Source organism: Nipponia nippon, unplaced genomic scaffold (genome assembly GCF_047370975.1).
Source record: "Nipponia nippon isolate SJK-2023a ecotype South Korea unplaced genomic scaffold, ASM4737097v1 scaffold_10, whole genome shotgun sequence".
NCBI classification, from domain to species: Eukaryota; Metazoa; Chordata; class Aves; order Pelecaniformes; family Threskiornithidae; genus Nipponia; species Nipponia nippon.
In genome coordinates, this window is record NW_028262291.1 from 18325839 (window position 1) to 18605583 (window position 279745).

Consider the following 279745-nt stretch of genomic DNA (forward strand, 5'->3'; position numbering starts at 1 on the left):
CAGGCAGTCCCCTGACAAAATTACACTTGGAGAAAATCCACTTATTTCCACATGATCCAAACCATGACCCAAGAGGAGAGTTAGTACTGCTTGTTCCAAACATGCAATGATGTGTGATGACAGCCCATCATAAAAAACCGGAGAGACATCAGTAGATGTAAGAAGAGCTTACAAGTGTTAGACTGGTGCCGACAGCCTCCTTGCAAGAGACCAGTGCTAATCACTCACTAGCTGAGACCTCAACTTCATTTCTCATGAGGGATGGAAGGGGCAGAGAGGCTTGCTGTGGAGTTGGTGGACCGAAGTGCTATCAAAAGCAACCAAGCAGTGCTATCAAAGCAACCATGCAGACCCATGCACAGAAACCGTCCATTTTACTTTTGGACTCTCCAAATCTCTCAGCAGCATGACAGTTACAGCAACAGGGAGGACCAAGCAGCACATTGCTAAAGTGACAATGGTGCTCAAATACTTGAGAAAGGGACTAAACAAGGAGTGATGGATCTCTGAGTGAGGTTAAAAAACGAGGCAACAGGCAATATCTCGAGAGCAACAAGCATGAGGCAGCAAGCATCTGCAATTAGTACTGGCATATTATTAGTAACTGAACAACCAAAATCAAGGCCAGTTTTTGAGGCCTGCCTTCCTCAAAAGTTTTGCAGTCTGCAAAGACAAAGGTAGATGGAGAAGCAGAGAGAGGACGTAATCATACTGCAGGTGGGTCCTAACGCCAAGAACCCAGGCTGCACTCTGTCACCCTAGAGAGGCAGCGTACCCAAGGGGCTAACCGCACGAGTTTAGGAGAGCATTCGAGCAATAAGTGTGAGCCTCAAGACCTGGCCTGACAAACCTTTGGAAATTACTGCTTCAGGATTTTGGCTGAGTCAATATAGCATAAAATGAGTCCAAAAGGATTAGTAGTCCAGATTAATAGGAGCACAAGGAGAGATACGTGAAGCCCAGCCACCACCTGTGATAACTGCAGGGAGGTCAGTGTGCAACTAGACTGAGAAGTGCATATGCTTATGTAAGACTGAGCAGGGTGTATCAGTTGCATTAGACTGCAGAGCACTTTGACTGCCAGCTGAAGCTAAAGAGGGATCTTCCTTTCTAATACCGTATAAGTGACCAGTGAACTGGGCATCCCCTTCCTCGAGAGCAACACTACTCTTCACAGAAGAGGGACACCACAGACCTGTCCTGCCACAAAAACTTCCACATTCCTGAGCAGATGGGCAGAGGGGACACAGACACATAACAACCCAGAAATCCCGAAGCAGATGTTCTCTTTCCCCACCTCCTGATGGCAGCCCCTGTAGAAAAGACTCATCTTGCTACCATGCTCATCTCAAATAAGAGCTCAGAATGGTCACAGGGACCTTCTCTACAAAGGATAAGATTTTTCCCACCTTGTCTGAAATTCAGTATCAGCCAAACACTGACAAACATCTCCACTGTCATGCTAGCAGCAGCCAGTCTGTGGGATAAATACTGGCTATCTGCAGGGATGAACATCTTCCTTCCAGCTCCTACCATCCCCCACACCAGAACCCCCTAGCACATCCACAGAGTAACACTGCCCTGTGGTGACTGAATGCAGCTCCAGCCAGCTGAACCCCCACACCATAAAGTCACCTGTACCCCTGAAAAGGTAAAAACCAATGCCAAAGAGCTAGAACCAACTCACAGCCATTGCCAGCACTGTTCTTGCTACCAGCAAACACCACAAAAACCACTAGCAATCAAGACCAGTCAAAGCAAAACAAGCTTATTTCCTCTGCTCAGAATACATGACAACTCAACAGCTCCATCCACCTTATTCCATCAGGTCTATCCATGAGCCCAAGCTGCTGCTTCTTCGCTTCCTTGCTTCTCACTGTGCCTTCTCTAGGCCCCTGCTGTGTCATTGCTCACGCCTGACTAGTTCCGGATCTCCAAATACTGGCTCTGAGCATGGATAACTGTCTTAGGAAACCTCAATCTTTAAAGAAGCAAAAGCAGATCTCCAAAAGAGGCAACAGTGTACAGCTGACAGCTGGGCTATTTGCTAGTACAAGAGTAATCTCTGAGGCTTGCTCAACTGAGCAAGCAATGCATGCTCAGGATGGATAGAGCAGAAGCTGGACTCTCACCTTTTGATGACATCCATGCTGCTCAGAAAGATATGCTACCACAGAGCACAGAGTTTGGCTTTCACCCACCTCACACCTCCCCTCCACCCTGCAGCCTCCCAAACAGCATGGCCCTACCCACACAAGGAGTCCACGTGCACACGCTGGGGAAAACCACAGCTGGGCAGGGGCTGCCCCTACCAGCCAGCCGAGGGGCCCACATGGGCTATGTTTTGTCACTGCAAACAGAGGGGACCAGGGAGAGCAGCAGTGATTTTATTTACTGGAGATCTGGCCCCATTATGTACTACTTTGTGTATATTTAAGGGATGCTATGAAGCTGCCAACATGGCCCAGGGCTGGGCAGAATATGAGTAACCCTGGTTTAGAGGAAGAGGCAACAAAAGAACCTAAGAGAGGTCTGAAACCAGGAAAACAGGCTTGTTTATGAAGCCAAAAAGAGAGTGCAGCATATTCCAATGCCAAGGGAATTTTTCTCGCAACGTTGCTTTGCCTTGGCTACCTGGCCACTCTCATATAAACAATGGAGACACACCAAGAAAGCAAGGAGACTTCACAGAGGTTATAAAAATATCACTTGTGCAATTAGACTGAATCAAAACTCATGACTTTCTGATTGGAAGGAATGCTTGTGTTTCCCCTCTCATTTCTTTCTCTCCTCTAACTTTTTTTATTTCTCCTCGTAAAAATCTAGATAAACAAAAGCCCTAGGATATTGGATGGTTCCTTGCATATTGTTTTAAAAGCAGAAACAACAACAACAGCAACCACTGTGGTGAGGAGGAGTGTCTGCGATTGGCACTGCGTAGCCGCTGTTTTTCTCCGTTTGCAGGAGCTGTTCTCGCCCTTGCTCGGCCCTGCGCAACGTTCATCCACACGTCCTGTCCCAGGACATGACGAGGCACCATCATCTTGTTAAGTGCATTCCCGCTTCTTCCACAACCACGGCACTGCTTTGTCGGTGGGTCACATAAATAACTGTGGCAAATTGGATTTACATTCCTACCTCTCCCCTCAGCTTCAGGGGCGATTCGCTTATTGCCTCCTTACGGACAGATAACTGAAAACAGGAGAGGGGAAAACAGTGCTTTAGATGCCTTTGCCTACCATGACTAGTTCATGAACTCTGGAAGGCAGGGACTGCATGCCGCCGTGCACAAGGAGTCCACAGGTCTGCGAGACGCTCCTTGCAATATCACCCCCACACACCCACATTCACGATAGCCACTAACATTCACACACTTTGTAAAATCCTTTGGATAAAAAGCATGAGTGTTGCCAGCTTTCAAAAATGTTGTGTGTGGCCCTAGAACAGAATGATATAGGCTTCAAAATAATAAGACTTAACCACCCCAAAAGTATTTGGACTATTTTTCTCATTTGGCCCCTCGAGGCTTCATATTTTGAAGAGAAGTTGTTTTCTTCCAGGATCAAGAGAGCTAGAAATGCTCGTTTAAAAAAATAAAAATAAATAGAAAGCTGAGAATCTCATTCAGCCTCTTGATTCCAGGAGCTCAAATAAAGGCCACAAGTCTCAAATAAAATCCACAAACATCACAAGCTTCACGATGATATTCAACAAGAGATGGCAACGTTCAGAAGCATGAAATGATAATTCCCACCTTGCTGGATCTGGTTTTATTTTCTTTTTCTCACCTCAGCTCCTGTGGCTATTTTTCTCTTCCTATACGGACTCAATTTCTAGGCAAACGAAACAATTTCTTACCACACAGCAGAGGGTGTAATCCTATCTATCTGTCAATTGCTTTTAAAATTTTTTTACTCCTGGAAGTTTCATGAAAACCAGTGGTTCAACAGAGGAAAAAACCCCAAGTAATGGCCTTAATGAAAAAAGCTGCATCAAGAGTCCTACAACAGTCCTTCTGTCAGTTTACTGCTGCTCAGTCAGCTCTTGTGTGCCCCTAGGTTGCTCTCTCCTAAGCCAGCAGATGACAGATATAGGGACAGGGGACTGGAGGGCAGACTCCTAGGAAATGAAGAGACCCTGAGAGGGAGGAACCACAGGCTCAGTACCATCTTTGGGGGCTGAAAACAAGACAGTGGATTTAGCAGGAAGTGTCAGGGATCTCAACCCTGCACAGGAGATCTTTTCACTTTTTGCTTTTTTTTTTTTTATGCCAGACCATCATAGATAAGGAGAAAGAAAAATCAAAACAACCCACATTTAGAACAAAGACCTTCCTTTGTTTCTGTCACCAGAGCAGCAACAGTTCTTCTCTCTTAGAAAAGGACTTAGAAAAATGGTGATGCCTACCTCCCTTATATATTTGCCCTAAACACACTCTGAGATCATGCTGTGTTACTTCAGGGCACATTTGGCAGTATACAGAGGCTCACAGGTAAAGGACCCCCACTGAGAGGGACATAGAGATGCACATTTCAGTTAGGTGACTGTATATAGACATATCATCGCTGCCTTCTAGAGGTGAAACCAAGAAAAGATAGCAGGGTGACACACTGTCTCCAACTATTCAAATACAAGCAGCTTTAACTGCTCTCAAAAGTTGTTGATCCAACAAAAACATGAAATAGAAGTCAATGGATCTGAGTGGAAAATATTATAGCGGTCAAATAGGCTGCTCCAATAACACTACCTCTACCCACAGGTATGTTTGAAGGGGATGGGGAGAGAAGGGAAAAAGAGAGAAGGTTCTGTGCTGAATATCTGAGAAGTTCGGGCTTGTTTGGGGATGAAGGTTTTTTCTGCAGAAATCCCACCCACTACTAGGGAACTGTGCAAGTCCCAGAATGCCAGATACTGATGGGTGATGGAAATATCCATCATGAACTGCTACAAACAGCCACAAGGCCTTCCTATAAATCACTGCAAACTCAAACTAGGGTCATTAACATATAATAAGGTCGTGGCCCAACCATTTCTGAATGACGATGGCAGAGCTGTGATGAGTAAAGTCATGCAGCACCACATCTCACTGCAGGTAAGCTATGCCCTCCAGCCTCCTGCCAAGGGGCAACAGTCTGGGTAAAACAGTCTTGTGCAAAAACTTGTGTTGTTCCACAAGGAAATCAGAATGAGTTTTAGGCATAAAAACTTGGTTTACAGGCTCTCTCACTCCAAGGAGCAAGAAAATCGGTTTTACAACATGTAGAAGTCCCCCTCTTTCTAATACCCTCGTACACACACTTGCACAGAGTCATCGACATCAAGCTAGGTGACCCCCAGCATACACCACGTGTTTGCATGAAGATGGCCAAAGCACAGCCCTACAACAACCTCCTGGATCCATTGGCCAGCAGAGATGGCTAAGAAACACTTCACAAAAAGAGAAGCTCTGCTTGTGCAGCAAGAAAGCCCAGCTGCTGTGGCAATGGCATTTTAGCAGATCAGATCCAAGTCTGAAAAACAACGCTTCATCTTGTCTTGACCCATCCTTGCCTGGAGGGTTAGCAGTTCACGAGAGACCTCGTAGTACGAGGCTGCAATAGTTGTGCAGCACATCTGCTCTGTTATCTCAACACATGGACAGCTCCCGCTAGTACGATCCATCCCTTATTTTTACATGCACCAAAATACACCGAATTCCTTCCTTCCCCCTTAGAAATCCAGGGCTGGCCTAGCTCGCCGCCTCCCTGTTGGACAGCTCAGTCACACCAAGTTCATCCTGCCAATGCTGGTGAGAGGAGAAACCAGATCCTGGGGCTCCACGGCCGAAAGCTGGTCCCCCTCCAGGTCCCTGAGAAATCCTTTGCGGTCACAGAGACGTCACCACTGAGGTGGGCTCTACCTCAGACTTAGGAGGGCTGCCTCTGGTTGTTATTAGCCGTACTGAGGATCTGAAGGACAAGGAGGCATCAAGCCAGTGTCTACTCCAAAATGCAGTGATCCTACATTTGCAGAACATGCATCTGGCCTTCATTAATTCTTAAATGCTCCAACGTGGGTAGAGGAATTGGAGGCGAGGGGGAAGGGAGCTAACGCGCTGCGCAATGAACAGGGCAGTCACAGGGGACGTTCACGCAATGGGCTGTTTTGTTTTGAAGATGTTTCTGATCAGGGAGCATCTTATCCAACATGGGTACATCATAGCATCAGTGGGACCATGCGTGGGCCTAGGCGTGTGTGTGGGACAGACAGCCTCCAGCAAGGGCTTGGGCTCGAAATTTCTCATGGTGGTCATCACAAACATTAGGATGATAGCCTGGGGGGCAGGTCAAGGAAGGACACTGGGAATTCAAGCCATGAAATGACAACGAGATGGTCTTTCACCCCACCAAAAGGAGGCAGCTGAGTTAAGCATGCTGGCACCCTTCAAGGGCAGATCTCAGAGCACAGGTAGGCTGGAAAAATGAGGTGTCAGCATTCACCCCTTCTCTCCACCTGGCTGGAGGCATCACCATCTTTTCCCCAAGGCCCTGAGAGTAAATGGGTGGTTGAGCAAACACACTACAAAAGTATATATTTCCTCCAGGAGGCAAGAGTATCCCCTGTCTTGAGGACACAGAGGTGGCAGATTGAAAGAGAACTTCAGTCTGGCTGGCGCGGATCAGAGTTCGTCTGTGAGCATGGCTATGAGTGTGCATCGAACGGTGATTCAGTGTGTATGAATATCTAGATAGGTGGGTCGCTGAGCATGCAGCTGAGTGTGCGTGTGTGGGCAGCGAAGCACATGGCAGAACAACAGGGTGAAGGGAGCCTGTGGATAAACAAGTGTGTCAGAAGTGAAAGGACACGGCAAGGCAGGGGACTTGTTCAAAGGGACAAGTTAAGAGCTGTGCCAACTTCTGTCTTCCATTAAACCTGGGACATCCCATCGCTTTGCTGTGGCATGATAGCGTACAGCTAATGGAGGGGGAAGCGGCCAATAGCCCGCATCTCCTGGGTGGCATCGGATGGAGACACTTGCACTGATTTGGTGCTCAGAAATGGGGTAGACCTTGGGTTGACCTGACCTCTAAATGAGCAGAATGGGAGCTGCAGGAAATGACACTGTAAACAGGAAGGCATGAGATAAATAAGAGATGGGGAGGAAAGAGATCTATTTAAAGTGGCAGTTGCTTTTCAGCTCCATTTCCCCTCTTCTGCTCAGCTAGAAATGAAGGCCCCCACCCTTTTCTGCTCGCCTGCCAAGACAGCATACACTTACTACTTACAACTCTCTCCTAGCCGATGCAAAGCTTGCTGCGCACTCCTGTTAACAACACTGCTAAGGCTGTCCAGAAAACTGGGGAGAACATGCCTACATGCTCCAACAACCTGAAGGAGAAGACTGGGTGTGAGGTTTCCAGCTAGCTCCTGTCTTAGGTGAGCGAAAGCTGTTACATGCAACATGACAATGCCTAGTGATCTCCCCTCCACCTCCTCAAGTGGAGGTTAGACTAGATGCTGCACAATCATACAATGTAAGATGGTGCTGCCTCCTAAGCATTAGCAACGAAGCACATCAGGGAGAAGTGACCAATTGCAAGTGATGCAGTGCAGTGGAACAGAGGAAACAAGAGGGAGCAAGTCCTCTCCTAGCTCCATCCAGGGCTCGGTGTGTCTAGGAACTGAACCTTGCTCAGCATCAGTCCAACCTCAACTTCTGCAAACTCCGATCTGTGCCCTTTAGGGGCATTACTCTGCCCCAGTGGTCTCAGAACAGAGATCAGCCTTTAGCTTCTGCAGTTTAAGGCAGCTCTAATTTTAAGCCATTTTAAACAAAGCAAATCAACATTTAGATATTTGACATCCGCAGTTCTGTGCTCCCACTCCCAGGTCACAAGCACACGCTTCTCCTGTTCTGATGCACTAACAATAAGTAAAAAAAGGAGGGGGGGAAATCTTTTGGTCAGGATAAGCGTTCTTATTGCATTCTCAGAACTGGATGTTCCCTGCCTAGAATGAGATTTTAGCCCTGCAATTTCTGATCGCTCCTGTTGGCAACTGCCTTTCCCTTTACTCAGCTCTCCCCGATCTCTTCCATTAGGGAAGTGACAGAAGGCTGTGCCCTGCATTTCCAGGGCAAAACACAGAACTGTCCCAGGACAGTTCCTGTGTAGAAGGAATTGGCCCCATTTATCTGAAGGAAAAAAAAAAAATAAAAGAAGAAAAGGAAAAAACCACCAATCAACCCAGTCCTGTTACAGAAACCCAGTTAAGTAGACAAGCTAAACAAAATACAATTAGGTTTCCTATGGCCAGCCTGGAACATATGGTATTCGTCAGCCAGTCGTGTTCCTCTCTCGATTCTGGCAGGAGATAGGTAACTTGTTCCAAGCACTAAGAAAGCTCCTGGAAAGTCAGCATGCTGAGCAAACTTTTGGAGGGGGGCTAGCTGGGGATATAATAGCTCACACAGACACAGATTTGACAGCATTTCTTCCACATTGTTCAGCGCAGCTCTAGGTTACAATGCCTCTGGCTTTAGTACATTCCTGGTTCACATTGTTCCCTGTGGTATTGCATCTGTAAGTCCTCATTTGCTAAGCACACACACAAAGTTCTGGGGTTGAGGGCTCTTACCAAGTAGGCAGACAAAGGTGTGGAAGGAAGAGAGGTTCCTGCGGATTTGGGCTCATAAAGAAATCCTAAAAAGGCAAATTGTATCACTGAGCAGCGCAGCAAGCCCTTTATTATGGTACCTTTCTGAAGCAGGCTGAAAATGTCTGCTGCCATCCCAGAGTGGACCGGCGAGCACTTCCCCAGCAAGAAAATGACAATAAGTACCGCAGTGTCATAGAGATCAGTTGCTGCAGAAAGGAATAGCCTCTGAATTTGGTCATCAACCAGAAAACTGTGTGAGGAGTCTGGCTCTATGCTAGGAATATTCTGCTCTGTTGCAGTTTGCAAAGAAGTTAGCAAAGAGCTGATTCACAGAGAAATGAGCCTGTGTTTTAATAGAGGGAACTGGAAACCATGCTGCGGTAGAGTAATATCTACCAACGAACTGCCCCAGCAAAATCAGTTATGTCTATGGGAAAAGGAAGCTGATAAAGGACTATTGTTTTATTTCAGTAACAACAGAGGCTTCAGATTGGAAGTGAGCAGAGTGCTTCCCACTGCACACTCTAGGCCTGCATAAGAGTTTCAGCTGCTTTTTGAGTCCACATAGTTCAGCCTTATCATTGCCAGGGCTGGTTTGACATCTCTTGCATAGGTTTGCTTGGTCTGCTATAGGCCTTTTTTCAGCAAGGAAGCCAATTTATTCCCTCCAGTGCAGTTACAAGCCAGCACTGCCTCCAAGTTTCTGCACTCCCTTTTAGCTTCCCATATACAGTTGGCCTTATTGTATATCTGTTCCTCCCCTATCCCTGTTGATGGACAGCCTGGCTGGCTCAGGCCACTGCAGCCTCAGCCTAGTTTTCCTTGGGCAGTGAAAAAGTGGGAAATGTGATTGTAAAGAAGAGCAAGAGGATTTCTTCTGACCGTTCCTGTGCTCTTTGGTCCACCTGCTTGCTGCCAGAGCCAGGTTTCCTCCCTCTTTTACCTGCTAGCCACAGTCACTCTTGTTCATTCATTGCAGAAGACCAGGGTATTTCAACCTCTGTAATACATGGCTCTTCAGTGACATTCTTGCCACATCAGTAACACTTCAGAATACTTTGAACTTTTTTATCCCCTCCTTGTAATCCTATACCCTTTGTAGCAGGAGGTATTCCCTCATTTTCCAGCTTTTTGGCATCCAAGACCTGGCTCAGGCAATAGGCTTCTGTATGTCCTCACTGCATCCACCATAGACCTGCTTGTCAGGTTTACCAGCATTAAGTGCATTGGGAAAGCATTTCCCGCTCTTCTGGGTTGCTATTATGAATCAGCAAAACTTGCCATGATCACCAGCAATGTGCTGGAGCACATCAAGGACCGAAGTGCTTACAAAAAACCTTTGCATCTGTTTCTATTCCTGGACTGCTTAGCCGCATCACATTCAAAACCTCAGCTGCAACACACAGCTTCGATATGGCATTTCTTTGGGGTTACATGTATGCACTCGGTCAGCTCATCTCTTCCACACACTGGCCTATCAGATGTACTACTCCTGTGCTACCTTAAGATTAATGGGAGCAATTCTCCGTCGAGGCTAATGGGCGTAGCACACTGCTTGCAATCATTTTTGGCATGAGCTGCACTGATGAAGCCAGACAAGCCGCCTGTCCTTCGCAGGGAGGGACCAGCTGAGTTTTGCTTTCAGGAACTGAAGAATCAACTGCGGCTTTGTCCTTCGAGAACACCATCCGTCACCCACCCAGGAGCTCTGTGGAGTGAGGCAACAGCACGTCATCATCCCCTCCCTGCAACGTGGAGCCAAGTGTGGCTCACTTTTGTTCTTACCCACATCACACAGACTTCAGCAGAGCCTGGTCACCGAGGGCCATTCATCTCTTTTGCTCTCAGGTCCTGCTCAGCAGTACCCTACTGGGCTTTCCTCATCCATCATTACTGGCAATTTAATCTCTGTCTCTTGCTGGGCACTTCCTCCCTGTGCCTTTGAATTGGAGGGGGGTTTTTCCTCCCTCAAAGGAGTTTATAACATTTACTGCATGGTATTGGAATCTCTGGACTGAACTGAGTCATAGTTCAGCAAAATTAGACCGGTTTCATCTTCCTCACAGTAGGAAATTGGACATACTGCAGCTGTCTTTCTGCTTTCCTGTTCAAACCGTCCCATCTTCCTGTGACTCTGTCCTCAGCGGCAGAGCAGCTCAGGCATATGGCTTCCAAAACAGGAGATAAAATGGCTGTTGCCAAAGGTTGTTTGCAAAGCCGTTCTAAGGAAGAGGGGACTTCACAAAGTTTCCAATCATTAAGCAGAGTTACAGCATTTGGCTCCTTTCTGCAGTCTCCCAGTATCTCTCATTAACACTGGTTTACTACTGCTCTTCTGGGAATGAAGAGTGAAATTTCCACTGACTTCCAGGATGGAGGATGAAGCTTTCTAATGCAAACCCTGTGCAATGTCCCTGCATGCCCTATTCTGGGCTACGTGACTTCACCAGAGACCACGGCAGACGACAGCACCCCCTCGATGTGCTGCTTTTAGCACCGTAGGACTCCATGCATTATTTAGATTATTTCACATGTTGGAAAGTATCATGCAATATTTCAAAGGTCTTGAAAACCGTGCATCAGATAAACAATGAAACCACACATACGCGGAGATCTCAAAGGGCACCGTTATGTTGCCTAAGCCTGTGCCAACAGTTTTCAACCTGCCGTGCATCCAGGATTCCTCCCCTTCCCTGTTAGTTCATTGAAGCCACACAATTTTACACGCAAGAGCGTAGCGCCAAATATTCAGGGCTGCCCAGCACGGGTTGCCCGTTGGCACAATCCAGAAGGGCAAGCTATACAAGCTGCTCTTTCATGCAGGGATCCACATTTCTCTGCAGCAAGTGAGGTTAGCTTTCAAAGATGGGCATGTGCAAACATATGCCACATTTGTTTGTTTTCTTGTACCAGCATTACTCAGTAGTATGTGCTACGAGAAAAGCACTTATATTCTGTGAAAACACCTAAGCACAAACATCACATTTATGTACATGAACAGAATTTGAGAGCCTGTGTTAGCCACTTGTAAATGACTGTGCCCACCTCGCTTTAAAAACTGGTGCAGCATGCGAGTAAATGTAAGCATAATAAAAAATAATAGGAAACAGACAGGCAATAGAATTAAGAGCAGCAGCCAGCTGGGATCTTCTAACCAGTGACATCAAGGGATTGCTGAGGTAATACACTGATGGGTTTTAAATTAACTGTAACCACTCAGGAAAAAGATCTAGGCGTCACTGTGGACAGCTCAATGAAAACATCTGCTCCATGCACAGAGTCCATCAAAAAAAAAAAAAAAAAGAACCAAAAAACGTTAGGTTGAATAGGATAAAGAACAATACCAAAAATGTTATAAATGCCACCACATAAATCAATGACACATTCACACTTTGAGAAGTGAGCTGAAGTCTGCTTGCCTTGTTTCAGAGAGGGAACAGCAGGAACAGAGGCCAGAGAATGATGCCAAAAAATCGTTAGAGGCACAGAAAGGTTTCCAAGGTCGTCAGGAGGAGAGATTAAGGTCCAAATGTTTCAAAATAGCTTGCGCTAGAAGTGTATAAAATGATGAGTGAGAGAGTGAAGGCTTTCCAGTTTGCCCTTTCTTATGCTAAAGAAATAGTGGCCACCTAAACCACTCCAAAAATATTATTACAACAGGAAAAAGAAAGCTCACCAATGTTTTGCAGATTGCCCAGTTAACACGTGGAACTTGCTGCCGCAAGGTGCCAGGCTGAGGGTTAAGCCAGTATCCAGAGAGGGATCTGCCATCTCTCACCACACTGCCATCACACAAGAATGAATGAAATGTATAGGATACATACATGCCTGCTGGCTCAAGTGCCTGGGCAGGCACTGAACTCCTGGGGCTAGGAAGAGACAGAGTAACCAAAGGCAATGAAGAAAGAGAGGGAGGAACCCGACTCCAGAGAGAGGTTGAAGGAGAAAAAGGTGTCTGGAAGAGGTAAATAGGAACTAAAATACTTGTAACAATCTGGAAAAAGGTAAGGGAGGTGTTTTGTGGGGTTTACTCCTTCACTCTCCACATGAGAAAGGGGAAATTAAGATTCTGCTAGGCTGCGTCAGGACATGTACCCTAGTCCTCTGCATAAAAGGAGAGACAGCAAATGCTGCCCACAGGTGGATGTTTACCACCGCAGCCGGCTGGCCTGCGGACAGACCAGCCAAACCATGACAGAGCTGCCCCATTCAACACTGTCGTGCCATGCTCCAAACATCAGCATCCCAGTCCATCCCCTGGCACCGCATCCCCTTCACATCCCAGTTCATCCTTCAAACCTCCAAAATAAACAGGCAACATTTGAACATGCTGCAGATGGGGAAATTTCAGGTGGCGTTGCGTATTTTCAGCCTATGGTGTGATTTAGCCTGACATAGAGAGACCAGCTTCAGTACTTGGCCAGCAAGAAGGACTAGCCAGCAGCAGCAGTATGCATTTTGAGTAGCACGTGGGAGAAACCATTTTTTCTAGGTTACCCACAGAGCCTCCAGATCCACCATCCAAGAGCCTCACAGTCTTTGAGTGCATCTGATTAGTACAGAGCAGGGTTTCCCTCCACCACACACAGACCCATGACAGCACAGAGCAGCAGCAGGTGCCTGCAACTCAGCAGATACCTCTATTAGGGCAACGCTTGCACATCACTGTGCGCAATCCTAGCAGTTACCTAACTACAGAGGCCAACGAACCTGTTCAGAGGCTCTGTGTTTGCTCTAAGCGTCAGCCCGAGCTGCACATGGCTCTGACCCCTTTTTCGAGAACGAGTGTATGGGCAAGGATGGCAGAAACACCCTTATAGACACTGAAATAGAGCAATTTTTGCTTCGTGTTCAGGGATTTCCCCCAAGTTCTCCCCAGCTGCAGTAACAAGAGCGGTCAGGGTGATACTGTGAACACATGGGAAGCATTAAAGCATGACACTATGCAGCACTTAGCCCCAACCACATGTATTATGGAGCACAAGGCTGTCTGCTCCTCTGTCTGTCAATGTGCCTGTGGGATGTCTATGGCAGGGCTTTCCTCCACTTACGCAGGCCTGGGAGCAGGCTTTTTCGCTCCACTGTGCATGCCTAGTGGTGTGAATGCCCACCCAAGAACACCACCACAGGCCTGAACAGGAAACATGTCACCAGGCAAGCCATCATACAGATGTATGGCAGTGGATTTACAAGCACATGCACATCAAGCAGCACTCTTGGTCCTTGAATGAGACCGTCCACCCCCAAAGGGGTGGTTCTTGTCAATCTTTCTGCTTGGGAACAGCAGACGGGTAAGAACTTGCACTATGGTCCTGGGACAGTGGGACCTTCTTTCCTTCTTCCCCTCCCATGTGTTCACCTCCACCTACCCTTCTCCCAAGAAGGGCAGAGCATCATAACCAGAAGAAAAAACAGCAACAACGATGCAAAACCCCCAAACAACCCCACAGCTACTCGCACAACCTTTGGCATCAAGCTGCCCACTCCTGGCTTCCCCTCCCAGCCTGGGAAGCAGGAGCCCCAGCGCAATGACCCACAGCACGTATCGCCCATTGCCCAAGCCGCTCTTCTCCACACCTCCTACTCCTCATCCCACCTGCCCTTCTTCCCCACCACGGGTCTGCCAGTGGGGAACCCCACCACCAACACACTGTGCGCACAACATAATAAAGCAACAGAGACCAGTGTTAAGCAAGACTTTTATGCGCAGCCAGCATTTCAAAAGGCACAGTACACGCTGTATGCTCGGTGCCGTCAGACTCCAAGGCTGAATTCTCTAGTGTTTTAGGAAAAAGGTAGGGCGGGAGGAGAGCGTGAGAGGGGGGAACAGACCAAGCTTTGTGGAATTCTTTTTAAGAGTGTATGCATGACTGTATAAAAGGACTTTTTTTTTTCCTGACCTCAAAAAGACAATATTATTTCACACAGACCTATTTCCAAGAGTGGCCAAGCTATTTCTACATGAACCAGTGCCTGGTTGAGGCAGAGGCTGTGAAGGGGAAACCCTCTCTCCAAGTACGACATGGAAATTCCTTGACCTCAGCTGCAAAGCCGATCAACACGCGTGCAATGGGCCAATGGAAAAGAAATTAAAATACCAGAGTGGCCAACGCAGATGAGGGCAGGTGTGTAAGGGAGAAGGCACAGCCTGCTTTTTCCAGGCAAAGGGCCTGACAAAAAAAAGGAGACGTGCCGGGCAGGGAAGAGGAGGAAAGCAGGGCAAAAGCAAAGGTATTGAGACATTGGTCAGAAAAGCAAAGACTTAAAATGCCAAGCAAACAGGTTCTGATTCATACCCTACGGCCTGAAGGTAGAAAGGCAGGGTGAACAGGCATGGAAGGCAGAAATAAATGTTTTAGGCCACGCTATCATTTGGTTTGCTTCACGGAAAAGGTTGGGTGTTCACTATGAGCCCAGACAGAGGCAAATAGGTTCATCATCAGTCTAGACCTGGTAACACTGAGTAGTGACTACACCACAGACCCATACCCTACTCTAAAGCTGTGTTTGCTTCCTCAGGAGGCCACCAGAGAAAACGGCTCCACAGTGAAACTACTTTTGCTGACCGGTATTGAGGACACGCCAACCTACTGTCTCCAGCAAGAGTCCCACAAACAAGCCACCACTGGATAAAAAGCTGCACAGCAACAATGGACCGGTGTTACTTTTCCAGGTCAAAGGAGACAGAGCCCTTCAGTTTCCTTCTTGGAGGACTAGATATCTAGAATTAATGCATCTGAGCCCTAAAAACCACTTGTGATCAGGGCTGAATGCTTTGGGTTAGGTGAAGCATATAATTTCTCCCCATGGCAGAAAACTGGCATGTACCACAGCCCCTCCATGGCTCTGTAATGGGACTGAATATCATACGCAGTCAGGTCACTTGGTGCATACGTGAACTCATGACACTTCTGTAACTCACCAGATGCGTAGTCTGCTATTTCCCTGGGGTAGATGTCAGTCAGGAAGGATCTCCTACTGCCAGAATCATTTGTCTTTTTCATGGCCCACTCCCAAGTTAACAGCTGGAAAGAGGACTGCAAGGTCTGGGCCACAGACCTTCCCAAACTCCAAGCAACCTGCACGAAGCAGAACAGCAAATGCAAGAAGCTCTAGTGGCATCCATAGGTCAGTTTAGGTACACACACAGGGACAGGGATGCCAAGCTTTGTCAGGGACATGAGCCTCTTCTAAGATCAGCCATGGCTGCAAGCCACAGCTACAAGCCTTATTACAACTCTGCCCATATTTAAGAGGAGAAGTAACAGCAGTCCATATACTTCCATCCTTTTCAGAGTCCCAAGAAACTCCACTTAACAAAAACCATTCAGTCGTTACAGGAAGAGTGACATGCACTGCAGGCAACATGTTGCTGGTGTTTAGATACTCTGCATTAAGAATAAAAGCAACCAGGTCCAATGCAAACTATACCTGTGCTCTGAAACCTAAAATTGGGTCAAAACCCAGGCTATTTTCAATGAGTTCTCAGAAACCCCACCAGACTGCTCTGCTGCTCATTAGCTGTAGTTTCAGTACCTCCTGGGTTTCTCTAGTGAAAGACAAGCCCTTGAAAAACAAGAGTGGCATCCAAAGAACTTGGTTCTTACTGAATCTCCAACCTGGGCTTCTTCAAATGCAACACCTGTTTGGGATTTATGGCCTTTCCTATTAGCCATCTAGATGCATCACGGATACTGATCCAGTCTCTCCTTTTCTCCCCTGATCACCTGCCCCTCTTCTGCTAACGTCAAACTTTCCAAGGTCCCCCAGTGCTCCTAGTCTAGGACAGAAATGTATTTATTAAGGCAAAATGAACAGAGTGTGTATGAATTAGAAAATGAGTCCAGTCTGTTCAACTAGGGTTGGGCAAGCTTGTTTTGCCTAATTTAGAGGCCATTCAAACATTGTGGGTTTGAACATTACTGCATTAGTGTTTCACTTAGGAAAAACTGTGAGAAAAAAAAAAAAAAGAAGTGAAGAGAAGGGGAAAAAAATCCAATGGAAACATAAATAACGTATAACGTATATGGGGCACCCACTTGTGCCAGCACAGACCTTCTAAGCCCTAACACATTGCACAGACTTCCCTTCAGCTAGAAGTTCCCTTTAAAATACTTTAAAAAAAAAAAATCCTGAATCACCATACAGAGGTGGAACAGGTCAAAAGAGATGAATGCACATGCCAAGGACAGCTGGTCCTAAACCCTGACCTGTCTCATTTACACTTTGAAATCAAGGTCGTGTAGATAAAGAATAGAGAGTTAATTTGCAAAGCTCCAAGCCCCTCAGTCTGCCTTGGGTGAATCGCAGCAGCCCTCTGTGTCAACAGGACGTGCTGCAAACTCTCCATGGATCCTGCAGTTGGTTCATTAGCTTTATCCATACCTCAGCGGCACTTGGCTGTGTGTAGGACTCCCAACAGCCCAGCTTGCTGGAGATAATTAGCATTGCTCATTTCACATCCCTCATTTTCTTCTGTTATGTCTTGGTTGCAATAATTTGTGTTTGGGTGACAACTAACAAATTGGGGGCCCCTTACTCAGACAGGGTAAATAATTCATTTTGGTAATATCATATCAGTGCCCACCAGCTAAAGAACAAGGCCTTCAGGTTCAAAAGCCAACTCTATCTGAGGGGACAGACGGTCTCTTCCCAAACTGCATCTCAAAAGCAGCAGCAGGGAAAGAGATGATACATCTTTAAGGCAAGGTGTAAAAACAAAGGACACATGGTGAAAGACAGAAGAGTGGGCACCAGGGAAGAAACTTAAGGCACTGCAGGAATAAGGCTCTCCTCACCAATCTGATCACGTAAAACCACCTCCTCTGTCACACGTCTCCATTTCAAAAGCCAAGAAAGCCACAAGAAACCAGGTTGAAGCCCAACTGAGAATAGCCTACCTCCAGAGGCATTTTCTTTCTCCTCATCCTAAAGGTTGCTTTAGGTAAAAACAGAGACAAGAAACAAAGAGGTGGAGGGGCTGGCAATAGATGCTGCTTACATGCCTGTGAGCAAGATCGAAGGGCAGAGAGCATGGCCTTACCGAGCAACTCTCCCACCACTAGCAACCTGCAGCCTTCACCATGAGATCTGGCAGCCAAGGAGAGACCTCACTTAGGGGAATTAACTCCACCTAAACCACCACTCCTCCTGCTTCTCCCCCAAGCCCTGTAAAGCCCCACCACATGGGTGGGTTTATCCCCTGCTCCCATTTACACCTGGGCTACACCCCTCCTCACCAGCAGGTCCCATAAGCTACACCACTTGGAAGACATGGGTTGTGCTTTCATCAAGAAACTGCAGATAAGATAGAACCACCGTGTTACACCATCCTTTCACCCTGGCTTCAGGCCCTTCATGCCCAGGGGATGCCTTCAAGGCTGAAGCACAGTCACACAGATGTCAATGGCGCTGCCCCAGCCCTGCCCTCGTCTGCAGTGCAGAGGAATGTGCTGCGAGCCCTGTATGGCAATGACCCCACACAAGAGGAATCCCTTTTCTTCTCCATACCATCTCTGACTTCCCCCCACCTAATCTATATTTTTTTTCCGGCCTCGTGTATATTTTCCAGCTTGTTTCCTCTTGCGGTTCTCATTTCCCGCTCCTAGGAGGTGAGCTCATGCGTTTCTCAATTACCAGCCAAAGAAAGGGAGAGGGAGAAAGCAATCTTATGGAAACAGATGAAGTCATGCCTCTATAATGCCATATTACGGCTTGTGCTCACAGAGCCCTGATGCAGACATCGCTGCCCCCCAACCCTGGCAGGGCAGCGCAGCTTCCCGGTCCCCAGCTCAAATTGTTCTCCTTGCACCAAGGGAAGATGCTCTGCTGACATGCAGGGAGTGCGGTGTGCGTTTGTCTCGCTAGCTTTTCCCTCTTGTCCCCCCTCCACCCCTGCTTTCGATCCTCCCGCCCTTTTGTCCACCCCCAGCAATCCCCACGGATCTTTGACTCATTCACAGCACGCCACTGAGTCAATAGCGAGCCCACAGACCATGTGCAAGGCTCCCAGCACTGCGCGCTCTGCCTACGGCTATGCGGACGCCGGAGAAGTTACACAAGGGAAATCTAAAGGCAATTAAAAGCATAATACAAGTGGTTGTTTAGAAAAGGTGGTGGGGAGGAGAGAATAAAATTAAAATAAATAAAGGAATGTTTTAACGAGTGCAGCAGTGAAAGTGGGATTAGAGGTGCCTGAATGGCATCTCTATATTTCCCGTATGGAAGGGAGGGCTGCCCGGCACAACCAGAGCTGACAAAAAAAATTAGCTGGGCCTCAGGCTCAGAGAAACATTTGGCTAGAAAGGAAAGAAGGTAATTGCTGCAAATGGAGACTAATTCAGGAAGCAGCCAGCCCTACACGGGGCCGGTTCTTGTGCTGTTAGAGAGCTACGGATGCTTCACGAACGCTGGGTTGAGGGGTGGGAAAAAGCACAGGGAAATCTTAGGATAAAAACAAAGCAAGACAGAAAGACAACGAATCTCTCCTTCCTGTGGTTCACACGTGCTTAGCGTTTCTCTTCTCTCATTCCTCGCTCCCCAAGGACACTTAGGACCTGCTGGGGGTCCTACTCAGCTTTGCCTTCATCAGTCTATCCGATGGCCATGGTGGGAGCGAACTTAGAGGCTCCCAAAGCACAGACCATACCCCTCCCTTACCCCTGCCCCAGGAGAGAAGCGGGGTGGAAGGTGAGGCACAGGGCACGGAGGATGTGTTTACTCTCATAACACTCCTGTGAGGTGGGGAAGTCATAGCCTCATCTGACAGATGAGGAACAGAGGCAAAGTGAGATTAAAGGATTAGGCCAAGGTCACACAGGAAAAGTTTGCAGCAGAAGTGGAAATTAAGCCCAGGTCTCTCGGTCCAAAATCAGTGCCTTAAGAACAAGACCAGACTTTCCTAGAGTTGGTCAACCTTTTATACTTGATAGTTTGTTTTATTTTCAAACAGAAAAACAGTTTATTTTCTAAACACACATTTTCATAGAAAAGGGAGATGGAGGAGCTCATTTCCTGGAGGGAGGAGCTGCCTAAGATCTTATTTATTTCTTTTTAACTTAATTTCTTCTAGGTTTTAGCATTTCTGATGGGGAAAAAAATGCTGCAGAAATTTCAAAGCACAGGAACACATTTCTTTTCATTCATAATTCATCATGGGAAATACTTTCCACTTTCCAACCGGTTCTGCCCTGCCCCTCTTTGCCTTGCCAGTTTTTTAATACCTTTTCATTATTATTTTTTCATAGCCTCTACTAGCTTAGAAAGCCCGCATCTTCTAAACAGAGACCTTTGTTGGACAACGCTACCGTCACTAAAACCCCATTGATCGGAACGGTACTTTACAGATGAATACAGGCAACAGGTCCATTCCTTGATATATGCAAGCTGCAGGGCCAAATCTGAGTTAGACCTCAGCTGCTGCTGACTCTGCTCATCCAGTCCCTGCCCGGACCATGCCTCCCTCTGCCGCTGGCTCTGAAGCTCCTTATTTTCCTCCCTTTATTGTGCCACCAAGCCCAGTCCTTCCCAAAACACATCTCCCCCTTGGCTCTGAAAGCCCCTTGGTAAAGGAAGGCAGTCCCACTCCCCTTCACACATGGGCCAGCCGAGGTCCATGAAGGAGCAGCTACTTGTCCACAATCAACCAGGAGACCCACAGCAGAGCCAGGGAAAGAAGATGGGTTTCATTAGTACAGAGCCTCTCTCCATTTAGACATGTGAAATTCAGCCCTCACAGAGGCCCCTAGGAATTTACCATCACTATCCAAAATAGGAAGTTTTTTACCCCGAGACACTAAGCAGCAAGAAAGCCATATGAAGCAAATGTGATCTGAGGCTAGCATATTTAAAGGTGACTTAAGGATCCAGACGCTCAATTCCCATGAAAACAAATGGGAATCAGTAGGCAGAAAAGGACTGGCTTATATTCATGCCAACCAAATGGTTAAAATTAGCTACGATCAGTAAAGCATTTTGAAGAAAATGTGGAACACTTATATAAAAGCTGAGTGTTGCTCAGAAACAAAGATCTCTTTTCCTGTAATTGTGTTTAATGATCTTTGAAGAACAAGAGGACAATCCACAAGGATGACTACCACCATCACACATGTTCCTGTGACAATGAGGGAATTAGGCTGAAACAAAGGCTAATATGCTATCCTTACAAGGCAGTTTTCACTCCCAGTTTGCTCCCCCCTTTACTTAAAGACTTATTTGCACGAGCCAGCAAATTTCACGTATTAATGAAGTATTTCACCAGCAGAAAAGAAAGCATGTTATAAACTTATGACTGGTATCAGTCCAGCTTATTCCACGTCCTGGAGATATCTAAACACCCACCTTCCACACACAAAAGGGTTTCAGTCCCCTCCTGGCTCCCAGCACAGCTGGGCCGTGTCTGGCCCACAGTACATACCCATCACTCTCCTCTGGGCTGGGCAAGGCTAACCTAAGGGCAGAGCTTTGGCAGCATTGCAAGGGCAGGTCTCAGATCTCCTAACTGACCTTCACGAACTGAAGACTGCGCTATGAGCTCCAACAAAAAACCCTTTTTTGACTCAGTCCCAAGGGAGGGCAGTTTGTCCCCTCTGGGACAAGCTCCTTGAGGTTGGCTGACTTCTGTAACAGCACAGAGCACCCTGCACTGCCAAGTGAAGAGGTCACTTACAAATTTTAACTCACCTGAGCCTGTGCAGCTTAATTAACAGCAGGTGAGAAACTAAATTTACCAGAAGCCCACGCGCTCATGTGCAAGTGGCATAAAGGCAGGGTCCTTCCTCAGCTCAGTTGATTTGTTGTGTCTGTCCCTCCATGGTCAATGTTTGCTTCCTGAGGATATGGCCACGGGGAAAAGGTGCAGAGAGAATTAAACGTATTTGCAGGGCTGCTTGGGAGAGGTTTGGGAGTAGTTGGTCCAGTGAGACAGATGGGTGCTATTCTGCAGGTCAGGTCTGGATCTAGGACAGAAATACCTGGAGGAAAACTTCGCAATCCTGGAGCTACCGCTATAAAGGCTGAATGTGGTTTTCACTTCTTTGTCCCAAGTTCTGGGTAAGATGAAGCAAATTCCTGGAAACTGAAGGGTTTGGACACTAGAGTTGTAGACTTGGAAAAATACTACTTCTGGCTACAATGATTTATTTATAGTTGCAATTAAGGACAAAAAGGCTCTTCAGAGAGGGAGGATGAAGTGGAAACAAGGCCAGGCCTAGAAACCTAAGACTGTGGGGATTCCCAGAGCAAAATTAATCAGGGGACTGAGTTGTTTTCTATTTATTTTTTTCCTAAATGGTTATCTCTTTGTTTGGCTTATCTGGCCTAGAGCTTTGCAACAACTGCATTTCTGGCCCCTCCCCATGGGCTTTGGAGCCAGGCCAAAAACTGGAATTGAGATTGGGGATGGATCTCAAACTCACAAGAGGGGCCAGAAAGGCCACTCTACGCCTTACCACTGGAGCCATTTTCTGCTTGGCCACAGCACAGGTAGTGATGGCTTTGGGATGTGGCAGTGGAGGGAAAGAGCAGAGCCAGAAATCACCAACTCTACAGAAGAGTAAGGAAGTGCAAGAAGGAAGCCAAAAGTCCTTGCATCTACAAAAAGAAACAGGCAGCAAACGGTAGGATTCTCTCTGTGCAGGACTTTGATTTACAGCCTGCCAGGGTATCTATTATTTCAGCTCCTAAAAGAGTGGGTGTGGTGCAATGTAGGCAACCTTTTGAGCTGGAGCTCTGTAGATGTCTCTTCGTCTCTTTTAGATCCAGTTTTTGACCCTGCAAATATCCCCTGTTGAACAAAAGATCTGGCTCCATCTATCAAGACCCGGACAACAAAGGAGGTGGGGAACCGCAGACCAATTCAGACAGCAAGACAAGTCAAAGGAGGTGCTCTTTGCTGCCCCAGTGGTTAACAACCCCTTCTGTCCAAGGGGTCCGATCAAGACCTCCAGGCTGGATAGGACTGCCGATCACAGCAGCAATGAGAAAAGTGCCCAAGCAGACCAAAACTAGGGACAATCTTTCCCCTGGGGCAAGTTTCAGAAAAGCCAGGACAGCTTTACTTCAATAGACACAGAGGTCACCTCTGTTTGTCCATCCCCCAGTCTGGACTCTCAGGCCTCAACTTCCCTCTCTGGACTGGAATAAGAGCCCTAGACATCCTCCTGGGTCACTACCATGTGTAAGTGCCTTCAGCTAAAAGGCTGCTACAGGTTCTCCCTTCAACCTGCATTTCCCTTGTTTACTTACTGCATTCCAGCCTGGAAGAAGAGGCTGCTACTCGTTGTTTACGTACACTTTCCTCCCAGAGAGGTTTGTGAGTCTGCTACTGTCGCCTGACTTCCACACTGTGACAAGGAGCTGCACTGTACCACCTCTATGCTACTTTTCATGCCACTTTCTCCCCATACTGCATCCATGAGATGCTGAAACACGCGTGGATCTGTTTAGCAGTTAATGCTAAACAGATACAAGAAGCACAGCTAAAACCAACAGCAGAGGTGTAGTACCTCAACCTCAAATGGGGAAGGAGCAGGACCTGATGAACTTTAACTCACAGGATTTAGAGAACTGGCTGAAACAATCAGCAATTACCAATGCCTCTCTTGTCGAGCATGGCTGAGGTGCACAATAGAGAGAACAAAGCAAACTTAATGCCCTAAATTAAGTAAGCTTGTGGATTGCAGAAGGAGGAAAAGTCACATTAGCTATAATTCCCAGAAAAAAGTCTGAAACATAAATAAATAATGAATAAATACCACAAACTATTCGTAAGCACAGAAGATAACAAAGTCTTAGGCTAATATGGATTTAATCAGAAACAAATTGCATCCAACCAAGCTAATTTTCCTCTGTGACAGGCCGCGTGGATAGCAGAGAGGCCGCTGACGTTACATGCCTTGACTTGTAAAGCTTCAGATGCATAACATCCTCATAAGACATCAAATAAATGGGTTCAAAATTTCACGTAGCAGATGCAAAACTGACTGGAAATATGATACTTGGACGCAAACTATCAATGGGTCACTGTCAAAACAGAGGGATTGACCCAGCAGAGTTGTACTGTGTTTGTTGTGAGTCCAGCTTTCTTCAAAGTTTTCTCCAAGAACCTGGGCCACGAGATGGATCGCACGCTTGTAAAATACGCAGCTGCTGTGTAGCTGGGAAGGACTGCCTGAAGACAGGTTTGAATTCTGATCTTGGCAAAGTGGGGAAAACATCTGAAAAAAAATTGGATCCCGTTCAGTAGAGATAAGGATGGGGAAAAACTGCCCACAATTCCTCAGAAAATTATGGAGGGAGTTGAGGTGGACTGCAAGCTGAACATGAGTCATCTACGTCTCACTGCTACAAAGGACAAACGTTGTCCTGGGTTGTACAAACATGAGTCCAGCCTGTAAACCTGTGGAGTAACCCTTCTGCTCTGGTCAGCATGGCAAGGCCTTAGCCAGAGCGTCCCATCTAGTCTTGGGACAGTGAACTTCAGAAAAGATGTGCACCAACTGGAAACAGTCTGGAGGAAAACAACAGCAGCAATCAAAGGTTTAAGAAAACCTTACCTGCAAGGAGAGCTTTGAACAAACTGGGGTTGTCCATCATAAAAGAGAAACTCATCAGGAGACAGGACACAACGAGAGCCTTCAGAATCATGAAAGTCTCCCCTGCCTTTCTAAGCCCAGGCACCGGACAACCTCCCCCTCAGAAACAGGCAGCAGGTAATCAATATGCGCTCTAGGAAAGTATACTGTGTGATTGAGCGTGGTCCAGTGGAGACCATGGTGTAAGCAGGAACTTTTGGCCACTGCTTGCAAAAAGCAGAAGCTACCGATACCCTTTGCCTCCAACAGCCCACCCAAAATACGTTGCAATGGAAGGCAGTTTCTGCATCCTGCGAGAGCAGCCGGGCCGGAGTGCGTGTGAGACCTTGATTGGAAACAGGCTGCTCTTCACATTTCAGCTCTGCTTCTGGCTATGTGTGAGAACTTCCTCATTCCTAGATGGTCTCCTCATCCCAGATGAGGGAACTGGTGTCTGGGGAAGACCTTTAGTATTCATTACAAAAATGTTTCCACCCCCTCATTGGTCTCTCCTCACTTCACCAAAGCGTGTGGACAATCTTATTTTTCAGAAGCACCCACCAGCTATCCCTTGACTGGCTCTGGCACTGCTACTCGAATGCCTGACTCAAATCCTATCGCTGTCAAAAGGCTTCCATTGATGGAAAGCACTCCACTGGTTTCAGTGGGACCTGAAGAGGACCCCAAACAAAGTGACAATAGCAAAATGTGATGAACCCACGTCTTCCACAAGTGACTCATCGGATTTGGGAGTAGGGGGAAAATCCTGAAATACAAGTGGAAGAGCGTTACACTGGACTGGAATCACGCAGAAGGCACAGCAAGACCAAGCTGCATTGCTCTGTGGGTTTGGGAGTGATCTCCCCTCCCCAGACACCCCAAAGAACAGAGGCAATGTGGCTGCTCTCCTGGGGAAAGGATGAAATGCTGGTCCCCGGCGGAGCTGCGGGTTCCCATCCCCAGTCGCAGCAGATGGAGCATGCCACGCTCCCAGCTGGAGGGAGAGAAGTGTCTCCAAACACGGAGGGAGGGGCGTCTCCAGTGCTTACAAAGCCTAGAGGAAGGTCCAGACAATGAGAACAACAAACTGCAACCAAAACCCCGTGGAATATGAAAGGGAGGAATAAGCAAAAGCAGATGGAGTTGTGCCACAGAGGGCTCTTCCCTCGCATTCCCAGCATACCAAGAACGGTCACCTCCGCTGCCCAGATCGTCTCTGTCCTCACTGAACTGGGTAACTCTGCTCTCAGCTCCGTCTGGCAGCCCTCATCCACAGGGAACGCTAAACCTCACAGCCCCAACACACACATTGCAGACAAACTTTTAACCACCTCCCTTGCTCCAAAGCAAAGCCAACTGCACTGGAGTCCTGGCACAATGAAAACACAACACAGGTACAAAACTGAATGGATCAAAAACCTTTGAAATTTCACATAGTACTTTGTTATCTTCCTTGTTTTTCCAGGCAGGTTCAAACCTGGTCACACATATTCTGGTCTAGCCATCAATTTAAATATCACTTAATGCAGAATTTTACCTTGATTCAGTTACATCAGGGCAAAGACCTATCTGAACAGGGTCAGTTTGGCCTGCGCCGCTTCCTGATTCACCTGCAGAGTACTACACAGGGATATAACCGAGTTCTTTAACAATAACTTCCATTTAACAAATGCAAGTTTGTGTATAGGTCAATCCTAACCAGTGCTTGGTCTGGACTGGAAAGATCTCTGTATGGTGCATACCCTGGTGTAGATGTGTTTCTAGTATAAAGATGGCCTCGTGAGCATGCACAGACCATGTCCATACTCTCAGTGAGATACAAGTGTTGCTTCATCATGATGAGAAATCATACTCATTTAAAAGCAGCAGCCCAAATAGAGTGGTATAACTTTTTTTGCACAAACCCTCAGACCTTTCCCTGAAAGCAGGGGCCAGCAGTTACTTCTGAACCAAGACAACCATGCAATGGTGGCACTGGATGATTTAATTTGTTTTCTGGAAAATGCTGCATTGAAGCCAGGCTGATAAAAGTGATCCAGTACCCAAGGCATTTTTGCAATTTGTTAAAAATGCCAAATTGTCTTTCCAGTTAATTTACTAGCATAAAATCTGGTACATTTTAATTGCTGACTAATTAGCAGAGATCTTACTAGGCCTGTGCCTTAGGCCTGCTCTGAAGCAGGAAACTATCAGAAGTGTCTGGGAAAGACAAACGAGGGCTTTGCAGGTTCAGAGCTGCAGCCATCAAGGAAAGACCTCACCAGCATGAGAAGCTTGGCTGTATCTCGCTGGCAGGCTATGGGAGTCGATGAAGAAGCAAGTGCACTCATAAATGTAACTCCACGCAAGCCCTTGGTTAGCGGAAGGTGAGGAAGCTCTGCTGTATACTGCACAGCCAAGGATCTACTTCAAAGAGATCATTCCCCGGTTGAGCAGTTTATATGCATACACAGTGTTTGCAAAGTCCCACTGTTACGATTTGGTACCAGTAAAAAGAATGGCTTCTGAGGAATAAAGACGCAGGCTCAACACAAAACACTAAACACTCCTGCGTGCCTGTTAATCATCTTGCATGGGTATCATGGAAATAGAGGCAAGATCATTTTTAGGAGATTTTAGGTGACAGTAGCTATGCTTCTTCCGATCACAACTTAACACGTGCATTTTACCAAATGCCTGGCAAGGACTAATTGGTGTTGTTCCACCATCTTTGGTGCTGACCTCCACTAATCATCAACACAAGCCAATGTTTTTGTGTAGCTGTCTGTATCCTATGCAAGTAGCTGCCCTAGATTTGACCAAAGCTTTCAAAGTAGGCATATAGAAAAATTTCAGGTATGCTTTATGGTTATCATGAGGGTAAAGGGAATTGACACTCCCTTCTGACGTCGCTCTCTGCTATGCAGATGTGGCGAAGATGAGCCCAGGGGCATAAAGCCTAGCACATACATGTGTCTGGAAGACTGAGCCAAGAAACGGACAGCCCAGGAGAATCACCTACCGTCTTCTGGCCACCAGGGATTCACATGCTCAACTCACAGGAGCACCAATTCCTCACAGAGATTCCCCAAGCTGACTCCAAACAAGTTGGAACATCCAGCCAGCGTGATGGAGGCCTGTACAGAGAGACTAGATTATTCTGAAGAGCAGGAGAACCACATCAGCACGGCCTGTGGCCAAGCCCAGCCAGCCTCCCAAGCTGCTTGGCTCGGCTGCGGTATCACACTGACATGACCACATTCCTCCAAGCGCTGGAGCTACCTTGGGCATCTCCACAGGGCGCTGCATCACGCAGGGTAGAGGCGCTCAGAGGGATCACAGTCTAAACAGACAGAGGACAGGAAAGGGAAGAGAGACATGGAGTCACTTGCCTGAGGTTACACAGCTGGTCAGCCACAGAGCCAGGTATTGCGCCCAACTCGAGCCTGCTGTCCACTTGACCACACTGTCAGTCTGCCAGTAGAGAGTTCAATATACAGTCTAAGCAAGCGGCTTGCACACATATGGTTGCTGGCATGTTGCTCAGGAGGAGGAAGACAATAACAGACCATCTAAGGATAACATAATACTGTACATCAGATAATGCCGAGAGGGGTCCAAGCCAAGTATGCTTTTTTCCCTTCCTTCAGTGGAATTTTCTTGTGTATGCATGCTTTATTCTGAAGAAGACATTTGTTTGCCAGGGAGAGGAGATTATTCTGCAGACTATTTTCTTTAAAAAGAAAAAAAAAAGAGAACCTTCCAGATCACTAGAAAAAATTCCTTTTTTTAAAAAGGAGAGACCAAATGCAAGAAAGGCACACAATGAGAATAAAGTGAAATAACAGAAATAATGGGAAGAAATTCATCCTTAAGGCTTGCAGATTAACCCTGCATTTTCTCAGCCATGTTCAATTCATGTATATTTTAATAACCTGGTTCTTTTCTGCATCCAGGTCCGCTTGGCCCTGCCAGGGAAGTTCCTTTCATCCTTCCCCACTGATAAGGTGAAACCTGAACAGGAACATGGATGAGTCTCACCAATAAGATAAATAATAAGAAACACGGAAGAGCCTCACCTATAAGATAAACAGCCCTGAGCAGTTTTCATGAGTTTTATGTTTCCATCCAAGATCATACCTTCTACACTTTCATCTCCATTGCCTGTTCCTATAGTCAAACCAGAGACTCACCAGGGAGAGATATGTTCATGGAAAAAAAAAGGACCTTCTCTCTTCTGTGTATAAAATAGCCACTCCTCGCATCACTTTACCAGGGACATTTGGGCCACCATGCTCAGCGTTTCCCAGCCTGACAGTCCTACTGTATGTTTCAGCCTTTTTTGAACTGCTAAAGGTTCTTCCAATAGGACACACCTTCTGCACAGTAAATGGAAACCTGCAGACAATACCTTTACTTTTCTTATCAACCTTTCACCCTTAGACTGTAGGTTTTTCAAACATACATCAAAAAACGGTTATCTAGTTCCTCTCCCTCATGTCCTTCCAGCACTCAAGCAATTTAATCCTATTCATCGTGCTTGTCAACTGTCTCTGAACCTTGTATAACTTAGCAATTAACTACCATTTTCAGTCTCATCACATTCTACCCCTGCACCTCAAAAATTGGTACACCTTAGTATCACAGACTATTTCAAGTTGCAGAGGTCCTCTGGAAATCATCTAGTCCACCTCCTGCTCAAAGCAGAGCCAACTCAGAGCAGGTTGCTCTGGACCTTGTCCATTCCAGTTCTGAATATCCCCAAAGATACTGATCCCGCAACACCTGTGGGCCCCTATTCATGTGTTCCACAATCCTCAAAGTGATGGCTGAGGGTTTTTTTTCCTAATATCTAATAGGAATTGCCATTTTTGGAACTTGTGTCCACTGCCAGCCCTATCACTGTCCATCTCTGAATCAAACAGCCTGGTTCTCCAGCCTCCCATTGGGTACTTCTAATGAGTATAACGGCTCACACAGCAATTTCAATCTAAACTGAAGACAAAAGTTGAACTTCATCTAGGAAATGAGAGCAGTTCCTTCCACATCAGTATTTTTCATTACTTTCAGCAAAGGAAAGCCGAATAATAGAAGGACACTGCAAAAGAATTCCTAACCAAAAGTTAGCAAAGTAACTGGGAGTCTTCCCATCATGATCCATAAGCTTTAAATTAAATCCAGGAAGTGGACAGATACCACAGTGAGAGGAGGTTTCGAGATGCATTTTCTTAGTGGCTTAAGGCAAACTGCTTTTAAAATTTGTCCCTGCATGTATGGGTTGTGTAGCAGATCCCTTTTTAATTCCTACTTGGAAAAGCAACAACAACAAAATATCTCTCAGAAATATCATTTGGTATTCAAAGAATTCTTGGCATAAGTTGGGAAGGATATGGTATAATTTTTCACAAGTAATAAATGTTTAAGTCATGCTTGAAGTGCAAAATTCAATTCAACTTCAATTAGAGAGACGTCACTAAAGCTCTTATTATGATTTTATAGGCCACAGAGGAGATCAGATCAAATTCTCAAGTTACACCGAATGGGGCAGAAAAGGCGAAAAACAGATCACATGCAGGACAATTCTGTTGATCAGCACTCTGCTAATTTGTGTGTTACCATCCTAATTTACCTGATTTAGAGTTGACTAGTTTTTAAGGATTCCTAGTACAGGCTGCAATGCTACTGCACAGGAGGGCTTCAAAAGCACTGGTGCCTGGCCTACACTATGCCATGGACTAAATCTCTGGGAGCAGCTGGGGCATGTTGAGCAAACTCTGCTAGGCTATTAAACCAAGCATGATCAGATACCTTTCCAGCTGCAGCAGCATCAGCTTTGTTATAGTGTAAGGCTGTTGGTATATGTGCCTTTTTTTTCTCTCACCAAAACAAAAATGACACACCTGCATTAGCACAAGTACACAAATATGCATACATCATCCTCCATAGGCATCACGACAAGCTGGCTCTCTGTGATAACGCAGCAGATCAACCAGCAGAGCGTAACCAAGTGAGCGTAAAACAATCGAGGTGGTCCTCCAATGCGCAGAGCCAGAACTACGGCAACTGCAGCCCAGGGAAAGATACAGTAATTATACCACAAGGCACTGTCTGGATTGTTTTACTGAGATTAGGAAATAATATCTCTGCCTAAAAATAAAGAGCTGGGACCACAGGGACACAGCCACAGGTATGAGATCACTGGTGACCCCCAGAACACGTGCGTTAGAGGGAGACAAGGTTCCACCATTTTTCATTTCTTCTGCCACTTAAGGCAATAATTCATCTCTTAACTCTGGCTGAAGACACGCGATTTTATGGGAACCACAAATCAAGGCACTGCGTGTTTTAAAGGCTGACAGGATTACTTTTTCTAATAAGATTTCTTCTTTGATTAAATAGTTTTATTTTGCAAAGGCAAGTGAAGAGAACTATTGTGTTTGCAGCAAAATGGATAGGTAGTCACAGCGAGTCCTACAATAATATTTGACAGTTGTGCACTTTTTTGCATGTGTTGCAAGAATAGCTGGAGAATAGGAAAAAAAGAAAAAGAAACCAGAGAAATGTACAGTAAGCCATAGAAAACAGGAGAAAAATGATGTTACAGAAAATACAAGTCAGAGGAAATATTTGGACAGCCAGAGAAATGTCATCACGCAGTAATGGCATCAGTCTACAAGTGTTCGCAGCAGTGTTATACCAGTAGGTGTAACAGTGACCCAGTTAGGCCAGATGACGATAGGAAACCATACCTTGGACAGGCCCCATTAAAAATAGAGAGGTTCACGTTGCATAGGCCTATTCTGGAGTTCTTGAGAAGTCAAGTGGCAAAGTAGGCTCTCCCTGGCTCCTGGGCTCCAAGCGACACTGAACAACATGCAACAGGAGGGGTGAAACAAAACTAAGATATACGGAAGGGAAGACTGGAGCAAATCATTAAAAAAAAAAAAAAAAAAAAAAAGGCTTCTGGAAAAACAGAGGTTTAGACAAGGCTTTCCTGAGGATCTGCCCATTCGTGCAAATAAAGAGGAAGTCAGGGCCTTAAACCACCCAGCTTGCAATAGTGAGGCTTAAGCCTCTGAGAAGGGTCTGGACTGTGACTGGCACCTGGAACAGTCAGAGAAAAGCACCCTGGTAAAGTGGTTAGCAGTCGGCCAGCCCAGCACAAACTTTGTGGCAGATGGACAATGCTCAGTCACTGCTGACATGATAGAAAATCCAAAATATGTCATAGAGAAAGGCACGGAGGCAGAAAGGCACAGGGAACACTAAGCCGGAGGCCACCGAAACAACACCTGGAGCAGGCAGGAGGTGGGAAAGATCAGACATCTGCAGAACAACATGCGGCTTTGAAAAGTGCCTGCATATGTAGAGTTTGGACAAGGAGAACAAGAGGTCCACCGAAAGCTGAGCTGCAGCAGGAGCCAAATGCCTGCCAGCCTGAAACACGAGCCAGGATATCAGCCCCTGTTCTCTGTTGTTGCTGTGCAAAGATACCCAAGCCAAGGTACCAAGAACCATGGTGGTATTCAGACAGAGCAGCCAACAGGCAAAAGGAGGAGATGAAAAGCTCTGATGATGCTCACCAAAGAAAGATATGAACTATATTGGGGAAAGGGCAAGCTTGAGTGGGTTGGAAAGAAGCTCTTTGCTATTACTGCTATTAACACCTCTACATTAAGAGGTGGAATTGTCCACAGGTAAAATCAGGAAATGACAGATAAAAATCCTTCCCTTCATGGCAAGTAAGGGCAGACTCCTGGTGGCAGTAGTAGCACTAGCCTATGGTTATCTGTAACATACAGAGTCTAGACAGAAAGGTGTGGGAGGGGATACAAGTAATTTATTTTGCATATAGGTCAAACCTGCAGAATTATGTCCACTATCTTTACTGTGAAGGAGCCATCTAAAAGGAGAAGACACTGCAGAGTACTACCATAGCAGGAGGGACAAAAGCCATTGGATATTTTGTCATTCCTCCTTTCTCATCACATGCCTTGGCAGTTCGTGTTTGCTCAATGGCAGAATTCCTACCAAGCGCTGGCAGCAATGTAGATTGGGAGGATTATACCCACAAAGATTTACTTTGAAAGAAGCTAGTCCCTATGCTGGAGTTGCCTTGTCCCATTCCACACACAGAAGAAGTTACGCATGTTCGGCACATTTCCTTGGCAAACTAAAGTCTGCAAGTTTTGCCACCAAAACAGGTACTAAGGCACCAGATGCTATCATGTACCAAAGTCAGGAGGAGAACTCCATGCTTTGATCCATCTCACACATCTAGATCCCATTGCAACATACCATGCTTCATGATGCCTTCCTCCCCCACACACACATCCCGTTTTCCTCTTGGTTACACGCTGCGCTCCTACATCCCCTCTCTGTTTGCTTAGATGAGGAACCAATTTGTTAAAGCAATGCACTGAAACAGTTAGGCAACTTGCTCACCTAACCCAAGAGACCTGAGTAGTAAAAGAGAACTAACTGAAAACTTTGCAGACAGACAGACATGTAAGAAAGATCACAGCATTTCTTACCCAACCTCTCTCTTGGGATCAGAGAGTACAGTTGAGAAACATATCAGAATTCTGTTTTCTTCTTTCCTTTCCTAAGTTTGTGTCCGAGGGCTTAATTTTTATTGGGATGGTGTTGCAAACAAGCCAGCCAGGGGCTTCAGGAAATGTCTCTATCCCTGATCCTTCACAAGCGAGTCCAAATATTCTCCAGTTGGTCTTTGGAAATTATCTGAAGCAAAGGGGCTCTAACTCTGATGTGGACATGGTTAAAAGCTGTAAGAAGCTCCCTAGGCTGGAATGGCACCTACAGGCTTAACGTATTTACATTAATCAAGATTTAATCAAAGGCTTATTGGCACTCTCGGTCTGTGTGCCTGCATAGCAATAGCGATTTCTGGGAAGGTTTAGTCAAGGCCTTAGCATAACTTGCAGCTACAATACAAAAATACATAAACCATATAAGGTTACATACTTCATTAAATGTTAGCAATATGCTTAAAACTAAAACTATGGCATGCACTTTATATACAATTTTGATTGTCTATAATCCATGTCAACACAGCTGTGCTACAGACCTCCTAAGTCACTGTTAGCAAGTCCATCTGCTTCACTGAACTGTGTCTAGTTTTCAAATAATGGCAATTTCTTTAACGTTTTATGATTCCTGACTGTGAAAACTGCCTCTTGCGTGAGCCAGTGTCAAAATCTGACTAATGTTGCAAACTGTGTGGTGCAATGTGATTTTGTTGGCAGTTGGAGAAACATAAAAATGTTAAGACACTTCGCAAAAGTTTCAGAAAGGAGTCACTGAATAAATCTTTTAATCTCAAGTAGCACGTACTTCATTACATCAGCATTTTTCAAGGAATGTTCCTATTGTCAATGAAAATTAGCTCCAAGAATTTGAAAGCATGAGGACTTAACAAGGGAACCAAAATCCCAGAATTATGGCTTTTGTGTCAAGCATTCCGTAAAAAAACAGACTTCTGAAAAGCTGGCTCTTCCGCTTTACAAACACAAGCCTTTACTACCCCAATAAGACCAAAGCAGATAATCTTAACAGGAAGATTTTTGATAGCTCTCAGTTACAGAAATGTCATCATGCCCACGTGTTTTGCTCTGTACTATATCCACGGAAACTTCAATGGAAAAGAGAGGACAAAACAACTTCCCATCATCGGTGGTGACAGAACTAGGTTTGGGACCTGAACTCCCAGGCTAGACTCCCTACACGCTCTACAACAATAAGTGTTTAAAATAGTGCTCTTTTTTTTTTTTATTTTCCTCAACAATAGCCGCTATGCAAGTTATTAAGGAGATTTAACTGTACAAAAACTTTGAAGAGCTGGTGATAAGTTGTTTCTGAGCAGAAGGAACACAAATATCAAATTCTTAAGTCAAAATATTTTTTCATAACTTAGTGACTGACAAGCACACTGGCCAAATTTTCCTCCCCTGACTTTATTCAAACATTATCATTTGCTTTCAGAATAGTCTAGCAAGTCTCAAATCAAAACTGGTTTTCCCAAGGATAAAGAAAAGCCGTAACAGAACATTGCATAGAAGCAGGTTGCAACTTGCCTTATAGAAAAGTCAGCATTTCTCCATAACAACAAGAACTTTAAATGACTCAGTCACATAAGACAAGAGGCCATGTAGCTGCCACCTCTTAAAAGTACCCTTTATATTACAAACTAAATAACAAATCTAACCTATTTGCAGACTCAGCAATGGCTGTGGACATTTGTCCTGTCTGATACATTGGCATTGGCCAGTGCTGTAGGTGTGCTCTCAGAGACAGTCTGTTGCACAAGTTACTATATGCTTTTTTGGATTTCACTCTGTTCCTTACAGGAAGCCTAGACATTTATACCTTCAGTAGACATCTCAGTTATTATTTCAAGTAAAATGAATAATATCTGGCCAGCTCAACTGAGAGAACCAAAAAAAGTGATGGGAGTGAGTCAGCAGCTAGGGCTCATAAGTGGATATTAAGTTTACATCTGAGACCAGTGTAACACGTGTGGAGGTCTGTCTTCCTGTGCCATGTGCATAGTGGGATGATCATGACTAAAAAGGCCTTTCTCTTGCCAAGGACTAACCTTCAGGGTAACCTTCACCTCTTGGTGTGAAGGCCAAGACAATGCTACAAGGGCTTCACAGCTTGGGAGGAGGTAGGGATACACAAGGACCATCACCCACAGAGCATCTCTGGGAAGAGGGTGTTTCAGTCACCTCTCTGCTCTCTCCCTATTTCCTTGTCCTAAGGAGAAAGACTCCATTGCTTCATCCTTTCATGCAAAACAACTACCCCCACCATGGCCCTCCACTTTTCTCCTTGGAAAAAGAGGAGGCAGAGCAGCCAGAGCAGAGGCCCTCTTCTCTCCTCCACCCACCTGGCTCACCGCAGGGAGACATCCCGACCTCCAAGCTGTGCTGTGACCACCCTTGTGCTCAGAGCAGGAGAGCAGAGGTAGCTACTCACGCTTGCTTCCTGGCGCAGCTGTCAGGTGTGCCAACACAGCCCTTCACTACATCTGCTTTGCCGCACCCTGATTGCTTCACTGAATGCACACAGAGCCAAGCTAGACCATGAAAAAGGGATAATTCAGGGAAGAAACAATTTAAATGTCCACTTCTCTTCTGCTCTTCTACTTTCTCCACCTCTCCCCTCCCATGGGAATAAATCCATCTATAATTTCCCCCACACTGACACTTTGCATACCCAAGGCAAACATCTGGTCAGCTGGGGAGATCCCTGCATGGCCAGCGCTGTGCGTGGGGAAAACATCAAGCCCCCAAATCCATCGCAAGCCATAAAGCCCCCTCACCAAAAGGCTTTTGCAGTTCTCGAAAAGACGATGTACTTGGAGTAACTGGAAAGACCTTGACCTGGATGCAACGGCCCAGTGGTACTGCTCAGGCTGGGATCAGAGAGAGGCAGAGGCAGCGCTCCAAGAGGGCTGCGCTGCGAGCCAAGATACACACTGAGACTTGGGACCTGTTTTAATCATTGTTTCATTTCTTTCACTGCTCAGGAACATGTAACAAGCTGAAATGTGCGTTGTGCCTGTAAACATTTACTTTCTTTTGGTCTTGTGCAATGCTATGTCTCATTCTCTTGGATGGTGCCTGGAATGCAGGAATAGCCATAACACATCGGCTGAGCGACTGTCGACTCAACCGTCTGTCTCCGCCAGTGACCAGCACAAGCTGCTTTGAAGGAAGTTGCTAGAAACCCCACATTGGGCAACTGTGGATTAGGTTGCCTCTGAGGGAAGTTTCTTCTTTCTGCCATGCAATTCATGTTTGACTCATGCCCTAAAAATCAGGAAGGTTTGCCTGTCCATCCGATAATTATTTTTTTCCCATGCCAATTCACGCGCTCAGGGTGCTTTCCACTTGCGCATTTGCCAGTTCCCTTTGGTTGCACAGGTTAATCGTGCCCTGTATGGAGGACCACGTACCTTGCACAGTCAGAAACGTGGGGCTGTGGTTGCCATAAGCCTGACAGCACACAGACACAGAAATCTGAGTCAGTCTTAGCACACTCTTTGCAGCTCTCTCCAGCCCTTTGTACCCACAGCCTGCGAGCAGAAGGTGTTTGGGGATTCTGCCCTTCTCCCTCGCAAGAAGAGTTGCTTTTGAACGGCGCAGGTGAAGGGGCATGCACGCCATCAACAACTTGTGATCTTCTCCAGGCCTTCAGCAGAGAAATTATCTCGCAATTTGGCAAACCTCACCAGACGCACAAGAGGCCAGCTGGGGCAACAGTGAAGAGTCGGCTAGTCCGGGAGCACGACGGCCTCCCCCACCCCTCCGGCAAGGCCGTCTGCCTCGCGCTGAAAAGGAAGGGAACCTTTGCCCCTTCTTCTCAGTCCGAAGTAGCATCTGCAGGACTGAAACCAATCAAAGCCAGCTGTGAAAAATGAAGGGGGGGGGGGGGGGGAAGGCAGGGAAATGCTGATTATTATGACTAGGAAAAACGCTATTAAAAAAAATAAAGAAAAGGGAAAAACTGATCCCATATGGGAGGCAAATGAAATACAAATGCAAAACAGGCCATTACGCAGTGTCTGTTGTAAGGCTGCCGCATTGGGGGATGTGTTCACGTGTCAAGATGTGGTGCCCCTGGGACCTCTGGAGACGCCCCTCCGCTCTGTGGCCAGGTTAGTGCTACCTTGGAGCATCCTGGGCTGCGACCAGCACTGGGGCCGTTGATTAGACAGCCTCTGCAGACTGACCAAGAAGTTATTCAACTCTCCTGCAGATGCACACAGAGAATAACCTCAGGTCTGCCAGACTTAATCATTCCACCAGCCCTTTTCTGCCTCAGCCACTTATTCCAGGCAATTTCGCAGCTGGCCCCTCACTCCTTTTGAGATAAGTTATTGCCCTCCTCCGCTCCCACAGGGTCACCCACGCGGCTGCCCTTTTATCGTTCCCCTTCTCACTCCACACTTCCCCTTCTTCAGCAGATCATCTCTATCACCCGCTCCATCTGCCTACCCAACATGTGCCCTTCAAGCTGTTCAAGCCAAGCTTCAAGCCAAGCCCCTGCAGCCAGGCTCTCTGGGCCAAAATGTCTTCAGCAACGAGGAGGCTTTCAGGGTGCAAGCAGCGAGCACAGTCCAAGCTCAGTCCTCTTTTACACCCCCAGGAGGGAGGGAAATGCCCACCCTGTACCAGCCATACTGCACGGCTTACTCACGATGTTACTGGACCAATGGGGCTGAAAGCCAGCTCTCATTTCCTTCTCAGCTTTTTTTTCCGCTGCTCTCGAAGCACAAGAAGAGTCAGTACAATGGGGGCTCATTTATTTGGTGGTGGTGATGATCATTCATCCACAGAAGAAAAAACTGGAGGACAAGCAACATGACTTCCCATGTCTGTGGGCTATGCTCCCCAGAGATAAAAGATTCTCCAGATCTCAAGGGACAGATGGTTAAAGGGTGGGTGGCTCAGTCTGCCCTGCTCTTGTGATTCTGTGAAAGAATCACAATATTTGGTACTTACTTTTTTTTTTTTTTTTAAGAGGCCACTGCCCATATGTGAGTCTCAGCGTCTATTTAAAAGACAAAGAAAGTAATTTCTTGCGTGCTATAACAGAGAGAAAACATACAAAAATCTGAACTTCAGAGTTCAAACCACAGAAAGAAAAAAGAATCCCTTTAAGAAAATCCATAGGAAACCCTCCTATAATAAGCCAATCTGACTTTTTTGGGGTCCAACTCAGCTGTAGTAAAATGCAGTCACTCAGGGGCACTGCTCTACAGACATCCCCAAGCCTGGCTTCTTCACCAACCCTGTGCCAGGGCCTGGGCAACTTGGACCTGCTTTTTGAGCACCATCTCTCTGGTGTCTGATTTGGGGAGGGGGAAGCAGGAAGAGAGGGGGCCCTGAAGACACTCCACTTCTCAGTACGAGAGTGTTCCACAACATACCCAGGGCCACAGCCAAATGCATTAGACCACAGCACTCCCAGATCCTACTCGAGAGTCTTCATAATTCCTCTTCTCAAGCCAAGAAAAACAGAGCAAGCAGAAAACAAATAACAGTGGGCAAGCAGGAGTATTTGTCCCTTACTACAATGGCCTTAAGCAATCAGAGAGGTAGGGCTGATGAACCTTTAATTACTTGTGCAATAACGACCTCTGTTTCCAGCATTCCTTGGCAGGCAGGAAGTGGCTGGAGCAGTCCGGGACCTGTTATGCTCTCCTCTCCACAGGCTTGAAATTGATACGAAGGCCCCTCACCCAGCTGGTCACAAGTTTCAAGACACGCTCCACACAGAGGTTGTTTATAGCTATTAAAAGCAGTGAAAAGAAAATACAATAAAAATAAACAGCTCTTTTCCTGAGAAGTTGTTACTGAATGGCATGGCTCTACAGCTAAGATGTTCAAAGCTCCCATACTACTTTTTCCAGATAGTTAAAAGAGTGATTAAAAAAAAGCAAATTATGACACCAGCCTTCAACCTCAGTATATCGATATTTTGTGTAGTGTGTCATACTCAACCACAGATGGAACAGAGGGGCCACTTTTCACTAAGGACCCCTAGATGTTAGCCAGAAAGACAAGTGGGGGCAGAGGAGAGTGATCATCCCTAGATAATTTCTATGACACAAAACAAAGGCAGAAAGAGAGGTTAAGGAATTGACCCAAGCTCAGCTGAATACAGTTTGGAAGTTAAGTTCACTCTCCTGATTCCCAGGTCACAGAAAAGACCTTTCTTTTGGGGGCAGGGGAATCAAGACATTCACAACTGACAGCTGAAGAATGGAGAAGGTGCTCTACCTTCCCACAGGGTCCAACACACATCTAGGTGCACTGTAGCTGAGACAGCTGCCCAGCTTGCCATCTTTCCCAAGCTCCATCTCGGCTGGGATTCTGCAACACAACAGAGGCTGATCCAGAGGTCAGAAAAAGAAGCCCTGCAAGAGACAGCTCGTAGACTATTTCGCTTCCCGAGGAAATAAGCCTCTTCCTATCCCCACCTCCATCTGCTGGAGTCAGTTTGTGCCTTGACGCATGTGGCACTGATGACTTCCCAAAACTCTTGTTCTTTTAATATTACCATTAGCTCTTTGATATCTTGGTTATCCACAGAAACAGCCAGAGTGTGTCTGCATCCAGCAAAATTCTTGGCCCTGATATTTTGTGGCAAAGAATTGCACAACACTAATCTAACCCAATGTCGAGTGAAAATATTTCTGTGTCAGTCTCTATCTTGCCCTCTTTTTTGTTTCACTGACAGTCCCCACTCGCATGTATCGTAAAGGGAGGTACTTCTGGATAGCCCATCTCTAATCATGTTGCCTCTCCCTCCTCTAGAATTAATATTTCCAGGCTTTTCAATCTCTTTTCACAAGAGGTCTTTTTTCGTTTCCTAACTACAATCACAGCTGGGTCCTGAACTCCCCGCTCCTCTTGGAGACAAAGTGGCCGAAACAACATGGTGTGTCCCGCTATTTAAGTGATCCTTTACAACACAGAAAGACATCCCGGGATTGCTGAGCAGCTTTCCTGTTGGTTAAAACAGGAAACATGGAGATAAAAGGAGTGAATTCCCTCTGCCAACTGAAATTTCTCTGTTCTGCTACGCATTATGGCAGTACAGAAGAACTGACTTGGGTTAGAAAATAGCTGCTTTTAACACAAGACTGAGGCTACAGGCAGACCCATCCATTCCTGTCCTCTCTCACAAGTCAAAAAGGAATAGAAAACTCAAAATGGCAGAACACCACACAGCTCCGAAGTCTGCTCCAGCTGAATTACCCATTGCTTTCATCAGCCATTCCCTGGACCTCCCGCACACTGCAGTAAGCTGTCTGCTACATGCCACTGCTCTCACTGCCCAGAACCTAGAATAATGCACATGAAAGAAGTATCCCCAGGGAGGTGCCCATCTGTTAACCTAGACATTCACCTCCCTTGCACAGCACCCTTAGTTTTACCCCCACTGTTGTTTCAGCATCGTAAGACATGAGGAAGATCCAGCTGGACAAAGCTGCCTCATCCACCGAGATGCCAGCAAGCAAAAGTAATGCAGATCTCCACTTCCCCTCCTTCTGCTGGATCTCCAGTCAGATCGCAATCGCTGTTAAGCCCAGCTGGGGAAACCGAAGCATTCAGAAGTTGACTGAGTCACCTAAAGCAACAAAGATCATCAGCAGCAAGCTGCCACACAGTTCTGAAAAAGTCCCCTTTAAAACACTAAATCCCTGGAATGAAGGGCTGCGTTGGCTCATCCATGAGAGTATCTTAAATGGCACAGATGAATTCGTCCTTAACTTCAGGGTCAGTTCATTCAGAAGGGTTAACACGGAGGTGGTGGGAGAGAGCAGCACCACCTCTGGCTTGAAAGCAACCTACCAGGAGAGATCCCACGGGCAGAGTGGGGGCACTGCCATGCCGTTCAACATCAAGCCCTAGGGCTTCTCAGGCCTCCTCACGCTGGCCCTGTAGAGATCCGCCTGATCAGCCCTTAACAGCAGGACCCATCTTTGAAGTCAATGGCCCAGCTATGTCTGCATAAGCAGTAGCAACATCGGGCCCAACATGCATTGGGCAAAGAAGCAAAAAAAACAGCCCACAAACTCTTTCAGCTCTGTTTCAAAAGGCTTGGAAGTTCCTCCCCTTCTCTTCCCCTAGCCCCTTCCATAAAAGCTTTGCATGCAGAGCAGCGTCTCTTGGGTCCCTCATTCTCTTGAGCAAAGTAAACAGACCTCCCGTGCAGCGACAAATGAACAACAAACAGAGGGGGAAGGGGGGGGGTGGGGAATATCGCTGCCAACTTGGGAGATTATTTTTTCGGCGTGTTTAATTTTCAAAAAAATCAAAATGTGCAAGCTATGCCCCAAGGGTGACCCTGCACAAAGCTTTTCTGGCAGCTCCAACGTCCTCCATTCCCCCCTCACATCACCACAGACACACCATCTTTCCCCGTGCTCTTCCCCTGATGCACGCGCGTACATACAGAGCCCTAAGAATCCTGGCACTCAGACGGCTTTTTCTTTTTCAAGCATGCCAAAACAAGCTAAGCTCCTAAATCCCTTTTAGAATCTGGCCTCGTGTGGAAATCTGTTTGCCTCCATCCTATGTTTATTTCCTTTTGTTTTCAGGTTTGTTAGCCCAAGGGCAAATGTTGTTCCTAGGACCAGTTCTGGGGTTGGTTTTTTGGGTTTTTTTTTGGTATTTATCTTTCAATCAAGTGTTCCTCCTTGCAAGGATAAACAGGATGTTTAGAGACTCTGGGTATGACGACCAGTCTTTGACAGCTGTTGTGACACACCGCGCACTCGGTTTGCCACGTGTGCAAGCACTGGCACAGCTCAATCTGCAGCAGGCTCTCTTCATTTGAGGAGATGGACTATATGACCTGAGAGGGCTTCACCAGGTCTATGCTTTCAGCACAGGCTCACGGGAAATCCACCACACGATCCAGAGCAACTCCTTGGCCTCTCCCTCCACTTACGAGAATATCACCTGCCCATCCCACAGCCATTCCCTGTCTAGTCGGCTCTCGGCTTGTTTCACTTGCTTAGCTACACTCAACTATGCTCTGCCTCTGAGAAATTTTTCTTTTCCAGGTACGTACAGACAGACAACAGTCAAAATACTTCTAAACCATGCTGATTCAACAGAGGGAGTTTCCCAAGCCTTTTTTTAGGAAAGGAAGTTTTCCAAGCCTTGAATCACTGACATTGGTCTGACTCCTAAACCAAGAACTTTGGAAAATGAAATGTAGATAGCACTAACTGAGGGCCGGATCCCAAGCAAGACCTACCTACCTAGAATACCATGTGTGGTCTCGAGATGCTTTCTGAAGTCCCAGTCACCATGGGAAAAAAAATGCAGTGCCTAATTCTGCACTGCAGAAATGCTCCAAAATTTTAATCACTTCTCATTTGCAACATTTACTAACAGCTGAAGGCTGGAAACGTTAAGGGACTGATAATTAGTCCTGGTTTGTAATTAAAAACAATTAGTTTTGCACCAGGCCCTAGTTACTGTGTTCTTAGGCCACAGAGTAAGTGACTGGAATATTTCCTGAATTCTGCAAGCTGGGTGTGTCCACAACAGCAGCGCACACTTTGATAAGCCATACTATACACAAAGAGCTAAATTCTGTCTAACAGTCATAAATCACTCTAGAAGAAATGGCTCAGCCAGGATGTCATCTTAGCTAGTCTAAAACCTTTTGCATTTAAAGAAAATAATATTTATAAAAATTACCTCTCTTCTCTACAAACACATGATTCCTAAACAGCAATGCTCGGTTTTCCCCATTACAACGACTTTAAGAAATTCACAGGACAGATGACAACGCGTTGCTGACCTTCACGCTGTTTGGGCCCAGCTTATTCAAGGAAACTTACTTCGTCCTGCAACGCTTGTCAAGTTCAAGCCTTGAAATCCATTCCAGGTAACATTCAACCACAAGCTTCTGGACTACGCACAGAAACTACGGCATGAAATTTTATGGTCTGTGTTATTCAGGAGGTCAAAAGGGATTATCACAACGCTCCTTTTTAGCTGTGGTACCTATGAGCCTTGGCGTGTAAACTGCCCTGGAAAGCCATTCTCAGACAACTGTTTTAAATTGGACTCTGAGCAGTCCTTGAACTCTACTTCAGGAGAAAGCAGCATTGTCAAGATAACGGTTTTACAGCTTTCAGTCCTCCTAGCAAAAATAGTGCTTGCTTTGTGGACCTTGCCCTGTTTCACACACTAGGCAGACATCCTCTATCCAACCCTTACCGGTCTCTGCGAGCTGTTCCACAAACACGGCAGAGCTGAAGAAGCAATAATCTGCCCTATGGATGGGGAACTCCCCAGCCATGAAGACATTTTCCATAGCAAGATGGCCTCGGATAGAGTAAGCAAAATTTTCCTACTGGCTTTCCTTTGCACAGAGCAGGAATATTTGCGAAATGGATCACAATATGCCTTTTCTGGAATCCACCACAAGGTTGTACTTACTTCTTTCCTATCATTTATTTTATTTAGCTTTTTTTCTTCTCTTAACCACCAGTAGACCGACAAACAAAAAATGATGCACAGGACCGTAAAACTGGCCACTGATCTGCAGGCAATACTTAATCTTTCACATAGTGTGGCTTAAACACAGAAGATGAAGCTACTGCAGGTTTGTGTCTAACCACTTACCACCTGAGCTGCACTATATGCCTTCCTACTTCAAGGCAACTGTGAAGACAAACATTTGCACTTTCTGAGGTCACGCAGCAAAGTCCAGGTGACAAGTGGTTACAAGACACAGTAATTTTGTCACCTGCAGACACCCACACATTCTTATGTGATCCACTTCAACCAACAAGGAACCTGTTCTTAGCACTGAACCGAGCAGGACTTACAGCACAAAACTCATTTCAAAGCTGTAATGTTAGGAAAGCCACTGTACATAGTCACTTCACTGCCTCTGCAATTCTATTCTGGCTTGTTTTAAAAAATAATAATACATGAGCAAACAAAAAAGCAACTGTGCATTCCCTCTGAAGTGTACTGGTGTTGCTGGGACAAAGCTCATCATAGCCGGATGCCTTTCTCCACCAGAGCGGCCGACGCAGTCAATTGCGCATCCACTGACTGTTCCAGCACATTACTCTCTTTGGGGGGTTGCACACGTTCAGAGGGGAAAGAAACTGCGTTCAATGTCTCCCTTGCACGTCAGAGAAGACAGCAGCTGCAGAGCTGTGCACGCCAAGTGCGCGACGTGGCTTCTCCTGCACCACAGCGAACATCAGCCTCCTCAACCCGAACATCAGCCTCCTCAACCAAGTCATTACTTTTGTCCTTGGAGAAGTTATTCACACGTATATCCACATCCTTGGCCCACAGGTATGGTTGATGACATAGCCAAGGACAGCTCGACACCTCTGATAGAAGGGTTAGATGTGACCTCATGGAATCTGCCAATCCCTTGCATCACCCAAAGTAAACATCAGGATGTGCTGGAAGGAGCACAGTTTAGTGAGCAAAACTACATAACTTTGAGTCCTTGTCCTAGTTTCACCACTCATTTGCTGTACTTCTTTCTGGTACGTGTTATAATCTCTGCCCTCATATTCAAGCATCATCTCTGTTATCTTCTAGCCTGTACAGTTCAGGGCATGGGATTTGTGAAGCACCAGATCATATTAAGCACCGGCACTTCCTCAGAAACACTGGCCGACAAGGGACTGGGAAAGACTTGACATCTTTTTAATCCCACTTCCATGGCAGTCAGGAGCATTAAACCAAAATAATGGTGGGTCAGGGGCTTTGCATCTTCTTTTTTTAATCTTAATTTCACAGGAATACTATTTTAGGGATAGCTGGTAACGTTGCTCTCTTAAGCAGCCTGAGTATCTGCCAGAATTTGGTTGCAGCAACTTCATATAGATACAGGTATACTCATCTCTCTATTTCTTCCCTTTTGTGCCACTCCAGACAGAAACCTGGCTTGAACGTGAGCTAGAAATAAATGACCCACAGAGAAATCACAGAGTAGCAAAGCATGGTAGACCTACCCAGGGGCTTTTGATACTCACTCAGCCTATAGCATATTTGGGACTGCAAATAAACTCCTCTCAGCTTGGGTCCTCAATGCCAGTACAGAAGCTGGTGACTCCAACCTCTCCTGAGGACCATAACAGGGAAGGCAGAGAGGCTGATGGTTAATATATCTCTTGCTGTTACACCTAACACATGGAATACAGCCTCATTTATCCAGAACTATCACATACCTGACTGTTTGCTTGCTCAAGGCTGACCAACCAGTCAGGAAGATATATGGCAGCACTAGATGAATTCTTTTATCTTCACCATGGTGAAGAAGACGGAGTTACCTATATTGGAGGTGACCACAAAGGAAAGTGAAGAAAAAAAAGCAAACTCCATAACATTATACTGTAGGAACAAAGCCCCAACCCTAATATGGATCAGCTCCACACTGAGCTGGGAGTTTGAGAAACAGCCTCTTTAAAAAAATACATTAAAAAAAGGAGGGGGCGGTGGGGAGGCTGTGTACAGCAGAGGAGAGACCCTTGCATCTAGACAAATTCAGTCGTCCTACTTTAAAACTGCAGGCCAGCTCCTGATTTAACCTGGAGTTTCACATGTCACTACAAAACTCTGGAAGTGTTGGCTTTGCAGATATGCCAAACGTAAGAACTGTTTTCAGTGAACTCAGTATTTTTCCACATCTACTATTGTAACTCTGCTGGCAGGCTGGGAGTAGCAAATCCTCCCTTATCTCCCTCCTCTCTGAGAGCATCTCTCTGTTTAAGCACCAGCTAACTTAGATCACCATGCACAATCCCCCTTGGAAAATGGACAAAGAGGGGGGTGGGAGAGTCACCGGGGTTGTAAGCAACAAACCACAGAAGGAGATGGACTGTCATGCAGAAGGGAAGTAGCAGGGGGAAAGAGGTGACTAATGAACAGAAGGGGGTGCGTAAAATCCTACTTGGATTGCCTCTCTGGGGAACAGCTGTTTCCTTGTAAACATCTTGCTAGCTGTCCAAACAAGAAGTTCAGACACAGAACAATAAAGGAGAGCACCCGGGTAGAAGCGTGCAAGGCATGGGCTCATTCACTACCCTGCCAATTGCTCCAAGTGGCAGAATTCAAAAGCCAGGGAAATGTCAGCCATACGTTTAACCCTGCACATGCTGGTGTTACAGCCAACGGCCTGCAGAAACACATCCTTCTCTGTCTGTGGTGAAGTCCTTCCTGGTCCTCCTTTTCCCCCACTGTCTCTGACACACCAGCAGAGCACATTACTTGACAAAGGAAAAGAGGAAATATCCTCATCAAAGCAAGGAGAAACAGCTGCAGAGCCAAGAAATGAAAAACCTGAACGTGGCAGCCCTGAAGGCCTAGAAAAGTTGTACCACTGCCCTGGCATCAGCAACTTGGAAGTAAAGGGAGTTGCACCAGAAAAAGTAGAAAGAGTCTTTTTATTAGTCCTGAGCGCAAAACAGCCTACACTGGCAGAAGCATTTCTATGCCAGTACAACTGTGTCCACACAGGACTCTTGCCAGCACCGCAAGGTAGCTGCGGACAGGGGAAGGAATACTAGCACAGCCGTGCCAGTCAACATTCCTAGGGCAGGCTGGCCACAGAAGGCAACTACCTGCACTGCACAACAGCAAGCAGAGACTGTGCACCACCTCTGTCCGTTCCTTGACGCTTCTGGGGATCGAACGCACACGTGCCCGGCCATGAGCCTATCCAATAAACCGTGTCTCTAAAATGCCACACAACAGTTAACAAAGGAGTGCAACCAGATTACATGCACATCTCCAGGAAAGGGGGGTCACTTTGCAAGGAAGGCAATTCACAGGATAGTAGGACACCATAACTGACAATAAGGCAACCCTATGTCCTGAGCCTATAGTCTAGTGATCTACACCTTCATGTCTGCCTCTGACTGACCGATCTTGACTTTTACACATTCTATTCAATGCAAACTACACTTATCCTGGGAAATGAAATGCCTCCTGCTTCTACTCAGAACAACCCATAGAAGCAGGAATAAGGTAAGCACAATGACACTTTCATAGTCGGAAACAACAACAAGCAATTCCACATTTTAGAAATAGCCCACAAGTTCACAGGAAAGACCTGATGCAGTCAGATTTATTTTACCTTTTTATTTCTTTAGGGCCATTTTGTTGTAGTCGTGCACAAACAGCCAGGAAAAAAGACACACTAGCAAGAGCTGCTCAAGAATAAACATTCGGTCATTACAAGAAGGGAAGAGTGCAAGTTCTGCTGATCAAAATCCCTCTGAGCCTAAAGAAAGGCAGCTGGCTTGTTGCATCAAAGTCCAAACCAATCGGGGACTCCACCTCGTCTGGGGTCACCTTTCTGCCTCTGCTTCTCTCTTTCCATATATTTATTCTTGAAGTCATCAAAAGAGCGAGTTTCTGAGTCTTGTTCTTTCTCTGGAAATAGGTTGGGAAACTGAAAGGTTTGTCCTTGGCCCTAAAGAGAAAACAAATGGTCAGAGAGACATTCCAGCCTTTCTGCAGTAGCTATGATGCATATACTTACAATGAAAGACCACCCTGAAGTTTCAGCTAGTGCAAAATCCTCCCAAGATCTCTTTCCACCCGTCTCCCCAAGATACACATATATCCCTCCCACCCAAAAAAGCTAACTTTCAGCCTCTCCTCTTTTGTGTGCTAATTAAGACACTGACATCTTTTTTTACAGATGAATGGTCAGGACATGGACACCTCTTCAAAGACTTTGAACCAGCTCAGAGATGTTGTATGAGTCACACAGTAAATGCAAGATGAGCAAAATAAGTGATTTTGTTAAAGTAATGCCATTGGGGAAATACATGGTGGAGCAGGCATTCATTATGTTAACACTCAGGATATGGGTAGCGGTTATAGTTGTTTAGATCTCAGCTAAGGATAAGAAAGAACAGTCCTAGCAGCTGCTACTGTAGGGTATAATGTGGGAATATGGAATAACAGATATCAGAGGTCTCTTATCACCAGGAATAAGGACTATAATGTTAAACAATTACAGTGGGAACAATCTGTCTAATACATCACTGATGAGATTAAAGTGATTACATCTGCATCAGTCATTCTGCCTAACAGGCAAGTCATTTTAGTGAAACATCACCATCAGATCTATGTCTCCCACTTGGAAAATAAATATTTGGTTGGTCTCTGGTTTTTATCTAACAGCAGGAAACCATTATTCTGTGGAAATGTTCTATCCCATTAACATTATCTACTTACTTTTTAGTGGTGTTTGCACTAAGAACAGCTTCATTAAACTCAACAATATCAGCCCTTCCATTCTATATGGGACTTTGCATAATAAAACTCATAACTGATAGCTCATAACTCTAAAATTACTCTCCAAAATACTTACAAACCTTACCATACATTAACTTCTTTGGCAGAATACCGCATACGGAAATCTCAACAATAGCATTTAATTGCTTCAGATGAAAACAAGGATTTTTTCAGATTAGCCATTCTTCACATTTGTGCAATAAATATAATCAAACAAGAGGCACAGTTATGAAATGGTTCCACAAAGGACATGAAAGGAGCCTTCCACAACACAGCTACCTATACTACATTTCTGGGATCAGAAATGTGATATAATTAAATCAAAAAAAAACGTCACCATGCCCCTGACCCAGCTGAATGTGTGCTATGTTTCGTTTAGCCATATACACTCAACCTGGTAATTTACAGGTGTGAAAGAATTTAAACCTCAAGCATACACTTTGGAAAGAAAAAACATGACTTATCCCAGTTGAGCTTATCCAGACTAGAATCTAGGAAATATCAACTCATACCCAGCAATGCTCTGGTTGTTTTTGTAGTGCATACTTCTTGGGGGTTTCCTAAGAGCCTGACCATACTACAAAAACAACAAGGGAGCTGCTGTGTACATTGCTCTGTCCTCGATTCTAGCCTGGATAAGATCAACTGGAACAAATCAAGGTTTTCCTTTCCACGGTGTACACTCTGGGGTTTCAACTCTTTTGTACCTTTAAATTACCAACAGGTATGCTTGTAATAGCTGTCCTATGACAATTAAAGCATAGTCCCATTTCAAGGCACAGGAACTGGCCTTATCAATGTCCTTGAGCAATCTCAAAGCTGTAGCCTACTGAAACTCTTCCTGTAGTACAATCAGCAGCAAGCACCCTTGAGGCCAAGCGCTGCCCAAGATTTTAGCACACTGAAGCATTTGGAAAAGAATTTGTTTATATTACAAAAAATTACTGTGTTTTAACTGCACTGTGGGCGGGTCACTCATCCCTGTGGTACCTATAGAACAGATAGGGACGATTCTAAGGACTCATCTGCCCTGGAGAGGAAGCCATTTTAGTTAAACAAGTAAGAAAACAATTCAGACTAACATGGTAGGCATACCACCTACACTGAAAATTTGAGAACTATTTATATTGGTAACAGTGTAGTAAGGGACTGTTCTTGTTATGCAGCACTTCCATTCTGGTATGCTTCCAGCACCAATGCACTTCCCTTATTGGAGAATGAAGGAAAGCTGTCCCTAAAGCATACTAACAACATCCATGGTAATTCACTAAGCATTGCAAAACAGTTACTATTTTAAAAAGAGGGGAAAAAACCAAAAAAAGATATGCACAGAGGCTGTAGCGAAACCAGACAAACCTTTCAGCTGTTTATCAAAGTGCTCACAGTTCCCATTTCAAGGCTGGTGAAAGTCAAATATTGAGCTGAAAATGTCAATCTGTATCTGGAGTCTTTTAATAAATCAAAATCAGCACAGACAAGTTGGCTCTTTCCAGCTCTTGTTTTGTGAAGAAATTCTGATTTTGGCTGGCAGCCAGACATGATTCGAAACAGCCAAGACATTACACCCTGAGAACTGAAGGTTGATAAATCTTAAGTAACAATACTATGCAGTAACACTGCACTGTAAGACTCTGAAGTGATGAAAGCTGTATGAAAAATAGCTGTTGTGCATGCTCAGTAGCTAGTTTTCAGAAGAAGCCTGTATCTTGGGTATTTCAAAATTTCAAAAATACCAAAAGGCATCAACTTACATAAAGAATTTTAAGTCTGTCCAGGCATATTTACATTCAGTGCATCTTCCATACGATGCCAGAGGCTACTGAGGTTCAAGCTCATATGCCACCTTCTCAAAAAAATGCCTACCAAAGGAATGGAGGGATCGTCATTCCTTTATGCAGTGCTGCTTTTTCTTATGCTTTTTCTTTGTAGAAGTTTTCCCCTCTATACAGCAACCATTTAACAACCATATGATAAATGCACCCTCAGAATTAAATCCTAACTGAAACAAAGCAAACAACTAAATTGCTACCAAGTTCAACAGGGTTTTATCTGGCTTGCAAACTGCTAGAACATGAAAAGCTGGCATACGAAACCAGAAAGCAAAATTTTGGCTTATTCCTAAACCTTGCATTTGTTCACTATTTCACTTTTGCAAGCCATTTAACCAAGGTCATTCTTTTAATTACTGAATTACTGAAATTCACATGAGCTGCAATTGGGCTCTAAAAAGCCTAGGGCTTGGTCCTCCTTTAGAACTTCTGCCAGCATAATTACCTTAGAAGCACAGAGAAAGAGGGAGAAAAGAACACCTTCCTACCTGACCTAGCTGTGCTAAAAGAAAATCCTGTAAAAAAGAAAGACACTGCCAAAAAAAAAAATTTGCTCGGATAATTTGGTCTGTCTTGGAACTGGATGCTGCACTGCCAGCAAAAGAACTTTTGCACCAATGTGAGGTGATACACTGATACTCTGGAGTTTGTCAGGATAAGCTGTACCACCACACACTCTTATAGCTAAGTGAGCTGTTATAATTTTAAAAAAAAAAAAAGAAGAAAAAAACAAATAAACCAAGTTGGAGAGGCGGTATTAAAACACCTAAAAAATAAAGGCAACGTGATGAGTTTATGCATTGCTATTCTCAATTTAGGGTCTTCCCAGAGACCTCCCTTTTTCCTACAAATTCTGAGATTATGTAGAAGTGAGATGTGTGGTCCAGTGTTTAGATTACAGAAATGGGAGCCATTAAACTTCTATTCCTGCACAACTCTAATCCTCACTTCAGCATTACCCAAATGTAAAACTGATTTATATACAAGGTCTTATAAGGATTCGTTAAATGCTAACATCCTTCAAGACAAAAAGTGACCTAAGCATCAAACATGTATTTTCCCCTTAAATTTCAAGCCTTTTTCGTTAGAAAGGCTGAAAACACACCTTGTTCTCTGAGGTTGTAGGAGGAGGTATCACATCGAGCAGTACAAATTGCCTCCATTCATTTTAATGAGAGGTTAAGTGGTCATAATTAGGCCTATGAAGTCAAGTGTTAGCCTTTCCACTGCTGAGCCTCATGTCAGAAAATTGCTGGAAGGATTATCCAGCACAAACTCACTTATACTTCTCTGACCTTTGTGTCCGTTGAAAAGTTTAGGAATGGAAGGTCAGCACAGATATCATTATGTAGGAATGACGCAGCAAACACTGATCATGTAAACAACTGTGAGATCTTCTGATTATTTAGTTAATTGAAGCACTTACTACTGTCCTTCAGAATTAGGAGAAAAGTGATGTTTATAGTATCGTTAACTAAAAAAAATGTTGGACTCCCAACAGCATGGGATTCGGTCCAGCAGTAGCAGCAAATGCAACTAAATTTAATAATCTAGTGCATTTGAACAATTCTCCTACTATTGCAGTGGTAACATCTGATGTTAAAACGTATGACAAAACAGCACGGAAAGCAACTTCAAAAATCCATACAGGAACGACCCAGCGTACAGAGCATTCAAGTTTCCTCTGAATTTGCTACATGTCAAAACAAAACTGCTGTCACATCTGATATGTAAATGGATTAATTACTATGAATGTACCAGACACCCTAAACAGAGTTTGAGGAGAAAGTATTTGCAAAAATGTTCCCACCGGTGCCATCATTCATGCAGCTAAATAGGTGTTAGTCCTAATGTTGACAAGGTCAGACTCCTTTTTACAGCCATCTCCATTAGATTTCTCAAAACAGGTTTAATTAAAAATAGGTCTGGATTCCAGAGGCTTGTCTACAGTTGTGCTCCCACGGGTGCTAACACCTGTTGAGCTAAACCAGTGAGAACACTGAAGGAGGAGGAGGGGATGTTCGTTTTTTTTAATTTCCCTGATGTTGATGCAACTGTAAAGTTTCCCACTGGCTTTCTTGTCTTCTTCTTTTTTGTTTTTTTAATAACATCAGGATAATTATAACTGTATTGGAGTAATGAGAAAGGTTGCTGTATTACATTCATTTTATCTACTCCACAAAGATATATAGCTTTGTTTTTAATTAAAAAAATAAAACAGTGTAAAAAAGTAGCATCTGATACCCAGAGCCATAAGTCTCTAACTTAAACCTTTCTCACCACATTGCAAAAAGGGAAAAAAAGGCAGGCAGGCTCTGGAATGGCAAGATATTGTTGATCCACAGCCTTCTATGATTTGAGGTATTTTTTTAGTGTGAAAATATTATGCTTGGACAGATCATGTATTTGTCCAGTTACAGCCTGAGAATAAAGTAAACAGCTCTGAATCTCCAAGAAATAGTATTTGGAAAAGAAAGGACAACAATTCTTACATGTGGAACAGCTGGGGCACTAATCTGACACCTAAGGGTATGTTGACTATGACTTCATACACCTTCCACCTTTGAGACACTTGCAGTAAGTTAATGGATATGTATGTTGCGCTGGGACACATAAGGTGATGTTTTATGAAGCAGAGAAGCGCAACTGGTCATGAGAATATACTCAATTTCATTCAGGTAAACCACACCACAGCTGCTACCAAGTCATGCTGGAAAGAGCAATACTTCCACCTAGTGGGCAACAGAAAGATCAACCCAAGACCTTCCAAAAACACATGCTTATTTTTCCAGTCATAAGCAGTTTTAACTTGAAACTGGATTAATGAGAGGAAACACAGCTGGTAAAAATGGTGGGAAAGCCCAGCTACTCTGACTCACGGCAGATGCAAACTAATTCTCATGAAAATAAGGATTTTACAGTGGTTACCAAAGACTTTCCTAAATTAGGCAGATATTAACAATGGACTGCATGGGGCCTGTTATAGCCTGAATCACACCATGAATGAGAATGAAGGCAAAACCTTCAGTTTCAGAAATGACACTGGGTTTCTGGCCTCACCCACTGTTTAAAGCTGGTGTGAACATAGAACTGGAAGCTCACTGTCTGAGACACCAGAGCTAGTGATGAAAAGCAAAGAACAAAAGGAAAAAGAGAAAGAAAAAATAAAAAAGGGCAAACCTAAATGTTAAAGGAATTAACAGATGCCAACAACAATAGGAAAAAAAGAGAGCAAAGAGACTAGGAACGAGGTGAGGTGAAAACGCACAGACCAAGCTTCACTCACAAGACTTCAGTAAATGGTCAGGATTCCCTCACTTGGGATGAAGTACAACACCAAAAGCTGGTCCCCTGACCCCGTTCATGGGTAGGATGGAAAACATGGCATTCTTTAAAAACTTATGATACTATAGTATAGGGCAATGCAGTAAGGGACACTTGCTCTCTCATGTACCACGAGCAGTCCTGAGCCGCAGTACCACAGGGCCCTGTGCTGGCTAATTTGCCCAGCAGACAAAATGAGAGGCTGGAGGAACGACCAGAGTTACTGCTGTCCAACTGCCTCCAGTACCAAGTTAATTTGGGTAATTCTCCTCTCCACCACAGAGCTGGCCCTTAAGGTAATGGCAACTATTCTAGGTTCAGAGGTTTGATGTGAAATAAATGCACAAAGGCACTGCCTTAAATTAGTGTCTTGCTCCACACAACAGAAGCATTTTGCTTCCCACTCCTTCCCCCGAGTATCTATGGGTTGCAAACTACCTCCTTCTCAACTCGGCAGACAAAAGAAACAAGACTGCATTAAATACAGTGAAATAAAATTTGAGAACTGACCACAGTTCACTAAAGATCCACGTCTGCCTCAATCTTGGGAAACGAGTCTCTAAAAGCAAAGGAGTCACTAGCAAGAGGCTGTGACAATGGAAAGTCCTTGCAATTACCTACTAAGGGACAACACTCAGAGAAAGCAACTTGTAAGATAAAACATCACTCCTGGCATTCAGTTCTTCAGCTGTGTTCTTAATGAATCGTTCATATCTGATCTCTTGCAGACAAAAACCTAGCACAGACAATCCAGGAGGCAGAACGTGCCCACCAAAGCAGAGACGCTTCCTTGAGAAAGGAATGTGGTTTTTAGCCATCGTAATACAAAATCCTCACGGAGATGAGGTTGCCTTTAACTTCAGCACAGTAAATCAAGATTAGTCCTCATCTAACTACAACTCTGTTACTTTCTATTAACAGTGTACTTTATACTGTTCTTTTAAAGGTAAGGGCTGTCTAGAAAAACACTCTCCTCACTTTTCTTGCCACTCCCCTTCCCAGAAGGGCCTTAAGAGAAAAAACTTCTAAGCACATTTAAACTTTGAAAAATTAAAAAAACCATCAGATTTCCCATTGTCTGTGCCTCTTTAGTTTGACCCCAAGTCAATATGAAGTCTTATGCAGCCTTTAAGATCACACAGTGTTCCCCCCACACTGAATCCTTGTCCCAGGATGGAGTAACACTGAGGTCGTGTTGCCAACAGCAATTTTAAGCTTATGGTTTTACAACCATAAATAGCATTCCTTTAATGTAATTTTGGTATGTGAGGGGTTTTTCTGTCACTGGTTTCATTTCTTTTTTACATAGAGACAGGTAAGCCCAAGAGAAGTCTAAACTATAATATGCTCCTGTTATGAAAGAAATTCATAAGAACATGAAGCTCCTTTTCCACTGGGCAACCAACATACGTTTCAAAACCCGGTTTAGCCACAAAGCACACTTGTTAGACATGACTAAAAGCTCTCCAAGGAATATGCCTTAGTCTTCTCTGAAATCCAAAAAGCTTTAATAAGAAGTTCCCTACCCTTACAATATATTCTTTCACTTACTGGACATTTCAGCAATCAACCACAGAAATCGTGAACCTTCCAGCACACAGAGTACAGGGTCAGCATGAAACTCACTGGCACAGCAGCACCGTATGACATCAGAACATAACTTACATACAGACCTCAAACTAATACAAGACTTGAAAAATAACCATTTGTTTGAATCTGATTTTTAGACTAAGTCATTTAAATCTCTTTATACATTCTGGAACGTATTAAAGAAAATGTCATTATTAGAGGACTGGCAGAAATATTCAGCCAACCGGTCAATTCACTGAACATTACTTCGAGCTTGGCTGGTTAACAGTCCCCTCCTCTTTCCCCACAAGCATCCATGTTAACTCACCAGCTGTACATAGGCAACCTTGTAATCTGGCTTCTTCACTCTCTGATTCTTGTGATTCCTCTTGTTGTTTGCACCTGCAGAAATGAAGAGTCCTGCCTTTTAACTTCCCAGGACTTCCAAGTTCCCCAAAGCAAGGCCACGCTGAAGGGGGGACGTCACTAGTTCCAATTTGTTGTTAAGAGGAACACTCCTTCCTCAGTACCAACACAGTATCACACTTACTAAAATGTATTGAAACTGGGAGACGCTACTCTCCCCATATACAAGTAGGGAACCGAGGCATCACCAGACTCAGGCTGCTGACAGCCGTTCTGCCTTCATGTCACACACAAAGTTTGCAAAGAAGCAAGGAGATACGTCTCCTGAGTAGGGGGCCAGGAGCGATAAACTATCCTCCCAACATGAACAGCTTCAGGAAGACAAGGAGGAAACGACCACTAATAAGCTTCAAACTTGTCAATTTTTACTACCCAGCTAATGAGCTGGATCTACTGTTTATACACCAGAAAATTACAGGCCACATCTAAAAAAAACCAAAGCATCTCAACCTTCTGGAAGTATGCTGATCACAACTGAGTGGGAAGTTAAATTTATTCCTCACACGTTAGGCAGACATTAAAGCTCTCAAATTATTAGACATTCTAACCCCCTTTCCTCTTTTATCCCTGAATATATACATTCTACCATCACTTCCATCAGCAGTGGGGGACAAAATGGTTGTAAGGACAAGCATGAATATTTTTCAGTGCTGTTTGGAATTGCATGTGTTTGGTATGTAAGACTTTATTTAATTCTGTTTTTCACATAAGCATATTACAAGATGATATTTCTGTTTTCTTTTTCTTCTATGTTCTGAGTTTTACAACCTTATTTTGAAGCTTTTTCTTTTATTCTCCATTTTTCACTATTACAGGTCTTTTTTCCTATCCCCTTTTTAAAATCATCCCTACTCTTACCATTATAAACACATCAATCAATTCCTTTGCTAGAGTCACTGCATGAAAAATGAAAAACCCAGCCATCAAAGATGTCCTAACCAACAAGTCACTCTCCATTTGATTAATGCACTGCCTGGTGATCAAAAAGGTAAATAACATGAAAACTATATTCCTCACTTTGCACTACATCCAAACTGCAGTCAGAGAAGCTCTGGGGAAGGAATAATTCATATGTGAACATGATCTTACATAAATTTAGTTTATTTCAGTTAGAGATGGGTCCCTCTGCTCCAAGTCAGAGTTCAGCATAACTTAAACTAGCAACATTTTTTCTTTTTCTCTTGGGTTGGTTTTATGTTGGGTTTTGCTGGGTTTTTTTGTAGGGTTTGGCACAGGGGAGAAACACCATGACTGGAAGAATACAAGTCTGTAGCAGAAATGTGGTAACAACAGATGATGAAAATTTGAAAATTTGTCAAGATGTCTTTCTGACATTATATACTGGTCTAATAGAATATTTTTCTTTGCTCTACAAACTTTTCCTTTTGTTAGACCATAACACCTCCTCTGTGCGCATGCCAGGTAATCTCAACTCACATTTTTTTTTTTAAAAAAGGCCATGGCTGAAATTAAGTTTAATTACTAATTTTATTAAAACACATGAAGCAGTTGCTTCTGAAATGAGACACCCACCGATCTTCAAGGAGAAATGGTACCAATTACAAAAGCACAAAGCACAAGCTAGATAACTGTCAAGATGATAGGGCTTTTTAAATTCCGATTTTTCTTTTTAAAACTAAACATGTCATAATCTAATCAAAGTATTGAAATATGAAGTGGTGCTATTCATTTGAAGGGACAAATAAACAACTAAGCTCATAGACATCATCAGCTAAGCACCTGGAACCAAAGTTTCTGAAATCTAATGGACCTTTTGAGAGGAAAAGTCTATTCTGGCTGCGCAGGGATGCTGTATTCATCCCTCTGGATTACTCAACTGCACTTACCATACTGTATCCTGGTCCTCACAGCAGCCACTGGCACATTGTATATTTTTTCAAGGTAATTCTTGATATCCACTTTTGTCATTCTAGGCAATACAAAAACATTTTGGGGAAAGAAAGAAGGAAAAGTATAAATACGTAAATAAAATAAAACAGAGCCAGAGTATTTCTAGACTGGTTGATACTCTAGAATAAATACGTCTTCTCCTTTTAACCAAGGTAGCTTTACTGCACAAAAGTATAAACTCAACATAGATCACACACTGCTACAGCAATTCATTATCCATAAACTAACAATGACAAATATTTTGTCCTCTGTAGCCTCAATCCCAGATACGTTCTGTATTCAGCAAAAGTGGGTAGGGTTTCTCACTGCCTAAGCTGAGAACCCTTTCTGATCTTCTGAATAGCATTTTCTAACCTTTTCAGGACCTGCCACAGGCTTGTGGGCCTTAGTGTGTACAACCAGATCGGTCAGGATGAAAGACTCCTGACAAACACCTGGACATCACCTCGTTTTCTCTGGATGATTTTCATAAGCGCTTCTTTCTTCCTAAACCTGTCCCTGGGAAGGCTGAGCCTCACTAACACTCAGAAAGAGGAGCCAAGCAAAGCTCGTACTTAAATTAGTGCCCTCGCAGCCCTCTTAAAAGTCTGCCTGATTCAGAAGCCCCTTCCCCCGGCCCAAAGGGCGCTATCTGGCACCTCGGCTTCCCACCCCTCAGCTAACCAGGCAAGCTGCAGCCCAGAAGGAGGCGGCAAGAGGCCGTGTGGCGGGAGGTGCGGCACTGGGGGGGGGTGGTGCTGCAGTCGCGGCGGGGACCCCTCGGCAGCCCCCGGGCGGCGCTGGGCCCTTTCCGCGGCAGGGCAGGCCCAGACCCGCGGCGGCTCCCGCTGCGGGGAGCTACGCCCCGCCGGGCCGCGGGCCCCGCTCCCCCGCCGCCCCCGCACTCACTCCATGGAGACGCGGAACTGGACGGTGTCCTCGGGCTGCGGCACGCCGGGCCGCACTGCCAGCATGAAGAAGTTCGGCCGGAAGATCCGCAGCTGCGGGCCGCCCAGCTGGAACAGCGGGTACCTGCGGGAAGACGACGACGCCGCTGACTGACCGACCGACCGGCACCCCCCCACCGTCGCCCCGACCCGAGCCCCCCCGGCCTAGCCCTCCGCCGCGGCCCGGCCCGCTCACACGGCCTTCCTGGCGCCCGTCGCCATGGCCGAGGCCCGGCCGGGAAGCGGTGCGGCGCAAGAGCGGCTCCCGGCGGGGCGGCGGCGGCAGCTCTCGCCCCCTGCTGGCGCGGAGGAGCGCCGCGGGGCGGGGTGGGCGTGTGAGGGGGCCGCGGGGGAGGCCGGGGGCGCTGAGCCCCTCACCCTGGCGGCCCCGCCTCACGGCTGCCCTCCGCAACCACAGCCCGCCCCGGCGCCCGGCGCCCGGCCGCCCCCTGCGCCCACTCGGGGCGAGGGGCACGCAGCCTTGGGGCAGCGGAGAGTTCCCCAGAGGAGCCGCAAGGCCAAGGGGTGGGGGGGAGAAAGCGCCTGCAAAATGGCGCCTCAGTGGGAATTTGCAGCCGTGGCTGCGTTTCACACCGTATTTTCCTCATGGTTACAGGAGGGAGGTGATTCTCTTCTGCTCCGCTCTGGGGAGACCCCAGCGGGGGTGCTGCATCCAGCTCGGGGGACCCCAGCACAAGACAGACGGGCCTGTTGGAGTGGCTCCAGAGGAGGGGCCACGAAAATGGTGGGAGGGCTGGGACGCCTCCCCTGTGAGGAAGGCGGGGGGAGTTGGGGTTGTTCAGCCTGGAGAAGAGAAGGCTGCGGGGAGACCTTATTGCGACCTTTCAATATATAAGGGGGCTTATAAGAAAGGCAGACAGAGACTTTTTACAAGGCCTGTCATGACAGGACAAGGGCCAACAGCTTTAAACTGAAAGAGGGTAGGTTTAGATTGGACATAAGGAAGAAGCTTTTTATGATGAGGGTGGTGAGATACTGTATCAGGCTGCCCAGAGAAGCTGAGGCTGCCCCATCACACTGGAAGTGTTCAAGGTCTGGTTGGACGGGGCGTTGAGCAACCTGATCTAGCAAAAAGATGTCCCTGCCCACGGCAGGGGGGTTAGACTAGATGATCTTTGAACATCCCTTCCCACTTAAACCACTTTTAAGAGTCTATGACGCCACAGCATGCGCTAACAGCGAGCCAGAGTGTGAATGCAGGCGCTAGGAACAGCCAGAAGTTTGGAAACATGGGGGAGAACCACCATCCCTGGTGGGCTTCCTTTTAACAAGGCATTTCAAGCGCCGGCAAAGACAACAGGCCCTACAGAATAGCTCACACCCCAAATTTAGTAATAGCCATTTGCGTTTTGACATCTACACTGAATTAACCAAGTAATTCACACTTCAGTATTGGGCTTTAATATTATATGTAGGTTAACTGCCTCGATAAACATTTTAATGTAATATTTGAATGAATCATTCTCTATATTGTACTGTGACTTGTCTGCATGTAAGAAATGCTGTGTGCTGAAAACTACCGCTTTGATGGATTTGTTCCTTTATTCATGATTCTTCGATTCCCTTCATCACTCAAACTTTTTAAGTCAATTTCAACTCATTTGGCATCCAGATTATGAGCTCCCCCAGAACAGAGTCGGCTTTTGTTATCTGCCTGTATGCTGGCCTCTAGTCCTGGGTCTTTGTTGATGATACTGAGCCTCATTCCCAGGTGTAGACCTGATTCAAATGATAGTAAATAAGGATTTGGACCAAGTCCCAAATCCTTGCAAAATGGGCTGCCATTAAATAAAGTATGAAACACCATTCCAGAGAGCTGTCATTGGAGTAGGTACTGGTTGCGCTTTATTTACAAAATCCAGAGATTTGTACACGGCCATCTACAGGGCAGCATAGGGCTGGTATCAGGAGGATAAAGGGCATGCTCAGCAGGAATTGAAGATGCCAGCAAGGCGTCATCTCAGTTTCACAGGGAACCTGCTTCCTTTTGACTGAGGAAGCTGCCAGACCCCTCCAAGAAGAAAAAGAAGAAAAGCAGGAGCAATAGCCAACCCAGGCTGATGTTGCAATTTTTGTTATCGTTGAGGCGTGGGAACACAAGTGATCGGTGAAGGAAGAAAGAGGAGACCAGCAGGGTTTCGGCACGCCACTAAGGGCCATCCTGCCTGGTTCTTTACTTCCAGCGCCCGCCAACCTTGCCCTTGGCTCCTGCCTTCTTGCTGCTACAATACAAAAGGGAAGAAAAACATGTCAGCATGACAGAAGAAGTGGGGCTCTGTGACCACTGTGCATTTCTGACTCTTGGATTAGGATCGATCTGCTTTCACTTCTCACATGTTGGGCACACCTGCCATAGAGCGCATCCTGAGAAAAATATTGTCGATATTGTGGAAGGAGATTCCTCAGGCTCTTAGTGAAAGGCCAGGATGTGCATGCCTGAAAGAGGTGGACCCTTCCAGATTCCTGCATTATCACGACAGAAGCCCAGGTGGTCTCAAAACTAAGTTACAGGCTTATCCAGCCACAGACTTGATCTTTCCTGAATTCAAATCTGCTATGATCTGGATTTTAGTATTTAGAGCTGTTTCTGGAGAAAATTTCCTCATTGTCAGGGAGCTCTGGTCAAGTTCCCCAGATGCTCTAGTCATCTAGTAGTGGAGGCAAAAAGCTGAGCAATAATTTAAATACAACTAAGAATTGCTTTGCTCTAGCAAAGGCGGAGTGGCTTCTGCCTTATTTCACGAGAGCAAGAGCCTCCAAAACAGTCCAAACAACTTTTTAGGCCTCCCCTCGTGTCAGTATCCCCATCTTGCTCGTGGTGTGTGTGGGAGCAGTCCAGCTACACCCCCCACGCAAAGCACCTGAGGCAGACTCTCTCCAAAGAGTATTTTCGTGCACACAGAAGGGCAATCCTACATGCAAGCCACTTACCTTTTGACTGAGAAGCAGGCAAGCCTGGAGTCAGAGAGGGACCAGGCGTGAAGTTAGTTGGGTTAGATTTTACACCGGCTCCCGTAGGCAGCACTGTGGCTTTTGGGGCTCGGCACACCACCAAACCTTTCCATCTCACACACACGATGATGAGGCTGCTTCTTGAACCAAAGCACATGCAAACTGGGGGCAGCTCTTTGCCATGGCAGAGCATGGGGTTGGGCGCCAAGCACAAGGTTGTGGGGCCTTGCTGTCAACAGAGAGGCCTTCTTCAGAACCACTGTTTCCTCCAGAGAGCAGAAAAAAATGTGGACGACACATATGGGGAGATTTTTTGTGGTGCTGCCCCATGGATTGGTTCAAGACCACTAGCCACATTTATGGAAGGATGTAGCACAGTGACACAGACGTACACATAGTGGATACTTTACCTTTTGACCAAGTTAGACTTGGCCTATTCGAAAAATTGACCTTTTACATGAGAGACAGCAGAGCGTTTTCTGCTTATCTTAAATTCGTCTCAGTGTCCCTTTTGCCAGCCTTTCCACAGGTTCAAAACCCGGTATAGGAACTGTGCAGCTCCTTGAACGAAGGCAGAGTTCTTTTTATCTCCATAAGCGCCTGTGATGTTTGATGTTATGACTAACCTTTAGAGTGTGCTTAAGGAGACTTTAATAAAGTCTGAAAGGACTAAAAAAAGGATCACTTGATCCGTGTATAACACATTAGCAGACATTGCTTTGGAATGATACAGTCTAGTGTGGATAGAAATTTAAGTACACAGAAATTTCACAATCTGTGGGCTTCTCAGTGCAACCTTTTCAAATGATGTTCTGAGAGAATATCATGTCTTTTGGGGGAACAAGCATGCAGTAGTGGTACTGCCTGTTGTGGGTGGTGTGGTAGTGCCCCTCAGAAGAGCAGCAACACCCAGACAAACCATGGCATCCTTCTGCAGCTGCACATTCTGCTGAGGTCTATCAGCCTACAGCTCTGTACAGAAAATACCATGGGAAGGTCAAGCCTTATGTTTCGCATCTACAGACAACTGCGCCCCCAGTGTTACATTCATCTGATAAGGCAGGGTGGCCTGGGGAAGTGGGAAGGCAGTGTCTGTTCACTGCTGTCATCCAAACACGTCACCAAAGACCTCCACTTCATTCCTGGCATGACTTTGCTAAGCAGATACAGAAGCACAGTAAAGATCACATCCCACCACTGCAGAGCTCTCCTCCCTTGCTTCCCTGCAGTTCCTTCTCTGTGTCTATTAGTTTTCTACATGCCCTAGCCCCCAGGCTTTGTCTAGGCCTGGTCCTCTCATAAGTTCATTGTAAACACCAAGAATAGTTAAAGATATAAGACTCAAACAATCTAATGAAATAGAAATCTTGTGGGGAAGGAAAGTGGGAGAGAGAGATGATGAGTGAAAAGAACTCACAACAGTAGTCCCATGGTGTTAGTCTTGTTACACACCATTCCTTATAACCTTAGCAACCACTTGTTTACCCTTCATAAACAAGGGTTGTATTCCCACAAGTATTCAAAGCACCTCCGTCAGGTGTTTGAAAACCCCGGCAATAAGCAGATGGAAATTTTGCAGGCATGGTGTGAAGAAACATGATTTTTTCATGTTAGTTGTTACGTCCACTTCAGTTTCCCCTTCATTTTCTCAATGTGAGACAGGATGGGAGTTGCCCTTCCATCTCTAGCCTCATTTCATTGCAACAAGAAAATGTCGGTGTTGAGGCTGAAGTGACTACTTTGAACACTGAGAAGATATCCCCAAGCCAGGAGCTAGGAAGTTGGTATAGGTACTTACTGCTTCTGAGCCTGATCGATGCGGTTCCTGAGGGTGACAATCTGCAAACAACATATATGACCAGGGTTTTTAGACATAAAGAAACCTTGTTCCCTCACAGAGAGGGGAGTTTTACCTGCCGAAGTGCTGGAAGCAGGTTCCTATGGTAGGGATTAATACTCCCTTTGAAATAAAAGCTCACCCTTGCTTGAAGGAGAGAAATGTTGCTCCTTGGTAATAAATCTGCAAGCCATTTTCATATGTCAAGGGAAAGAAGAGCTAGAATTTTATAACCTTTATTAGAAGAGTTCCTATGTATACAAATTAACATCCTATGAACTCACATGTCAAACTGCAGGCAAGTGAACCGGAATGAACATCACCCTGGCCATTTGGAAAGCTCTTGCATGGCCCCATCCACCTGTATGTATCAACCTCACCTTCTCACTCTCCCCCTACTCCTACACATTCAGAAGCATATAAGCTCAAAGTGCTTCAATGGACTTTGAATGGGGACCTCAGGAATGGAAGATGGATCACACATTCTGCTGGAGTACCTTTGTTGGTTGGGAGAGCAGGAGGTGAGGAGCATGCAGCAGTCACCACCTTCCCAGCCACTCATCTAATAAGAGAAGACAATTTTTAAAGGGGCTGAAGAAGAAAATATTCAAGGAGAGCTTGAGCAGCCACAGAGGCAAAGGTTGGAGTTGGGGCTCTGAACACCTTCCCAAGCTCTGTTGATGACTGCAAGCCACTAGAGAGTCCAGTCCTACAAGACAGAGCATCTCTTTGTTTAGCCATAGGCAAACTGCTTATTACAACCTGACACATGGGAAAGCAAACACCTACCTTGCACAGGATGAGCACCTTATGGCCTGGCTTAGCACCTCAGTCCTGGGCCATAGCCCTGGACTCGCTACTGAAATCCTGGGACTCTTCCAGCTCAGGTACTGGAAAAGCCCACAGGAACTAGGGTGTGATAGAGAGCCCTCTTTTGTCCCTTCACCTTCTCATCTGTAACATAGTCAAGGTTCTACCTAGTTTTCCTGGGGTGGAAAAATGCACTTGCCAAGAGGTATGCTTTGCTTCTGCTTTTGGTGTAATTCAAAGTTCTCCACTGGCTCTGCAGGTCCAAGAACTGATGACCCAACATTTGAGTATTTAAAGTAGCACTTGACATTCCCCGTGTGTGAAACAAGAAAAAAAAAAAAAGTCCTACATTCAGGTTGGCCCAACAACCGGTATTTCCTGGATCGTGTCTTTCCATGGCAAACAGAAACAAAATAAGAGACTGAAACATTAGCGGGAACAGGACAACACAAGGAAGAAAGATCAGCAGATCAGCTGCTTTTGTACTTACTCATGGAAGTTCTAATACCTGCAGCAGCAGTTTAAATTATTTTTTGCAACCGAGTATTTTTCCAAAGTGTGGAGGAGAACCAGCTGTCTTCAGTTTGACCCAAGGACTTAAGACTTACCTTCACTGATAACCTTGTGATAGTGACTATAACACTCACTCTCCAATGAAGCACCAAAGAGCAACAGACACTAGAGCTAAAGAAAGCTCCACTCCTGTGTGTCCCAGTTCCTTCCTTTGTCTCTCCCTTGCATCCTTGCTTGTGTCTCCTTCATTCCCTTTGCTGTTTTCACTTACCTTTCTCCTCACTTTTTTTTCTGCTATCATCTTCCCTTTTTTCTTCCACTTTTCTGCTCCCATCTCAGCTGTGCATTTTCCTTCTATTTTCCTCATTCTTTATACTTTTTCTCCTTGCTTTTCTTCAGCTGCCACCCATCTCTTTGTTTATGCAGAGGTTTCATTACCATAGCATGTATGTCTCCCCTGGCACTGCCTTAATTCCTGTTGTTCCACACCCAGTTGAGCTGTTATCCTTAAGCTAGCCCTCTCCAATATTTTGGATCTGGATAAGCACGTGGCCACAAGGTGGAGAATCTTTCCAAACCCCATACCATTCTTTTCTGTGAAGTCCAAGCTATTACACATGCATCCCTAAGCTTCTGCAGGTATCCCAGGTGCATCAGGGTGACATGTTCACACATGTAATACCAGAGGTTTGGATAGGGAATTATTTTAGAGACGGTCTGAGTGGGTTGCATGCTCTGTTCCTTAGCCACATCCTTGTTGGACCCCAACTCTTTTCCTAAATTACCGCTTCATCTCTCTTCAAAGAATGGAAGGGGAGAGAAAAAGGAAGTGAAGGGAGAGACACAAGATCCAGTTTTCTCTTTTCTCTCTGCACTTGGAGCCAAGTGCCAGTTTCTGTCTGGCACCTGGCCTCTGACCATGCGGCAGGCTCATGCATTTTGTAGCCTTTGCTGCTGCTGTTACACAGGCAAGTTCATTGTACTTACAACTTGGAAAGCTCCTGCAGCCTGCAACGCAGTGTTAAAATCTAAGAGAGATTGAAATAGTTACATTGGTGTTGCTCATTCCCTGTCAGCATGTGTCTGTGTGATTGGGAATTAAAAGGAAGGCGAGACGGAGAGAGATCCAGTAGGATTTCTCAGCCACTGAAACCTGACGTAGGTGAGTGCAGACCTGTCCTGTGACTGTGAAAGAAACACGTCCATTTTCTGTTACCATATGACACTTCAGTCAGATGCTCCTGTCTGGAGACAGTTTTCAGTGACTCCAGAGAGCTCATTGCACAGGGAATCTGTCTGGGATGGGAATAAAACTTAAAATGTTTAAGTGTGAGATCAAAGATGGGTTTAAAAATATTACTTTGCAATGGAGATGATAGTGAATTGAGTTACTGTTTTTTCAGGCCACAGTTACCTATAGATAAACAAGAATGAACAAGATGTGTTTGGGCAGAGGGTGGAGAGTCTATTTTCTGTTGGGATTGCCTTTCCATGGGGCACTGAAAACCTTGAGAGTAGTCTATTCAATTTCAGCCTAAAATGTGAAATCCAGTCCAAGTATGTATGTTAGGGGAATGCAGTTCCAAGTGTCTTGCTGTTTAAATATTGCAAAAGGGCACTGAAGACCCAAATGATGTCACCACGTGGCTTTTGCCAGAGAAGTCACAGAGATTTTTACAGTTTGGACCCAGTGCCATTAGCAAAATGGCTTCTCAACTCACCTCGTATTTTTTCCTTTTGATCTGCTCTGTAAAGTCATACTTTTCAGTCTCCAGATGGTATAACCAGTCCCACAGTTCCTTAGCCTTGTCCCTGTGTGTTTATGGGGAAAGCAAAATGGGAGAAACACATCACATCATGTATTTTCTACCGTTTTCACATCACTAGTAATGAGGCTTTTTACATTTTATTTAATGCAGTTCACACATCTTTCTGCAAACCCTTTCCATTCTCTGAAAGCTACTCACCATTTTCAAGGTCACATTTTGCTCACCTTCTCACCCAAGAACCTTTTAGACTTGCACTCTTGCATGTGTCACACACTAACGTATTTCCTACAGATTTCATTTTCCCGCTAACTCTTAATGAAAAAAAAGAAACCTGAGGAATCAGATGAGAAGGAAGGAGGACCCTGAAGGCCACCCAGAAGAGCAGAGCAACTGCCATTGTGCAATCTCATCTGTTTCAGGGCTGAGGTGAACCAACCTCATCTTTCAGTCATGTGTAAACTCCAACGTGTGAAGTCCAGACTATCATCTGATGACTGCTCTGCACCAGAGCACTCAGCTCCCAAGCCTCCAGCCTCCGTGGAGACCCGTACTCATACCTTAGCAACTCAACTCACCCTGGGAATGCTACAGATACCAATCTGTGGGTTTGATCAACTAATCTCAGAGCTGCGTTTAAAGTTTGTACCTAGTCCCATAAATGACTAATCCTAATTAGCAGGAGAGGCTAATGGAGCTATGCCAGGAGCATGGCTAGATGTCTACCAAACGATTTCAACGATTCCCCACATCCCCATTTCCCCTCCATTCTCCAGATCAAGGAAGGGCACAACTTAACATTGTCCTGTGATGAATTTCCAGGAAGGCCCTCCCCTCTACCTCATTTTTTTCCCTAGAGAAGACTCCAGGACAGTAAGACCAAATTTCAGTGGATTACATTCAGTAAGTTAGGATAAGCAGGTTACCTCAACTTGTCTTCATTAAGGTGGTCGATGTTCAAGGGCTTGCGCCTCTCTGCCAGGACCTTCTTCTTTGTCTCTCTAGCTGTTTGCTTCTTCCCTCTCTTCTGATCAGCCTGTTTGCAGAACATCAGTTAATGGCAGACTGCAGACATTCAGGCTGAATTTCAGTGACAGAGCATGTAAGACAAGCTGCTAGCGATCCAGAAGAGGGAAAGGCAAGCTATTTTCTCAACTTGTAATAAAGACTGTTCCCAGTTAACCCTGTGGTTTAACGCTTCCGTATTTCTTCCACTGATCCATGCTTTTTACCTTAGCCAGATAGCTGCTGTATGTGGCACCCATGGAGGACAGAGCCTTCTTCTTCTTGAGATCATCCTCAGCTTTTCTCTTGGCATCTTCTTCCTCTCTCCGTGCCTTTTCCTCCTGTGGAGTGTGACACACACAAGCAAGTTACTCTAGGGGAGATTCACAGCTTCCCCAGCAGCCAGTGTCACTGCAGGGAATGTGATCAGATAAGCATGTTGATGAGAATTGGCAACTCCTGTTTCCTGCCATTGCTTTAAGAGGGTGGTCATTTCTTCTCTGGACCGAGACAGGCAGAACTCGTAGCTTTTTTCTGTCTCTAGATATCTCCTCCAATTCGATGCTGAGACAAGGAGCGAGACGCAAAGACACTTACTGCAAGCCTTGCCTGACGCTCCTTCTCCTTCTCAGCCCGGATTCTCTGTTGCTCTGCTCTTTCAGCTCTGCGCTTCTCCTGCAAGAAGCAGTGGCAGAGGCATTGAGTCATCGTTGTGGCTTTATCTACCTCCAGTATTGCAACCCACCACCAAGAGCTCTGGTTTGTAGAGAGTGAGCCACCTACTCCCTTCCCAGAACATGCAGACGGGTCTCGTGCAATTTCCAGATGTAAAACAAGAGGCTGAGAGAGGGGACAGATGTGGGAAGAAGCCATTTGATGGTGACTAAGCAGTCACTTCTGTACATGGCAATACAGCTTTCTGCCAAACTCTGACAGTGGACTAATGGATTCAACTTCTCACCTACAGACGATCTCTCTATCTAGTACAGGGAAATGGCAGTACAAGGACTCACAATCCTCTCCTTGAGGGCAACCAGCTCTTCCTCTTCCTTTCTCCTGGCTTCAAAGTGGCTGTCAATCAAGGCCTGCAGTTCAATCAGGTCTTTGTTCTGCCTTTTCTTTTGGATGTCCTAGAAGAGCAGGAAAATGCATTAAGCCAGCCCATATTGCTCTAGGAACATGCCCTGGACATTCCCAGTACCCTGCTTACATAGAGAAACAAAAGCAAAAAGTGTCTGCAGATATCCGTGGAAATCTATGGGATTAGCTTAAATGGCTGTTGATGCAGATAAGAGACAGTCAGAGGCTCATCTAGGTGACAGTCAGGAGCCCAGAAGGAAACAGAATCCACATCTCCCATTCCCCTACACCATATTTTATCCCTGGCTTTGCTTAGCTGCCTCCTCTCCACTTTGGGATATGAATCTTATCTAGAAGATGTTCCTGCATTTTTGGGCAAAGCACTTATTTCTGTGGAGATTTTCAATACCAGGGTTTCTTCATTTTTCTATCAACTTTCTGGGAAGGTATTTCAATCTATGTTTATTGTTAAAATTATGTTGTCATTTTTGGTAGTGTTTCTCAGCAACAGATGAGCATAGGCCTGCTTTATTTCAATGTGCATCTTTCAAACTGTTTACAACAACAGGATGGGATCTGAGAGCTTCTAAAACACTTACTTTCTCCTTTCTTCATATATTGGCTTCAAATATTTAAGGAGAAAAAAAAGAAATACATGAATTAACATTTTATCTTAGTCACATTAACAGCAAATGTATCCCAAGAGTTTCAGGGAGCAGAGAGTAGCTTTTCACTGAAAAGAGGCAGCAAAGCATCCATACTTTTGTCCTTGACTTTATCCTCAGCAGTATCCAATACAGGAGGAGTTACGTGGGTTTGCACACATATGTATGGCTCAGGTACAGACAGACACAGTCATTCTCAGGAATACTTACATCAAAATCTACTTTCTCACCCTCTGGTATTTTAGGAGCAGTTAGTCTGTGGAGAGTCAAAAAAAAAATTTTTTTTTCACCTTAAAGAGCAGGCAGCTTTTTAAATAGCACGTCCTGGCCTGACCTGCCCTCAGGAATGATGCTGACAAGGACAAATGTTGATGGAGATACAGAGGGGTGAAACAGCAAGTCAATGGAAAACTACTCCAGAATAGCACTAAGGACCATTGTCCTTTGTGGAAGGTCATGCAGGGCAGGGAGTTACCCCTAAAAATCCTTTTCATTCCCAAAGCCTACAGTCATTCCCTACCACACAGAAAGATATTGGCCCATGAGGCTCTCGGCGCAGTGCTGCACGCTGCTTTCTGGGCAGCTGGTGGAGTTGGTAGGGAAGGTTCTGGGGCCCAGAGCTGGAAGGTCTATAGGAAACCTTAGTTAAGCTCAAGTCAGCCCAGCCCAACATTTACCATCCTTCCTACTGTCAGTGATCCTGGATGTATGGGTAGTTTCCCAGCCATGGCCTCTCTCAAAGGATTTAGTGTTGAGCAGCCTATATCTTGGGGTACTGTGAGATGACTGTATCTTGGACAGTTCACAGGTCCTCTGACTCTATCAGAAACTGGTCTTAAGACCCTGGTGAGTAACTACTGCTAAGGCATCTTCTAGCAGAAGCAGAAGTCCTGGAAAGGCATGCAGGAATGGCTGGATGTTGCACAAGGAGGGGCTGGATAAAGGCGTCCAGTGGCCATTTGCCTAATAGACAATCTAAGTGCTTCTACTAGGTCAGAAAAATGATCCCAGGGTTTTGAAACTCCCTGCTCTTCATACTTACTTTATTCTGGGCTTCTCCTCTGTATTTGGAAACATGGAGCAAAACAGGAAAGGAAAAAGAGGGAGAACAGTTAGAACAACGGAGATCATGCCAGCTGCTAAAGTAAAAGGAGGGAAGGGAAATTTAATCTTAGGTGAAACATCTCAGAGAAACTGGTTAAATCTCAAGCACTTACAAAGGAAATACACACACTCACACACCCCTTTTGCTAGTAGTGAGTCTGTTTTTACCCTTGAAACAGAATTTGGCAGAAAAGAATCAAGAGGCTGTATAAAAGTCCCAAATGTAGCATCTGGAAGGCAATGGTTTCATGTAAATACTAGATTATTTTTCTCAAACCATCCTGACCAAAGCTCTAAGAAGTACAGCTGGGCTAGAGGATAGAAGAAAATGTTGCCTTTTTCAATCAGCACTTCTTTTGCTAAAGTTAACCTGAATTCATAGTCATGTCAATGATAACTAGACTTCACCAGTGTTGCTCAAATGCCTCACATGGAGGCCAGGAGGGAAAAAGCTTCATGACACATTTTCTCCAGGTTCATTGACTCCCAAGATAGCTTAAGGCACATGTCCCTGAGATACCTTGGTGCCATGGGGAAGATGCTTATTCTTCTGCACGGTGTGGTGCTCCTCAAATCAAGCTTGGAAAGGCCATCCTCTCTTAGCGAGCATCCTTTCCTGCTGAGGTACATGCAAAATTCCCATGGGTTTTAATGGGAATGATCTTTGCATCTCCAGGAGAGGCATAATGCCCTGACAGGCAGGCTAAACCGTCACCAAGACTGTGAACTTGGGCCTTCTGGCAGTCAGAAGTGTTCCCCTGCAACAAGTGACCTTTCCCTGCCTCTCAGAAATGTGCTGTCTTATGAGTTACTTGCTTAACATTTGTGCTTGTGATCAATTCCCCTCCCTGCTATGCTTTTTAAACTTCAGGTATTAACTCCAGTGTAATGCCAGTAAGTTCAGCACTGTTATTCTCACAAACAGAAATAAATTAAACCTGTGTGTTTTTTTCTGGCCCAGTCTCACAGGGACCCAGGTTGACTTTCATAACCACACGCTGTGTTTCAACTTTCAGGGGTGCTGCTGGATACTGCAGTACAAGACGCTCCCTGTGTTGGTTCAGTGGGAGGAACTGAGGTAAAAAGCTCACAGCCTATTGAATCTGGTAAAAACAACCAGCTTTGTAAAGTGAGAGTAAAAACAGCCTCCCTCAGGAGTGGGTGCATGAGCCCTGCTATCCATATCATGATACAGAAAGCTATTATATTTTTTCAAATGCTTGTTTTGCATGCAGATGTTTTGGGACTGATGGAGGAAATTGGGAATAGCAAACGGAACAGGGTAGGATAAAATAAAATGAAACATTATAAGAGGAAAAAAATAGCAAAAAACTGCTACTGGAAAGTATTTAGTGGAGACATCAGTTGCAAGGATGTTAGATAATAAAAAAATTGAGGAAGTGGCTGGAAATGGGTTATTGAGATAATTAAGAGAAATGACGTGAGAGATCAGAAACCAACCTTTCCTTTCTCTCACACTTTCCCATACCAATTTCAGTAATGAAATTCTGGGGGGTAGACTTTTCTCATTTACTGCAAGAACACTGCCTACCAAAACATATCTCAGTTGAGGCCTTGAGATGCTAGAGCAATGCTAATAAAATAAACAGCATGTAATTAGAAAAGTGGTTTAGAGCACTTGTATAAAAGAAGACACAAATCACTCCTGAAGAAATATACTATTAGCCAACAGTGTACTTCTGTATTTCTCCAATTATTTTTTTAGTTGTTTTGCTTTTCAAATAGCCAGTGAGCTTCTTAACACATTAGTTAAATCATTTTTTTTCATCTGGAGAGAGGAAAAGCAATCACGATTAACCAGTCTGTCAGGGATGTTATTCACACAGGATTCCCTTCCCTCATGACATACCCAGATAATTTTCAGAAACATTCCTGTTTAGCTTAAAGCTGCCAGTTAGTAACATTTCAGAGAGAGGGGGAAAAAAAAGTAGACGGGAAATGACTGGTTTTGTTTGTTGACCTTGGTTGCCAGGATCGACACCTGTGTGTCAATGACTATGTGAATTTGGTTTCAGCTGCCACCAAATCGCACTTTAAACTTAATTAAACCAACAAACAATTGTAAAAATAAAAAGAAAAATTAAGGTTAGTTGTTTTTTAAATAAAAAATTGTAGTTAGAATATTTAAAGGTACCTCCAGAAAACCAGAAAAGGGGATAATAAAGAAATAGGAGCCTTTATTAAAAAACAAACAGTAATAAATCTGTCTTTTGCAGTGCATGACCCAGCATGGTCCATACTGTATGCACCAAAAGCAGCCCAGGGATGTGATTTAGTTTGAAATGCCCCTGCTTTCAAGACACCAAGTCAAGGAACTGGGCCAAAATTTGTTGACAAGGAGGAATTGTCATAGCAAATTCCTGTTCCTGTGGCGGATTTTGACTGACATGCTGATCATTCTGCCCATGAGCCATGGGACTGTGACAAAATCCCCACACACAACCCTGCCAAAAGAAGGCAAGAGCCACTGGAAATCCAAGTTCACTGCCCTAATGATTAGAGAGTCTCTGAGTTTCTGGTTTCCAAAAGGTTTAGCGCAGGGAGAGTACACGCCACCATAAATACAACCTCGCTTTCTCCTGCCCAGTCTATGAGATATTCACACAGCACTCCCCTTTTCTGTGAATCCATCTGAACTGCCTTTACTTCATTCAGAAATCCCTAAACACCCTCCCTTAATCCCACTTCTCAGGAGCAACATCTCTAACTCACAGTGCATCCTTGGGAAAAAAAAAAAAAAATCAATATGCTATAAAAAAATAAAAGGAAAGAGAGAGAAAAAGGAGAGAAACGGGCTCAGAAAGGTCCTCAGGGTATTCTCCTAAATAAGAAAAAAGCCTGAAAAGCGAGCAAGAAAATTAAAACAAACGAACAAAAAAAAAATCTACAAAAACAAAACAAAACAAGGAAACACAGAAAATGCAGGGTTATTTCAAGTGGCACTGGGCTTTGTCTTTGGAAACAGCTGGCCAGGTGTTCTAGGGGTTGAGGCAGTCAGAACGCAACCGAGCTACTTCAAAGGCCTGTAAAAGTCAATGAGAGTCTTTCTATACATTTAAACTGGTTTGAAATTTGGCCCAGGGGCCTTAAGTTATCTTGCCCTCATACAAGAGCAAAACTGGCCCTGCATACATTTAGATTTGGTCCTTTTACATGAGTCTCGTCCCCACCCATGTGCTCAAGTGCCCACTCAACCAAGTATTATGAGCACACTATCTTAAGCCCATGGCCTGCCCCACCAGTATGAATAAATTTATTCACATGCTTGATGTTTAGCACAATTTTAAGTGCATGGCTAGAGCAGAAGTTTAAATGTCTGTAGATTCAGGCCTGGAGACCATGACCTTCTAAAGGTTGGGTGAGGAAGGCACATCTATGCAGGGCTCAGCTCTATTTTCAAGCATGCCACTGGGATTTAAGAGATAACTTTCCTGATTTTTGGGGATAGAGAAGGTTTGCTGATGAAAGGTATGACACAACAGGTTCTAGCTAAAAGACAAGTCCAGAGCAAGCTTCTAGAGCTTGGTTTTCACCATCTGCTATCCTAATGAGGATGTACAAGCTTCTCAATACAACAGTGACCCCCCCCCCCCCCAAGGGTGATTGGATATGCACAGTAAGCAATTCTTTGCGGCAGAGATGTTTTGGCCCAGTTCCTGAGTTTAAAATCAAGTGAGGAACAAAAACAAATAGAGAAAAAAAAGAGTGAGATGTTAGAAAGATGACTTGGTTGTCCTAAGACAACACTGAGCTACCATCATAGTATTCGCCTTCTTCATCAGCTGTAGGTTGAAGGATAAATGCAAAAGAGAAAAAGCACAGTAGTCAATCCACAGCCAGTGCTGTTCTCCTACGAGCAACTGTCCCCACTCTTTCCCTGCTATTCTGGGAACCTAGGGCTCCCTGGATATTGAACAAGAAAAAAACCCCAGCTTTTTGGTGATTTGATTTGGCAAGCATACAGCCCTTTTGTCCATGGTCATCCAAAGCCATCCAGACAGACCATTTCCCTCCCGTGCTCTCTTTGCTCTTGAACAAGGTCAGTGTTTTTAACACTGTTTCCCCAGCACTGAAAAAGAAAAAGGGTGAGAGTCTGTAGGTGCATCACATACCTTCTTCAGGGGCTTCCTCTGCTGGTGGTGTGGTACGAGCGGTGATGGAAAGACAGGAAATAGGAAAAAAAAAAAACAAAAACAGAACAGATATTTAAAGCTCTTGGAAGCCTGAGAAAGAAACCAGGGAATGCATGAAGGGGAGAAAAAAAAAAAAAAAAAAGGAATTAGTGAATTAAGGCAAGGAGAAAAGGTATCTGGAGAGGCTGTCAGGAGTTAAAGATGCTGTAAGGTTAAAGTAGTAGTAAGCATGGAGATTAAAGGAGAAAAGGGCTGCAAGTGATCATTGTGGTTAATATTTGTTTCTCTTGTTTTGTTCTCTTCTACCAACCCAAGACTCCTGTTCTCAGCTCACACACACACACTCACACACACACTCTTGTGTTGCAACTAGGTGGAGTAACTCAGAAGTCATGTCACATACCTGGCTCATGAACTTCAGGTGTGAAGTGTCATGGAACAAGGTGCGATGGAAAATAAGAGAATGAGAACGAGAAACTTGTTATTTCACACACCGAAAGAGCTTTCGAGCCAAAGGGGAGGAGGGACAGAGAGGAAAAGGGGAGAGGGAGACCAAGTCAAGAAGTAAACCTGAGATAAAATAAATTAATTACATTTGAAATAGCATATAAACAGAAGTCACAGGACAGGAAAGGAATTCAGTCAGGTGAAATAGGCAGATTTATTATAATAGTGCAGTGCTTAAAAAAAAAAAACTTATGAGCATTATATGACATAAAGCACAACCTGACAGCACAGTGTACCAAGGTTTACCTTGATTTGAAATATGCACATGAACATAGTCAGCACTCTCAAAGCACTATTACATCCGTCCTTTTCTACAGCAGTATTTCAGACATTTGAAATAAACACAATGTGGTTCAGAAACCTACTGAAATACCTGCTGTAACTTATCATCAACGTGCAGCTAACTTCCAAAGAAGCTCAGTTCTCTTTTCTAGATCTATGGCTTAGGCCATTTTCTTCCTTGAAGACAATTTGGATATCTATATAAGTCTACTGCTGTTCTTCACATCCATTTGCAATGTAGAATTACAAACAGATTACTTCATAGGAAGAAAAGGTTCATTAAAACTCTGTGCAGGTCTACATTTCATTCTTCTGGGGTTTTGCGGCAAAGCAAGAATCGATCAGCAATGCGGATTTGCAGGGCGGATTTTGTTTTTCAGCCATACACGCACTAGTGAATATTTTGCAAAGCAGACATAAAAATAATGCAAAATCTCACAGTATTTATATTCCCTGTGTACAGTCAGTGGGTCAAATTCTGCCCTGAAATTTGAAACAAAGCTTTTGCTATAGGAAGAAACATTCATTCTCCTATCACAGTGCAGAATTTAACCCATTTCACAAGGACACTTTTTGCTGAGCTACTCTTTCACGATAGTGTATGTGTTTCCTTAGTTTTTAGTAAAATTTTCATGCAACAGGTAAGTTTCCTCCTACTTAGTGCTGATTACATTTTACTGAGGAAAAAAAAATTTTAAACTAAAAAGTAACAACAACCCCAAAAGCATGCAAGTTACAAGCTATCATTAACAGAGAGGTTGATATCTCCTGTCACCGTGTATTCGCTTCCCATGCACACTGTCCCGGCAGACAGACACTGGGGAGTTTAGAAGTTAAATCACATACCTGGAGGGGGAGCTTCATTTAGTAGGAAGTGTCAGGGGAAAAACATAGGAAAGGAAGATAAAAGAATTAGAAATAAGTTATTCAGGAGGGGATCACCTCAAACTTTGGTAAGAGTGGGTTGAAGGTGCATCATTTGCAGACTAGGTTATAGAGACAGAGTGTTAATGAGAGTGGAAAAGGAGAGTAATTACAGTGGGGTATGAAGTAGACAGGGAGGGGATGCCATAGAAATGAAAGATAAAAAGAATTTGAATGTTGATGAATTGCAACTATTTAAATCATGCAAATATATAAACAGTGAGCAATTGTAGTAACACTGGTAATCCTTAAATTTGAAAGAAAACATGCCCAAGGAGAGAGTTGTACAAGTGTGCAGTGTAACCTATGTTTCAGCTATGCACATACCCTTTTAGCTGTTGGAACAGGTGTGGGGATACGAGAGTTACCGCAAGGAAGTAAGGCTTTACATGTGTCTCTGCGTTTGCGTCTGAAGCTCCATCATCTAAGAGCCTCCACTGGCAAATGTGAGGCTTAGCTCTGCAGAACTGGAAATACTCAGGTCTACAGAGCGCTTGTCTCTGCTGCACAGGAGTAGAAACCGCTCGAGCCTACGTGCCGGGATCCTGCTACTCATGTTTCTGCAGCTCAGGTACCTGCTCTCTGCCCCAGCTGCGGTATAGTCACAGCCCTAAAAGTTTTCAGGGGCACTAAAATGTTTCTTCTAAGCTTCTTAGAAGGTGACTCTTCAGTTACAAACAATAATTATACTTGTTTCCTATAGGGAAAATAAATTTTAGGGAATTGTAAGAATGGATTGATTCTTCATGACTGTTTTTCTTCAACATCTTCAAATTCCTATGTACAGGAATGCTTCAGATTAATACATAGGAATTTAGATGTCACACCCATGCGCTTGGTGAGGTGGAAAGTATCACCGAAGAAAAATAAAGGAATTAAAGCAAGAATCACACAACAGCAACAACTCTGAATTTGTGCAGGCCAAGGCTGTGACTTAGAAGACGTATTAGACAAAGACAGCATTTATAACAGAGAAACTAAGTAATCATACAGTGATATGAAAAGCTGGGAGAGTCTCCTTCTGACATAAAAGTTTTCTTTTACGCTTGTTTTATTTACATCTTCTTTATAAAATTTCCTTTTTGTAATACTTTATGTTACAGAGGGAAAAGAAAACATGGGGAGACTGTAGATATGGCTTTATTGTTAATCAGATTATGTTAATACCTGGTGTTTTGCACAAATTTCAAGCTCATCTGTATGTCAAAGCTTGAGACCAACACTCAAGTAGTGAGTAGCAATTCAATAAATACTAGGGGAAAGAGGTACAGAGGTAGGCAAAGAAGCTGGGATAGTAGCAATGACCTTTAACTTGTGCAAACCAAGGTCAGAAAACCTTAGAAGCAGATAACAGACAAGAATGAATATCATTAAAAGGAGAAGAGAAGGACATGAAACGAGAAGCAGTGAGAACAGGAGGGAAATGAGAAGCAGCGCACGGATAAATGTTGAAGTGTTAAGTCATGCAAAAATCAATCAGATAGCTTTCACCTCACTTGCTTCAACCCTGGTAAAAGTACTGATCTCGCCTAAACTATGAGGCTGGTCTCCCTCTGTGGACAGCAGAGTGAAATAGCTGGGATGGGCGGCTGCTGAGATGTGACTGCTTTAATAAAACTACTCCAAATGGCTCAGAATAATTTTCACAGACGGTTTAGAGAATGCTGCAAGTTCAGTTTTTGCTTTTCCAGATAATAAACATTATAACATTCCTGTATGCAGTGTGAGGATGGCTCTGGGTCCAGTCAGTGGCTATTATTACAGCTTATACATTGAGATACTTGTTTACAAAAATGTTATTACATTTTTCATGCAACAGTTAGCTCTTAGCTTCATTATTACACATCACAGAGCGGAGGAAATTATTACTGGTGGAAGGTGTAAGGAAGCTGCAAGTTACAGTTTATCATTAATATTTGATTTTTATCTGTTTTCTTCCACCGTCTTTGAATTCCTGAGTATAATATTAGAGTTACTGGTATAATTTTCCAACAGAAACCATAGTTTCAATTAAATTTCAGTATTTCAAAACTCATATAGATTTAGCTAAGATTTTGGTTAAAAAAATAGAAGCAGTTTCACAACCACAAAAGGTTACATAGATATTAACATCTCTAGAACAAAACCTTTTCATTTTTTGCCTTGTGACAATCTCTTATTTCAGATTTGTTCTTGCATTACGCTATGTATACTCCACATTATCCATAAGGTCAATGCTTCAGAAGCATCTAAAAAGAATTTTCATTTCAAAATTTAGAAATCTTCCATAGAGGAAAGAAGAAAAAAAAAAAAATGTTGGGACAAAATGTTTTGTTTCAACTAAATAAAAAAAAAAATTTTCAATAGCTGCCAAACAAGGTGTTCCTCATTTTTGTTGTTGTTGTTTGTTTGAAAAGTTTCCATTTTGTCCCAATTCAGGACACGACCCAAGCACAATTGAATTTCCAGCACACAATAACCCTTCCGATTGATGCAGAGGAATTCAGAAGTCACATACCTGGTTCATGGACTTCTTTAAGAGGGAAGTAGCAGGGAAGGAGATGCAAAGAGAGATAAGAGAATTAGAGCAAGAAACAGAGGATGATTAAAAAAATCTTACACTTTTTTTAGCCAGGGTGGAGGGGTTAAAGGCATAAAAACCATTAATAAGATTAAAAGAGAAATAGAGGGCACATATGGATGTCAATTAGAAAATCATGGAGAGGAAGGACAGGGGCAATTGGGAGGTAAAAGATGCAAATGACTAACATATACATTCATAATGTTATAAATCAAGTGCCATTGGTAGCCTTTGGTTGACAAAAATATTTACTTGTATTTAAATCAAGTCCATTACCCATAGGTTTGAATGTGCAAAAAGGGTATAGACAACCTGTTCTTATTCATGTGCATAGAAATCCCAGCCTCTGAGGAAATCAATGGGCTTGGAGGAGCTGGCATTGATTTCCTTAGCACCCAGGATTTCACCACTGGTGCGCAGGACCGCACACCAGTGTGGGAAGGTAAGTACGAGCATGTTACTGCTCTCCGACCTGCAGGATAAAGTATAGGATGAAAGCCTAGCTAGACATGCAGGGAGGGGGACACACACAGAAGGGCAATTGAAAGGTAAATGGGTTTGGGCTGGCAGGCTGATGCTTTAATAAGCATGACCTACTATTTTGCTAATCACACAGATTGTCTTACCAGATCTGGACTTTAATTCACATCATATAATCAAGCAAAAATGCAACCCTGCTACCCCCATTTTTTCGTAATGCACATTAACCCAGAAAAATACCAATAGTTACGGAAAAAGCATGCAACTACGTCTTTTCTCTGAATTGGCATTTTCTGCAAATACGCTGCAACCAAAATGATGCCACTCAGTCCAATCAGCCCAACATAAAACTAGGTATGATGCAGTGTCACTTGTCACTTGTGACTTCAGATGCAAGTCTCCACGTCAGCATACATTGCTGCAAAAGCAAGTTTTGTCTCTGCGCAGTGGTGGGGGGACAGAAGGAAGAGGTGCACGCGACTGAGGGACATAGCATTGCCACAGGGCACGGCTGTCCTGCCTCCAGCCCTGATGCATGGCGTAGAGGAAATACTTTTGGGAACGCTATCCCTGTACCAACTGGTATCCGTACCAATAGCCTGGTTAGAGAAGTCAGAGCGCTGGCCCAGCCTGTGCTTCGGGCATTGCTTTCAAAACAGTGGTTAGTACTTATTACTCATCATGCTGCTTATCCTACGAGAGTGAAGCAGCCGTCAGCGAGCGTGCAGAGGACAGTTTTGCATCCTCTCCTCTTCAACCACCTCCAGAATTCCTGCACACGTTACCGCTTTGAACAGAAACAGAGGAATTCGCAGGTCATGGCACATACCTTCCTCGTGAGCTTTAGCAGGTGGGAAGAGTCATAGAGCAAAATGCAAAGGAAGACAAGAGTGTTAGAAACATCAGAACAACCTTTCACTCATACAAAGTGGAGGGGAAGGGAAAGCCTGAGAGTATATTGCAAGGAAATAAAATGAATATGGATACAAAAAGCACTACTGAAAGTGAGGGCACAAATGGTCTGAGATATTAAACACATAAAGCTGATTTAAGTGGCCATATCAGATGACATTTGTCTTATATGCACATTCCTGCAGTCCTGCATAAAGCCCGGAGCAGCATGCCATTTTACAACCCTGATGCTCACCCAAATGGATTTACAACCTGAGACCAGGTTTTTGGCGGCACGTGGCTGCACGTACTACCATGAGACAGTGGCCTAGAAACTCCATTGCATGAAGAAGAAAACCATCTTTAATCATTTGCAAAGCTAAAGCATCAAAATTATCACCAGTTGCTTTATACAACAGGGTTTAAGCTGAAAAAAGGGCACGTGGAAAGGCTATCGTAAAAACATCAGGCCAGCAAAGAAGTGCAAATCCTCCTTGCAACTGCAGCATTGGCAGCTGCTGTAGCAGCAGACCGATCATGGGCACATCTGCACATCCTCCAGAGGCCTAACCCACCCCAAATGATCCAAAATAAGCCTCCCAGGGAGACCCAACAAGTCTCGAGGGAAGGCTTTTCAATCTTCATCCTTTTAGGAGGTTTACATTTCCCAGCAGTTTTCATACTTTTTTTTTCATGCAACAATTACCACGTAGCATCGCCAGTGCATTCAATGTCAAGACAGAACATGAAGGAAGAGAGTACAAAAAACAAAATGGTGGCAAGTTTTATTCTATACTAATATGCCTATTTTTAACTTCTGTTTCCTTTTGCCATCTTATGGCTTACTGGCTAAACCAGAGCTTACTCTGAAAGATGGTAATTCAGGAGTCATGTCACATACCTTCCTCCTGAGCTTCTTTAGGTGGGAAGAGCCACAGAACAGGATGCAAAGGAACATTAGGAGAAACACATTATTACATGAGCTGATATTACACAGGCTGAAAACTCTGTTAAGCCAGAGGGAAAAGTTTTATCCCAGTAAAAGATGCACTAATGGCCAGGAGGGGAAGGAATTTGAGGCATGTGTGGTTGGGAAACATCCGCACCAGGTAAAAGGAACAGGGAAAAACATATTGGAGAGGGAAAAATCTAACAATAAGCTCAAATAACAAATGCTGAAATTTCCCTCTAATTCCAGTTTTATAGAAACAACCTCCTGCCATTGCCCAGATGGGCTTTATGGCAAGCTCCGCACACAGCAGGAGAAGCTGAGTTACCACCAAGCCAATGTCTGCCGGACCTCGCACCGAGACCGTTCCTGTGTGTTAGCCTGTGGCAGAGCCCGTCACAGAGGAGAGGTGGAAAGCAAAGACAACAGAAGGGATAAGGCAAAGTAACCAGGTCCTACTGCTCTTGCACCACCCTTGAATCCCCCCCACCGCCAAGAAGACGGCGGGGAGCAATTCAGAAGGCGATGGCACATACCTGCTTCGTGAGCTTCGTCAGGTGGGATGTGGTAGGGAGCAAGAGCAATGAGATGGAAAATGAGAACAGTTAGATTAAAGGGTGTGTGAATGCAACAGGGGGGTCTAAAAAAACACAGGGGGTATGAAATAGAGAAACAGAGTAGGAGATGAAATGGAGACAGGCAACCAAAGCACGCACAGGTACAAGAAATGTAAAACCTTCAGGACCTGGATGCTGTAAAAACCCTGCAAACCGCTCAGAGCGGGTCTCCCACAGCATTATGAACAGGTTTACCCTTGTTTCAAATGTGCCCATAGCAGAAAGCTTTGCAAATGCGGAACCAACACACCCTTTGGCTCCTCCTACCAGGAGCACCACATCCCAAACCGCTCAAGCGCAAAGGGTGGGTTTCTGTTCCATCCCTCTTCTGCCCTGCCTGTCCCACTTTGCAAATGCTGCGTGCAATGCGGGGAGCCTGCTGGGGTTACTTGCCAGCGTCTACATTGATATAATTAATAAGATCTGCGTTCTGCAGTATTATTATTCATATTATATATAATATTATATATTATAGTCTATAAACTTATAATATATGCAATATACTATATATAATATTACATATTATAGAATATGTACTATGTAACATACGGCTACACACATACCTTACCACAGATGGATTTTGATTTCAAAATCCATCCAATCATTATCTGCCAAGCTACGTAGGAGAAACCAGTTGACATCTGATAGAAACCTTTATAGCCAGACCCCGGTTATTCCACGGTGGGCATTATGAACACTCGGGGCTAAAAATCAGCCTTGGAGCCTGCTATGGCTTGGATGAAGGGATGGTACCCGCATTTCCCCTGCTGCTCCCTGCCTGAAACCGGAGCGGAGGTGTCCGCACGGATACGCGAGGATACGGGGCACCTTCAGTGCAACATGTGCAAGGGACAAGAAAAGCCCTCTGCCTGCAGATCGTCTGTCCCAGCATCTTTCTCTTGCCTCTTGTTTTCTTCTACCACCTTGCAAAATCAAGGCACACATCGGCACTGAGCCCTGCTGCAGGAAAGAGGGGGGATTGAGAAGCTTTTTAACGTACCTTCTTCTTGAACCTCTTCTGCGGGTGGGAAACAGCAGCAAAGGGAATGGGAGGAGAAAATTAAAACAAGAAATATCTTATTGGAACATTCTTGAGGTTTGCCAAGCTCCCAGGCCATTGTGGGTAAGAATACACAATGATGGAATTACAGGGTGAGAGAGAATTAAAAATAACATTTTTATGAGTGTATTATGGGGTTATAAATGTTACTGAAATATGGGCATGTGACCACAAATGAAAACCACATTAAAAAAGGCATCCAATATTTTATTCTTTATTAGAGCTGGCTGAAATTTCCTAAAACTGACTTTTGGTGAATTTTTTTGGTGAAAAATAAAATTGCTGCATTTCTTCTGTTTTAAATCTTTTTCTCAAATAGTGACAAATTTTCACCAACATTTATCAATTTTTGAAATTTCAAAGAAATTCATTCCTGAATTTCAACACATGGATATAAACTTTGCAGGGTGTCCCCCTTCCTTTTTAAAAAATCTAAACTTTTGGAGAGAAAGGAAGGGACTTGACACTGTTGTGACAAAAAAAAGGCAAGCAGTTCAATAAAAATGGTAGGCTGAAAAAAATACATATATTTGTTTCCATATGCATATACACACACACATATATATGTATATATATAAAAATTCTATATGTGTGTGTATGATATATATTACATTGTTTTTTATATATGCATGTATTTATATATATAAATGTGTATATATAAATGTTTTGGTTTGGTTTTTTAAACAAAAAAATGGGCCCAATTTCCTGCCAGCTCAATAAGTGACATCAATGTCCGTCATTGCATTGATGTCTGTGGCTCAGGACTGAGTCCCGGCCACTGAGTGTGAACCATTTGCTCTGGATTTCTTCACACACATTCTTCCTCTGCATTGAGAGAGAAAGAAAGCAGAAGCCATGTCACATACCTTCTTCCTGAGCTTCAGGTGGCAAGTGTCATGGAACAAGAAGCCACAGCAAGCAGGAAAATGAAAACAGAAAACTGTTAGAAACTGGTATTGGGGTGAGCTCAGGCCTGGAGAAAAAAGTGATTAGAAAGTGATGGAGAGAAGTTATATGGAAAGGAAATGGGTGACTTTGGAAGATAACACAAAGGTCAAGCAAAAGTGGAGAGCAAGGAGAAGATACACTTCAGAGGAGATGGTCATGCAGAGTAAAAAAAATAGGAAGTCACCTGCCTATTAGTTTCATATTAATCATTAAATTATTGAAACCCAAAAGGAGACAGTTAGGAAAGGAAGGAGAAAGACAAGAAATGCTTCTCCTTTTAGGAAGGCTTGTCTGTAGGAGCAACACCCTTTGCTTACTCTTTGGACATTTGACAAGGCATGAAGGCTGGAGCATGAATACCACCTTCACCTCCCTGACTTCGCCCCTCCAGGCAGGACTAGAGACACGATGATGACTGAAGGTACCTCTACAACCCCTTTGGCATCTCTGTTTTCTTTTTTTTGAGCCCTTGATGCCCTTGGAAGCAATGCTGGGGGAATTAGAGACAGAAGGGTAATGTACCTTAGGGCAGGAGCTGCTCTGAGCACGGCCACGGTCACACCTCTGTTCCCACCACCACTGAGGGGAATTAGACAGTTGCAGCAATCTGGGGGAATCCACGGCCAAAAAAACCCTGCTGTGTATAAAATCCCCAAGATGGACATTTCTGCACAGGGACAAGTCTCTGTCTCAGAGCTGGTCTCATACCCTCCATGTGCAAATATTCACCTCCCAGTAAAGGGTTTTGCTCTTGACCCCCTAGAAGATGTCTTCCTCACTAAGGGCAGATCCTGGGAGAAAGCCCAGAATTTGGCCCTCACCTCTGTCTCAGACACCTTGGGAAAAATGGAGGCTGACAACCTGCAGCTACGCTTGCCTGAACTGAAGGCAACATGTCAAAAGTGCCCAGCAAAGACACCGATACATCTTAAAAATCTTCCTCTCCCTGCTGCCTACAAAAGCTGAAACAACTCAGGTGAGAAGGGCTTTTCATGCTCCATCTTTCAAAATCTGCACTCTGTCTCTCGCAGCTTGTCAAATCACTTTTTGCCAGCTAAAAGTGCATTAAAAAACTTCATCTTTGCCAGTCGGTTCTCTGCCTCGCCTTTTTGATCCTCGGCAGTGCCTTGTGGGGTGCTCCTCAGGAGCTGGGCAACCTGCTTTTCATTTCACTTTCAAAGTCTAAACTCAATACGTGGACATTGCCAAAACGAGAATGGCAGGATTTCACCAATGACACATTGTGTGGGCTCTAGAGTCCCTGCACTAAAATGCTCTGAGTTTATGGACAGGTTAGCTCCCAGCTTTACAACCATTCCCTAGGGCTCATACAAATACTGTGTTTCACCATAACACGAAGGCTCGGCACATCACGGCCTCAACTTGGCCGGTCTTATGGTTTCCAACTGATTTACCGATCAAGTGTTTCGGATCACCTTTAGCAGCAAGTGCCAAAGAGAAGGGTGAGATACAGACAAGGAAAAAGCAGGACCGAGAATCAAAGAAAGATAAATTACATTCCAAGTTTTTTTGTTACCTTCTTCTTCGTATTCCTCTGCATTGAAATAAGGGAGGGGGAAAAAAGCAGACAAATCAACCGTCAGCCTTGATACATTGGTAGGACATTACCCATGGCAGAACCCTTTGCACTCACAGGGATGCCAAGCAAGATGGCCTCTGAGAGGCCGTTTCCAAATCAGCAAGTAAAATAGCAAATAAAATTACTTGGAGAAAAAAGAGGAGGTATAAAAGGGGAGGAGAATGATATTGTATTGAATTTTTTTCTCGGGCAATGGGAACTCAGGCGTACACACGCATTAGAAGGAAAGAGGTGGCAGAGAGGGCCTCTGGCTATAATAAAAAAACAGCGAAGAAAAGAAACTTGCATATTTCTATGTATATTGCTTGTATATATTATGGGTTTCTATGTTTTAAAACAGAAAATATTATGTACACAAAACCTGCAAAATTAATTGCCAGCAGATGGCAGTGCCCCTACAAAAACCAGCAGTGTCCCCCACAACCAGGGTATCGATTTGGGGCTACAAGTAATGTAAAATCACCAGAAGCTGGTTACAATCAGACAGACAGACACGCAAAAAAAGAGACCTCAGATTTGTCTAACCGTGCCAGCACTTTTTGTTAAAATATCAACAATGGGCAGAAAGGAGAAGATGGACACGGCCAGCAAATGCTGCAGGCTTGCATGGAAGCAATTAGAGGCAGATTTCAGACTTACCCTCTCCTTGCTCCCTGCGAGAGAGGAAAAAAGGTTATTGAAGCAAGATAAATATTCCTTCCACTCCATATTATCACCAAGCTTTAAACCATATACTGAAGCAGCCCAATGCACTGTTGTTTAAAGTCTGTTGTTTCTTCTTTCCCCCATTCTCCCTTTACTCTTCCAGAAGCCATTTGGTTTTAAGATTAGTGAAGTGACTGGGTTTGGGTTTTATTTTAAATAGTGTTCCTCATTCTAATGGTGCATAAGGATCCATACCCAGGAATAATTCTACCACTGCAGGTCTATAACATGACACCTACACATAGGTGCTGTGCAGGGGCTGATGCAGCTGGACCTCAGCCCCAGTGCACCAGACAAGCCAGTCTGTAGCTGATGGCCCGTGCCAAACCAGATGTGCTACAGGCTCCCTGAACCTTAGGGCTGTCTAATAAAAATTTGGGGTAAGTCAGATGCTGCTCAATGTTAATCCCATGGCTATAGCAACATCAGCCTTGCGATCTGTTCCCGTTGCCCACACTTGCCAGCTTCTCCTGCTCTATCAGCACCTTGCATGAAACCCAAGGCCCAGACCCTAAACAAGGCTAGTTAGAGATTGCTTGAGTTGCACAGGGAGGGCGTCAGGTGAACTTTGATGGACCCTTTGACACCCAAAATCCAAAACACCCGTTACCCACTGCCTCAGGGGGCTTCAGGCCATGCACAGAGCAGCACCCAGCCTCTCCTCCCCACAGGGATGCCCTCGCTCTGCTGCATGGAGCCAAGCTGAACAGACAAACACGCAGGTAGCTTTCTCTCTACTTACACTTCCTCGGTATCAGACATGTTGGCAGTGAGTTTCTAGACAAAAGATGAAAAGAAGAAAAAAAAAAAAAAAAAAGAAAAAAAAAAAAGGTGTTATTACCAGGAGCGCCTCCTAGAAAATGCCGAGGCAAGCGCAGATGGGTTGACATTTGAGGACAGAAAAAGCCAGGCACCTGCTTTCCCACACAGCAGCCAATCCCCCACCAACGCTGCCGTTTTGGGAGCAGCGCAGACCTTCGCCAGCCAGGTCAGAGAAGAAGGAGATGGGAAAAGGAACAGATCATCTGGAAAGACATGCCCTGTCAAACTGGCTTTAAGTTACAAAACGTCCAAAGCTCAGGGAGATGGGTGGCCTCTTGCACCCATCTGACATTTCCATTGCTCCAGCAAGATCAGAGTATTTTTTTCCTTCTGTTACACTACCACAAGTGGGAAGGCACCAGCTCCAAAGCATTAGACAGAGCTAAAAAATATAAAATAACTGAAACTACCAGTATGCCCGGAGATAACTATTTATTTCTCAGCACCCAAAAGTACCTTAAGTAGTAGTGTCTGGCTTATACAGCTGATGAATGAATGAACAATTATCTGTTGATTAGTTTAGGATGAGAACTGGCCAAATGCCTGGTTTAGCAATTTGTGTCGGTATAACCAGTTGTATTTGTTACAACCAATCCTTGCACCATGGGGCGGAAGTGAACCCATCCATGGTGCTGTCGTGCCTTGCATTTCTGCGCAGCCCAAGCAGGGGCTGCGGGCAGACCACTGCCTGCGGAGAGCTGCAGCCGGGGAAGTGCGGGGGCTGGATACGGCCACTCTGCTGATCTTTGCCAGACCGCAAGCGTGTGCATCGGAGCCTCAGCTGGAGTCAGAGGGAGCGGCACTGCTATTCAGGGAGCATCATGGTAATATCGCACGCTGTACCAGGTTTGGTGATGGCAGCGGCGCAATGCTATGGCTCTCCTAAAAGCATCAGCTGTCCTGAGACCAGGGGGAGGAGGTGGGGAAGGGCCCCCGAAACTTCCTCCAAATCCACAGCGGGTCTTAAATTAGAAAGCCAGGCTCCTCCTTTCTGGGAAACCCTAACTGTGACTTTCATGACTTCATTACTCAGCTGATATATGAGAGATGTCTTGAAGGAGCAGGTGGGCTGACTTAGGTTCAAAAGGAACAACTGCAGCTCAGCAGCTTTCTATTTCAGAGGAAGGCAGTAATCCCATAGGCTCCAACCCTGCCCTATAAGGGATCCTCTCCATTCCCCAGCAATAACCCTGGACACCATGCGTTAACACCAACAGGATTTAAACGCACCATGTTCTAAGCAGCGATGAACAGCCAGCATTTTTTCTTCTAATTTCTCATTTATCCTCTTTCTGAAATTCAGCATTGCCCTGGAAGTAGTGCCAGCAATGGCTGTGTTATGACCTAATCTGAGTAGCTGGACAGGAGGATGATCTACTGCTAGGACAGACGAGATTTGGGTTCTTTGGTCCCAGGCTGCTTTTAACTTGGTAACTGTGATTGCCCACTCCTCAAGTGCAACAGCCATCCCAAGGAGTACTTTGGGGACTCTAACGCCACCAGGCAGGAGGAATCTGGGAGGAATTTTGTGTTTGGGAGGAATTTCAGCTCTTCAAAAGGCTTTTCTGCTGCATCAATTCCTGCTGCTTCTTCTGTTACTTACTTGGATGCTACAACACCTCTGGTCTCTCTCCCCTGGTCTTTTCTATCTAGATGATCAAATCTTCAGGATAAAGACTTCCACTTGCTATCTGCACAGTGGCTAGCAGTATAGTAGGTTTTCAATCTCATTTCAGCCTCCAAAAATTATTCAAGCTATTACTAATAACGCTTGACAGTATGTTGGTTTATGCAGCAGGTCAGCAGAGCTTCTCCTGGCAAAAGCCCATAGAGGGAGCCTGCCAGATGCCCAGCTGTTGGCTTTTTCCAAAATGCATGATCTCTAAAGACTCAGGGCAATGGCCAGTCTTCCCATGGATTCTGCCTTTAATTTATAAACCCAAACTTCCTTTTTTCCCAAGGTGGAGGGAAAAAAAGGACTTTTAAAGGGCTTTGGGCTAAACTCTTCTTCCCTTGCACTCAGTGGCAAGAAGAGTAATACTGCTCAGTGCAGGAGAAGAAATCAGCCTGAGAGCCCTGAATATGCATACAGAGAGTAAACGTCTGTTCGGTGTAGGATAGGCATGTAATGTAGCACATGCTGTTCTTTCCAAGGCAATTGAAGTCAATGGGAGTCTTTGCAATCAGGCTTTCCATTAACAGTTATTGGAATGAGCTCATCTAGTCTCCAATTTAGCTCTAAGGACATCTTGCCGAGGGTTGTCGCATTGGCTGTTCCCTTACACCCTTCCATATTTGTTAATCCAAGCGCTGCAAATGCGAATGGGATTTTGCATGGCATCTGTCCGCATGCTATAAAAGCCAAGCGAGAATGCCAGCATCTCTGACACCATAAGACCCCAACTCTGAGGGGGGTTTCTGGGCCCCAGATAAAATGAATTAATAACAAGTGCATTGGCAGATTGCGCAGAGATGAGCCAGATGCAGAAACCCCACAGGCTTGGGCAGGGGGGCAAAAAAAAAATCCAGGGGGAGATGCAGATTTCAGCCTTGCAAGGGCCAAATGTTCAGCCAAGTTTGGTCGCATTGTCAGGAGGAGCTGGCATGTAGGGCTGTAGCTGACTGCCACTGCCCTGGCTGGAAAGCCAAAAAGGTCTCGCCTCAAGAAGAACAAGGTGTCTGTCCGCTTCATGGCATCGAAAGCCATCTGGTCCCTCGAAGCCAGGGGCAAAATGCAGACCATCATAGCAACAGCTACCCAAGACAAGAAAGGCTCTCTGATGCCCAGCACTGTCCACATAGCTAACTGTCATCAAAGCAGCCAACAAAACCAAACTGTATTTACATCCAAAAGGCAATAAAGAAAGCAATCTGCTAAGAGCAGTAATTTTTGCCATTAGGATTAAGTTCACTGAAGGCAGTCTCCAGCTGGCTCAGGATTACCCTTTGGTGGAAATTACTTTACACACAGCAAATGCAGCCTAAGATTAAGGCTGTTAGCACCTTAAGGCAATAACTGGGTTTTGTTTGTACAGTGGCAGAAAAATAGGGTCTGGTCTTGTCTGAGGTTTAAGGATGTAATAAAATCAATTAGTTAATACTGCCCACCATTTGGAAGGAAATCGAAACACATGGGAAGGTTTCACCAGACCAAAAACTTCCTGCCTGCTCCCACCCCTTAAAGGTGAAAGCAAAGATTATTTTCTGCATTTTGTTGAAACTAAGCGGGTCACAGCTAGAAGGACAAATACCCCGATCCCCATCAGCCCCAGGTGGGCAGGAACGCCATGTCCCTTTTGGCCCCAAATGCTCCTGCCCTTGGCTGAAAAAGCAGAGCCAGCACATCCCAAGAAGCCTCTTAGCAGCTGAGAATGCACCCGGGAGGGGGAATGGGCTGCCTTGCACCTCCGGGCCATCCCTGGAAATAACCCGCCCATCAATCATCCCCTCCCAAGCCAGGCCATACAAGGGAGGCAAGGTAGCAAGAGCCATATGGAAAGGGGGAGGACAAAACGGGCCATGCGACCTGGCAGGGACAGCTATCAGGCAAGGACTAGGGGTACGATCCACCAAGCATCACATGGCCACACTTTCCCAGCAGGAGCTGCTGCAAACCCACTGCATCTATGTTTTTATATACATACATATATATATTAAAAAATATATGTATTGTATATATTTATTAAATATATACATATACTTTTCTATATAAAAAGTATATACATATACTTTTTTAATATATATTTCTTCATCCCTCTGCCTCCTCCCTTTGTTTCTGAACTGCTCGGTAGTTTCCAGCAGAAAGTGTTTCTCTCCCCGGGGACTGGAGAGTGAAGTGCCCACCACAGCGCTGCTGCTGAAACACGTTAGCAGGACCCCGGCGCTGCTGCAGGCTCCACTGACACAAAGCAAAATCCCGATTCCCTGCCCCAAAATGTGCCCTTTATCATTGTGCTCGGGGCGATATGATCTGTCAGATCCCTGCATGGGGTTTGCTAGGAACAACAAGGCTGAGACAGAGAACTAAAAAACAACGACCATGTTTAGCTTATAGCCCCTGCCTTTCCCCTGGTCTTACACCCATGAGGGATGTCTGCCTGCCCCGGTAATCACCTACAGCCTCGCCGGAGCTCCCCCACACTAGCGGCACAGCTCCCACCCAAATCGCTGGCATCAAAACCACCTGTGCTGGTGACACTCCTGCCTTTGCAGTATACCCCCCACCCCAAAAGCGAGGAGCTCTCCCCCGCAGGGCAGCTGCAGGCTGGTGGGGGACATGGCCCCCACACAGGAGGATTCACCCGCACTAGGGGGCCAGCAAAGCACAGGGGTTTGAAGCCGTGCATACAGGGAACGTCCCATCATCACTCTGAATTTAACCTCCTCCTCCTGCCCCTCTGTGCGCACAGGAGGATTCTCTCCGAATTTTCTTCTTTTCCAAGGGAGGGGGCATTTTTCCATGACCACATTCGTGTTTCTCAGGTCTCCCTCTAGCTCCACATCCCGCAGCCCTCTCACCTGCTGGCAGCTCCCCGATTGTCCTGCCCTTCATCCCTCCCATCTCAGCCATCCCTTTCTCTGGGTGAGAGGGGAGGGAAGGTCAGCACTTCCCTCCTGCTGCTGGATCGAGTTTTCCCAAATGCCCTAAGAAACACCACTTCATTCCCAGCCCTGGGGCCTTGGTTTTGGAAGGGTCTTTTCTCCCACCACTGGTCCTCAAGAGTTCAGAGCACCCAAATCTCTGCGAGAGACACAAGCCTCCTGCGATGCCCAACAAAAGCCAGGAAGGAAAAGTGCCTTTTCCTTAGGATCCTGTGGACCTCAACCCTCCCCTGATGCTTCTCCATTCAAATCAAGGCTCAGCCCCTCTGCAGTTTTTACACACACCCCCCACCCCCCTGCGGCAGCATCCCTCGCCAGGGCTCCCACTTACCTGGGAGGAGTGGAGAGAAGTGCCGAGCTCCCTGCTGAAGGGGACGGGCAGGCTGGGATCTGCGAGCGTCCCACAGTGATGCAGCTCTCAACTTATAGTGACATTTGATCGTCTGGAGGAGCCAATTGGCCCCCGACCCCCTGCGCTGGGCAGGAAAGGGAAGGGAGCAGGGATGGGGCAGGGAGGAGGGGGGAGCAAGGGAAGGGGGGGAAAAAAGGTCATGCCATGTATAGGAGCAGCTGGAGGAATTGCACAGATAGTGCTAAGATGGGAGGGACATGTTTGGAGAAAAAAAAAAACAAACCTCCAGGGCTTATGTTTCTATATTTACAACCCCACCAGGCAGGCAGAGCTTAAAGAGGGGTATCTGAGGCAAAGGCACCTTGGAAATCAATTCTGAGACCCCCACAGCTCCATGGTGCATGGCTGCTGCTTAAAACCTGGTCGTAGCACCCTGGCTCTTGCAGTCTCAACACACAGCAGCAGCCTCTGCTCTCCCGGCCAGGCAGGAGCTCTTCCCTGCTCCCCCTCTACCTGTGAATGGCTTGGGTTGCGCTGCAGGGTTAGAGCCTGTGGAGGGCTTGGGGACCTTCTGCCGTCCAACGCTCTTTGAAACAAGTGGTCACGGGGCACGTGAGAAGTCAGAAGCACATAGCACATGTTGCGTGTGTGTTTGTGGGTGGGTGGTGCGTGGCATACACCCACCTCTCGCTAAGACTACCAGGGCTCTGCCACGCGTCAGAGCTTGAGGAGACCTGGAACAAAAAGCAAGAGAGCTTGTCTGACCTCAAGCCAGACTCAGAGCCCTTCTTAGCATGATACAAAAGCATTATTTAAGTAAGGACATCTTAGAAAGGGCAAACCCCAGGTGGCTGGATCCCATCTAGGATCCTCTAGGTGCCCAGAGGGGTTTTGCCACCTGACCACCCTCCGCAGTTGCACGGCTATGCCGGCAGAGGATTCCAGTGCCTCGGACAACCCTCTGGCTTGCGGTTTCCATTTCACTAAACCTCGCAGGCTTCAGCTCCCCATCCCCTCCCTCCCGCCCCTCTTCCCTTGGCAGGGCTCCCCGGCAGTGGAGAGCATGCCCTCCAGTGTGCCTGGCAGCTCCAGCACCCCCTTCCTCCCAGCCTGTAGGAGCAGAGAAAACCTTTAGGAGCTGCAGGGCAGGCGATATTTTTGGCCCAGGTCACAGATCGATTCCTGCCCACTCTTTCCCTGCCACTTGCAGGAAAGGGTCCCCAGCTGAGGATGTAGAAACAAGCTTTTAAAGCCGTGGAGCAGGAGCACAGCGCTGCAGCCTCCCATTCACCAGGTAACATGCATGAGCCAAAATCCCCTCTGCAGCTTGTATTCTCCGGCTGTCTGACAGCTTATCACCTTGCCTCCCTTCTGCAACCCAGCTCGAGCCAATGCTTTTGTAACTCGTCGGGTGGGAGGGGGACAGTGCATCCATCTTGAGCACTCTGGCTTCAGCCGGGAGGAGTTTGCCAGGTGGGGAAGCCAGGGTGGGCACCTCATGCTGCCAAGGAGACTGGCACCTCTATGGGGACATGCGGCTGGACCAGGTATAGTGGCCTCCCCTCACCCACCCCAGCTCCACCAAAAGCACTAACACAGCAAACCAGCCTTCATGCTGCATTTTCAGTGCCATCAAGCATTTTTGCCGACTTCCACTGGCTCATTTTCCTCAGGCACTGGACCAGCTGGGCATGTCTCCAAGAAATACTGTATTTGCCCAAACTGGAAGCAGAGCGGGGATGTGCAGGAGGGGAGTCCCCCAGCTGTTTCTCCTTTTATGTTTGCCGTGGACCCTGTTTGGCAATGGTATTCACCAGCCTCCTTCGCCTGCCTGCCAGTTATAGACTGTCCCTGCTGCTGACGGGGCATCACAACTTGGGTCTCCTACACCAAGGATTGGCTCAATCAGTTAAAAAGGAAACATGCATGTACTAGTGCGTGTGAAGCCTGGGCTTACACCACAGCAGTTCTCAGCAGATGCCAGGCTGAATGCTCCCGTGGTCTTGTCTGGCCCATTTGCTGCCAGTCAGTTGGCAGGAGCAACATGAGCACAGCCTCTGCCGGAACGGTGCTGCTTGTGCACTGGCAGCAGGGAAGCGCTCCACATCACTCAAATTCCCCTCTAAGCATCTTGACAAACGTGATGTTGATGCAGGCTATGGGAGGGACAGGTAACCAGATGTTTCTACCTTATGCAGCTCTGTTTTCAAATAGATGAGATGCAAATGTTGCTCCCTTCAGCATCCCCTTAGTTCCTGTACACAAGCATCTGTGCTGAGCTCAGTTCCTGATCTGGATACGTTGGGCAACTACTCCAGACAATGTCTGTCTTTACATTATGCATCATGTCCATGCTCCGTCTTCCCCATCACCACCGCCTGTGAGTATGGCCCATCTGCTTAGTACTGTCCCAAAGGATATCTGTGCATCCTATGGGCTGCCTCCGTCAGAGTGCTCATGTCCATGTTGTGCATCTTGTCTCCAGTCCCAGTGTGATTCGGTTCCCTCTTCCCACAGGACCAAGGGGATCTGCTCCGACCCTCTGGAAGAGGGGTTATCTGATGCACACATCCTCCGTTTGCTCTGCTATCGCCTGGTTCACAATCAAGGCTCATTCCCCACAGCTCATTTTATGTTTGCCCTTTCTTTCCTTTGTGGGCCTCTCTATGCGCTTTTGCACATAACTATAATCCTCCCAAATATTTGTTTCACGCCTTAGGCGCATACTTTGTGCTTTTCATACATACCCTACATCTAGTCCTTATTTCATCTCTTGATGCCATTGCACACCAGTTTCATTCACAGCCTGCGACATTTTCATCATTAGCTTTGTCTCTCTTTACTGCTCTAGGATATATATTTTGTGCTGTCTTGACATCATCTCTTCTCCCTGCATCAGCAGCAAGATGTGCTTGGACTTGCCTTTGAGCTGCTGCAGCGCAGCCGCGCCAGCCTTGAGAGCAAGCAAACCACCACCAACTACCTCATGCTCTTTACTGATTGCATGGACCAGATGAGAGAGATATGATCCCAGCTGTGGCCGCGTTTCTTCCAAAAGCTATCAGATTTTGTTAGGCAAGGGTGCAGCGAGCACCTGTCTTTGGAGAAGCCCCTGTCACCAACTGCCAGGTTAGAAGACAACACCAAGGCCAAAGAGAGCATGCATGCAGGTCACAGACATGAACGAGGGTCTCAAACTGCCTAAAGTCCCTCTGCCTGCTGACCTCAAGCCAGAGCCTGGCATGCTTTTACAGTGACAGCATCTCCACCTGGGAGAGGATACAGCAAACCAGTGTTCCTCCTTGAATAGGAACTAGAGGCTGGGGCAGAGATCTAGAGAAATTTCCACTAGGTAACCTACCCCAATATTGCATTTCTTTTCAGTAGGTAGGAGCACCCAGTTATTTGAGATGGGCCACAGGAATATATGGCATAGCAGGGCCACTTGCAGGGGAGCTGTAATCAGCCCTTCTCATCTTTTCTGGCTGTTGGCTGACCTATTGCAGCAGCCAGTGCGCTTGGTGGGAAATGCCTTTAAGTTCAATGTTCACACATCAGCCCCGATAATTTTACAAATTCTGAAAATATGGGGGGACTTTGGCCAAATGCTTGTCTTTTTTTTTTTTTTCATACCCTCAACCCCCAGGCTCATTGCACACCAGTCAGTGGGCAGCATTTCCATGGATCGCTGCCTCCTAGGGCTGGATGGTGCCCAGCCAGCAAGCTGAAAAAGCATGGAAAAAGTGCATATAAAAACCTCTACAGCCCTGGAAGTCTGAAATCCTACCTGCAGCTTCACATTCATTAAAGACGACAGAGTTTATAAATAAAATCAGCCACATCCTTCCCATAAAACAGGTGCTCTTTCACAACCCAGGAGACATCTAACTCCTGAAAAGAAACAATGCCTATCCCTTATTCACCAGCTACTGACCAACACTGAGCAAACTGATCTAATACCGAAGCGGATCCTGCTTTGGCACACAAGTTGGGCCAGAGGACCTCCTGAGGTCCTTCCTCACCCAAACTTGCCCATAACTCTGCACCTACAGCTTCATGCTAGAGCGACAGAGCAACTTCCACTTACACCTTCTTTCATCCAAAAATGGTTAAGCTATCCAAAGTGAAATTGTTTGCCAGGAAAATGTGTTTTACTTGAGTTGTTCCATCATTCACAGTCTGAATGTTTCTTCTCCCCCCCCCCCCCCCGAAGTCTTATTTCAATGCTTTCAAAGCAACATCTTTTGATTTTTTTTTTCACATGATACAGCTATTCTGGTTTTGGTGTTTGTCCACTTCTGCAGACATCAGCACTGAAACACTTGAAGTTATCCATGAAAACATGTTGATTAAGCTCACTGGGGAAGGGTGGGGACGTGTTTTTCTATTTTATGACACTTTCAATTATAAACCTTTTACCATGATTTAGGGCAGGCGGGAAACAGGAATCACAAAAGCCATTTGGGAAGGAAAACTAAATTCTTATCCAGTTTCCCCCTCAACTTTCTTCTCTTTATCCCACTCCAGAGAAAGGGTTTCTGCAGTGGGGTTTAATCAGCAGTTGAAGGTTAGAGTAGGTGCCCTACATTCACAAAAACACTCTTTCCAGTTTAATTGAAACAGCTGCCAATAAAAAGGCAGATCAGACAGTGACTAAGTACGCTCAGAGAAAGGACAGAATATATATATAATTAATTACTTTCTGTTCCTGGGTAAAATCCAATGACCTGTTTTATGCAGCCGGTCAAGCAGAGATCGGAATAGCCTTAAACTTTAAAATCAGCTCCTCTGTTTAGGTATCAGCAGAGTGCTGCTGTTTTACTAGTGATGGCAGGATCCTGAGGAACCTGAAACACAACTCAAATGGGCCGAGCAAAGACCAGGCTTCCTCCCTGGCTCCTCTAATACCTATGCTTGGCATTTGGGCTTGGGATCTCGATCCTCAGCTTGTCTCTCTCTCCCAGCTAGGAGAGACCTGGTGCAGTGATTGCCATGCACCTCTTGCAGCAGCTGCTCAGATACAGAGGAGAGCAAGTATTCACCAGGTTGTGGGTTCACCTGCCTGAATCCTGGAGGGTGGCTGAGGAACGTCAGGGTGCCAACACCTTCTCCTGATGGGGCTCCATAACATCTCAGAGGTTCAGGGGCATAAAAAGGAGAATAAAGGGCAACAAACAAGCTTTCTCTTATTACCTGATTACCAAATTACTTAATTACCTTATTACCAAATTACCTGTGTATGCCTCCGTCCACCTTCCTCATACTGTTTTTCTCCTCCTTGCCTCTGGAGGGAGGGAGTCAATCAACACCTCCGTGGAGGACTCTAGTGTGTCATCCTTTCTGTGAAATTCATTCAGTAGGAGAATCTGCCCCCATCTTATCTCCTCTTAGCCTGTAAGGGCAGAAACTAGAGGTATTTGCATAAGAAATAGGCAGGGATCTGAACACCTACTTCAGCATCAGATGCGAACATAAGCAAGCCTTGTGCGTCATTCATACAGTGCATGCTGCAAATACACTCATTAGGCTGGTGTGGTTTTGGTGGTGACAGTGGCAGAGCAGGGTACAACGTGTCCTTGGGCATTTTTAAATTCTGTTGAAATTTTCTTATTCATAATGGCTTTTTTCCTAAGTTTCCAGTTGGGTTGGCTCTGGTTGTTATTGTCTGTTTTTTTTCCCAGCAACATTTTCAGCGTTAGAGACACACAAAGTCACTAGCGCTCCTAAAAGACAATGGAAGTTTTGAGTTGTTGAAGTCATCAGCCAAAGAGGAATTAATTGCATTAGGGTATTTGCCTGAAGGATTGAGCACCTGCCCCCCAAGCGCTGCTCTAAGGAGCGGTGTGTCCTGCAGAGCCAAGTGTGATCTCATCAGTCATCAGGGAGACAGAAAGGGAGAAAGCAAATGGAGAGCTCACCTCTGACACCAACCCAAAGATGCATCTGCATCCTTTCCATGAGAACTGGCCTCATCAGGCGGGCCACAGCTCTGATGGATGTGGGAAATGCTTTGTTATCTTGACCCATGACAGTGTGACTCAAAGATCAGAGATACATTACCACACAGGGTCAATGAGCAACAAGGCTTAGCAGGGTGGTACTGGAGGAGAAGCAAGAATTTCTCTTCAGAGTTGGCTTTCTGGTGTAGCTCATCAGCATCTCAAAAGCCAGATGGAACAGACCAAGCTTAACCTAGGTGTAAAGCTGCTTTGGAGACCTCCAGAGAAACTGCTCTTGCATAGCTCCATCTCCCTGTGAGCACGTTTAACCTACCAGCTGCCTTGGCACCCACACTAAAAGGCTCCTGAAAGGCTGTGAAAAAGCAAAGCCCAAACTGGGATGACAGCTGCAAAAGGGAATGAAATGCCCAGGGGCCAAGAGGCAGTAAATAACTGCATGGCGTTTGGGCAGCTCATACATTTGGACAGGGCAAAGGTGGGTATTGGTTTTATCTTTACCAGCCCACTTTAGCAGTTTCAGCCCCGCCTTTCCAGTCAAACTGCACACAAACCCCCAACCAAAATTCACCAAACCAATCAACTCCAAACCCCTTCTGCTCCCAACGCAGCATTTTCTGCGCTTGCATGCTCTGCATACAGCACATCCCTCGCCAGGAACAAGCAGAGACGGAGCCAGAATTTGCACTCTTCCTCTCTGGGGACGGTAGCAATCAAAGCACAGCTCCAAATTTGCATTTTGCAACCCTGACTTTTGCAAAACAGTAAATCTGACTGGCAACTTGAAAAGCCTCCAACTGGTTTCATTGCCTGGAGCTACTCTGCTAGAATGTCTGTCCTGGCAACATCACCATCATCTGCCCTTCACCTCTCCAGTACTTTAGATGCCAAACTTTGCAGGGCCAAAGCTGGGAGCATGCAATGGTGTTACTCGATAGCCCTTCTTCATGCTAATTTTAGTTGATGGAACTTTTCATGCTTTCAAAAAGGAGTCACTTTATTTATTTTTGAGAATCCTCATGTACTTGTTGGCTACTGTAAATAGTCTTTTCCATCTGATGTTTTGAACTTACCTACAGGGCTCTAAAAATCGCAAGAGAACAGCACCCAAAATGATCTCAGAGGAACGATGACCTGTTGATTTTGTAAACCAAACCAAGTAACATGATGCACCCAACATGCAAGTGATTGCAGATGGAAAAAAATTACACATCAGTAAGTACTGAATTTCATCTTTCTTCAGTTAATATTGATTCCTGATTTTTGTGGTAGACTGTTGCTCCATCACTGAGCTGTTTGCTTTGGGAGATGTGCTTGCTCCATCTGCTTTAGACATCTAAAACGCAATCCCTGTGGAATTCGGGAGATCCTCCTTGGACACCCTAGATCTAGGCTAGGTGTCTCTCTGAAGATAAGGGATCAGGCTGGACAACTCAAAACATAGCCAGGGGCTCATCCTCAGGCTATTTACACCTAAATGGATGAGGTAGACAGTGAGGACGAAGCCTGAGCAGCAGGATGGGAGCCAGGACCAGTGCCTGGAGCTGCTGTTTTAGGCTGTCCCCAGAGGAGCTGAGCAAGGCAGGAGACCAGCCAACGTGCTCACAGCAGCCACCCACAGCCTCTCTGCAACCTCAGGGAAGGACTACCTAGCCAACCAAACACCTTGCTGCTTTCATGCTTTAAAAAGCTTGCTTATATAAATTCCAATTATATTTTCCCCTTACTTTGCTTCAACATCCCCCCCTATTCTTCCCATCACCCTGAAAAGCCCCAAGCCCATGACACTTTTTTCTATTTATTTGAAGGATGAAAAGTGCATGTCTTTAGCATTGCTAAACCACTATTACTTAGAGTTATTGTGAAGAGATTAAGCACCTTTTTGAAATTTATGATCTAAATCAAATTGTTCTACTGCAGCCAAAACCCTCAGGGGACCCAATGCAAAATCACAGGGAAATCACTTGTGGTCTGTCTCATTATATTATCAGGATCCTTGTAACAGGTCCATCATTTCTGAAGCAAATGCTAGCTCCAATTGCACTTCTTGTCACTGTCAGATCCATTCTTTATCTGCTTTAAAATATATATATATCATGCAGCGTTAGCAAAAGTGTGTTGAGCTGGGAAGAGTTACCAACAGACCAACCTCAGAGTCTCGTTCAGTAGCATATCAGCTGCCACCTCATTATTTATAGCCACCCCGCTCTTTGAGCTTGTTTATTTTCCTTCCCTAAGGTGGTGGTGGCAGGAGGGGAAGCTCTGATGTTCAGGCCCAGGTGTCTCTGAGTCTGACCTTTCCTTCAAGGAGCAGAAACTGCAGACACGTTTCAAGGCAGAAAGTCATTTGGAAACTTTAGACCCTCATGTCCACCACCTCACTGGAGGCCCAGTGCAGAGCTGCAAGCAAGGGTTGAACAGATCTGTTAATTAGCCAGTTCGTGTATATAAGGATGGTCATAAAAATGAGCCTATAATTATTTTATACCTGGAAAGAGAACCAGATGAAGTCTAGCCCCCAGTCTCGAGGCAGAACAAGTGCTATATAAAGACACAACATTCAAAACAGACTTGAGTTTTCCATCAGCTAAGTTTTCCCCAAGTTTAAATAATGCTGTTTTATGGCCTGCAGGAAATAGTCATTGCAATGGTTGTGGGCCATGTTTTTCAATCCCATCTCACATACACTTGTGTAGAATCATCCGTTAAAGCTTGTTTGAAAAAAAGCAGCCCTGAAGCCTGATACAGAAAGACAAGCAGCCCATTTCAGTATTACTATAGCCCCCCGAGATTCATTTAAGAGTGGATGCTGTATAAAAGGACATTCCCCTTCTGCATAATCTAAACATACAGAACAGGGAAAGAAGAAATTGGAGAGAAGCAACACCTTGAGGCATGCCTCAAGATCAAAGCACTGAGAGCCTACATTGGGTCTCTTTGGGCACCGTTAACCTGCTGAGGGGATCGTAATTTGGGATAGAATGCCAGCACAGGGAACACAGACAACCAAGAGATGCAGGGACCAGGAAAGCATTGCTTTTCTCCACCAGCCCTGCAGCAAGACACTCAATGCCTCAGTTTGTCCTTGTTACACTTAAAGTGCAACAGTCCCAGGAGAAGATAAAGTTAAGGTCTTATAATGAGTCTCAGAGATGCCAATACTACAAAAATATGAGTTTGATATTGTGAAAAATGAATGTAATAAAGACAGGGAGCAGTCAGCTACTGAATAAGATCAGACCAGTAACTGCTATAGAGAAGCACAGCCTGCTCTCCTTTACTCAAATGAGCAGTACGAGTCCCCAGGAGCACACTTCACATCCCTAGGAGACTGGATGTCCCAGCAACATGCAGAGATGCACAGGAGAGCTAGAAGCAGGCTGGCTTTGCAAAGTTTGCAGCATAACTTCACCACCATGCACAGTGGTTTCTCCACAGCAAATTCACCTGCAGAAGGTTTTCATTTTAGCAAGAGATCATAGAATCATAGAATCGTCAAGGTTGGAAAAGACCCTTAAGATCACTGAGTCCAACCGTCAACCTATCACTGCCAAGTTCATCTATACCATGTCTTCAAGCACCATATCTATCCGTTCTTTAAATACCTCCAGGGATGGAGACTCAACCACTTCCCTGGGCAGCCTGTTCCAATGCTTGACCACCCTTTCGGTGAAGAAGTTTTTCCTAATATCTGACCTAAACTTCCCCTGGAGCAGCTTGAGGCCGTTTGCTCTTGTTCTATCACTTGTTACTAGGGAGAAGAGACCAACCCCCACCTCGCTACACCCTCCTTTCAGGTAGTTGTAGAGAGCAATAAGGTCTCCCCTCAGCCTCCTCTTCTCCAGGATAAACAACCCCAGTTCCCTCAGCCGCTCCTCATAAGACTTGTGCTCTAGACCCTTCACCAACTTCGTTGCCCTTCTTTGGACACGCTCCAGCACCTCAATGTCCTTCTTGTAGTGAGGGGCCCAAAACTGAACACAGTACTCGAGGTGTGGCCTCACCAGTGCCGAGTACAGGGGCACTATCACCTCCCTGGTCCTGCTGGCCACTCTATTCTTGATGATGAGCAGAAGCGCCTCACAGATGCCACGTTTTTGTCTGAAGTGAGCAACAAAGCCAGCTACAACACTCTGTGCTTGCTGCTGAGGGGAGAAATGATCCTTCATTCCCTCTTGGCATTGCCCGAGATACATACCCAGAGCACCTGGGCTGCAGCATCCCTTTTTTGGGACGGTCTTTCACCATTCTGGTAACCCCACTGCCACTCCCCACCACCACATGGGCACCATATTACTTTGGGAGGAGAAACAGCACATTGCAAAGTTAATTTAATTGTGGAAAAATTTCCCCTGGCAGATATAAGTACCTCAAAGAGCTACGCACATCTGCTCCAAGCCAGGACTTCTGGTTCCTCACCACCACTACAGTGCTTTGGTCTCCTGAGAGCTTCCATGCAACCTGCTCACTTTTGTGCTGCAGCCAGAACCTGAATTATGGCAGTTGTTTCTCTTGAAACCACATCTAGGTCCACATGGGCTTTAAATGGGGAAACTATGCCCTGCAAATTAACCCTCATTAGAGAGGGAGTCTCACACAAGCAGCCTTTGGGGCCTTTTCTGCACTCTCCAAGCTGGCAGGGCACAGGAATAGTAACAGAAGTTTCTGGCCATCCTTTCCACCAGCTAACTGCAGAAGAGAGTTGAAACAAATCTGTGCAGCCAGTTTGCACGCATGCAAGGGCACAGTGGCACTGCTTTCACCTCATGCCAGGACATCTCCATACACCCCATTGCTACTGCTCTGGCCTCACTTGAAAATCCCAGCATGGCAGACGAAGGGCTGAAGGAAGATGGGGCCAGATGGTGTCCATGCTCCCCAGTGCTCTCTGAAGAACACAGACTCCTTGAATTCCTGCCTCCAGGAGGAGCTGAAGCAGAGGATGGCAGGGATGAGGATACCAGTGAGCAAAAAGATGACAGCAAGACGTGATATCTGAAAACTTTCCTGTTCATAACACTTTAGGAAAGCATAGGTAAGGACAGCACAAACTATTTGCTGTCTGTACACCATAGAAATGTTGTTACTTGGAAGATCACCTCCATAAAAAGATTTTTCATTAGATGGCTCCAGATATGGTAGTCAGCTCATTAGAGTGCTAGGTTCCTGTACAGGCAGCTATATTGACTTCATCTCAACTGTATAAGCAGGCTATAGAGGATTATTTTTTATAGCTGACATTGCCAGTGATTTTGGTTGAAGCCTGTGACACTGCTCAGGTCTATTAGTTGGTGAGCTAAGCTCTCTGCTTCTCCTTGCTGATCACTCCCTAGGAAGTCTTCTGCATGCTGCTCCATCTCTTACCCAAACACCGCTCATTCCCATTTTACAGTCAGTTACCCCCAATAACAATGCAGCAAGATTGACAAGGATCTCCTAAATAGGGCAGGCACACGGGAAGCCCCTTTCCTGCACACATCAAGCTCCTTTTCTTCTTGTAACTCAGCCTATGTTTCTTCTCCTCTACTTTCCACTCAAGCGGAAAGCTGCAAGGTCTTGGAGAACAGCTTTGCTGCAGGAACTCCTACATCAACAAAATTATCAGAGCTGCCATTGTTACAACATCTTCCTCAAATTTTATTAAATTTTATTAAATGCTTACAAAAAATAACCCAGGACACAGTAAATTTAAGCAGAAAGCAAACTGATGCAGGGAGAGAGAAAAGCTGCCCTCCCTCCAGGACAGCAGAAACAAGTTGCAAAATTATGTTGACATAGGAGGAGGGCAGAAATAAGACTTTAAAGGAGGGATGGGGGACATGCTAACACCATGAAGTATGAAGATGTGGGAGAGCTCAAACAGCCCTGGTAGCTCATTTACAGATCTCAGGTCCAAGGCCAGAGTGCCACTCTTTAGGGGCTCCGTTTCCCCATGTTCACCACAAGACCTGACCTCCTCAAACAACTCATTAGGATGCCTTTTCACCAAGGCAGCTTCCAGCATAAGAGAAGCAGCCATTTCCCAGATATCCTGTCCACCTCCAGGAGTGTAGCAGGCAGGTTATCAACATGCCCATCACCTCTGACATTCAGAAGTGTTTCAATCACTGGCACTGGAGCCCACAGGTTAGAGAACACACAAATCCCTTTCCCAGAGGTAGATAATGCCAGTGATTAGCACTCCTCACCTGGGAAAGGAGACCTTCAACCCATGTTAGACAGGGAGAGGAAGACAGCAGCTATTTGAAACAAAGCTGCTATTGCCACTGTCAAGACAGAAAAGTGGTAGGAACATTTTGTCATTGGTACATAACTGTGACTAAAGGATGATCTGGGAACTTAAGAAAAAAACAGGACTAAGTTAAATATGATTTGATGTACACCAAGTAGATAGAAGTCCCTCAAAGCAGATATTGTAGAGGGACAGAGGCTGCATTGTAAACAGGGGAAGACTATCCACAGCTGGCACCAACAGGGTGACAAGTGGTCCTTGCAATCTCCTCACACTCAGGATCTGCCTATTGCCCTCCTTTCAAACATTGATTCTTTTACCAGGTTTCTGTTGAGCTCCCTCTCTCCCACCACCCAGCCACCAAGAGCCACAAAAGCAGAAATTCTTCATCATGTAGCAAAAACCCTGCCAGCCTGGCAGGGCAGCAGATCCCTCTCTTCCAACACTTGAGAAAGAAGAGAGGGAGAGAGGGAGCAGAACCACAGCCTCCCATCTACATAGCAGAGCCAGATAAAAAAAATAAAAAAAAAAGAAGCCAAAGAGTCACATAGAAGGTTAAAACAGGAATGGTTTTTGCCAGCTGATCTAGTTCCTTTCATCCAACCGGAGGCAGCATGGGGTATTGCTTACACCCCGAGTGGAGCCAGGCTGTACTGAAGCAGACTGACATCAGGCAGGAGAGGAGAAACATCCTTCAATTATCTTCTGCGGAGCAGAGGAAATAGTGGCATTGAGGGTTGCATCGAGCCAGGACCAAGCTCAGCTGCAAGACAAGAAAACAAGTTTATGCATACCGTTTGGCCTGCCACAAGCGACATCCTGGGCTGCACCCGGGCAGCATCTTGTCTAGCAACTACAGGTGGTTTTCTCCCACCCATTTCCACAGCCCAGTGAATCAGTCCATAAAGCTTCAGCACTGCAGGACAGCCAACCATGCTACATGCCCATGGCAGAGCAGATGCTGAGGGCTGCATGCCCAGCAGAGGTCACAGCTGCCCAGGCAGAGGGAAGGACGTGCTCCTGCCCAGCCATCTCTTCCCAAGGAGGAGATTAGCAGGTTTCCTTCAAGCCCAAGGAAACCACTAAAGCAGACAGTGTGTTCCTACAGCCCCCAGCATCTGCAGTTCTCTGCTTGGGACCATCTGCAGCGGTATCAGGTTCCTGCAGCTCTCGATCGGCTCCGCATGTGACAGCTGGTGCAGCCGAGGGACTTCAGTGTGCAGATGACTTTTCCATCGCGTGATAAATGACTCCTCCACACCCACACTCTCCCCACCATTCCCAGTTTGGGGTTGATTGCAGATGAAGCAGAGTCCAGGACAACAGTTGGGGTCCAAGAGCGGGTGACCTCCCCTCCACCCACAGGCACTCAGCAGCAGGGAAACTTAACCCTTTGAAATCCTCTTGACTCAGCTTCAGCTCAATTTCCTTACAGCTTATCACAAACCCACCCAGGTTTCTCAGGCAGTGTTTCCCTGTTGTCCCTAGGTTTTCAGCTCTGGCCTCTCCACTGGCAATAAAGCAAGTCTGTCCCTTTGCTTTTGCTTCATTATGCAGCAAGGGGGAAGACAGTCACAAATCTTGCTTGTTGCAGCATTTCTCCTGAGCATACAAAGCTCTGAAGGAGACTCATCAAACAAAGCCAAGCATGACAGGGAAGGCAAATAAATTAAGTGCCGATTTCCTTTTGCATCTCTCTGCCTCACTAGTCAAACACACAGACTCTGGCACAGTCACAGGCTGTGGAAGATACCACCCACAAGGTCTCCAAGACCCATGGCACAGCAGGTTTCAAGTCAGATGGGATGATATAGTAGCAAAAGAGATTTTAAGAGCACAGACTATTGTAAGAGACCACAAATCTTGATGTTGTGCACAAAGCAGCCTCTAAGATTGGGAACAGAGGGAAAGTTTTTTTTTCCTGGCACATGCAGATTATATCTAAACTTCTCACTCCAAGAACCCCCATGCCCTTGTCAGTAGCATCTGGCAGTTTGCAGCAAATCCCAGGCAAGACCCTGACCCATCTGGGAAGCTGCATTTTTCTGAGGCACAGCAGTCTGTAGGACAAGGTGAACACTCAAAGAGCTGATCAGCAGTTGGGAAGTTCACTGCCCTGCCTCTTTAGTATTCCCAACACAACAAACCTGAAGCAGGTCAACCTTATAATTCTGGCTTACCAGTGCTGCTAGACCACAGTTCATCTTGTAGTACAGGCTGTCCGTGGGACCATATTAAACAGGAGCAGATGAAATCATTCCACAATCAATCCTAACATCAGATGCATGTACTAGCTCACCTTGCAGCAGATAAAAATCACCCAAGCAATTACCAATTCCTATACAAACAGAACTGGAATAGTGTTACACAAGAGCAAGTATGCACCTCTCCAACTGAGGCATTTTGGCTTTCTGACCCAGAAGAATCTAGAATACCCACAGGGCTGGGGAAGAGAGCAGGTATATGATGGAGTGGGCACTCAGCCTTTTTTTGGGCCGATGCAGACTTGTTTCCAAGAGTAGTTCTTGCAATAGAGCAAGTCCTAATCCCAGCCTTTTGCCTAAGGCATGAAGCTGATAAGCCACTGGGAATGCCCAACAGTTGTCACTCCCAGCTGGCACAAATCCCCTCCAAGCCCCTCGCCAAAACAGTGTGAGGTTTCTCATGCCTGCAGCCAAAATAAATGCATCAGTTAGTAGCAGTGTACCACTTGCTAGACACTGCCCAGACCCTGCCTACCACAGCCTCTGCTCTGGAGGACAGCTCATCCACTGTGGTGAGAGCTGGACCACGAAGGCTCTGTGGCCCACGTGCCACCTCTTCAGTGCTTTCATTTGCTGCTGCTTTTTTTTTTTTTAAAGTCATCCTTCTTTCCCCCATCCACAACCAGTTTTGGCAGATACACCACCTGCTTGCTCAGTACAGATCAGCTTCCCAGCCCAGTGCTGACAGCAGCACTGCAGGCCCAAAGATAACACTGGGCACTCAAGCACAAATAGCTGTTCTGCACTTTTCAGAGTTTTATTCGGGATAATTTTCTCACACAGTAGGTATCACACTACACACTCACACTAACCAGAGCGGGTTGGGAGCCCCCAGGAACTGAGCAGAGCACATGCAATAGCCCCTCTGGGCAACCCTGATATTACCTCACCTCCTCTTCCTCATTTCAGGATGCTCAGTTGCATCCAGCACCAGGGACTAAGGGGCTCAGTGATTTATGCCTCATTTCACAGCAAAACTCAGCAACTCTGTGCTGAGCGAGAACCAGGGCAGAGTCAGATTTCTTTTTGGGGGCAGAGTCATGGCAGGTCAGAGGCTGGGTGCTTGGTGTTCCCCAGCCTTGCTCGGGAAGAGAAAGAGGAGAACTGACACTAGTTTTATCTTTCTATCCCCAACACAGACCCTTAGCTCAACTGCAGGAAATGACTGGTGCTCACCAGAAAGGAGATGGTGGTGAGTTAGCAATAGAGAGCGGGAAAAGCAGTCATGCATCCCCCCAGGGGAAGCACAGTGTTGGCCAAAGCGGGTCCAGCTGCAATTGCCATTGGGGATAAGATCCAACTCAGACCACAACCCATTTCTGTTTCACTGAAGAATGGGTGATACAGGGAGGACAGTGGCAATGCTCCCCAAGGGAAAGAGAAAACTAGGTTTTATCTTAAATCGAGTGCAGAAAGAGAAGGTTGCTGCTGTGCTTGACACAACAAAGAAACACCAGTCAGAGTTAGTGTTGTGGCAAAGCACTTTCTCATCAGATTAACACAGCTTTTAAGTCCTGCGTTTCATGGGGATGTCTTTCTGCCATCTGAAATCAATCAAGGCCAGTGTTGACTTTGACTCAAATGACACATGTAGTTTATGGCTGTTCTGTTGTACATAACATTGTATCAGAGTATTAATAACTGGAATTTGGAAAGCCATGAAACATTCCTGATTTGTGCCTCTGGAGAATGTTTCAAAGCTTCGAAATTTCAGACCTGCTCTGTTTCTCTTGACATTTCCTTCCAAATCCTGTTAGGACTTGCCAAGACACAAACATCTGGGGTCCCAAGAAGCTCTGACTGGATTTTGCACTAACACCAGGAGCAGGAGGCCTCCAGGTTTGGCAGTACAGCTTCCTTCCTCTTGCCCTGCCACACCACCCTCAAGACTGGCTGAGGCAACCTTGGGAGACTAAGGAAACCAAGACTGACATTCTTCTCCCACAATACTGACTCCATACTCATAGCTTTTGGAGAGAGGAAGAGGAGGCCTTATGTATGAATACTTCAGAGTTTAGCCCAGGGCTAAGCCCATGCCAACTCTAAGCTCTGTGTTTTCTTCCAGGAGATGACAATGCTGATAACAGTATCATCCTCCATCCAGCCTGCTCCTATCCACCACCACCTTTCTCCCCCTCCCACCCTACCAAAGCCTGGGAAGGACAACTTGCGGCTCCAGAAGCTGCTGAAGAAGGCAGCCAAGAAAAACGCCATCCTAGCTTCGGAGCAAGCCAAGTCCTTTCGGTCCAGCCTCTCACCCGTGAACGAGGCCAGCCCTGACCTAGAGAACAATGAAAGCGCTCCCCCAGCAGAGATCCCCAAAACTGCAGCACACCCCTCTGCCAGCCTCCCCACCCACCTCTCTGTCAAGCCCATCACCCACCGTGTCCCCTCCCCTTTCCGAAAGAGCAAGCCTTTCACATTGAAGGTCACCGAGCAGAGGCGCATTGCTGAACACCTCAGGCTCACGACCTCCTCGGCCATGCCCATGCTACAAAAGCCAGCTGCTCCTGTGACTCCACAGCAGCCTGAAGGCACGGACACCCACCTTCCCTCTCCAGGCGACCCTTCCATATTTGTTTTACCCCAGCCTCCTCCTTCTAGTACACCCAGTAAAGAAAGGCCACTCGAGCTTACCTATGTCACCGAGGTGCACGCTTATTTCCACAGTGTCAAGCCACCCAGGGCTAAGACGCCCACATCAAATCAGACCCAAGCAACCATCAGCCATGAAGACAAAAGGCTACCTTCAGCAGCTGCTGAAACAAGTTGCTCTGAACTGTCTCCAGGGCAGATACCCATCCCGCTTGATGACAGCAAGGCCACAGCTCCCACACTGGAGCCTCCCCTCCTTTCTGCTGCAGAGGCAGAGCCTCCTAAGGAGCCCAAGCCTGCTCCTACTGAAGAGTCCATCAAAGCCCCTTCACCCAAGCCCAGCACATCCGATGCCCACGCCAATAAGCCTACAACCCATGGAAGTGACACAGAAATACCTGGATCAGAAAGAGCTCCTGAATTAGCCAAGCAAGATGACGACATCCTAAAACCATCAACGCCCAGCGCTCCTGGGAGGCAAGCGCACCCAGAGACAGCAACCCCAGTACAAGCTGACAGTACAGGGGCCACCTCCACAGACACCAAGGCAGAACATGTCATTCAACCTCATTTGACCCCCAGCTTACCAAACACCAGCCCTCCCCTCAAAGCTGAGCCAGCACTACCATCAGTAGAAGCAGCAAGACCTCCTGGAACCAATGCTGGTGGCTGGCATCGCCTCAGGAAGCACTTGATGGTGCAGCCAGAAGCACCCAGCTTCCCAGAGCCTGAGCCAGAAATGCTGGGACAGGAGGAAGGGAGCAAGGAGAAGGACAGCTCTCAAGCAATCATCAGTCAAGACCACAGGCTGTTTAAATCAAGGGCCATAAGAATGTGGGATGCTATTTTATACCAGATGACAGTCAACAAAGAGAGGAAGCAGCAAGAAGAAGAGAAGAAGCTGCGGAAGGGAGGAAGCTTCTTCCTTCCCCGCCGCTTACCCATCCTTCTACATAAGCCACGCTTCGATGCCCGGAAACTGAAGGAGCTGGCTGCCAAACCCATGACAAAGATCACCACTGTGTTCGAGGTGGGCCGGTTTAGACCCAAAGCAGCTGAGGAGCACACCAAGAGCTTTAACAGAATGGCATCAGGATGGTCAGTCAGCTGAAGTCAGGCTGCTCCACCAGGCCTACATCTCTGGAGGTTCCTATAGAGCACCAACCAAGAGAGCACCTATAGCTAGGTTTACTGCCCAGCAGAGCCAAGTGTAAGGAAAAAAATAAAGTGAAATAAAACCCCTCCAAGCCAGCAGCCTCATGCTGTGGGTTTAAGGGTTACTCTCTATATGTATATAAGCTTAAATGCATAACATACCACATCCACAGGTCGTGAGCCAGGAAAACAAACATGCACTTGTTTTAAAAAGAGCCAACAACAAGCACTGTATGCAGTAATATGAGGAAGAGGGGGGGAGGCACACAGTGAAGAGGACAAATTGCCTGTAGAAAAAGCTCAGTTTAAGAGGAGGATAATGGAATCTGAATTTATTTCATTGTGTTTAAGACCAACAGAAATCCTAGAAATAAAAGCAGTGGTAGATGAGACAACATGAAGGAATCTGGGTTCTTCCACATCTTCTCTAGGGATTCTTAGAAATTGAACTCACAGAGGGTATACATCATCTCTCTAGCTTCTCCACTGAAAGTGCTGTGGAGGGCACCTCACACCCGTTCACTGAGAACAAGGTGGAAACTCATGCTTTCACCCAAGGCACAGGCAAGGGACAGCATAAGATATCCATCCTGCACTCACATAGCAGTTCCCCTGCCTAGAAGACTGGACATCATCATCTGATGTCCTTCTAGGTCAGCCTACTAAATCATAGCACACAGAAGACTAACTTTGTTGCAGTAATCAAGTTCCATTATGTATTTTACAGTGCTTTAAGTACATCTGGGGGTTAATGTTTTCATGATAACCAGCAAAAGCCTGCTTTGGCATGTGGGTATCTAACTCTGTGTATTTAACAAGGTGCTGTTTTCTGGAGCTTCCTGCTAACCACATGTAGTCTCACTTTCAGAGCCAACATCATAATAGTTGCATATCTACTGGTGTCTGATGTCCTGAAAAAAGGGTATTTAAAACACATCCATCCAGAGACAACTGCTTTCCAGCATTACAGTCACCCTTTGCACCTCCATCACCACCAGGCTTAGGAGGATGAAAGCTGGAGATCAGCTATTTCTGTTTCTCAGGGGACTTTGTCATATGCTGGGATATTCCTACACAGCTAATATAGGATTGCTATGTTTAGTCCAAATAGGAAACTCGATACACAGCTCTTTACATTCTCTTCGTGTGCAGAGGATATGGAGCCGACCAAAATTTCCCCAAGCCAAACTGCAAACAGACTTAGAAACAAAACCAAGAGCCCCTTTTGCCTTTTTAAAGTCTTCCAATTTTGCAACGATGCTATCAGAAGAGCTCAGTTATAATCAAACCATCACTGAAGTTTTCACTTTGCTGGTCTTATCTGTTTTGCAACCCCTTCCCTATTCAAGGAAAAAAATCAGAAGGAAGAATAACCCAAGTATCTAAAGTTTGGGTTTCTCTGACCCCCCAGTTTTCCAGGAAAAAGCTAAAAAGAAGTAGGTTGGAAATGCACGAGTGGATCCTAGGAAAGCCTTTGCAGGATAATTCAACATGCTACAAGGGAAGGCTATAAAGATCCACACAGCAACACAAAATCAAAAAGAGTGCAGTTTAAAACATGTAGAATGCCTAATGCAGATAAAGATGACCTTAACACACAGCACTAAAATGGCATCTTACTATAGCACAGATAGTTGGATGCCTATGCACAAGAGTCTGCATTCACAAGATCCACAGCATTAGTGTGAAGCAGAACAGCCGATATTGATTACACTTGGGAGACTAAGTGAATCTGGCCAGAGAAGATGGTTTCAGAAGCGATTGTGCTTGAATCCACTTTGCCCCACAGTAAGGACAACCCAGAAGAAACCAGTGACTCTCACACACGGCAATGAGGAAAGGCTTGTGTCTTTCATCTGCTGGGCTTCCTGCCAGGCTGCATCCACAACCCAGCCCCACTGCACAGGGGTGGAAGATGGAGAATTGCCAGTGGGGAGAGCAATGCCCATAGAGGGAAGCAGAGGAAGGCAGGTCTGGCTGCATGGTTTAACCCTTCTGCCCTAGGAGTGAAGGGCAGAAGCATACAGCAGGCATGGCGAGTCCTGCAGAGACAGACCCTGGCACAAGAGCATTTCAGAAGAGAGAACAGATGCCTGGAGGCAAGAGAAGATTTCCACCAGCGGTTCTGCATTGGCAGCCATTGCAGCATGTCCCAGCTTGAGCCACCGTGCTGAGCGAGGGAAGGGGGATGCCGCTGGACACAGAGTTTGGTTGTTTTTCAATGTCAAACAGCCTCAGGCAGTTGGTAAGAGCCCAAATTGCCACTTACAGAAAACCTCTTGCTCCAGGGTCCTGCAGCTCAGGAAGGGAGGGGAGGAGGAAAAACTCTACCTGTGCTCAGGTAACTAGAAAGCTGATAAGGTGGTGTTGAGCGAGTGACACAGGGTTGAGCCAGAACAGTTTGGGAGCAAAAAGGCAACTGTGAAGGGATCCGGCAGTAGGGAAAAAGGATGAACATAGCTCAGAGGGGTGGAGAGGAGCTGGGGAGAAGGGACCTCTCAGCACATAAAACAGCCAGCTAAAAACCCAAGAACAGAAACAAGCCAAGATCCTCCAAGCTGTCACAGTCATTTTGCTATTCACAGTCAAAAAAACTTTCCTTGTGAATGAGCCCATAGGGCAACAGTGCTGTGCAGTGGTTGTTTGGAGTACTGAGTGGATCATAGAGGACATCCCGTGACAGGCATTGGCCTTTCAAGAAAGGATGCTGGAAAAAGATCAGAGCTGAGGGCACTTTCCCCTTTGAGCTGCTTGCAGAAGCTCAGGTAGAGCAAACAAAACCTCCTGCCAGCCTAGCAAAACCTGTTTGATATAAAGAATTGAAGCTCAGTAGTATCCCACCTGGTGCATCAAAACAGACTTCAGGAAAAGGAAGAGGATTGATCAAAGAGGAGACCTTAAAATAGGTTTCTGAAAGACACAGGCAGAGAAGCAAGTTCAGGATACAAGTCCCACGGGCTCCTCCTTCTTTACATCTGAAAACATAGCTTTGGGCAGGCTTGAGTTTGTACTGCTGCCCATCTCAAAGTGGCATTCAAGAGAGCTTCTCTTCTAAACGGGCACCACAAAAGGAAGAAAACCACCCAAACAAAACAATATGCTGCACTCGGAAGCCAGCTCCTTGAGGGAGAAAAAAAAAAAAGGAACACAGTCCCCAGAAGAATTCAGAAACAAAAGGTGTTTTGTAGCAGACAGAGCTATTTATAAGCTTGGCTATGAAATAAAGCTTCTTTTTATAGTAGGGAAAAAAGAGAATGAGCTTGTTTTCACCCCCAACAACTTCCTCTCCTTTCACAGTGCCAGATGCTGCCCAGTCGGATCCAACCAGTTATCGCCTCCCTCTACGCCATTCCTCCTTATTGCCACAATCCTCTACTATCATCCACTCAAGGTAACACCAGGATATCTATTAACATGAACACAACATGAGCACAACATGAGCATGAGATCCAAAGACCATTTCAAGAGGGCACAGACAGCAACCCAGCTCTGCCTTCCCCTTTGCTACACGTCAGAGGACGGTCCTTTCTGCTCTGCTGGTCCACCCAGCACAGCAGATGCTCATGTCCTCCCCACTACAACCCTCTTACAGACTGGTTCCAAGAGGTTACTGAAATCATTAAAAGTTTTCCCCTGATTAATTCAGTACATCGGGAAATTAGACCCCAGGAGCATCTGAATGTTGGGAGTACATCAGCCCCCATGCTCAGCCAGAATCACCTCCAGCTATCTACTTCTCCTTGTAACATAAGAGAGCATAAGAAAAAACAGCAGATAGACTGTTCCTTTGAACGAGCAAAGGCAAGCACATCTTCACCTAAACAGCAGTAGCTAAGGGACCTATTCTGCAGATTAAACTAAACACAGGTATCTAGCTTCCTAGCGGTATCAGAAAGTCAAAGACCAAAACAAACCCCCACTGTGTACCCTTCCAGCTCAGAAAGTCAGACATTTGCACAGAAGCAAGGCTCCTGCTGTCACCGTACAGTACCTTCCAACTCACCCAAAGTGTAGCTGGCAGAAATAACCCCAGCGTCCCGCCAGAACAGCGCCAGGCGTTTGCTACACAGCGCAAGGTCATACCCCACCTACCTGGTTAATGAGTTCTCCAGGCACGCTATTGCTCTGCAGCATCATCTATCAACACCTTCTTGTATTGGCCATGGCCTGTTGCAACAAATTTATACTTTTTGCCAGAAGGAGTGGACTGAACAGGAGAGAAAAAGAGCCAAAGTCAGCATTTTTCTCCCTCAAATAGGCAGTCAAGATCAAATAACTGAAGCCAGAGGAGCACACGATATGGTTGTCTGTAATCCCAGAGGGCTTGGAGATAGCCTGCTCTGTACTCCCTTCTTGCTCCTTCCACACAAACTCTTTGTGCAGACTGACCACCACTTTCTATAAGCATAAGGTAACAGAGCAAGCACAGATGTGCAATAGGAAAGGGAAGATGCAACTCCAGGCATTGCAAGGAAGAGCTCATCTAAGAGCCCCAGCCCCCCAAGCCAGGGTTGGTTTCACCCATGGCAAGAGCCAGTTTCATTTACCACATACTGGCAGCCCGACCGATGCGGGAACAGACAAGATACTTTGATCTTCCTCTCCCAGCCTGGACAGTTCAAGCAGCAGCTGCTTGCTACGTTTTGATAGGCATTCACACAAATATACCAGTAGGCACAAAACCCCAAGTGTTGATACTGTCTTAGGTTAAGTTCCACTTAATTTTGCATGTTTTCTTTACTCTCAAGATTAAAAAGCATAACAAGAGCAAAGTAACTCACATTTGCAGTTCAATTTTAGCCCAGTAGGCTGGGCCTCCCAACCCACGGCCTGAGAACAACACATAATTCAAGAGACCCTTCAGTATTACTGCTTATAAAATGATTTTTGCCCCCATTTTTACTAGGGCTGAAGCGATAGCAGCTCACTGTTAGGAAGAGCTGTTAGGTGTGCAATTGCATTGCTAGATACAGGCAGCCCTTGTCCTTATGGAACATCACCACCTTCTCAATACTTCCAACCCAGCTAAGAGCTCTTTTCTTTTTCACAGCAAAGCAAGTGCTTTCAAACTCACACAGATAGTAACTCACCTTGATGTTGGTCTCGGGTTTGGGATTGCCCTTCTGTTCCCAAAGGCTTCTTTTACTCACGATGTCTCCAGCCACAATATCCTGAGAAGATGATGTTCTCGTTACCCTTCAGTGCTAATGCTGCTGAACATGCCTTTGTTCACGTCCCTTTCAAACCCACACATCTGACCTCCTTTTTTATTTATAATATCACATCATCTGACCTATGACACCTGCAGCTAAAACCCGTGACTGTGAAAACTTCTTCCTATTCCCAGTATGTCCTATGTTTTCCTCTCTCATTCTCTTCAACAAGAGTCTGGATCAGAGATCCAAGATGTTTATTTTCTTAAGTTTGTTAACTATTTAAGACATGTTAACATCAAGGCGCTTTTTGTATGGAAGGAATTTTGCTCATATAAACACAGATTTGCAAACCATGTGTTACAGAATCAGCCTCACTCACAATGACTAGAAAGTGAAATTGAGAGCAATACATAATACTCTCTGCATTTTCCAATTTTACAAGATTTATCTTGGTACTAGATCCAAGTTTGTGCTCAACAACTGGAGCTCAGTCCTAGCCCCTGCAGAAGACATACACATTTTCCACACCAGCTGAATTTATTTCCATTTCAAAGCAGAGCCTCAACCAGCATCACAGAGGCTTTCCTAGCTGTACCACCAAGGAACGATTCAGGACCCTAGCACAGATGAAGGAAAGCTCTGAGGTACAAGGCCTTGTATGCTGATGAAGGAGATTGCATCTCTAATATAGATGCCTTTAGAGCTGGTGGGCACCACTGGTGAGCCATACCAACAGGCTAACGCAAGTGTAACGCAAGTTGTGCCAGAAGGCCAGACCCTCTTCCCCTGCACAAGCAAGGGAAGTCCTCCGAATGCCATACCTTACAGGGCAAGGACTTCATGGCAGACTGAGCTGCAACTTCTCCAGTCTCCCAGAGGCTTTTTGTGCTGGCTACAGTCATGCTCGTGGTGGGAAGGTCGAGAGAGGGCTGTCGGACAGGTTTTGGAGCCTTTGTGGATGTCTGGAAAATAAATGGAGAAAGATCACTGTCAGGCAGAGTGTGCTTTTTTTTTTCCCCACCCTGTAATTGGAGGTCCTCAGGGATGAGGGTTTATAAAAGGAGACTTGTAGGGTCTTGCTAGTTCCTGCCGGATGCTCCCACCCTTTAAGCAAGGAACGTGAGGAAACAAGGATGGGACAGCTTGCTATAGAAACCTACTTTATGCTGTGAAGGGAGATAAAGACAGGAGAAAGGGCTGCTCCCATCTAAGGGGAGATGATTCAGTTGTCACCTCCCAGATGGTGAGACTAAGAGGCATGGTGGGAGAGCAATGCCTGGCAAAGAGGGCTCCTTGGAGGATGGGGACAGAGCGATGACACAGCAGCCCACCTCAATAGCCTGCGTGTACTGCTCCAGCCTGTCATCGATCTTCGACACAGGGAGAGGAGGCTGGGTCTTCTTTATGCTATTACTGGAGAAGCAAGAAGAGGATTAAGGTGATGCCCCAGTACCTCAGACAGAAAGAAAGACTTTGAGGGCAACAGGCAGCCTGTCACTCCTGCCCATATCCACATCATGGCCCCCTGGCACCCTCCATTTGGAGGAAGGGACCTGCTTTATCTCAAGGTAAACCCTACAGATACCTTTTCTTTATTGAGCGGTTCAGTGACTCGGTTCTGTCCGTGATCTAAAGTGGGAGAGAGAATACAAAGATATTACTTTTCTCCATGGACCTCAGATGGATGTAGGTCACCTTGGCCGACGATAGTTCAGACATTTCTCTTCCTTGCTCCCTCACCCAGATTTTGGCTAGAAATGCCTCACTCAGTCCCATGTTCCCACAGTAGGAAGCACCCCTTTCCCTTCTCCCTTCCAAGGCAGGTGAGCAGAATCCCAGCCAAAAGCACCAGTGCACAGTAGCAGCCCAGCAGTTTCAGGGGCAAACCAACAATGTGCAGCTTGACTGACAGCTGAAACAGCAACCAAAATCATTTTCCCCGCTCAAGGACCAGGTATCTCTCTCAGACACTTGGTTTCCTAGCCAGGCACAAGAAAAAGTGACAAGTGTGGAAAGACAAGGGGGAAAACTAGGGGCATTGCCAGCCACATCTGCAGAAGAGAAGCGAAGCATGAGAGGAGCGCAGGCTTGAGTTACATCATGGCTTATCCACACCAGCGAAGCACACGGACAGGGCAGGTCAACACATGGAGCCATCTGCAAGGCAGCGCTTCAGGTCAAAGCCATCAGGAAAGAATTTTGCACAAGAGGCTCCTGTGCAAGAACTCTTTGGCCAAGACAGGAAGGCAAGCAAACACTTCACAACCACTGAATAAAGGAAAGGTGAAATGTTGCTAAACCTGACAGCTCTTCTGTGCTCCAGAAAACACACACAGAGAGAAAATCACTTTCAAGTCAAAGGGGAGGCTGTTTCTTAACTGCAGCTTCTGCAGAGCGAAGAAGCAGCAACCATGTAACAAGGAGTCTTCTCTCCCTGTATACTGCTGCCTGTGCCATGAGAAGCATCACCTACCAAGATAAAAAGCAGTGCTAAGTGCTTATTTTAAGACACTTTCAGGATGCTGATGCTAAATTTCAGCTAAGCAGAAGACAAGACAGCATCACAGAGAGGACACGTTTAATAGCTGTGCCCAAGAGCACAAGGCCCATTAGAGAAGAGCACAACTACCAACAAACAGTGCAACCCTGGCTAACAGAGATGCGCTAGGGAGAGTCACTCTGTGGTGTCCCAACACAGCAGCATGACAGATATCCCTCCAGCCAGCAGTTTCTGCTGGGCAGCCTGTCTGCCTGCTGCCAGCTTGCTCCTTTGCTTGGTGCTGGAGGAATTGGTGCTTGCCTGAGCCGTGACTTCAGAGATTGGATTGCCCATCCCTCTGGGACATTGATGGGCAGGCTGGCACCTCATGGGGCATCACAGCACCTGAAAGGGGGATCAGGTAGATCCCTGCCCACGTCTCAGCTTCTCAACCACAAGTAGATAAGATACCAACAGGAAAAAAACCTTGCCAACCCTGCCAGAGAGATGCTGTGCAGGTGCAGACCACCCACAGGTGCTTCCAAAAGGTCATAAATGAACATCAAGTTAAACACAGAGGGGCCTAGAAACAGGTTGTAGGTGACAGTAGATCTCAGCATGACAGTCTAGGTGGGAACAAACTTTTCCGAAGCTATTTGGAAACCACCTCCTTCTGCCCAGTAGGGCAATTCCTTGCAGCGAGAGTTGTGCATTTCTCTGGTCCAAAGCGCTTTCTAAAGGCCAGAAGAAACCACAGTTGCTCACTCCAAAACTCAGAGCTCAGAAGTAGCCTGGGACAAAAACAGGGCTGGTATAAGGCTTCCCCCCTGCCACCACACATCCATTTCAGCCCCCAGGCCACACTGGCCCTCTGAACGCCAAACACCCCGTCACACTGCACCCCAACATCTGCCTGCCCCAGAGGTGTACCTGGCCTCCACCAGCCACAGCTGGCAGGGGAGCTCACCACCCACTGCAGATGCTCTCATCTTTCCACTGCAAGCAGTAGTTCTGCTGAGCGATCCTGTACCAAAACACCTTCTTGGTGGTCAATGTGTTTAATTCTTAGCGTTCACATAAAGCCCTGCTAGCTGGGGTGTAAAGAGCCTCCTTCCTTTGGAAAGATCCCAAGCTCATATTTTTCCTGACAAGCTTTACATTCAGCTTTGTGTATTGGTGAGCTCTGACATCACCGTTATAAAACACAAAGACTATATTTCTAACCTTTCCCTGGGCTAATCCTAACAGCAGCAGTTAGGCTCAGGTCAGGAAGCTATGTGTGTTTTGGGGTTGTAATGATGAGAATTTCAGCACATAAAAGGCACTGGAAGTGTTCCCCACATTTCCCCTCTGGTCCCACTCAGGGGATATGCTTTGGCTACCCCCACCCCACTTTTCAAACCTAACATTAGCACATGGCCTGCATCCAAACCCACCCTTTTTCCCCTGCTCTATTTGATTTTTAAAAGGCTTCTCCATAAAGAGCAAGAATCTGATGGCTGTAGATGATGAAATCCTCCATAAAGAGCAAGAATCTGATGGCTGTAGATGGTGAAACCTTCTTTTTACTATCTATTTACCGGTGCAAAAGGAAGTGCTCGTACAATCCTCCCTGTCCAGGAAATGTTGGCTAAGAAGCAAATAGCACAGATATAAATGCAAAAAAGCAAAGATAATACCAACAGCAGATTAACAGGCTACCTAGGCTCCTCACCACTTCCCTCACAGCTATAATCAACAGCTTAGGGCTTACAAAGACATAAAAGCCATTGGCTACAGAAACCACTTATCTGTAGCTATTGTATTTAAAAGCACATGCACAGAACTGAGGATTTGTGACAAATGCAACAGAAGTCATGAGATGCAATTCAGGTGGTGTTAAAAATGGAAGTTTCGCAAGAGCATCAATGCAGACAGATGTGACTGGGAAGGACATGATGCTTCAGAGATCAGGAATCGCAGTTTAAAACCTTAAGTCATGCTTTCTGATTTATTCTAAGAAAGACAGGCAAATTCCAGTGCTTCAAGTTTTTGGGGAGAAGGGAAATTTCATTTTCTGATTAAGTTTATGTGTCATCTTTGACCAAATTCACAGGCTTAAGGCACAGACATATTTCTCAGTATTACAATACTCCCTGGAGTCCTCAATGAACTTTAGACATTTACAGTGATTGGCAAAGTATACACAGACAGAAATGGTTACAGTCTCCAACAGCTCAAGCAGGCAAAGCAGGAGGAGAGGAGACTGACAACCAAGGAAGATGAAGGAAACAGATCAAGTGATTTGTCCCAGGCTGTAGCAGGAGTGGGATAACAGGATTCACACCCTATGTTACCGCAAGCTCTGGGTCATCTTTCCTCATCTTTGGTTAGGTGCTCTATTGCAATAGCTGCCATCACCTCCAGAGGGGCCCCAGGAACACAAACCTTTGTGGAACACACTGCAGTGTGGTCAGAGCACAGCTCCTCCTCTTCCAGGCTGGCAGGGCTTGGGGCCTTCTGGCGTTTTTCTGGTGTTTCTTCTTCTTCTTCATTTCTCCTTCTCTTCTTTTCCTGAGTGTAGAAAAAGAACAAGCCAGGAAGCAAGCTGGTCAAAGTGCTTACTATGCAACAAAAGTGATTTTTCCCGTCTCCCAGGCTTCCTGCTTTACACTAAACAAACACATGAGCACAGAAACTTTGAGTTCACATCATCTAATTTTGAAACATCCAGGAAGAAGCTCATGTCTTAATCGGGGGGGGGGGGGGGGGGGGCGGAATCAGAGAAATTTTACAGGTTCAAGGTTCCAAAATGATATGGAAAACGGTCCTTGCATCAGTTAATAAAGATTTCTTACCCCTATTGAGATAAAAAAAATGTAAATTTCTCATTTAGAGGTCACAAGGAGAGAGAGCAGCTGCCTGTAGAATAAAGGGCTAGAAAGAGTCACACACACAGTTCAAATGCAAAAAGCATACTAGCCTCAGCAAGTCAAAACCCATTTACAACAGAAGACACTTGCAGCTTAGCCAACCTAATGGACTTGCACATCACTCAAGTTCCAGCTTTGTCTCTCTTGTTTACCAGGAATTACACCTCATCAGAAGAGCAAAGAAAGAAAACCTCAGCTGGGAGCAATGCAAGATTTAGAGATACATCAAGCCAAAGTGCTCCAAAGGTGCGATAAAGGCTGGGGAGAGAAAAACAAGCAGTAAAATTTAGATTTGAGTTCTCCTGAAGAGCTACTCACTGCCCACAAAACCACAGGAGAAATAGTAGCGCTTTCCTTCTTGGTATTGCAGGGATGTGACTAAACCACCACAAGCTCTGGGAGCAAACACACCACCCTCACAAGAGGTCAGAGGCTGTCTGTAGTGACCCCAAGAAGGAACACAGGCAAGAGTGGCACCAGCCCCAGGTCATGCCATGACTGCTTGTCTACATGGGCTCAACACCCAGCAGTGTAAGCAGCAATGGTGAGCTGAGTTCTTGGAGAGCAGCCCTCAGCACCAGTTCTCCCACCAGCCCTGTGGAGAGCAGGTCAGTTCCTCCTGATCCCACCTCTTGCTCAGCTCTCTCCTCTTCCTCTTGCTCCCAGACCCGTTCTTCCTCTTGGTACGGTCTCTCTTCTTCCCCAGTAACCACGTTCTCCTCCCGGATCTCCTCCGGGCTTTCCTGATCCAGCTGGATCTGCTCCAGTTTGACTTCAGCTTCCCTCACACCACTGTCCTCTTCTTCATATGACTGTCGTGGAGACCTAGAGGTGGGGGGGGAGAGGTCAAAGGAGCAAAACGTTGTTATGAGCCTACAGACCTCTAGAAAACCAATTTTATCACTCTCCCAAGCCTACAGCTTGCTGGGTGTTTTACACCAGGGCTCACAGCCACTTCCATGGTCCCATCCAGTTCCAGGCACACAGATGTAACAGCAGTCACATCACACTCCCATGCTTTGAATACCCAGGACACAGCTCAACTAAGAGTTGTGGCAGAGCTAAAAGTATCTGCACCTTTCTAGTCTCACCATGGGCAAGACCCACAGGAAAACAGAGATCAGACAGACCTGAACACCAGGTCCTGGCCTCCGCTCGGACCCCAGGCAGAGAGGACATTACCACCATCATGTGGTGCTGGCTCAATTCTCTGCTCTGCTACAGCCAAAATCCCAGGCCAGCCAGCATGCTCTGTGGTCCTGGTGCACAAACACAGATCTGACACTACCGCCACGGTTCCTAGCATCAATTCAACATGGAGTACCAAACACAGCCTTTCTCTCCCTTATCTTATCTTCTGTGTTAATAGAGCCTCTCGCTGGAGGAGGATCCAACCAACAACACGTGAACGTGCCTCCCAAGATCCCCCTTTTTCCTAGCTGAAGCTAAACTGCAGGGTAAGGCTGCACAGCCACTCGCGTAGGGTTTTTTTTTTGTTTGTTTGCAAGGCACAGTGCTTCACAGGCAATGCTATATCCATACCTGACCCCAAGCCTCAGTTTTACCCACCAGAACAAATGACCTCTACTCATGTCACTCATGTCATAGGCCAGCAAAACAAAGGAGTCCCAAAGCAGCCAGGGTCACTCCCTGGCTTTGGTTTAAAAAACCACAATGGGGTTTGACAAGAGGATTCCTCCAGGTCTCCAAGGCTGCAGAGAGGAGACCCAGGAGTATGTTTAAGCAATCAGCTTTGCAAAAGCAGAGCAGCCCATGCTGTTGGGCACAGAGTCGATGGGAGCACGTAACCCCAGAGCACTCACTGGCTCACAGTCGTGCACCAAGATGTTATTGCCATCTTATTTTCCCCAGCCAGAGAACAGCATTCTCCTCCCACCCATTTCTTAGAAAATCACCTGGCTTGTGACAGCAAGGCTAGAGAGCTGGCTAGCAGGCAGCTGCCAAAGTGCAAGGCTGACTCACTGCTTCTGCCTCACCAGCCAGCACCAAAACATGAAAAAAAGTTCAAGCAGTGCTTCTCCACCCACCTCTCTGCTGCTGGGAAGGCAGCTCACAGGACAGCCACCATCCAGCCCTCCCAACTGACCACATAGGGAAAGAGCTGATGCATACGCTGGCTCACTTGGCTTGCTACTAATCACCCTCCCACAACAGCGCAGTCACCAACAGCAAACAGGCTCTGAAGGTTTTATAGCCCAGGTAACTAGTTTCTCTTAACCAGGATGCCAGCAATGCCTCCATCTAAAGCGCAAGCTCATATTAAAAACTCAGGCCAGCAGATATGATGCAGTCTAGAGGATGCCTTCTGCACCACAGCAATTTTGTATGGGAGGCAGCTAGTCTGACCCAGCTCCCACCCTTTTGCATGCAGCTGATAGTTGTGGGGGCATGGATCTCCCCCCACAAAGTGGGGAACCAGAACCAAAAAGAAAACATGTCTTAGCACCAAGGTCCTCAGAGGATGCACAAGCCATTTTAGCTCCATCCAAGGGAGAGCAACTGTCTCCCTCCCCTCAGTCATAGCCACCACCTAAACATCCTTTGCACGAAAAAACAGTTTGCTCCATATTCAATTAAGCAGGAGAGGGGGGAGCTGGGAAACCCTGGCCACAGTGCTACTTGTCCCAGCATGGAGCATCCCAGCCAGACACACAACCTACCTGGGCTCACACCACACTCCAAGCCTGTCCTTTGGGTGAGGCAGGTAAGCAAGGAAGAAGAGAAAAGCTGCTGAAGAGACTTTACAGGGCACAGCCACCCACTAGAAAGCAAGCCCAGCTTCTGCAAAAAGCCCACTCCCAGCAAGCCCAGAGGACCTGAGCCCCTTCAACTACCTCTGGAAGCCAGCCTCCAGCCAAAAGCCTGCTTACCTCCAGCCAAAAGCCTTTAAAGCACCACCCCTCTCTGATGGGCTTCACCTGCCATGGGTGAAGCACCTCCCCTGCTCAGCACCCTCCTGCCTTGCTACAGAATAAACACAAGCATCACATAAAAACCCAAGGAGCAATTCCTGGAGAGGATAATGCAACCCTTCCAGCTAATTCTCTTTTGAATACCAAGAAGGGAATAGCAGCAGCCTTTCTCTCCAGACAAGCTCTTTGCACGGGGGGTAGAAAAAAAAGCAGTGTGCCGAAAGCAGATGGGACTGATTTCTAATTGCTCTCACAGATGTGATAATCAGTGCCATGGTGAGGTGCTTGAGCAACGCTTGCGGGATTGGGGCTGTGAAGGTACAGCTTGCAGAGTGGTTTAGCCACAGTGTTTGGAAAAAAGTAAGAAAGAGGCGAACTCTATTTATTTGTTCAGCAGTAAATATTAACGTTAGGCATTTTTTCAGTCTCGGGGTAAAGAAGAGGCTGTGTCATCACAGGGTAAAATTTCCTATAAAGTCAAGCTGCCGAGAGAGCTGAGTCACAGAGTTCACGTGCAGGTAGATGGTGTCCAAGGGAAGTGGTTAAGGCAGGAGCTCAGCAAGGGGAGAGTGATGGGAGATGGGGACTAAACAGCCAGCACACAAGCACCTCTCGGGGCTCTTTGCTGCTTGTTTTCCTTGACTGAAAGAGGAGTCAAGCACAAGGTGGGCTGGGGCCATAACACCCACTATGCTGCCATGAGCCAGGAAGCAGCAATAACTTAGAACAGCTTTTTAGGCTGCCCTGGATTATGTTAGAGACCATTTCAGCCCCTGCAGCAGCTCAGGTGGCTTAAATCCGCTCTTGTCACTCCTCCAAACCCAGGCGTCCTGGCAGGCTGCCATTGCTTGGAGTGCAAAGCTCAATCCAAACATCCCTGAAGCCCAGGGCAGTCCCTGAGCCTGTTCCTCCCCGCTAGCCTAAATGGCAGGCGGAGAACATCTGTCCCAGCAGTGCAGAACCCGTCCTGCCCCTCCTTGGGGACGGTCCTTTTGCTGGGCACGTTGGTTCCCCTCCCCTCGGTCTGGCTGTGTCCTACCCACCTCTGTTTCCGCTGCTCGAGCTTCTGGGACCAGTCACTGAATCCCTCATCCTCCTCCAGCTCTGAAGTTCCGGATGGCTTAAAGTCATAGCTGAAACACAACAAGAAGGAGAATAAGGATGAGAGAGATGCAAAAAACCCTAAACCTGGCCTGAAAGAGCCCCAGCCTGATACCATCCTTCTCTCCCTTCAGTTATTGCATCTTTTTTCTTCTGACTGCTCCCAAATCCCACTTGAAGCCTTATCCTTTGTTACAGGAAAGATGCCTTTGCCACACACTCAAGGGAGTGCCCTTGTACAAAGGGGGTCTCTTGGGGAATCGCTGCGAGATGGAGAGGAAGAAGGAGCAGCTCTGTGTCTCCAGAAGGAGCACCCTGCTGCCTGCCTGGTCTCTGTGTCCGCACACAGGCAAGCAAAAGACAAGCAGCACATCAAAACCAAAAAGCCCACGGTATTCTTCTGCACCAGAGCTGGCTCTAGCTTGTTTGTACCACAGGTGTTTCAAACTCAGTTGCTGCTTGTCCTACGTTGGTACGCAGCTCCATTTCCTTTCTTTTTTTAATAAGATTGTAAGCAATTTCTTTTCTAAGAAATCAGCAGGAGTCAGCCTGAACAGATCACTGGATGAGGAAGGCATGAAGACCCAAAGATTAGGACACTGGCTCAAGTTCTGGGTTGGATCCTCACGTTGCCCTACAGCTTTGAGCCAGTCACATGCACTTGCATGACTCTGGCTCCCTTCCTGTGAACACCTTACTGCTGTACGGAGCCACAGCCCTCCCGGGGCGCACAGCTGCCAGCAGCACACGCGGGCTGGCCGTGCACGGGGATTGTTGCGTTGTTTCCTATGTCTTTCCTTGTGTTCACAAGGAGAATTGCCTCCTGGCCGGAGGTCCTAGGTGGGCAGCCACATTGCAAGCATTGGCCTGAGGAGCTGGCTTCACAGATGTTTTTGGGATGCAAGGCAGTCACATCGTCTGGGAATGGGAATTAGGATGTGGGACCCACAGATTAGTTTAAAACTCAGGGATTCAAAATACGTAATAAATGTGTGTGAGTCTTTTCTTTGCCTTTCTGGGCTCTTAGGTGGTATCAGGGGATGCTTAGCCTCCTCCGTCACCCTGGTGGCTTGAAATATGGGGCATTTCTCTGAGATTCGTGAGTCTCATATTGAACTGACTGCAGGAGCTGAGGGTTTACGAAAAACACGTGCCCTCGCCAGGCTCACCAGGGAGGGTAGCAGGGGGTGCGCACCAAAAACAACTGCTTAGGCACAAGTTTGAGGACAGCCCAGCTCCTGCTGTGCTTCAGCATCCCCTTAGACTGCTGAGCACGATACCGTGTTGGTCTAGGACATCACAGCCCAGGCTGGGTTATTTTCTGCTGCGTGTGTAGCAGTGGCTCGTGAATGCCCCAGGACAACACTCAGGAAATTTGATGCAGAGCCAGGACAGGACCACAGATGTTCTGAGTCCCAGGTCAGGGCTTCAGGCAAGCTGCAGTGTTGATGATGCCCAAGGCAGAATTGCTCTGGTATTTGTGGCCCTGGCCACAAACATGTGCTCAGGCTATCCGAAAAGCTCCCAGGGAGCAAGGGAGACCGGCCAAATGCTGTTTGAAAACTGGTCACTTCCCTGTGCCCTCTGCAAACCCAGCCCCAGGGGAAGCACCAAGGCAGCACAGCCCCATCAGCACCACCTAAGCTGATGTCTTGGTTGCTGCTTGTCCTACATTGGTACGCAGCCCCATTGGTTCCCAAGGCTGTGCATGTCTTTTCTGCAAACCCACTATTTTGGGGTTATTTCTCTTTTTTTTTTTAGTGGGGGAAGGGAGGAGAGGAGCTTTGCTCTGTCCCTTTGGTGCAAGGAAATGCCAAAAGCGGGTTTTCACAGACAGGAGTGACATGGATGGGATGAGTCCCAGCGCGGGAAGAGCCAAGGGAAGGAGGGGGCAGTGTTTACACGAGGCAGTGAAGATTTTCAGAAGATTAATAGCCAGGGCTGACCCCAGCTGCATGAGCAAGCCCAGGTGGCTGTCAGCAGCTGCAGAAGAAACCAGGGGATGGCCAGAGAAGAAACATCCTTCCCAGTGAAGCCTGGCCCAGCAAGCTCAAGCATCACAGAGCAGGGAGCAAAACCCCTCATTTTAGGAGTTGTTCTTGTCATTGCCCCCTTCACAGATGTTTAAGCACTCAATTAAATTTGGGCACTGCCAAGGGTCCTGTGGGGTCAGCAGCGTGTCTGTGCCTGTGCCTACAGGACCGGAGCCTGCAAGCTGTGTTACGGGGGCTGCTGCACGCTGCTCTGTGCCTGAGGCTGCTCACAGCATCTCCCGGTAAAGCAGAGACCAGAGATCTTGTCAGCCATTTTAAAGACTTTTGAGAATTATTTTCCAGCCCCCGTGTGAAGGGGGGTTCGGAAAAGCTAACAATTATTATTACTTTCCAGATCTTCTGTTTGCTTTTAGGGCAGACTGCAGTAGGTTTGTCTGCAGAATATCACTGGGTATATTTCCACAAAAGATTTTGACGCTTCTTTGCAATGCTTTTAGATGGAAAAAAAAAAAAAAAAAAAAGTCCTGAATAATTTTGAAAGTATCTGGGAAAAAAGATGATCTCTTCATGGAAAAAAATAGGTTTTTGTAAATAGCTTTTGCTATTTTTCCAGTAAAATGAAGCTGCTGCTTCTCTCTGACTGTAATCCCAAATCCTGCCGCCACTTTTCCATTGTGTTTAATATATTTAGAAATAAGTTGAACACATAAATAGTGAGAAGACTGGGGTCTTTAAGACAGAGTTTGGCAACTCAGAGTGCAGACTGGTTTTTGTGCCAGCCCCAATGCTGCACAGCACCTGGGCTGCTGAATTGTGGACACAGGGCGGCTGTGGTGGGATGCTGTGGATCTGACTGGTCATCCTATCCCTTCTCCAGGGGTTTCCTCTCTGACAGCAGATAGCTCAGCATCTCCATAAATGCCTCCTGAGCCATTTCCATTTAGGAGTTGCCCCATTAAAGCATCAAGTTAACTTTAACCCTTGGAGCTGTGAACTGCACCAGCTCAGGAGCTGCTCCATGCTCCCCACCACCAGGGCAGCATCCTCCACGGGAGGAGTGGGGAGCCTGGCCAGGAGAGGTGATCGCTCGCTTGGCCGCCAGCGCCATGACCTGCCCAGAGTTGTGTATCACATCCTCAGGCACGTGTCTGTCTTCGTACTTATCAGGAACTTCCATTAGTTTCGGTGTAGGATGATTCACAAGCTGAAATTTAACTAGGCACTGAAATCCCTGGTGATGGGGACTCCCTGCCTGAGCTCAGCCTTACCCAAGCTGTCCTAGTTTAAACTCTCAGGGCAGTAAAACACCCAGCCTCTAGCCAAAAAAAAGACGAAAGCAGAGATTCTGACTTTTTCTGCCCAAACTAGAAACACACTATTTGTTAGTCTGGGCTAAATCCCCCAACCCAAACCTATTAAGAAACTTCCCCGTCTCCCCAAACCACCCTGAACAACAGAGACACCCGCTCCCTGGATGCGGGAGGGTTTTGCTGCAAGGAGAGAGCATGTCACTGAAAGATTTATCCACAGGTATTTCTTACTGATTTTCCTGTGCTGGACCCGCACTCTCTGAGCAGGAGCCAGTGCCATTCAAGCCCTCTTCTGCCTGGGACCTCAGCTGCTTCTCCCGCTCCCGCCGCCGCCGCTCTCTTGCTGCCTCCTCCTCGTCTTCCACGCTCCACTGCGCTGTCAGCCTGCCAAGCCAGAGGGAAAAGCCATCCTTAACACCATAAGGCAGCACCTGCAAAACCTGGTGATACCCGCCCCCGAGGTGCTGGGCTCCCCCCTGGCAAGCGAGGGGCTCCTGCAGAGGAGCACTCCCACCATGAGTGGTGGTCCTCGAAGTGGGATCCCCGCCTCCATCAGCACAGCTCCACAGCAGGACCGATCTATGTGCAAGGATAGGGTGGGACACATGGACTGGGAGAGAGGTGGAGGAGAGCCTCTCCCCCCCAAGGAAGATGTGGTGCGTATCCCCCTCCTCCCAGTCCAGGCACCTCCCCACAGGCTGGAAGCCCACTGGGACACACCATTCCCTGCAAAACAACTTTGCACCCTGGGAGGGGTGTGTAAAGGGTTTTGCAGTGCTGCAAGAAATCCCACACCTCCATCTCAAGCTTTGGCCCAGGGAGGACAAGATCTGCACCCTGGGGGTGAGTTTCCTTAAGCAGCTGAGCTGCTCCTGCCTGACCAGCAGCAGAGAGAACAGCGGTGGAGGGCAGCGGCTGTGTCCCACTCTGCCCTGCCAAGCTTTCTTCCTCCCCTGCAGAGAAGAAAAACCTGCCCTGGCTTCTCCCAGACGTCTCAGCTGCTGGATATTAACAACTCTGTCAGCAGAACGGCCTCTCACATCCCTGAGGAAGCGATAAGGCAGCTGCCACATTCCTCCTCCAGCGATAACGCTGGTCTCTGCGCAGGATTGGCTTCTGCTCCACCGCTGGCAGCACCAGCTGGGATGCAGGCAGAAAGCGACGCGCTGCAGTGGCAGGGTCACCACTAACCCAAAGGGCCTGCGATGGCAGCCAGAGCAGGGCAGGTCTGACTTGTGGTATCCGGGGCTGATGCTGGAGCAGATGCTGGGGCAGGTGTTCCCTCACCCCACTCACCCCTGGCTCAGCCAGGTCCAAACCAGACCACGAAGGCTGTTTCACCTGGCATTTGCAAGCCTATTTACAGAAATGCTCTTGTGCAAGGCACGCACACAGGAGTTGGGAAGGTGATCTCCCACCAGCAGCAGGACCCAGCCTGACCCGTGTCTCCCTGCCCCATTCAGGCACACCCTGAGGACTGCAGTCCCTATAGGATGAACCTGCGCAGCAGGAGATGCGGTGCAACGTCAATTCAGACTGGGGCAAAGAGCTTCTGGAAAGCAAACGGAAAAAGAAACAAAAATGCCTTAGTTGAGGCTTGTTTCAGCCCAGTTTGAGTGCAGGAGGGGCAGGTTTCAGCTGCCCCAGAAGTGCCACTCTGCCAGACTGCCCAGCTTTGCCCACAGCCTGGATTATGAACTATGCGAGAAGACCTCGCTAAGATGCTGTTTTCATTTGAGGTTCAGGACAGATACCTCTCTCTTTCAGCAAAGGAAAGGAAAAAAAAAAAAAAAAGGGATTAATTGAGATGTTTTGTTCAACAAAAATTTGGCTTTTCTAATTACATTATGAACCTTGTCAACCTTTCCAGGGGAGACTCGCTTAGAGTCTATTTTACTCTGTGGCACCAGCAGGACCGCCGAGCTTAGCCCCAGTAGCATCCCTTCACAGAGTGGTCCCACCGCCACCCAGGCAGGAAGCTGGGAGTGACCCCTCATCCCTGCCCTCCCAAACTCCCATCTCCCCTGAGGCAGCAGAGCCGGGATGCGGAGCCAGATGGAGACAGGTCACCCATCCCCACTGAGCCCACAGGGGAGCAGGGAATGAAGCAGATCCCGGACTTGGCCAAGAGACCGCTCTGCCGCCACGTAATAGTTACTGCCTGCCTTATTTTGGGTGGGGTCTGTTTGCATCGGCAAATTCAGCTGCCCTTTCCCCTTCTTCCCCCTCGTTGCCCCTTGCCACCTTGCTCTCCATGAGGAACAAAGCGGACCCGGACCAGAGCCCGGGCTCCCCTCCTCCCTTCCCTACTCGTCCCACACTCCTATTTATTGTTTTCCCCCAAGTTCCCATAGAAACCCTTGTCTGTGGGCCTGGCAGGAAGCCACCGTGTTGTTGTGTTGGGTTTTTTTTAATATATAAATGAAGTCATTCATTAAACTCTGCCATGATCTCCCTCCCTTGTGCGACAGCTCCAGATAGTCTCTGATTCAGAAAGCCTCTTAACCCCTGCTCGCCCAGATCGCCCCAGTTATGAGAAGCAAGGTCCACATCTATGCCAGAACAAATTAGATTTCAATTTAACCCTTCCCCAGCTCCTCCAGCTCCTCGGGAAGCCACTGCAGAGGCAGCGTGGCACCAAGCCCCCGTCTTGGCTGGGGTACCTGGGGGAGTCCAGAGGGGGGTCCCCTCCAAACCACATGAGCTTTCCACAGCGCGAGAGCAACGTTGGTTGGCAGCCCTCTCCCTTTCCCAGTTGAATGTGACTAACTCTCTCCCCATGACCTCACCGGCTCGCTATTCTGTCCCTGCGTCCTCCGAATGGGCTGAGGATAGTGCTGGGGGCAACTGTTTTGGGGAGAAGGATTTTTCTGCAAAAGCAGGGAAATATCTTTCCCAGCTCCTTTTGCCGCAGAGCAAATTAGCCTCTGAGTTGCCTGTCACCGCACTGGGTTGTGGCTCAGACACACTGAGCATTGCAGCAGGGCTGCAATGCTGGGAGGTCCATACCTGCCCCTCTCAGGAATAAGGGCTGTGGATAAAGCCCCCACTGAGGCCCTGCTCACTCTGGGTTCAGAAATATCACCACCCTCCAGCAAACATCTAAACACAGTTTATTAGCGGATTCAGAGCTCTCTCTCATATTCAAACAAACTGGCAGCAGAGCAAGGTTTAATAAGTGATGCTTTGGGGTTCAGTGGTCACATTGACAAGCAGAGGGAAAAGGACGATTCCTTTTCGACTGACCTAGCAGCACAAATATTTGTCTTCAGTGAAAAACAAACAAAAAAACCCCAAACAAATGAGAAACTAAACCTTGCCAAAATCCTTGAGTTTGGGTCAGCTACAAGGGTTTGTTGGACCGCAAACCGAATGTGCCATTTTATTTTGGACAAGCCCAAGCCTTCATCAGTGTGAGGAGGGGGTCAGCTGGTAAACTGCCTTTCAAAGCAAAAAGGTGGAAAGATTTAATTTCCAAATGGTTCTGTTTTCTAAGAAGGGGCCATGGTCTCCCATTTGCTCTAATTGCTCGCAATCACATTCAGTAAGTCAACGTGCTCAGCCCACAGCAGTATTGCACAACCATCTTTCCCGTTTCTAGAAATAATTACCCAGCGCTTCAGGATCAGGCTGATCCTCTACCTTCACCTCCAGCCAGCACTTTCCCAGGTCGGTCCTAGGCTAGGGAAGTTTTAGGAAGAAGCAGGCTCATAGCTGCTGGTTGGACTGAGAGCTCCCCACTTCATTTCACCCAACACAGGACAGGGAAATGGAAAGCAAGAAGACTTGAAGCTTGAAGACTTGCAAGATGAGCTACAGTGTGCTACACTCCTGCACCCAGTCACCTGCCTGGATGGAGGGGTTTTCCTGCAAGGAGAAAGGAAATTCACCCCCCCACACAAACATTAGGTGGACTGAAGAAGCAAGGGAGGATGGAGAGACTGCTCTGCTCCCCCGGCAGCCAGGAGCTGTGGGCAAGGCTTGCTCTGGCAAAACCTCATCACAGGGCCAGGTCATTTCTCTTATGCAATCCTTACATGTTTGCCAACAGCTTTTGGAGGCCTTGGTTTGGGGCGAAACACTCTTAGTAGAAGGGGTTTATCTCTTCCTGAGGAGATCCTGCAAGTCTAGGGAAGGGCTGAAAGCACCTCCGTTCAGCTTTGGCCATGGGGCCACAGCTTGCCAAGCGTCTGGGATGCTCAGACTTCTGCTCTGACAGGGGCTGGCTGCCCATTTCAGATCCAGCTCTTGACTTCACCTCCCTCCGGACCCCCAGCCAAGGGAGGAGTTTTATTTCCATTTGCCCTACAAAACACCTCCTCCTCCCACAGAACGATACAGCCTGCACCGTTTCACATGGCCACGAACGCCCGCTCCAGACAAGCCAGCATTGCTCGAAAGGTCACGTTTCCTTTGGGCAATTCCTCACCGGCACTTGAGGAGATTATAATATTCAGGCGAGGGAAATTTCTGGCACCAGATGAGCTGCATTTAAGGAAAATGCTGCAGACTCAAGGAGTCTTTTGCACGGCCGACGGCTCAAAGGAAGCTTTGCTGGCCCAAACCCAACCTTCAGCACTAAAGTTAATTCCAGAAAGGAAAATGAAATGCCTCCCAGAGGCTTTGGACTTTGCAGACTTGCGCCAGAAAAACCCAGGAACCCTCTACCAGTGCATTGGACATTCCTGTCTCCTGAGCTCACTGGGGCATCAGGCCAGGATGGTGTTGACTTTGGTTGCTGCCTGTGTCGGGTAGGCTGCCCCCTCAGAGCCAGGGTTCACAGGGGAACAGGTTTGGGGAACAGACCCATGCTCAACCCCTAGCATGAAGGCTGCTGTTTCCCAGAGGGCATATAGCCCGTTGACCCCATGCAAATCCTATTGCCATCAAGGGTAAAGCTCCCATCACCTGCAAAAAGCAAGAGTGTCTACCATCGCTGAAAATATCACCCACAGAAGATAGGGCTGCATGAACTAGAGAGGAACTGGGAAGGGTACCCTGCATTCCCCAGCAGCCATCCCGTTGGCCTCTCTGTTGAGGTTAGGGAAAAGGGAGATGCCAAAAACCTGTGCAAGGGACCTTCCCCTTCCCACGTAATCCATCGCAGCCTTGCCACGGTGCCAGATGCAATATCGGTGCCCTGCTGCCCATCAGGGAGAGAGATCCCTCAGCATGCTCAGGGCAACGTTCTCTCACTGACATCCAGCAACCAGCTACCAAAGTTGGCTAAGCAACATAAACCAAAATATGACCTAGGACTGTCAACAAGTTCATCCTGCTGCCAAGCAAAGCTGCCAGGCTTTATTTCATATTGCATTTATCACCCATTTATAAAGGGCCCAGACATGATTGGCAGGGGTGCTGGGATGTGCAGCTCACCCCATCACATGAAATAGAAGAGGACAACCTCAAAAGGCTTCAACAGAGCAACTCCCTCACCCATTTGACCTTCCACCAACAAATTAATCACTTATTAATCTCTTGTAAACGGCATATAATGGATCTGTGTGACTGAGTCAAGTATGCTGAAATAGCCAGATAATGCCTTCACTCACGTCATTCAGGACAACTGGCATCAGGCCACTGCAGAAGTCATGGCTGAGGACATTTGCATGCCACGCACTGTCATGCTGCCATGGCTGTTTCTCTCCATCCCTGGAAACCACGTATGACCTGGCTCAAATCAGTGTCCCAAGGGATGCCGCACACTGTGGGCACCAGTGTTAGGCATCAGAGAGTTCAGCATCTCAGCCCTTTCCAAAGATCCCTCTAAGACCCAGGTTTACCTCCACGTATCAAGACACCTTCAGAAACCTGAATATAGGGAATGGAGCAGAAGTCCAGCTGGCATCCCAACCCCCTGATTACCGCTCTGCCAACAGGCTGCTGCTGAATGCCAGCAACCATGGCTGTTGACACTAGCGACATGGGCTGGCAAAGCGTCTACAGTACGGCCATCACCGAGTCAGACAGCAGGCAACAGTTACGCTTCTTGATGGATGGGTTCCTGTGACTTAGGAGAAACGCGGCTTGATAGCAAAGACTACAGTTGGGTAATCATCCCACTGGATAAGGAAGGGGGTGTGGATAGCGGTACGATACAGGGAGACTGGGAAAAGAAATAAAATCAAAAACTATTATGTCACAGCCTGGAGTTTATTGCAGCCTCGTCTCGGGGGATATGGTTATCCTAGCTCTGAAAGATCGGCTTGTCAGTCAAAGGCAGCCAGAGATGCTGCACAATCCTCTCCCTCCCATACATTCATGTAATTCCTCAGCTGCATTGCTCCGTTCAGAGTCCAGGCTACAGAGTTTGAACAAGAAGGGGGGCAGGGGGGAGAGGAAAAAAATGTGTATATATGCTTCACCCTCAGCCTTTTTCTCATACCAAGCTTCCCCACCCCACCCGTAGCTGCGCCATCTCAGCCACGTCTCCCTGTTCCTCCTATAAATTACAGCTCGCCTTCAAGATGCAAACAGCAGGGTAGAGCTGCTTCACACCCAGGGGCGGCCTCAGAGCCCGTCCCCACCAACCCGCTGGAGGGGGTGCAGAAAGGCATCACGCATGGGGCAATGAGGACACGCCAAGGCATCTGAACAGAATATGATACGGCCCAAACTTTCATTGAGCAGAAATGGAAGAAAAACCACATGCAGCACAGCAGAGACCTATCTTCCCCTTAAAAATAAAAGTAACTCTTCTTTTTTGAATGAATCTTGGGTTTTCTCTACAAAAGCACGTCCCATTTCTGCCCAAAGAAGGATGTGCAGCTGTACAGCCATGCATCCACATGTGCCAGGTATAAAACTCTGCCTGGTTTAGCCTTCATTCTATTCCCTGAAAAGATTGACCTGTCACTGTGGTGTGACGGGCAGGGAAAGCCCGAAGCTGGTAATTTACAGCTTCCACAAGCAAAACGAGAGACATTTGAGAAAGCTGGTGGCAAATGGCAGGAGCAGACCTCAGAGGAGGGACATGGGCAGGACCAGTCCTTCAGCATGAGCCTCGTCTGTCCCCTCCTGCCTCTCACAGGACAGCGGCTCCAGAAAGGCACATGGGATGGTCTGCACTTCCAGATGCCATGGGTGATGCACAGGCCACTCATAGAGGCACAAGGCAGCCGATGGGAACGACTGCTTCTTTTTATTATTATTGGTTTTAATAATGGCAGACAGAATCCCAATGAATCCCTTGCAAGATGATGGATTGCACCCCCAGGACCATGGGTCCTTAGCACACAGATAGGCTGGTGCAGTAATGTATTAACATCACCGGTCAGGAATTTGGCGGGAGGGAGGAAAAGGCTGGAATTCGAGCCCTCCCCGTGCTCCATGGTATTCAGTAGGTGTGAGAAATTGGTGCCGTGTACGACCTCAAGCCACGGCCCTTTCTCACGATATCTCCATCTCAGCCCTAAGGTTCAAGAAATCGGAGTTTTTTTCTAAAGAGCAGGAAGTCTGGTCTCTGTTTTTGCAAAGGAGAAGCATGCCAGAGGAGAAAATAAGACTTGTCAGAGAGGTTTGGACTGGCTTACCCAACTTTTGTATTTTATTTTTCCCCTCTCTCAGAGGGAAGCAAGCCTTCGTAGCTTCCCTGCCTTGGCCACAGTCAGCCAGCATCCTCTTCAATACACTCAGGCTGGAAAACAAGTCTGAGCCTAGGGAGGCAAGCAATACCCTTACCCCGGCTTCAAGCCCCGGATTAAGAGTGAGATTTGTACCACGCATGCTGCTTTTTATAGCACCACTGGCTTGGCCACGAGTCCTTCATTCTGCAGCCCTCAGGGCAACACAGTCCCCCCAACCCCTGCAGCCCCCGGCAGCAGGAGGGAGTTTGCTACCCGTGCACTGGCCGGAGGCAGCAGGGAGGCCGTGGGAATGTGCTGCTCCGCTCCCTGGGAGAGTTGAGGCTCTCTTCGTTTATGGCCATTGCTGATGAGTTGTGCTGCAACAGGAACTGGAGTCAGCAGCAAGCCCTCGGTCCCTGCTGCGCTAAGGCAGCATGTGTTCATGAGAAAAACCAGTCTTTGCCCCAAAATACTGATTGCAACTCCCATGCAATTGAACGAGTGAAGTCATAGTAATGGTGGGAGAAGGAAAAAAAAAAAAAGAGTCTGGAAGCTGAAAATTTGTTCTCACACACTATCCCAGCTGCAAAGCCTCAGACCCCAGTGTCCCCATCCAGTGCCCTTTCCAGCTGAACCATGCTCAGACATGTGCGGTGGTCCTTATCCACCTCACCAGAGGATGTGGATAACCTGCAGCTGCAGCCCCGAGGGGCTCAGAGGCTCACTACAGTTCCCCAAAATTTCCATGGGCTCAAGTTCAGGCCCTAAATATCCAATTGCTTGAGAGCAGGTAGAAGTCTGAGACAAGCAAGTCTAAAAGCAAACAAAAACCATCAGCTGGCTTCTGGGAAAAGTCAATGGTAGGCGGAGTGCTCCTGATGACACAAGCCCCAGGGCTGGGAAAATCTGGGAATGGATCCACAGGGTACTCAGAGGGGATGGATGAGCTGCTGCCACTGGAGAGAGAAGGATGAGCTGCCCTCCTTGGGGTGAAAGCAGAGGGAGGGCATCCCACAAAGCACCCAGGGATGGGGTGCCCACCATGAACCAGCTTGGCTCCTTACCCCCACCCTGCCCCAGGGCTCAGCTGGGCTGCAAAGCCCCGGGTCCCTCCTGGCTTGCAAAATACTCTGACATCACTTTGCAAGCAGCTGGCATCACGAGCAGCCCTAGGATGTGGAAAGCCCCCAGGGCATGCCCCGCTGCTAAGCAATCAGTCTGGCCCAAAGGGCTCTCCTGGCTGCTCCTCCCCACCAGCAGCATCTGGTTGCCTCTCCTTTCCCATCCACGCTCCGCTTGTGGGGCTCGCAAAGGTCCCATCAGCTCTGCCCTGGCCCCAGCAATGGGACACAGAGGGATAAAAAAAAAGGCCACTGATCAAAACATCAAAATAGGGAGGATTTGGGAAGGGGAGCACTGTGGTGGGTAAGCCCTGCAGGGACCATAGGCTCCTTGTGAAAGGTTGAGGCAGCATTACAAATTGCACTGATGAAGGCCCTGTCCCCCGCCACTGTCCCCATGCCAGCATCCCTCCCTCCTCTCCCCACACAGCAGCACTGCTACTGGCTCATTCCTGCACGTTCATTTTCCCTGTCTCCCCCTAAAGAGCTGCCCCACTTCATGGCAAGCTTTCCTCGCTTCCCGTACCTATCCACAACCTGGGCAGGTGGAGTAAAGAGATGCTGCAATAGCCCTCAGAGGCAGTAACTGCTACCTCTCAGGCAACAAACCATGCCCAGACCATGTCCTGGCACCCTCCAAAAAAATGTCCTGCCCCTTCAAAGCGCCATCCAGCCCTCCCAGGTGCTTCAATCTTCTTGTTCCCAGCTCAGTGCTCAGGAGGTCAAGACAGAAATACTGGAGTAGCATCTTCCCTGCTGAGACACATCCTGGCAAGCTCCAGGAAACATCGCATGCAGGCGGAAAGGAAGGCATCCCACGGAGGTGGGCAAAGCCCCCGGATCCCCATCAAACTAAATATTACAGTCATGACACACACCAAAATTCAAGGAGTTCAGGGAATTTTAAAGCTACCCCTAATGCTGGGGGACTCTGAGCATCGCCAGGACGTTGCTCAACGATGCAGCAGCACATTGCAGGGAGAAAGAAGGGACTGTGCAGCTGCCTTGTGGGCACCAGGATCACGAGTGCTGGCATCGGCTGGAGGCAGAAAGCATCTCATCATGTATGGCGGGCCAAAACACAGGGGCGTGCAAGCATGACTGCAGATCTCAGTTTGGCTTCCCATGTTAATGACTCCACAGAAGATAAAGAAGCAGAAGTCCCATCCTACAGAGGAAATAATTAGGTTTATCACCCAATCTAATTTTCTGACTTGTTTTCTTCCCCTGAGCTTTTTCATCCTCAAGATTCAGTCCCCCTCCCCTATAGCATTATTTGTGCTACAGACTCTGCGGCATTGCAAAAACATGTAATTATAGACACTCATTTATTTGTTGCCTGTGCAGCAGCCATGCTTTGGAGACCCTGTTCTGGGCCAGGTCCCCCGTTGTACTAGGAAATGTGCAAGCAGTGTGCAAGAAAACTGTCCTTTCTCCCCAAGAATAGATCACAGCTCACTTCCTAATGACACCCAGGATTCACCCACATGCTGGATAAAAACCAAGCCAGCTGAGAGGAGAGCGGCAGCTCTTCTAACGCACATCCATCCCTACTCACACTTCACCCCACAGCTGCACACCCCAGGCAGGCACCAACAGCCCGGCTATGGGGAGGCGACCGCAGCAAGCCACCGCAGCACTTAGTGGGAGCGGTGTCAACTGAGAGGCCCGATAATCCAGTTTTGAGGAGTGGCACGGCTGATTTACAGAGAGGCTGATTTGTAGGTTAATTAAACAGCCATATTCTTTTGTGAAACACTTGAGGCTCGATAGAGGGAGAGTAAAATTCCAGCAGGAGCAGATAATGAACTGAATGAATCGACATGACAGGCGCTGGATCCCTATCTTATTTATAGGAATTCATTAGAAGGATAAGGAAAAATAGACCGCGATAACAAGATCAAGTAAGTCGTGTTTGGAGAGGACTTTAAAAAATACAAAGTCTTGCAGGCGTGTGAGGGATTACCGCTGTCAACATGCTACAAAGGGAAAAATCTTTCCACAGGAATATCCCGATAGAGAGACTGTGCCGGACGAGGGGAGTGCCCGGGCACACGGGGCAAAGGAGGGGAGGTAGATAACCCTGCAATTGCCCATTCTTCCCTATGCCTTTCCCAGGTAATTACTCAGCCACTCCTGCTCTGCCATCCAACGCATAACCCTGGGCTCTTTTCAGCCTCCAGCCTTTCAGATGTAAATGGCACACTCCAGCAAAGCCGTGTCCCACTGCTGGCAGCCAGCGAGGAACAAGGAGGGCTAATCTTTCCAGCCCACCTCCAGGCCCGGAAAAGGTGAAGGATGTTTCCCAGAGTGCTGACTCAGCGCTTCAGCCTGTGGTGCCTCTGACATAGCCCGCTGCTCTAGAGCACATCAACCCACCCTGAAACCCAGCATGGGCTAAAACTGTCAGCACGGTCCGTGGAAAAGGCACATCACACAAATTTGACTCCTGGGATCGATGTTTGGGTGATGGCAGCCAGGCACTCCTGCTCCGCACGTGGGCATGGGCTACTGTGTCTGAAATGCTGGGGTTTTGTCTCAAGCACAAGGCTGGATGCTTAAGCATTGGGACTCAGTTCTTCAACCCAAAATCCACGAGGCTTTTACACTGGTTTCAGCTCAGGATCCCTTAACCCAGCTGTAGGACAGCCTGGCAAGCAGCTCCCTTGGCTGAGCGATGCTCAGAGAAGGTGATTCCCTGGTTATCCCTGCTGATGCTCTGCAGCAGGAGCAGCTGGGTAAATCTTGGCATCACACCAAAATCCCCGGTGCTTGCGAATACGGCTCTGAGCAGCCGTTTTCACTCTTGTGCTCCAGGTCACCGATGCACTTGGGCACATAAGAAGAGCCTAGGACATACACAGTGTAACTGCTCTGCCTGCAGTCACTTTGGGACAGATAAAAGTAGAGCAAGGCAATCTTGACAGCAATATATCTTCAAGCCAGAAGCCTCAAGCCATTCACTGACTGAAGAAGCTTGTGCCGGCACCCAGACTGGCGGGCTTGCAGAGCCAGCCCCATGGTCAGGCTCAGGAGGGAAACTGCTTCAGGAGAAAACACAACTGCAAAACAGGCTGTGCTGTGCACGGAGGAGATCCTGCCTATTCTCCTGTTGACTCCTGTGAGCATTAGTGGGGTTATCTGGGTATAAACCATGGATGAAATCCCTCACACATCTTCACACCCCACCTCCCTCCTCGTCTGTAAGCAGGACTGGAAAACACAGCCACAAAGCCAAACCTCAGCCAGGTTAAACGTAATAACGCTACGCAGGACAAATGTCATCCCAGAGTTCCTCTGGCAAAAGCCCCTGTGAGTCTCTAGGGCACAAAAAGTCCCTTATCCACAGCAGGAGGAACTTGGAGACACCATTAAGGACAGGAAAACACCTCTGGCTTGGGCTGTGGCAAGGACAGCTCTTTGGACACCCCTTTTCTGTGTGCCTCCCCCCATCCTGCAATATAAGTTGCCACACAGCTGTGCACAGGTGTTTCCCACCCCGATTCACTTGCCTGGCCCTCCTGAGTACCAGCTGGCCCCAAATCTGAGCCCACCCTTGCCTGCTGCACACCCACATGGAGGTTTCCATACCCCTTGCAAGCCCCTGACCAAGCCCTGTCCTGAAACAGGGATCTGTAACCAAGATCCCAGTCCCTCTGGGTTGAGACCGGAGAAAGAGCACAATGGGCCAAACAGGGGATGAACAGAGAGGAGTCAGCTCCTCCTGCCAGCTTGCCATCCCAGGGGTCCGTGCAACCAGTGGGAGCTTTTCTGCCCACTCCCCTGGGTCCAGAACAGGCCCCAGGAGAAGGTGGGAGGGACTGGATGGCTGTAGGAGCCAGTTTCCCTTCCAAGGCAAGAAACTCATTGGAGGGGTGAGGTTTAGAGGCTGCATCACCAGCCAGGGAAATCCCAAGCTGACTGGAAAACGCCTGTCCAAATAACCCTCATGCCCCCACCTTGACACCTTCTACATCCCAGCTGGACACCACCAGGCGCTGGCAAGCACAAGGGAGCCAAGAGGTGGGATGTGAGTCCAGAAGTCCCTAATTCCATCTCTCACCCATCCAGCTGCTCAATTAAATATAAAGAGGCGCGGAGTGCGTCTCTTCTGCCTGGTCAGAGCCATCAGCATGGAACGGAATAAGCTCCCCCAGCACTGGAGGCCAGAGGAGGGTCCTGGAGACCCATAGAGGAAGGCAGCATTTCCAGCCCCCACTGAAAAGCGATATTTCCAGCCCCCAGGGAAAAGCAGAGTGACCGCATGGAAGGGAATCCCAGCGCCAGCAGACAATGTAGCCGTCCTCCCTGGCTCAGCCCCGGCTGACAAACGGGAATAAACCCAACTGAACCATCCACCTCCCTGCCCTGGCAATTATACTCCAGGAGAAAGGTTCAAAGCACTATTGCTATTAATTAAATCAAAAGAGCAATGTCAGCTTGCAGCCCTGGGAGGATCTGGCCCTTCACAGATCTCTGAATTGAAAATGCACATCACAGCATGCCCAGCGTACATTTCCTAGAAAAAAGATTCCTTTTTCTAGGCAGAAGCCTCCAGCGCTCAGGGGACACAAAAAGACACATACTGAGACATCCCTCACATAGAGAGAGGGGAGGAAATCAGCCGGCTCAGGTGAGTGTCACAGTACAGTTGTGCTCAGTTATTTCAGTTGTGTGCTCCTGGAAAAGCCATCAGTAAGTTCAAATCTGCTTTTCTCATATTGCTGTTGGGGAGGAGGGGGGGTATCTATTTCCCTTCCTTCCAACGCATCGCGTCTGCTGGAGAACCGGGGTGAGGAAGAAATTCAGCTGATTTAAAGGGACACGAAGACGGTCGATCCGGAATACATTTCCTTTCTTCCCCCCGGTACCCTCCACCCGCGGGCAGCGGCGCGCCCCTGCGGGCAGCAGCCAGCCGCAGCCGGCTGGCCCGGCGGGCAGGTGGGCTCTCACCTGATGAGGTTCTGCAGGCCCTGCTTGCTGGAGTTCCTCCTCAGGATCGCGCTGGTCATGGTGGCCACGGCTGAGTGGCGGGCAGGGTCCCGGCTGCCGCCCCCTTCCCCAGCACCGCAGGCAGCTGCCCGCCCGCCTGCCCGCCCGCCCGGCGCTGCGCGCTCCCGCGTCCCCCCTCTCCGCCTTCAGGAAGTTCTGCAGCTGGTTTCCTTTTGTTTCTGCTAGCCCCCCCCTGCTCCACACCCCCGGCTTGTCTCCTCCACCTCTACCTCCTCCTCCCCCTCCGCCTCGTGGAAGTGTCACGGGAGAATCTCTCGGAGCGCAGCCGGCGGCGGGTCCCGCAGCACAAAGCCCGGCGCTCCCCACTCCCCCGCGAGGGGGGCTTCTCCCTCGTCCGCCTCTGCTTTAACCCTCTTCTCTCCCTCCTTCACCTTCTCCAGCCCCCTCCTCCTTCCCTTATTCAATCCCTCCCCCCCATATTCCCCCCACACACGTTTTTTCTACATTTACCACTGCTCTCCTCATTACACAAAGCAACTTGGGAGCAGAAACCCAGGTTGGCAACTTGCGCTCAGTGGGTTGCAAATCACTCCTGGTCCATTCACAGCAGAAGTCTTCTGCGAAGGGCTCACCTCCAAACAGTTCCCAACTGCCCGGAGGTTAAGAGCCAGACTAATGCAAGAGGGGCTTTGTGCTGGGAAGCGACACACGCACGAGAGAAGAATGTTCTCCTGGGATGGAGAAAGCAGCTGCGTTCTGGGGGAAGCCACCGGGCTGCAGCCTCCGGCAGGCAAGCAGCACGCAGCCTGCTTCTGCTCTCAAACCTCCCCCTCACCTGCTCAAGTGACCGACTCTCCCGTGCCTCAGTTTCCCCAGCCATCAAACTAGGCAAGAGCAAAAAAATCTGGCTTGCCTCCATGAAACACTGATATTTCAAGAGATTAAAGAAGTGCATGAGCGTTTGATGAAGGACTAACAACGTTGCCACCTGCTAAAACAAAATGCCTGTCTGGCATGCCTTCAGATGAGTGCTCTTCATGCTACCATGGAAGCAGTCTTGGAAAAGAAACCAGTCTTTTTTCCCTAACCTGCATCTCCTGGTCCACATGTGCTTTTTGCGGGGAAGAGATCTTCTGCTGTACGGGAGGAGTTATGATGGGACCACCCTGCTTAGATCCTCACCTTCCTTCTGCTTTCGGTCCCTCTCATCTCATTTACACGTTTCCTTTCAATCACTTCTGCAGAAGTGTTTCTTGCCGCCTGGTAAGCTGAAATGGGGAAGTTGCCCATGAAATACACCCAGAAATCTCAATAAAATGGAAGTGCATTAAAGCTAGATCAGAAGGAAGTGCCTGCCCTCCTCCCCACTGTTTCTTCATTTCAAAACACTTTATTTTTTACTGCAGATATTTACTAAGCATCCCCTAGGTGATCAGGAACAACAAAAAACCACTAAGCACAGACTTTGATGCTGGCCTCACTCTGTGGGCTGCTCAGATGCTTTCACACTGCATTTTTTTCTTTCTAAATTTGGTGAGAAGATGCAAGAGATCCACCACAAAAGGTCTCTGTTACTCAAAAAGAGCCTGTCCCAGCCCTGCAAGTACTTACAGGAGTAATTAGGTTCAAGCACGTGAACACTCCTATTGACTTCACCACAATTGCCCAGAGAGCTGAAATGAAGTATGCACCTACAGGGGTTTCTTTCTGGAGAGAATCAGTCCAAACCTGCCAGTGACTCCCATGGTCCGAGCCAGCCAAGGATGCAAGATGGAGGAGCCCCAGCAGGCAGAGACACAGCTAGCAGCCATGGGCCAGCAACAACTGGGGGCTGAATGAAATCACAGCAGCACTTTTATTTCAGGCAGAGATGCCGGGCAATCTGCAGGGAGCGGAGGAGGGGCAGGGAGGAATGCAGCCACTGTCACCAGGAGAAGGCAGGAGTTTGCTGAGTGTGGGGAGATGAAGAGGCGATGGCACACCACTACCTACTGGAGGCAAGCTCCTCTGTGTAAAGGGGCAGGGGGAGAAGCTGTTGATTCCCCCAGCAAGAGAGCCTTGCCTTGACACCAGAGATTGTCTCCTGGAGGATGCCAGTGTGAGCTCCTCCTCTTGCAAGGACTTGGCAGACTTCCACCCTAAGCCCAGGACTGACTGAGTCTCAGAGACAGTGGCCTTGGATGAATGGGGTGGATAAAAACCCTGCTGGGTGATGAAACCCAGGACCAGAGAGAGGCCGCGACATTAGGTCTTACTGGTCTAAGGTGCTAAGATCATTTGGAAACACCAGAAGTAGTGAGGAAAGGAGTCCCTACATAGCAACATGCTGAGCTCTACATTGCTCCTGGGGAGAGAAATTCCCAGTACTGAACTCTGCCTGGAAAATCCTCCTGCCTTCACGTGGTGGCTGTGCTGCTCAACCTCTGGTGAAGGTTTCCTGCCCTTCTCCCTGGCTTTCATCTTTAAGACAGACAGCAGATACAACAAAAAAACTTATCCTTCCTCCAGCACCAGCAGGGTCCTGCAGGACCACAGGGAGAGGAGAGCAGAGCAGGATCCTCTTTCTAAGCACAGCTTGCAAGGAGGAGGGAGCTGTGCACCCTCAGTGACACATTGACAGAGTCACTAACCCAGTCTCCGTGGGGCAGGGAGCATTTAAACCCACTATGTAAAAGCACAAAGGTGGGGCCTAAGGGACCACGGAGAAAGAGCAGTGCAGGAGAAATCCCACACCATCACTCTGCAGAACAGAGGCACCTTCTGTCCCCTCTCCTCCCTCACTTGCAGTTCAGCCCAGGTGCATCAGTCTGACTCATACCATGTATCCAAGAACAGTAAGGTCAGCATTGGTCCCACAGCTGCTTGTATCCTTTCACAGAAACAAACCTCCTGGTCCCACCAGGAAGCGGGTAGGAGTACAGCGGACACAGGAAGAAAAACAAAGAATTAATTCATCTGTTACTTTTTGGCACAGTTTAAGCTAGAAGAACCACCATAAATCCCTGCAGCAAAACCGCACCCTGCTACAGGAGCGGGGATACCCGGAGCACCCAGCAACATGCTGCAGGGCACCAGAGAGCTTCCCAGAACTCTTCCCAGCAGGAGGGGAAGCAGAGAAGGTGAGACACCAGGAGGGAGCGAGCCTGGCTCCACCGCTGCGGGAAGGAGGGCGGGAGTCCCAGAGACATACGGCCGCACCAGTTCCCGTTAATTACACAATCACTCTGCTATGTAGGACTAGTTGCAAAATCAGTTGGAGGCTAACACATGGTCTAGGAAAAAAAAGAAACAAAAAGAAAAAGACTCTATTCCTGCTAGCAAAGAAATGCAGCCCAAGCAATTTTCTCCAATATTGCTGAGATGCAAAGCACTGTCAGCGTAAGCCCCAATGTACGGTCGCTTCCAGGGACAGTCTTTTATAGGTGCCATCGGCTGCCAGCATGGTTTCCAGAGGTCCATGCCTGCCTGTAGGTGGTGGGATCCCACCCAGAGAAGATGTTCTTACAGGAACAGCCTTGCCTCTTCAGCAAGGACTAAGCAGCCCTGTCTCAGCCGGAGACCCTGCACTTCCACCAGCAGCCCTTCTAGGATGATGGAGTAGGTGGGGGAGTCTCTCTGTTTTGCCTTTTAAGTGACGCATCCTTCCCTCTGCCATCCTAAACCTCTCTCCCTGCCCCGACACCTTCCCAACCTCTCTTCACCATGCACGTGCAACCCCCACTTTGAAACCAGCCTGGCAGACATCAGCACTCGCCCAGCCCCCTGGGAGCTCCAGTTCAGTGAGAGGGGCACACCAGTTGGTACATCAGCTGTGTAGATGGTGTGGTTTACACATTAGTCTGAGGGACAGGGTTTGCCCATCTCACCTTCATCCCTAATTCCCAGTTAGCTCAGCCCAGTTTACTCTGCCAGCACTCACTGGCCAAAACAGGCAGCCAGAGATAATCCCAAGGAAACAGGGCATCTAGCAGCCAAAAGCAGCACGTTGTCTCCTTCACACCAGAACAGCTTGTTACAAGCTCCAGAAGTGTGCTGTCAGGAGGGCAGGGCGTCTCATCTGTGCAATTAGTTCAGGGTGCAGGGGAAGGAGTCCAGTCCCAATGATGCTCCCTGGCAAGCCTTCCTCTGACCCAGCCATGAGTCAGGAGGGGACGTTCCCAAGCCAACACGTAACCCCATGGGTGCTCAGGGTGGGGGTGCTGTAGGCAGGAGCTGTCTTGGCTCAGAGCTTTTGCCTGGCCCACGCACTCAGAGGAGCACCTTAAAGAACATGTATAATTGTGGGCTGTGTCCAAAGAGTCAACAAACACCATGTCATACTAAGTCTGAAGTACTTGGCTTGGGATCAGCAATGACTTTCTTCCTATGACATCCAAAGAGGCAGAAATTAGAGGAAGCCGGGTCTAGAAGGAGCATCTCTCTTCCTCTACCCCACTGCTACCCCCTCACCATCACGCAGAATGGAGGAGGGACCCTCCCTATGGGGCACTTCATGGGTACATCCATAAACCTAAAATCCCAAGAGTTTGCTTCATCTCTCAGTGAGAGGGGAGATGCAAGCTTACAAGCCTTGTAAGAGAAGATGCTTTTGCTCCAGGGGTGACACAAGCGAGGACAAATGATGAGGGGACCAAGGGAGAAGGAACCAAAAGGAACATCTGAAAGCTGGATTTAAAAAAAGGGGAGGAGGGAAGCAAAGAGAGGTGGTATAAGCATTAACTGGGCAGCCCAGCATGGTTAAAGGAGATCAGAGTCCCTGTTGCGCTAGGTGCTGTGCAAACAGGGAGAGATACCACCTGAGCCACTGGGGTGAGCTACCATTGAGGTTTTACAGACCAGGGCCAAGGCCAAGTGACTCAGCCAAGCCCTGGAGGCGTGCAGCTGGTCCAGCATGTCCAGCCAGCCTGGTTACTGCAGCGTGCACTATATCTATATATTAGGTTAAATCAACAAAGCCATTGGGAAAGAGACAGGAAGACAAAACAATGGCTGCAGATAAGACACTCCCAGCCCACACAGGAGGGTCATTACAGGACAAGAGGAGAACTATTGGCCCCAAGGAGACTGACTCCATCTCTTTGGGATGCCTCTCCACCACGGGGCCAAGAAGTAGGACAGAGGACTCCAGCCAGGATGAATAAGCCGTAGGCAACTGCTGCCAAGAGGCTGTCCCCTCACTGGCAGCCACTGTAGGAAATGTCTAAAAAAGGCCTTCTTACAGCATCACATTACCTCGTCACTAGTCTTTGCTCACCGAGGTTTGGAAAGCTGCTGAATGAATTTGAACTTTGAATGTCCATTTAAAATAAATGGAGTGTCCTTTGTTTCGGCTAGGTGGATTAGATGGACACTGGGCAGCTGAAGACACCTTCAGACATCTCGCATGTCTAGCGTAAGAGGGGCGCAACCTGTAATAGGGGCATCTTTCACCAAGTGGCATCTGTGTGATGTGTTTAAGCATCACCCAAAGCCAAGCAACGCACTTTGTTGATAGGCTTGTATGATAGTATTGCTGTGTGAGTACGGCCCTGTGCCCAAGCCCTGCCGCTCAGCTGACCAGCACAGCACAGCTTTCAAGAAGTGAAATACAGCTTCTGCCTGATATAAACTTATTAGCTCATCTGCAGCTGGCTTGAGGCTCTGATGTAGCACCGCATTGTGCAACACAAGCAGTTTTAGCAACCATTAATCCCTGCCTCACACTGCCGGGCTGGTTACTCCAGCTGGGGTCAGGGTAGACTAATGGGTAAGAAGGAACCCACAAGCATCATCCGATAGTTCCTGCTTCCAAGCTATACCCTCACTTCAAGCTGCGCCTTGTCCTGGGGAAAGGCATCTAATCTCAGCTTGCCAATATCCACCCATGCCTCCCTCACCCAGCTGGGCAAAAGATGGGAGCTGTTATGAAAGGGCAGGCAAAAGTATTGTCATATATCCAAAAAGCCTGAAGCCCAACACGTGCCTCCGTCAAGGGGGAGGATGGTCATTAATGCTCCAAAGTGAGGCCCAACAAAAAGTTAAGATGAGCTGTTCTGCACAAGGGGCGGCTAAGGCTGTATGCAGGAAGATGGCAACTGGAGTGGAGAAGCAGAAGAGACAAATGCCACCCCAAGGAAGGAGAGGCCCCACCAGAGCAGGCGTGCACAGCCTGTATACCACATTAGTCTGTCCTTGAGGACAGCTCAGCTCAGGCACAGTGCTGTCAGCTCCTGTTACGTGAAGCTAAGTGACAACTGCAAGGAGGCACTTATTTTAAGAGGAAATAATTATTGCCATCAATTTTATTGGGGGAGAACTTTGCCCCTCCCAAACGGCTGGCAGTCGTGATTGTTTGGGTTCTGTCAATAGTTCAGGGTTTGTCGATGCTAATGGCTCCAGAGCAAGCTTTCACTGGAAAGGAAACTGCTTTTGCAGCAGAAAAGCACATGCATGCACAAGCACAGAAGAAGAGATCATATTTTCCAAACTGTCTGGCAAGGGCGTGATAAAAGACATTGCACATACTGTCCATTTAGCTGCAGCTAGCAACAGATACCTAGAGCTGGAAGAGTGGCTTCTTGGTAACGCAGAATTAATCCCTAGCAAAGGATCTATTTTCAAAATGAGCATGTAAGCGAAAGAACCCAAGACCTCCAGCTGATGCAAACTGGCACAGCTTTATGGCAGACAGTGGGATGGTGCTGATGTACACTAGCAAAAACATTTGAGCCTACACATCTGTGCCATAGCAAAAGAAATCCAAATAAACTGAGCTCCAAATAAACCATCTTGCACATCTCAGACCAGTTGCTCCCAGGTGGCTCCAAATTTTTAGACCCCTGGATGCAAATCACCGATCAAGCTAATAATAGAAGCCCACTGACTGCCATTTCCATTCATTAATAAATCCAGCTGGGTTTGCTCATGCATTTTCCTCTTTACCCGTGTAGTCCCTGGACAGTTATCAGACACACCAGGCTGGTATGAACCACCACTGCTTCTCTGAGATAGGGTGAACCCAAGTAGCTCCTGGCTTTAACACCCCATATGACTCAAGATGGAGCTATCAGCATGATAGCCAGCCCCAGCAGCCCATCCCAGGAGTGACTTGTTTAAAGCAGCAAATAACAGAAGATATTTTGTCCTGCCTTGCTGCAAATTCTCCTGTCGAGGATGGGGGCTGCCAGCCTCCCTGCTCAGGCATTGCACGAACAGCAGTGGAGCCCCCCGAAAACGGCTGCAGACCTGCCTGTGAGAAAGACAACTCTGAGTGCCGAAACCTGGGATTAAGACACTCCAGCGGCTGCCTCACACATCTGGTGTGTGTTAGGAGGGATACACTGGCGAGGAAAACACACACGGGCTCCAAGCAGGGCTGGTTAACCCATTCGTGACTGAGCCTCTGTGGAGCACCCGGACAGGCTGAGGACTGCGAGATACCTGGCCATGCCTCAGGAGAGTGCGGCTCAAATGTCAGCAGTGGCCTGTGCTTCCTAGGTGATATTGGGAAATCAGGGACCAATTCCGGTGCCTAAACATAGGTGCCAAGTGCCACTGAGGATGCCTTGGGTTACCTAAGACACCTGCCAAGGCCTGGGAAATGTCACATGGGTCCGATACGAAACCACCCCTGCTGGGTACCCAATCCATAGTGGGCGAGTCCTATGGTTAGGGCATCTCTTCCCCTTCCTAAACATCTCAACCTCAGTTGTCTGGCATTACAGTAGAGATAACCTGTCCTCTTTGCCCTGAGGCAGTGGGCCATTGGGATAGCTACAGAACATCCACCACGGTGACACCCTGACCTTGGTTGGGCACTGTAGGTGCTGCTCTAGTACCAATCATACTGCAGTCATGCCATGCAGGACAGCTGCCTTCCCAGCATGCACAGCACCTCCTAGGACATATTTTTGCTGACCATGATCCAGACCGCAACCTGAGTAAAGAGGCCTCTTAGTCCCTATCATACAAATACACCCCTGTGTCTTCTTTTCATTGATGTACATTCTCAAGGTTTCTCCTTATGAAGGGCTCAAGGAGAACAGAGCCACCCCATGAGAACCCATTCCTCATGCATTTGGCTTCAAACGATGCCAAAGCCCCTCCTCAGTGAGCCCAAAGACAGTCTGATGAGGAGCTTCTTGCACTCATATTAAGGGAACAGGAACTGCAGCTACAGGAGATCAAAGCTCCTGCACAAGCTGGGTGTTGCCTTGGGCAGAGCAGAGCCCTCCCTCGCCTGTGCTGGGTGAGCGGGCATCGTCCTTCCCAGACAGGTTCGTGTAGCCGGACTGTACCGGGAGGGCTGCACGCAGAGGATGAAGTGAGAGCAGCAAATCCTTGCAGCATTTCCTCTGAGCCCCTGAGGACCACAGCAGGTTTGCACTGTCAGTCGGAGCTAGATTAGAGTCCCAGGAGCCTGGCAGCCACCGGTCCCCCCTGGAGCCTGGGCAACAACTTTCTTTCAGGCCAGGACTCCCACTCCCCCAAAGAAAAAGCTGTTCCTGATGAAAACGCTGCACCGACAAGACCTCGGAGCACCTCCTGGCCAGACGGTCTGCCCGGATGCAAGTCAGTGTCCCGACAGAGGCAGTAGCCAGGCTGGATGAGTGCCTAGCTGGAAACAAGCCCAGCTCTGGGGAGAGCCCTGAGGCAGCAAGAAGCCCCCTCAACCACTGCACAGACCCCACAGCCGGGCGCATGGGTCACAGGGGTGATGGATGCGAAGGGGGGATGAAGGCAGAACATCAGCCACGGCTGGGTTAGCGGGGTCAGTGGGGGTCAGAACAGAGGGGCCCAGGATCCCCAGGGCACACCGACATTAACCACTTCACTGCCATGCAGCCAGCCGTGATACCTTCTACCCTTCCAGTTAGTGCTAGAAAAAGGGCTTTCAGATTTTGGGAAAGGCCTGAAACCCCCTGAAGCAGCACACCGTACAAAACCCACGTGTCCAGGGAGGATGTCCAGACCAGGGGGGTGGAAAAAACTCCCTCTTTCCTCCCCCCTTCCCAAACTATCCCCCCCCACACCTTGCACATCTCCAGGCTTAACTCAGTTGTGCCCAAGGAGCAGCACTCATCCTGTTTCGGCTGCAGCAAACCTGGAAAAGCCCATGTGGCTTAACCCACATGGTGGGGCGGCATGGCTGCAAACAGTCCCTGAGCTGTCCCCACTCTCCATCCCAAGGCCGGGACACCACCCTGTCCCAAAGTGCATCTTATTCCCTGACAGCAGCTCTCCCTTGGGGACATTTCCACCGTGGGGGATGCCTGCCTGCTCCATGCAAGCGGTAAAGCCCTGCCATGCCCCAAAACTCTGCCTGGACATCTCCACTTTCCTCATTGCTGCAGATTTATCGGTGCTGTCAGACAAATCAGGCCGAGCAGAGCTCGCCCCCTCGTGGGGTGCAGCCAGGGGATGCCTGGGCCCCCCACACCCAGAGTGGTTGGGTGCCCCAGGGGTGCAGGCTGGTCTGTGCCTCTGCCCCCCTTCCTCCAGAGGAGCAGGAGCCCCAGCACCACCTCAACCAGAAGAAGTGCTTTTTCACCCCACCCCAGCAATGCTGGTCTGGCAAAACCTCCTCTTAGCAGCCCCCGGGATGGTCCCTGGGACAGCCAGTCCAGCCTTCCTCACAGCCAGATCTCTCCAAAATCCAGGGGCAAAGGGATTCCCACAGGCTTCAGAGCCAGACTTCACCCCAAGAGTTTTAAAACAGCCAGCCCTCCATCCAGCAGAGAGCCTTCTGTGGTTTAAAAAAAGTAAAAGTAAAAAAAAAAAAGCTGCTGGGCAATCCCCTACTTTAACACATGCCTCCAAACCCATAGCATTACATTGCAAAATAAGCTCAGAGGTGAGGCAAGGCAAGCCAGGCTTTTTTTTTGCAAGGAGAAATGGGCAGTGAAGGCACCTGATACCTCCCTATAATTAGAGACAGTTCCTTATCCCTAATGCCACTGCCAGGGCACCTATATCCAATTTGGAAATGCTAAAGTATTGCCCAGCTTCATTAAATTATCCATCTGGACCTCCTCTGTCCATTTCCCTACTATTTTTTGACTTTAATGAGCCCAGCTGGGTCAAACTGTGACCAGTTACTCCGGAGCAGGGATCAGCCATCCCTCCATCCCTCCCCCAAGGAATCCGGTGTGCCGAGGGGTCCAAAGACTCTCCACATATCGGTTTTCCCAGACAACCTCCTTCCAATCACGGGTAAACTTAGCAACAGCAGTCATCCTAGCAAGGGCCCTCGAGACTCCTCTAAGGATCTGGAGAATTCAAGACAGCTGGGAATAGACATAGCAAAGAAAAGCCTGGAGCTTGCTAGCGCAGCAGAGCCTCTCCCCAGGCGGTGACCATACATGGGCTGCCAAGGGTTCCCTGCAGCTGATGGGGTGGGAAGCCCCAGAAGGAAGGAGATGGGGGAGTTTGGGAGAAACCGATCTCATCTCAGACCCCATAGGTGAGAGAAACCTGCCTCATAAGCCATGCTCCTGCTCAGGTGCAAATATCCTGCAGAGCACAGCCCAAGCCATAGGGATGTGCACAGCCCTGAGTGTAGCAGCTAAGATCGGGGCTGTCTGAAGCCTCCAGAGCTCTATGGAGAGTGCTCTGGATAACTGACCCAATACCTATTGGGTTATGTAGCTGTGGTGTAAGGCAGGCTTCCCCCACACCGCAGGCTCCCAGCCTCCTACCATCAAGGCAGGAGGGTTAGCTCCTTCATCCTGTACCATGTTGTCCCATCAAGGGCAGGACAACCCAAGCAGCCACGTCCCCAGAGCCCACCTCTTCTCACTTCTTTTGGGAAGGCTTCACATCAGGCTTGCACCACAGTGGTTTCCTATACAGCAATTCCAGTTCATGGAAGAGAGCATAACACCAGTTTTGTTTAGGTGTTACGCTGGCATCAGCAAGACTTTGCCAGCATGTCCCCGTTTGTATGGGGAAGCAGAGTAAGCTATGTCCAAATTAGGGTTTCTAGGATATTTTCTAATGCAAGCTCCTCTTCTATATACACTGGGCACAGTTAAATAGATAAGGTTCATTGTTTAAGCAAACCCAGCACCTTTTTTCTCCCCATATCTCCTGCTGTGGTTTTACACCAAGAAGCCTTGGGATTTACTTTCCTGGCAGCTCCATCACAAGACTCACTGCTCACATCTCCAGCACACCTTACGCTGTCTTAGGAGCACTGTCCTGACTCCATCCATACACAGGTCAGCTTGAAAAGAGCTTTGTCCTCAAGGAGAGGAGATCAGAGAGCTGAGCTAGCCACAGGGTGAGAAAAGGTAGCCCCAAACAGCAAGCAAACACTTCCTTCCTCCATTTTGGGAGTGGAAATCACCAGAGCCTAGCAAGCATTTAAATAGCACAAGTAAAAGCAGGAGAAGTTTAGAGCTGCACATGAAGCTATTACACAAGTCGGGAGGGAAAGTAATTCTCCATATTTTAAAAACAAAAAGGAAGTTATGTTCACTTACTACTTCGTTTCCATCAAGTTTCATATTTCATTAAAATTCTAAAATGCAGCTAGGGAGGCAGGGTTGTGCCACCCTGCCATCAGTATTCATATACGCATTTTTTAAACAAGTTTCTAAAGGCTATAAGGGTTGGAGTGGTACAGAACAGACCCCTCCAGGCAGCCTCTTATTCAGCTGAAATTCCAGCAGGAGACAGAGAAGGGAACAAGCTGACCATGCCTGACCAGCAGCCCCCGCCGCCTCGCCCTGGCTGCACCGATGTACCTGTGCCCGCCGCAGCAAGAGGGGAGCGGGAAGGCCCAATTGCTTTGGGCCACCCCCAGCATCTGCTCCTTGCTCCTGCAAGGTGAGCTGAGCCTGTGGCAGAAGCATGGCCAGGCTGGAGCGATGCTGTGAATCCCACAGACACACTGAGAAACCCCTGCACTCCCCCAGCAGCCAAGGCTTCCCCTTTGTTTCAGCAGAGAGTCATGCATGGAGCCTTCCAGCATCTTTTGAAGCTTCCAGCCAAGGCTAATTGCTGCCAGGTGTCAGCCAAAACACTTACTGCAACAGTTAGTGACAGGAGATGACACACCTTTCTCCTCACATTGTCACTCAAGGGTTTTTTTTCCTATCAACATGAACTGCGCTGGCTTTCAGAAGCCTTGGGGAGAAATGCTAATGCAAGCTTTGAAGCTGGAGGGGAAAAATCAGGGAGCCCCCCAAGCCCCCTGGATGCTCAGCCTGAATCCTGTCCAAATCTGAGTACTTCTGGGTGATACACCTCCGCAGAGCTTATCCCTGTCTGCCTCCACCACAGACAGATGTGGTCTCTGCTACTGGTCTGTCTCCTTTTAACCCCCATGGAAAGCTGTCCGTGTTGAAGCAAACAGACCCCAAATTTTACAATCTCTGCTGATAAAACAACAAAGCGGACTGGAGGCACAGGGAGATGTATAACCTTACAGCAACTAGCTTGAAACTTTGCCAGGTTAATTCAGTTAGAGGCATAGGGTACACAGCAAGAAATCAGATGTGCCCAGCGATTGCTGCAAGGAGAGGAGGCAGATGATTTCCACCCACTGGTCTTAAAAATGGGGCTAATTTCAGCTGTGGAGCAGGTCCAGGTTGCCAGACCCCTTGCTGAGCTTGCCTGCTGCTGGAGCTGTGTTTTCCCACTTGATCAAACTCCCCTCTGAAGGCTTTGAAGTTCAAAGGAGATGAGACCTTTAGGAAGTCCAAGTCTCTCCCTAGCTGGAGGAGCTTGTCAAAAGCCTGCCAGAGCATCTGACCCATTTCAGCCTCATGGATCATCATCGTTTTGGCTGTGCATCCTCCTTTCCCACCATTACCCCTCCCAGTTTGCCAGCCTCCCAGTTTCCTGGGACTGGAAGGCAGCTGTGGCATTGGGGTACCCAGTCCCCAGGCCTCACCTCTCACTCTCCCCGAGGGATTCATCTCCCACTTGGTTGACACCTTCCGCACCCTCCTGGCACCCCTCCGAGTCTGACATCTTCTCCCCTGGCCGGCACGGCGGCCCCGCAGACAGCTCTGGTGCAAGGGTGCCGCCGCTGCTTCGCTTTTCCTGTGCTCGGCAGAAGTGAGCTGTGCCGGAAACTTCATGGGCTGAGGGCTTGGGGGGATGGGAGAGGGGCAGAGGGAAGGCAAATTTGGGGGTTTTTTTTGTGTGTTTTTGAAACCATTGGGACTATTTTAAGGTTTTGCCTCTGCTGACAGCTCAAAATTGGAAAGTGCTGGGCTAACCTAAAGGGAAAGTGGGGGGCACAGACATCCCTACCATGGCAGGGAGAGGGGTGACCTGCTGGTCCCCCAGCTGTCCATGCCATTTTGGGGACAGCCAGCATCTCTAAACCACAGCACCCTACAGTGCACTGAGTACCAGGGTGCTGCCACAGGAGCTGCCGAGGTTGTTCTGACTTCACACCTCTCAAAGCCTTCTGGAGGCAAAGGGTCTGCTTCTGCCCTGCAGCCGTCACCCCTCACCTCCCTTCCCAGCTCTGCTCCTTCCCCACAGCTTCCCGCTGTTGCCAGCATGAGTGGAGATTCTGCAACAGCTCCTGGGGCTTGGACTCTCCTCTCTTTGTCTCTTTGCTACCAGTGAAGGACACGGCCACGAGCCGATGGTACAGCCTCGCGAGTAGATGCCAGCAGAACATGGTGGCACAGCCTCACCATTTCCTCCCCACAATGAGGGGGATGAGCATCCCCAGCTTCAGTGGAGGACCAACAGCAGAGAGGTCCCACATCCCCACAGCATGGCCCCTGCCAAAGCCTCCCCATCCACAGTGGGACCCCCACGGCAGGGGCAGACCCTGCTGGCACCATGGCACAGGTTGGGGTCCAGCCCCCCAGGCAGGCGACACCCGCCTCTCCTGCCAAAGCTTTATTTACACTGCTGCTGCCAGGATGCAGCTCTTGGCAAAACCAGAGAGAATGGCACCCATTCAGTGCCCTTGAGCCCGGGGGGATGGCGGGGACAGGAGGGAGCGGAGGACGGGTGTGGAGTGGCAGGTGCTTAGGACTCGCCAGCCTCAAACATCTTCTTCCTGCCCTCCATGCCGGACTTCTCCTCGATGTTCTTCCTCCAGTCACCAACATCACGGAGGTCCTTCTCCTGGGGGAGGGATGGGCACATGGGTGCAAGCGGTGTAAGAACCCACCCGGGTGGGGCCCTTCACCCATCCACCCATGGAAAACCCTGTGTCAGCTAGAGGAACCCAATTCCACCCATGGTGTACATCTTTTTGGGCTGCACCCTCCTTTTTCAACATCATGGGTGCTAGAGGAGGAAATATTGAGCAGGAAGAACATTACAGAGAAAGGCTCACCCTCAACCCTGTCTATCACACAGGGAGGCGTGAGCACCGAAAAATGGAGGCCAAATCCTGTATGGGCACAGGGGAGAGGGAAGGAGTACCTTCTCAGTGTCCTCCTTCTTGACTTGCTTCAGGTTGGCACGGAGGTCCATGCAGACCTTGTGCTTGGACCCCAGCAGGGCCCGCAGCATTGCATCAGCGGACATGCGCACCCTGCGCAGGGGTGGCCTCTTGAACTTGCCCCGCAGGTCAAAGAGCTTCTGGCTCAAGTCTTCCAGCTGTGGGGGGACAGAATGGGGGGGGGCAAAGAGAGAGCAGGGTGAGAGTTTCGTGAGATGGACCCAAGCAGCACGGGGAGGCACGAAGCGTGGGTTGGAGACTCCCCTGAGGGGTGGCTCCAGTGGAAACTCACCTCCTTGTTAGTCTTCTGTAGCTTCACCTCTGTGTCATACCTCTCCTCATCCACTGACTCTATCTTGGCATGAAGCTTTTTGCACAGCTCCTGGGAGGAAAAGCACAGAGGGATGTTAACTGCTAGGACCCCCACACATGATTCCTCTCTCCTGACCACTCTGGCTCTGGAAGACCTCAGTCCAGAAGGCTAGATTGGGTCAAGACTAGATGGTGAAGGGTAGCTATCAGGCCAGCTCCTGGTCTCCATGTGACCGGCTTCATGCAAATGCTGCCTCAACACATTGTTAGACATGCAGCTTTCTTGCCAGCCAGACCCCTTTTTTTGCAGAGAGACCCCAGGTGTCGCTCACGCCAATTCCACATCCAGCCAGCTCCAGGGCACCCACAGGTGATAAGGGGGTCAAGACAGGAAGGACAATCTAGATCCACCAGGCTGACTGATGGAGCCAAATCCTTTCTGCTCCAGCACAGTGGAAGGGTTAAATAAGCCTTTACCTGAAGTTCCTGCATGGATCCTGGGAGCGACAGAGGAGGGCAATGCTCTGCCAGGTAGTTTTGCTTTTCCACTTCTTTAGCAGCTGCTTCTCTTTCTATTTCAGTGGCAGCGAGCTGGAGCATAGCACTCTGGAAGGCAGCAGGAAGAGGGTCAGCACGGAGTGGAGGCGAGGGAGGAGGGCTGGGGGGGGGTTGGCAAGAGAGGGAGCTTGGGGAGCTCCCCATCAATACGAGCATCTCCAAGCAAGGGATACTGGTGGGGACCCAGTAAGAGGTGGGAAAGGGTGTGGGGGACCCCCAGGTTCTGCATTGTGGCCTCTTCCAGGAGGGAGAGTGCTGAGAGCTGGCTGGCTCAGGATGGGAGACGGGATGGTCAGGACACACCTTGCCCAGCCCCAGCAGTGCCACGTACCTTCAAGTGCTGCCGACGGGCAGTGGCTGCCCTCCTTTTTTTCTGCAAGTGGGAGGAATAAGAGAAAAGCAGGTTATCAGGCGCCTGTTCCCCTTTCTGTTCCCCTTCCCCATACAACCCCACAGTCCGCCAAGGACCTGCAGCCATGCCAGGGCATTGGCTCCAGCCAGGATGTACAGCTTGACACACAGCTGGTCCCCAAACCAGCGGCACTCAAAGAAGAGGCTCCCTACTGAACCCAGCTTTGCCAACCTCAGGTAGCTAAAACCTATGAAGTGCCTCAGGAAAAGAAATGAGGGTGACAAACTTGAAGATGTGCATATAAAATATAACTTCAAACTTGGCTTCTTGGGACTTTTAGCTTTTTCTCTAATTTCCTATTCATTCAGACATGTGTTTTGCTTTGTGCTCAACTGCCCTGATGCCCCTGGGCACTTGGGAGCTGTGGGATGTCTTTCTGAGCCGTCCCTGGCTCACATGGTGAGAAGGACAGCCAGGCAGGGGAAAACATGAAGGCTGCGTAATTTCTGGAGCTGAAAGACCCAGCACAGGTGATGCTGAAGGTGATGCTGTGAGCAACCCCTTTTGCAACGCTTCCCCAGCCTGGCAGTTACGGGTATTTTGATGTGCTGCGTTAGGGCACTGGGGAGGCAGGTCCAGGGCATGGGGGATTCATCGCAGCTGGAGGACAGACACAACCATGGGGTCTGCAGGCCTGGAGGCTTCTCTGGCTAGGAGAGGTGGAGGGCCACAAGGCTGCGGCTGCAAGATGCAAACTGGCTCCTTCTTCCCTGGGATTCCAGGTGAGCCTGGAAGACCAAGCCTGCCCTTCTGTACCCATGATGCACTGGAATAGCAGCAACAGGTCTCCTGTTTATAAAAGAAGCCACAACCTTGATCTGCTGCTGCATTGCAGCAGATCAGCATTGCATCTTTCCTCAGCATTTTGCCCAGCAGGCTGAGCAAGGCTGAGTGCGGCTGGGGCAAAGGAAGTGCACCCTGACATCTGATATGCTGTGGTGGGGGAGTAAGAAAGCAGTGTTTGGGTGTGTGTCTGTGGTGCATAGAGGAGGAAGTGGATAAGGATCTGTAGAGTGACATGTTAACAAAATCTGACTTGTTTTGCATATGCAAATGGTGCTAAGGCCCTCCTGACAGGGCTGAAGGGCTCTGCAGAGGAAAGGCATCCAGTTCAGAGATGCAGCACACCATTAACTGGTAGGATTTTCCTCGTATGAATCTGGCCATGGGCCACAAGAGAGCAGATCCCTTGAGCACTGTTAGCCCAGGGCATATTCTCCATCTGAAAACTGGTACCTTAGCAAAGAGTGCCTTCCCAGCCTGCCTTGGGGGCACTGGGTTTGATGGGGAATCAGGGCACCTGTTGGACATCAGTGCCATATTGTGGAGTTTCTATGTGTTCCTGAAATCCTCTTTTCTCTTGGTGAGGACCCCCATATGGGGAGGTGCCAAGCAGAAATGAAGGATGGAGCAACTTGCGAAGAGGAGATATGGAGTGACAAAGCCATGCACAACTCTCCCACACCTTCCCTTGCGTTTCCCGAGCCACCCCCAGGCTTCAAGCACTGCCCTGCTCCGGCTCTGCCAGAAGCCAGGGACAACTTGTTAAGGACGGAACCTCCACCCTGCTCTCGCTGCCCTGGATCCAGGGCTCACCAGATCGCCTTTGAGAAGCAATTTGGCAGTGCCCTGTGAGCAGAAAACGAGGTGCTAGGTGTGAGGAAGGACGAAAGGATGCTCAGCCCAGGGCTGGGTGGTGGATGGGTGATGGATGGGTGATGGAGGAGGGGCGGCTCTGGACCACTGCCTTCCCAGCACCATCTCGTGGCCGGCTGGGGAAACAGGAAAGGAGGGAAAAAAGCATCTAACTCCAAGCCAGGAGGCAGAAAAGACCTTGAAAAGGGATTTTTCTTCTACTTCCCATCTTTACCAGAAGGAGTCAGCAAGAAGGCCTTGCCATGAACCTTTCTTACCCACACACACCCAGCAGCTGCTTTTCCTAAGGAGGAACGGTGAAGCCAAGACTGATGCCATAAGCACTGCTAAACGAAAAACCCCAGCAAGATACACTTACCTCTTCACTGTTCGGGATGAGCAGATGGACAAGGAAGGGAAGCAAGAGAAAGGGGAGAAAAAGGCAGTTAGCATCCTAATCAGAAACAAGCAGAGGAATCTTAACAAGCATAAAAAATTGGCAGTTGAACAAAAGCTTTTAAATGCCAACAACATATTAGAGACAGAAAAATGGGAACTTACTCAGACATCTTGCTTTAGATGGTTGTGAGCCTGCAATGAAAACCAAGGGGAAAAAAAAAAGGTTCACAATTATTCATGCTGGTGGTGACTTTCTTGGTTTTAAAAACAAAGCAAGATTCCTCTAAAAAAAAAAAAAAGAGGAACAGGTTTGCTCTTATTTCCCAATTTCTCCAAATTTTCATCATATGGGGAACTAGGCTGCAGTTCGTGGACGAGAGCCAAACACGTGCCTACTCACAGCCACACAAACCTCAGCATCGGGGGACTTCTGGCCCAGCACCGTTTGGTCTGGTCACAAAGAGAGATTTGTGACAGTAATTCCTGCAGGCATGTTTCTTGCTTGACCCCCAGGAAACCATTTTATGCAATGAAGGAAGAAGAGGAAAAAGCTATTTTCAGTTTACTGCTTCACTTTGCCATGCAGTCTTGCCCCATTTCACAACAAGAAATATCCCAAAGCCTGCGGAGCGTTGGGACACCCTGGGAATGGAGTCAGGCAGTGACCCCAGGCGACAAGGAAGGACTTCAGAGGATGCTGCTGCCAGTATACGCATCCATTGTGTGGGGCAGGGCAGCTTGTTGCAACAGCCTCAGCACAGATGACATAGACCCGGGTTGAAAGTTGTTGTTGAACTGGTAAAGGCACAAAGAGTTTCCCCAGGCAATTCCTTGCATTCCCTTTAAGTGGAAATTTTACAGGTACAATGCAGCATATTAGGGAAGAGATGGAAGAGCACCTTTGTTTTGCTGCAAATTATTTCCCTGTAAATAGAATTTTACTTTTCTAGCAGAGCAATATCTCCTGCTTGTATCTCCTAATGGAAGGATGCAGAAGTGTCGGCCGAGCCCAAACTAAGCTAGTCCTTTGCAGAGCAGGCAAGCCCCTGAAACACAGCCATCTGCAGACTTGAGAGGCTCTGTCGGGAGGTGAAGTGTTAACGGGGGCTCATGCCCGAGGGAGGAGGCACAGCTTGCAGGGCCAAGGAAACTTTATCCTGGAAAATGTGCAGGCCCATCACATTATTGGGGGGGCGGTGGGGGGGAAGGAAAGTGCTTCTAAAAATGGTCAGGGAGCTGCAGAAGGAGCTGCAGCTGTCTCCTCGGACGGCAGCCTTTCCCCGGTGCCAGCCCCCGTGACTCAGGGAGGTCGGGGGATGCAAAGCAAAAGCCACCGCAGGTGGCTGGGCTACAGCTGAGGGACAGGGCGGCTGAGGAACGCCAGCTATTTTTACTTGCGTCCCTGCCCCACACCCGCATGCACCCACTTTGGCGGTGAGCACTGAGGAAGCGAGGGGACAACGCCAGGCTGCGGCTCACTGCCTGCAACGTGGGCTTTAAATCACCTCTTCTTGGTGGGGGGGACAGTAAATTTGGACCTCATCCCTGCCTGAGGGTGTTTTTTGGGGAGGACGGCGCTGCGAAGACGGGGTTGGGTGTAAGTAGGGAGCATCACAGAGTTACCACAGGCAAGGATCCTGTGTCCTATGGCCCTGGGGAGGTCAGCGTTAGGGAGCCTGTGGCTCCGCTTGCCCTTGCCACTCAAGCCAGACAGCAAAACCAACCAAGGGAGGAGAAGGCATGAAACCAAAGAGAAAGGCATGAAAAGACAGAGGGAGACTTTCCAATGCACGGACTCTCTCCCGCAAGAGGTTTTATTAGCACCCCGCTTTCTCCCAGCAGGTCACCCCACCTGGCATTTATCTCCCTAAAACCCAGGTGAGTGGGTTCCCCGTCACCCCCTAAGAGCAAGCTGGGTCAGTAAAAGACATGCAAAACGGCTCACCCAAGTCTGGAGGAGAGAACCAGAGTGCTGCTGGCCGGACAGGGTGGACTGGCGAGCCGCAGGCAGCTGGCTGAGTAAGGAGGTATAAAAGGGCTTCTCGGGTGGCTCAGCAGAAAATCCACCTTCTCTTTAAGGGCATGGAGACCTTCTCAGACCAATGATGTGCAAGAGTCCCCTGTGCACCTCCCTTGGCTGGGGCAGGACAGGCAGGCAGCCCCGGAGGAGAGGGCAGCCGCTGGGGACAGAGGGGTGGGGAGGGGGAGGACATCGTCTACCCGTGGGGTGGGGAAGCAGAGCCACCCCGGAGAAGCCCAGGAGGTGCTCTTCCTCTGGAGTGCCGAGCAGGGAGCCTTCCTCCCCCTCTTCCTCCCATCAACCTGTGACACCAGATATGGCTTCAAGGTTGTGGGGAGCCTGGGCTCCCTGCACACAGCCATCCATCCGCAAGGCCTCTAATAAAATTTCCTGTTGGAGACAGAGTGGCTTATCCATGGACAGGGGCACGGCTCCACTTACCTCCAAGGGCTTGGGAACAGCTCTGCCCTTCAGGAATGAAGAGGGGAAAGAGCCTGCACCCCCCAATCAACCGCTCATAGCATATGCAAGAGCAATCCCTGAGCAAGCCATCCATTGCTAGCACGCTCTTTTAATCTCACTTACCACACGGGAAGCATTTGCAGCTCCTCCCCGTGTGAAATATTTCAACACAGCTAAGTTTTTTAAAAAACAAACCTGTGGAGCCGCTGCGGGCAATCCCGAGGCTCACTGCAGTGCAGGGGCTGGGGAAAGGCAGCAGAGCATGGGGGAGCAGCCCCATGCTACCAGCAAGAAAGGCAACCCCCCACGTTTGCTGTGGGATGCCCCAGATCCATATCTCCATGGGTCCGAGGGAGAGGCAGGTCGAAATGTAGCTGGAAATATTCACCAGCCCCAGTCACAGCACATGTAGTGCGTGTGTGTAGGGGATCCCATGGAGACAGGAGCCTAAACAGCTCCTGCCCTCCTCTCCCAGCCCAGGCCTCCCTCCCCTTTCAGACAGGTTTTTTTAGGCTGATTCAGACATGGCCCTGACAATATTTTCCAGGCACCCCTCAGAGGCTATGTAGATAGCGGGAAATCTGCTGCTGCAGGCTTCCTGTTTCACCACCTTCAGCATCATGCAAGTAATGCTGCAGATGCCGGTGAAGGAAGAGCAAGTCCTTGAGACAGGGCTGGTGTCTTGCAGGGGTTTGCCCTCATAGCAGGTGGAGGAAGGAGAAACCCCTAGTGTGGGCAAGGCTGGGTCCGCTCAGGATTTGTCCCTTTGAAATGTCAAGAGGTACATGGTTTGGGTGGTGAACATCTTGGTGTCAGTGTATGCTGGCCTGTAGATCTGAGCTACCCCCTTGCAAATCCACCATGAGACTCCTGGAAATGCACAGCAAAGGTACAGTTCAGCAGAGGTTTTGGCTGGTTTTGCCCTCATCTGGGCCTCCATGCGATGGCTGTGGGTCAGCACCTAGTGAAGGAGCCAGGCTTGGGAAGAGCTATAATGAGGATCAGCCTGATCCAACCCTCCTCCTCACTCACCTCCTGCACATCCTCGTCCCCAGGGCAGTGAGCTCTAATAGAGACAGGGGTCTGCAGGTCCAGGCAGACTTAGTAAACACGGAGGTTAAACTCCAGCAGCTTCTGCCCACCAGGAGCATCCCTTGCTGCAGCCGCAGAGGAGGACTCATTGGTAGAGGCATCACTGCATACAGCACCCATCTCCCATCTGGACTTCAGAAAAAAACAGACGGTTTGGCAGGAGGAATGTCTGCTTGTCCCAGCTAAAGCCAGTTTCTCAGAAAATGAAAAAACAGAGACCAAAGCAAGCACACTTGCAGACAGACAGTGGCCACCCTCAACAGCCAACAGCAGAAATCACCCATTCAAGGACAGCTTAGCCACTTCACTTCTCTCAGTGCTAACTCCATAAGCCATGGTTGACTCTAGAGTTAAATTGACTCTTTATTATTCTTTCTAAAGTCTCTACATCCATTTTCTTTAGCTCCCTACACAGCTGCGCACATTCTAGCCACTGCTGGACCACCGGTCCTCCAAAGAGCAGCTTAGCTCTTGGTGGAGGGATCAAAACTGGGAGGGTTACCCATTCAAAAATTCCCCACCCCCAAGGAGTTTCCTTCAGCCCTGTGAAATGAAGGCTTTCTGAACCTCCTGGAGCTCAGGCATGCAGCACAGCAAAACAGATTTGCTCTGAGTTCAAGGCTTTGGTTATCACCTTGTGAGAGGGAAGTGTTGGCCTGAAATAGTTGAATAAAGAAGTTCAAAAAAAGAAGTCCCACGAGCAAAATTTTGGCTAGAACAAATGTGTTTGTAGGATATGGAAGGAGTGGATGGCGAGGTGTGGTAATAGGGTAAGCAGAAGGTCAAGCCTCCAAGTCTGCATAAGGCTTTCCCTGGAGCTGCCTTGCACAGAGGTTAAGCTGTAGGGCAGCTCTCCCAAAAAAAGAGAAAGGCCCTAGACCTAGAATGTCATGAGGAAGAAACCCAGTGAGGACCAGGAAGAACAGAAAACCAAAACCATCCCAAAGTACGAGCTATGGTTAACATTAAGAAAGACAGAGGTTTCCAAAGGAAGTAGTGTAAGTGTTTGGAGTGAGGAATGAACAAGTTCCTTGCAGAAAAACTCAAGGAAGACATAAGGAAGCTCTAGGCAAGTCCTTCAGAGAGGTGCTCAGCTCTGTGAATATGAAGTATGAATGAGGGTATTGCACAGGGGCCGGGAGTGGACACATCGTTCACACCTGGGCACCCTTCCTGTGGAGCAGATGACCTTGTTCCCTTCCCTCGTTCCCCTCCACTTGTGCTAGAGGAATGCACCATGAGTACAGCCCACCATTTCCAGAGCACTTTCACCATCCTGCGAGGCCAGACAGAGGGAAGACCTGGCATGTACAGGAGGTCCTGCCCTATGCTTTAGAGAGACTCAGGTGTGGCACTTCTGGGCCAGGCTCCTCCAGGGAACCACCACGTGTTGAAAGGACTAGGCTGATGGATCTATGCAAGCGGTCCCTCATGGCCATCTCCTACACCCTTACACATTGCCTCCTCTTCAACATCCTACAAGCACCAAGTGGACAGGCACTATGGGGTGCCATGACACCAGATCACACTATGTCTTATTTCCAAGGATGACACTGTTAGCAAAAAAAACAAGCCTTCTGCTCAGCAGCAGTAAAAGCTCAAGCAGGACTGCTGAGCAAACCAGTGTCTGACTTCCCTTTGCTTTCCCAAAATCATATCAGACCAAAGCAAAGCACGTGGCTCCCATCCTGCCCAGAACACTCCCTCTACCTCCAGTGTATCCCTAAAAGAGCTCCCCGTGTTCTACTTCTGCTGACACCAGCCTCTAGGAACTGCTACAAAGGAATGCCATCACCTTTGCATCTTGTGCCAGTGATGTTCTATGTACCCCACAGCTACAGTCATCTCGTTCACCCATGAGATGGAGTTAAGGCTTTTGGCTTTTCCTCTTCAGGACCGCTGCCAAAAACACAGCCACCCTGTCCGTTTAGCTCCATGCCATCTTCCTTGACAGGGAGTGCTTCAGGCATGTGATGTTGATGCCCCCAGGCTGCAGGGACATCTCCAAACCCACCAGCAGGTCCTGATGACACTCCTGGATGTTCAGTGGGTACCGTGCCCTGACGAACTCATAGGCTGCCAGCAGCCTCATGCTGTGCTTGACCATCAGATACTGAATGACACAAGTAGGACCTAGAGAGTAACCATCCCTGCAGTGGATAAGGACACGCTTCCCTTTCTCCAGCGAGGCTTCGATGCACTCATTGATGTCCCGGAAGCAGGGCTGCCCCATTTTGTGACGATCCCCATGGAGTGGAGCCTGGATGTCAACCTTGAGGCGTGACCAGCTGTGCCTGAAGCCTCCCCGTTGGCACGTGCAGGGGATGATGCTCAGGCTGTGGTCACTGGGCAGGCTGCTCATGTCGATGATACTGTCAATGCTGTGGGTGCACAGTGCCCGCCCGCTGTAGGCAGCGTTGAGGTTCCCCAGGTAGATGCAGTCAGTTATCCGAGCGATGATGGGTCCTGTGAAGGGGGAACATGCAGGCTCTTCTGGTTTCAGACCAGTGAGCTCCTCAGGATGTGGGTTCTTCTTCCAGCTCCCCCTGAGGGATTTCTTGGAGCTGGCATGGGGCAGGGGGCTGGAATCTGACTTGGAGCCCGACGATGGTGATGAGAAGATGGAGAAGCAGCTGGAGAGCTTGGCCTTGCAAGGGTAGTCTGCTGGACAAGGCAGGGGAGGAGCAGGGGTGGGACTGGATCTGAGGGCACAAGAATGGGATGCCCACACCAGGGACCCCATGCTGTGGGCTGCCCGTCCACTCTCAGCCTCTTCCATCTGCAAAAAAAGGGAAAGGACTGGTGAGAATGCAGAAACTCAGCTCTTCAGCTGCTTGAGCAAGGGCATGAGCTGGCAGCTGGCTTTGCCCACGGCAGCACTTGGAGACACTAGAGGCCCTGAAGACCTTGCACATCACCAGCCCAAATACCCAGCCATCCTGTTCCCCTGGGATAGGCACAAACACGCCATAAAGGCTCACCTGGACCTGCAGACCACTCTGACAGTCCTGGGGTGCCAACTTGTTGGAGTGGTTGTCCCCTCCTGCTGATGGTGCTAAGCAGAGTGACCAGTGTGTCCTGCGGGGCTGCGTGGCTACGGACACCACATCCGCACCCTTCTCTTCATGTACTTCACTTTTACTCATCACCAAGTTTGGACAAGAGCCTGTAGGAACAGAACAACTCCATATGGACACCCACAAGTAGTCACACGCAGGTGCTTTCGATACAAACACTGGCCTTGAAGAGAAACAAGGCATTTTAATGATCCCTTCCACTCCAGAGGGACACACTTCGGTGTGGGCTGCTGGAGGGGTTTGCAACTCATTGCAAGCTGGAGCCAGGAGGAAGGACAATGTTTCAAAGTGAAAACATGAAGGGTTGAAGAGCAGCTGCAGGGAGAGGGCAAATAACAGAAAACTCCTCTGGATGAAGCCCCTTCTGACCACAGTAGCACCCAGGGGCTTCAGTCTTCAGCGACGGAGAGGCTGTGTTCATAGCCAGGGTTAGGATCACTCAGTTCCCAGCTCTGCCCCAGGCGCAGATCTCACTCCTCGCAGGAGCTTTTCCTACTTCCACCCAGGACACTTGGACCAGAAGGTGCCTCAGACCCTGCCACAGCCCAGCCCTTTCTCCACAGCCCTGGGCTGAGTTGGCAGGACCTCTGGAAAGCCAACAGCCAACACCTCTGCCCAACGGTGGTCCGTGCTCAGGCCTCCAGCAGCTGAGGTGATCCCTCCAGCATTCCCACCGAGCCTGCCCCTGGATAGTATTACTGCAGTGACCTGACACCTGATCACAATCCTCCGTGTGTCTGCACGTTCTCAAATCCTACTAAAGACCAGGACATGACCCAGAACGTGTCTGGAGAACAGGCTGAGACCTCTGTGTGCTCAAATGAGTATGGTTGCAACATGTCTTCGCTCTCAAAAGATCTTTGGCTCTCTGTGCCAAAACGAAGCAGCAGCGAGAACACTGTGTTAGGAAGAAAAAAAAAAGCAGCCATAGAGGTCAAAAAAAAAAAAAGAGCAATAAAGCACAAAGCTCTTCTCTCCCCAAGGTCAGCAACTGCCCTACAAACCCGTGGCCACGTAGGAAATGATTCTCCGGAAATTATCCATTTCAAGCCCACTGGCTTTTTGCATGTGCTGTGTGACCCCAGACACCGCATTTTATAAAAAAGCTGGGAGCTGCAAAGACCCTCAGCAGCCTCACCTACCTGCACAACACTGAGAGAGAGCCATGGGAGAAGACAGCTGCAAGGCAGTGGGCCTCTGGAAGGTCTTCTGGAGGTGCTTCGCAATCAGGCCTGGGGAGGGAGGGGATGAGCTCAGACTAAGAGAAGGCTGAGCCAGGAAAACTCCACACCCAACACCATTGAGCATCTTTCAACATCATCCCCCATGTTGCTTACTTCAGGGTGTATCTGAGACAAGAGTTTTCCCCTATGGAGCCAGACTGAGTTTAGTACATACCCAAAAGTCAGGGGTGGTGTGGGATGTGAACGTGTCCTTTGTCACATCCAGAGCAAAGTTCCCGACCAGCCTTTTATAACACTAAGGCCAAGTGTTTTAACTGGGCTGTCTTAAGTGATGCCCTTCATGCCAAAATTCAGGCTCTTATGTCAAAATTGCTCTGACTTCTATGTAAGTTAAGAGCAAAACACTCTCCATCCAGGGCAAACTCAGATGCTAACTGGGCAGAATCCTCCACCTGAGCCAGCCACCTCCTTCACAGGTGATGAGGAGAACTGACTCTTCCAAGGGTGCAAGAATTTTCTTGTCCTAAATGAACAATGAATGATTCACTACTCAAAGTGCCTGTTTCCCACAGAGGGCTTGTTGCCCCCAGATAACTGGCTCAGACGGAGACACCTGCAATGTCCATGTTTATGAGCAAGGTGATGAAACACTTGTTTGCAAAACTACCATCTTCCCAGACACTGCACACAGGACTTAAAATAAGATACAGGTTGGGGTGTTTGCAGGTCAAGACCTCATTTCAGCTCAGTAGAACGCCTATTCCTAATTGGCTTTGCGCTTGTTTCTGCTCAAATTGAACTGCAATAAGTGCCCGCAGGGGTTTCATCATCTTTGCGTGAAGTTAGCAAGGCTGGTTGAGAAATCCCCATCTTGTTGACATGCGACAAGTCATCACAGATGGGCATCCACTCACCCGTAACGCCCATCTTCTTTGGGGGGCATCTTTTGCCTGGCAGCGTGACAGCAATTAAATCCTTGTGCTGTTTCTCCCCCGGCTCCATCCTGCTGAGACCTGAAGTATGAAGAAATGGGAGGTTTAGGTTTTTTAGGTCTGCCCACAAAGTTCAAATGGAAGGAGCCATCAGGGAGCATCTCCGTGCAGCCATTATCAGTCCTGTTCCTCGGACGGGACTGTTTGGGGCAGGAGGCTGCTACCCCACGAAGGAAACCCTCTTCCCTTCCTGTCCACGGCAGTGAAAGGAAGGTGCACCGGGATGTAAAGTGGTCCTAAAAACACCTCTGTGTCACCACACTGATCCAGAAGCAAAACAAGCCCAGCCTGGGGCAGGAACAGCCCCAGATGCCAGAGCCCCAGCAGCAGTCAGGGCAGGGGCAAGGGGGCAGAGAAAAAAGGCAGGGGCAGGGGAAAGGGGCAGGAAAAAGGGAGCAGGAAAAGGAGTAGAGATAAGGGCAGGGCTGGGGCAGGGCTCCTTGCCTCTCTCCGAGAAACTGAAAGTCCCATCCACAGCAGACAGGCCAGGGCAGAGGAGGAAGCAATCACCCCCAAAGGCAGCACCGCACCCTCCTGCAGACCCCCTCCAGCTCCCTCTCTCCCCCCCCCTCCCCCGCTCCCAGCTTCGGCACGACCCCCCCTCCCCTCCCTCCCGTGCACCTCCCCCAGAGACCCCAGCACCCAGGCACGACCCCTTCCCTCCACCCCTTTCCCACCGGCGCCCGGCGGGGGGGGTCTCTCCCAGCACCCCTTCCCAGCACCCCCCTTTCCCACCGGAGTTTCCCAGAGGCCACTTGGCCGAGGGCAGCCGCCCCTCCCGCCCCGCATGGCGCAGGACCCCTCAGGCAAAGCTCCCCCGCCGTGCTGCCGCGGTGCTTTACCGTGGGCGCGGGCGGGATGCCAGGCCCGGGGCTGCCCCCCGCCTCCCCACGCAGCCCTCCCGGGGAGCCGGCAGCCGGGCAGCCTGGGAGATGTAGTTTGAGTCGGAAGCGCGGCCCTGGGCCCCCCGAGAGCCGCACACGGCGGGGCTCCGGGCGGGGGGCGGCTGGCTGCAGCCCACGGCGCCTCGCCTCCCCTCCTCCGCTCCGGCGGGGCGGTACCGGCCTCCCGCCCGCCCGCAAACCTCGGCGGCGGCTGGCGACCCCGGCGCCGGGCCTCCCGCCACCCTCGCCCGCGGCGAGCCCCGGGCTGGCGGCGTGGCCGGGCGGCTGCCGGGGACCCCCGGCCCCGCTCCTTTGCAAGAGCCTCGAACAAAAGCCAGCCATCCTCTTGCTTTGCCTCTGGGTTTTGGGCCGGGAGGCATCCTCATATATTGCCCCCCGCGCCCCCCCCTCCCCTGCCTCTGCAACCACAAAGGATAAAAATATGCTTTAAAAAAAAAAAAAAAAAGCTGCAAACCTTCATAAGACCCTGCAAATCCAGGAGCCGGGGCTTTTAAAAAAAGAAATTGTTGCATGGCAAAGTACACGTTTCCCCATAAAATTGCAAGACATACTGATGTTAGTTATCGAATATTTATAAAACAGGCACGCTTGCTGCTTGTGAGAAAAGCTTAGATACTCTCCAGCTCTCAAAAACTCTAAGACTAGCCAAAAAAATCTGCGGCTGGAGGACAGCCAGCGCATACCCAGGCTGAATGATGACAGCCCATAATCATTTTTGTCTCACAGCAGATGACTGGCAACAAGCACGTATAAGGCTCAGCCTTCTCCTGGTGTAGCCCTCCTGTTTGATTTCCTGAAGTGCAGGGAAAAATGTCATAAAAATCACTGAATGAGGGAGTAATTCGCTTTGGGAAGGACTTCTGGAGGTCAGAAGTCTTGGATCTGGATGTAAATAATTGCTATTAATATTTATAATCTCAAACACCTCGATTTTCCATACTTCTTGTCTCCTTTAACAGACCTCTGCCTGGCCCAAGCCCTGCTTTTTGCCTTGCCACCATCCTGCAAAGTTGCTAATTAAATGCAGAGGGACTGTCCCTTGCATAAAGCAGAGGAACGAACTCCCCACCTACCACTCAGACACCTTGCACCATGCAGACTGGATTGGATATCTGCTTTTGCCCACCTTAACCCACCAGCAAAACCCTCTTTGCCCCTGTGGTGCAGGATCAGGCTGGCTCCTGCCTCCTGGAAAAAGCCATGTGAACACCTCCAGCATCGCCACCCAGGTGCCAACTGGGAATGCTTACACCAGAGCATCACAGCCTTCTCTCCCTCTCGCACATGTGCTCCATCTCCAGAAGAAGAAATCTTGGCTGGTGAGGCGCTATGGGAGCCACAGGCCAGATGACACAGAGACCCAGCTTGGAGCACGTACCTGCCCTGCCCTCTAGATGCAGACAGGGGAATCCAGCACAGACACAAGCTGAGGAGGAGCTGGTTTCCCCCTCCTCTAACTTCTCTTGTTGTTGCATCTTCCACCGGGGAATCCTCCTGCTCCAGGCCCTCCAAGTACAGGAGGAGCATTGGTCGGGCAGCAGATGCTAGAACATCTGTCCTTGGTGCATGGGGGACAACTGGCCTTGCCAAGGCCAAGGTAAAAAGGAGAAGCTTGTACGTGAGATGGGGCCATCCTCTTTCCCATGAACAGGCTCCTGAGAGGGCTGCATTCACTTTGGGTGAAATAAGCCATGAAACAAAGCCCAGCTCTGCCAGGCCTGCTTTAAAAAGCTGCCAGCAGACACAAAAAGGATCCTGTTGGAGGAGGAGAGCACTTAAAGCCTTGTTGTAAGAGGACAAGGAAGATTGAGAAGGAAAAGCAATGATGGAGGAAGAAAGCAGCCTTGGCGGTACATTAAAAACGGGAGCTGGGTGGAGATCATCCCCACCCACTCGCCTCTCCCTCTTGAGCAAACAAATCGGTTTTCTGAGTTTTGCAGCACCAAGGATCAGCCCAGGCTGCCTGGAGCTGGCCCAGCTGGGCACTCGCTCCCAAGGTCCCCAGCTTGCCCCCAAAAAGTGCCCCAGGCTTCCCTCGCTGGCTCTGCTCACCTGGGACTGCGCTGGTGATTTGGGCTCTGAGTGAGGCCAAAGCTGGAGAGAGGAGCTGTGGGCACTGGTATTGGGGGTAACCTTTCTCAAGGAGTGGGTGTCCCTGCACTTTCTTCAGCTGTGTCCATTTTGGGACTAATATGCACGTGCTTTTATGCCCAGCCCCGTAAATTGTGCAGTGAACCTCAAGGCCGTGACTTCAAAAGAGGGGGCTGGAAAAAGCACACACACACAAATAAGAAATTCCTGTTCCCAGCACCTCCAAAACCCTTCTGGGTCCTGCATGGCCCTAAATCACCACACAGCATCACCAGAAACCAACCTGGCGATGGATTTGGGACCCCAAACCCATTCAGAGATGTTCCCTTCTGCACAGCCCGTTCCAACCTGATTTAAGGCTGAGACTGAAGGTTGAGGCTTTAAAGCATCCCTTTACAAGTCTTTCGCAGGTGACTGGTTTCCTCCATTTCATTAGCAGCCACCAGCAGATGCTGTTTCCCCAGCAGAAGCCACACTCCACTTGTTACAGCCGTCTCGAAATCACCCTGTCACTTCTTCCCTCCTCACAGCCACGGCAAAGCCTGGAGAATATTTATCAAGAAGCAGATGCAGCAGCTTTTTATAGTTCAGCTCAGGTCATTAATCTCTATCAAGAGTTTTCATAATCTTCCTCAGCTTCGCCATGTTTGTTTAACTCTCAGATGGTCGCTCCGTGGAGCTGCAGGTAATTGCAGATTAACTGCTTTTCAATATTAATGGCTCTTCATTAATGTGCTGGGCTCTCTCCCCTCCAGAGCCTGGGCAATAGCTATTAGCATCATGCCTGGAGCTCCCCGTGGTGCAAATTACTTTTGTCTTTTGGGCCAAAATTCCATGATGTGAGCCCAAATCGTCTGTGTGCTATGGCTGTTTTGTAGCAGAAGTATTTTGGAGCAAGGGCGATTCCCTCCTCCAGCCCAATGCAGCGAGCTTCCTCCTGCAGATGGCTCAGAGGAGCTGCTCTCGAGCCACCCCAAACTGCAGCATACCCAAGGACCGGTAGGGACGGTGGCACCTCTCCAATGCCCTCATCCTTCTAGGAGGGATCTTTACTTACACAGTCCCCACCCTAAGGTCCACGAAGCAGGGCAGGACAAGACATGTGGCCACAAAAACCTCCCAGATTACATGAAACCTGCCCAGAAGTGACATGAGGGCTGCAACCCTTCGTCAGGGTAGTATGATCTGGCATGAAAGCAAGAGCCTCAGCCCCTCCACCCTGGCAGCACCTCCAGGTGCCGGGGGTGCAAACCTTACTGTGCTAGTACTATAAGACCATGTGGGGTAGATGGAGCTGACACTGCATCCTCATCTGTATGGTCCATGGGGATAGTTGCTGGTGAGTCCCTGAGTCACATCTTGGGGTGCTCAAGTCAGCACAGGCTGGGAATGGGCTGAGTGAAGCCATGTGGATAACCAGTGGCTGATTTTGCTATCTTATTTAGCCTCTAGCCAGGACACAGAGCATGCTTATCACAGAGGCACTAAAGACCTAGTCCTGTATCTCCAACACTTTCCTTGCCAGCCTGTCTTCTTTCCCTCCTCTCAAGCCTTGCTTCAAGATCTTGGTCTTGTTTAAAAACCTTCACAGGACACATAAAGCCTTCCCGAGAACTCATCTCTTGCCGAGTTATTCATAACCGAAGAGAGTTCCCACCCCAGGATGCCAGCATGTTAAACCTCCGCTTTAAAAATATCAATGGACTCTGTTTTTGCATTAACTTGAAGCTCTGTGTATTTGTCCTGCCAGCCTGCGAGCGGCTGGGATGAGCTGGCTCCTCTAGCATCCTCTGCTCCATGTCCAGCCTTGCCCTGGGGCACTGAGCTGCCCCGCTCCAGGCATTACACAGGTCATGAGCTGCACCAGCAGGCAGATCATCTCTTGGCCAAGAAGAGCCCCCAGTCCCCTCTGCTGACACTGAGCTGGGACCAACATGTCTAGATGCAGCTGAGCAGAAGTGCCTCACCCCTCTGCAAGCCCTCCATCCTAACCCCCAGGTGGAGGAGGAGACCCCCACTATCTGGGGAGCAGGGACAGCTTGAGGTGGGACTTCAGCCCCAGGGCTTTGTCAACCACGTCCGGGGGCTGCAGGCTGTGCCACTGGGCAAGGGGCCGGCGTGGGTTGGACAGCATATCGGACCAGTGCCGCAGCTGGTTGCCCGTGGCCCGGCAGCCCAGGAAGAGTTTGCCGATGGGCTCGTTCTTGGTCACTTTGTCGTGATCCCAGACGGAGATGACCACGTCCACATGCTGGGTGGAGGGGGACACGAGAAAGAGGGTTAGTGGGAGGGGGCTTGCCACAGCGGGGACCTGCTCAGCCCTCGGCACTGCAGGGAAACCCACCTGGATCTGATTGAAAGGCACCTCAAAAACAAACACCTCGTTGAAGTAAGGGCTTAAGGTGTTTTTCTTCACACTTGTCGTCGTCTTCTTCCATTTCTTCCTGTTCAGGATGAGATGCACCTTGACAAAAGGATCTGAGGAAAGAGAGGACACAGCTGACAAGTGACAATTTTTGACTGAGGAGCTCAGCCATGAAAACAGCTTCCCTGGCCCATTCCTAAGCAGAGCATGACATCCCACATGTCACGCTTGTGGTGAGCATCCACTCCTCTTCCCCTTACCAGCCACCCCAGAGCTCACCTGCCCCTGCCTCCTCCTGCCACAAGCTCCCCAAGCCATCCAGCCATGACATCTCCTTCTGGGAGATATCTCCAGGTCTGCCCAAAGCTAGAGTATCTGTGCTGGGGAAGGCTGGGAGCCAGCCAAGGGCTGGGTATGGTGGTGGGAGAGGGAAGCAGGTCTCTGCACTGAGAGGTTTCAAGGCTTTGCAGCTCTGGGTGCCATTGTTAAGGACTGGGCATGGGTAGGGAGATCTGAGCATGAGCAGTCCCTGCTGACCTGAGAGCCCGTGGGAGTCCATCCGCTTCAGCTTCTTGGCTTCCAGGATGAGCACCGTTAGCTTGCCAGTGCTGGGGACGTAGCGCAGTGAGAAGCAGATCTCACCGAGCTGCTCTTCCTGATGGAAAGATGCCAGCAATGAGCACTGGGCAGAGGAGCTGGCTCACCATGGCGCTGGAGCACCAGGCTGGACCCAAGTTTCTTGGGTCTCCCCCACCCTCATGCTTGCCCCCAAGGGGCTGCTTCTTGGGGTGGTGGCAAGCAAAGCAAAAGCAACAGCAGTGTTCCTTTCAGCAGAGTTTCCCACCCACCAGGACCAACCTCCACTTTACTGGCTGCCACCAGGTCACTCCACTGCTCAATGATGTGCTGCAGGCTGACACTGGCCAGGGGCAGCCGGACCTCACCGATGATGTCATGCTTGGCAAAGCGGTTGAAGTCATAGATCTGCATCACCAGTGTGGATTCAGGCACCTCCACCTGGGGTACCTGCAGAAGAGGACCCGAAAGCCTGGACTAACTCCTCGGTGGCAGACCTGCCCCACAGGATGGGGTGGCAGACATGGTAACAGGTCTTTCCCTCTGATACTTCCCCATCCAGCTGCAAAAGCATCTCCCTGCCTGGAGGGGTTTGTGCCCAGGGAGCAGTGCCCATGCAACGCTCTTGATGGGACCATAAAACCATCATCAACCATCACCTACCTGGAAAGTGAAGCTCTCATTGAAGACAGGGTTCAGGGTCTTGCGGTAAACCTTGGTCTCATACTTCTTCTTCGTATCGGATGTTAGGTAGACGATCACGTACGGATCAGATGTGCCTCCACTGTCCATGGCCTTCAGCTCGGCTGCCTGCTTCACGCCAACTTTCAGCTTAAAAGGAGTGATACACAAGGTCACCAGGTGGAGGAGGATAGGGCAGATGACCGGGGGCTCAGTGGGAAGCAAGTGAGGGCAGCAGGGAGGACACCTCCACGCCATGTGGGTGTGAGAGCCAGCAGGCTGCGGGTGGGGGGGAGGTGCAAGAGGGTATGGTCCACCTCAGTGGGCAGCAAAGAGGGACCATGCAAGAGCAAAGCCTTTTCCCTGCCGTGCCGCAGCCGCAAGCATCCCTACCTCCTGCGCACGGAAGTTGTACTCCAGGGAGTACTGCAGCTTTCCTCGCCCTGTCTGCTCTGCACCCCGCTCCAGGTCCTCCATCTCGGGCTGGACCTGTGGCAGAGAGCAGCAGTACCCTCAGGACGTGCTCAGCCACATCCCCAGCCATGCCGTGCTCCCACCACCCCCAGGACCGGGCAGCACGGCAGTAAACCTCTGGGGAGGAGGGAGGTGGGGGAGACGGGAAAGCAGGACGCACAAGGCAGGCCGTGCTGGAGCCACTGACGGCATGCAAGCTGATTCTCTCCTTCTTCTTGGGCTTCTTCTTGCCACAGCAGCACCTGATGATGCAGATGAGGAAGAGGAGGAGGAGAACAGCCACTGCCACAGCCACAGCAATGAGTGCCCATTTGGGTACTGGCACAACGTTCAGGGAGTGGAGATGGACAAAAGAGTTAAACCCAAGCAAAAATGTGTAGAGTGCATTCAAACCCCTTCCTGGTGCTTCAGCATTAAGGAGTTATACTTTCAAAATTGCCCCTATAATCTTCAACATGTCCCATGCAGGGAGGCTGCAGCCATTCCCTAGTGGGCTGCAAGGATGCCCTGCTCTCCTGGAGCTGCGCAGTACCACTCTGCAGCATCCCCACCCTGATGGACCCAGCTGAAAAAAGGAATTTGGAGGGAGGGAGAAGTGGATACACAGCCTCAGAGTCCAGGAGCCCCCCCGGATAACGCTACTTGAAAGAGCAGGGCCAGTGCCACCATACTCCCGTGGGATCCGGCTAAGCCAGCCGCCCAGGAAGGCCGGCTGAGCTGTGGTCACGATGGCCACGGGGCTGCCGGAGAGTGGGGAGGCCGTCACCCTGCCTTTCCTGGCAGCCACCGCCATGGCTACGCTGGGGTAACCTGGGAATGCAAGCAAAATTAACAGAGTGGAGATTTCCTTTCCAGTAGCATGTGTGCTGCCGGTGGCCCAGGGCTCTAATGAGAGCAAACACAATTAAAACATACAGCCCAGCATAAGCGTTTAGGGCTTGGCCACTTCGGCAATGAGGTGTGAAATGGATCGGGAGGGAGCCGCAGGCAGGGAGGGCTCTGCGCCAGCCGGCCCCTTGCCTACAGCCTTCTCATTTATATCCTTGCAAGCCTGCCTTTGGAAAGGGGAGGGAGCGGGGAGGATGGATTAGGGAGTTTTCCTTTGTTTTTGAGAAGAGGAATCACCTGGCTGTAGGCGAAAAAAAAACCAAGAGCTGTTCTGTGCTGGCTCCTCCCTGGCCAGGCAGCATGAGCTGAAGGGTTTGCTTAACCCCAGGCAAGCCCCACCATTAGCTAACACCCTTTTTCGGCTATTCTTCCCCCCTCTCGCAGGGCTGAGGAGCGGGAGGGTTTGCTCCTGGGCTTGCAGTGGGGCTGGTGCCTGCATTGCAGGTGGCAGTGGTGCCACCAGGCTGGGGTCATGCTGGCTCGGAAACTTTACGTAAGCCTGACCTGTGCACATGTCAACGCTGACGCAGCTTAAGGGAAGGTTTCAAATTTAAAGCAGAATGGTTTTTCACTGCTGCTCTCCCCATAGCAAGGCTCTTATTCTAGCATGAACACTTCCTCGTAGCCAAAACTTCCTCCTTGCCTCCTTTTGGGTGAGGAGCGGCAGCAGCAGAGCTGCGCAGGGAGCCAGGCTGTACAATGAGCAGGTCTGCAGCCATCACGGCGCTGGCAGCACCGGCCCCGGTGCTGTGACTGAGGCTGGCAGGTATGTGCCTGTTTGCCTTGGCTGCCCCAGCCGCCTGCCCTGCGTCCGAGCGGGTCCCGGCTCAAGGAGCCAACACTGCCTCGCTCTGCCTGCACTCTGCCCGCGCTCTGCCCACGTTCTGCCCACCCCGCAGGGCCATGGCTCCTTGCACGGGGATCCTCCTGGGGAGAAACCACCTCTGCGTTTCCCTCTGCTGAGCCTGTGAAGCCAGCAACAGCCTTTAATGTTTCCAACAGTGGGCTTTGCTGTGTGCAAGCATAGGGCTGGAGGGACATGGGAATTGCTGTCATCTCTGCGGCAATGAGGTGCAGGTTAAGTGACTTGCCCAGGGCCCCCTGGGACATCTGTGCCATTGGACACCCGAGCTCCACTCACAGCCTCGCCACCAGCAGCTTTAATGATCGGTTTCTCCTGTTCCCACACGCAGAAATCAGTGGCCAGTGACGTGCCTGTGATATTTAGGAGGCACTGGGCTGTGGCTTCAGGCTGTGGCAGTGAGTGGACACGACAGCATGGGCGAGCAGGCACCTACTCAGCACAGAATTAGGTGTCAGCACTTTTTCCCTGCCAGATCCCCATGGGCTCTGTCACTTTAGTCTGACATTGGCCCTGTTTTAAAAAAAAAACTCATCCCAGACCCTCATGACCTGAGCTGCTGTTTTGGTGATGATGAGGATAGCCCTGCTGCAGTCTGGGAGAGGCAGCGCAGCCTCGGTGGGCTCTGTAGGGAGCATTGAGCATTCCTGCTCCTGGAAAAAGGGCTGGGGGAGTCCTGCTTTTCACTCCCACCCTGTGCTGACTGGGTTCCCGAAACCAGACTTACCGACACGTCTTCTTCCCAGCCTCAGTCTCCCTTCCCCGCTGCGCAGGCTCCGGGCCCAGCAGCCGCGCGTGGCAGGGGCATGCTGTGGGGTGAGACGAGACCCCGCTGGGCGCAGAGCCGAGGGTGCAGCAGGGATGGTGGCTGCACGGCACGGCCGAAACAGGAAAGTCTGCTTTGCCAGCCCAGGAACCGGGTGGCCCCAGCAGCTCTGTCAGCCCCACCTTGCCGCTGACCCAAGCGATGCTCACGCAGGTGAAAAGCCAGCGGGGAACTCCCTACCGGACCAGGAAGCAAAACCCGCCCTCCTGCCTGCAAGAAGCTGGTGGGCATCATTGCTCGGCTCTGTGCCCCAGCAAATTTGCTTCTTCAAGTTACCCCTGTAGCGATGCCGTGCTGGACAGTGTGGCTGCAGGCACTTAGCACAAGGGGATGGACGCTTGCAAGGGGATGGGTGCATGGTTGCATCCATCCCTGGTGAGCTCTGCACTGGGGGACCCCAGCTCATTGGCCCACAGGGGCACACAGTGGTTTAATGCACCGCGCGAGGGTCCAGGAAATGCACGCGGCAGCGGGGATGAACGAGGATGCTCCGCTCCAACACAACAGGGAGGACAGACAGGGCGAGGGGCGAGGGGATACTGCTTGAGTGGCTCCATCCCCCAGTGCCAACAGGAGCAGCACCAGGCACACAGCCAGGAATGATTTCACTGGCATCCCTGTCACATCAAATTTATGCTTGCACACTTCTTCCCTTGCTGCCCATTCAGCAAAGTCAGCCCCAAACCCACCTTGTCGCTGGAAATTTGGGGCAGTGCCCGAAGCAGGGAGTGATACCGCCAGTGCCTGATGGCTGACGCAGACATGGGGGGAGGGGCCCTGGAAACCAGACCCGTCCCAGGTCTGCCCGGCCACCCTGGCTCACCGATCCTGACAGATTTTCACATGGCCACCAAGGCATTGCCACACAGGGCACCTGGCCACAAGAGAGGTGCCAGGGTTGCCCCTTGGCTACCCGAAACATGGCCCCACTTGCAAGCACCCTGCACTCCTGCTGCTCAAAGAAGCATCGCCTCCAGGAGCAGGAGATGCTGTGGGAATGATGCTGCAGCAAACCTCTGGGGGCAAACATAGATGCCAAAACACTTTTTACTCTAAACTGGCAGTCCCAGAGGATGCACGGGAGACATGCATAAGGGGGACAGGGGTAAAAGGGAACATGCCCAACAAAATCAGTCAGGGAAAACGAGTTTGCATATGCGTGCTAAAAGCTGAGCACTTCAGTAGCCTCTTTGACAGGCTGTTTGCTAGAGAAAAGCACCTCGGTGAAGCCAAGCTGTGCAGGACCGGTTGCAGCCTGCACTTTGAGAGATTTGGTGATGCTGGTGGTAACCTGGTGCCACGCAGCGGGGGCGGCTGCTTGGCCTTAATGCGGGTGAATTTGGTCTCCTTTGGCAGAAGCCAGGCTGGGGAGGCTGCTGATCTGGGCCATCTTCCAGCAGCGGGGCAGGGACGTGCCCCAGCTGGGTAAGGGAAAAGCTGCAGGGTGGCAGCCGCTCCTCTGTGTCAGCCTCCCCCGCCCCAAATCTCACTCTTGGGCAGAAAGGGGGTGTTGAAATACCCTGACAGTATGAGCCTCGCAGGGCTGGATGCCACACAGCCCACCTGGAAAAGCAAGATCCCAGCCCAAAAATCACCCCTGCTCAGGGCAGTGGGTAAGAGGCAGCTTTCAGAATAGAAGGGAAAAGAGACCCAAAAACATTACAGTAAAATTGCAAATGTGGTGAGCGCCCACTGCGCCCTGCCGTGCTCTGCACCAGCCCTTCTCCCTGGCCCAGCTCCCTGCATCTTCCTGCATACGCTGCAAGCCGCTCTTCAACATGTACCCCTATATTTTCAGTCAAAACCACAACCATTATCTATTCAAAGGCTGGGAAATGAGAGATGTGGAGGCACGCTATAAATACCCTGGCTACAGAAATAGACATTGCTGCAGCACTTGTGGGCAGCAAGCGGCGACTGAGCACAAGCTCCAAGGGAGCCCGAAATGCAGGACCAGGGCAGAGTGCCTTCCTCAGAGCGTGGCCGTGGCTGAGGCCAGGCCCAGGCAGCCATGAGCCGCCTGTGCGGCGCCAGCTGGGAAATGCAGTCTGGCCCAGGCATGACGCCAACCGACTGGGCTGCCTACAAATCCCAGCACGCCTGGGAGTGGAGCTGCACCCCAGCCTGGCTCCTGCCTGCTTCCTGCCAGCACAGGGAGGGGGAAATATAAACGGCAGCATCTTGGGCAAAGTTTGGATGCTGCTGCTGGACAGGCTGCACCAGGGAGCAGAGGCAGCGCTCGCGGTGAGTTTGGGCTTTTCTCTCTAGCAAAATACAGGCTACGTGCGGTGGGGTAATAGCTGCTCTGTGCTACGCAGCCATAGGATGAGCTGCGGGGACCAGCAAGCATCCGCCTGAAACGCTTTCCTGCATGTCTGGCATTGTGTGCATGTGCATACACACATAGTTATATGTAAGCAATACTGCGGTTACTAGAGGGAGGGAGGTCGAAAGGAGAACTCAGGCTCGGTTTGCAGCACTTGGAAGGACAGACCAGAAATTAGAGATGTTGTTCTCCATCCCGGAAGGGCTGTTCAGCTCTGTTGCCTCCTCTCATTTCTTTTTCACTTTTAGAAAAGTGCTTGGCTGAAATTCAGTCAGAGGAAAGCTGCTCCCTTCTCAGCAGAAAAGGGCTGGTGGTTGCCACCCTCTGCCCTGCTCTGTGGGAGGGGACCCCTTCCCAGCATGGGTTATGGGTGGAAGAAGCAGAGGGATGCTCAGCATCTGCTGGCTTTCCAGGAACCCCCCTGGCTGGGGGAAGCAGCCCTGCCAGCAGGGCTTTCCACCCCGGGGGCAGTTAGGGAATGCACATGCAAATATTGAAGCCCCATGGAAAGACTCCGGCTCTCTGGGCTGGCATCAGCCAAGTGCATTTCCTACCAGCCCGGGCAACACTTTGCACAGCCCCTGAATAATAAAAATTAATTAAAGAAAATTGAGGCAAAAGAAAGGTCTCCCTGGCGACCCTGACTTCCCCTTTACACTGCATCCTGACTTTGGTCTATGCTTGCACAGCCCGCCAACCCAGTAATCAGGAAGGGCATGAACTGGTAAATGAGGTCTTAATCCCCTGCCATTGCCAGCACATCTGTGCAGGGACATCATTGCTGCCCCTGCACTCCAGAGAAACCCCACAGCTTACTTGTAGGAGCTGCTGTGTGGAAACAATCCCTGTGGGATGCCCCTCAGTGGGAATCAGAACAGTTCCCATCCCACAGGCTGAATCCTAGAAGTCCTCTTCGAACACTGACTAGTGCATAGAAATGAAGTGTGCAGCATGGTGGTTACAGAAACCACAGGACCTGGGCGTACAAAAATAAATGTGTTTTCTTATTCATCTGCTAGGCACAGGCAGACTGTGTAACCCGTTGTGACTTTCATCTGCCAGACCTGGGTAGCACAGCCTGCACAGAGACCTTTAGTGTAGGAGCTGGCTGGCTCAGAGGGCTGTGGAGGGGCAGACCAGCCCCCCTCAGCAGGACCCCATCCCATCCCCAAGCCCTCACCACACATCTCTACTTACTCAGGCCTTTTGCAGCTGCAAATGAGCTGCTCACACAGTGAACTTGCTTATTTCTGGATACAAATTCGCTATTCAAACAAAAAAAAGTAGCAAGATATGCAATAAGGATGTCAACTAGAAGCCTACCCATAACATCTGGCCTATTTCAGCTTTTAGCTTCAATCAATCTCCAAGCCCTAGTTACGGTATGTAAAGACAGACTTATTTTGCTGGGAAGAGCTTCACAACTGCCTTCAGCAGTTCCCCCTGGAGAAAACTGCCCTTTGGGGGTGGGGGGCAAGCAGTGATCTGTGATATAAAAGCCACTTCATCATATTTAATTGAAACTATTAGACCAGGCTTTCTCAGAGCAGAAGCAGGTTCATTTGGGCTGCTCCACTTGGTAGGTGGGATGTCCCCTTTCTTTTCCACTATTCCCCCTCTCTAGATTGGCTGCATTATCATGCATCGGTTTAACTGTATATTTTCTCTTTGAGGCTGAAAGTTGAAGATGGCAGATCCTGAAAGCACAGTCATAAACACCAATGTGAAACAGGTAAAAGGTTGTTCATTACAAAACACACATCCGGTATTTCCAAAGCAAGTTTTGAAATGCCACCGCAGGAGAGGGCACACCACAACCCAGAGCTGTGTGGCCTGAATTGCTTGTGCCTAGGTTTCAGCAGAAGTGGCCTGTTCCAGGGCTGCTAGGCACCTGTTCCCAGTGAGGTCCATGTGATTTCCACAAGGGAAAAGGTTGCAGGACTGAACCTCCAGCTGCATGGACAGGATGGGTGCATTTGCTCACACTTAAATTTTGAAGCAGCCAGGGAGAAAGCAGCAGCTTCTGTACATATATAGAGACTTTATTAGACTCTCCAGAACAGAAACAAAGAAAGGGTAAAACCACCAGTACATGCAGAGAAACCCAGCAGCGCCCAGCTCAGCACAAACAGGCAACCATGGCTGTGCTGTGCGCACGAAAACCAAAATTATGAAGCAATCCCATCTGATTGTGAGCTGTCCTCAGAGCATATGGCACTTACCAGACGGGTTAGGGTTTCACAACTGCCTGCCCCTGTCCTTGGTGGCCTGAAGATGAAGACTGGTACCTCTTTTCCAAAGGACCTCTGGCATCAGGAACCATAAAAGCATGGGTGATGCCTCCAGCGCCTAACCCCACCACCCTGGTTGGTGGAGCCTGGTGTCCCCGTGCTCACCCCACCTCCCCAAGCTCCTTTTTTGCTGTCCCCCAACCCATCTTTCCTCCCTGTCCTGCAGAAAGATCCCAGTGAGGCACTGGTCATTGCAGTGACCACCAGAGCCATCTTCAACCTGGAGGAGGAGCACAAGCTCTATCTGGAGAAGGGCAAGGAGGAATACACAAGGCACCAGCAGGCCAACCAGGACAAGCCCCTGCCACCAGGCACAGCCTTCGCCTTCATCCAGGTGAGACCCATACCTGGCCAGGGGCACATGCAGACACTCACAGGACAGGGTGAAAGCTCAGCTTTCCTGGCTTTAGGTCTCAACTCCCATCATGGGGTGCAGATATGCCTACCCTGACCTCTTGGCCTCATTGCAGGGCATAGAGACCTGTGCTCCTTACCAGTCTCACATGTCCACCTCCCCCCCGTGGGGTATCCTGCTCCCTGCCCTCTTGATGATGGCTTTTGCAGGATGGTTGCTCTGTCTGGCTCTCCATAACATGCTAGCCTTGCCATAGCTGACAGATGCAGCATTAACCTTAACTACAAAAGAGCCCCAGCAAAGCCATTGCAGTCATGCCCCTCCAAAAGAGTCTCATCTCGCAGGCAACGCAGTATGTGAACAAAAAGATCCTGGAGAGCAACCCAGCAGCGAAGGACCTCTTTGACATCCTGGTGCTCTCCAACAACAGCCCCGAGAGCGGTGTGCGCATCATCAACAGCGCCAAGCACTACGGTAAGAGGGACCCCATCCCCGGGGGTGTCTGCTTCTCCCTGGGAGGCTGCGAAGCAGATAAGGCACCACAGTGGAACATCAGTGGCAAATACAGAGCCAGGGGGCACAAGGGGAAGGGGTTATTTTAGAAACAAGCCCGATTCCTGCCAGCCCCATGCAGCTTGCCCAGGGTGCTGGAGCACACCCAGGGTACAGGCTCCTTGGCAGAGCCCAGCTCCCTTCAGCCTTATCCTTTGCACCAGGGGGTCTGGCAGCATTTTGCACAGCCTGGGCATCCTCAAGCAGCTACTAAAGAAACAGTGTTCTTAAAAACCCTGAATCCCAGAGTGCTGTCAGGAAGGCTCATTTAAGGGAGGGATGAAGGGAATATTTAAGTGCACTCTGCAGTTTTGTAGGAGCAACAGGGCAAGAAGATGCAGCAAGAACAGGGGCAGGTTCCCCACACAGCGCTGGGAAGTTAATTGCCCTGAGCTTTGCAGCAAAGTACACTGAGACCCCAGGAGGGGAGGGGGGAACTGCAAGGAGGATGTTGGCCCATAACAGACTTTGCTCACATCCCCTGACCCAAAGGCCTGGAGATCTCCAAGTTCTGCTTCGTCAGTGATGAGGACTCCACACAGTACCTGAAGTCCCATGGGGTCAAGCTCTTCCTCTCGGCTGACAGGATAGATGTCTGCAATGCCCTCCGGAGAGGTGTGTTTTCCGCTCCATCCCACATCCCCAAACCCACCACACTTTTCCCAAGCAGCCCAATACCAAGACACAATCCCAGAGCCTGTACTCTCACAAGAGCAAGGGGGTGAATGGCACGTTGATTACTAGTACAGTCCTGAACAGTTCAGTCTCCTCTTCTGTCCCCACCAGTAGCCTGCAAACACACCAGGGTTTCTCAGATGCCTTCACAAGTCAAAGTGCTTTATGCACAGTTCTGGCTGTAGCTCTGCCATGGGCTGGTCATTCTCTGCCTGACATTTAAGCCTTTCTAACCAAAGATGCTGCCCATTGCTGCTTCCTTGATCAGTCAGAATGCATCGGCGATTCCCAGGGCTTTGTAAGGATGCTATAGAAATTTGCTTTCTTGGTACATGCAGAGTTACCATGTGCTCAGTGATAGATGTAAGCACATGCTTGACCTGGATCAGAAGGAGTGCAGTCTCCCCAACAGCTCTAATGGGGTTAATCACCTCCTTATTAATTTGCTTGAGTATGAGCACATCAGCTGGCCAAGGTCCTTCAAGGTCAGGAGCAAGCCATCTGCAGCCTGGGCTTTCCTTCACTACACAGCACATTCCTGGAGCGTCCTTGAAGAGCATCATTGCTCTAACAAGTCTCTCTCATCTGGGGGCCTTGGTCCATGGATGAGGGCAGGCAAGGAGCAGCCTGTAGGAAGAGACCTGTAATTAAGCCAATTACCCCAATCAAGTTGAGGTGCCAGTCCATATTACTCACAGCACAGAGTGCTAAATCTGGGCATTAAAGCCAGGCTTGGCAGGGTGAGCAAGCACCAGGAGGAGGGCTGCTCATGCCTACACAACCACCCATCATCTCTTAGCAGACTGAATATCTCTCCAGACATCAGTCTGATCAGCAGAACTTTTATTGGGGAATAACACAGCCCTAGAAAGGCTGGGCTGATCCACACAGAAAGACCCCTAGCTTGGAGACCCTGACATTTGCGGTGTGGGACAGGGCCATAGCAGATGCGTGGGGAGGAGCTGGCCATGCACAAGCTGCCCCCAGGAGCGGGCGTCCCACCTGAGCCCCACCTTGCTCTGTCTCACAGGGGTCTCGGCAGCGCTTGTCTTCCAGCAGGAGGTGCAGGCACCCAGTACCCCGCTCCGCGTGGTGTTTGACGGGGATGCCGTGCTCTTCTCCAGCGAGACGGACCAGGTCTTCCAGGAGCAGGGGCTGGAGGGCGCAGTGCAGTATGAGCGGGCAATGGAGGCTGTGCCTATGGGAGAGGTGAGCAAGCCACCCCACTTTGATGGGCATCAACAGGCTCTGCACCCACCGTGAGCATCTCTCCCACTAGGGCTTTGCCATGAGTAGTCAAAAAAGCACAAATCCTTACAGGTTCCCTTTGCATCCACCACTCAGTCCCTGGTGTGGGCCTGATCTGTAGTCCCACTGGAGATGGATGTGGCCCAAGGTCTCCCATAAGTGAGCATCAGCTCCCAAATATCCAGGATTGTGGTTATCTCCACCTTCCATAGCCTGGGACCTCTTGCTGTGCAAGTCCCTGCAGGACTCAGACCCAGAGGCACTGCTCACTGGAATGTACCTTCCTGGTCTCTTTGGGATTAGGATGAACACCACGACACCCACGTTCCTCCCGAGCACCCCAATGCACAGTACCAGTCCCAGCACTGCCCAGTCCTGCACATCACAGGCATCCCTGTGCTCTGCAGAGCCCTCAGAGACCCTGGAACAAGTGGCTTGTACAGGCAGTGTAGATGTCTCCTTATTTCCCACCTACTCCCAAGTATCTTGCTGTACTTCCAGGGTCCCCTGAAGGCCTTTGCCATGCACCTTGGGAAGATCCGCAAGAAGTTCAGCCAGGAAAAATCCCCCATCCGCACCTACCTGGTGACCGCCCGCAGTGGCCGAGACATGGGCATCCGAGCCATCAAGACGCTCCGGGAGTGGGGTCTGGCCATTGATGAGGCTTTCTTCATGGACGGAGCTCCCAAGGGCCCCATCCTTGCCCAGATCCAGCCCCACATTTTCTTTGACGATGGCCTTCATAACATCCAGGGGGCTCAAGATGTGGGCGTACCCTCTGCCTGGGTCCCTTCCTGCTGCTGATGGGCTGCAGGCCAGCAGTCCTCCCTCCCAGCAGCACAGGGGACTGGGCCAGTTGAAGGCAAACCTTCTGGCAGAGAGGAAAGGATTTCCTAACCTGCAGCAAGCAAACCTCAGGGAAAGGGGTCAAGAGCATTGCGTGAGAGCATGGACTACCAGGCAAGACTTGATCCTCATTTCTGCTCCTGATGAGGTCCTTTAGGTCTTAGGATAAAGCCAAAAGATGCAACTGCTCCAGGAAGGAAGGACACCCTTGCTGTGATACTGAAGGCTATCACCTACCTGCCCTGTAAGAACTGGAGACTTTTCTCTTCTGCAAAGAAATAAATGAAGCTATTACCCCACACATGAGCTAAAGGAAGCATGAAACCAAGCACTAAAAGTGCTAACTTTGGCTGCGCTCAGGCAGTCTCCAAGATTTACTCTCAGGACCTCTGCCCAAAGGAAGCCCTCAAGACCCTGCCTCACCAGACACACTCAGCTTGTTTTCCTGGGGAGGCTGATGCATTAGCAACTCCTTCAGGGAACTCCAGCCAAACTCAGCAGAGGGAGAAAGACTTCAAAACCATAAAGGACCTACTAGCTTTTTAGAAATGGGTGATCAGGTTGAAGAAAGAAAGCTCAAGCTGTGCCCCTATATAGAAGAGAGTATAGCACAAGTCACCTTTCCTTAGGCATGCAGGCTGCTCACAGAGTGCTATTAGGAGACCCAAACCTGTAGGACACTGAAGCTGCAGGAGGTGGGCCAGGGACAAGACTGCACCCAGGTCTGAGGTCTATCCAGGAGGCAGAGCTGCCATGTAGCTCTGATGTCCTTCCAGGAGAGGGCACTGGAGATAGGCTGTCTGCAGCACAAGCCTTGCAGGGTGCAGGGCTGCAGACCAGCACCCCATAGACCAGGCAGGACTGGATGCCCAGGCCTGAGCTTAAATGGGTCTCCAGGGCTGTGGGCGGTGGGTGGGGGTGGGGGGTCTCAGGTGCAGCGTCCCAGGTGCAGCTGCTCGGCACGGATGGGGTTCATGGGTGTGCTCAGGACCCTGCCCAGCACCAAGCCACCCCCCATACCGGGATGCCTCTCCTCCAGCAATTTGGACTCTGTTCCTAATTTTCCTGGGGAGCAAGCAGCCTCCCAAGATTCATTGGCAGGTTTCTTTCCCCAAGGCTGGATGTAAGTGGTTGCCACTAGAGGCCACTGTGCTGCCTGGGGACATGGCACTCCAAATTCCTGGGAGCTCCCCAGAACCACCTTGTAAGAAAATATAAATTGGCTGCTCAGGGCAATGCCTGCTGGGTGGCAGCAGGATTATGGACAGAGGAGATAAAGATGACTGTGGCTGAGTTTTTTTAATCTCAGGATAATCAGAAAGTAAGTGTTTTTAAAGGCTTCACAAGCGTCACTCTCACGAATGCTTTCTTCCCCCCAATAAATAAATAAACAAGCATCCCTGTGTGAGCGCTTGTCCCTCATTCCCATGTTCAGCAGTGTGGGAAGAGGGCTGGGATAACTCAGTGCTCCTTTACAGACATTCAGTTCTTTTATCCAGTCTTATATGCGTGCATCAAGATGGGTTAAATACACAAGAAACCTTCCGTGGGCTTTGGATTAGGCATCTTCTTGTATCCATGTCCCCAAGTCCACTCCCACCCGCTGCTACCCTGGGCTTGGGGGCTCTGCACATCTCGCCCTAGCTAGGGGAGCTGCTGGCCCCGCCATGCTTTCGGCACAGGTCCTGTCCCTGCCACCGTGACCTCCGTGTAGGTCCAAACTCAGTGCTGCAGGGCAGGGCAGGCATGCCCACGTGCAGTGTTTTGGTAGGAAGCCACCTCCAAAGACGTAAAGCATGGCAGGGTTTGCGCACCGGCAGTCTGGCTCCCAGCCCTTTTGCTCAGTCCAGATGCTGAAATCAGATGTCTCGAGGTAGCAACATCAACAACATCAGCTACTCATCATTCACTAATAACACTAAGCACCTGTCAGCCTCAGTAGCTGAGCAAACATTAATTACGGGATGCTCAAAACATGCCTGGCGAACAGGTACAAATGCTCATCCCACTTTTATGCAGGTCAGATAACCGGGCTCGGTGTGGGGATCCAAGCACCCATCTCCAGCCCTGCTCACCATGCACAGCCAGCTGCTTTGGTGGTAGCTGGCAGTGGGGACATGGACCCAGTGATGGTGCTGGTCCCAGACATCCTCCACCGTTCTGGCCCATTGCCTTTGCTGGCAGGAGCCTTGGCTGAGGGGGAATTAGCTGAGTCAAGGGTGGTGGGGACAGGCCCACAGGAGCCTTTGCAGGGCACAAGCTGCTGAGGCAGGGGGAAGGCATCACGTGCCTTTCTCCAGCGCTGTCAGCACATTGGGGGATGACAGAGCAAAATGTGCCTAAAATGGGAAAAAAGGAAGGAAGCTCCGGGTTTGCGGCGTTGCATCATATGGGGCCAAGTGCAGCTGCTTCGGGATATGGCTCAAAGGTGTAGCATCAAAACTGCTCTTTATTGCCCTGCTCCAAAGATGGAGCATCAAAAACACCCTCTGGCAAGACTGCTGCAGCTTCACTCCCTGCTGCAAGGGCAAACTTATTGTTTCTGTCTTAGAGGCATCTGTAATAAGTTCATTAAAGCTTGGGATGTTCCTCAGGTCTTGGCTTTCTGAGGCATTTTAATCTCCCTGCTTCAAGGAGTTGCTGGTGCCCAGGGGTCTCCTGCTGCTGCTACAGCCCAAAGGGGATTTAGCTGCTGGGGCTGTTTGTGGGATGCTTCTCTAATATCCATCTCAAGTTTTGGGGGCCAGGGCAAGGCAGGAGCAGGTCACACCACCATGCCACACACAGGGACAGGCTCTCTGAGCCCTGCTGGGTTTCACACCTTTCCACTCCAGAAGAGAAATGAAGGGGTGCAAAGGGGTGCAAAGGGGTGCAAAGGGGTGCAAAGAGGTGCAAAGGGGGCTCTGAGGACCTGCACTTGGTTGTGGCCATTGCTTTTCAGGAACATTGTGCCATCCTAGCCGAAGCTGCCCAGTGTCAGGGTCCCCCCAGCACTGACCCGCCACTGCCTGGGACACCCCCACGACACCCTCCCAGCGCGGGGAGGGAAGCAGGCGATGCCCCAGCTCCGCTCAGCTGCAGGCAGGCTGGCTGACTCCTCCGCTGAGCCCAGCTCTGCCAGCGGTGCCCTAACAAGCGGCCCTTGTTTCGGGGGCAGCATGTGACCCCAGGGATTGGAGGCTGCAGCCGGCTGGCCCATGGAGTTTGCAGGAGACCTTTGCCCAGGAGCGTGCCCTTAATCCCCCACTCACTGCACCAGTCAATTTAGGGTTGCAACACTAAAAAAACCCAACTTAGCACTATGAGAAAGAAAGGAATTTTTTATGAAAAGGTGGTGCTGCGAGGAGGGAAGGTTGGCAGGTATTTAGCTGCTAATAGACACCTGCATTGGCAATGTCCAAGCAGTTCGGTTTATTGTCTCCTGGCTGCAGTGGGAGAGGATGCTGGAGGCTGCAGGACGCAGGTGCAGCTGCGGTGTCTGCCAGGGATGCTCCTGCACCTCCCTCCACCCATAACCTACAAGCACCTTTGGCTGTGAGCACGGGGCAAGCATCTTCACATTTTTGACCTAACCCTAAACTACCCCGGTGGCAGAGCTCCTTGGGAAACACTCAGCGGTTCACAGCCAGAGAGGCTGAGATGCCAAGTCCCACGCTGCAAATAATTATTAACAGGGTGTTTTGTGTGCAGAAGCTCAGAAAGAGGGTGTGCAAAGCCACAGACTGTGTTTGCCGAGTTGCTTAAATGAGGGCTCAAGATCTTAACCCCCAGGCAGGCACATTGGAAAATGCTGGCTGCAGTGGCAAGTGAAGCTGGTGCTTAGGAGAAAGGTAACAATAAATAGATGGGAATTAAGAGCCTTTACAGGCCTATTCACACAGCAGCACCTGCCCCAGGAGGTCAGGATTGATTCACCAAAGAGGAGCTGGGTTGTTGCTCGCACTCCAAGGAAACACATTGCAATTTTAAGCCGATCCTTGGGTCACCATGGGGTGTTGACCCTCGTCTTTCTGAGCCCACCCTCCTCCCAGGACCAGAAGGCTCAATTGCTTCGGTGCTTTGTCACATGGAGGAGATGTAATTGCATAAATGATGGTCTTCTCAAGGCAACTTTGGCTGGAAATTAAAGGAAATAATTAAATGGCATCTAGTGCTGGAAAAGAAAATAAGATGGATGGCATGCTTGGATGAGGCTGGAGGCTATCTCTGCACTGTGCATGGAGATCCCACCTGTGAGGTGATACACCCCGCCCCAAGCCAGGCTTGCGCGGCCCCGGGGACTGCAGCAGGGATTGCTCAAGGTGGGTGATGAGGTGAGTTGGGTCCTGGTGCTCCCCATCACATCCTGGCGTGGGAGTCGATGAATTGATGCCATCATTGCCACTTACCACCCCATCCCGTCAGCTGCCAGTCACGCTGACTGCTGCTGTTGCCTGCCAGGGTTGTTGTTGCTCATCCCTGGCAATTTCAGCCTGCTGCAAAATAACTCAGGTGAGGCAAACAGCATGAGATCCCTGCCCCAAGGAGTGGATGGGGCCAGCAGCCAGGGTGCGGCAGCTCCCCTCCTCCCCGAGATGGGTGCCAGGCATGTCCCCAGCCACGGGGGAGGATGGGCTGGGGATGCGGAAGGACGTCCGACACCAAGCAGGGTCAGGCGCAGGCAGGCGGCGCGGGGGTTGCCGGGATTTAGGCAGGGCCATGGAATGCGTGGGACGCAGGGACAGGCGACGCCGAGTTTGGCAGCAGCCTGGCTAGGCATGGTAGCGTACGAGTAAACCCTAGTGAAGACACCAGGGCGGCTCACAGGCTAAAAGACCATAAGCATTTTGCTGCATAAAGCCTTTTTCTTTTTTCAGATAGCTAGGGGTAAGTCTGGAAGAGCAGGATATGATGGAGAAGGTCCACTGGGCTGAAAGCACCCTGTGCTCAAAGGCTGCTGCAAACAGCCCTGATGGGGATGGAGCCACGCTCAGGCCTACTGCCCATCGTGACACACAGACATGACACCTGGCCGCCGGCAAGCCGCCCTCGCCTGCCACCGGGATCAGGGTTTGCGGCATGAGAGACACCAAGGGAACAATTACCACCCAGCCTAAGCCTTTTGTAACTCCACTTAGCATCTCCCCAAGGTCACTGCAGCCCATGCTGGCAGCCAAAAAATGTTTAAGCAGGCTGCTGGCCAGCTCTGCCTCCAAACCTGCCCCAGCCAGCCAGCACCAACAGACCAGGGATCGCTACTGCCCGCGATGCCCAGGACATCTCCCCCAGTGCCCGCAGCACTGGGACATGGTGGCCAAGGCCTGGGTGAGTCCCTTTGCTGTGCTTAGTGCAACGCCTCCGCTGCTCCCAGGTTTCCCATCAGCCGGATCTGCTACTAAAGCACCTTCAGGTTTGCTTTTGCGGGTGTCACCCAGAAAAAGGGTGTCATTTGGGACGTGCCAGTGCTGCTGGAAAATGCACCCTCACCCTGCAAACTGTTCGTCGGTTTAGGAAATGGCGTTGGGAGTGGGCGAGGTCCTGGCACCGTGCCGGGAAAAAGTTACCACCCCTTTGCTTGGGGGCTTGGGGCTGGTGAATCAGGCTCTGCTAATTAGCTGCATCCAGCAGCTTCACGTCAGCACTGGAACCTTGAGTTGGAGTCAGGGTGTTTGCACCCAGATCTGCCTGGGCTTGTACAACTGTAGGCTCTGCTCAGCTCAGACAGAGGAATAGTTTTCTTTTTTCCTTTAGCGACAAGCTGCAAAATCCCAAACACATTTTTCTGAATTTGAAGATGATGTTCATCCTCTGGAAATCCCACCTGCAGCTTTGCATTTAATATCTCTTGGCCAAAAAATAATTGGTGTTTCTGAACTGAAGCTTTCCTTGCCCTTTAGGTCGTTGCAGTTTGGGGCATTGGCTACCGCTGTGATAAATAAATTAAAAAAAAAAACAACATGGAGGAAAGGGTGAGGCAAATGCACAGCCAAATGCAAGGAGAAAGAGGCTGCTGCAGCATCCCTGCCAGAGCGCTGCCAGACTGTGGGCAAGGGAATTGCAAGAGCCCTACAGAAAATAAAGTGTTTGAAACTAAGTGGCGTCAGGTCCCCGTCCACACGGCAAAGGGCAGGTGGCACACCCCAGCGTCACCTGCGGAGGGGACCCCAGTCTCCCAGAGCTGGGGCTGGGGTGCCGCTGGGGCTGAGTCATTCGACCCCCCCCCCTTTGGGAGTCCTCTCTGGCAGGGATCGAGGTTGCAAAAGCGTGGCCCACTCCCAGAGGCGTGTCACCTCACGCCCACGGCTGTGCCTGCCAGGGAAGGCGCTCCAGCTAACCCCCTGGAGCTGGGGGAATGCGGGGAACCAGGGAGACAGACCAGCAAGGGAAGGGGTTCATCCACTGTGCTGAAAATAGGAGCGAGGAGGGACAGGTCCCTTGGCCGTCTCTTGCACATCTCTGCCTGCTCCAGATGCCTGAGCCATGGCACTCCGGGTCTTGCTCCGCAAACAGGGAAAAATGTGTAAAAATCCCTGAGCCCAGGCTCATGCCAGTCTATCTTCTGAAGACAACACAGTGCAACTCTCACGGTCCCAGTCTATAAATACTCAGACGTGCTCCCACCTCCTGGTTAAACATCCTCACTGTGCCTCTCAAGGCCTTGACATCAGGGCAAACATCCCACAGAGGTGCTGAAGGAGCCCAAATGCAGAAATCCTGGCTCCTTGCTGGGGCCACTAGTCCCCCGGCACACAGGCACAGCGGTGTCAGCTCCGAAACCACCAGTGCCAAGGGCTGGAGACAAATTAAACACCCTGGGGATAAGCCCCCTGGTGCCTTCCCATCCTGTGAGCACCCAGGAGAGGATCAGTATCGTAACGTTCCCTGACACAGCCCTGTCCTTCCTTTTTCCCAATAAACCATTGGGAAGTGTCTGGGCTCACTGGTGCGATGGACACATAAGTCACTTAGGGAAGCACGTCTAAAAGCCGTGCCCCTCTCATGCTGGTATGAGAGCAGCTCCAGATGCAGACACAAGCCCTGCTAGCATGAAGCCCCAGCAAAGGCTCGTTATAACAGCCCTCAATCCCTTGTAATTAAAAAACCAGACACAGACTGGGTCCAGACTGCTTGACCCTGCTGAAAGACTGCTCTGCAGTGCGTGATGGTACAGGGCTAGCATGGTGTGCCATCCTCACCAGCCCATACCTGCATACCAGAGCCTGCTCCGTTGCCATGGGATGCTGGGAGAGACTGGCTGGACTGGAAATGCTTGTGGAATAGCTGCTGTAGGTGCCCCAGCCCGGGGGCTAGGTGCACATTGCCTGGCTGGCTACAGTTTCCCAACCACTTCAAAGAGGAGGGAGGAGGGCTGGTACCTCGCTGGCTCCACCACGAAGGAGCCCCAGGCCTGGCGTCCGGACTATCCCTTTTGTCTGCAAAGCACATTTGCAAGGGGGTTTAGAGTCCTTGGGGAGGGTGGGTTTGCTTGGGTGGGACTGCGGTTGGGTTAGTTTATGTCTGACCCGCTCCCGCCCGTGGGCACTCAGCACCAGGGCTGCCGGAACCCAGGGGGACAAGAGGAGGATACCCCTGAGCGGGAGCCCACGGCAGCAGTGGGTTCTGGGGTTGGGCTACAGATGCTGGGGACCCGCCACACCTTGGCCCCTTGCCTGAGAAGAGCCACACAGGGTTTTGCTGAGTCATGCAGCGCTGCGGGGCTGGGAGGGCCCCGGGTTTTGCTGACTCATGGTCAGTGGCACTTGCCTTGACCACGCGCCTGCAGGGCAGGAGGGAAGCAGGGGCTGGCCAAAATAACGGGACCCGGCGGGCTCAGCCAATGCCTCAGGCCGTTGCTCCAGAAAACCTCGTCCTGGTGGTCGCTGCATCCCACGAGGAGGTGGCAGGTTTCCTGATACCCCTGGCTCGACTGAGGCATGGCGATTTGGACAGCTGGTGGGATGGGACACAGCCCAGGGCAGAAGTACCACCTAAAGACACTCAGCACGGACCGCAATCGGGGAGCGGCGGGCACAGACCCAGGGCAGCGGGATGCTGTGTGAGGCCGTGGGAGGATGGAAGAGGCTCAGGGAGGGAGAGCGGGGAGGAGGTGGCACAAGCGAGGTACCAGCGTCATGACCCAGCGATTTTCCAGAAGTTGCATGAACATGAAGGAGGCGGACGAGGGACAGGGACCCCGCCACAAAGCCTGGTGTCCCCCACCCCAGCAGTGCTCAGCTCATCCCACAGGCCGCTGGTCTCCTGTCCCCAAGGCTGGGCACAAGCAGGAGCAGAAAACAAACACCCCTAGCCCTCAGGACTTGGAAGGGAAAGCATCTGTAAATCCGATATTTTTTTTTCCAGCTGGTCTCATGGCTCTAAGAGCTTGGTCAGGGTGAATGGAGCAGAGATTAACTCTGCCCGCCACCTCCCAAGCCGGTGGGGTGGCACCTCTGAGCCTTGCTGCGACACCCTGGGGGTGGCAAAGAGCCCGTCCCGGTGCTTCCCAATGCTTGGCCTTGCATCCTGCAGTTGGGGGGCGACCTCAGGGTCTGCTGGTGGCTAGTGCCCCCCTGGTCTCTGCCCGGCACCAGCATCATCCTCAGTGGCTGCAGGTGGCCCAGTACCATCACGGTGGCATTTCGAAGGAGGGCACATCTGGCTTGGCAACCCCTGGCATCTCCCAAACAGGCTATGGTCCAGGACATACCCATCTCCCCCAGAAAAACCCAGCCCGGAGGGATGAGTCCCCACAAACTAGGGGTGTCCTGGGGCCAGGCAGAAGCATGGGGCTGGGGGGCTGCCATGGCCCCCCTGGCCGGGGGGTGCAGAGATCCCCGTGGGCCCGGCTGCAAAATTGAAGCCCACTGGTGACAGCGGGTGGGTGGCTGAGTTCCATGAGCAGCCATGGGCTTCCGGCAGACTGAGCCCTCCCTCACCATGCCAGGCTGGGGCGGGGGGGCGGCACTCAGCAGGGATTCGGGGGGCTGCTGGCTGGGGGGTGTCCCCCCCCCACCTCCCCAGGGAAGAGAGAAAAGCCAGGAAACCTGGAAAGAATAAAAAGAAAACCAACAAAAAGGAAGTTAAAGACACAAGAAAAGCAAGCACGCGCGGCCGGCCAGGAACCTCGTGATTTATTTAATGGTGTTTATTCCGCTTTTCCCAGAGGCTGAGTCACGGGCCGAGGCGCCGGGGGTCAGGCCTGGGGACTGGGGGGACGTGAGGCGGCACCCCCGGCCCCGCACCCCACGCCAGTGCCCCCGCCCCGGCCCGCCCTCACGTGACGCTGCCGGTTGCAATTTTAGACTGTCAGCTGACTCGAAAAATCCCTGGAGAGGGGCCGCCGCGCCTACAAAAACAGGGAAGGCGGCCGGACGCGGCGCCGCGGCCTCCCAGCAGCGGGACCCTCCGAGCTCTGTCACCCCCCAGCCACCGCCGCCATCGCCGCCATGGGCCCCCACGGCCTCCTCCTGCTGCTCGCCCTGGCGGGGCCCTGCACGGCCCTCATCAGGTGAGCCGTGGGGGGGTCCCTCGGGTTCTGAGCCCCCCGAATGGCGTGGGGATGGGGGGGCACATGGGACATGCACCCCAGGTGCTGGTGCAATGGTGGCCTCCGGGCTCCTCTCGCAAGCACCGCCCCGGTGCTGTGCCACCCCCCCCCATTAAATCTGAGGGGAGAAGGGCTGAGACCCCCTCAGATGGGGGTTCAGGGCTGATGCCCTGCCCATGGGGGGGGTCTCGCCCCGGCTTCCCCTATTCCCAGTGACCTTTGGCAGCCACCTGCTGCCCTCACCCCTCCCCATCCTCCGGCTTTGGGAAAAGCGCCGAGCGCAGCACGACAAGGGGGATCTGGCACGGGGTGCTGGCGGGAGCCCAAACCTCATCCACCCCATGCTGGTGGGTCCCCTGGTTTCGGTGGTCCTCCCCGGGGGACCCCCCCCACATCCCTCCATTAACAGGTGGGCATTTACCCTCCCCTCACAGGATCCCCCTGACCAAGTTCCCCTCCATGCGGCGGGTCTTGAATGAGGTGGGCAGCGAGATCCCAGACATGAACGCCCTCACCCAGCTCCTCAAGTTCAAGCTTGGCTTTGCTGACCTGGCTGAGCCCACCCCGGAGATCCTGAAGAACTACATGGATGTGAGTAACCCCCTTCCTGCCGACCACCCCCCCACTGTGGCGGACCCCAGTGCGATGCTGGCCAGGCAGCCATCACTTCTGGGGGTACCCATCCTGGGGAGGTGGTAGGACATGCCAGCCTCGCTGTCCCACCACAGCTGGGAAGGTGAAGGAGGGAGAGATGTTGCTCTTGTAGGAGAGACTCATGCACTCCCACAGCTTGGTGGGTGGTTGCTGAAAGTTGCTTCCTATCATTGCTAAACTAAAAATACTACTACTACTACTAATAATAATAATAAAAACCAACCCACCGCCACTGGAGCAGGAGCTTTGCAGCTTCTGTGACCTATTTCCTTTCCCTTTTGTTACTAGATAACTATAGTAAATAGGGGCCTGCTTGCTTGTAGTCCATCCTAGCATCTTCTGGCCAGTTTGGGCTCCACTTTCTGCAAGACAGGGGCATAAAAATCAGGCTCCAGTCCTTAGGGCGTTGGGGTATAAAAGAGCGAGCATAGGGCAGGAGGAGAGGCCTCGGACTGGGCACCAGCTTGCTATGGAACTAGGGATGCAGGACCCTTCCTCTCACTATCCTTCATCTTCTGCATGGCCTTGGGAAAAGGCACCCTGCACCTCCACCTTCTTCTCGGCAGCTTAGGGAGCAAAGGGACTTTCGTGGTGGAAGCAGTGATAAAAGGAGAAGCCAGATAAAGGACGTGAGGTTTGCCCTTGCCCAGCTGCCAGACACGTGTGGGGTTTCCTATTTCTGAGTTCCCCACCAGGTACCCTTGCAGCTCTTGGGGGGTGGGATGCGAGCACTGGCCGGCAGAATAAAGCTGGTGCCAGATATTTGGGCATTAATTCAGGATATTCCCCGCTGCTCGCCTTCCCCAGGGGCTCTTGTCACCCAGCCAGCATCGTCCTGCTGGGGCTGTGCTGGGAAGGGCCACCGGTGTTTTAATGGGTGGTGTTGAAAGCCAGGCTGCTAGCAGTTGCACCATGCCGTTGTCTTGCAACTGCAGCTTGGGCCACCGCTCGGGGAAGAACTCTGCTCCCTTGTCGCAGGGGGACCAGCCCAACCTGTGGTGGGAGATAAGGGACCACTGGGTCCCTCCCAGTCAGGCTGAAAATGCTCTTGCTGCCAGAGTTGCTGTTGGGGTGAAAGGCACAACCTCCCCTAGACCTTCCTGTGTGGTCCCCACCAGCCCCTGGGACCCCTCGCGGGTCTGTGTATGTGATGTACGGGGCCCCTATACCAGGTGTTAATTTTCAAGCCCCAGCAAGAATTACAGAATGACTGGAAGCAAGTGCTGCCTCCCCATTATGCCTAATTGCAATGGATTATTAATTACTCAGTGAGCAACCCCTGCAAACTAAGTGCACAGGAGGTGAGCAGCTTTGATAATCCTGGTTCCCCCCCCCCCCCCCCCTTAATTAAGGACATGGAGGGGCTGGAAAGACCACAGAGCGAGTTCTCTTGCTATCAGCCTTCTCTCCAGGGCCCTGATCCAGCTGCTCACCAACCATGACATGGCTTTCTGCCCCTTTGGGAGGGCTGGGGAAAAATGGGTCTGTCTGGGACCTGCCGAGGATTCCCCATTCATTCTCTCCCCTCTGGATAGAGGGGTGTCCTGCAAACATCTCTGCTGCCCAAGTTTCTTCCAGTCCCAGCAAAGTTGCACTCGCAGGGCAGAAGGGTATCCATTGGATACCTGCACTACAGGGACTTCTCCCAAACTCTCACCCTGCAGCCCTAAATCCCTCTCTGGCAGTGTTGCTGATTCCCTTTTCTCCCTCCAGCTCCTCCAAAGTCTTCCGATGCCTGCAACTGAGCATTTTATTCCTCCCCAACCAGGGGCTTGCCAGCCTGCACCAAAAGCCCCAGCAGCTGTACCTCCACCCACAATGGGCAGAACTGCTGCTCACTGCAACCCACAGTTCCTCTGCAAACCTGCCAGCAAAGCAGCTTCCCAGCCAGTTTCAGCTTTTCAATAACACAGGTGTTTTGCTTGGCTTCCTCCCATCTTTTTTCTCTTCCCTATAGTGAACTGCATGCTGGCCTGTAGACCTTCTCCCTTCTCTTCTGCCCTGTCTCCCTGCCCCAAAAGTCTCCCTGCCAGCACCTGTCCCACTTCTCCTCCCAAATTTATCCTTCTCACACCCGCTGTAATGAAGTATGAACACCAAAGGGGAGCCTCCCTTCCAGAGGATGAAGGCTGAGAGCCCATCACTGCCAAAAACATAACAAGGGCAGTATCTAGAGAAGAAGCTGGTCCCTTTTTCAATCCTAAGAAATTTTTTGGTCTTTAATCCCTGCTTTTAGCCATCTGCCTCTGCTCATGGCTCCCTTCTCCTTCTTTGCAGGCCCAGTATTATGGTGAGATAGGCATCGGAACCCCCCCACAGAAGTTCACTGTGGTCTTCGACACTGGCTCCTCCAACCTCTGGGTGCCATCTGTGCACTGTCACCTGCTGGACATCGCCTGCCGTAAGTGTCACCGGTGCCAGCCATGGCTCAACAGCTTCTCCTTCCCTGCAAAATGCAGATCCTGCCATTGCAAGAGGAGAAACTGAGGCAGCAGTGTGAAAGGGCTTGCCAGAGGCCGATGGGCTTTTTAGGGTCAGAGCTGGAAATAGGATCCCAACCTCCCGCATCCATTCATCATTACTCCCTTCCTGGTTTTTCCCCTCCGTGTCACCCACACACAGCTTCAAACCTTCCCCAACAGCCTCAGCCCTGCAGCCAGAGAGCAGCATCACCGGTTGTGATGTTTCTCCCCAAATTATAGACTGACGCTGCTGTTGTCCCATTGCGCAAGGCTGGTGAAAAAAAATCAGCCTCTTGCCAGATCTGATACAAACTGCCCTAGTTTTTGGTTTATTGCTGCACAGAGCATGTGCGTGCGTGTTTATGGATTTATAATTAACAGGAGCCAGGTAGGCACAATAAGATGAGAGCATCTTAGGGACTACAAGTTTTTTTGCTCTGTGGCATTCCTATGCAATAAACCTCCACAGTTGAAGGTGTCAAACCTGGCTGTGGAAGAATGCCATTTAAAACCCACCGGCTGTGCTGCTTAAACAGAGTGGAGAAACCTGTGGAGCCCACAAATGCAACCATGAAAGGCGGCCCACAGTGCTTGTTGGGGGTAGGGAGGAAATTTGGACTTCTTGTACAGCCCTGTAGTGCTCAGAGAGGAGACAGACCTTCTTTTTGCATATGTGAAATGAGATTTAGGACACTGGTAAGGTGGTGAAGTCCAGACTTGGTCTGTCTTGGGGTTTCCTGATCTGTAGCAGAGAGCTGGTTTCTTAAGGCAGTGGTGCGGGAGGAGCTGGGACCAAAGGGCTTGTTTTACGAACATGCAACGAGCCTAAACTCCTGCCAGACCAGGATCCAGACCGCCCAGCTGGGGAAGTCCCCATATAGCGTATTGGTTTCCATAGGGCTGGGCTGGTTTGCCCTCAGCTGCTGTCTGCCCGGCTCAGCGAGCAGCCGTGGAGCTGGGCTAGCCAAGCTTGTCACACGCCACTGCCCAACTCGTGACTGAGGAGGAATCTGTGGAGGAATCTGCCCAGCCATAAAACCAGGGATATATTACAGTTCCCAACCCTTCCATGGGGAAAAGCATCTTAGACTAGGGGAAAGCCCTTCTCCTCTGCAAATAAAAGAATATTTTGAGCCTTCTCTGTGCAAAAAACAATGACCATATAAAAAAAATTCCGGCTACTCTTAGTAAAAGAAACAGATAAATCCATAAAGTGAAAATGTTCATGCCCAGAGCAGGCTATATTTAAAGCCACCCTGGTTCTCCATGGCACGGGGGACACGTTTCGCTCTGCTGTCTAACACACCCTGACATACCCGCCACATAGCCTCTAGGCTTTTAATACCCGGTGGCTAAATCCGATTTAACAGCCAAATTGGATTTGCCCACCTAATTCCTCAGACATTGGAAATGCTTTGTTAAGGAGTCTGGGCTTGGTAAATGCTGGGTTCAGGCCCTCCTTCACATCGTTGAGTGTCTGTTTGTCCAGATGAGCCGGGTGGTGTGGGGTTAGGTATTGGGGAGACCTAGGTATGAAGAAGCACTAATGTTGTATGTCCCCCTGTGTCCCCCTCCTGGGTTGCAGTGCTGCACCACAAGTACGATGCCTCTAAATCCAGCACCTACGTGGAGAATGGCACCGAGTTTGCCATCCACTACGGGACGGGGAGCCTCTCCGGGTACCTCAGCCAGGACACCGTCACGGTGAGTAACAACGGCCCTTGCCCCAAGCTGCCCCAACCTGCTTTCAGCAGAGCGCTTGAAGCCGTTTGATTTCAACGGCTCTCCCTTCTTGAGTGTCCTACTCATATAGAGCATGCTTCAGTGCCGTGTTTCCAAGTGCTTTGAAATGAGGTGGTGATGATGACTGAGGAGGTGATGATGACCAAGGCAGGCAGAGAAGGGGGAAGGTATTAATCAGCAGGTCAGCAGGCTAGGAGTGTGGACCACACGCATGGTGCCCTGCAAACATGGCCATCCCTCCAACCCTCTTCCTCATGACCCCGGAAATTTCCCAGCCCAAGTGCATGCCAGCACCACTGCACAGGCTGCTGGTGGTGCCCAGCTTGTTCCTGACCAATATCTGTGCAGTAGTGGACATCCACATGGGCAGCTGCGCAAACACTAGCTAGTGGCTCTTCACTGCCCCGTCCTGATCTGGTGTTGAGAACTAGTGGTTATGTTTGCAAAGGCTGTGTAACGCCTGGCGGGGGTTCCCCAGCAGCATTCAGGGCCCAGCTTGAGGTAGCCGGGCTGCTGGTGGTTGCTTCCCATCGTTTCCTTTTCAGCGAGCAAAGGCTGAGCTTTCTGTCCTGTGAAGGGTGGGCACCTTTCACGGCTGCCTCAGGTACAGATGTTCGTGAGAGTTTGCCAACTGTCAAACATCAGCGGCACACGTGCTCTCAGATTACTTGGTCTCCTGACAGGGATAAGAGCATATGTTTGCTTTGCCGGGGGGAGACAAAGCAAGAGTGCTGAGGAAGCACATAAATCTAGGGATTTGGGGTTTTCCATGTTAGGTTCAGCTGAAAAGTATTGGCTCACCAATTTCATTGGGATCAAAAGAAAAATATCCAAGAGGAGCCTGAAGTGGCTGGCTTATGCAAGGAGCACTCTTTAGCCCATCCTTATAGCAGGAAAATTTCAGGCTAGCGTGGAATCACCAGCCATTGCCTCTGTGCTGCATCCAAAGATGCCAGCAGCTCACTCTGGGTGCAGGACATTCTTTGGGGGAGAGGGCTTTCGATGGGCTCAGTGAACCCTGAAAATCAGTGCAGACAAGGCTGTGGGGGAGAGCCGCAGGGGCTGCCAGCAGCTTTGCACCTCTGGTTTTGCTCTCTGCCTCCTGCAGCCCACCAAGCTTCAGGACCATTTCAGTTTTGGTTCATGCCATTTATTTCCTGCATCCCTTGGTTCACTTAAAAACACCCTGCTGCAAAAAAAGCTGCCCATTGGAGCCTTCCCGCAGCTCTCACCAAATGAAAGCACTGTGTACGTAGCATTAATGAGTTCTCTTACATTAGGTTTGCAAAATACAGATGGAGCAGGCGGAGGCATCTGCATTCGTCCCAGTAATGGAGCGGGGCAGCGAGGCAAACAGCAAACTTTATTGTCCTGTGAAAGTGTGGGCTGGTTTAGGCGCTTTCTGACTTAATGCAGGGGCTGAAATGAGTCAGAAGGAAAATTGCAGCTTTTTTATTTTTTCTTTGTTTGAAATTAGCACCCTAATGCCTGCTTGCTAATTAGCTTTCCACTTCCCAGCAGCTCAGAGGAAGGATTTTGTGCCTGAGCTTGTTCGGGAAGTGGGGATGGCTCTTGGCAGCCAGCACAGCTTGTAGCATTTGGTTTCTGTCTGGGCAGAAGCAAGAGAAACCTCTTGCGTGAAGCCTGAGCAGCGTCACGCTTGCAGTACGCAGGAGCAGGGCCACCTCAGAGGGTCAGGGACCTTCAGCTTGGACACCAAGATGCTGCCTCTGCTGTACAACATCCCATAGGCAAGCTCCCTGTCAGGTGTAGTCTGAAAATACAGGCATTGAAACAGCCTTCAGGGTGACCCTCTCAGCTCCAACCATCCTGATGGGTGGAAGCAGCCACAGCAGCCTGTGGTGGCACTGACATCTGACCGAAAGGCGCTGGTTGGCAGGTGGTCCAGAGTCCCTCAGCCCTGAATTTTTTTTTTTGAGAGGGTGACAAGCTTATGTCGAATATCCTCTCTCCTTCTGTGGAGGACTGATGCCTCGTAGCACCGCACTGCTCGGTGCTGCTCACCTTCCGAAGAGCAGCAGGTTCAGCCAGCTCTCTGCTGCTCAGGCATCTCAGCTCTTTATTGCAGCCTGACCTTGAGATGTCCTTCAAGGACAGCAGAGGAAGCATTGATGGCTGTGGGGCACAAGGTCTCTCCTGGGGCTGCAGGGCAGATACAAAGCGCAGGAGATGCCCCTCCTCACCTCTCCCCTGTGCGTCTGCACAGGAGAGCCCGAGCCCAGCACCAAACCGTGCCACAGAGGCCCTCGCCTCTAGTCTGCCTTCACCATCCAGCTCTTGCCCGCTTGGCTGAGGCTGCTAACAAGGAGGCTGGGCGAGCTGCAAGGTGCCGACACCTGTCTGCAAAGTGCTGGAGGGTGGCCACCATGCAGCCATCCACTGGTAATGATGGGCGAGAGCCAGCTGAGGGACAGAGATGAAGGATCTGTCACCTGGCGCCAGTGCTCTGCTAAAGATGCTCTTGGGTTTCAGTCCTGCTGACGACCAAGCGTGGGCAGGGTCTGCTGAGACCCCACCACCGGGCTGGTGTCTGCCTCCCTCTTGGGATGTGCAACCAGGGCAATATTCAAACAAACTTCGCACTCAGTTTTATCAGTCCGTTGCATTTTATTTTTTTTTAAGTGGAAGCCTTATTGAACTTTCAGAGCTGCTGCAGGACCAGCAGTGCTGAGTGGTGGAGCGGTGGCTTTTGTAGACCTGTGGCATACAACTGGGGCGCTCACCACGCGCTGGTGAGCGGATGCATTGCTGCGAGCTGTTTCGCTCCACATCCTGCCCTGTGGCTTTTAGCTTTTGCAAGGCTCGATCGCCCTTTCCTAGCACAAGCCTCCGATACCATTAAAGCCCACACTGCCCTGTCCCAGCCTTGCATTGTCTAACCCTGGGGGGATATTAGTAATTTACAGGGATCGTTATCTGCCATCAGGTAGGAGAGGCCAGCTTTTCAGTCCAACCCGGTTCACTCCAGGGCTGCTAGCTGGAGGCTGAGAGGCTGAAATCATCCTAGAACGGATGCTAAAATTGCCCATGGTCAGCCAGAAGCTCAGAAACCTCCTGAACTGCTAGAACCAGGAGCCAGCAGACACATCCTACTCCCCGTCAGCAGAGCTATCCTGTTTTCTGCGATCTCCTTCTTTCTGGGGATCTGCCCTTGTGGGGTGTTTCAGCTTTCCAGAAGGGAATGCCAGTCCTTCTTGTGGCTGGCAAGAGAGGTGACCTTTGCATTCACAGTACTCCGCATGCTATTTTTGTGCTTTGGGCTCAACGTCGCTTTCCTGGCTGCGTCTTCTCCCCTCCCACGGGAGGTTGCTGCAGGCTGGTGGCTCTTCCGGGACATGCAGCAATATCCTGGGGATGTTTCGTATGTACAGGAGATTGCAGGGGTCATTGGCAGAGGTGAGAGGAATTTGTGCTCCCAACCAGGGACGGGTGCAGCACCCGAGGACACAGAGATGACTTAGATGTCCAGAGTGGGAAAGAGGATTAAAGGCACAGCACAAGAACTTTTCAGACTGGGAGGAAAGGATGAAGCAGGCAATAGGGGAAGGGATGTAGGGGGGACAAAGTCATATGGGGCCCTCTGTGTAAAGAGGAGGAGCTGGCATGGCCAAGTGCCAGGACCTAGCAAAAGGCTGAAAGTGTTGAGTGAGGTGGGCAAAGAGCAAAGGGGGGCTTCTGCCCATAGGGGTGCTCTGGGCTTTGCAGGGACTCAGAAGGTGCCACTGGGTAGCTAGCATGGTCTATCCCCCGCCCCGAGGAGAGTGGCACTAGGGTATCTGGTTTCTGCAGCTGCCTACGAATGCAAGGGTGAAAGCAGGCAGGAGTGTGGCAGCGCATTGAGGGACGCGCTACAGCCTGTGTTCAGCGAGATCCCATTTCCACCCCAGTCCCCCGAGTCAGTTTTCTTTACAATCTGCTTTTCGCTTCCCTCCCCATCTCCCCTCAGCTTGGTAACTTGAAAATCAAGAACCAGATCTTCGGGGAGGCAGTGAAGCAGCCAGGCATCACGTTTATCGCTGCCAAGTTCGATGGCATCCTGGGCATGGCATTCCCGAGGATCTCTGTGGACAAGGTCACCCCTTTCTTCGATAACGTCATGCAACAGAAGCTGATCGAGAAAAACATCTTCTCCTTCTACCTGAACAGGTAGTGTTGCGTTTGGTGGCATGCCTCTCATTGTGAGGGCAAGCTCAGCCAGGCATTTCTCTATGCCTCCCGGTAGCATCTCTTGCCATGTGCTGGTTTACGCCCTGGCCAGCACCGTTGGGGAGGTCTCAGCAAGGTCTCCTTGCTGGAGCAGTCAGGAGTTGGGCCAAAATCTCTTCTGTTTACTGCTTTGAAGTAAGAAGAAGGGAAGTAGAAATGCAGCCATTTTACTGATAAGAAGCTGGGTAGATCTGCTACTGGATTTCTTAACTGATGAAGCGACAGAGGATGTTTCCAGAGGAAAGAGAAATAAAAATAAACAGGGTTGTGATCATGAGATTGTACACTGCTAGTGCAGTCGCTGTTAAGGGGGTAAACACAGCCCCAGTTTGTTGCCAAAATTCGTGAGCCGTGTGGCCACCACCATGTCACCTCCCAGGCAAGCATGCCCCCCACCAGTCATCACTAATGATGGGGCTAACACTCCCTCACCCCTCAGGAAATCCTCCTGCGCAGCTCCCAACACCTTACCACCCACTGCTGCTCCCCCCAGGACACCCCATCACCCTCCTGGCACCACAGCGGGGACTCTGAACTACCTCAGCCCAAAAAGTAGCACACCGGGAGCGGGGAGGGCAGAGAGGGCTGCTGCTGGCCGTTCAAGTGCCATCCCTCCCCCATCACCATATTTCTTCCCATCTGCTCAGCAGCGAGCTTTTATCTGACAGTAACCTTGAGGATTCGGCTCTGAGGCTGCTGGCTGGCACAAAGTTGGGTGCAGATAACCTAACGCTGCATCAGCCATGTCCAACCCTGCACGGGTGCTTGTTACAAGCTGATTATTCGGGGCATCCTTGCACCAGTGCTCAGTTCCCCTTTGCTGTCCCCCTTTTCTGCAGTGAGTTTCTCCAGGTATCCGTGCGAAAGTACGAGGCAAAAAGCTGCAAGGTGCTTTGGCTGGGCCAAAATATTCCCATTTCCCCACCCCAGCCTATCTTGTCCTTATATTGACATATTATAGCACGACGTAAGTCATCTGTCTCCAATGCTGCTAATGCCGTGCTTCACCCCCGAGCACCTTGATGTGTGTTTTGGGGGCACATGGAGCAGGTTGCTCATCACCTTGCCCCTGATGTTCATGAGTTTGGGTTTGTTTTTTTTTCAGAGACCCCACCGCTCAGCCTGGCGGCGAGCTGCTCCTGGGAGGGACCGACCCCAAGTATTACAGCGGTGACTTCAGCTGGGTCAACGTCACGCGCAAGGCCTACTGGCAGGTCCACATGGACGCGTAAGTCCCCCCTCCACCCGACTACATGCGTGGGGACATGTGTGCAGACAGCTCATGCCTGGGGCTGGGCTGAGACCCTCCCCAAAAAGGAATCATCTCTATCCCTGTAACACATCCACACCAAAAAAAAGCAGATTAAAATCCCACCCTAAGGCTGGGTGGTTTGTTGCTGGAAGAGGAGGAAAGGCAGAAAACAGCAGGAGATGTTCTGCAGGATCCTTTCCTCTTGTTTACAGCTTGGCCCTTGAAAACGCCTGCTGCGCTCTTGTGAAGCAGGGACAAACACTGGCGCATCCTCCTTGCAGGCAGGGCGAGCCCCACAGATTAAACCCCAGCTTTGCTCAGCTCTCAGTGAGGCCTGAGCTGTGTGGCTCACTTGCACACAGCTCCGGAGGAGCAGGATGAGGCCCCAGGAAGCCAGCCCTTGACTGAAGGGCACGGTGCGGCAATCAGCACGCATTGTTGGAGGCAGAGGGGAGGAGAGCGGGCTGAGCTGCCGGCCTCCAGCCCTGCGGTCTATTCTGAGCTCTCCCACGTGATAGGAACTTAAAAGCGGCCTGTGATCAGAGTGTGTCCTTTCCCCGGAGATCGCATCCCTCCCCAGCGCAGGGTTTTAGTTTTCATCTTCCCCCAGCCCTGCCATGTTGGCAAAGCATGGCAGACGCTTGGCTGAAAGGCTTTATCTGTCTGCGTTGCAAGGTGAAGAAGCCAAGCAGCTCCTGTCTTGCCTCTTCTATATACACAAACCCTTCCCTTGCCCATGGCCCCCTCAGCCGTCACACCACCCCTTTAACCCATTGCTTTTTGCAGTAGCACAGGTCATACAAGTCCCTAATGCATCGCCCTTAGCTCGCTCACGTGCCTGTTAGTCACAGTGTTTAGCAGGCAGGGTACGCAGGCAGCCGTCCGGGCAGCCTGCAGAAATGCAGTAATGCACCAAGGCACCCGCTCAGTCGGGAGCAGGCGAGGGCCCTGCGGGGTGCCAGGGGGTCTGTGCACTAAGTCGGTGCTGCATCAGGATTTCTGAGCACTTGTCCTTCCTGAGCGTCTGTTGCAGCCCTCCCTCACATGCCTACGTACTGCCCAGGCTCAGCTGTCTTCACTTCTTTGCCTGCTGCTCCCCACAGCCTTTGCTGGAAGGTCTCTAAGGGTTGTCTTCTGTCTGGGCATCTCTCCCCAGGGTGGACGTTGCCAATGGGCTGACTCTGTGCAAAGGGGGCTGCGAGGCCATCGTGGACACAGGAACCTCACTCATCACTGGCCCCACCAAGGAAGTGAAGGAGCTGCAGACGGCCATCGGTGCAAAACCACTTATCAAAGGCCAGGTGAGGGCGGGCTGGGAAAGTGGGAGTCCGTGGCCATCACAGCATCCATGCTGATGCCCTGCTTTGCACCCAGATGCTTCTAGAGACCCTGGTCTTCTGCTCCCTCTGCTTCCCATTCCCAGCCTGGGCTCCTGGAAAAGCCCCTGGCATAGCAGGGACCCCTCTGTCTTTTGATCCTGGGTAGCATTCAATGCCCTGCTCATGCTTTTGGTAGAGGGCACAGTCCTGTGAACTTCAGGAGGCTTTGGGTCATCTCTGCCGCCTGTCTGTGGGAGGCAGAGGAGAAGGGGTGCAAGTTGAGCTGAGGCCAAGGATTCACATTAATGTGAGTCCAGAGGCACTTTAATACAAATATATTTAATGCAAATGACAACCCTTCCCTCCCAAGCTTTTAACCGTCTTAGCTAATCTCACAAGGTCATCTCTCCTCCCTGAAATTGTGGAGGAACAGGGATTATAAGGACCCTCTAGGAAGGATGCTCTGCTCTGAAACCCCTCCCAAATCACAGAGCCATGAGCACTTGCAGGGCTTTTCTGCAGTGTGGGGACACCCCATGCTGCAGCAACCTGCCACCCTCCCCGAGGCTCGCTGGTGTTAATTAAACTGGCTTTGTCCATTCATCACACTGTGAGTCCCTGTCTGTGTCTCTAAGCTGTATCGAGACACATCTCCCCCTCCTGTGGCAGAGGAAGGACCCCAGCCCTGCTGTGTCAGGTGCTGTGCCCTGGGGTTCAGCATAGCCAAAAGCTGAACCCAGCATCCTTTGGCTCCATCCCTATCCCTGAAACCCTCTAGCCCCTCAGCTTGCAGCCCTGGGCAGGGAGCAGCCCGCTTACCCCAGCTCAAGCCTCTTTTGCACCCTGAGATGAGCAGTTCTTAGGGAAAACCACAGCAAAGATGTGGTTATGCCCAGGGGGATCGTGCCCTTTGCTGAGCGCATGGGAGCTGCCATGTAAAGCCTTTACTGTTTCTGTTTCAGTATGTGATCCCCTGTGACAAGGTGTCATCTCTGCCTGTCGTCACACTAACGCTAGGAGGGAAGCCCTACCAGCTCACCGGAGAGCAGTACGTCTTCAAGGTGCGTCCAGGCATCTTTTGCCAGCCCTGTGCTTCTCCCCCAAGGCCTAATTTTTGCCTTGTCCACTCAAACCTCAACCATGAAATCCAAAATGCAAGAGCAGCAAAAGCAAGGCTGGAGCTGGCACTTGGGAAAAAGTCTGAAAGGTCGGGGTGATGGGGTGGTGGCACTGGCTGATAGACTCAGGCAACCTCACCAAAGTCCTGCAGGAATGAGACCCCCTGTGTGATGCTCATGAGGGATAGCAGGATGGGAGAGAAAGAGCAGGCAGGCTGTTGCATCACTTTCTACAAACATTTTGCCCTTTTCTGCTGGATTTTGGTGCCATGAGGCCAGCCTTATCATAGCAGAGGCCACCAGCCTGGCATTTAAGCCATCAGAGTCAACTTGCAAGGATCATCTTGTGCAGAATTTCAACAATGGCTCTAATTCAGAACTGCTTGGGCTGGGAGGTTTATGGGCACTTGATGCTTTGCTGCATAAGGGCTCTGGGAGGGAGAGCTGGATTTGGAGCCATGGGAGTAGTGGTTTGGGAGTTACTTTTGCAAGCTGTGGATCTCAGGCTGGGAGAGGCTGAAGTGCAGCCAGCATTGGCAGGTGTTATTGCCAAGCCTGCGAGGTTGAGGGAAGGCGAGGACCTCCTCGGACTGAAGCTCTCACTCTTCTCTCTAGGTTTCTGTACAAGGAGAGACCATCTGCCTGAGTGGCTTTTCAGGCCTGGACGTCCCACCGCCCGGGGGCCCACTCTGGATCCTGGGAGATGTCTTCATCGGTCCCTACTACACCGTCTTTGACCGTGATAACGACTCTGTTGGCTTTGCCAAATGTGTCTAAGCGCCTGACCCCCACTGCCTCTGCCACATACACACTTATACACACACACAGGAGCCATAGAGAAAGATTACCAGGATTAGAAACCCAGTGAGTGGAAAGGAAAAAAAAAAAAGAAAAAGAAATGGAACTAGATTTAAAATTACATGGAAAATAGTCATTAGTGCCCTGCTAGCTACTTTTTCCCCTCCGTTGAGTAAGTGGTACTGGGAGGTCTCCAGTTGATAACTCCAGTAGCCCCTTGCTTTACTGCTAGGTCTTCCAGTATTTGTTTTTAAGAATGAGTCTCAGAGCTGAACAAGGCCCTCTCACATCTCCCAGTCCTGGTCTCCTTCCTGGGGGAGCAGCTGGCTGGAGCCAGCCCCCGGCGCCTCTGTTCCTGCAGAGAGGCTGCACGGCTGCTCTTGGGTTTGGGCTTCTGCAGCGGGGGAGAGGGATGGGGAAGGCTGTCTGGCACATTATTTACTTCTTGCTTTTTCACTGATGAAGTGGGGGACCAGGTAGGGGAGGAGAGTCCGTCTTCATCACCTCTCCGCGACAGGTTGAGGCAGCGACCACTAGGTCATTTCTCAACGGGTTTGTGCTGGCTTGGTCCTGGGAGAGCACATCCCAGGCTGGCGTGATGGGGGAACGCAGTAGCGTTCCCAAGGGTTGAGTTTCAGAGCCTGAGGGCTTTCGTGGTGTGTTTTTGTGTTGTGACAGCACTCGTGAGAGAGCTGGAGGCATGATGTCCGCATGCCTGACCTAACAAGGCAGAGATTCATGGGGGGCTCCAGCCAGTGGGACTCTTCAGGGAGTAAGAATATAAAGGGGGTCAAGATAGGATTTAATGGAGGTCACTTGAATTCATGGCTATGAAGGCCTAGCTTTCTGCTGAGCAAAGTCACTTGACACAGGTTCTTTTGAGTTTGGTGAACTTCTCCCGGGTTCCCCAAACTGCAGATCTTCCCAGCTTAACCCGCAGCCAGTGAGTTGAGAATAATGTTTCCTAAAGCAACTAAGTGATCTACAAGCTGAAATCACACTAATAAAATCCGTAGGCGTTTGTCAGCCACGTAAGACCTTTTGGAAACATTATTCGCAGCATTTTGAACTGCCCAAAACTCAAGAGACAGTTGGCAGAGCCAGCAAGACTCCCAGGCAGGAGGGTGCTGTGGTAGCTGCTGGACTTGCATTCTCTTTCCCTGCTCCCCCATCCCGAAACCCAACTGCCTTTAACACCCTCCTTACCTGCTTGTCACCTTACTAACGCTGGTGAGAGCTCTGTTCATGTCCACCCTGTGTTGCAGACGGAGTGAAGAACAATCCTGCTTCGGAGAGGTTGTAGCTGGTTTAGCTGTGCTTGCAGATCCTCCTGGAGAGCCAAGATCTGTGCATATGGAGCCACTCTCTTCACTGGGCTGGCGTCAATAGGCAAATACTGGTGGAGCTGGGAGGATGATAAAGTGAGTTTTAAGCAGTACTGGAAAGCAGAAAAGAGTCTGCCAAGAATCCCAGCCCATGCTTTCCCAGTGTGCTGGATCAGGTCCTGAAGTTAGGGAGTGGCAGCAGGTGAGGGGCAAAGCTGAGGGTGGCAGGAGGACCAGATCAGAACCGTCCATGACCCCAGGCCAGGCAAAACAGATGGTAAAATCCTGACTCCCCAAAATTCACTATTATCCTGTGAGCAGTACCGGTGGGGCCAAGGAAGTTCCCAAGAAAGGTCTTTGGGCAGTGGGTGAATAGATGGTTATGCCTGGTGAAATGCATATACATCATCCCCACTATTGAATTCACCACGAGCATCAGAGGCACAGGTGGGGAAGAGGTCCCAAGGAGAGCTGTAGGAGAACAGTGAGCATGTAGCCTGTGGATGTCCCCTGTCCCTACCCACTGCAGCTGATCAGTTTGGCTTTATAACCATGCCTCACACCTTGGAGGGGTCTGGCGTGGGCAGTGGGGACAGGCCTGGGCACACTTCTGCTGTGTGTATTGTCCCCTGCAACCCCGGATGCAACAAATGCTGCTCCCAAAGCTTGCTTCTGCCTGCTCGTAGTCTTCACCTGCAACCCTACATCTGGACGCTTAAGGACATCTGTTGCAGACTGGCCAGAGAACAGTAGTGTGTTACCGAAAATCATCAATAGGTACTCCAAAATCAGCAGATATTCAGCACCTCTCAGGAGAGCCCCGGTTTCACACCAATTAAGTGCCCAGAGCTCCTCCAAGTCCTGCTTCATCATTACCCAGCTGCAGGATTTCTCTAGCACAGCGAGACAGAGACAGCGTCTTGGGTACCCGCTAATCAGACCTGATGCAGGGGGGAAGACGAACATGGAGCTGGTGGCAGGTTTTGAACGTCTTCAGCGTCAGATTTAAGTGGGACGTGCAGCGCAGCCCCAGAACAAGCTATCAGGCTGCAGTTCTGCTGGGCATGCAATGCCTTACACTGTCTGTGTCGTAGCCTCCACAGTAATCCAAGGCTGGGCTGGTGTCTGTCCTCAGGCAGGCAGGATACTGCTGCCTGGGGAAAGAGCATGGCCCAAAACGATGCCCTGAGTGACATACCTTAGGATAAGCTGGAGGAGTGGTTCATTGTAATCTTCCCTGAATGGGTCTCCTCCCCTTGTTCTTTTATTTGCATTTTAAAACAAACTCTAACTGCGTGACTGTTGGTTTTTTTTTTTTTAATCTAATTTGCTGTCAGAATTTCTGTCTCATCATAGAAAACTGAAAAGAAAATACAGTATTTCCCTCCCTTAACTCTGAGAGTGGTCTTTCCTTAAGCAGTTTGAGATGAAAAACTCAGTGTCCAGAGACTGTGTCTTCCCGACCTGTTGGCCCAGTACATCTGATCGCCCACTTGGGTGGACTCATACATGCTTCAGAAGGGCTTATTCCCTTCTTACTGATAAGGAAACATGCTAGCAGCCTGTTGGGTTTGTCTTTTTCAATGTATTAAAACATAACTCAGCCTCTTCAGGATGACGTGGCAGTGTCACCTGCCTGATGCAGTACCACCGGGGCAGCAGGCACTCCCAGCATCTCTCCTAGCCTACAGCCTTCTCCTGGGGCCGTATCTTCCTGGCTGAGTATTGCCAAGGGTAGTCCTCCAACAGGGTCCTCGAGCTGTCCCCTGGTCCTCTGGGCCAGCTAGAACAAGCTCCTACTTGACTTGGGACATAGACTGGTCCTGTAGAAGCCAAAACAGGACTCCAGTTTCCAAGTCCAGCCTAAAAACCACTAGGACATGGAATTTATGCTCCCAGAGCCCAGTGGTGAAGAACACGTTTTTTTGGTTTTTTTCAAAATGTAGGAAAAATCCATCCCTTTTGTGTGGCTGTGTGATTTTTAGTCCTAGCACTGCTGTATGAGAGCTGGAGACTCCGATGCAGAATGAAGGCCCCATGTGCCAGGTGGAAGATAAGAGCTAATCCCTACTTTGAAAAAAGCATCATCTACATAAGCAAGACGGATGCAGCCAAGTCCCATCCCGTTTTCTGAGTGCAGATCTAAGCACATAGAGAGCATAACTGATTTCCCCACTGGCATGTGCCGAGCCTCTGTTCCGCCAGGATGCCTTAATACCCCAATCAGCTGTTCTCCTACGTTAAAGAGATGGATTTAACCCAAAAAGGCTGGCTGAGTCCTGAAAACCAATCATGCAGCCCACCATTCCTCAATAGCCCAAGGGGAGAACAAGTCATCCACAGCCAAATGTTTACCGATGGGAATATGAGGGCGTTGCTTCGCTGGGGGGATTGTGCCTAAGCCTTTAATTGTGCCATGAGTACTGAATGTTTCGTCTCAGCGGGAACAATCACAGGCTTGATCTTGGCCAAGAGCTGGAGAAGCCAAGAGCCAGGATTGTCCACCCATGCTTTTCCAGCAGGGAGCAGAGCACACCCCACCCCACGAGCAGCCTGCACGTGGCCCCATGTTATCTTGCCCAGCAAATCCTGCGGTTTACACCAGCCCCCCCATTTACTGCACCGTCTCTGCAGAACTCCGTGCACATGACAATTTGATAACTCACTCTTTAGTAAATGTCTCCACTGATGCTAAGAAGATAGATAGATAAAATTTTTCATTATACATCCCCCTGAGTAGTAGGGCGCTTGGCCCTGACCCTCAGGGCTGTCTTCATGGGCCTGATCCTTCTCCAGCTGACTCCGTTCTAGGTCTGATGAGGGCTTTGCCAAAAGCCCACTCAGACAAGGACCTGCCCAAGGAGAGGGAGGATGAGACCCCTCGTTTATGGAGATGACTTGCTCATCTGGTTGGCTCAGCAATTTCTTGCTTTGGGAAACTATTTTTACTCACTGTCAATGACGAAAAAAGTTGTTTTGGGGGCTGGTGGCTTTTTCTTTTTCCGCTCTTTCTTGGATTTATTTTTAGGTTCCTTTGGGAGGGAAAAGAAGCAGAGTGCAGACTGAAAGCTTAGATGACAGCTTAGATGACAGCAGACAGAGAGCAAGGGAGAGTGGGGAGATGGGATTTACCCCTCCAAGCCTCAGGGCACCTCACTGCTTATGGGGCATCCCCATTGAGGGATTTTATAAGGCGAATATGAAAGAGCATTCAGGAGGTTGTGGGCCTTTTCCTTCAGAAAAAAGCAGGGGCAAGTCCTGCTAATGGTTTTCCAGAGAGCTGGAGTAGGATTTGAGATGGAAGACTTTCTGACAGGCCTTACAGCACATGATTACGCTACAGCCCACATGTCTTTAACATGATTACAGGAGAATTGCTTTGGGGCAGGAGATATCTTTCTGTTCTGTTCATCCCATGCTCAGCACAACGGGATGTGGGCCTTGATGCCACAGTAATACAGGCGATTATTCGTACTCATCCCAGCTTTTATGTGGTCCTAGACCTTATGGTTGAGGGCTTGCATGCATGACCTTTAAAGACTCTCAGAAAATAGGAGGAGTGTTAAAATAATGCAGAATATTGAGGGTTTTTTCTTCCTTGTGTCATTATTTTTTAAGCTAGTTCCCTAATTTTGAAGGGTCACATGAATGGTTTTTGAACTGGTAATGCTGCATATATGCCGTTGTGGTCCACAGTAATACACCTCTCACTGCTCATGCTTAGCATTGAGAAAGATGATGAATTACCAACCCAAAGACCCAAAAGTGCTCTGCAAACTGTAGGGCTGATCAGGTACCCAGAGAAGAGAAAAAACAGCCATCCAACCTCCCTGACCTTTCAATCCTACTCACCCCAGGGAATGTGCACACCTCTGTTGATCCCACATTCCCCAACACCACCCTGCTGCCTCCTCTTGCCTCCTTCAGACCCCCTGTTTGACCTCTCTTTTTCTCTCCTCAACCTCCATCCCTGCCTGACATGAAGAAGAGGAGCAGCCCTACGTACACAACTTTCCCCAGACAAGTGAACAGCAGGCTTATCAGTAGCTCCTATGGCAGACAGCAAGCTGCATCCAAGGGGTTTTGTTGCTCCTCCTGAGCCTGTGGGAAAGATGCTCTGAACAGCTGCAGATTGCCCGTGTTTGTCCAAGCCCTCCAGAAAAGCTGACGACAGCTGGCCATGGCTCTGCCTCTCCTGCAAACATCTTAATCCCATGGGAACATCACTCTCACCCTGGTGCTGCTTCTGCTCTTTAGCAGCTTCTTGGAGAGAGACCTGGGTCTCGTCACAGGCACTAATAAAACGCTCTTTACTTTGGCAGGACCCAGCACCACTCCAGCAGTGACAAATCCTGAACCAGAGGGCCATTTGTCCTTTTATAACCAGCGCAGGCGCCTTCAGAGGGATTAAACGGCCTCATGGAAACTGGACCCCCTCCAGCCTCAGAGCACTGTGGCCGTGCAAGCAGTCCCCTCACATCACACCAACCTGTGGGGATGAACACGGGGTGGGTGCCCCTATGCAGGAGCCAAACCTGCTTGTGAACAGCCGAGTGAATTACCATCCTTATTTCTTAGCTCAGCACATTACGGGTAGGCTTAAGGCATTTCCAGAGGATTTCCCTTCCCCTGCAGGTGCTGTTTGCGCAAACTTTTGTTTTACCCAGTCTGTTTCCAGTACTCTGGCATTTTTCTGCTCTCCTTCTCCAGCACCCCAGCCGAAGTGGCCTGGGCCGGGCTCTGCTGCTGCGGGACGACATGGCATGTCCTCATGTCCTCACTCTCCCCATGCCACAGCTGCATCCTCCTGAATGACCTGCAAGCTGTCCCTGCACGGCACTAGCTGCTCTCTGGCATTGTGTCCCTGGGGGGATGCTAACGCAGCACCCCAGAATCGGTTTTCCATGCAGCTCCCAGGGCAGCTGGCAACAGGAGGCAGCAAACATTTCCCTGATCGTGTGCCAAGCCTGGGCACGGCCCAGTCCTCCTGGGCTTGCCCATCCTTTGCGACATCTCCACCTCCCTCCCCTAAAGCAGCCGCATGCCCTGCATCCTGCTGCTGGGGTGCTCCTGCCCCTGCCCGCACAGGGGTTTGCTCAGCGCCATCAGGATTTATCGCCCTGCACGCAGGATTTATCTCCTTTCCATCTATCCCCCGTGACCGGAGCATTTTTTCCCCATGGCTCTGCATTGCCACCACCTTCCCTTGCCACACTGTCCCCATCGTCCCCCATGCTCCTGCCATACTTGCTTGAGGTTTTCACCCAGGCCCATGGGAGCAAACCTGCAACCCAGGCTGCAGCGAGTCCCCACTGCACAGGTCTCTGTGGGTGATGCTGGGGAGAGCCGGGCTGAGCATCCCCTCCGGGTGGCCAGGGAAGCGGCTCGGCCCGGGCCCAGGAGATGCCATTCCCCAGCGGGGCGCTACCAGGATGCTCCAAGCAGGAGGTGACGTCCCCGTGGGGAGGACACGGGGAGAAGCGCTGAGACACGGAGGAGCTCTCCTGCGTGGAGCATGTTCGGGGGGAGGGAGGGGGCTGCAGGTCGACCTTCCCAGTCTCTAACTGCCCCCCTGCCCACCCCTAGCCCATGGGTGCCCCCCCCGCCCTCCCCCCCCTCCCGCAACTCCAGCGCCGAGGAAGCCGAGCCGGCGGCAGTGCTGAGCCGGATATGCAGCGACTCCCCGCATCCCTCCTTGCGAGTAACCCTCGCTCCTCCTGATGCCTTCGGAGGAGACGGATGGACGCACGGACGGTCAGCCAGAGGTGGACTAGTCTCTTCTATTTGCAAAGCTGGGGTGGGGGGAACCTCTTCCCACATCCCCTTCCCCATCCTCTGTCTTCCCCCCTCCTCCGTCTCTCCGGCCACGATATTCTCCCCCCAAAAAAGGGCGAGGGGGGACCTGCTGGCAGGTGGAAGGAATCGGGAAATGCAGTCCCATCTGGAATCCCGCAGAGATGAGGACTCAGCCAAAGAAAAAAGCCCCCCAAAAATAAAACCCCCAGGAGGGAGGGAGGGCGAGGGGCCAGGCTGCTCTGCCGCACCGGGAGACCCGCTCCGCCCGCCGCCCCGCAGCCGAGCAACCCGCTCGCGTCCCGGCGTGGGACAGAAAGCAGAAGGCCCCGACAGACAGCCAGACCGACAGACCGACCGGCGGGCGGGGAGGGCTGCGGGGGGGATGCAGCGCAGCTAGCTGGCAACTCCCCCGGAGCCCCCCGGCTCCTGCCAAGTGTTTCCTTCTGCTTTGATTTGTTTCCTTCTTTTTATTTTTTTAATTTATTTCCCCACTCGTGACTCGGGAGCGGGTCACGCAAGACAGCGGGCAGCGGAGGGTGGGAGGACGAGGAAGAGGGGGAGGGATGCTGCCCGCTGCTGCCCGCTGCTGCCCGCTGCTGCCCGCTCCTCTGCCCCCGCCGCGGGGCCGGGGCTGGCGGCAGCTCCGCGCCGAGGCGGCGGCTTTGTGGTCCCCGGGAGTAGCGGTGCTCCCTCCTCCCCCTCCTGCCTGCCCTCCTCTCCTCCCTCTCTCCTCTGCCCGCTCCCTCTTTCCTCTCCCCGCGCTCTCCTCTGTCTCCCGGTCCCTCTCTCTCGCCTTCCCCCCACGTCTCCCTCTTTCCGCTCCTTCCCCCCCTTTTTCTGCTCCCCCCACCCCACCTCTCCATCCCTTCACCCCCATTTTTCACGGGGGGCCTTGTGCTTTGCCAGGGCAGAGCGCGGTGACGCCACGGCAGCCACCACGGAGAGGACACAGGACCCCCCCCTGGGCCCGCCGTGCCCCTTCGAGAGGGTGGCCTGGACCCCGAGACCCCCACAGGGCCCCCCGCAGGATTGCTTTGCCTGCATCGCCAAGCCCCCAGCTCTCCGGCAAGGTTCGCCGGTCCTGTCTCCTTCTTCCGCCGTTTATCTTATGGAGAGCAAAAGCTGCAAAGGGGACAGCCTGCGGCCGGCGGTCCCATGCAAGCACTCGGTGGAGAAGAAGACGATGACCAACCCCACCACTGTCATCGAAATCTACCCCGACACCACCGAGGTGAATGACTACTATCTCTGGTCCATCTTCAACTTCGTATACCTCAACTTCTGCTGCCTCGGCTTCATCGCCTTGGCCTATTCATTGAAAGTGAGTACTGAGCGCGATGCGCAGGGTAAGGGGTGGCCAGAGAGGGTGGGGAGCGTCTGGGGGTCACACCTGATGTAAATCACATCTTTGCTACCCAAATGAGAGGTTGCATCCACTGGGGATGGGGAAAGCCGAGGTGTGTTTTGGAGCCAGGGATGTTGTTTCAGGTGGGGAAGAGGCACTTTGACTTGCTCTGGTACCCTCGGAGGCTCCTCTGTACCGTGGCAGCAGGGTGGTGGGCAGGCAAAGCAGGGCTGGCTCGGCTCATGCTGCACCTGCAGGCACCCCAGCACTTGGTCCCCTCTTCAGGATCCTATCGGTTAGAGATCTTGTCAGGGTTGGATCCATCAGTGTCGGATGGTCAAGCAGAAGCAGTAAGAAGCAGCCGGCCAGGACCAGCCAGCGCCTGGCAAGTTGTGGGGGAGAGAGGCTGCCAAGGTGCAGGGCAATCCTGCCTGTTTCCTTCTTGCTCTCTCCCTAATTAAAACACCAAACCTGGTGGCCAGCTCCACCCCTGCGAGCCCTGTAAATCCCAAGGCGAGCCCTGTAAATCCCAAGGCAAGCCCTGGAGACCTCCCAGCATCGTGGGAATGAGCCCCGGGTATCTGAGGAGGGGGAAGAGAGTGCAGGGGGGCTTTGCACAGCATCGAGGCTGGAGGGAAATAGAGCCGTGTTGATGGAGAGGGCAATGGTGTGGCACACAGCCAGCGAAGGGGACGGGACTGGGTTACTCCCAGTAGCTGCAGGGGAGAGCAGCCCAGAAGGGATGGCACCTGGCAAACAGGCAGCCCCTCGGCAGCTGCCGGGAGAGAGGGGCCTGGGCTGCGCTCCCCTTCCCTGCCTTCCAGCCTCAGAACTAGCTGAATGGATGTGCAGAGAGCCCGGGGCGGTGGGGTGGTCCTGCAGAGGAGCTAGCTGATTTGTTTTGGCAGGCAGCATTTAGAGGAAGGCCAGGGCGCAGACAAGGCTTCATCACAGAAGCAGATCAATTAACCCCATCCAGCTCCCGTGAGCTGGACTGCGAGTGCCCAGCACTGCAGAGGCTGCTCCTGAGCCCGTCAGGGTCTCTGGCAGAAAGGCTCGGGGTCAAGTCCACAGACCCGTGCCCTGGGCTTGCCCAGCACTGGCACCGTGGTGCCTGCCTCAGTTTCCCCTTCCCCAAGATGGGCGATGAGCACCCATCTGCCACCCATGCATCAGGCTTCACTGCTGCCTGGGCGAGGCATTTAATAGCTCAAATCATGCCAGGGCTGAGCATCACCACAAGCAGGACTGACCCAAGGGCAAATCCAGGCAGCGGCAGCCTAACATGATTGCGGAGGAGGGAGTCCCTTGACACCCCCACTCATTTAGCCAGCGAGGGAAGAAACTGGGTTCCTCCTTTTTTTTATGTCTTTGCTCATCTGAATTTGCCTTTAACGATCAGCGTCTTTCCCATGCAAGAGGCATGGTCACAGCGGGCTAAGATCACATCACAGGGACACAGCTGGCAGTAGCTACAGCAGGTATCTGGGTAGATGCGGTCCCTCAGCTGCAGCCAGCAGTGGGGACAGGACAGCCTGAGGGCACAGGTGACCCATCCCCAGGGGACAGGACAGAGTAGGGTCTGCCACCTACAAAAGGGTTTTAAAGGCTGGACCCTTCACTATGCTTGACATGAGGTGGAAAGAAGGGCAAAGCCCATAAGTAACCCGGGGCTGGAGCCTCGTGCCAGGGCAGAGGCGTGGGCTTAGCATCCAGCTACAAAGGTCTAAAGGACATAAACCCCAGTGTGAAAAAAAGAAGCAGCAGCAAGGGAAGGAAATGGGCAAATACGCTCCAAATCAGGGAAAGGAAAATAGAAGATGGCTGTCAAAAACCAGCCTTGGCTTTTGGACTGCAGAGGCAGTAGCTGATCGGACATAATGGTGGTACCTGAACAGATGTGGAGCTGACCAGGTAGAAATAACTCTGCTCTGGTCTGTGAGCTCCCCAGTGGCTGTGACTCTGTGGCAGGGGGAAAACAGCAACAAAATGTCCCTCAGAGGCTCAGGACAGAGCTAGCAAGTGGCTGAAGGGATGGTGAATGCCCTTGCAGGCTGCTGTTGGGATGGGTGGTGGGAGGCAATGGGGATGCTGGGGCAGTAGCAGAAGGTCTGTCCTGGGGAAGACCACTGGGATGTTAAGAAAGATGGGATCCTTCCTCACTCACAGCTACTGCAGAGACCTTCACAACATCCCAGTCAGGCTGGATGTTAGGGTCATTTCTCCAGAAGTCTGTTGTTTTCATCTCTTTTACAGTCAATAAGGTTTTCCCCCAAAGTTCAGAGAAAGCAGAAGCAAGGAATGCCCTAGCGACAGATGTTCCTTTAAACAGACTTCTCTTGTTCCTCTACAATTAGATGTAAGGACAATTTAGCAGCAGATGATAACTTAAGTCCCAGCCTTTCTAGGATGTCTGTGCTCTGCAGAGACTGAGTAAGGTGCTGTGGGAGGGAGAGGAGGGGAGCAGCACCTTCCCCTCCCTGAACCCTTTCTGGGACCTCTGACGGCAGAGCCCTCAGCCAGTGGAGCACAGGTTTCCTGGCTGAAGGGCCATCAGGGCACTGGTGGCATTAAATGTTTCCCAGGTTACAGTTTTTCCATTTGCTTTAAATAACTGAAACATCTAGTAACCTCAGAAAACATCGTTTTCATGATCAGAAATAACATTTTAAATACCCTGCCATAAACATCATCTGCTTTTGCCAGATTCATACCGTTACTACAGCAGTAGCTCCTTCGTGCCCCAAGTCCATGAGGTGTTTCATTATGGACCTTAGCACACCCTAGTATTTCCACCAGTTTCAGCAGCCCAGTGCCAATACTGGAAGCCAGATGTATGCTTAGGTACAGTTGAATATTACCGTGAAGCTCTCTTCTTCCCTGTGCCCCCTTCTATTGGTTTCAGCTGCAGCTGGGAAAACAGTACCTCCATGTCTGCCTGGCCTTTTGCACATGAGCTGCAGCCTTCTAGATTTCTTTCTGCAGGGAAATGCTATTTCATAGTGACCACCATTTACTAAAAAATGCCAAGAACCCACTCCAGCACCAAAGAATTTATGCTCTTACTCAAAGGCACACATGAAGTCAGGTGAGGGCAAAGACTGTGACATCCAAGCCAAGTACTCTGTGTGACAGACACCCCAGCCAAGCACTCTGAATAACAGTGTGACGGCACACCTCATCTTTATTTACACCCGTAGAGGGCCAGATCCTCAGCAGATACAGCTTGCTGGGCTGCAATGGAGTTGCACCGACTCACATATCCTTCCAGGGGTTATTTCTAGCATCTCAGGCTTCTCAAGGTCAGTCTCCCGGATCGCAAGCAAGGCGCTCGCATGTAAGCATGCATTGGTGCTGGGGAAGAAGAGATAAACAGCAGGACCAGGGAAGTTAGAAACCATAAAGTAACCTTAACCCCAGCCTTTAAGTAACCTTAAACCAGCCCAGCACAGATGCGAGGATTGGTCCAACGGCAACGCTTTGGATTGAGTTGGTTTTCATCAGGAGCAAATGCTGTGGCCTGATATTCAGCAGCTCCCTCCCCTCCTCTTTCCCAGCTCCAAGCAGTAATTCATGATGCATCAGCGCCTGGTGGCAGGACATCTCACTTCAGTCGTTAGGAGGTCCATCTCCAGAGACCGCCGGGGTGAGCCAAGTCCTTCTCAGTACCCATTATGCCATGAGGCGGTAGATCAGAGGAGCCGGGATCTGAGACGAGCCACGGTACAGATGCCATGTTGTGGTTGTATAGAGTCAAAGATGGCAAGAAGCCCTGCTGGCTTTTTAAGCCCCACCAGCAGCCCGCGGGGTTGCTCACAGAGCTTTCTTGACCCTCGAGGGCACTGAAATTTGTGGTGTGATAGCACCCCAGGGGAGCTGAGCTCTTCTGCCCGCTCTCTGCCCAGCCCTTTAGCATGCAGCTCCGAGCATGGCTGTTTACCTTCCCCTTTCACCATGTGTTGACCTTCCCTGTTTCGAGTGGAAGCAGAGCAGCACAAATCCGTAGCTATTTATTAACCCCAAGAAGCAGAGAGGCTGTGGCACCTGGCCTCTCAGGCAGGCTCTCAGCCCGCTTTTCGGGAGGAGCAATGGTTTATAGAGGTGGGTAAAATGCAGAGGCAACAGCCCCGTGATGCCGGTGCTGGTGTGGTGGAGGTATGCAAGCTGGAGAGCTCTTGACCAATTCACAGAGCAAATAAATCCAAGGATCTCCTCCAGAGCTCCTTATGTGTAGGGACGCAGAGCTCTGCACGGAAATGGGTTTACAGACAACCAGCTGTGGGCTGCATGCTAAAAGCCGGGCTGCCTTAAGTACAGCCTCATTAGGCTCATTATCAACAAATCATTTGTCTCCTCCTGCAAACTGAGGCAGCACTTTGTACCCACACAGCAAGTTCCCTGCTCCCAAAAATAAGAGTGGCCAAGCCCCAGAGCAGAGCTAGGGGAGGTGGCTGCTGGGGAAGGGACCAGGAAGGAGCGGGACGGTAGGAGTCAAGGGGAGTGCTTGGAGAGGAAGCTGAAGGCAAAGCCCAGGGAGGAGGAAGGGCAGGAGATGGTGGTCAGAGGGAGGAGAGAAAGACCCCTCAGGCACCAGCACGCTGGAGGTGTTGGAGGAGGAGGTGAGCTGGAGATGGTGAAGGACAAGGTGAGCGAGAGATGGTGGAGGACAAGGTGAGCTGGAGATGGTGGAGGACAAGGTGAGCTGGAGATGGTGGAGGACAAGATGAGCTGGAGATGGTGGAGGACAAGGTGAGCAAGAGATGGTGGAGGACAAGGTGAGCAGCAGGGAGGTGACAGACAAGCAAGATCAGAGGGAAAGGCCACCACTGCCTTTTGCTGGTGGGAGAGAGGAGGAGGAATGTTTGCATGTTAAACCACAAAAGCAGGCTGTGTTTCATGGAAGGCCAGGCATAGAAAAGGAAAGGAAACATGTAAGTTGTCAAGCTGGGCCAGAGATGAGCTTTGCCTTGTCCAGGGTGGGATCTCCAAAAGGGCCACTACGCAGCACTTTGGGGTGCCTGGGGAAACCCTACAGTCAGCAGATGCAGGATAATTATCCTTACACACCAGTCATCTCAGTGCAAAACAGGGCCAAAAATCCCCAAATAACTTAGGCAAGGTGAGAAGGGTCAAAGTGACCATGAGAAAAGAGTCTGTGACTAAGGAAACACCACGCTTGGGTTTGCAGGGGTTCAGCCTTGTGACCTTGGGGACCTGTCCCCCCGTGCCTCACCTCCTTGGCTGTGGAAGGAAGCAACCGCCAGGGCTCCCAGAAGCTCATGCACCAACTGCCAGCACATTATGGTGATGGTAGCCACAGGAGCATGAAAATAGGAAAAGCTGAGGCTGGGCTGTGAGAAAGACACTGGCATCTCCTTAAGGACAGAGCAGGGAAGGAGCCCAAAAGCGTATCTGCTCTCCACGAGAGTTCCTTGTCCAGAGCCTGGCTCAGATGCCGCAGCAGGACATTGAAGGGAGACATCTGTGAGCATCTATGGGTTCAAGGCCAGGCAGGAGGAGGTGAGGCCACCCTGGAGAGATGTGGGAGGCTGGGGCTGTGAGTGGTTTGGAAGGAGAAATGCCTTTTCATTGCGCTTATGAGCCGCAGGGGCCCTGGCACTTGTCTGACACTTAGAGGCTCCATTGCAATATAAATGATAATGGCCAATAAGGGATGATTTGCATGAGGGTGACCACTGAAACCATAGGGTGTATGAGGAAATAATAAAGGAGGAGAGGAAGGGCACCGAGGACTCGGCGAGGATGAGGGATCCAGGTGACCAAGGCGAGAGCAGCCGGAGGAGACCTAGGGAAGGGAAAGGGCAGGGAAAGGGCAGGGGGCTGCCAGAGACAGGCAATGGGGGCAGAGCTCTGTGTGCCTCAGGGGTTGGCAGGAGCAGGTGCCCAAACAGCAGGAAAGAGAAGACAGAGGAAGGATAAAAAAAGGAACTGGGAGGAAATGGTGGCACTGAGGAGATGGCAGCCCTGGGTGCCCCTTGCTAGAGGTGCTGAGGAACAGCAGGACTGGAGCAGGGACAGAGGGAGAGCCATGGGAAAGTTGAGGGCAGGCGCTGCTGAAGCGAGCCATGGGAAAGAGTCAAAGCACAGGTCATGAGTGGGGGCTGGTGTGAGGTGGGAATGGCTGCTGGAAGCACTGGAAGAGGGCTGGGCATGGAAATTAGGGCAGCAGGGCACCCCAGGGAAAGGAGGAGCAGGAGGCGAGGAGTGGGGGAGAGCTCCTGGGGCCAAGAGGCACTTGCCCCACAAAGGCAAAGCAACCAGCTTGGTGGTGGGAGGGCTGCAGAGCTCGGTGTGCCGGCCACACCGGTCTGCTGGAGAAACCTCTGTTTGCCTGGCAAATGCTGACGGCAAACACTGGCTTGCCTGTGGCAGAGAGTGACCCTCCCAGTCGTGGCTGGGTTACAGCAGAGGAAGGGGCAAAAGGCATTTGCTCTGTGGAGGAAGGGGCAAAAGGCATTTGCTTTGCACAGGGTTTGCCTCCAGCAGCCCTGCCGCTGGGAAGAGAGCGCGTGAGAGCTTCAAAGAGCCTGCTGGGAGCAGCAGGCAGGATTTCTGGCCTGAATCCAGCACCCCTGGGGCTCTGCCCACAGGGACCTCCATGCTTCTCACCGGTGGGTGAGGGGGTGCCAGCTGCCCGGTGCTGTTGTGCCCAGGGGTTTTCAGGAGGATGCTAAATCTACCAAATAATTTCAAAGGTGAGTCATCCCAGACACACAGCTGACACAAAAAGGTGCATGGGCTCCCAGGCTGCTGGCTTGCTGCCCTCCCAGAGGTTATCTCTGCTGCTGGGAGCACCAGCGAAGCATGCTACAGAGCCACCCGAGGTTTGTGACTCTTCCCTGTCGCCACTCCCAGAAGGATGCCCTGAAGCTGCCGAGCACTCAGCAGCGGGATGATGGGTGGATGGCCCCGGCTCCAGCTGCAGGCTCCTGGGAGCGGGGCACAACAGGAGCCGAGGCACCACAGGATTTAATACAAGGAGGAAAACAGAGCTCTCATTCTTGCCTATGTACTTGCCAGCACCAGCTCCTGCGGGCCTCGTGCCAGCAGCAGCCTCCCCCCTCACAGTCCAGGATTAATGAAGAGCAGGGTGTGCTTGTGCAGAGAGGTCCTCACTGGTGTGACAGAGGGGACATTGCTTGAGGGTCTGAGATGTGGTTTTAGAGGCCCCATGAACCAGCATGGCTCAGTGAGGGGGTTCAGCAACCCTTCCCCATATCCAGTGGGTCACAGAAGGCTTTCAGGACAGCCCTGTGGGTCAGCACTGCAGGAGGGAGAGAGAAAAAGTCGCTAAGACGTGGTCTGAATCCATCACAGAGTCTTTTCTGTAAGCTCCTGGTCGATAAAAGCCTTTTAATATTTCTAGGTAGGACTCCGGGGCTGGTTTTTGCAGCCTGCCACCGACATCTAGCGTTCAGCCAGCAGAGCCTTGATGGTGCTGATGCTGTCAGAGCAAAGGCAGGCTGCTAAGGACCCATGGCCCCGCGGCCTCCAACCCTCCAGCTGCAAAGTGGGCAGCAAAGCAGGCACTGCCATGATGTACCAGCCCCTGGATACTCTGTTTGGATACGAGAAAGGGAAGAGGGGTAAAGTCTCCTGGTCCTTTCTTCCCACATCCTCATGACTCCAGCTGCCTGGGTCTGCTGAGTGCCAGCTGATGGGGCAGTCTGGGAACAGGGACACATCCCTGCTAGGAGGGATGGAGCCTGACCGCTCATCTGTTGGGCTCAAACTGCAGAGCTGCTGCTGGCAGGCAGTGCCATCAGCTGCCTGGCTGTGCCATCCACTGCCTGCATGTGCTATGCACTGCCTGGCTGTGCCATTGCTGCCTGGCTGTGCCATCCGCTGCCTGCATGTGCTATGCGCTGCCTGGCTGTGCCATTGCTGCCTGGCTGTGCCATCTGCTGCCTGACGATGCCATCACTGCCTGGCAATGCCATCTGCTGCCTGGCAGTGCCATCGCTGCCTGGTAATGCCATCCCTGCCTGCTAGTGGCATTGCTGCCTTGCAGTGCCATCTGCTGCCTGCTAGTGCCATCGCTGCCTGGTAGTGCCATCGCTGCCTGCAAGTGGCATCACTGCCTAGCTGTGCCATCCACTGCCTGCTGGTGCCATCGCTGCCTGGCAGCCTGGAGGAGGTGGAGGCAAGCCAGTGACATGAACATGCACAATCCTTACCCACTGCAGAGCTGTCCCGTGAAAGTCCCAGCCCGCAGGACAATGAAGAGAGCAGACCGTGCTGTCAGGATTGAAAACTGCCAGTGGCAGAGATGCTACACGAGCCGCATAAGACCTGCAAAAGGAACTCATTAACCCAGGACTGCTTAATATGCTGGAGGCTCACGCGCAGCCCTGGAGCTGCAGTAGGATGCCATGCCAGGTTTCGCCTGCTCAGCCCCTCAGCGCAGACGGAGGCACGGGGACGCACACCGAAACTGCAGCCAGCCTTCTTGCTTGCAGGCCGGGCGAGTCGAAGCCCAGTGCTGCAGGGCCAGGGGGCTGCAACACAGTGGGAAGGGTGCTTTAGTGCCCACATGCATGGGGCGTATGATGGCACCTCAGTTCCTTTGTGTGCCCTCAGGCTCAAAATGGCACTGCCCCCCTCCAGGGGCCACGGGGACCTGGTTTGCCTGGTCGGTAACAGCAACTGGTCACTCTTCCAGGTCTTCTCCGCTCCCAGGGGTTTCCAGCCCACAGGCATTACAGTGCTTGGCTTCACAAGCACAACCCATAGCAGAGCCAGGGTGCAAACCTCACCTCAGGGTGTTTTATGGCACCCCAAGCATTCAAATGCAAAGAGGCACAGCCCAGCCCTTGTCCGCTGCACAGGTACCCTACAGTGTGGGTGTTGCTTGAAACAAGTTATGTCTTTTTACACATCTCCCAATTTGGTTTTTTTTTTTGGGGTCTCAGGTCCGGGATAAGAAACTCCTCAATGACTTAAATGGAGCAGTCGAAGATGCCAAGACAGCCCGGCTTTTTAACATCACCAGCTCAGCCCTGGCTACCTTCTGTATCATCCTTATCTTCATCTTCCTGCGATACCCCCTCACTGACTACTAGAGTGAGGCCAACAGCAGCAGCTGCCGCCAAAATGCCTCTATGCCAGAAGTGTCTGCAGTTGTTTCTTGTAGCAAGGACGCAAAAAACCCCCCAAAACACTCCACCTTGATTGCAAAAAAAAATCCAATTAAATATATAAATAAAAATGAAATGAGTTGATCAGCCCAGCTGAGCATACCCTTCCTGCCCCCAAACAGTTTGTGAACTGCTGTAGGAAAGGGTCTCACTCTTACACATGTACAGGGAGAAAAATAGACCAAGAAATATTTATTTTACGGCCAACTAGCTGTGTGACAAGAGCATGCAAAGCCGAGAGCGGCGCACGCCTGGGGGCAGAAAGCTGAGTTCTGGGGAGCAGCAAGGTCCTTCCGAGCAGGAGTTACGTGCAGTGATGGATGGTGACCACAGCAGGGCCGGCTCACAACATATCAGACATGTTCAGACCACCCCACCACCCCCCAATGTATGGGGGTTTCTTTTCTTTTTCCTCTCTTGAGTTTCATTCACCACTTCAAACAACTCCCAATTCCTGGAGAGCTGAGGGTGTTAGGAAGTTCGTGCTAGGGAGCCCCAAAGCCTCCAGAGAAACCCGAAGGCATTAAAGGGCAGGTTTCTCTTCAGGATCTCCCAGCAATGCTGAGAAGGAAGGCACCTTCTGGAGAAATCGCCTAAGCCCCCTAAACCGAGTGCTACTGTATTTCTGTAAATGGTCAATAAAGATACCTCTGATATCTCATGTTGCTGGGTTAATTCCTTCCTTAGGAGGGCCGGGCTCCTGGTCCCTACACGCTGGCAAGAGAAAATGCTCATGTCACCAGCGGTTGCTTGGGAGAGATTTAAAGCAGGAGTGAGGGATGCTGCTGCAGGTCGGGGCCGCACACAGCCATCAAAGAGGGCACATTTAAGAGCAGAGATCTCAACAACTCCTGTGATGGTCGATCAATTGCAAGCGGGCAGGCCCCCCCTCCCCTGCTAGGACCAATGTTGAAGATAGATAGAAATAAATCGCCGCAGTCCGAACCTGCTGCTACCGCAGCACATCCTGGGGTCATTACTGAGAGCCAGGTTTCGGAGACGCTGCATGTTTGCCACTGAACCAGGTAGGAACTCGGAGCCCTTCCCGATAGCTGCCTGCGGCTGCCTGCGGTGCTGCAAATCAACACACCCTGACTTGAAAGCACCACAAATGAATGGCAAGACCAGGACTAAAATACAGCTTTTCAGCCCCTCTGACCCTTCATCTCATCTCATCTCATATACTGCAGCTGCCTCATCTTTTTCCAGCTGTAAGATGACCTCACACCAAGGGAGACCGGTCGCTGCAGACTAGCCATGGAGCCGGGAGGAGGCAATAGCGTCCACCTTTGCGCCCACCACGAAAGTGAAGGTGCAGCAAGAGATAGGGAATGCAGACAGGCTGCCATGGGACACTTCATCCTCTGTTGAGCATGTGGTTAAATCAACGTTCTGTCTGGGCTGTGCTCAGTGAGGGTCATGTGGGCCATGGGGACAGACTATCAGGATGCTTCCCTGAAAGCCTCATGAGATGTCACCTCCTTCCTGCCCAAGTTTCCATGCCTTAACCCTGGCCTGAGCTTCATTTACGGGGGAAGCTATGGGCAGAAGGACCTGCAGTCCTACCTGCTCCCCACTTGCTGGAAGGCATTTCCACACCAGACCAGATCAGGGGTCTGTTTTGCACTGAAGTTTCTGCTGGCAGTGCAGTACATGGTGCCCTGGGAAGTATCTCGGCCATGAACTGCTCTATGATCACTCATGCAAAGGTCAAGACTCTTCCCAGACTCTCTTGGCTACTTCTTGCTCCTTTCCCTGAAGCAAGACCTGAGGGGTCATAGCCATTGGCATTTCCATCCTAACATATCTAGGGGCTGTATCCAGTCCTTGTCCCTGGCAGAGGAAGGAGGTGGCCTGTCACGATGGCAATGCCTCCAAAGAGGGTGCAGCCAAAATGACTCATGTTGCAGACACCCTGAGCTGGCACCTGATAACTGGAGCAAATTAAAGCCTGCTGGGACAGTGCTAGTTTAGGCAAGACCCGGACTAGTCACCCCGAAATCCTCCGAGGGTTAGGAGGAGCACAGAGGTGAGGTTGCATCACCTTTTCCTTCCCCCTGTACCTGCACCAAGCTCACATTGGCTGTTCCCAAGGCGTTGGCTCGATATTCTTCACCATCTGGGTGCCCATAGTACCTCTCAAGATTTGCAGCCCAAACACAATCCTGGGCAGGATGGATTCAGGGGTTAACTCACGCAGGGTGACCCTGCTTGCAGTGCTAGGGGCTCAAAGCTGCAGGTTTGAGCAAGACCAACGTGCCTGGCACCTCTTGCAATAACAAGTGCATTCCTCTCTATGAACTGCGACTCGTTGAAGCCATGTTACAAGTGCTTTTGCACTCAGAGACCCCCCCCCCGACTCTGCAAAATCTTGTGGGGACAGTGGCACCGTCCCCATCTCCTGTGCCACGCAGGAGAGAGCTGCCCTGCTTGGCATGCAGGCGCGGGGCTGCTCAGATAAAGGCAGAGCTGACAAAAAATTGGAAGTGACCCAAAGCCAGCCTTTCCTACATTTAACAAGTGTGACAAATGAGTTACCATCATCCCTTCCCCTGACGGACTATCTTATCTGCAGGAAAATGGATGCTGGTTTAATGAACCAGGGGGAATATTGAACTGACTCTGCAGCATTTTTGCATGCATAAACTGTCAGGGGTGGAGAGGGTGGGCTATTATTAGTAACCATCATATTTATTATTTGTTGCCCACACTGTAGGAGGTGGGAATGCTGAAATCGCTGTGCTGCAGCAGGTCGGAGGTCCACCCAAACCTGCCTCGGACAAGAACAGGGTAGCAGAGGAGGACGTGGTAACCCTGCGGCTGGAGGATGGGATGATCGACCCCAGGCAGATGCTCAGCTCCACCACAGCTTTCGCCTCGGCTCCGCCTGTGGCCCTGGGCTCTCCTCTCCTCTCTCTTAGTGCCCCTCCATTCATTTTAATGGACCCCCTCCAAACTCACGGCAGTAGGAAAGCACCTCCGAAATGGGGAAAATGGGGGGGGGGGGGGGGGGCATAGATTTCCAAGCTTGCTTAGGAAAAAAAAAAGTCATTTATTCATGCAGAGGTCTTCCAAGCACAGCAGCAGCAAGGTGCTTAGCATTCATTTCATCTTGCCAGTGTTGGGGAACCCCAAACTGAGATGGCAAAACTGCATCCCCATATACTGGCAGGCAGGTACATCCCAGATTGCACTGACTGTGCTGTTAAGTGAAAGAAAGAACATTTTTTCATTTTGAGGGAACAAGGGAAAGAAAAGCAGCAGCCAAATCCGCAGGTCCTCTAATTGCTTTTTTTTTTTTTGTCTTAATTTTGCAAGAAAATTCTGGAAGTTCAGGTTTTGCCAAGGCTGACACCCGATGCAGCAGAAGGCAGGCTTTCGAGGGTTGCTTCTCTGCCTTTTCACTTCTGCCACTCACAACATTGCGCCACGCTCTCCAAATCGCACCTTTTTTTGGCTGCGAAGCCGCAGCCTCTGTTGCACTCAGCGGCGGGAAGGAAAACCGAGAGGAGGGGGTGGAAGAGAGGAACAGCTGAATGCTGCTTGAGAAGTATCTTTTGAGATGGGGAAGAACTGACGGTCACGTTGCCATGTACACATTTAATTGTATTCCTTCAGGAAACTGAGCTTGACAGCTTGATGAGGATTTCTTTTTCTTTAGCTCGAGGGGAGAAATGAGGAAGGTGGGGGGGAGTGATTCTTCCCTTTTAGTCGACATTGTGAGATTGTGCCTAAAATACTACTGCTGGTTTTGTGCCCCTGGTACATGAAAGGCGTTTGGGGTGAGCGCGGGGAAAGGCCACCGAGGCTGGTGAGGGGCACGCTTGCCCGGGGAGGAGATGCTGCAGGAACGGGGCTCGTTCAGCCCGGGGATGAAATGGCTTCGGGGGGACCCTGAGGGCAGCCCCAGCACCTAGGAGGAAGCCAGGGAGGCAGGGAGCCGATGCCCGAGCCGAGCTGGAGCTGCCCTGCGAGGAGCCGTCCTGCGGGAGGCAGGCAGAGGGCCCCCTTACACCGCTCCACCGCAGCCGGCAGCTCGCCGCCGCGCCGCCCATCTCCGCGGCCTCTGGGCAGGCCAGGAGGCTTCGGGCCCCTTGCAGGGAGCGGGGCTCCATCCCCGCTTGCCCCGGGCAGCCGGGACTCCCCCCCGCCCCACCGCGGGCGAGATAGGAGCCCCCGGCAGGGCGAGCGCTGGCTTGTGCAAGAAGCAGTTGTGGGGTGAAGGTGGCTCCTGCACCCTAAAACCAGCCAGGAGCGGGTGGGGGCGAGGTGACAGCCCCAGACCCCGCAGGGACGAGCCCCTTCGTGCCAGCCGGGACGCGGGCGTCAGGCGAGGGCCCGGGCGCCGTTACACTTTCACCCTCCATGCTGGCAGGGAGCGGTGGCTGGGGGCCAAGCAGCGCCAGGGCGGGTGGTGAGCCTGCCTGTGAGCAAACCCCGCCGGGCTTACGCAAGCCTCAGCGCTCACCCGTGGCTCTGGCCCGGCTGCCACGCAGGGCTCGGTGATGCCACCCCTGCGCATATGCCACTGAGCCAGTTTGCAGACAGCAACGCATCAAATCCCAGCTGGGGCAAACTGGTTTGGGTTTGCTACCAGCAGCAAACGCGACCCTGTAGCTCTGCTACGTCTAGGGGCTGGCAGTAACAAACAGAGCGAGCTGGAGATAATTCAGGTAACAACCTTCCAGCCCAGCGCCGGCATCCTGTGGTTCCCACGCCAGGGGTGAGCTGTCAGGTGTGCAGGCAAAGTGTGGAGCAGCCCTCAGCCTGGATACCCAAATTAACAGTCAGAGAGAGATGCAAATGGCAACCTCTGTTCTTCTGTGCAGTGTTTAAGCTGCCAGCAAAACCCGACCCTGAGCTGTAGCATCATAACCCTGCTTCCCGGGTGCTCTGTGGGCCAGGAGGCAGAGCCACGGTGCCAGCAAGTAGCAGCTCTGGCCTCTCTTCCCAGCCACATGCTGATGTCCTGGCTGACCTTACCACCTCCCCGTTTTGCCCTCCAACACTGTCTCATCGGTTGTTGGCTTCTCAGAGGAGGAACTGCAGCCTTACCTAGTGCCACCAGGTCCTGGGCTTGCTTGGGACCTTGGCGCCACGGGAGTCTTGCGACCGGTGCAATTGCAGAAGTGTATTGACAGATACAGGGGAAGAGCAGGGTGCTGATGGAGCTGCCTCTTCCCTCCTCTCCACCCCTGGGCACTGGCAGGCCTGTGCAGGATACGTGTGGCAGGTTGGACAGTGAAGAGCGCCTGGCTCTGCAGGCAGACCATGGCGGTGCGCAGTCCTGCCGGGGGGAGGAGGGGGAGGCACAGATGGCAGCAGATGCTCTCATCAGTGAAAATGATTGAAGCAAAACACAAAACAAAAAAACCCTAGCAACTGGTGAGCAGCCTAACAAAAACCAGCACAGGGGTGGAGAAAAAGGGTCTAGACCTGATGGACCCTTGCATGGAGCTGCCTTCTGGCCCGGAGTAATGTTTCTTCCATCCCCAATTTATAGATAGATAGATAGATAGATATATGAATTATATGTATATATATTTTTTCAGAGATGTGAATATGACCCCAGATGGCTTCTAGGCACACCAAAGCCACTCACCTACCCTCGGCAAACCTGTGCATGGCAGTTCAGCACTGGGGGCAAAGGAGCAGGCATGCTTCCTGCACCTGAGGAGTGTTACTGCAAAGCCTCTGCACGGCTTAGCTGCTGCCACTGGCCTCGGCTCCTCTGGCGCGATCACTTCATGCCAGTGCAAAGGTCCTGCTCCTCCGCCCCTCCCCTGCCCTGACTTTGACCCATCATGCCGGTACTCAGCAACCGTGCCCCACGTTTGGCACATCTCTATGCTCCTGCCCAGTTTTTCTCAGACACGTCCGGGGCGGAGGGAATCAGAGGGAATTTATTCAACGTATGATGGGTTTTTTTTCCTTTTTCCCTTTGGCAGAAGCGCCTCACGGCACAGTCGGAGCCACAGAATGAATGCTTCTGCAGCATGCGCTGAGCTGAATGGCACAGCACGCAGCCCTCCAGCCTGCTTCTTCTGCAATTAATTGTGTGGTAGCTGCTTTTGCGATGTGCACGCGCAGCTCCATGCCCTGCAAATGCTGAGCCACACTGTTCATGGGCAGACATTTGTATCGGGGAAATGGAGACAGATCCGGGGCAGCCCCCTGTGTGAGATACAAGGCTACCTGGTGATGCTGTGAGTGCCTTTTGCCTCCTCAAGCATGGCAGCTCTCTTCCCTAACGGAGTGACACCATTTTGGGCTCTGCAGGAGGAAGGCAGCATGCTGGGATCCACTGGGAATCTGCTGGGCTCCATCCCAGCCATGGGGTGGGAGAGCTGGAGACGCGGCTCCCCGGGAGCACGTGGGCAGGAGCCATAGAGGGGAGTGATGCCCTTCCCATGGTGGCATGCACAGTTCACTTCAGTAAATATATTGCTTTATGAAACTGGGTGATACGGAGCTCGGCGCACCCCTTCATCCAGCACCTTGCCAGGATGCCGCGGCGAGGGTGACAGGCGTGTGTACGGTGGAAACAGCCACGCTTGTTAGAAGTGGAGCCACGTCAGCCCAAGGGTCGAGTCTGGCTTCAGCCATCAGCGTGGTTTCGAAGTGCCAATACCCTCTGCAGTGGGAATACAGCGCCCCGTGCTGCAGCCAGTGCTGCCGGCTCGACGGTGACGGGAGGCTGGCTCGGCCAGTGACACAAGGAACTGCATCTGAACACCAGGCAAGGTTAAAAAAAAATTATTTGTCCATTTAGAGTAATTGCAGGTTGGCAAAAAGTCTCTCCTTTTTGATGGATAAGAAAGCTGGTTTGGCAGCAATTTCTTTTTCCTAGTTTTAGTCTCCTTCATGATCAGGTTCTGATTTTAATCCCTGTAGGATGCAGGAGGCTCTGCTGCACTCTTCTGCACTTGGCCTGGCATGGCAATTAGGGGGCCTGGAAAACGTTTTAGCAAGAACTATTACGTGTACAAGCGTAACTCGCATTCGAAACACGTAGCTGGGATGCAGTCCATCTTTGGATGCGCCTGAAATCTGGGAAAGAGGAAAAACCAGAGTGGGGCAAATTATTTTTTAAGTGCTTTACCTGAAATAAAGCACTTCCCTTTAGCGATAAGCAACTTGCTGCATAATTTTTGCTCGGCTCATGATGGTTGTGATGGGGAGGAGGGGGATGCTGGCCCTGGGGCTGAGACAATAGATTCACATCTGGTAGATGGGAACTTAGAGCGTGAGGCTGCTTTGTTCTGCCTGCCTGACCATAACAGCATTGCCCTGGCTCTCCCTGCTTAATTTCCCCTGGGGAAAATAGGGATGCTGTTCGCCCAGTCAGCGTGCCCGAGCCACCCAGAGCCGACCGGGTGTGCTTGCAGCGCTGCCCTCGCTCAGGCTGGCTGCCCGCTTCCATGTAGCCACTGGTCCGCACCCAAATGCCAGAATTTCAGGTTGAACGGGGTTGGGATCTAAATGGGGTTAGCTCCCGGCTTCGGGAGGCAGAGGATGTTTTGCAAGCCTCTGTCGCTGCCTGCTTCTGGCCCTTGAGATCCTAGGAGCAGTTTAACGGCAGTGAATCATTTGTTTTGGTTTCTCCCCACCAGGCGCTTGGCTGCAGCGCCTCGTGCAGAAGCAGTGGGCGTGGGAGAGATGCGCGGCTCATGGGCTGGAGCTTCTCCCGCCAGCCGTGAGAACCGCCGTCCCACTGGTCCCTAGCCCCACTGGAGCATCTCCTCCTGTTTGCTGCCATTAGGGATTTTGTATGGGACAAATCTCCCGTGTCCCCATCACCCGGAGATGCACCAGGGGGTCCGTGAGGTGGCTGAGGAGAGGCTGCCAGAGATGAATGCTCAAGAGGGAGCTCAGCTCAGCTTCTTGTTGGAATGAACAGTCCAAGGCAGGTGTCTGGCAGTCCCTCAGGACACCCCAACCTCTGCCTCTTCCTCACCACCTCCCCATCCCTTGCCTACTGCCAGTTCAGCATCCTTCTCCCATCTCCTTCCTCGCAGTCCTCCCTTGCACCGTGCCACCGGCCGGCCGGGCAGCAGTCTTCCCAACAGCCAACCTGGGATGCTCATCTGGCAGTGGTGTGCCAGGCCCAGGGTTGGAAACATTGATTTTAACTGGGGTTTAGAAAGAAACCGTTTAAATCCTCTTCCTTCAGCAGGCTTTGCGAGCTTGTGGCTCTCTGCCTAGATAACAGCTTTTACAAGGAAGCTTTGGGATTTTCAAAATCATTCCTTTCCCCTTCTTTTTTTTCTATTTTATCCCTGAAAAAGGGGTGTTGGGCAGGGGAGGAAACAGCCCTAAGCTGAAGGAAGAGAAGTCTCTCTCAGTTTTTCCCTGGTCAGGGCGCTCCGCATGGCTGTGAGGAGGGAGATGAGCAGGAAAACTAGAAGGAAACGCAGGATGAAAGAAAGACCCCAGCTTTGTTCCAGCCATGCCAGGCATGCTCCTGCGCCCGCTCCCACCAGGACCAAGTGCTCCAGAGCTGCTAGAGGAGGGAGCGCCCACTCTACCCCAGCATCTTGCAACTGGTGATGGTAAATGGGCTGAAATCTGTGCCGTTCAGGTAGAGTAGCCCTAGTTTTGCAAAAATTTCCCTGCTGACAGTATTGGCTGAGCTGATTTTCTGCGATAGGAGAAGGGTATGAACTGCTTATGCAATGGGAAGAGTGAGATATTTTAGCATCCCAGGATTATCTACGTCTGGTGCTCTACAAGAAATGACCTTTCTGGGAAAGATTTTGCCACCAGTAACTGGGAGCTTGACACCCTTCTGGAGCAATCTCCTGTCTGCGTGTCCGGAGAGATGAGAGTTAATTTTAAAACATCCGGCATCCGTATCGGCAGGGAGGAAGGTTCCCTTGATTTCCTAAGCGCCAGCAAAACCTAAGCTTCTAAACCCTAATCCTTCTCTAAGCTGGAGCTGCCAGGCCAGGGCCAAGGACAGAGAAAAATACCTGCTGCGTTAGCCAAACCAGCCGCGTGGCTCTTCAGTGCCACCGCAGCGGGATGGAGCTGAGCCCACCCCGTCCAGCCAGGAGCTGACCCGCGGGCCAGGCTCCCCCTGAACCCCCCAACTTTTGGGCCGCTCTTTGCCATGCCGTTCTCTGAGACTGTGCTGTGTTTACGTCTGTCCTTCCCCAGCTTGGGCGCTTCAGAGCGAGCGAGTCCTGCGGGGCTGTCCCAGCAGCCACCCCACTGCTCCAAGTTCAGCAGCAGGGTTTGAGGTGGGCAGAGACGGCAGGTGAACTGCAGGCAGGGTGCACTGACAGGCAGGAGGGGTGGCCCTGCCTGCGGGAGAGGTCCGGGCTCAGGGTTGCCTGCATCAGGCCAGCAGGGTAGCCCGGGAACCATCTATGAACCGAAAATACATGGAAGCGCATTTTTTGCCGGGAGCAGCGCAGCACTGGAGGTGTCCCCCGGGAACCTCAGCGGCCAGGAGGGTCACCCCCAAAAAAGCCCTTTGCTGCTCAGCCCACTCTCTCCGCGGGGTAATTCATCTCCCTGCGAGAGGGCATCACCCAAAACCAGCAGGCGTGGGAGCCCCCCACGCCTTCCAGCAGCCGGGCAGGGCCGGGCTGCACGGGATGCGCGCAGGCAGCGCGGGCCCCGGGGGGGCGGGCAGCGGGGCCGCGCCGGGGCCGCGCAAGTCCCGCGGAGCCCCGCACGGCCGGGCCGGGGAGGGGAGGGGGAGCAGCGCCCGCTCCCTCCGCGCCGCTCCGCGCCCGCGGGGCTGACGTCACCCTGCCCCTGCGCCGCCCGCGCTGATTGGCTGCGGGTGACGTCAACACTGTCTTTTTTTTCCTTCCCCCTTTTTTTTTTCCTTCCCCCCCCCCCCTCGTTCCCGAGGCATGACCTCATCGCCGGCGCATTCCCGGCGGCGCGCGGAGCGGCGCGGAGCAGCGCGGAGCAGCGCGGAGCGGGTCGTCCCCCCCCCGCCCGCCGCGGCATGCGGGCCCTGCGGCGCCGGCAGCGGCCGCGCCAGCGGACAGCCCGCGGAGCGGCGCGGCCGTCCGCGCCCGCCGCGCCGGGTCAGTGCATCCCCCTATAGATGTCTATAAGCGCCGGGTCTCTGCGCCCCGCGGGGGGGGACGGACGGGCGGGGGGGGCCGCGCGGTGCAGCGCGCCCGCATGTGCGGAGCGGAGCCGGCATCGCGCCCAGCGCCGGTGGACAGCGCGAAAACATATACCTGTATGCGTACGTGTTTATATGTATATGTAGGTATAGGGCTTTGGGTTTTTAAAGGGGGTGTGTGTGGAATTATTCTGGTGCAAGGAAAAAAATGGGGGGGAGGGGATGCTGGGGCTGGGGAGGGAGCAGCCCTGCAGTGGACTGCGCCGCGGGGATGGGGGGGGGGGGGGGGGCTGGCGCTCCCCGGCCGCGCCTTTCCGGGGCGCTGCGCTTGATTTCGGGGGTGTGTGTGTGAAAATCCCCCCCTGCCTTCGCGGTGTGCCTTTGCCGGGCGGCGGTGGTGCAGGTGAGGAGGGGGTTTGGGAAGCTCCGGGGAATGCTCGCTGTCCCGCTGGGCCGGGGGTCGCGTACGGAGGGGTTTTTCTCTTGGGGGCTGAGGGCTGGTGTTTGAGGAGCCGGTGTTAACAGCGCTGTGGTTTTTCTGATGATGAAAGAGGTTGGAGTGTCGCCCTGTGTCCTTGGCGCTTAAACGAAGCCGGCATGTGTTCAGCAGCGGGGGTTTTCATGCAACACTTCACTGCTGCGGCTCCAAAGGCGCTGCTAGCCATTAATGAGTTAAGCTGCCCGTTTAAAATAATCCTCTCCACCTCCCCTAATGTGCATGGACTGATTGATCACCCCCCCCAATTATTATTTGGAGATAAATGTTGCTTTTTGTGCTAAGCATTGGTTGTTTTTAAAGATTCCTGGTTATTTCCCTTATTGATAAATAAGTTCCTTCTCCTTCCTGCTCCCCCCTCCCTTTTCTCCTCCCCCAGAATTAAATTCCTGAGCAACAGCAAAAGCTGATGTCAGTGCTTCAGCTTGCATTGGGGGAGCTCTGTGCACAGGTCAGTAATTTGCGGCTTCGTTAGAAGGCAGGACGCGGTGCAGTGCTGTTCTGTTAAAGATATTTGGGTTTTTCTGGGCACGGATACGTTTATCCTTCGTATTGCGGTAGTTATCAACAGCTCCCTGGTGGGAGCTGGGCGCTGCATAAGCATGTGTGGAAGAGACCGTCCCCATCCCAAGCAGCTAGCGATGACCGATGCATTGGGAATAGCTGCTGGAGGTTTCGGTCTCCCTCTAATTTGGGGTATAAAGGCAGACCCCCCGCAGGAGGCGGTTGGGATGCCCAAGAAGCCCTGAACAGGTAGCGCTGAGGATTGCGCCTGGCAGTCCAGGGGCCATGTTAACCTTGAAAGCAGCGTGCCCGTGGAGCGGTGTTTAACGTTCGCATGCATTGTCTCGTCCTCCTCCACTGAGGCAAAAGGCTCGGGGCACGGCTGCCTGCATGCCCAAACGCTGCTGCAGAGAGCTTTGTTTTCAGAAGGACTCGATGCACAGGAATTGGCGCTTATGGGTTTGGCCTTACTTCTATCAGACAGGGTTTGCTCGCGCTGTCAGAGGGCGACCGTGCTGGGAGGACTCTCTGCCGAAGAGGTTTGTTGGGGTTTTGGGTCTGGCTGGGGGTTCCTGCACTTGCTGTGGTTTTGCTTGTAATGGTTCCCAAAACGAAATAAGCTGCAGCACTGAGAAAACCCTTCTCGCCGTAGCTGGAGGTATTTGGGATTTTAAAATGCCTGCAAGGGCTTTGCAGGTGCCTTGTCCCCAGTTTTGCCTGGCACAGCCATGCTGGCAGAGCCTGGATGTGTAGGACTGTCTGAATGGCTGGGACCAGAGAGGACAGTGGGGTGCGTGAGCAGCAGATGGATGTCCAAACGCCTCTTTGCGATGGCAGTAGGCAGAAATTCCTACCCTCAGCCCATCAGCAACACGCTCAAGCGGCACAGACCTGGGACCGGAGGGTCTCCGAGCTGAGATGGCAGCATCTCACACCAAAAGGCTTTTAACCCAACAGATTTGCCCCCCATGGCTTTCAGTTGTCCCTGCCTTGATGCAAGGCAGGGAGTAGGGAATGAAAACCTGGATCTAGCATTGCTGTTTAAAATCCAGCCTCAGCTACGCTTGGGAGAGCTGAGCAAAGTGGTCTGAGTCCTTAGGAGCATTCACTGGGTGCTCTGCATGGAGATTATTCTTGCAAATACTGCACCATGTTTGTCTGCAGAGTGTGTTTTTGCTGGGTGCCAGGCACCTTGCTGAGAAAGCCACTGAGGTGCCTGCCTTTGGAGAGCTTAAATTCACCTAAAATTAAATGCAAAGCCACTATTACTACCAAAACACCCCTGAGTGCTGGGTAGGACTTCACAGTAATGTCTGTCCCGTACTGCCAAATTGGATCTTGGGAGATGGGAGAAAATTAGCTTCTCCTCCTGCAGCCTTGTCCCCCCAAAAAGACCTCCCCAAAGGCTGGAAACCCATTGTGGCTCTGGATTCTTGAAATGACTTCTCTTGGCATGAATACGAGCAAGTCCCCACTCCATCTTTACCCCTTACCTCTGCACCAGCTGCTTTAATCTACGTAAGAGATAGGGAGCATGTTATAGGTGCTTTTCCTCTTTGGATTTACTTTGTTGCTTTTAAGCGAGGCTGTTCTTAAGGATCAGAGGTTAGTTTCTCCGGTGCACAGCTTGGCTCCCAAAGCCCTGGGCGCAGGCAGGTGCAGAGCATGTTAACACTATCAATCAGGGATGGAAGGAGGAAAAGGAGGTGCTCCAGCACTTGGCAGCCTTGGTTTATGGTGAGGGCTCATAGGACGCTGCCGTCATACTGAAACAGCTCCGGCAAACTGAGTCTTGTAGGGAAGGAGGTGATAAAAAGAAGGAGCTTGTGGATGCTGACTCCTCTCTGCCTGGTAGGAGAGCTGGGAGGTTGCACTAGGAGAGTTTGTAGAGCTTTTTGCCCTCTGCCGCCGTGGGTTTAATGGCAGTGTTAAGGGGGAGATGGCTGCAGAAACACCCGGGTGCTCCCGGTCCTCCAAGCGCAGCCGCTGGGTCTCACCCCGCTCTCTTTCTTGCTGCTATGCAGAGAAACTCCTGCAGCCAGAGCGGCAATGCCGTCATCCTGTGGGGAAAGCTTCAACGCGCTCCTCTGCATCCCCATGCCCTCTGGGTTTTAAAACCTGTTTTTCAAGCTTTACATTTCTTCTCTGAAGATACACCTGTCCTGCCTGATGCTGAGTGGGAAGGAGGCACCTGACGTAATTATGGGCAGGCTTGGGGAAGGGAGGTGAGTGGCCTGGGAGCATTCATCAGATAAGAAGCTAAACGAGTGCTCTGCTCAAGATTTTCTCAAGCTTGTTCAGGTGACCTGGGCGTACTACGTGTGCAGGGTTGTAACACAGCTGGGGGAACGTGAGGGGGGTAAAAACTGACTGTGCCAAGATGTTCTGCACTAATTGTATCAGGGGCTGCCCTCAAAGCCAGGCAGAACTTGCAGCATGATTAGTGGCAGTGCAGGTTCCTGCAGGGACGGCGGCTGGTGTATTGCACCCTGGTGATGGCCTGATGGCTTTGCCTGCTCCTCTGATGGAGGGGGAGACCATGGCATGTGGATGTGTCACATCCCCATGGGAGAAATGGTTTGCCAGAAGTGGGCCAGCAGCTGAGACCATGGTGGGGCATACCGAGCTCTGGCCACGTCAGGCGCCTTGGTTGCCCCTTCTCCTCCATCTTTCTCCTCTTGTTCATGGAAAGGAGAACAAGCTCTTATCTCTTCCTCTTCCAAGAGCTCTTTGTAGACTTTCTACCGCAAACCTTTGGGTCAATGCTGTCCAAGAGGCTTCTTTGGCTCTCAACCATCTCCACTTCAGTCAAGGAGAGTAAGATTAAGGGAGGGCCATGTTGTGGGACTGTGCCCCGCACAGAGCCCTGCCAGGCATGTGCTGCAAACTGCCATGGCTCCTGTAGGATGGCTTGCTCCATCTTTCTGCTATTTGTCTCTCCCTCTGAGGTTTTCTAGACCCAGCTGGACACAGTAATCTAGGCTGGTGTGCAGGGGTCATCTTCTTGTGCTTTGCCCAGGGCTTCTGTGGGTTTTTTGCTGCTCTGGACCTCCAGTTTCCAAAAGTGACAGGTAGTGCTTGTTTGCATAATGCCTTGAAAGGACTGGTATTTCAGAAGATAGGTGCAGTGGTAGCCCAGGCTGGGATCAGAGGAGAACCTGGAGATGCTCACTGGAAACTGGTCTAGTATATGGACAGTCTCCTAGTGCAAACAGGGAGCAATAACAGCACAGAAGCGCAGGCACTGTGTTGCATGAAGGTGAAATAAGTGATGCATTTTGCACTGACTTAAATTAAGAGCATCCCAGCAACCTATCTGGGGCTGAAAATCCTTCCTTGATTCCCTCTTTTCTTCCCACTCCTCTTATGCCTTTTTCCATGATGTTTGCTGTGCATGGAAAGCCCTCATGGTTCCTGTTTGCCCACCTCGATGTGTGCGTGCATGACTTATCTGTCTTCGTTGTAGCTTTTTTAAACCAAGTGTCCAGGTCTCTTGCGGCAGAGACCTCATGTTCTTCAGGAATTTCTCCAGAGCCCTTCAGGGTGCTCTTGCAATTTGCAGAAGAGGCTCTCCATGTAGCATTTCTGCATGCTGAGTTATGGGGAGCATAATTTCTGAGCCTACTGATGGCTGGGAACAAGTCATTTGGTCACCAGAAGGACAAGACAACCTGTTCTGACATTGACATTAGCTCTTCTTTAAGGGAGAGAGGGGTTGTACCAGATGATCTCCTGAGGTCCCTTCCAACCTAAATTATTCCATGACTATTCTATAAATACCCACCATCCTGCTTCTCCCAGGCTTTTGTAAAATACCTGTTATTAGGCAGTGATGGTAAGGAGATGTGAAACGAGGTGGACCACTGCTTTGATCCTGTATGGAGATTCCAATGACAGCATGACCCTGGCATCCTCCCCTCCACAGCACGCGTCCTCCAGCCCTGCTAATGATGCAGTGCGTCTTTCCGGTTCATCTCTGCCTACCCGTGTTACTCATCCGGCATGTAGGTGCGCGGTGTGCCCACATCCAGGGCTTTTCATCTCGCCTTTTTTCTTCTTTTTAATAGGGGATTTAGTTCTTTGAGGAGTGCTGCTCTCTAAAGCTAGCACATGGCAATTCAGCTGATACAGCAGAAGCTCTGGTAGAAATTTCAGTCCGTTTATTAGGTGATTGCAGGGGTTTTTTCATCAAGCAAGTCAAGTCCTTCCCACACATTAAACCTGCGTCTGCTTAAATGACACATCTCCCATTGAAATCCTGCCCCTCCTGGGTAACGCCAGGCAATCTTTGCTCCAAACAAAGAGGGTCCATCAGTCTCTGGGGCATGCTGTTGAAAAGAAGCAACCAAGAAGCATCTACAGCATCCGATTGTTTTTGCGTTGCCTCTAACGACCCTCATTTCCAAGCTTGCGATGGCAGCCTGGTCCTCCTTGAGCTGTAGCTTGAGTGGAGTTATTCATGCCATCTTCATCTGCCTTGGCCGGCAGCCCTGCGTGGGGAGCGGATGGGCGCAGCCTGAGCCTCGCTTGGCACTTGAGGCTGTTGAGTAGAGGGCTGGTGCAGAGAGGGTGCCAGCACTGCTGACTTGTGAGCTAGCCTGTGAAAAACCACATTAACCGCTTTGCTGCTGTCGGTGAACCTTGCAGAGATGTCTCCGGCAGCTTTGCTAGCTCAGTGGGGCTGAGACCCAGAAGCCAAGCGAACCTGGAGCTCTCGTTTACACCTTACCTGCTGCTCACTGCAGGTTCGGCTCCTCTGGTAGAAAGTCAGAAGGACATGGCAGGGCAGGAAGGTGACCCAGAGGGACGAGCCTCCAGCTGAAACTGAGCCGGGGCTGTCTAAATTGTTCTGCGGGATGATGAAGGGACAAAATGCCTCCTGTGCACCGAGTGAAGTTGACTGCTGCAAAAAACTGGAATGCAAATCTCTGACTGGGCAGAATCTCCCCAGACACATCCTTTTGTAAAGCACTTGCTTTGTACCATTAAAAATAGATTGGCGCGTTCTCCACTTGCTTGCTGAATGCTGATGCCTGTAATTCTGTGTCATCATCGCAATCCCTTCTGCTTTGAGCTTGGCTGCCTCTTTGTCTGGCACCTGAGCAAGGTTCATTCAGCAGTAACTGATACAAAGATAAGTATGAGCTCTGTTGGAGTCTAGCAGGATGGACAGAAAGGTGAGGAGGACTGAACTGATCTTATTGAGCTGGGGGGTCAACTAGCAGCCCTAAAGAGGCAAGGCTTGATGTGATCGCCCATGCGTTCTGTTGCATCATGCAGAAGCAGGGATGAGTGAGACCTTCTGGCGTAGAAATGAGTTGGAGGATATTGAAGCTCTGGGTGGATGTCATGACGTATTTCTGGGTTTTTTTTGAAACTGGGTTAAAATATATATATATATATTGCGCTTCAGTGTCTTCCTGGAGTTGGTGAAGGGAATATTGCTGCTTGTTTCCCCCAGTGAATGAGTTCATCTAGTTTGCCACCCAATATAGTGATGATGACACGGGTTAAGAGAGAAGGCCCATGTTACAAAACGATGCAATACCCAGCTCTCCGTGAAGAGGCTAGGCTGTAGGATTTCGTACACGAAGAGCTATGGCATCTGACCAGCAATCTGTGGCTCAGCATGGTCAGTGGACATGTGTTTGTCCAGGGTGGTGGGGATGGAGGAAGACCTGCAAAACACTTTGTTTGACCCCCATGTCATCTGGTAATGAGTCACAGCCCCCAAGGGAAAAGGAGAGAGTGGGGCAGGAACATCACCTTGGGCTTTGCCTGTCTTGTGTGTTTTTTTTTCTAGATAAAGGTAACGTCTTGAAACCCAGAGTTGGTGCCTCCTCGTGGCTGTGATCAGAGGTAGAGCCTGAGCTGACAAGTGCTAATTCATCCCAAACCTGCGAGCAATCTGGCTGTTGAGTGCATATAGGAAACTTAGCAAGCTTTGAACCAGGTCAGAAAAGCCTTGCAAAGCCTATGTTACTGTCCTTGGGGATGTCTCATCCCATGGAAAACCAGCGTAGCCCCTTGCATTTGAGTTGAATTCTGGGTCTCCTAAGGAGGGCCAGAGTTTCAGCAGGCATAGGGTGATGTAACTGTGGACATTGACCTCTGCTGGCTGGAGACCTGTGCTGGGGTCTGCACCTGCACCTCAGTTTGCAACGGTTATCATTAGAAACTGCAAAACCTGCCAGGAGGCAGCGACACCGTTGTTCTTCAGTGAGGCCAGGGGTCCTATTTGTCATTTAAATACGGGGGACTAATTACACTGTGGTGGGCAGGCACCGGCAGACTGCCCCTGTGTTTGCTAGGTGCTTGCTTCACCAGCTTTGGCCTCACCCAAGACTGTCCCTGCTGCTCTGCTGAGATGGACAAACCCATGTCACTTGGGATTGTCCTTAAGAAGTGAAATGCTGGCATATTTATCTGCAGCCTTGAAGAACCACAGCTTAATCCTGTGCTTTCTTTCACTTAGCATGTAGGTGTTGTGTGAAAATAATATGCAGGTCCCGGAGACCCTTCCTCTGGGAGACTGCAAATGCACCCAGCAGGTATTTATGATGTCTGGCATCCTAGGATGAGAGAGCCGGACCAGCCCTGCAGAAGTATCTAACTGCATACCTTTCTGGGCTGCCTCTGTCTGCTCTTGTTGCAAAAAGGCAAACAAGCTACTGGAGATCCCCAAGATAAGCCTGCTGGGCTCATGGGGTCATGCAGCAAATGATGGGGATATCAGGCAGTGGGCAGCCAGGGCCCTTCAAGCATCAGTAGGACTAGATTTCCCTTCTCCAGTGTGACATGTCCTCTGTGATGTGTGCCAAGCTGCTCAAAGCAGAAGGTGCTTTCAGCTCTGAGATGAGAGCCTGGCCAGCTCTCAGCTTGGCAGGGTGAGGATGGAAATGGGATAGCTTTGGTATTCGAAAGCAGCGTGCTTGGGAGCTCCATCCTCAGCATGGGCAAAGGCAGTGACTAAATGGCTGGCTGGTCATGCATAACCTTTGGTCTTGGCTTTTGTAGGCTTTAAAATGAAAGCTTGTGTTTACACTAAAGGGGAAAACCATATAAATGATGTTAAAAGCACAAGTCTAAGAGGAGGAGATACTGGTCTTGTCATCTAGACTCCAGCTAAATTCCCTTCCCTGCTGTCCCTGTTGGCTTTTCATGACCAGGTCTCCAGACTGACCACCATGGCTGCAGTCAGAACTTTTTCTGGGAATGGCCAGTCTGCAAATCCTTAACTGCACCTGGGTCGCTTTGGTGGAAGCAGGCTAGGAGGTGATGGCATTTGCAGTCATAGCCCATCCGAAGCTGCTGGCACAACATCAGGTGGTGGGAGGGGATGAAGGACCCCTTCACTTGGCTCAACTGCAATGAGAAGAGCCGGTCTGGTGCATGGGAAAGACTCCCCTGCAGCTGCATATGACTTGTCCTCTGTCCTTTCATCCCTGTGTTCCTGTCTGCAGCTCGAAAGTGAGCAGCCCCTGAGCTGCCCGCCACATACCCAAGGCTGACCACCCCCATGCCAGCGCTGCCACGTGCCTGCACGCTGTGTCCCTCGTCCGGTGTGAATGAACCATCTGGCACTTTGCTGAAGGACATCCTGGTCCTTCAGCCACATCCTCCTGTGTGAAACACCTTCTGGACCAAGGGCTGCAGGTGCAGAGGGGAAATGGGAGGCACAGGGAGGCGAGCGGGTGCTGCTCAGGCGCATGCAGCTCCTTGCAGGGCTCCCCACCATGCTGCTTCCAGCCTACAGGAATTGAAAGGAGACTGCGGCATAGAAAGGAGGAGGGGAAAAAAAAATCATGAGATCAGCAAGCAGCTGGGCCTGAAACCCTGGCAAAGGTGCAGTGGCTGCCTCCCATCGATGTGCTGTGGGAAGAAGGGGAGGCTGCCCCTTCCTGAAGCCCTCCCTGCATGGAGGGGGTGCGCAGGGGCTCTCGTCCTGGGGGGAGGGTGCCTGCGGTGTGTAGGGAGCCGAGATGGGGATGTGAGATCAGCGTGGATGAGGCTGGGGGGGGCGGTGCTCTGTCAGCCCTGGGAAAATCCCCTGTGGGTCTCGTGGGGTTAGAGCAAGGCAGCAGACCGCATTGCCATCTCCCCCACATCTTCGTACTGCTGGGGCTCGGGAGATGTTGTTCCTCGCCATCCTTGAGATTCACCAGGGAAAGGTGGACAACCAGACTTTGCATCTGGGTTAGTGGATGTGGTTATTGGTGTTTCCCAGCCTCATTTTAAGAGCAAAAGAAAAAAAACACTCCATTTTGCCATGGTCAAGCCGAGAAATCTTTTGTGCTGCCTTTTAAAGGGACTTTGAGTAGCTGCTAAGAAATCATCAGTGGTTACATCACCTCCAAAGCGGCTACTGCAAGCACTGACAGCTTTGTCCCACTGCCACCCTGGGGGATCATTAGTACTCCAAATTCCTCGCCCTTGGAGAAAGCCTGCATCTCTTGCTGGGAGGGAGAAGCTGCTATGCAGTTTGCAATGCTGTGAGTGCCAGAAGGGGATCAGTAGATGGGATGAGGTTCACAGCAGAAGGGATGGAGTGGGGGACACATCCTGGAGTTCCCTAACCCCATCCCGTTTGCTAAGCTGGGTTCATCAGCCCGTGTAGGACCCAAGCATCTTTCCGGGAGTGCGCCGAAGGCGCTGCAGTAGCATTGCCTCGGGCCGGAGACGCAGCCGTTGCCTGGCAGCTGCACGTTTCCAGGGAAACCAGAGGTGCTAACTTGTTAATGAGCCCTGCGTCCCTGATTGCTGCTGCAAAATAATAATAATTAGTAATAGGTCCGTGATTTAGGAATCCCTCAAACAGCATGAGCCTGCCGAGGGGAGTTCGCTAAGTGCCAAAGCACTTGAAAGAAATGAGGGGATGGGAAGGGAAAAAAGGGTGGAGGGCTTGGCCAAAGTGCCGCGTTTTACATCTTAATAAGTGTCTGGAGAGCTGGGGGCCGGTGGGGTCCTGCCAGCATCCCAGCGGTAAGCCTGGGGCTGGTGGCAAGGCTGACCTGGATGAATGGATGGAGGAACCCTGACCAGGCGGCATCTCGCTGCAGGGCTCAGAGGACGTGGATATTTCCCCAGGCGGGCTGCAGGGGGAAAAGCCAGATCACTTAGCTCAGTGCTGCTGGGTCCCCGGTGGAGATGGCAGTTCTTTGGGAACGGCTGCTTTCGTGGGTTACTGGGGACAAACGAGCAGGCATTTCTCTGTGGAGCTCTTATCCCTTGGTAAACTCAGAGTGGAGATGCCACCAGAAGAGTGTGCTCCTGGGATGAGCATCACAGGGAGCGTGCTGTAGATCCAGTCTCACATGATAGAAATGTGTTCATGGGGTCAGAGCTGCTTCCCGCAGCAAAGCTGGCCTGCCTGAGGCAGAAAGGGGAGCATCTCCTCAACTGGACTGTGTGTGGAGGGTAGAGCTCACCAGGACACAACTACTAGCTTGGTGCAAAGAGTGGATGTACTGGTTAGTGAGGTTTATGGTTGCTACAGAGACATGCTGGCCTTCCAGTTGATGTCTCCAGTACAAGAGAAACCAAATCTGCACCCTTCCCATACCACATCTCAGCTGGGGACATTATACAAGACGAGAAATTGATGGAAGTGGTCTCCACCTTGGTCACCTGTGTTGGGCCAGCACAGGGATGAGTTCCCATGGTCTGTCATGCCACACAGATAGACTCAGGCTGGGGCATGTTTCGGGTTCTTTTGCTCTCTTGCCTGGCCTGCCCAGAGGAGGGTCACAGCCAGGTTGAACACTTGCCCTTAGCCTGGCTTGCCGCATGCATCTCTGTCACACTCCTGGTGTGGCCAGCACCCCTCACCTGACACACACGTGTGTGGAGGTGACGCCAGGGACAGAGTTGCGATGAGTGGGCAGTTGGCCCAGCCTGTGTGCTAAGCTCTGCCCATCTTTCTGTCCCTCGGCTGCAGTGTGGCCTCTCCTGTTTGGCTGTCCCCGTTCAGCTAAGCCATGTGCGCATCCCCTCATTACAGGCACTCCAGGGAGAGGTGGGATTAAAAGATTATGGTAATGTTCTTCAGGAACACTCAAGAAGATTAAGATGGCTTTAATAAACTGGTAAGAGAGGGACACAGCTATGTTTCTGAAACCCTAATTTAGGTCCCAGGTTAACCTTTTTCCCTGGTCTCCTGTCACCATGGTGAGAAGATCTCTTACTTCAGCAGTGCTCCATGACTATGCCTGTTCCTTTGGTTTTGCTTTTGACCCATCTGAGCAGAAGCAGAAAGACATCTTCCTTCCTCTTCTGGTAGCCTTCCCACGTACAGACATGTTAGAGCTTGTTCTTCTCGGAGACCATCTCACATACAGCCTGCGAGGTACTGTGAAGGTCTCATAGCCTCTGCTGCTGGTACCTGGGGTACCTGTTAGCTGGCGATGAACCCACCATCCCTCAGTCTGGCTTCAAAATATCCTGTGGTTGCTGGCAGAGAAGTGGCTCGTTTGCCTTTGACCTGGCTGGACATACTCTTAGAGAAGTCCCTGTGTCTTGGGACTAATGCCAAGGTTACAGCTCCCTATGACCGCACTCAGTCGGTCATCTCTATCCCCCGTAAAGGCTACTGGAAAGAGGGGCAGAATGGACCAACCTTGCCCTGCCTTCCTGCATATCTTTCAGGTGGAGCTGGGAGCGGGACCTGGCTGATGTGTCACATGTGTCTGCCACCAGGTCCACCTGGGTGTGCTGGAGCGGATGTTTATCCAGTTGTTCTGCAGGAGGGTGGCTATTAGCTGAGCTGGGAGACCTCCTTGTCTGTCTACTCCAATCTCTTCCAGTCAGGCTCCCAGTCATCTGCCAGAAATTCATGCATGGAAGGCTTCTTCTGAACGGGTTTCTGTCAGAGCGGTTAGGTGATCAAGGATCTGTTATCTTTCCCAGACACCTCTATTTGTGTCTGAGACCCCCGAAGTTTACGCCTTGCACACTATCTGGAGAGCAGATACCATGTTATCTCCGGAGGTACCGTGCACTGTGTCCCTCCATGTTGGATCACTCCTTCCTCCCACTTCAGTCTTTCACTCTCATCCCTCTGCCGCAGTATTATCCATATCTTTTTTGTCTGTTGACTCTCTCCATTCCCTTTTTATTTCTTGGATGTAATTGGAAGAGCTGAGAAGAATTCGCAGCCTGGTGTCTTGATGGGGAAAGGGAGGCAGAAAGTGATTTGGGGAGTGGGGTGTGAAAGGAAGACGAAGGGGAAAAGCTGGCTAATTTGCATCCTTTCTGAGTGCCCTGGCTCTATAGCCAAGGTACAGCAGGGGGTCTTTTGGCAAGGCGGTAGCAACGTAATGAGGTGTGTCATATCCCAGCAGGAGCCAGCCTCACTCCCCCTCAGACCCCCTAATTAGAACTGTTTCAATTTTTAAGCCCCCCTGGAGGAGTGCTGGGGGGAGGCGGGGGGAGTGGGGTTCCTGTGGTGGGGGGACCGCCAGCCGCCTGCTGAGGGGGCAGCTCTAATTGGAGTCACCGTGAGGAGCCACAGAGTGATACAAGCTCACCGTGGGGCCAGGGACAGTGATGCTGTAGTGCCACAGGGCTGCCAAAATGCTTTGTGCCAGGAGGGGCCATCACTATTGCAGCTTTTAGGAGATTCCCCCCCCCCCGCCCCGAATTTGAATTAATGCGTTGGCAGAGGCAGCAGGGGTGTGATACAGGGGCAGGGGAGGATTGCACATCCTATTGTGGCCTTGTATTGGGATCTTGGATCCTGAGGCTGAAGCCTGGGACATCTACCCCCTGCTTTGGGAGGCAGGTCTAGTAGCCCAGGGAAGTTGAGGCTGTTAATGCTGGAGTCATGAGCCAGAGCAAATGCTGGAACACCCATCCGCATATTCTGTGGCTTTCCATCCTTTTCCTGTGAGCTGGCTGTGTCCACCAGGTTTGGTGACTGGTAACTGAGGTCCCTGTCATTTCACCCAGGAGCATGTCCTACTCAAGTCTCTCTTTTGTGTCTCGAGCTTCCATTGCAGTAGGTGCCCACACCACAGGGGCTTCGAGTGTAGGAGCTTCCAAGAACTGCTGGCTTACTCAGATCAGGGTGACTTGTAAGCCTCCTCTAGTCCATGGACCAAATCCTGGCCCTGCAGAAGTCAATGAAAATCTTTACACTGGCATTTTCAGGCATGGTATTCATAGTCCTCCTAATTCAGATGCATTAAAGCTTCCATGGAACAGCTTGTGGGTTCTCTCTAAAACACCATCTGGCAGGAACAAGAGGAGCCTGGTAGTAGCCCAGGCTTATTTTCTGAATGACTGCAGCAGCATTAAAACCTAATGCCATTAAAACATGCCTGCAATGACGTGTGCCATTAAAACCTAAGACGACACCCTGTATGCCCCCTAGTCTGCCTATTGCTCTTGCAGACCCCATGGGCTGGGCGTGGAGGAAGTTTGTTCTTCTGATAGCATTTCAGAGAGCACCAGGCTCAACCCTCCTCAGCTCCTAAGATAGAGCCCAGATATGTACCCCTGTATTCAAACCCCCTTTCAAAGTCTGTGCAAGTTAGATGCTGGAAAGCAGTAGCCACTTTGGGGCCATCTCAGTCCAAGTACAGTTTCCCAGGGCCTCTGCCCTTATGCCTGGCCTGTTTCTTGAAGGCAGGAGTGAAGGTCAACTCGACTTCTTGGCTTCCAATAGAGGTCATCTTCTCTTGACTTGCCAGGAGGCAAGCTGGCAAGATACCCATGAGCAGGCTCTGATAAAAAGGCAGGTGAAATCCAGTGTGAAGTGATGGACGCGAGTGAGCAAACCTGATTTGGTGGTGTGTCTGATGGGCCCTGAACTAGCTGTTACCATGCAGCAGCAAAACCTTAGAGCTGAGCTTCTGTGAAACCATTAGCTCTGTGCTTGGCAGAGGTCAGAAAAAGTAAATTGAGTGTGAGGAGCTGTTAGGCTGAGAACAGGGAAAGGAGGAGACATTTTGCCCCGTCCAGGTCCCCGGTGTGCCTGCCTCTCAAACACAGCGCATCAGGGCTGGCCAGGTGGCAAAAGGCACCTGTGCCACAGGTGGCTCTGTAGATGCTCTGACCTGAAAGGCTCCTGAACGAGGTCCAAATGTGATAAGAACCATGGGAAAGGTGATTAGGGAACGGGCATGCGTGGCCTCTTCCAGAGCAAGTAGTAAGGGTCACCTGGAGGAGCCATCGGTTAGCAGATTCAAAGCAAACCAGGGGAAGGACTTCATCGTAGCTGGCAAACCGTTCCGCTCCCTGCCACCGGCCACTGTGCCTGTTAAAAGCTCACACGGCTTCAAAAAGCAATTAGACAAATTCATGGAAGAAAGCTGTGCTGAGGGCTATTAAATACAAAGAGAAAACCTCTGGCTTGGGCAGCTCTGGAGCCACAGATGCCCGCGGGCTGGGAGAACATACCTAGAAAGAGTGGCTTGCGCTCTTATGCTCTTCTGAAGACATCTTCTGAAGGCCAAGCCCTGGGGGACTTGGCCCCAGATGAGTGTCATGTCCTGCCCAGCTGACTGGTCGTCTTCTCCTTTCCTCTCTTTCCAGGTTCAGCACAATGAGTTGGCATCCTGGGTGTTAGCAGCGTGAGGAGATCAGGACAGGTGCTGCCCTGCTTACCCCTTACCCCCTCGCTCATTCCCCTTGGGGAGACGGGTGCTGGCGTCCCTGCCCTGCCCTTCCGCCCCTTGCCCCCCACTCGCCATAGAGGGGACGGGCCCGTTATGGCTGGGGACAGGCTCCCACGCAAGGTGATGGACCCGAAAAAGCTGGCCAGCCTCCTGAGGAACGGAGCGGAGGGCACCCTGGTCATTGACAGCCGCTCCTTCGTAGAGTACAACTCCTGGCACGTCCTCAGCTCCGTCAACATCTGCTGCTCCAAGCTCGTCAAGAGGAGGCTCCAGCAGGACAAGGTCTCCATCACAGAGCTCATCCAGCCCGCCTCCAAGATGAAGGTAGGGGATCTGGCCCTCGCCTTTCCTGGTGGATGCTCACACCCTCTTCCCCAGTAGAAAGGGGCAGGGTGGGGGTGGGATGCAGACTGGCCTAAGGGCCGGTCTATGTCTGGTATGTGCATCTTCCTTCTCCATCCCTTGACCCCAGTATCTGCTGGCATCTCTCTGGCACTCTTTGGAGAGGTGGAGCATGAGCTCATGTGGCCACAGGGCTGTCGTCAGGGACCTGTTCATTGCCCCCACCCCAGTGATGTGGCTCCCCACTTCAGGAGCCCTCCCCAGGCAAGTCTAACAGGTATATCAGCCTTAAGACTTCTCCTACACCAGCAAACAACCCCCCAAAGCCTTCCTGGAGCTGTAAGCATAATCCCCTGCTAAAAACTCTTCCCCTCCCCTCTGTCATCTCTAACTCCATTCAGGGACATGTAATCCTCCTCCCCTGTGACGCCAGAAGCTCTTATCCGGTGTCATGGCATATTATCTCTCCCAGGCTCCTCTCTCTATCACTCCTGGTTAAATAATAGAGGTGGCTCTGAGCCACGGAGCTGGGCTGAAGCCCTGGCCAGAACAGTGCCAGGTGTCCCCGCGGAGCCATAGCCCAGGTCCTGCCCTCCGCCAAGATGCTGCCGGAGGGCTGTGCCGGTGGGTGCCGAGCTGCGGGACGAGCCGGAGGGTGGTTTGCCGTCACAGCCCATGCTCCTGCCGGCTCGATCTTACCATTCCCCCCCTCCCACTTTGTAATTTTATGGCAAAGCGAGGGTAATTCAGGCGATTAATCAAATGCTGGGCCCAGCTGGAGCCATCTGCGGCGTGTCCCCCCCCCGCCACCCTGCAAAGCCACCGCTGTCCGCATTGGCTGCCGGTGACATCACCCCGCCGGGATCAAGGGGACTCGCAGTGCGGGGGGGCCAGCCTCGTGCCAATCTGCTGCGGTGATGCTCCGGGCTGGGCGATTTGGAGGGGATTGCAGAGACTGATTCCTGAACGGTTTTAGCTGCTCTTAAATCCCCGGGAGAATAAAGCAGAATAATCAGGTTTTTGCAAGCTAGGAGGAGAGTGGTGCGGCCGCCCTCCTCCTGGCGAGGGTCACCTCTGCAGTGGCCGCCGTCACGTGGAGCGGCAGCAGCAGCAGCAAAAGCGATGCGCAAGGGGGAGGAAGAAGAGGAGGATGATGGGGAAGGGAGAAGCATGGAAGAGTTAACGTCAGCTGATACCATCTGCCTGCAAACCTGCAGCTCGGCAGCCGCAGAGGAGCAGTGGCTCCCAAAGGGGTCGGCTGGTCCATCCAGGCAGTCACTGCTATGTCCCCATAGAAGGAGCAATCGCCTCCTCCCTGCTCCTGGACCATTGCATAATGGTCCAGGTACCGGCGGAGGATGTGATTATAACCAGGGATGCTAGGGGGGCGGAGGAGAGGTGTTACCGCCATCTTTAATTCACGACTTTTTCCTTTTCTGTCCTTTTCTGTCCTTTTCTTTCCAGTATGGCTGAAATCTCTCCTGGCACATCTGTGGGCAGGAGGCAGCGTGCCCCTGCTGCCACTCTGCGCAGCCCCTGCCGTGCTTGCCACTTGCGCAGTGGCTTTCCCAGTGCACACAGCCCGGGAATTAATTAAGCTTCAGGGCACCCTTGTGAGGTTAAGCCACTTGCCCTGGGAAGCTGGAGGGGAGAGGCCAGGGGAGTCACAGCCATATCCTCATCTGGCATAAAGCAGATGGTGGTTGTGGCCTGAGGTGTCCAAGCCTTTTTGTGCACGCGCCTGCGAGTTTGCATTTTGGGGTGATGAACTTTCCTCTCCCCCTTTCCCTCTGATTTCAGCGGCTTGGGTTGTGGATATATTTTGGGACCCCCAGAAATCAGTATGGTCTGCTGCCTCGAGGTGCACAGACCCTCAGAGGAGGATGCTGAAAGCTGGTTTAGACCTCCGTTACTCCCGTATCATTTCCCTGCCTCCACCTGCCATCGCTGGCCAGCCCCGGCCCCGCTCTGCCCCAGCTCTGCACACCGGGGCTGGGGGAGGCGGTGGGGCGAGAGGCATGGCTGGTGTTGGGAGCAGATGGCAGGAAGGGTGACATCAGTGGCGCGATTGTCCGGCCCCATTATTCCTCCTGACGGGCCTCCCGCCCTCCTCCCGTTTCCTGCTCCCGGCCGGCCGGGGCTGCCGAGACAAAGGCGGCCGGCAGCGACGCGGGGCTGCCCGGGCAGGGAAGGGGCAGCCCTCAGCCCCCGCCTCGTCACTCTCCTCCTTGCCTGCCCAGTGCAGAGAGCTCGACCTGCGCATCCAGGCTCAGCGATGACCCGGGCAGCGATTGCCTTTTGGGGAAGGACGCAGGGGCTGATACAGAGCAAAGCTTTTGGGCAACCTCACCTGGCTCCCCCCTCCGCTCCTCCCGCATGCGCGCAGGCAGGGGGGATGAGAACATTTGCCTAATTTGCTTTTCCCAGTGCTTGTACCCCCCCTTTCCATACCACTGCTAAGGAAGGGTAACATTAACGGTGCTTCTGGATGCTGTGGTTTGGAGCAATGCTGTGGGATAACAGCAGCTCCTGGCTTTTTTGGTGCAAAGAAGGGAAAGGACCATTTGGTGGGAAAGAAGAAATGGGGAAAATAAAAATCCCTTTGTTTCTTCAATGAAGTATGCCTACAATCATGGGCATAGCTGAGCCACCGCTCCCCGAGCCCCATTGTGCACCGCATCCCGCTGGGTGCATGCATCTTCCTGTGGTGCCCGGCTGGGAAACTGCAGCAGCAATTCATTTCCCAATTAGCAATCGTCTCCCTCTGCACAAAAATGGTACCAATGTACTGCTCTGGTTTTGTTTTTGAACCCTTCTCCCAGTACTAACAATAATAATATCTCCCAATAATAAATTTCAGTAACAACTGGAATAATTCAGCTCCTTGGTGCAGTTTCAGGGGCAGAGGTTATGAGAAATTCCTGCTTGGGTTTTTTACTAGCATTTCTTGAGGGAAATATTGAAAATTTCACTTCTTCAAGATCCCCCTGGAAAGTCTTTCCACCTCTTGACCTCTTCTCGCTTCCTAAAATGTAGCTATCTCCAGAGCAGCTATAGCCGCGGTTTGAGGCATGATAAGGGTCTCTTTGGGCGATGGGAATATTTATTTATTTGCATTAGGAGTATGGCTCTGCAAGCAGCTGTTTTGCTTGAGGGAAAGCTGGGGCTTATTTTTGAGCTGTGTGCCTGGCTGCTCTTTATGTTGATGGAAGCCCTGTTATTTCAGTGGGGTGATTCACTGTGTTTTGAAACAATATGTGACTGAGATGTCGGTAGTAATTGGAATAATAAGAATAGCTTGCTCTTATCTTAGCCTGGATCACCTGTAGAGCATCATCATCCCTGCTTGACAGCCAGGGAGAGGTGGAGCAGGGACCTGGACTGCGTTCAACCACCCAGTGGCCGGGACCAAATGTCCCTAAGAGAGTTACCTCCAGCCAGAGCTGGGGAGGGTGATGGGGAACACTGGGCTTGGCACGAAGGCGATAGATGGTCTCAGCTGGGGTTTGGTTGGAGCTGTTGGCTGGGTGGTCCCTGCTCCAGGCTGGCCATCTCCCACAGCCGAGGTGCTGGCAGGGAGGAGGTTTGTCCCTGGGAGGTGCCCTGGGGCACCTCCAGCTTTGGGGTGGGCCAGCAGCTTTTCAAAGGCATGCATGGGTTTGCAAGTCCCACTCAACATCTCCTTGGAGCCAAAAGACTTGCTGTGCCTTGGCCCTGCTGTCCCTTGCTGGCTGGATTTGGGGACCCTTTCTGGAGGGTGATGCCTGGGCGTTTGGTTACTTCAGCAGTCTTGGCAACCCCCATGGGAGAGCTCCCACCGTGGAGGTGCTGCTCCTTGGAGGGACTCCTCTGGTGTCAGCCGTGCCCCTGCCCTATGCCAACCCCTGGCAGAGGCAGGAATCTGGCCCTGAGCTTTACCCTCCTCCTCTGCCCCCATTAGCTTTTAACCTCTGTACATTTAAGGCCAGAGCTGGGGCTGTGCCTTCCCTTGCATGTCAGGAGTGCATGAGGTTAATGGGAGACCCGCGGACCTGATTAAACATCTCCCTCTCATTTCCCTTTGTGGCAAGGAGCCGCGATGCAGGTGCAGGCTCCCTGTGTGCTCCACAAGGGCTCCTCAGGACCATCCTGCAGGCATCCTCACCCCAACAAGCGGGGTATTTATTTTCTGCAGCCAGGCCATGTGAGGCCAGTGCTTGTTTGGCATTTACATTGAGTGAAACCTTATAACTTTAATAAGATGTAAACCGTGTCGCACATCTCTGCCGTCGCTCGGCAACCCTGCAGTAATGGCCCAAACAAAGCCTCCCCATGTGGAGGGAACACTAAATCCTATTGTGGGATAATTCTGCTCGGCCAGAGCTGGTATCTCGCCTGCAGCCACCCCGGCCGGGACTGCGCAGCTGGGATGAGCCCCTGCCCCGCCACAGCTCGGCCCCCACCTTACTGTGCTTTTAGGGGAGATGCTTTCGCTGGCATGGGGCTTCAGGCTGGGGACTGGGTTTTCAGGATGTGCTAAGGGCGTGCTAGGGCGGCTTGAAAGGATAGTGGCCCTGCTAAGGACTGGCGGGCTCCTGGCTCCAAGCTGGCTTGGCAGCCACTGTGTTTCCCTTCAGCTGCGCTTGGGATGGCCTCCTGCGAAAGACCTGCTTCAGGGATGGCTGAGGAAGAGATGCTGGGGTAGATCCTCAGCTGGGTTACCCCGAGGTGGCTTCCATCATTTTTCAGTGTCTTATTTTAAAATTCCCATGTCCTTTTCTATTCTCTTCCCTCTCATCCTGCCGCTGCCTTTTCATCCCTCCTGTCATCCTGCTGACCTGCGGGGCCAGTTTTGCTCTCCAGTGCCCGGTGCTGGGCTGGAGACAGGCAGCTCCTTTGAGCTCCCCCCTTCCTATTGCAGAGCTGCGCGTGGTGTCCTCGCGGGGATTTCTGTTGGTGCGGGGCCGTCCTTCCGCTGCGGTGAGGAGACATGATGAGCTCAGCTAAATTGGTGCACCCTGCAGTTTTATTTGGATGGTGCTCACGTTGCCAAGCAGGGAAGCACCTGCAGCAGCGTGTGAAAGCAGCAGTAATATCGACAGCAACCTGAAGCGAATCTGCTCCAGTGGTAAGATAGGGCATGGCAGTAAGACAGCAAAAGGAGGCGAGTGTCCATGAGTGGTTCCTAGTTCAAGTGGTCTCCTAAAGAGATTTCGGAGAGGGCCGGGCAGGGGATGGGCAATGGGCAGCTCCAACACAAGCCGGAGGAGAGAGCGGCTTCGGGGCTCAGACCCTCCCTCCCTGCCCACCGCTGCCTCCTCCTCCTCCCACAGCATGGTGGATGTGCCTTACCCTGCAGGCTGAGAGGGCAGGTGCTCGGAAGGCAGGTGTATGCCATCCACCTGGCTATTCAGCAGATGCGCTGAGCCATGCCTCTGCGAGGGTTTTTGTCTTCTTTTAATGCATGGAGCTTCAGGTAGGCGTAGGAATGGCCGGCTGCACCTTGAGTGCTCTCGCTACAATCCATCCATCGCCAGGCATGGGGGGACTCCTGCCTGCAGACAGCTGCCTGCCTGTGGGGTACCCCACCATCTCACCCGCCCCAGAGACCCTGCAGTGGTGGCAGGGCTGGGTGCTGTTTGTGGCACGTAAAGTCATGTGAGAGCAGCCCAGGAGCTCGTTTCCCTCTCCCCAGCACATTTCTGCAGTTTGCAAGCCCCACCACGCATTACAAAAGGAAGAAAGAGCATCCCCCTGAACATCCACCAAGATAAAGAATATTTTCCCTCTCCTTCAGCCCTTAGGGGTGATCTGCAGGAGGTTTGGGTTGAGCTTGCAGAGCAGTAGTGCCTACAGAGGTGTTACTGTGCTGGGCATGGTGTTTCCAGGCTGAGCCCTGAAGAGCTGTTGCTCCAGCCCCACTCCCTCCAGCCGCAGCACAGGGGCTGTGCTGGGAGCATCCTTGCCTGCAGAACCACCCCCAAATCCCTGTGACACCAGCCAGGCTGCAGAGGAGTATCTGAGGGCAAAGGTTGGGTGGGGAGGAGGTGATGGAAGAAGTCGCAGCGACTTCTGGGACGTGGTTAAGTAATGGCAAGCTGGGGGTGGGCGATGGGGAGGAGTGACCCTATTTCGGGTACGATGCTCAAAAGTGCTCGCAGTTGGAGGGGCTGCTCTGACGGGTGCGAGTGCTTGTAGCTGTGGAGCAGAGTCGTAGCCTGGCTGGACCCTTCATTTGGTGAGCAAAGCTGGCTCATGGGAACAGTGTGGACCTGGGGTCTCCCACTTGTGTGACCACTAAATTCAGCTTTGCTTGCCATGATTGTGTGGGCAGCAGCATCCTCAGCGCTCAGCCTATTTCTCTGACACCCAGTTTTTGCCATCCCCCTGCAGGTGGAGGCGGAGGAGCACCAGGACGTGGTGGTCTATGACCAGAGCACGCGGGACGTGACCGGCTTGGCTGCTGACAGCTTCCTCTCTATCCTCCTGGGCAAACTGGACAGCTGTTTCCACAGCGTCTCCATCCTTACAGGTAAGAGCCCTGGTTTACTGCTGCCCTTGGTGCTCGTGCCCTTAGTCTGGAGTTACGGGCCTGCAGCCACGTGTGTCCATCTGCACCTGCTTTCCTGGCCACCAGTGGCTGTGGCGTCGGAGGGCAGTCCCGCATGCAGACCGAGGAGGTTTGACCCACCCTGGCATTACTGGGTCCCCCCAGTGTATTCATTCCTCACACTGTCCAGCTCCCTGCCACTGTGCCTGCCAGGCAGGGTGAATGAGAGGGGAGGGTATGAAGGGGTCATGGTGTCACGGATCCGGCCACCGAAAAGCGGCCCTTCATTCCCCCATCCTGGCGCTGCTTCATCCCCGGTGAATGCGCCAAGGGCCGGACCCGGTTCAGGTGCTCTGCTCCCTCTCACTGCTCTTAAAGGAAGGTCAGGAGAGGAAATCCATGGATGTGCTGGGACGGGGAAGGAGAGCAGGGGCAGAGGGTCATCCCTGGGCGAGTCAGGGTCTGCTGGAGATGATGCTCTCCAGGTGCAAGTGCACAGGCAGGAGGAGGCACGTGCTGTCATAATTACAGCCCTTCTGCAGAGCAAAATGGGAGGCAGGCGACCGATGAATGAAACGCTCGGACCCAGCAGAGAGGAGGATAAAGAGGCTGCGAGCTGTTGAAGGGAGAGTTAAAGTTGCCTTTAATTCCCCATGGCTGGGACGGCCAGGCGTCTGCCTGGCTAGCTGCCCACCTCCGAGCTTTCTGCCCATGGAAGGGTGGGCAGGCGCTGCCCCACACAGCCCCTTGATCCCGCTGAGCTCAGCCAGGCTCCTAGATAGTGCTGAAAGCACAGAGATGGGGATCATCTCTGTTCCCCAAACCCATCCTCATCCTGCGGAGACTGGGTACTGCTTTGGGGCTGAGGTGGAGGGTACCAACCTCCGTGTTCCCGGGGCATCGCAGGGATGGAGGGAGCGGCCATCCGCACAAACCTGGCAGCATGACAAACCCTGGGGAGGACTAGTTGTGATGGGGAAGGTGGCACAAGCAAGTGGCATTCAGGGAGCCTTGCTCGTGCATGGCATGGGTAAATGCTGTTGAATCAGAGCAGCTGCATTGTGATGGGGAGAACAGAGCAGAGAAATTGCAGGAATAAACCCCCCAGTTTGAGGGTTTCAAAAGCAAGCAGGGACTACATGAAATCACGTTAAACCTAGTTAGCATGGCCCGGGTTGTAGAAGCTCTGCTGAGGGCAGTGCTGGAGGATGCCACCACAAGCTTGTTACAGCAGCCCCCGGCCCGCCCCAGCGGCCGCACCGGTGGCTCCAAGGTCATCGCGGCATAAACAAGGGCAACAGCTTGGCGCACGGTGCAGGAGAAGAAGGCGGATTCGGTTGCATCTGGGAAGGAACCTGCTTAGTCACCGGGATGGGTCAGGAAACAGCCTTCAACCCTGGCACCCTGCAACGCGCCGCCGCTTTCCCAGGGCCGGGCGAGGGGCAGCGCTGTGTGCTGGCTGCAAAGCCCCTGCCCAAGTCCTCCTGGAGCAGGGATGGGGCTGGGTGAGGTGGCCCTGAAAGCCCTGGCACCTTCTCCTCCCTGGGAAGGAGGGGAGGTTTGGGGGACCCCCATAGCACTGGTGCACCCCAACTGCATGCACAGCATGCCTCATGCTGGGTGAGCACCGGCAGTGTGCCACCCCCCCTTGGCCATCAGCGCCACCACTGCTGAGCCCCCCACAAGCAAACCTGCAACCCGCTTGGGCACACACATCCTCCATCTTCAGGGTGGCCATTTCCCTCTCCCTGGGCTGCAGGAGCCCAGACCCCCAAGCAGGGGTGTGGCTGTGCTAGGCACCAAGCAAGGTTTAAACCTCCCTAATTAAAAGCGCTGCAGGGCTACAGACTGATGGAGAACGCGGGCCTCCAGCGGCTGGAAAAAACAGGAATCAAAATGTAGAACACTGGGTCATGGCGGCGGCATTTTACATGGAAATCGTGACTGGAAGCGGCTGTGGAGAGCGTCCGGGGGAGGCTGGGCACGCTTGCCGACACGCGCAGCTTCCTCCTGCCTGCAGTGTGCGCAGCAGCCGGATTGTTTTAGAGGCAGCTCTTAGGAGGTCTGAGGGGCGATGTGTGGGCCGGGCCTGATTCTGACCCCTAGCCCTGGTGGGGTTTAACCCCTCAGTCTGTCCGTTCCAGGCTCAGGCACCTCATCCTTCCCCAGCCCATCCGGTGTCCCACAAGAGGTGCCTGGGTCCTCCCTGGAGGTGGCTTGTGACCCCAGTGGGGAGTCAGGCTGGCAAGGGCTGCCAAAATCTCAGGGTCCTGCCCTGAAATCTCAGTCTGTCCCTAAGTGGATGCCAGCATCCCAGGGAGCCCCATTCTGAGGGTCCCCAAAGCCGTATGCCAGCCCTACGCAGCCCCAAAAACTCCTGAGCCCCTCCGTGCTCCCCAGCTCTCGTCAGTCCCAGCAGATGTTTCTCCAGGGGTGACGCGCTGCTGTGCCTAAGTGTCCCCATCTCATGCAAATGCCGTGCTTGGCCATTGCTCGCCTCCAACCCATCGTCCTTCAGACCCTTGAAGCAGCTGGTGGAGGCTGATGGGAGAGGACAGGGGAGCTGGGGTGGCAAGAGCGGCAGCGGGGACCCCTCAAGGGTTAACAGCCCAGAAGCAGTGATTCCAGCGCTGGGAAGGAGGAATCTGAGTCAATTATTCCCAGTCTTGGAAATCATCGGCTTGTCTTCTTTTTCCCCCTTTTTTTTTTTTAATTGTGTAAGTATAAATAGTGCTGCTTGCTGCCCTCCATCCGTGGGAGCAGAAAGCCTGTTGATTTATATGGTTTTCCTGACATCACATGAAGTGGTGGAAAACTGAATGGAGCCAACATTTTTCCTGCATTACGTAATGCCCCCTCCCTCCCTCCCGGCCCAGCTCTGCTATTCCTGCAGGAGCCTGACTGTTCTTTAACCTTTGTTTACTTCAGCACAAACCGTCGCTTTTTTGCTTTTTTTTGGCTATTTTTTGCTTTTTTTTTGCTTTTCTTTTTTTTTTTCTCTTTGCTTTTTTTTTCCCCTTTCTTCTTCCCCTTTGCAAACTCCCGCTTGGTTTTTATTAACAGCCATTATCTGTTTATGAAGCAGCAGCAGCAGTCTGGCTCCATCGCTCCCTGATGGCTCCCGGGTGCCAGCTCTTGTATTGGAGCCCAGCCAGACCCATAGCGTAGTGCTGAGCTCCTGGGTGCTGAGCTTCACCAGCTCCTCTCCATTTGTCCAGCTGCAGTGGAGGGTGGGGAGATATTCCTTTGCTCCCATTCAGGGGCTAAAAGCAATAGCCGAGAGCTTGGGATGTTCATCCAGATGATGCTCAGGCACCCATCCTGTCCCTACTCCTGGTCCTTGGGCCGAGCACCGGGCTCCTCTTCTGCACCCGAAGCCATATGCCAGACGGAGATGAAACTGGGGTGGCTGTTTGGCCAGCAGTGGTGGTCCCCACAGCCCGGACCGCTGGGGTTGGGACCCCCCTTGCAGGGCAGAGGCTCTTTTCATTGTGGTTTCATGCGCCAGGGGAGCTTTATCGTTGCGATATCATGCTCCGACCTGAAACAGGCCCCTCGCTTGCTTTCTGAACTCGAGTCATGAGCTTTTCATCTGGCTCAGGAGCACATGTGAGATCATCTTCGGCGCCCCCCCCCCCCCTTTTGTACCAATTCTTCAAGGAATGTTTAAATTTTCCAGTCCTGTTCTTTCTAAATTTGGAGTGTCTGTTTACTCCCAGGATTCGGAAAGAATGTAACAATATCATCAGCGAGAAATCCCTCCCAGCCCTCTGCTTGCCATCCTCCTCCTCAGCAAGCGGGCTGGCCTCACAATGCTGGCCATGACCCGGGTCCTCTCCAGCCCGGCGGTGCCGCGACCAGCCAGCGCAGCCAGGGAGAGTTGTAATTGCATGGCAGCGGTGATCCGGAGGGGGCTGAGATTTGGGGGGTTTTGGGGGAATCTACCAAAGGCAGGTGACTTCAGAGTGGACAAAATGAAGCAGTGAAAAAGGAAAGGGGATTTCTATTGCAGGAGCTGACTTGAGCTGCCCAGGCAGGAGTGGGTTCAGCACTGGCTGGAATTATTTTAGAAACAAGGACTTGGGGACAGATGATTTGAATGAAAAAAAAGAAAAAGCACTTCTTTTTTTTGCTGCATAGGGACAGTCCTAAAAGGAGGTTAAACATCAGGGCAGCTGAATGTAACTTTGCACATCCTTGGCTGAAAATACCGCGATACTTTTGCGTGTCATGTTGGTGTGAAGCCACATGCCAGCATCACATCTCCCTTGCTGCCTGCTCCTCTTGAAACACGTCAGGCTGGGGCTGTTTTAGAGGAAAAGAGAAGATGAATAAAAAAAGCCGAGCTAGGCAGGTGCAAAAGCAGTGCATAGGCAGGGCAGAGCAGAGGGGGCTTGCTTTTAGTCGGAGTCCCAGGAGCTGGAGGTGGCATGTGCGTCCGAAAGGCAGCAAAAATACAAATGAATCTGCAAAACTTGTCATGGCTGATGCTGAAGCTAAAAGCTTAGCAGGATCCAGAACCAGGATCGAGGCATCTTTAACAAACCCAATGTAAGAAAAAAATAGTCTAAAACCTAAGAAAGAAAAAACCCCAAACACCTACGCTTTGGTTGTCAGCCAGAAGCTGTCTGATGGGAGTGGGGAAGCAGGACCCCACCACAGCTGGTTATTTGATGGTCACCTCCCTCATCACCCACTCTGGACAGCATCACAATTTCATCTGACGACTTTGGTATGTGAGTGTGTCTTTTGGGGACACAGCACATGCAGGATGGACTAGCTGGTGGAGCCTGTCCTCTGCTCCATACGTGGGCCTGAAGATGCACGCGTAGGTCAGGCGTTAGGGCAATTTCAGGTACCGTCAGACTGCAAGGTCTTAGAGCACTTATGGACTTATTGGCATGAATCCATCAGATGTACCCACAAGTTTTTCTTCTAAAGTCTAATTACTGCCTCTGAACCTCCCACAAGCACCTTTGCGCACCTGTGGACATCTCCATCCCATAGCATACTGTGATGAACTGAAAGAAGCAGATTCTCAGCTGGCAGGAGTGTGGGTATGAATAAGGACGGTGCAGGGGTGGGATGAGATGGGAAAGAGCGCTCACGTGGGACTCTTTCTTGATTCTCCCAGATTTGGGAGTATTGAAGAACTAGCTTTGCAAATAATGTGAATGGGGATCCTGGTGGTTCTTCATCTACAAACTGCACACATGATGCTCGGGAACGGAAGAAGGGTAAGAAGTGCTGTGGAGGGGGTTATGCTCGGCTTTTCTCAGGCTGTAGGTGGTGGGGCACAGGGGGGGTTACCTGGAGTGATGCTTTTCTTTTGATTGTCTGGAAGGCTGGAGGTAGGGCACTATTGCCAGCCTAGTGGGAAAGGTGCTTTTTCAAAAATCATGGCATTGGCTTTAGCTGCTTGAAGTTGGACTTCAAATGGTAACATCAAGGTTAGTGATTTTTACAGTCCTGGAGGTTTAGGTAACTCTCCGAACCTCCCTCCCTCTCGCACAAAACATCCCCGGGTCCATGGCACTGGAGGATTTGCTTTCTTTCCTGCAGCAAAGTCATCTGGGACCACTTTGGCCAGGGCAGGACCATGTTTTCTTGCCCTCGAGCCCCCATCCAGTGGGTGCTGGCATCCAACCCTGGCCACCCAGCCTGACAGTGGCCCTAGGGAGTGCTCCTGGTCTCCGCAGCCCAAGGTGTGGTGTCGGGGTAAGGTGCCACCTTCCCACCCTCCACCGCAATGGGGAGATGCCTGGGAGGGTTTCAGCCCCAGCGGGACCAGCGGCTGCATCCCTGGGAGGGGTTAAGCCAGGTCACGTACGTGCGAGCTGATTGTATTCCAGACCTATGCTCTAAACCTCCCTGTTTAGCAACGCTGTCGTCAGACAACTTGTTTTCCCAATTCTATAATTACCCTGAGGAGCTTCCCCTCCCCCTCCAGCTGCATTTTTAACCATCGGACCCAGAAAAGGGGAGCGAAAGGGCTGAAGGCAGAGAGGGGCAGAGGAGAAGGGGCTTACAGAAGAGCAGCCCTCTGGTTGCCAAGACTTACAAAACCGCCATGTAATTTCATTTCTCATTTCTGGAAAGCTGACGGGAGGAAGGCAACTTCCCCAGTAAGAGATCCTGATGGGCGGGAGCCACTGCCCAGTTATGGTTTCCTTCCTTTTGAGAAACCTGCCCCCCCTCGTCTGCCTCCCCCTTTCCCCAGGCCCGTGCCGCCCGCTTGCGAAAGGTCGGCGCTGGCAATTATTATAAGGTCCCGGAGCTGGGTGGAGAGAGGAACCGCTGGCCGCTGCCCAGCTGGGCTTGTGCCAGGCTATAGGTACCACTGTGATGGGTATGTAGGTGCTGAACAGGGGCTTTCTGCTCCCTGCTCTTTCAGGCAGGTTGCATGAGTCGCGTTGCAGCAGGTTTTTTGCTGGTGAGCACTGTTGCGATGAGAGCGAAGCAGGGCCGGCAAGGCTGGGCATCGCTCACCAGGTGATGCGCCTCTGTCTCCTAAATAGGAGCTGGAGGCAGGATGGGTGACAGCCTGGCCAGGAGGAGCACCTGGGGAAAAGGGCCGAGGGGCAGCAGGCGATACACGGGATGTGTCTGTGCTACGGATGTTGCCTTTCATTTCTCTACTTGCCAGTGCCCCCCTGCTCCAGCACCAGCTCCCAACCCCTACCCTGGTCCTGCCAAAGGGCTGAAGAAGATGAGGAGGAGGACGCTGCCTTGGGGAATGGTGGCTGTGGGTAGCATCTCCATGTGGCTGGACCTCACTCTGATGGAGGAAGGGGGTTACTCGCTTGTCTTTTGCTGGGGATCAGAGGGACACAGGATACCAGTGAGCCTCCTGTGTCAGGGACTGCTTGGTGGTGTTGTGTCCAGCTCCCTAGCTGCAGCCCTGAGCTGAAAACTAGGTCCAAATGCATCCTGAAGGAACCTGCCAGTACCAAAATAACTTGTGCCAAGGGCTCTCGCAAACCTGAGGGAGTCAGGCAACCAGAGAGCAGTGAGGGAAGGCAAATTCATGTTTGTGGACCGCTGAGTCAGGGACAGGTTGATGATCGCACCCCCTAATCCACCACATGCTTCCTGCAGCATCCCCCTCAGCTGGCACAGAGTGGCTGGGCGGCTGCTGGCCCTGCATGACCCGGTGATGGTTTCCACCCCAGCGGAGCCCCAAGCGTAGCCAACAGAGCGGGTTGCAGCCCAATCACCCGCCAGCATGTGTAGAGCACCGCTGGTGCAGCAGCAGTGGGAGATGGGGGCATCTCCATTGCTGGGAGCTGTTGGCACTGGCCACCAGCATCATGCACCCTCCCTCGTAGGGACGGAGGTGGCAAATGTGGAGGACCACGGACCCCCTGGGGAGCTGCTGTGGGAGCCGCTTCCTGAGCGTGACTCTTGGGGGAAGGCTGCTCCTCTCTCTTCCAGCCTAGTTGGAGCACGCTTTGAATTTTATCCAACCTCTGACCCACATCTGATAATAATCAAACCATATTTGTTACAACAACAAGGCTCGTTAGGAGGCTGGCTCCGCTCGGGGGGGGGGGGGAGGGGAGAGCACTTAGTTAATGCCAATGACCTCATCTCATGTGATGTCATTCAAAGGAAAAACACTGAAGTCACTCACATATGGCTCAGCCTGGGGTTTTTCAGCCTGTAAAGCTTCAGATTTTCAAAGGCACAATACATGCCCCCCCCCGCCCCCCCCCCCGCTCCTCCACTCACTGTAATCCTGAATGATTTTCTAGAGGCCTGGGCTCAGACCAATAAACTCATAAGGAGCTGTGTGGAGACGTATTAAGGAGTCCCACGGGTGGGAAGGGGGGGACGAGTAATTCTCTCCCCCAGGACAGATAAAAGGAAGAAAACGCATCAACCCCCAACCTGCTTCAGAAGCCACTGCTGACGGATAGACCCCAGGAGGACCGGGAAAGCCCATTCCTACATATCCCCTCTTGCTGGACTTTTGTGCATGAGAACGCTTTGGTGGAGGGTGCATCTCCTCCAGACCACGGTCCTTCTCCACTGGGACCGGGCAGATAACTCCATCCAATGCGGCAGCGTGCAGGTGTGAGCAGCCCAGCGCCAGCCCCTTTCCCCACCAGCTGCTGGGGCCTGTTCACCTCCAGCTGTTTGAAACCACTCCAGGATGAGCATCAAGAGGAAAGATGAGCTGGCGGTTAGGGACCTGCTCTCTGGTCCCCAGCTCTGCCCTGCAGCAGAGAACCCCAGAGAAGTTATTTAATCCTTTGTACCTCAGTTTCCCCCTTGGGAAACGGAGATTGTGGCATTGCCCTTCCTGGTGCTGGGCTTCAGAGTTAAACATCCCCCAGGGGATGCACGTTGGTCCTACCAGGAGCATTTGTGGGGAGGGGGCAGGACAGGGCGCAGCCACAGGATGCCTGTCATGGGACAGGGGTCAGCTGGGAGCAGGGATGGAGAGCGGTGCTGCATCCCCCCTTCAGCGCGGGGGTTTGATCACACACAGCCCTGGCTAGTGCTGAAATGAGGCGTGAGCTTCCTCCCTCCAAGTCCCTGTCCCCAAACTAACTCTGTGGGGCCAAATCCGGCATGGTGCAGCCATCCATCTCCTGCCACAGCTGCTCGCTGCGGGGGGCTTTGGGCGGGCAAGAAAATTGCGGTTGTGCCTTTAAGCAGCGAGTGAAGCATATGTCAGGCCCGGCGTTCTCCTGCGTGTCTGTGTGCTGAGTAAGGAATGCGGTCGCATGCCTGACCCGTTAGCTATGAGCGCACTATGAGCGCGCTATGAGCGCGGCGGTGGATGGATCAGCAGGGCTGTTGCTCATGGGCTGAGCTCATTCAGGCTGTAGCAGGAGCCGCGCACACAGGGAGCGAGAGGCGAGGAGGAGGGCAGCCGGGGAAAGGCGACTGTGCCGGGCCCCCCGACCCTGCTCGATTTTTTTTATGCTTTTTATTTTTTCAGCCTGAAGGCTGGAGCCGGGGGAGGCTGGCGGTGCTCTGCCGCAGGGGGGCTTTTTTGGGTTTTTTAGTATTTTTTTTGCCTGCCAGCTGTTGTTTTGCTAAGGCAAGAGGTGCCCCCGTGAGTCGCAGCCCAGCTGCCTGGATGCCGGTGGATGTAATGATTGCTCCCTCCGAGGACCAGTTCTGGACAGACATGCGCGAGGGGCAGATGAAGCTGAAAATAAGGGTGCGGAGGATGAAGGAGAGCAGGGACATGAGAGGTTTGTCAGCCGGCCGGCTCCTTTCCTTCCGATGGGGACGGAGGGGGAAGAGGGGGCGGCTCAGAGCCCTGCTTTGCCCAGGGAACGGAGATCGCCTTTGCCGAGCGGCCGACGGGGAGCGGAGCGCGATGGCTGGCGATACAAAGAGCGCAGGCAGCTGGCAAGCGGGGAGATGGAGGCAAGCAGAGAGCGTGCAGATGGGGAGCAACCACCAGTTCCCAGCCACAGGCAATGTGTGGAAGCGGGCGCGGAGGCAGCTAGCCTGGTCCTGCAGGCAGCAGCAGGAAAGGAGCTGCACGGAGGGGGCAGCTCCTTCAGGCAGGTGAGAGGCTGCCTGCGGCGGTCCCAGTGTTAGGCAGCTTTCCCACCTGGTGTGGGGTCCGGTGAGGCTGCCTGGCCGGGGGAGGGGACAGCTACAGGGTCCCCTGAACCCTTCTCCATTCAGGCAAGCTTGGCGAGGGCGGGATGGAGCAGAGGAGGAGGAGGAGGGAAGGAGGAAGGCTGCGGGAGCCAGGGCAGGCTCTGCCACCAGCACCTCTACTCCCTCGGACACCAGTTTGGAGGGGTCACCGAGGCTGCGGGCGTCCACGCCCCGGGCAAAGGAGAGTGCGCGGCAGGGAAGGGACGAATGAGGGCGGCGAGGTGTGCAAGGAGCAGTCGGCTGAAAGAGCACCGCGCTGCTGCCCGCACCCAGGCAGCTGCCCAATGGAGCCATTTCGCTTCACAAGCAGTTGCTGCCTGCCCATCTTCAGGGGGATTTCTTTCAGAACGGGTGTTTGCAGTGTTTCCACCCCCCAGCACCAGGGTGAAGGGCAAGCAGAGGAAGGGGATATTAACTGGAGAAGCTTAAAAATATGCCGAGCCTGGAATGACCTAGATTACCAAAGGGTTGAATCAAGAAACTTCCCCTTCATCACCACTTAAAATGGGAGCCTGCTAAAAGCTCTTGACAGGTTTTTGTGGCATGAAGCACATAACCCAGTGATGGTGTCATTAGTAATAAGTCACTCCTGGAAATGACACATTTTTCTTTACTTAGAACGAGTAAGGCTGGTCCAAAGCAGGCACAGTCACCAGAGGAAAATCAAGCCCAGCAGCTCAGGGAGTGTGTCCGTGGTTGTGTGGGTGGAGGGCTTCCTTTCTGCTGCTTTTCCTTTTTTTTTAAGGATGTTTTCCACTCATTTGGGAGAACGGGAGGGGGGTCTGGGACCAGCCTGTGAGGCCGTGGGGGGCTGGTGCAGGCTGGGAGGCAGCAGGATGATGTAGCAGCAGATGGGCAGAGGCTGTTCGGGGTGACTGTTGGGAAAATGGGGAATTCACATGAGTCCATAACAGGGCTGATTCATCGGCTTTCTCATCCCCACTGCTTGGAAAAAAAAAAAACGGAGCCAGCAGTGGGGTGATGAAATTTGGTGCCGAGTGAAGGGAAGGTGAAAACCTGGGCTAGGGGAGAGCACAGGGGCTGGGCAAGGGGACGCAGGGGGGACAGGGGACTAGGTGAGCGCTGGACATCTCTCTCCAATGCACTGAGATGCGTGGAAGTAAAAGAGCGTCAGCCAGGAGAGGGCGAGTTGGCCAGGCTGCGGAGCACCGGGATTTCACCCAGGCAGGTGGGAAGGGCATGCAAGCAAGCGGGCATGGCTGGCAGGGCTGCCTGCGCCGAGCATTGCTGGCAGGGCTGGGGAAAAGCAAAGAGGGCTGCAGCGCCGAGAGGGGAACAGCGTGGATAGAGGCAGGGGGGAAAACTCAGAAACATCCCAGGCAGCGGGAAGCGCTGACAAAGCCCTGGAGCTTCCTGGAGCACAGTGAGTAAGGGTGACAGTAATCAGTGTTTTATTACGCCGCCCGGCTTAGCTGCCGGCACCAACAGGCTCCCACCCAGCACGAGAGCCAGGGAGACGGCATTTTGCAAAAAGGGATTTTCCCAGCAGTTCTAGGGGTTGATGTGTGGCGTGCCTGGCCTCTCCACTCTCTTTCCTTCAATTCAAGCTGCCGCAGAGATGCTCAGCCGAACTCTGGGGCTCACTGCCCTGCCAAGGCTGAGCACGATGCAGGCAAGGGCTGGGGTTTTGCAGGTCACCCCGGCTCTTGTCATCTCCTGCCATGCCTCAGTTCAGCAAGGTGGTTTAACACTTGGGCATGGATGTGTTGGGGCACTGGGAGCAGCGTGTCCCCAGGGGACTGGGGTGATGGGGAGGGGGCATCCAGGCACCATCCTGGCCACTGAGCCAGCACAGCAGCGAGGGAGCCATGCTGGCGTGGCGGCTGCTCCAGCAGCAGCCGAGGCGTGTGCTTGCTTGTATGCCCCGCTGCCCCTCGCCACGTGCCACCCTGGCAGCAGCTCTCAGCCACCGCAGGCATTTTAATGAGAGCTGGGCAGAGCCCAGCCTCTCTCAGCCCCCTTGGCCTCTGGGAGCTTTAGGGGGCCACAGGGTCTCCAGCATGAGTACAGGCGCAAAGCCCACTGGTGAGGCCATGGGCTGCTGCAAAAGCTCCAGCACCTGCACGGGGAACCAGTCTCTGAGCAGCTCCAGCTGCTGCTTTTTAACACTCATTATAGGAGCAATGAGGGTGGGCTATAAACCACCTCTTTAATACCCCCCTGTAGGTCTCCTGCCAGCTCCTGGTGTGAAAGCTGGGGGTGAGGAGGTGGGGTCCAGCAGCTGCTGGCCCAGGGAGGGTTTGCAGCTCCCGCTGTGTCTGTTCCCCTCCTCCTTGCTGCCGCAGACTGATGGCACACCAGAGTGACGTGTCACCTCTTCTTTCCTGTTCCCTGCTGGGGGGCTCTGGGTTGGATGTGCTCCACCATGCACACGGGAGGCTGGTGAACAGGATGTGTCCCTGCTGCTTGGTGTGTCTCAGGGCGGGGGAGGGGGGAATTTAGGAGACTTGTGGGGCTGGGGGTGTTCAAGAGGCACGTGGCTCTCCCAAAGAGCAGTTTTGGGGTGACGTAGGTGCCCTGGGCAACCTTCTCGTGGCTTCTTGCAGTCAGTGGGGTGCAGCATCGAGGCCAGAGCTGTTGGGTTGTTGCAAGGGACTCTGGAGGAGGTGAGTCCATGGGGCTGGAGATGAATGGGCAGTCTGCAGCTGCCAGAGTGAGACATGAAAGGGTTTTCAAGCCCCATCATTTCCCTGTCTCCACGCCTTCAGCCGAAGAAGACAGTCTCAGTGCAGGGAGCAGCAGGGAGCTGGGAGAGCCCTGCTTAATGTGCCCCACACTTCCCTTTTATCCCCAGCATCATTTCCCCTAACGTCCCATGCAGCTCAATGGACTGTAAATCCCCAAAGCCGGGGCTTACCACCAGGAGGAAAATGATGCCACACCATGTCCCTGTCCCTAGCCAGGACTTTGTCACCTTCTGTGTCACCCTCCCTGCACCACCAATGCTTCCCTGCTGTGGCAGAGAGGGGAGCAGGGCAACTTGCAGGTGACAGGTGATGCCTGAGATGTTGTCAGTGTCCCAGCCATGAGCTGGATGTCCCCAGAGACCACCTGAAGGTGATAGCTAAGGCAGTGGAGGGGTCCCCAGGTGCGGCAGGGTCCCAGCTCAGCAGTCCAACACCTCTCTCCTTCCACCTTCTGATCTCCTTCCATGCCCATCAGCCCAGTGCCAGCACTGGGGCTTTTTGTTCATTTTGGTTATAGCCATCTCATGGTCTTACGCAGCCGCTGGTGCAAAGAGAGACTGACAAAGGGCTCCTCACTGTGCAGTTTGCTGCTCAAGGGGAAAAGTCACAGGGCTCCCCAACAGTTGCAGCAGTGCTGGTACCACAGGGGCTTATTCAAAGATGTTACTGGCATCTCCACCTGGGCTCATGGATGGGCTCAGGAAGGATTCCCAGGCTGGCCATCTTTCCTCTGCAGCATCTGTTCTCCCAACAAATCCAGCTTCACTGGGAGGTTGTCACAGATGCAGCTGGAAAACATGCAGGGGGAAGGGCCTGGCAAAGATGGGGGTGGGGGAGAAGTTGTGCGTTTTTTCCCCCTCCTCTGTTTGCTGTCAGGGCCATGCAGAGCAGGGCTCGGGGCTGGCACAGAGGGGTCTCTGCAGGGCAGAGTCAGAGGTGGAAGGGAGGGTCAGCACCCCGTGAGCGAAGCCTGGGATGGGGGAAGAAACGAGGTTTCAGTTGTTGCACTCTTCTGGCACTAAGTTCCTGCAACACCCCATGTCTCAGTTTCCCTCTTTCCTCTGGGGGGTTGACAGCACTCCCCTCCCTCCCGAAAGCTGCATTTCTTTTCAGCCCCAGCTTGAGCTGGACACCGCTAAGGGTTTTTATGTCTCTGTGGGCATTGCTGAATGAACCCCCCAAAGTTGGGGGGTGATTTTCACCCCCCAGCCTTGCCAGAGACCTGCCTGATGCTGGTTGTTGGCTCGTCCTTCCTCCATTTTCAGCAGGAGTAGTAAAGGTGTCCCCACTTCTGGCCGGGTTCTCTGTGCCCAGACATTCCCCCCTCTCCTCCTGGGCTCCACCTCTGCCTCAGGTAATTGCAGGAGGCAGGAAGACACTGGGTTTTCCAGGGAATGGTTTTGAGAGCCCTCAGGAGTGCTGGAGCCATGCGCAGTACACGGGGTCGTGCCGTGCAGGGACCAGCTCTTCTCCAGCAAGCCCTCACCAGGCTCGAGGGGAGGGCCTCGAGAAGAAGAAACCAGAGATCCCCAAGCCCCCACTCCATGTCATATACAAATCCTTCCTGAACTTAGTTCCCCACGTGCCAAGAGAAACGGCGCTCCCGGCACCAGCACTGCAAATAAAAGAGGAAAGACTAGAAAGACCCAGTGCTGCCCTTGCTCCTCACCCTGTGGGACTCTGCTGCACTCTCCCAGCAAAAGCTGGAATCCATGGCCCGGGGTATGGAGGGGGAAAGCCCAGGTATCGGTTGGAGCCCAGCCAGGGACATTCACTGCCTTTGGGATTGTTTTGGAGAGCTGCTTCGCTTTCTAAAGATGAAAGGCATGCTAGAGCAGCCGGTGTGGGGTGGGGTGCACATCACTTCAAGGTTGGGATGGTGTCGGGTCCCCGACCCCATCTCTAGGGTTTCCCCCAAGCCCAGGCTGCCCTCAGCAGCTGCAAGCATGGGGAAAATGAGGACAGGCAGGATGAGAGCATGCCTGGGCTCCCAGACATGGGGTTGAGGCTTTGCTTGGGACAAGCAGGGTGAGCTATGGGCATCATTTCAGGTGCCAGCATCCTCTGGTTGCTGGCAGCGTGCTGGGGTAGGCACCGCAGCTGAGGGTGCTTCTGCCAGCCTCTGCAAACATCCCTGCCTGCTGCTGAGCCCCCTCTGCCCCTGCCTGGACTTCCCCAGGCAGGGCTGGCAGAGGATCTGGCAAGTGCCAGCGGAGGCAAGCAAAGGGGAGAGAGCGGCGTGCCCCAACCTGCTTTAGCTATGAGATCACCCCACACTCCCAGCTTTTAAAGAGCGATACAAAGCTGTACATGACCCCGGGCCCCTCTTGATGGGTAAGAGTGAGTGCAAGAGGCTGGGGACGAGAGCAGGCTGCATCCCCAGGGCTGCAGTTGCATGCACCCTGCTTCCCAAAAATGTGCCAGGTTCCTTCAGAAAAATTCCCATGTTGTTTTGCATGAGTCCAGAGGTCAAATCTGCACCCCACTCAACCCCATGTGCTGCAGGCTTCCCTGGGGGCAGCTGAAGGAAACCCTTCCCACAGGCTTTCTGCTCAAGCATCCCTGAGGCATCAGTGGCGTGTGCTCAAGTGCGGGGCAAAGCAGGGAGTTCGCACGTGTCCACGCAGGGCTCTGGCCAGTGATTTACACTCCTTGGCAATGGGGACTCAGTGCAGGGATGAGCAGTAACCGGAGCTGCGCTGCACCTGCACTGGGCCTCCTGCTTTCACTCTGATTTAATGTCCCAGTTGAGAGGTGATGTCATTTCGGAGGGAGCCAGAGAAAAGGAAGTGCTGGAGAAGATAAGGTGCTTTAACTCTACCCTTCCCGGCTTGGCCAGGTTTTGAAGCTGGGAGCTGTGTTAGCTACCAGCGAGGGAAACGTAAGAGAGGGGAAGAAAGAGGTTGGTTGGAGGACACCTTCCTCTTGGGGTAGTAGGAGCTGACATCAGGAGCTGCTGTGATGGAAGACCTTGGATGTTCCCAGGTGGTGTGAGCATGATTTTGTGTGCTGCTCTGGCTTCTCCATCACTTTCACCTCCCAGACATGTGGGGTGGGTTGTCTGCAGCACCAGTCATACTCCACCAGAGCCTGGGTGCCACAGCAGCAGGCAGGGAGGGTCAGCAGAAATGCTGGCAAGGTGCTGGAGAAGGTAAATTGACAATGATGTGCCAAGGCTGCCCTGCTTTCGAAGGGGAGAGAGACTGAATGGACAGGTCGTTACTAAAGGCTCATTAAAAGGTCTTGTTTAGCTGTGGAGATGGACCAGGGGTTCCCATGGTGCTGAGTCCAGAGACTTGGACTTTCAGAAGGATCTCGTGGGGGCATCGTGGTCCCTCTGACAGTCAAAGGCAGTCAAGCCCCAAAGTCTTCTCTGCCTTTTGGGTGATGTCAAGCTGCATCTGCTCATTCGCATGACTGGGAGAACCTCAAGAGAGAATGGTTGGGCTGATACAATCCAAGGTCCTCTCCGTTGCACCAAGTTGCCGCCCAGATGTCCTCAGCTGGAGGAGAGCGAGGGTGGGCCACCACTAGCCAGACCCAGCTCTGCCCCGGAGAATGGGATCAGTGGGCGAGAGCAAATCAGGATCCCAGTGGCCTTACACAACCGTGCAGGATGTGCAACAGCACTGGGGGTTTTCCAGCTCCCCAAGCTGCCCACCATGCAGGCAGAACAATGCTTGCTGCCCTGCTCAAGTCAGTGCTCTTGCTGCTTGAGCTGGGGACTGGCTTTCAGGCAGGCTCATTCACATTTAGACCATGCTTTTGACCATGCCAGACACTGTGGCGGTAGCTCTGGCTGTCAGATGCCACCTACCACAGCGCCAGCTGGGGGTTTTCTCTCAATATCGGGCTTTGAGATGCTCAAGCTGGGTATGACTGCCCAGCAGCTTTGTGCAGTAAATTGGGGACTGCTTGCTGTCACATTCAGTAAAGTCGGAGTGTGAAAAATTGCAATGGCCTGCAGGTACCAATGTGCTGGTCTGGTCCAATGTGGTGGAAATCATGGGCTCGGCGGGGCTGGGCAGAGGGGGCATCTCTCAGAAACCGCAATGTGTAAGTGTAGCTGTTGTGGCAAGGTTTGGGCTGACCTCCCCAATGTGGGGAGCTTTGCACCTCGGTGGGTTTGCTTGTTGTCATCCTTCTCTGGTGGGTTTTGCTATCAGAAAGTGACCCTGGTTGTCCTCCGAGGCAGCCAAGAAAAGGACTTTCTCTTCTTGTCGTTTGTCTGAATGAAGTTGTCTGAATGAAGAGCAGGAGAGGCTGCAGGATGCCTCACGTGTACATTAATATCCAGCTGCAGCAGGAAAAATCAGAGCTGGGTCTCCATTCCTTTCTCCGTGTGGGTGGCACAGTCATCGCAATGTGTCTGCACTGGTTAGCGATGGCTGGTAGCTTTTTGCTCCTCAAGGCTCTGTTCTCAGTGTAGGGTTATCACTGCCTTGTCCCCAGCCTGGGCCTTGGTGTGCCAGGTATTGATGATCTTGGCCTTGCTGCGCCAAGCTCAGTGTCCCCATTTTCTCTGCAGGAGGCTTTGCCACCTTCTCGTCTTGCTTTCCGGGGCTCTGCGAGGGGAAGCCAGCTGCCATCCTGCCGATGAGCATCTCCCAGCCATGCTTGCCCGTGGCCAACGTCGGCCCCACACGCATCCTGCCGCATCTCTACCTGGGCTCCCAGAAAGACGTCCTAAACAAGGTACAGCCCTGCCAAGGGAACATGTCCACCCTGTCCCATCTGGGACCCCAGCCATGCAGAGGGGTGAGGGCATTAAGGACTCTTCTCCTGCCCAGTGGGAGGACCACGGGTGGTCAGTCTGACCCTCCCAGGAGGCTGAAGGCAGGGAGTGCATAGGCAGAGCCTGGCAGAACTGGGGAGGGTGGTTGCAGGGTGAGTCATCTTATATTGTTGAGCTTTAGGGTGGTCAAACTCTTCCCAAGTGCCTGTAGCAAACTCAGGGACAGGAAAAACATGGCCAGGAAAACACCTGGGCTCGACGGGGGAGTTACCACAGCTGGAGGGAGATGTGGAACAGGAGCCAGCTTTGCACCCACCTGCCTAGCCAGCCAGGCTGCCAGATAACACCAATTTCAGCAACCCCGTGATCCCCTTGGGAACCAGAGAGAGTGGGAGCAAGCTGGGGTATTCAGCCGTGGCAACACAAGGACGGGCAGCTCTGGCCAGGGGCAGGGGCTTGTTCGGGAGGCCCAAAAATGAGCAAAGGTTTGCTATGGGGAGAGAGGAGAAAAGAGGGACAGTGCCCTTTTAAAGGTTCTGGAAGGGCTGTGCTGTGATGTCATGCCAGGGAAGGAATTTTGTTTAAAGGAAAAATAACGGCGAGAAGAAAGAAAGAGGAATTGCAGTTAAAATGCCGCTGGGCGCCTGCCTACCGCGGGCAGGAGGGAGCCAGCCAGGCGTCCTTGGCCAGGGCAGGCGAGGGGGGAGAGGGACCACGACACCGGAGGGGGGTTGGAGACAGAAAGGAAGGAGAGAGAAATTATATACAGGGAGTAGAAGGAAATGAAAGAGAAAAATGCCAAGAATGTGAGCCCGGGAGCTGGGCTGGCTCCGCCGAGCGGAGGCTGGGCTCTGCAGAGCCTGCTGGGGTGGGCAGGAGCCGGCCACTGGAAAGCCAGGGCCGAAATCCTGGTGCGGTCTCCTGAGGAGCCAATGTCAGGCAGGGAAATTGATGGTTTCCTTCCCTTCCCGCCTCCTCAGAGGGTTTTGTTCATCTTTTGGAGCTGTGTTTTCTGCCATCCCCACGATGTGGCCAGAAGATGCTCTATTCATAGGCAGCACAGCAGGGTCAAGTCTGGAGGCCATGCATGGGCAATACTTCTCCAGCACATTGCAAAGGAGAAATCCCACATGGCAGCTCCACGCACTCTGACGTGTGGGAGGACTCTTTTATCTCCGTGTTTTCTTCTCCCATTTAATTTTGGGTCTTCCCTGGAATAGTGCAAACCAGGCACTGAGACCCAGCAGCTGGCACAGATGTTCCCCCATTTTTTATAAGCAACCTACCCCCAGTTGTACAGGTGAGACCTAACCTGATGGGATGGGGAAAGAGACAGGGGTCAGATGAACCATAAATTTGGTGTCAGCACCACATATAGGTGAAGCTGGCCATAACCCTGGGAGGGAAGGAATGGAAGTTGGTGTGGATGCAGCAGTATGTACCCAGCAAGCCAGCTCCCTGATGGATGGGCTGTGGGTCGAACCTCACCCCCTCATTGCAGTTTTTCATCTGATTCTATTTACCTAAGGTCTCCCTTGTGCCATTGCATTTTATTGACTCAAAAATATGGGCAGTGATGGTGGCCCTTGAGTGGCCAAAGCAGAAAAGTCACAGAAAACAAGTTCAGGTTCACTCCAGTGTCAGAAAGAGGGAAGAGTTGGTTCCCCTCGCCACCTGCCTATGTCCCAACACAAGAGCGTATGTTTACAGTGAAGAACTGTGAACAACTAACAAATCTGTGAGAACTTCCAATGCGTTTCTGAGGGGGGTGGGAACAAAAACATGGGTTGACATTGGTTAACGCAGTGTGCTACCAATGACTTGCCCCACTCTGCTGGTGAGATGCTTCCTCTGTCTCTGAGCTGATACTTCCAGAATTTTCAGCCAGAGTTTTCACTGATTTTCTTTCTTGCATTTTTGTATTCCTCTCGTACTGGGGTTCTTGGGTTTTCCCCTCTGGGACCCTCTTCCAGGTGTCTTTGGTCTTGCTTACTTTTACTTGGACCTCTTCTGAGGTTCAAACCTGTGTAATCTAAATTGACACAACCTTCTCAGCTGGTCTCTGCTGTACTACCATCAGCTAGGCCAAGGCAGCAGTGGGAGACCCACAGGAGAAAATATTGGGATGGGAAAAGGCAGGGAGTACATGGCAAGGCAGATCTTCAGCACTCGGTGCTGGCTGAACTCAGCTGATCATTCAATTGCTTCTTTCCTGCCAGGATTTGATGACACAGAACGGGATAAGCTATGTCCTCAACGCCAGCAACTCCTGTCCCAAGCCAGATTTCATCTGTGATAGTCACTTCATGCGCATTCCTGTCAATGACAACTACTGTGAGAAGCTGCTTCCCTGGCTGGATAAGTCCATTGAATTCATTGGTGAGCTTTTGTTACAATGGTTGCAAGACCCTCCAGTTCTCAGCCTTCAAAACCTGAACTCTTCTTCTGTCCTCCATGGTCTTACTCGCAGCAACCCTTGTTCTTTCACACAAAGGGGTTGAGGGTTGAGGAGGGAGGATAGAGTAATTTTGCCTACTATCTCTGACCGTATCGATGCTTTTCTCTCTGTTTCCTCTACCATGCTCCAGACAAGGCCAAGGTGTCCAGCTGCCAGGTGATTGTGCACTGCTTGGCCGGGATCTCCCGGTCAGCCACCATTGCCATCGCCTACATCATGAAGACCATGGGTATGTCATCAGATGATGCTTACAGGTGAGTTTTCCCTGGAGGGCAGGGGAGGCTTACACTGGTATGCTTCACTATAGGGAAGGAAAACAGGCTGAGCCCAGAAGGATAGGGTGGGAGCTCTTTGAAGCTCTGTCTTGCCTTGGCTGAGTCCTGGTGAAACCAAACCTCCCTTCATAAAGTGCATGCAATGAGGAATGGCTGGGAGTGGTAAAATGGAGGGGGGAGGCAGGAGGCAGTCCCAGCTCTACCCCTGGGGCATCCCGAGGCCCCATGGTTCCCCAAGACGCCTTTCTTCAGAGGGTCTGGTCAGAAGGTCCTGGACAATGCTTCTTCTCCCCAAAGAGGCTGAGAGAGTAGGGGTGACCCGCTGAAGGACCAAGCACCAACCAGGGCTGTCTGTGCCTCTCGGCAGGTTCGTTAAGGACCGTCGCCCATCCATCTCGCCCAACTTCAACTTCCTGGGGCAGCTCCTGGAGTACGAGAGGAGCCTGAAGCTCCTCAAGGCCCTGAAGTCAAAGGGCGACCGGGGCGAGGGGGACACCCAGCAGGACGCAGCAGAGGCGGCTGAGGGCAGCCGGCACCCCCCACCACCTACCTCAGAGAAGGCCGAGGAGGTGCCGAGAAGCACCAGCTCGGTGTCCCCCCACGGCGACCCTGAGCGGCCAGGCGGGACCCCAAAGGTCCTGTCGCCCACCACCCTGCAGCAGGGGCTCAACGGCTTGCACCTCTCCTCCGAGCGCATCCAAGATACCAACCGCCTGAAACGCTCCTTCTCCCTGGACATCAAGTCTGCCTACTCCCCTGGCCTGCGGCAGGACCCCCCTGGGCCTCCCGGCCCAGGGGACGCCCCCAAACTCTGCAAGCTAGACAGCCCCTCAGGCCCTGGTGGCCTCGGCCCCTTCTCCCCAGGGGCGGACAGCCCTGACCGGCCGAGCGGGCCCGACCTCCTGCTGGAGGCCAAGGTGAGGCAGCGGCGGAAGCACCGGCACCCAGCGGGCTCGCCAGCCCACGGGCTCAGCCTCAATGTTGGCGGGGCCTGCGCCGCACGCAAGAGCCCCGGCACCGAGGATGGGTTGCCGCCACGGCTCGGCCAGCCAGCTGCTGCTCCTGGCGCCACCACCACCTGGAGCGGGGTGCACCTGGAGTCCCCCGGCACCCCCTCCGGCGAGGCCGGCTGGTACTTCGGCACGGACTCCGGCAGCACCGGCGGTAGTGGCGGGAGCCTGTTTGCCAGCACCGGCCCGTACCCACCACCGTTCAGCTGCGGCGGGGTAGCAGGCGGCTGTGAGATCAGACTGAGGGACAAGGCACGGGCCGAGCCGCGGGACGGGCGGCACAGCTGGCACGAGGAGGCTGGCGCCGAGAAGCAGTTCAAGCGGAGAAGCTGCCAGATGGAGTTTGAGGAGACCATGTCCGAGGGCAGGGCCCGGGAAGAGCTGGGCAAAATCGGCAAACAGTCCAGCTTTTCGGGCAGCATGGAGATCATCGAGGTGTCCTGACACCCCCCCGGGGTGCCTGGAGAGCAGGGATGGGGACGGGGTGGGGGGATATTTAAGCTGGGGGGAGAGGGAAGGGGGGCGGCGGGGTTGGGGGAGTAGTATTTATACCCACGCGTGCATTTTCGGGAGCGCACGTGCTGAAACCGAAGCGAAGGCGGATGAGTCTTTCCAGAGTCGGGAAACATAACGGCGGATGCTTAGTGTCCCTCCTGCACCCATCCTGGTCCTTCCCCCCCATCCCCAGGGGGTCCCAGCCCTCAGAGACCCATGCTCGAAATTTGGGCATAAAATTCGAGTGGGAAGGGGCAGGGGTCACAATTTTGGCTGTGGAGATGGGGCACAGTGCCTGTGGGGGGACCACGGCCGCCCCCTTCCCTGCACCCTGGTGCACTAAGCATGCTCCCCTATGTTTCTCTGGCTAAGTATCCTAAAAATGCTGCACTGGAGCAGCCCTATACATATATAAATATATATTATATATAATATAAAGAAAAAAAAACGAAAACACACACACAAAGGAAAAGGTAAATGGTTTTACTGCAATTTTTATTGAGACGTAAATAATATTTCAATTTTTTTGTTTTGTTTTTAATTTATTGAAGCTGTTCATTCTGGCAATGATTTGCAGACAATGTGGGGCGGTACTTTCAGCTCTATTTTTACTGTGTATGGTATTTAAATCTGAAATACGAGTTTCTAAGCAATATCTGAGGCCTGTGGCTCCTTCTATA

The 279745-nt window shown here is 50.7% G+C and overlaps 11 protein-coding genes and 3 long non-coding RNA genes across 25 annotated transcripts; 6 read left to right on the forward strand and 8 right to left on the reverse strand.

Moving 5' to 3' along the window:
* Window positions 1-20966: 20966 nt before the first annotated feature.
* LOC148057101 (uncharacterized) lies at window positions 20967-23342 on the forward strand. 2 transcript variants are annotated; one of them, XR_015701859.1, is made up of 4 exons: window positions 20967-21490; window positions 21581-21687; window positions 21959-22253; window positions 22393-23342. It is a non-coding gene; the product is annotated as an uncharacterized LOC148057101 (long non-coding RNA). The 2 variants fall into 2 exon arrangements; XR_015701860.1 differs by having other exon boundaries at window positions 22115-22253; window positions 22393-23335.
* An 86-nt stretch (window positions 23343-23428) lies between these two features.
* LOC148057102 (uncharacterized) lies at window positions 23429-27526 on the reverse strand. Its single transcript, XR_015701861.1, has 3 exons — window positions 27471-27526; window positions 27211-27325; window positions 23429-23852 (listed from the first exon to the last, which is right to left on the reverse strand). It is a non-coding gene; the product is annotated as an uncharacterized LOC148057102 (long non-coding RNA).
* Window positions 27527-46846: 19320 nt separating this feature from the next.
* On the reverse strand, window positions 46847-58327 carry MRPL23 (mitochondrial ribosomal protein L23). The gene is made up of 5 exons (XM_087745767.1): window positions 58210-58327; window positions 57976-58098; window positions 57024-57106; window positions 55079-55152; window positions 46847-47195 (listed from the first exon to the last, which is right to left on the reverse strand). Exons 1-5 carry the CDS (start codon window positions 58233-58235, stop codon window positions 47031-47033), a joined length of 471 nt encoding a protein of 156 aa, XP_087601893.1. The 5' UTR covers window positions 58236-58327; the 3' UTR covers window positions 46847-47030.
* A 1556-nt stretch (window positions 58328-59883) lies between these two features.
* On the reverse strand, window positions 59884-74351 carry TNNT3 (troponin T3, fast skeletal type; the record flags this gene model as incomplete). The annotated part of the gene is made up of 11 exons (XM_009462948.2): window positions 59884-60256; window positions 62785-62825; window positions 65868-65958; window positions 66839-66948; window positions 67145-67258; window positions 67515-67592; window positions 67931-68047; window positions 68873-68918; window positions 69705-69723; window positions 73900-73917; window positions 74324-74351. Coding segments are annotated over 11 exons (711 nt in total), but the record flags the coding sequence as incomplete, so codon positions are not given.
* Window positions 74352-102789: 28438 nt separating this feature from the next.
* LSP1 (lymphocyte specific protein 1) lies at window positions 102790-153981 on the reverse strand. Of its 2 annotated transcripts, none has more exons than XM_087745770.1 (11): window positions 153827-153981; window positions 127539-127691; window positions 123946-124035; window positions 120599-120794; window positions 119485-119610; window positions 116164-116207; window positions 115910-115991; window positions 115400-115540; window positions 114513-114593; window positions 113515-113629; window positions 102790-104171 (listed from the first exon to the last, which is right to left on the reverse strand). In XM_087745770.1, the coding sequence occupies exons 1-10, from the start codon at window positions 153904-153906 to the stop codon at window positions 113540-113542; spliced, it is 1083 nt and encodes a 360-aa protein (XP_087601896.1). In that variant the 5' UTR covers window positions 153907-153981; the 3' UTR covers window positions 102790-104171; window positions 113515-113539. The 2 variants fall into 2 exon arrangements, with proteins under 2 accessions (XP_087601896.1, XP_087601897.1); XM_087745771.1 differs by lacking the exon at window positions 153827-153981 and adding an exon at window positions 140950-141136.
* PRR33 (proline rich 33) lies at window positions 104190-112011 on the forward strand. Its single transcript, XM_087745769.1, has one exon. The coding sequence runs from the start codon at window positions 107741-107743 to the stop codon at window positions 109376-109378; it is 1638 nt and encodes a 545-aa protein (XP_087601895.1). The 5' UTR covers window positions 104190-107740; the 3' UTR covers window positions 109379-112011.
* Window positions 153982-154796: 815 nt separating the features above from the next.
* TNNI2 (troponin I2, fast skeletal type) lies at window positions 154797-161196 on the reverse strand. Of its 2 annotated transcripts, none has more exons than XM_087746753.1 (7): window positions 161128-161196; window positions 158829-158858; window positions 156552-156593; window positions 156140-156268; window positions 155643-155732; window positions 155332-155508; window positions 154797-155028 (listed from the first exon to the last, which is right to left on the reverse strand). In XM_087746753.1, exons 4-7 carry the CDS (start codon window positions 156260-156262, stop codon window positions 154930-154932), a joined length of 489 nt encoding a protein of 162 aa, XP_087602879.1. In that variant the 5' UTR covers window positions 156263-156268; window positions 156552-156593; window positions 158829-158858; window positions 161128-161196; the 3' UTR covers window positions 154797-154929. The 2 variants fall into 2 exon arrangements, with proteins under 2 accessions (XP_087602879.1, XP_087602878.1); XM_087746752.1 differs by lacking the exon at window positions 161128-161196 and adding an exon at window positions 160612-160727.
* A 1442-nt stretch (window positions 161197-162638) lies between these two features.
* On the reverse strand, window positions 162639-168415 carry LOC148057104 (uncharacterized). The gene is made up of 5 exons (XM_087746755.1): window positions 168336-168415; window positions 167416-167514; window positions 166460-166549; window positions 165222-165406; window positions 162639-165019 (listed from the first exon to the last, which is right to left on the reverse strand). The coding sequence occupies exons 2-5, from the start codon at window positions 167501-167503 to the stop codon at window positions 164168-164170; spliced, it is 1215 nt and encodes a 404-aa protein (XP_087602881.1). The 5' UTR covers window positions 167504-167514; window positions 168336-168415; the 3' UTR covers window positions 162639-164167.
* Window positions 168416-169011: 596 nt separating this feature from the next.
* SYT8 (synaptotagmin 8) lies at window positions 169012-177208 on the reverse strand. The gene is made up of 9 exons (XM_009462939.2): window positions 177063-177208; window positions 175261-175395; window positions 174746-174903; window positions 174505-174600; window positions 174094-174261; window positions 173713-173880; window positions 173392-173509; window positions 172834-172967; window positions 169012-172740 (listed from the first exon to the last, which is right to left on the reverse strand). Exons 2-9 carry the CDS (start codon window positions 175376-175378, stop codon window positions 172507-172509), a joined length of 1194 nt encoding a protein of 397 aa, XP_009461214.1. The 5' UTR covers window positions 175379-175395; window positions 177063-177208; the 3' UTR covers window positions 169012-172506.
* Window positions 176117-187945, forward strand: LOC104010360 (cytosolic 5'-nucleotidase 1A). 3 transcript variants are annotated; one of them, XM_087745772.1, is made up of 7 exons: window positions 176117-176239; window positions 181161-181219; window positions 181945-182112; window positions 182478-182607; window positions 183178-183300; window positions 184391-184569; window positions 185110-187945. In XM_087745772.1, exons 2-7 carry the CDS (start codon window positions 181175-181177, stop codon window positions 185410-185412), a joined length of 948 nt encoding a protein of 315 aa, XP_087601898.1. In that variant the 5' UTR covers window positions 176117-176239; window positions 181161-181174; the 3' UTR covers window positions 185413-187945. The 3 variants fall into 3 exon arrangements, with proteins under 3 accessions (XP_087601898.1, XP_009460748.1, XP_087601900.1); XM_009462473.2 differs by lacking the exon at window positions 176117-176239 and adding an exon at window positions 179079-179405; XM_087745774.1 differs by lacking the exons at window positions 176117-176239; window positions 183178-183300 and adding an exon at window positions 179079-179405.
* On the reverse strand, window positions 183309-185329 carry LOC148057105 (uncharacterized). Its single transcript, XR_015701863.1, has 3 exons — window positions 185191-185329; window positions 184363-184558; window positions 183309-183987 (listed from the first exon to the last, which is right to left on the reverse strand). It is a non-coding gene; the product is annotated as an uncharacterized LOC148057105 (long non-coding RNA).
* Window positions 187946-194570: 6625 nt separating the features above from the next.
* Window positions 194571-211271, forward strand: CTSD (cathepsin D). Its single transcript, XM_009462462.2, has 9 exons — window positions 194571-194941; window positions 195415-195571; window positions 197912-198035; window positions 199682-199800; window positions 203807-204006; window positions 205172-205294; window positions 206475-206619; window positions 207600-207698; window positions 208371-211271. The coding sequence occupies exons 1-9, from the start codon at window positions 194880-194882 to the stop codon at window positions 208530-208532; spliced, it is 1191 nt and encodes a 396-aa protein (XP_009460737.1). The 5' UTR covers window positions 194571-194879; the 3' UTR covers window positions 208533-211271.
* Window positions 211272-215493: 4222 nt separating this feature from the next.
* IFITM10 (interferon induced transmembrane protein 10) lies at window positions 215494-226838 on the forward strand. Its single transcript, XM_087745775.1, has 3 exons — window positions 215494-215643; window positions 216581-216995; window positions 225953-226838. The coding sequence occupies exons 1-3, from the start codon at window positions 215618-215620 to the stop codon at window positions 226100-226102; spliced, it is 591 nt and encodes a 196-aa protein (XP_087601901.1). The 5' UTR covers window positions 215494-215617; the 3' UTR covers window positions 226103-226838.
* A 9298-nt stretch (window positions 226839-236136) lies between these two features.
* Window positions 236137-279065, forward strand: DUSP8 (dual specificity phosphatase 8). Of its 7 annotated transcripts, none has more exons than XM_087745777.1 (7): window positions 236137-236223; window positions 250801-251207; window positions 257598-257736; window positions 274621-274787; window positions 277047-277206; window positions 277416-277539; window positions 277928-279065. In XM_087745777.1, the coding sequence occupies exons 2-7, from the start codon at window positions 250977-250979 to the stop codon at window positions 279012-279014; spliced, it is 1908 nt and encodes a 635-aa protein (XP_087601903.1). In that variant the 5' UTR covers window positions 236137-236223; window positions 250801-250976; the 3' UTR covers window positions 279015-279065. The 7 variants fall into 7 exon arrangements, with proteins under 7 accessions (XP_087601903.1, XP_087601904.1, XP_087601906.1 ...); XM_087745778.1 differs by lacking the exon at window positions 236137-236223 and adding an exon at window positions 236262-236390; XM_087745780.1 differs by lacking the exon at window positions 236137-236223 and adding an exon at window positions 236278-236384.
* The last annotated feature ends 680 nt before the right edge of the window (window positions 279066-279745 follow it).

Bases quoted from the DNA above. Each gene is read 5' to 3' on its own strand.
- PRR33 (XM_087745769.1), top strand. From the start codon at position 107,741: ATGACAATGCTGATAACAGTATCATCCTCCATCCAGCCTGCTCCTATC.
- TNNI2 (XM_087746753.1), bottom strand. From the start codon at position 156,262: ATGCTCCAGCTCGCTGCCACTGAAATAGAAAGAGAAGCAGCTGCTAAA. The intron at 155,733-156,139 runs GTAAAGGCTTAT...TTTTCCTCCCAG, and splicing joins GATCCATGCAGGAACTTCAG to GAGCTGTGCAAAAAGCTTCA. The intron at 155,029-155,331 runs GTACTCCTTCCC...TCCCTCCCCCAG, and splicing joins AGAAGGAGGACACTGAGAAG to GAGAAGGACCTCCGTGATGT.
- LOC148057104 (XM_087746755.1), bottom strand. From the start codon at position 167,503: ATGGAGCCGGGGGAGAAACAGCACAAGGATTTAATTGCTGTCACGCTG. The intron at 165,407-166,459 runs GTAGGTGAGGCT...CTGTTCCTACAG, and splicing joins TCTCTCTCAGTGTTGTGCAG to GCTCTTGTCCAAACTTGGTG. The intron at 165,020-165,221 runs GTGAGCCTTTAT...CTTTTTTTGCAG, and splicing joins AGAGTGGTCTGCAGGTCCAG to ATGGAAGAGGCTGAGAGTGG.
- DUSP8 (XM_087745776.1), top strand. From the start codon at position 266,543: ATGGATCAGCAGGGCTGTTGCTCATGGGCTGAGCTCATTCAGGCTGTA. The intron at 277,207-277,415 runs GTGAGCTTTTGT...ACCATGCTCCAG, and splicing joins TAAGTCCATTGAATTCATTG to ACAAGGCCAAGGTGTCCAGC. The intron at 277,540-277,927 runs GTGAGTTTTCCC...GCCTCTCGGCAG, and splicing joins TCATCAGATGATGCTTACAG to GTTCGTTAAGGACCGTCGCC.
- IFITM10 (XM_087745775.1), top strand. From the start codon at position 215,618: ATGGACGCACGGACGGTCAGCCAGAG. The intron at 215,644-216,580 runs GTGGACTAGTCT...GTGCTTTGCCAG, and splicing joins GCACGGACGGTCAGCCAGAG to GGCAGAGCGCGGTGACGCCA. The intron at 216,996-225,952 runs GTGAGTACTGAG...TTGGGGTCTCAG, and splicing joins CCTTGGCCTATTCATTGAAA to GTCCGGGATAAGAAACTCCT.
- MRPL23 (XM_087745767.1), bottom strand. From the start codon at position 58,235: ATGGCGACGGGCGCCAGGAAGGCCGT. The intron at 57,107-57,975 runs GTGAGTGCGGGG...TGTATTGCCTAG, and splicing joins CAGTTCCGCGTCTCCATGGA to AATGACAAAAGTGGATATCA. The intron at 55,153-57,023 runs GTAAGTGCAGTT...TCATTTCTGCAG, and splicing joins GAGGACCAGGATACAGTATG to GTGCAAACAACAAGAGGAAT.
- LSP1 (XM_087745770.1), bottom strand. From the start codon at position 153,906: ATGTCAGACTCGGAGGGGTGCCAGGAGGGTGCGGAAGGTGTCAACCAA. The intron at 124,036-127,538 runs GTAAGAAATACC...GTTGTGTTTCAG, and splicing joins GGTCCAGCACAGGAAAATCA to CTATGACTTTAAGCCATCCG. The intron at 119,611-120,598 runs GTGGGATCAGGA...TTCTACACTCAG, and splicing joins AGGAGAGAGCTGAGCAAGAG to GAAAAGAAGAGAAGGAGAAA.
- SYT8 (XM_009462939.2), bottom strand. From the start codon at position 175,378: ATGGCGGTGGCTGCCAGGAAAGGCAGGGTGACGGCCTCCCCACTCTCC. The intron at 174,904-175,260 runs GGGAGTATGGTG...ACGTTGTGCCAG, and splicing joins CTGGCTTAGCCGGATCCCAC to TACCCAAATGGGCACTCATT. The intron at 172,741-172,833 runs GTGGGTTTCCCT...CCCTCCACCCAG, and splicing joins TGCCTTTCAATCAGATCCAG to CATGTGGACGTGGTCATCTC.
- LOC104010360 (XM_087745772.1), top strand. From the start codon at position 181,175: ATGGCAGATCCTGAAAGCACAGTCATAAACACCAATGTGAAACAG. The intron at 181,220-181,944 runs GTAAAAGGTTGT...CCTGTCCTGCAG, and splicing joins TAAACACCAATGTGAAACAG to AAAGATCCCAGTGAGGCACT. The intron at 184,570-185,109 runs GTGAGCAAGCCA...CTGTACTTCCAG, and splicing joins AGGCTGTGCCTATGGGAGAG to GGTCCCCTGAAGGCCTTTGC.
- CTSD (XM_009462462.2), top strand. From the start codon at position 194,880: ATGGGCCCCCACGGCCTCCTCCTGCTGCTCGCCCTGGCGGGGCCCTGC. The intron at 204,007-205,171 runs GTAGTGTTGCGT...TTTTTTTTTCAG, and splicing joins TTCTCCTTCTACCTGAACAG to AGACCCCACCGCTCAGCCTG. The intron at 206,620-207,599 runs GTGAGGGCGGGC...TTTCTGTTTCAG, and splicing joins AACCACTTATCAAAGGCCAG to TATGTGATCCCCTGTGACAA.